At 42.5% G+C, this 220,371-nt stretch overlaps 12 protein-coding genes across 20 annotated transcripts; 6 read left to right on the top strand and 6 right to left on the bottom strand.

Annotated features, from left to right (window-relative positions):
- The first annotated feature begins 3,466 nt into the window (after positions 1-3,466).
- Positions 3,467-48,566, top strand: CAD (carbamoyl-phosphate synthetase 2, aspartate transcarbamylase, and dihydroorotase). Of its 2 annotated transcripts, XM_087717375.1 has the most exons (44): positions 3,467-3,610; positions 7,361-7,500; positions 8,204-8,333; positions 11,179-11,321; positions 11,990-12,131; positions 12,551-12,722; positions 14,150-14,335; positions 15,695-15,807; positions 16,021-16,163; positions 17,523-17,654; positions 19,058-19,291; positions 20,265-20,486; positions 20,981-21,169; positions 21,531-21,655; positions 21,982-22,115; positions 23,662-23,774; positions 23,899-24,152; positions 25,944-26,190; positions 26,806-26,904; positions 28,381-28,605; positions 29,741-29,923; positions 30,663-30,881; positions 31,707-31,874; positions 32,456-32,638; positions 33,428-33,532; positions 34,700-34,951; positions 35,143-35,224; positions 37,770-37,936; positions 38,567-38,731; positions 38,985-39,116; positions 39,347-39,548; positions 39,768-39,958; positions 40,173-40,313; positions 41,171-41,257; positions 41,412-41,553; positions 41,677-41,721; positions 43,129-43,283; positions 43,396-43,470; positions 43,561-43,773; positions 45,432-45,557; positions 45,653-45,808; positions 45,909-46,010; positions 46,983-47,077; positions 47,488-48,566. In XM_087717375.1, exons 1-44 carry the CDS (start codon positions 3,526-3,528, stop codon positions 47,588-47,590), a joined length of 6,717 nt encoding a protein of 2,238 aa, XP_087573501.1. In that variant the 5' UTR covers positions 3,467-3,525; the 3' UTR covers positions 47,591-48,566. The 2 variants fall into 2 exon arrangements, 1 of the variants encoding a protein (XP_087573501.1); XR_015696890.1 differs by having other exon boundaries at positions 45,909-47,077; positions 47,488-47,542.
- A 4,418-nt stretch (positions 48,567-52,984) lies between these two features.
- On the top strand, positions 52,985-65,786 carry MPV17 (mitochondrial inner membrane protein MPV17). Of its 2 annotated transcripts, XM_014062607.2 has the most exons (8): positions 52,985-53,099; positions 54,162-54,251; positions 59,858-59,973; positions 60,204-60,296; positions 60,760-60,855; positions 63,811-63,843; positions 64,114-64,166; positions 64,295-65,786. In XM_014062607.2, exons 2-8 carry the CDS (start codon positions 54,179-54,181, stop codon positions 64,362-64,364), a joined length of 534 nt encoding a protein of 177 aa, XP_013918082.1. In that variant the 5' UTR covers positions 52,985-53,099; positions 54,162-54,178; the 3' UTR covers positions 64,365-65,786. The 2 variants fall into 2 exon arrangements, with proteins under 2 accessions (XP_013918082.1, XP_087573500.1); XM_087717374.1 differs by lacking the exon at positions 60,204-60,296.
- A 5,012-nt stretch (positions 65,787-70,798) lies between these two features.
- UCN (urocortin) lies at positions 70,799-71,209 on the top strand. Its single transcript, XM_014062579.2, has one exon. It carries the CDS (start codon positions 70,799-70,801, stop codon positions 71,207-71,209), a length of 411 nt encoding a protein of 136 aa, XP_013918054.1.
- A 2,582-nt stretch (positions 71,210-73,791) lies between these two features.
- Positions 73,792-93,114, bottom strand: TRIM54 (tripartite motif containing 54). Of its 2 annotated transcripts, none has more exons than XM_087717369.1 (10): positions 92,648-93,114; positions 85,795-85,967; positions 81,551-81,722; positions 79,903-79,998; positions 78,987-79,220; positions 78,734-78,753; positions 77,222-77,346; positions 75,800-75,907; positions 75,310-75,363; positions 73,792-74,017 (listed from the first exon to the last, which is right to left on the bottom strand). In XM_087717369.1, the coding sequence occupies exons 1-10, from the start codon at positions 92,813-92,815 to the stop codon at positions 74,007-74,009; spliced, it is 1,161 nt and encodes a 386-aa protein (XP_087573495.1). In that variant the 5' UTR covers positions 92,816-93,114; the 3' UTR covers positions 73,792-74,006. The 2 variants fall into 2 exon arrangements, with proteins under 2 accessions (XP_087573495.1, XP_087573494.1); XM_087717368.1 differs by having other exon boundaries at positions 78,734-78,756; positions 92,648-93,113.
- Positions 93,115-94,268: 1,154 nt separating this feature from the next.
- On the bottom strand, positions 94,269-110,632 carry DNAJC5G (DnaJ heat shock protein family (Hsp40) member C5 gamma). Of its 4 annotated transcripts, XR_015696889.1 has the most exons (7): positions 110,557-110,632; positions 106,571-106,689; positions 103,473-103,686; positions 103,174-103,327; positions 100,939-101,022; positions 97,361-97,497; positions 94,269-95,047 (listed from the first exon to the last, which is right to left on the bottom strand). XR_015696889.1 is itself a non-coding variant. In XM_087717371.1 (6 exons), the coding sequence occupies exons 2-5, from the start codon at positions 106,681-106,683 to the stop codon at positions 100,943-100,945; spliced, it is 561 nt and encodes a 186-aa protein (XP_087573497.1). In that variant the 5' UTR covers positions 106,684-106,689; positions 110,557-110,632; the 3' UTR covers positions 94,269-97,497; positions 100,939-100,942. The 4 variants fall into 4 exon arrangements, 3 of the variants coding, with proteins under 3 accessions (XP_087573497.1, XP_087573498.1, XP_087573499.1); XM_087717371.1 differs by having other exon boundaries at positions 94,269-97,497; XM_087717372.1 differs by lacking the exon at positions 110,557-110,632 and adding an exon at positions 110,163-110,475 and having other exon boundaries at positions 94,269-97,497.
- A 3,441-nt stretch (positions 110,633-114,073) lies between these two features.
- Positions 114,074-125,478, bottom strand: LOC106545897 (uridine-cytidine kinase-like 1). 2 transcript variants are annotated; one of them, XM_087717367.1, is made up of 15 exons: positions 125,373-125,478; positions 124,805-125,004; positions 124,133-124,239; positions 123,801-123,971; positions 121,592-121,663; positions 121,188-121,377; positions 120,319-120,380; positions 119,882-119,898; positions 118,549-118,647; positions 118,200-118,293; positions 117,913-117,975; positions 116,628-116,750; positions 116,414-116,521; positions 116,009-116,165; positions 114,074-115,122 (listed from the first exon to the last, which is right to left on the bottom strand). In XM_087717367.1, exons 1-15 carry the CDS (start codon positions 125,426-125,428, stop codon positions 115,049-115,051), a joined length of 1,593 nt encoding a protein of 530 aa, XP_087573493.1. In that variant the 5' UTR covers positions 125,429-125,478; the 3' UTR covers positions 114,074-115,048. The 2 variants fall into 2 exon arrangements, with proteins under 2 accessions (XP_087573493.1, XP_087573492.1); XM_087717366.1 differs by lacking the exon at positions 119,882-119,898 and adding an exon at positions 119,117-119,136.
- An 18,027-nt stretch (positions 125,479-143,505) lies between these two features.
- SLC30A3 (solute carrier family 30 member 3) lies at positions 143,506-155,986 on the top strand. Its single transcript, XM_014073300.2, has 7 exons — positions 143,506-143,707; positions 144,010-144,156; positions 148,866-149,019; positions 149,840-150,044; positions 150,702-150,807; positions 153,109-153,243; positions 153,908-155,986. The coding sequence occupies exons 1-7, from the start codon at positions 143,557-143,559 to the stop codon at positions 154,051-154,053; spliced, it is 1,044 nt and encodes a 347-aa protein (XP_013928775.2). The 5' UTR covers positions 143,506-143,556; the 3' UTR covers positions 154,054-155,986.
- A 302-nt stretch (positions 155,987-156,288) lies between these two features.
- GTF3C2 (general transcription factor IIIC subunit 2) lies at positions 156,289-175,972 on the bottom strand. Of its 2 annotated transcripts, none has more exons than XM_014073302.2 (19): positions 175,865-175,972; positions 172,089-172,492; positions 170,976-171,348; positions 170,197-170,476; positions 169,765-169,859; positions 168,273-168,350; positions 167,576-167,674; positions 166,999-167,226; positions 166,394-166,505; positions 165,220-165,337; positions 162,990-163,021; positions 162,174-162,303; positions 161,927-162,071; positions 161,484-161,645; positions 159,751-159,838; positions 159,519-159,647; positions 158,397-158,543; positions 157,855-157,959; positions 156,289-157,650 (listed from the first exon to the last, which is right to left on the bottom strand). In XM_014073302.2, exons 2-19 carry the CDS (start codon positions 172,432-172,434, stop codon positions 157,435-157,437), a joined length of 2,883 nt encoding a protein of 960 aa, XP_013928777.2. In that variant the 5' UTR covers positions 172,435-172,492; positions 175,865-175,972; the 3' UTR covers positions 156,289-157,434. The 2 variants fall into 2 exon arrangements, with proteins under 2 accessions (XP_013928777.2, XP_013928778.2); XM_014073303.2 differs by having other exon boundaries at positions 170,976-171,345.
- A 3,388-nt stretch (positions 175,973-179,360) lies between these two features.
- Positions 179,361-186,714, bottom strand: EIF2B4 (eukaryotic translation initiation factor 2B subunit delta). The gene is made up of 12 exons (XM_014073304.2): positions 186,547-186,714; positions 186,284-186,425; positions 185,912-186,118; positions 185,744-185,826; positions 185,340-185,431; positions 184,680-184,794; positions 183,143-183,219; positions 182,952-183,054; positions 182,345-182,472; positions 181,213-181,390; positions 180,251-180,431; positions 179,361-179,594 (listed from the first exon to the last, which is right to left on the bottom strand). Exons 1-12 carry the CDS (start codon positions 186,586-186,588, stop codon positions 179,395-179,397), a joined length of 1,548 nt encoding a protein of 515 aa, XP_013928779.2. The 5' UTR covers positions 186,589-186,714; the 3' UTR covers positions 179,361-179,394.
- A 2,016-nt stretch (positions 186,715-188,730) lies between these two features.
- Positions 188,731-194,137, top strand: SNX17 (sorting nexin 17). The gene is made up of 15 exons (XM_014062614.2): positions 188,731-188,911; positions 190,209-190,283; positions 190,717-190,834; positions 190,981-191,045; positions 191,122-191,232; positions 191,485-191,575; positions 191,721-191,808; positions 191,924-191,993; positions 192,090-192,182; positions 192,318-192,521; positions 192,738-192,860; positions 193,189-193,266; positions 193,392-193,466; positions 193,549-193,590; positions 193,682-194,137. The coding sequence occupies exons 1-15, from the start codon at positions 188,846-188,848 to the stop codon at positions 193,799-193,801; spliced, it is 1,419 nt and encodes a 472-aa protein (XP_013918089.1). The 5' UTR covers positions 188,731-188,845; the 3' UTR covers positions 193,802-194,137.
- Positions 194,138-194,426: 289 nt separating this feature from the next.
- Positions 194,427-197,842, bottom strand: ZNF513 (zinc finger protein 513). The gene is given in 5 exon segments (XM_087717364.1): positions 194,427-195,481; positions 195,918-196,567; positions 197,105-197,254; positions 197,654-197,748; positions 197,750-197,842. Coding segments are annotated over 5 exon segments (1,641 nt in total). The 3' UTR covers positions 194,427-194,828.
- A 12,949-nt stretch (positions 197,843-210,791) lies between these two features.
- LOC106545890 (E3 ubiquitin-protein ligase RNF19A) lies at positions 210,792-219,557 on the top strand. The gene is made up of 8 exons (XM_014062594.2): positions 210,792-211,653; positions 214,949-215,157; positions 215,322-215,469; positions 216,496-216,658; positions 216,822-216,936; positions 217,107-217,244; positions 218,348-218,531; positions 218,920-219,557. Exons 1-8 carry the CDS (start codon positions 211,187-211,189, stop codon positions 219,080-219,082), a joined length of 1,587 nt encoding a protein of 528 aa, XP_013918069.2. The 5' UTR covers positions 210,792-211,186; the 3' UTR covers positions 219,083-219,557.
- Positions 219,558-220,371: the final 814 nt, after the last annotated feature.

Genomic DNA, 220,371 nt, shown 5'->3' with positions numbered 1-220,371 from the left:
AAACAAAAATGGCTTCCATACACACAATATATCACACAGGATGGTAAACATTACAATTTGGTTTCTAGATATTTACAAATGCTATAAAATAACTGATAGGGAAAGTAAAAAAAACGGAAAAGGTAGACATCCAATTTTCCCCTTTTTTCCCTTTATTAACATTCTAATTGTTAAGACAATCAGTTTGGTAGAGTGGTAAAAGAACCAGTCTACAAATTGGGAGATTGTGAAATAATGGGTCTTTCTAGGCAATGGATAAGTAATTTGGTATTTTTTGGATCCCCAGTTCAATGTCTCCTTGCCCTCATATTACTGCTTGGTTGTTATTGCTCCATAACTAGTATGGAGTTATACAAATAAAATAATTGGATTTTTAAAAAATGAAATATTTTCCATAATACAGCTTCCTGTATACTGTGGCATAATCATGGTGGCTATAGAGATTTCCATTCTTCTTCCATGCTTTGGAAGATAACAAATCTTGCAAATGATGAAGTCTTTTTTCCCCCAAAATATTTCAAAAGCAACAGTACATGAATCCTATTTGCAAAAATACAAATTTCTTGCTAGGCCACAAGATGGTGCTGGAGTGCTATAATTTGTGTTGAGGGACACTGCATTTAAGTTATGAATTTACATTTGCACAGAGAAATAAAAATCAGATGGCTTCTAATACACCTACACCAAAATAAATATCTAACAAAGATTCCTAGCTAAAAACATCATTTATAAACAAATACTTTGAATCTTGAAAGAAAATATTTTTGTAGAGCTCCCCTAGTTGCTGGGGATGGGGGGGGGGGTACATTCAAACATATCAGAATTATTTTTAGCTTAATAGTATTTCTCCCTGATTAGGCATAGCAACTCTAGTCTGCATCTCCAGAATTCTGCCCTTTGTCATTTATAAGACAAATGTTTTTCCCATGTAGAAGAATGGATTACACAGAGAACCTCTTTATAAGGCCAAAATTCAATCTTACTTTTGTGAATGTATGTTTCAACTCAGATGCTGGTTGGCTGAGAACATGGCCAGGCTCAGAGTCTACCTCTGAACAGAAAGCAACTGATCCAATCTGTATTACATCACAAAGTAAACTCTAGTCTAACCCTTATGTTCTTGATGAAACTGGGCCATCTCTAATCTTGTAGTTTATTTAAGCTTATTTAAGCAGCAGTGTTACACATACTAATGCAATTTTAATCTTAACTGAGTATAAAACACTGAAGTCTCCACTGGTTTTCCCTCTGGATATCAAAACCAGGAGCCTGGAGTTCTAGTCCCACTGTAGTAGTGGTGGGTTTCAAAATTTTTAGAACCTCTTCTGTAGGTGTGGCCTGCTTTGTGGGAGTGGCTTGCCAGCCATGTGACTGGGTGGGAGTGACTTGCCAGCCATGTGACTGAATGAGCGTGGCCAACTTGTAAAATGTGGTGAAACTCACTTAACAATGTTCTTGCTTAGCAACCAAAATGTTGGCTCAGAAACTCTGGCATTTGAAGCATGGAAGTCTTAAACCTGTCAAGTTACAAGACCCTTGCACCCCTAACCCTTTAGGAAAAAAAAAACCAGGGGTGTTCAAACTTGACAGCTTTAAGACTTGTGGATTTCAACTCCCAGAATTCCTCCTCTCGCTCTTCATCTTGATGATGTGCAGACGGGCAGGAGAAAGAAGCTGGAACCGGTTCTAAATGGCATTGTAGATTTCTATAGAAGAGACTAGAACTGGCAGGAACCCACCCCTGCATTGTAGGCATGAAAAACAACTGGGTGACTTTGGGCCAATCACTCTCCCAGTCCAACTAACCTCACAGAGCTGTTGTTGAAGGGGAAAATAGGAGGAAGAAGGAATATTAATGTGTTCTTATAAATAATGTGTTCTGGCCCACTCATTTGTAAAAAAATAATAGGTATGAAAATCTAGAAGAAAAACATGATTTCTGATCTCAAATTCAAACCTATCTGTTCAGTGCTGGCAACTTTGAAAGCTTACTATTTTAAAAGGTTATATTTCCATTTTATATCCTGTAGTCCCATGATGGCAAACCGTGCCAGAGGTGGCACACAGAGCCCTCTCTGTGGGCACGCGCACCATCACTACCTGCTCTGGTTTTCGGCGCGTACATACCAGCTGGTCTTCGCACACGCTGGAGCCCAGGAAACCAGAAGACCGCTGGCTGGCTGTTGTGCGTATGCACATTGGCCAGCTGGTCTTTGAGCCCGCGCTCAAGTTTGGGTACTCAGTGCTGAAAAGGTTTGCCATCACTGCTCTAGTTCCATCCCAGGAACATTCTTACAAAGTAATGCAGAGTGGCTCATCCAATCACAAAGGGGATTGCCTATGGGGCAGACCCTGGCAGCACAAATTGGAAAACAGATCAAGGTGCTACTTTTGAGGTTCTGTTCTTCGATGATGCCCAAAGACTTCCTAAGGAAGAAGAAAGCCACTGCATGGAGGCCACCAAGACTGGGCACCTTTGTCCTGTGGGGGGTCCTTGGTGCTCTCTGAGCTTGGCTGTTTGCTTGCAAGCATTTCACCCCCATGGAGGAATTGAAGTGGGGGGCGTATTATTTTTTATTCTTTTATATTGGGATTTTATTCTCTGTAAGCAACCCAGAGTCACTGAGAGTGAATGGGTGGCCATATAAATCTTATAAATAAATAAAATAAAATCATGTCTTGCAAGAAAACAAGCAAGCTCAGAGAGCATCAAGGACCCCACAGTTCAATCCCAAGCTACAACTATGCTCTTCTATTCCTTGCTTTTGTCCTCCCACAACTCCTGTTTGAAGGGTGCCAAATGCAACTGCCCAATGGCAAAAATCTGGCCACAGAGTGCCTATTTAATCATCTATCTATCTATCTATCTATCTATCTATCTATCTATCTATCTATCTATCTATCTATCTATCTATCTATCTCATCTATCTATCCATCTATCATCTACCCCTCCCTCCCTCCCTCCCTCCCTCCCTCCCTCCCTCCCTCCCTCCCTCCATCCATCCATCCATCCATCCATCCATCCATCCATCCATCCATCCATCCATCTATCTATCTATCTATCTATCTATCTATCATCTATCATCTATTTATTTATTTATTTGGCAAGCGCCTTCCTTCTACAGCACATGCCGACCGGGCCTGGCGAGGCTCAGGTAAGCATCGTAAAGGGAATCGGCGGCAGAGGAATCCCACCAAGGCGGAGCCTAGGGGGGTGGGAAACGTGGCCGGCTCGGTTCGTGCTGCGCCGCCCCTTGACAGGTCATTTCCTCCCTTCTTCACCCTCTCGGCTCCGCCTCCCGGTAACGCGCTTTTCATCGCTTCGGCCACATCACCTCCCCCTCGTGCGTCCGGCGCCGGCCGCATCCTCCGCATTATCTCTCTTCCCCCCCCTTCCTCCTCCTCCTCCTCCTCCTCCTCTTGTCTCCCGGTCTCTGTCGCTCTCCCCCCCCCCCCCGCTGCTGGGATTTCCGAGCCATCCCGCCCGCCCCCCCGTCGTCGTTCTCCACGTGCTAAAAGCGAGCTATGGGCAGCCTAGTGCTGGAGGATGGGACGGTGTTGCGTGGGCGTCCCTTTGGACTCGTGGGGACTCCAGTTGCGGGTGAAGTCGGTGAGTTTCTCTATGCAGGATCAAAGTGGGGGAGAAAGAGAAGGAAAGCTCTTTGTTTGACTGGTCGCACTTGTGCTTTTCCGGCCAAAGGAAGGGTGGAGGTGCCCTCCCCTCCGTCTAGAATGTAGTGGAGGGTCGTCTAGATCGTTATGCCCATTTGCTCAGCAGGCGCCTTTGACCGTTGTTGGATCCCCAAATGTGCCTAAGGCTACTTGTAGAAGGAAGAGTGCCTTTGAAACATGCCCAGACTTGGTAGCACAGCTGTCTGTGATAGATCTGATAAGAACACATCTGTTCTTGCCTAGTCGGGCCTTTAGACTTTCTCCCGCTTGTCACATTGCTGATCTTGGAAATAGATCAGGCCCATTCCCAGTTCAGATAAATTAGAAGTAAGAAGGTATCATCCTGTCTGAGTTCATCATTCTTGCTACTACTCCAGCAGTTCCCAAAGTGTTTTTGAAATATGTTCAGCTGACTTTCAAAAGAGCAAATAAGGAATTAGAATAGAATAGAATTCTTTATTAGCCAAGTGTGATTGAACACACAAGGAATATGTCTTTGGTGCATATGCTCTCAGTGTGCATAAGGAGAATAAAATAGAATACATTCATCAAGAATCATAAGATACAACACTTAGTGATAGTCATAGGTTACTAATAAGCAATCCAATTATACTAGGAAACAAATAAAACAATATAAATGTAAAAGATACAAGCAACATTGTTATAGTCATAAGTGGAAAGAGATAGGTGCTAGGAAAGAGGTAGATACTAGGAAGGAATAATTATCACTCCGTACTCTGTCCTACAATGGTGAAAAAAAATCTTATTTTTTAGAAAAGAGAAGTGCTAATTCAGGAAGACCAAGGCTCTTGCTGGCTTCAAATTATGCCAACTATGCTTTGGGAATAGTGGCAACATACACCTCTCAGTACCATGTGATGGATAACACAAAACAATGTGCTGTGATGTCAGACTTTTAGAAGACATTGGATCCGGTAGTTGGCTGTTTTGGGGACAGGCTGCTGGCCAGAACAGGTCAATCTTCTCATCCAATAGAAAGATTCTTCTATTGCTGAGTGCAGCCACATCTGGTTTGCTGATTGCTAAAAACTATAAAGTATCTTGTTGAGGCTAGTGAATCAAAGTGGATCTTCCCCTCATGCCCTTTCTATTTAAGAAGGCAGGTCCAGAATCTGAGAACATGTCACTACCAAGAAGATAATCCAAGCTTTCATAGGAATCAGCAATAATAACAACAGAGCAACAATAATACACATTTGTGTAGTACTTTTGAGTGGTCAGAGCACATCATATGCTTTATTTAGTTGTAATCCTTAAAGCAGACTTGCATGGATGAATTTAGAAACCTGAAGCCCTTCGTGACCCGACAAAAGCGCGAACGTCATAAGCGCGCCGACAACACCGCGGCGCTAAAACCGCGATGTCAAAAGCGCGCCAACAACAGCGCGCCGACAAGTGCAATTTAATTTAAGGTAAGGTTTAGGGTTAAGTTTAGGGTTAGGTTTAGGGTTCCGTTACAGCGCGCTTCTGTCGACGCGCTTTTGTCGGCGCGCTTTAGGGCTAATTAGTTGCTCATCTGTCGCGCGGTTTTGTCACCGCGGTTTAGTCACCGCAGTTTAGTCAGGCGCGCTTTTGTTGTGCGCGCATTTGTGGTGGAACCGAAGCCCTTGAATGTTGATTTACAATCATGATCTAGCTGATATTCATATTGACTAAAAATTCAGCATTAGTTGGAGGGAGACAGATTGTTCACTTCTGCTGTAAGAATAGTCAATATTGGTACTAGTAGAGAATAAGATTTAGTTAGGTCTTTAGTTTAATCCAGCTGCGGCTCCTCCCATGGACCACTATCTTATTGATAAAAAGCTATAGCGTGGAGAACATTCACGCATGGGGCACCGCAGGCTTTGGCTTAACCAAGCAAGACTGTTGTGACTTTGGAAATTTGGATCTTTCAGTTTGAGGGATTTTCCACCTTTAGTTCTGAATGGGATAGCATTGTCTGAGAAAAACCTGATCTGTGTGGGTGGGTGTCTTCTTGGACTCATGGCTCCTGCTGAAAGAGCTGGTGGCATCTGTGGCTATGAGGGCCTTTGCACATGTTTGAGTGCTATATTGGACCAGGAGTCCCTGCTCATTGTCACTCATGCTCTTGTGACTTCCCATCTGGATTCCTGCAGCACAGTTTAACTGCAGTTGCCCTTCAACAGGATTTGGAAGCTTCAACAGGTGCTAAGTGCATCAACATAGGTAGTAAATGATGTTATTTACTCAGCATATGTAATAACACTACTCCATGAACTGTATTCATTGCCAGTGTGCATTTGATGCAACTCAGGGTGCTAGTTGTCGCCTTTAAAGGCCTTTATAACTTTGGGCTGGATCACCCTCTTCTTTTCCACTTATTTCCATCCACCTAATCTGATATGGCAGGATGGGCATGCTCTGGGTCCTTTCAGCCAAGGAATGCGGTGACAAAACCGCGCCAACAACAGCGCGCCGACAAGTGCAATTTAATTTAAGGTAAGGTTTAGGGTTAAGTTTAGGGTTAGGTTTAGGGTTCCGTTACAGCGCGCTTCTGTCGACGCGCTTTTGTCGGCGCGCTTTAGGGCTAATTAGTTGCTCATCTGTCGCGCGGTTTTGTCACCGCGGTTTAGTCACCGCAGTTTAGTCAGGCGCGCTTTTGTTGTGCGCGCATTTGTGGTGGAACCGAAGCCCTTGAATGTTGATTTACAATCATGATCTAGCTGATATTCATATTGACTAAAAATTCAGCATTAGTTGGAGGGAGACAGATTGTTCACTTCTGCTGTAAGAATAGTCAATATTGGTACTAGTAGAGAATAAGATTTAGTTAGGTCTTTAGTTTAATCCAGCTGCGGCTCCTCCCATGGACCACTATCTTATTGATAAAAAGCTATAGCGTGGAGAACATTCTCTCCTGGTAAGGAGACAGCTGTACTGATAGTAGAAATCTCATATCAGGAAAAAGCAGATAGAAGAGAGTGCCAAATGGTAAGAGGTGCTTTGAGAAGGCTGTGTATCCTACAAGTTCATACAATCATGAGAATTCATCTTATTCAGTGGGGAAAAAATCCTTGTGCTAAACAGAAGGAGCAGCATTCTTAATGCTTCTGTAATCGTGTGTTCATCAATCTTTGAAAAGTCTATGGCACTAGAAACCTGATATTGGATTGCTCCATGTGACAAATATGACGAGATCAAGCAATCTGTGTTCAAGACGTGTTTTTTGGATGTGGAAATCATGAGAAAGGGGCAGTTGCTGATAATTGTTTATCTTGGCTCTGCCTTTTTATGTTAGGCTGTAGAAGTGTATTGCCGCCTGTATTGTTCAGCTGTAGAAGTGAGTATACTGATGCGGCCTGGGATTCCACATTGGGTAAACTGCAAACAGATAAAAGGGTGATGAGCTCAGTATATGATCCCTGCATTTGCTTTGATGTTTCCTAGAGAAATTTGGAGGGGTCAGCAGTCCACTCTATCCAGTCTTCTGGAAAGGCTGCTGATGTCGCATCTGATTTCTTTCCCTTAAATGCTCCTTTTGCCAGATGCAGCAGAGTGCTAAAGGACTGAATTAACAATTACGAATGGGCTGGAGAAAGATTACTCAGTTCTTAGGCCTGGTTTGCAGGAGAGAGTCATTTGCCAAAACCAATATGGGTTTATGCCAGGGTCACTAATATGTATCATTTCTTGGAATCTGCAGTGTTCCAGACTGGCATGGTGGGTTATCCTGAAGCACTGACAGATCCCTCCTATAAATCCCAGATCTTGGTACTGACTTACCCACTGATTGGGAATTATGGTGTTCCTCCAGATGAGTTGGATGAGTACGGTCTCAGCCGGGTAAGTATAGCATTGGCAGAAAGAAACCTATTCTTAATGTTGCTGTAAACATTTCAGATGGTTTAGCACTGAGATTTGATTTCTGGATGCCTGGAGACAAAGTGCCCCAAATTATCCTGGCCCAGTTGAAGAGTTCTAGGAATTTCTGGCATAGATAACCTGGTGTCCACATACTTCATCTGCTCTGTCAGTGCAATGCTATAAAATTGACAGACCGCACATCTGAAGTTGGGTTTGTCTGCATCTTTGATGTAGAGATTTAATTTGATTCATATGTGATTAGATTGTTTTCCAGAATAATCCAGTGTCCTGAATTACATTGATGATTCATACCAAATAATCAAAACACATTGGATATATTTGAAATGATTGGATGAAATGAACTGGATTAGAAGTTCAGGCACTTCTAATCTGCTTGATGAATTAGATCAGTTTTTAGTCTTATAACTATAACTATATCCCCGAAATTGTGGAGAATTTCTGAGATCAGGAGAGAAACATATTTTTTCTTTCTGGGAATAACAACTGAAAGTAAGCTGCAGAATTTCTTCTAATGAGATTGTTGACACAAATTATGGATATAATGTACATTTTTTCAAATAAATAAACAAAATGTTTTGGGGACTTGAGTGGAACGGAATTCGAAAATTCTTGTGATGATGAGGTATGTTTCTTTATTAACTCTCTGCTTCCCCTCCTCCAGTGGTTTGAATCTAATGGCATTCATGTAGCCGCACTGATTGTGGATGAATGCTCTCGAAATCCCAGCCACTGGAGTGCTACACGCTCACTGGATCATTGGCTGAAAGAAAAGGGGATTCCTGGTTTGGAAGGTAAGCACTTCCTATCAGAAAGACCTGTGCTAGGGTTTGTCTCTAGAGGACCCAGTGAAATGCAAGTTGAGTTGCAATCTTTCTCTTATGTGCTCCTTGAAAGACATAATGAGGTGCCACAAGACTCAGTCCTTTCTCCTGCTTCCCATTTAATATCTACATGAAGCTATTGGGTGGGTGATCTGACGGTTTGGGGTAAGGTATCACCAGTATGATATCCAGATTTACAATTTTATCCCAAGCCACCTGAATGGATGCCATGGATATCCTATTCCAGTGCCTGGAGACTGTGAGCTCCAGATGGGGCACCGCAGGCTTTGGCTTAACCAAGCAAGACTGTTGTGACTTTGGAAATTTGGATCTTTCAGTTTGAGGGATTTTCCACCTTTAGTTCTGAATGGGATAGCATTGTCTGAGAAAAACCTGATCTGTGTGGGTGGGTGTCTTCTTGGACTCATGGCTCCTGCTGAAAGAGCTGGTGGCATCTGTGGCTATGAGGGCCTTTGCACATGTTTGAGTGCTATATTGGACCAGGAGTCCCTGCTCATTGTCACTCATGCTCTTGTGACTTCCCATCTGGATTCCTGCAGCACAGTTTAACTGCAGTTGCCCTTCAACAGGATTTGGAAGCTTCAACAGGTGCTAAGTGCATCAACATAGGTAGTAAATGATGTTATTTACTCAGCATATGTAATAACACTACTCCATGAACTGTATTCATTGCCAGTGTGCATTTGATGCAACTCAGGGTGCTAGTTGTCGCCTTTAAAGGCCTTTATAACTTTGGGCTGGATCACCCTCTTCTTTTCCACTTATTTCCATCCACCTAATCTGATATGGCAGGATGGGCATGCTCTGGGTCCTTTCAGCCAAGGAATGCTGGCTGGCAGTCATATAAATTGAGTGAATGAGTGAGTGAATGAATGAATGAATGAACAAACTCTTCATTATGCAATCACTGATTACATTCCTATAACATTTTCACTCGATTACTGGATCTCTCACTTTTTTTAAGTTTACGCATTGCACTGAACCATGAACTAAAGAAGTAGGTCTGCCACAATGAATTTTCAAGGGAGTTAGAAAAGATGACACTATTCAGGAAATCCAGGAATCTAAAATTCTGTTTTGTGAATAATTGCAAACTTAACGTAAGAGTCCAACAATGGACAGACTGATTCTTTTAGCCATTTGTTCCTTGGCTGGAGGACTGCTGGCATTTGGCAGGCTCATAGCTTTTAGAGTTGAATGCAGTTTGAGAAATCCTCCTCCTTCTAGTTCATTGAATTAGAGAGTCTTCTGTCTGAATTGCTTCCAGATGTTATCTGGATGTTCTGGACTTAAAATTGCTTCAGTTCCTTTTGCGTAGGCAACAACCTCTGCACAAATCCATTAAGATAATCTTCCATTCTCTCTACACGGACCAAAATTTATCTCTGCAATAACCATCTGGGGAAGTAGGTTACTCTGAGAGTAAGATGAGTTGTAGGAGAAGTTGTGTCACTCTATACAGGTGGTCTTGACTTATGACCACCATTGGGCCAAAAAATTATGTTACTGAGACATTTAACTGAATTTTGTCCCACTTTATGACTTTTCTTGCCACAGTTGTTAAGTGAATCACCACAAGTGTTAAGCTATGACATGGTTATTAAGTGAACCAGGCTTCCCTATTGAGATTACTCATAAGAAGGTCGCAAAAGGTGATCACATGACTTCAGAACGCTGCAACCCTCATAAATAGGAATCACATGGGAAAAATGGTCCTGTGACCTTGTTCAATGCTGTTGTCACTATATAGGCTGTTGGGTGTTGAGGACTACCTGTACTAGCAAAAATCAGAAGCGGTACAATAGCACCTTTTCTGATTCCCAACATCTATTAAAAGGCATAAGCTTTTCTGACATTTCCCATCAGAAGGGGCTTGGGTGATGTAGGATTTAAATTGGGAGGAGAAGACAAATTGTCTCTATGGATGCAGGTTACATGTGAGATAGATTACCTGCATCCATGAAGCCAGTCTGCAATGAAGGGAGATGCAGCTCGTGAAAAGCTTATGGCTTTTAATAACATCTGTTATTTGGAAAAGGTACTGTAGGTTTCTTCCTGATTTTTTTTTATTGTTTATTTTTTGCTGGCAATAAGTGTAAGTGACCCAAAGTTCACCACTGAACTCCACAACTAAGTGAAGACTTAAATTGGATCACCTAGCTTGACATCTAACAGATTAGATAGAACACTTGACCACATAATTGTATTTCATTAGAAATAAGGTAAAGGTAAAGGTTAAGGTTCCCCTCACATGTACGTGCTAGTCATTCCCGACTCTTAAGAGGCAGTGCTCATCTCCTTTTTAAAGCCAAAGAGCCAGTGCTGTCCAAAGACGTCTCCGTGGTCATGTGGCCAGCATGGTTACATGCCAAAAGTGCATGAAACGATGTTACTTTCCCACCAAAGGTGGTTCCTATTTTTCTACTTGCATTTTTACGTGCTTTCGAACTGCTAGGCTGGGACAAGTTACAGGAACTCACTCCGTTACGCAGGCGCTAGGGATTTGAACCACTGAACTGCCAATCTTTCTGATCGACAAGCTCAACATCTTAGCCACTGAGCCAACGCATGCCTTTACCTTCATCAGAAATACAGGGAAGCAAAATTGTGACAGAATCAACATTATATGATAACTGTCAAAATATGAAGATAGTAGCTTGTTTCAAAGTTTCCAAGGTTGTCTCAACATAGATAGAAATGGAGATTATCCTGTCTGTGAATTCTCCCGGTGATCACCGAACCACATACTCTACTGAGATAGTCCATCCTTTCTAATAGTTCAATTCTCCTGCAGGAATTGATACGCGAGCACTAACCAAGCGGATCCGGGAAAAAGGGAGTTTGCTGGGAAAACTGATACCAGAGGGCCTCCATAGTTCACAACAGCCATTTGATGATCCAAACATAAGGAATTTGGTGAAGGAAGTCTCACTAAAAGTAGGTTGGAAGAAGAGGGTTGGAAGGGAAGAGACAACTTGGGCTAAGCAAATCGGAGGTGGCAAGCAGGCAGCTGCGGATATACTGCATAACATTCAGAATAGGAGAGGGGTTTATTTAACTATTGCATTTGGTTTGGAAAAAATAAAAGTCCACTTAACATCTTATTTATAATGAATGATTTTGAGAAGCAGTTTTCTGGTTCAGGGCTCCCTCCTCCTGCCTAAAAATATGCACTCCATAGCTTCTAAGTGGCTCAATTCTTTTATAGAACTTTCCTGCACCAAAAAGATGTCATTTTATAACGTTTCTATAAACACACAAATTATATGGCATAACATTGGGTGGTTCACAACAGTAATGAAAGCTATAAAAAGCATGAAAATCAATCAATTTTGTTATTGTTGCAGGATTCCACCTCTGCTCTGTACCAAGACAGGGATAGCTGGGCAGGAATTTAAATGTAAATTATTTGGGGAAAAGCCATGCATGGCTGGAAGAACTTAGGGAGGAAAAGGGTTGTTTTAAAAGTTTACAATCTTCCCACTCATCACCAACACCTTGCTGCTTCTATACCATTAACAGTAGAGATATAGAATTAAGAGTGATTTATTGGCCACAATGCCATAAACTTCAGCATACCTACTTTATCCCTTATAACTCCCTAGGAACCCCGCTTGTTCAACCCCGGTGGGTCTGTGAGAATCACAGCAATTGACTGTGGCCTGAAATACAACCAGATCCGATGCCTGTGTGCTCGCGGGGCAGCTGTTACTGTGGTGCCCTGGGATCATCCTCTGGATAGTACAGGTAAGCATAACTGAGTGGTGAGTATGGAATTCACAGCTCCCAGATAGGTGGCTTGTTTCAGCTTGGGAGCAAAGTATGTTCATACTTGTGGAGCCCAAGTGGCTAATTCAAGAGGAAAAGTAATCATAATTAAGGCCATAAAGAGAGCCAGTGTGCTCTGGTGGTTAAGGTACTGATGTAGAAACCAGGAGACACTGAGTTCTAGTTTCATCTTACGTGTGAAAGCTAACTGGTTGACTTTGGGCCAATCACGCTCATCCCAACCCACCACACATGGTTGTTATGGTGTGGAAAAAGAGGGGGGAGGAGGAGCATTAAGTATCACCATCATCGTGAATTACTTATAAAATAATAAAGGCAGGATAAAAATGAAATAAATAAAGGGATAATGCCACCTGATACCTCATTTCTTCCCCCAGAATTTGATGGCTTGTTTGTTAGCAATGGTCCTGGAGATCCACAATTCTGCCAGGAAACTATTTCCAATCTGCACCGTGTGCTGGAATTGCCAACTCCAAAGCCCATCTTTGGCATCTGCTTGGGTCATCAGCTGCTGGCTCTGGCCATTGGAGCTAAGACTTACAAGATGAAGTAAGTGTGTGGATATTTGAAATAGCAGGAGCACTTAGACATATACTGCTCTGTAGTGTTTTACAGCACTCTGAAAGATTTATAATATCAGCATATTGCCTCCACAATCTGGGTCCTCATTTTACCGACCTTGGAAGGAGGGAAGGCTGAGTCAACCTTGAGCCTGTAGGAATCAAATTGCAGATTGTGGGCAGAGTTAGCCAGCAATATTGTATTCTACCGACTGCCATCAAAGCTCTTAAATAACCAGTAGGTACCTCTTCAATGATGTTGAGCAGTCTAATTCTTCAGTATTATAGTAAATGTCAGGTAGTCCTCAACTTATGACTGGTCATTTAACATAAAGCATGTCTGGCCGTTGTAAAATATCGCGCCAGCATGCCTCAGTCACATGATCACACATATAGAGGACCAGACCTCATATTTATTGAAAACACTGGTGTTTGCTAGTGTTTTCCCCTCCAGCAGCATTAAATGCTAGTGAATGCCAGCATTCTGAAAGGCTGAGAATGCTGCCATTTCCTGGCATTTTCCCCTCCAGAGAGACAGAAACAAGGGCACTCAGAAAGGCTCCTGCAGAAATTCCTTGGCAGGCAGGAGGAATAGATCTCAAATCTTGTGAAAATGTTCGCAAACATCATCATTCTCACAATTGTTCTGCCTATCCCTACCATGCCCAAGAGGCCCAGGCCCTCTCCCCAGCAATCATTGAGCAAAGAAGTCATGTGATTGTCACTTATGGCCCACCAGAGGCCAGCAGAGCTGGCAGCAGAGTCGGACAATGAGGAGGTGGAGGAACATGTGCCAGTCCTGGGGGCTGAGGAAAGCTCAGACGAGGGCTCTTGAGTCGGAGGTAGAGGGGGAGCTAGACAGCAGTGAGGCAGAGGAACAGCTGGAGCCTGTTCCCAGTGTGTGCATGCGTAGAGCTGCCAGAAGACAAGATCAACTAAGAAAGCAGGGTCGACGAGTAAAGCCACACCTTGGAGGTGATTGGTCCCACCCACAGGAAACAAAAGAGGAATGGACGGAGTGGACTTTTGCAGAAACAATTTGTTCCTTCGATCTTTTCAAGAGTGGAAACTTCTATGACTATAAGAGACTCTGTGCCAAGTGTTGCCTTGCCCTGCATTTGGAAACTAGTTATCTGGCAGCTCTCCAAGCGAGATAAGGTTCATGTTGATAAATAGTCCTCTGAAAGACTGATTGCCAAGCCTTGCTGACTGTGAATGAAAGGAATTCACAATCGTGTAAATAAAAGAAGTTTTTCCGGGACTAAGACACTGCTTCATGCTTTTTATGGAAGCCTAGGTCAGAACATCACTTAACAATCGCTTCATTCAGCAACTGAGATTCTGGGCCCAGTTGTGGTTGTATATGGAGGACTACCTGTAGCTTGAAACCTTGTTCCCCTTCGAATTCCTCCTCAGGTACGGAAACCGTGGACACAACCAGCCTTGCCTGCATGATGGATCCCAGCGCTGCTTTATCACATCGCAGAACCATGGCTTTGCAGTAGATCCAGCTAGCTTGCCATCCGGCTGGACTCCTCTCTTTACCAATGCAAATGATCACTCTAACGAGGGACTTGTGCATGAGTCAAAGCCATTTTTCAGGTAAGGGCAAACAAGAGAAAAGGAGGTAAGCAAGTGAGTTGGGGCGCCTTTCTTTGTTCTGATTTGATGGAGCCACACAGAAGACCTAAGAAGAGCCTTTCTGGATCAGCTCAAGGGTCCATTTCTTCCAGGCTTCTGAATTCAAATAGTAACCAAGCTGGTGCATTCAGGAAGCTCCAAGCATTATGAGGAATGTCATATTGTTTTTCCACTGTTGCATCACAAATTTGGTATTTAAGGTGTACTGGTTATGATTTGTGTGTGTGTGGTCAAGTTCTTGACTCCTAGCAACTACATGCAGTTTTCAAGGCTATATTTTCAAAAATGGTTTGCTGTTGTCTTTCTCTGGCTGAGCGAGAGTGACTGGCCCAAAGACACCCAGCTGGTTTTTATGCCTGGCAGGACTACAACTCAGATTTCCCTACTCATGATTTAGCACCTTAATCACTAGATCAAAGACAGGAAGTAGCTATCAGATCTAGTTGCCAATAATAGCCTAGTCTTCCATCAGTTTCTCCAATGTAAAACCGTCTCCCCATCAGATGGCAAAAAAATTCAAGGTTCTTTTATCAGCCAAACATCTTCCTTCATTTAGCATTGTTAAGACTTTGAATTCTCACCTTGGGTTTATAATGTGCACACTTTTGTATGCCTTGCATCACGTCTCCCCTTATCTGCCTTTGTTCTAAATAAACAGCCCCAACTATTAAGTGTTAATACCACTTTATAATGCCTTGGAAAGGCCACACTTGGAATACTTAATCCAGTTTTAGTTGCCACAATGTAAAAAAGATGTGGAGACTCTAGAAAGAGTGCAGAGAAGAGCAACAAAGATGATTAGGGGACTGGAGGCAAAAACGTATGAAGAACAATTGCAGGAACTCGGTATGTCTAGTTTAATGAAAAGAAGGACTAGGGGAGACTTGATAGCAGTGTTCCAATATCTCAGGGGCTGCCACAAAGAAGAGGGAGTCAAGCTATTCTCCAAATAGGACAAGAAACAATGGTTGGAAACTAATCAAGGAGAGAAGCAACTTAGGAGAAATTTCCTGACAGTTAGAACAATTAATCAGTGAAACAACTTACCTCCAGAAGTTGGGAATGCTCCAACAGTTGAAGTTTTTAAGAAGATGTTGGATAACCATTTGTCTGAAGTGGTGTAGGGTTTCCTGGCTAAGCAGGGGGTTGGACTAAAAGACCTCCAAGGTCCCTTCCAACTCTGTTATTCTAGTCTAACTGCTGTAGGTTTTCCTTATAGGAGAGCTGCTCTAAGAATTTTGATTGCATTGCATTGTCTAAAAGGCTTGGGTTGCACCCGTAACATTCCCCTCCTTGTTTTCTTTCCCTCTCTGATCCCAGTGTGCAATTCCACCCAGAGCACAATGCGGGGCCGATGGATCTCGAATGTCTTTTTGATGTCTTCCTTGAGACAGTGCAGGACACCGTAGCTGGAGGGCAGAGCCCTAAAACAGGTGGGAGCTCTCTGATTGAGTTGGCTTTTGCAAGCCTAGAGATACAGGCTCAGCTTTATCTCCACGCTGCCCCGTATAGTCAGCAGGTTGTTCCCCTTCTATAGGGTGCCTGCTAATCTCCTGGCAGGGTTGAAGCTTTGCTGGGTCCACAGATGGGCTGAAATTACTGCAATGCTCATCCGGGCATCCTTTTCTCTTCTCTCCCACCTCTAGTGTGCAAACGACTGCAGGACTGTCTGCACGATTCAAAAGTCCTGCCTGCCATCAACCTGCCCCGCCCTCACAAAGTGCTCATCCTGGGCTCAGGGGGCCTTTCTATAGGGCAGGCAGGTGAGTTTGACTACTCTGGCTCCCAGGTGAGTGAGTGAGGAAGTGGAAGTCAAAAGGCAGCAGGGAAATTTGCAGAGTGGGATGGGGGTTGGGTGGAAGACTCACAAGCAAAAAGAATTGAGGGCTTTTGTCAATGGCAAAGTCACCAGAGTGCTTGAGGTATTTTTAGCATGGAGGTATCATTTGATACAGGGCAGCAGCTGATCCTAATTCACCTTGGGCTGCACCATAGAGAAGCAAAGATTGTTATTATAGTTGGTTGCACAGTCAGCCAGATGACTGGGTCTGACGTTTTTATCCCTCTTTTGAGTCCTTCCCAAGAATCTGGGATAGGCAGAAGGTTTTTTTTTTGATGGTGTTAAAGGTATCCTAGCAGGATGTAAGCTGTTCCATGTCAATCTATCTTTGGTAATTGACTGATTTTGTCAATGCTGTTTGTTTTCAAGATACACTATATTGCCAAAAGTATTTGCTCACCCATCCAAATAATCAGATTCAGTTGTGAGTGAATACTTTTGGCAATATAGTGTATTTGGGGATTGCACCCAAGGCATCCATTACTATTAGTACTATCTTTGCTTTCTTTTATCATTATTATGGTTGGTCACACAGGCAGCTAGATTTTACACAGGATTCAACATTTTTATCTACCTATTGATTCAGTATTATTTAATGTATATGTTTCTTAACTCCCAATTACTTTAGATCTATTTCACTGAGGACTGCAACAGGGTTGTGCTTGACCTGGGGGGGGCGGGGGGCATGGCCAGCTCGACATCACTCTTGTCGGCCCTTGTGGAGGCCCAAGTGATCTACCAGCAAAAATGAGCTCCTGACCTCCATTTCTGGCTGCTGCAACCCTCTGCCAGCGAAAATGGAGCTCAGGAGGGCTGCATATGGCCTTTGCAAGCTCTGTTTTGTCCGGTCCTTTGCTGTTTCCAGGGTGGCCCTGCTAGCCAGATCTAAGCACCAGCGGACTGGGAAGGAGGGAGAGGGAGGGGGGGGCAATGGGTCAGGATTAATCATGGCTTATTTCAGCAAATTGTTATCCCAAATAAGAACTCTGCCTTTTTTTCTAAAACTGTACTCACACTTACCTTGATTACTGAATTCACCCCAGTTAATTTCCTGGTTTTACATGATATATTTAGCCATAAAATAACTTTCCACACACACTGGGCCCAAATTCATATTAACCAAATTTTCCATGGTGTGCAAATTCAACTTTGCTAACTCTTTAATAGATCTGGTTAATACATTTTTTTGTTTTGATGGTGTTGCTTTTACTACATTCTTAGGCCGCTGTGCATATGTTGACGTGTCTGGAGTTGTGTGGCAAGGATGACAATTTATTCAGTCATAATCTCACTTTCCCACCATTCCAGGCCATCAAAGCTCTGAAAGAAGAGAACATCCAGACGGTGCTCATCAACGCAAATATTGCCACCGTTCAGACCTCCAAAGGTTTGGCTGACAAGGTCTACTTCTTGCCCATTACTCCTGACTATGTGACCCAGGTGAATTTACTATTTCCCTTCCCCAGATTCCTTGTTGCTCATCTGCCACTCAATATTCCTATTCTATTTGGAAACCAGGAATGTCCCAACATACAGGTAGTCCTCAACTTACAACCGTTTGTTGAGTAACCATTTGAAGTTACAGCTTCATTGAGAAAAGTGACTTACGACCGATTTTCACGCTTATGATTGTTGCAGCATCCCCATGGTCACATGGTCAAAATCCGCCCTTGTCATGTACCGTGTTTTCCCCAAAATAAGATAAAGTCTTATTTTTTTGACTCCCGAAATAAGCACAGGGCCTTATTTTCGGGGAGGTCTTATTATTTTTGAGGTGCAGGAGATGGCGAGCATGGTCACCTCATGGCTGCTGCTGTGTTGCAATATTTTCAGGGAGGGCTTATTTTCAGGGGAGGGCTTATTTTAGCGCATGCACTCCAGAGCTCGATTGCGCTGATTATCCAAGGAGGTCTTATTTTCAGGGAAACAGGGTATTATGACAGCTTCACAAACCTGAGGTCATGTGATCACCATTTGTAACCTTCCCAGTGTCAGCGTTCCAAATATGATGCAGAATTAAATCAGAGTCCAAGGCAGAGCTATCCTTAAAGTTCCAATTTAATAAGACAGACATGTTGGCAACGAACTCTGGAATCCCAAATCTGAAAACTTCCTGGGATTCCGCCCAGTTGAAAGTTCATGATCTTATCCCCACACCCATAAATCCATCACATGGTCCAATCTTCTTCGGCCATGCTGGCATCTCCACCCAGCTGGTTCCGGTCAGGTGCAGAGGTGCAAAGACAAAAGATGACCTTGGGCTTCTAGAAAGGAATGACAACAACACATTCCACAATTCTACTCCTTTCTATTCCCCCTCCCAATTACTACACTAATGAAACAGCATAATGAAATAATAGAGAGTGTGGGAGGCCAAAAATCCCAAAAGGAATATAACTGCAGACTTGACACCCAGTTGCTTCCAACAAGCAAAGTCAGTGGGGGCAGCCAGATTTTTCTTTTTTTCTTTTTTTCCCCCCAATTTTTTTTTTAAATAAAAACAAATAAAATCATCCTCCATTACAAAATTGTAGAATGTGTGTAGGTTTTTGTGCATCCCTTCCACTGTCATCATCTCTAATTCAGCCAGAATTTTCTTAATGACCACATGTTTCACTTAACAACCATGGCAAAAGTGTCATAAAATGGGACAAAATTCACTTAGCTGCCTTGTTTAGCGGTGGAAAGTTTGAGCTCAGTTATGGTTGTAAGTCAAGGACTACCTGGATGGTTAAGGGGGTTGGGGAACCTCTCTAATTTCCTTTCCGAATTCAGGATTGGGATAGGATTGGAACTGAGTGAGGGGGACATTCTCAGCCTTCCACTTTCCTCTCTATGGTCAGGTGATAAAGAACGAGCGCCCAGATGGGATCTTGCTGACGTTTGGAGGACAGACAGCACTCAACTGTGGTGTGGAGCTGACTAAGGCTGGGGTGCTGGAACGCTACAACGTGCGTGTGCTGGGAACTCCCGTGGCCTCAATTGAGATGACAGAGGACCGCAAAGTCTTCGTGGAGAAGATGGAGGAGATAGGGGAACATGTAGCACCTAGTGAGGCTGCCTGCTCCATTGAACAAGTATGTCATTCTGCTTAATTTTAGCCATACCTATTTTAGGGGGAGCCCAAGACCGAGCCCAAGGAATTCTTCTTCAGGTTTCAGTGGCCCCAGTTCTTGAGTAAAACATCCTCTTAAACATGGTGTTTCTTTTCCAACAATGGAAGAATCCATGCAAGAGTATATGGGAAGAGGACTGGATTTTTAGGGTAGAATTAGTGGTTCATTTATCAGTGAAACATGGTTAGGAACTTTCTCTGACTGACAGAGATAGAAATCGGGCTTTCTGTGTGAAACCCACTGTTCTGACCAAGGCTTCCCAATGGCATGAAGCAAACTCCTGGTCTGGTCCTGACAAAAACCCCTTTTATTAATTTACTGTGAATTCTTCTCATTCACATCCAGCAAAGTCTTTCAAGGGAGAATTTAAAGTCCCAGACCTTATCTGGCTTGGAGAGCTGCCAGGCCAATATCTGCAAAATTTGGCAAGGTGTCTCGGAGAGTCAGGAACCAATTAAGCGACCTAATGGTCTCCTGCAAACTCCACTCCCCTTTGGCTCCTCTTTTATTCCCTCTGGGAGGGGCCATTCATGGTCCACCTGTGGCCTTACTCCCAAGCCGACCCCTGTTCATAGGCTGTTCCCTTCGTCTGGCAATTCTGCGCATGCACACGCCGGGAACAGGCTCCAGCTGTTGGTCTGCCTCACTGATGTCTGACTCTGTAGGCAGCTGATAACTGGCATATGGCTTTGGCCCCCTCTCTGCCTCCGACACAGAGCCCTCATCAAAGCCTTCCCCAGGCTCCAGGACTGGCCCATGTTCCTCCTCAACCTCCTCACTGTATGAATCGGCTGCCAGCTCTGCTGGCCGCTGGCGGGCCACAACACCTATATAGGCCACTTGGATCTGCTAGGATTGCTGGACAAAGGCATGAGATGTCTTCTGAAAGCCACTAGTAGGGATGATGGATTTCCTAAATGCTTTCTCCCAACAGGCACATGTTGCTGCAGAACGACTTGGCTACCCAGTGCTTGTACGCTCAGCCTATGCATTGGGCGGGCTGGGCTCTGGATTTGCCAATGGACGGGAAGAGTTGATGGCACTGGTGAGCCAGGCCTTTTCCCACACCTCGCAGGTGCTGGTGGACAAGTCACTCAAGGGTTGGAAGGAGATTGAGTATGAGGTGGTGCGTGATGCCTATGACAACTGTGTCACGGTAAGCCAATTGGGTTAAAGAAGTAGAGGGAGGTTCATCACCAGAAGGGCACATTTAGGCTTGTTTTGGGTGCCAGAAAAAGAATGAGCAAAACTTTCTTACATTAAAATTAAGCAGACACATTTTTGATTGCAGATTGCTATTTGCTGCTGGGTGTCCAAGGTAGCTAGACACGTCTCAACCTCTTAACTTTGCCAACAAGCACATTGCAAATCGTATCTATGCAAGGAACTGATTTGGAGCAGAGAGAGAGAGAAAAAAACCCCTCTAACTGGAATAGTTAAAAACAAATATAAACTGTCTCAGTGAAAGGCAAAATTATAAGACCAAAAAACCATGATCATGACGAAGGATCCTTTAACCATAGTTAGTGAGGCAGGACACCCAACTTGGGATCTAAGAACTTGGAGGCATGGATTTGCAGGTTGTATCGCAGCAGTGATGATGGCCGCCTTCTCACCTAGCTGATCGTCTTGGTTCCCAATCCTGAACAGGTATGCAATATGGAGAATCTGGATCCGTTGGGCATCCACACTGGTGAATCTATAGTGGTGGCCCCCAGCCAGACGCTCAACGACAGGGAATACAGTCTCCTGCGCACTACAGCCATTAAAGTGGTTCGTCACCTGGGGATCATTGGAGAATGTAATGTTCAGTATGCCCTGAATCCTGAGTCTGAGCAGGTGAGATGCTCTTGGGTTGAGATCACAAATGTATGGGAACCTATGCCTGATCGTCCTTGTTGAGCAGTGTATGCTGACACTGTGAGCTTACTTGCAGTTGCTTAACAGCAGCTTTCTGCTGAATCAGATCAGGCCCACCTAATTCAGTATTGTCAGCACAGACTAGGATCGGCTTGCCAGAGTTTCAAGGCAATCTTTCCTAGCTCAACTCAACCTGGGACCTTCTGCATGTTAACCACATGCTCTGTCTTGAGTCATCATTCATTCCCAGGAAATATGGAAAGTTTCTCATTCTGCTTGCTATCCTGAAGGATAGTGGAAATATTGGCTGGGCTGTATCTGTCTCTTTCCTGTCCCACAGTACTACATCATAGAGGTGAATGCTCGGCTCTCGCGGAGTTCAGCTCTGGCAAGCAAGGCTACTGGCTACCCCTTGGCCTATGTTGCTGCTAAGCTGGCTTTGGGAATCCCGTTGCCTATCCTCAGGTAATGCCTGCATGCTCTGAGGTGCAGGGTGCATTGCTTTGCTAGAACTAGCTGGGGAGGGGTCTGCTTGCTCATTGCCCCATTGTGTCAACAGATTATTTGCTTAAATATTGTTTTGGCTTTTATGGAGCCAATCCCCTAAGTACTTTTAATTTTGCTTAAAACATGTGACTGATAAATTGTGTCTTAGCAACTGCTGCCACCTTGGATTCTTGCCATCTCTTATACAGTCTTTCTAAAGGGATGGCAACTATGCTGGTCATAGATTAAATAAGAGATACATGGCTCTCCATCTTAGCCTTCTCTTTCCCTTCACTTCAACCCAGGAACTCGGTCACTAATTCCACCACAGCCTGCTTTGAACCCAGCCTTGATTATTGTGTAGTCAAGATTCCACGCTGGGACCTCAGCAAGTTTCTGCGTGTGAGCACTAAGATTGGCAGTTCCATGAAGAGTGTGGGTGAGTGTTGAAAGCAAGAATATGGTGGAAAGTGCATACAGGAGTCAGGCTCCACCCTTGCAATCAAGTTTGATTTCCATTTGTGCTTTATATGGTCCAGGCCAGAGGTGGATTGCTGCCGGTTCGGGCCGGATCAGCCAAATCGATAGCAGCGGCGGGAGGCTCCACCCGAACGCTTCTGTGCATGCGCAGAAACGTCACACGCAGGAGCGCCCCCAAACCAGTAGTAAAAAATTTAGCAACCCACCTCTGGTCCAGAGAGCAGACTAGGTATTGGGATACCATGATTTGGGAGTTCCGTCAGTTGACAATCTTCTATTTTTCTGTTTCTTCCCTTTCTTATCCTTTGCCTGTGTCAGGGGTGTCAAATCTGATTTCATTGAGGGCAGCATCAGGGTTGTGTTTGACCTTGGGGGCGTGGCTAGGATGAGTGACCAACTTGGGTCAGTGGCGCCTGTAGTGGCCCGAGCACTCTGCCAGTGAAAATGGGCTCCTGAGCTCTTTTTTCGGCTGTGATGAGCTCCTGCAACCGTCTACCAGTGAAAATTCCATTTTTGTGGGCAGAATCACCATGGCCTGGTCCTTTGCTGTTTCCAGGGTGGCCCCACGAGCCAGATCTAAGCACCAGCAGACCGGATCCAGCCCCCAAACCTTGAGTTTGACACCCCTAGACTATGTAGTAATATATATCACTACATAGCTCTGTTCTTCCACTGCCAACTATAAATTAATGTTAATAATTATTTTCTATTTTTTTACATTTTTCAAAAATCCCAGAGCAGCTGACCTCCTTTTAAACATGTGTCAATATCACATGCATATCCAAAATAAACTTGATTTTTTTTTTAAACAACAACTTTCCTCCAGTTCAGCAAGCATGTCGTTTGATTACAAGTTTTTGTGCATCAATTCTTAAGCTTAGGATTAACATCACTGGTTTACATTAAACATAACTGGATATTTTGCTATCATTGTGCATTATGTGTTCAAATTACCATTAATATTCTTTAATTTGTAACAATCCTTATTTCCTTAAATTCATAATTATCTATCAAATAACAATGAGTCTTTAAAGTATCATAGTATTACCTATCTCTAAGGAGAAAAAGCGACAATTAGAACAAAGAATTCCCATTAATTTATAATATACATTCATATTTTCAATTGACCATAATGTCACCAAACATCCAGAGTTCCAAGAATAGTTTTCCATTATTAATTAATTAATTAATTAATTAATTAAGAAACTTGATTTTTGACACCACTTCTGACACTTTCCCTTTTTTGACACAAACAACATTTGAGGCTACAATGCAGACACAGTTGTGGGTGTCTCTAAAAACAAAAAGAGACAAGCCAATGCTTGAGTGGTCCCGGCATTCCCTGGGTTATGGTCTGTTCCTTCCTCATGCTTGAATCTTGTTTCTTTCTACCTGCTAATTTTATCTGCCTTTAAAAGGAGCCCTGCTTATTTATTTAGTCCAAAAATCTAAACTTAGTCATTTTCCCCTGGGTAAATTTACTGCTGTTCTTGTCGTCCTTTCAGGTGAGGTCATGGCCATTGGAAGGAGTTTTGAGGAGGCATTTCAGAAGGCCCTTCGCATGGTGGATGAGAATTGCGTGGGCTTTGATCCCACAATAAAACCAGTCTCTGACATGGTAGGCGTTCCTGCTGAGGTGATGAAACATGCTGAATTTCCAGTAGCTGCTGTCCCCAGTCCCATTGGACTAAGGCTCAGAGCTGTGCTGTCCACAATTTTCTGTTCCCTCCCCATCACTGCAGGAGCTGGAGACTCCCACCGACAAGCGGATCTTTGTGTTAGCGGCTGCACTGCGGGCCGGCTATTCCATTGAGCGTCTCTATGAGCTCACCAAGATTGATCGCTGGTTCCTGCACAAGATGAAAAACATAGCTGATCATGCACTGTGCCTGGAATCCTATCGCCAGGCAGAGTCAGGGTCCATGCCACCTCATGTCTTGAAGCTGGCCAAGCAGTTGGGCTTCTCAGATAAGCAGGTGGCTCAGGCTGTGCTCAGGTACAAGATCAAAGCATCAGTGTGTTTATTATTTCTCTAAACTGGCTTGGCTCCCTGACTGTTGTTGTTTTATATTATGTTACTAGCTGATAACCCACTGTTGCCCTGGTATTTATTTATGGGGGGAAATGTCCGGACCAAATGTAATTTTTAATGTTGGATTTCCCCACTTACCAAAGGGAGCCCCCTTGTGGAGTACTGTGAAGCCGTTACCATGGCAACTCCACTGCCCTGTACAATAGAAGTCATGGCAGTACAGCAGATGCCATTTTAAGGCACAACAGGCTGTGCCTTAACAGAACATACACCCCGAGGGGTGTTAGGGGTGTCTTACCACCACAGTATTTTTTTCCAGAGGGTAAGTCATCTGTGTATCAAGTTTAGTTGAAATCGCTCAAGAGTTCTGCTGCAATGTACACACACACACACACACACACACACACACACACAGACAGAGCCTTTTTTTAATATATAGACTGTATGAGTAAATAAAAAGTAGCCCAAAGGGTTCTAGCTCTAGGTGGTCCCAACCACTAGTCAAAAACTGGAAGCAAAGTAATACCATCTGTTTACTAAGATCAGGCTGTAGGGATGGAGACCATTAAAAGGGATGAGTTATGGGCGGGGGGGAACTGTAATGCTGACTGTGCCAAAGTGGACACCACAATTTTTGTCCTTTGGCAGCTTGTTTTCTGACAATATGCTGAGTCCAAGCTAAAATAAGGTAGTTAGTTTTGATTCAGCATGTTGTGAGAACCCAGCCATTGTTTTGCCTTGATTCACATAAATATGTGATCATGTTAAATCAGTGTAGCAGTTGTGTGTAAAAACTGAAGTTCAGTCTCTGTTTTAAATCAAAATCTCTGAAAACAGCTGTCAGTTGGAGCCAGTACCCTGACTCAGCATAAGACATTTTATTTTGTTATTTATATATATATATATATATATATATATATATATATATATATATATATATATATATATATATATATATATATATATGTGTGTGTGTGTGTGTGTGTGTGTGTGTGTGTGTGTGTGTGTGTGTTTTATTTGTGCTGATAGCATAATTGGGGCTTACCAGGGGTTGTAAAAATATACATACATACGTATGTATGTATGTATGTATGTATGTATGTATGTATGTATGTATATTTTTACAACCCCTGGTAAGCCCCAATTATGCTATCAGCACAAATAAAACACACACACACACACACACACACACACACACATATATATATAACAAAATAAAATGTCTTATGCTGAGTCAGGGTACTGGCTCCAACTGACAGCTGTTTTCAGCCAACTCTGGATGGCTTCCAGTCACAGACCAAAAAACACACAAAATTATGTGAAAACTATAAAACTAAACCAATTACAGGTAGACCTCAATTTAAAACAATTCATTTAGTGATCATTCAAAGTTACAACATGAGTGAAAAAAGTGACTTGACCATTTTTCACACTTATGACCATTGCAGCTTCCCCATGATCACATGATAAAAATCCAGACGCTTGGCAACTAATGCATATTGATGATGTTTGCAGTGTCCTGAGGTCATGTGATCCCTCTTTGCGACAATCTGACAAGCCAAGTCAATGGGGAAACTGGTTTCACTTAACAACCGTGTTGCTAATTCAACAACTGCAGTGATTCACTTAACAGCTCTGGCAAGAAAAATCGTAAAATGGGGCAAACTCATAAATCTTGGGCTCAATTGTGGTCACAAGTCGAGGACTACCTGTAAAACACTAAAACCTTAAAAACAAGAGCTTGTTTTGTTTCAGCACGGAATTGGCAGTGAGGAAGATGCGCAATGACCTGAAGATTTTACCAGTGGTGAAACAGATTGATACAGTGGCAGCAGAATGGCCAGCCCAGACTAACTATCTCTATCTCACCTACAATGGCACCGAGCATGATCTGGTTTTCCTTGAACCACACGTCATGGTCATCGGTTCTGGTGTCTACCGTATTGGCAGCAGTGTGGAATTTGACTGGTGTGCTGTTGGGTGCATCCAGGAGCTGCGTAAGGTGAATGCTTGCATACTACTTCTTCAAAGATATTTCCTAGCCATGTCAGGAATTTTCCTTGTTGGCCTTTGCTCACAGAGAGCTTTCAGTTTCTCCTTACGCCTTTCTCCTCTGCTGTTCACAATCACTGCCTCACTTGTCTCTGAATGGGTGATAGCAGTGGTGAAATTCATTTTTTTTTATTACCAGTTCTGTGGGCATGGCTTGGTGGGTGTGGCAGGGGAAGGATACTGCAAAATCTCCATTCCCGTCCCACTCTGAGGCCAGTCAGAGGTGGTATTTATCGGTTCTCCGAACTACTTAAAATTTCCGCTACCGGTTCTCCAGAACCTGTCAGAACCTGCTGGATTTCACCCCTGGGTGATAGGAAATCTGACAGTGGTACAAGAAGGACATGTGTTCTGGTACTGGAGTGTTTCATGCAATCAACATCCAAATGACTGCATAAAGTATCAGTTCCAGATAACTCTTCTGAAGTAGTGGCAGGTCACCGAATATACCTGCAGATTTTTTGGATTGCTAGTCACCTATTGAGTCCCAGAGCCATGAAGAGGCAAATGTTGCTATAGGTGTGAGTAACAGGAGTTATAATCTCCATGTGATTTTCTCCAACAGATGGGCTACAAAACCATTATGGTGAACTACAACCCTGAGACAGTAAGCACAGACTACGACATGTGTGACCGGCTCTATTTCGATGAAATGTCCTTTGAGGTGAGTCCTATAAGGTTGGGCTGGTGCTGCATTAAGATTTGGTTTTTAAAAGGGGAGGGCCCAAATTCTCAGCATGGGAACGATAATCGAAAGTATGTTTTCAGCTCTCTGTTTTGAAATAGAAGTCACGGCAGTGTCTGTACTAAACAATAGGGGAACTCTAGGATGAATTGGTCTCCTCTTGAAAGCATTGTTCTTCCCTCTTGAGTTTTAAGCTCTGTATATTTAAGAGATGTTCTAGGAATCTTAGTCTACGGCAGGCCTGTCAAACTGGTGGCTGGCAGGCTGGATGCATCGCGCACAGGCCACGCCCACCCTGACTCCACAAAGGCAAAAACCGTTGCGATACGGCACAATACATCACGTGATGCGATGAGTTTGACACCCGTGGTCTATGGGCTTTAATGCTGGTCATGAAAGATTCTTAAAATCACGTCTTAAATCACTGAATTCTGAGCCTGCTGTTTTGTGTGTGTGTGTGTGTGTACAGGGTAGAAATAAACTCATTTACTTCAGATATTATTCACATGGCCATTTCTTTCCTTGAGGATAGCACTTATGTCTCAGTTCCCACAAATGCTTCCTGGAGTGTACCAGCATTTTTCTTACATCTGTCCCCTTTTTAGACAATATTATCTCTTCAAGCAGTTTAAGACAACAGGAAGGGTCAGACTCTGCTCAGGGCCTCAAAACAATCAAGTTCAAGAAGGAAGAGGAGGATGGTCTTCAGGACAAGGAAGCAACAGTCTGCAATGCATTGACAATTAACTGCATTTCCTGAACGGCCGCTTTGTGTTGTTTTGAGTTTTGTCCTGAACAGGAATTTGGTTTTTTTTTTTAAAAAAAAAAAACAATATCCAGAATTATTGTGGCTACTGAATGAAACAATATATACTGAGCGTCAGCTGAAGCTCTGATAGCTCTTTGGCAGGGAGAGGCAAGGCAAGCTTTCCCTAACCATTCCTCCCCTTGTTATGGTCATCTTCCTGGGAAGCAGATACAGTCTTTTATTCTTGCAGGCCTGTGTTCTTTGGCCAATAAATAGAGTCAATGTGTATTGCCTTCAAAGTTATTTATAAGTTGCCACTTGGGACAACTTTCCTTTAGGCGGGATATAATAAAAGGAGAAACAAAGTTGGTGCCCATTTAAAGTCCATAGTGGAGTCCGAACCAGACAGTTTTTTTTTCCTTGACAGTAACTCCATGATTGCTACCACTGGACTGAGTTTGTGTCATTAGCTATGATTGATTAATTTAAATGGAGTGTAATTTACTTGGATGGTACAGTTGCAGCAAACAGACAGAATAAGGGAGGCAGCAGTTGTCTCTCTATATGGTTGCCACAAGAAAAAAGGTATCTGGAGCTGAAGCAAAGATATGTTAGGAGGTGGCAGAACCTGACCTCAGTTCTAGGAAGTATCATATGACCTCCTCTTTCTCCTACCCCTCTTCCCCATTCTCAATTTTGCTCTTCAGGTGGTGATGGATATTTATGAGCTGGAGAACCCTGAGGGTGTAATTCTGTCCATGGGGGGACAGCTTCCCAATAATATTGCCATGGCCTTACACCGCCAGCAGTGCCGGATCCTGGGCACTTCCCCTGAAGCCATTGACTCCGCTGAGAACCGCTTCAAGTTCTCCCGTCTTCTGGATACCATCAATATCAGCCAGCCCCTCTGGAAGGAGCTGTCAGACATGGAGGTGAATAGAAGGCGCTACAACTAAAGAGTGGGTGGGAGTAGGGAGGAATTCCCAAAGTGAGACCATCATCAGTTAAGTCTCTTTCCATTTAAACCATGCAAAGTCAGGAAGCTATAAAGCTGGCAAGTATATGAAGAAGTATAACAAATTGCCAGCGTCGCCCCTCTTTGGAAGTTTTATTTGTTCTTCTTTTTTTTCAATCCAATTTTTTATTCTTTGTACATATCAATGCATAAATTGTGTGTTATCTGAGTATCATACATTTCAGTACATATAAACATAATCTTATTACTCCTAGATACTACATTTCATTTCCATTATTTCATACTATTTACACATGCTTTTATTATCACCTTTCATTTCTAAACCTCCTTTCTGTCCTTTTGTATATCTTAACATATTAATATATAATTACTATTATTCCCCTCTATTTCCTATCCCTATTTCATCTAGAAAAGTCAGGGTGCTATAAAGCTGGTTTTGTCACGGCTACAGTAGTGGGATTCAAATAATTTAGCAACCGGTTCTCTGCCCTAATGACCAGCTGGGTAGGTGTGGCTCGGTGGTCATGTCACTGGGTAGGTGTGGCCAACTCAATGTCACTCACGTTGATGGGCGCTTCACCTTAGCTGTTGCAATGTAATAAGGGTTAACCCGAGAGGCAGTTTTTGTAAGCAGGGCAATAAAGATTAGGCTAGAAACAACACCAGAATGTTTCCTTCCTGCCTTCCTTACAGGATTAGCCCTGTAAAGTGGGAAAAAAACACAAAATGAGATATCTTCCAACAACCGGTTCTCCCGAATAGGTGCGAATTGGCTGAATCCCACCACTGGATGGCTAGTATATGAAGAATATAGCAAATTCCCAGCGTCACCTCCCCTCCTTTGGAAGTTTTATTTTTTTCTAATTGCTAATGTAATGAAGTGCATTTTAGAGTGAGAGGGGAAATTAAAGTCTGTCATTGGTGCTAACCTTTTTGCATGTTTTAGGGATGGGAGGATCTGGAAGGTTTGATGCTGGGAATTTCTGGTACAACCTGGGAAACTGGCAAAGGAAACAGTGGCCAAAGAGGGGACCGAAGGGCCATTGCTGCATTTATAGCCTTTGTAACCCTTTGATATCTCTCCTTTGCAGTCAGCCAAGCAGTTCTGCTGCAAGGTAGGATACCCATGCGTGGTGCGTCCTTCCTACGTGCTTAGCGGCGCAGCCATGAACGTGGCTTACACGGATAATGATCTGGAGAGGTTCCTCAGCAATGCTGTCGCTGTTTCCAAGGAGCAGCCTGTTGTCATCTCCAAGTTCATTCAAGAGGCCAAGGTGGGTAGGGCTGATGGGTGGGGTTTGTATGCCAAATAGTCATTTTGGAGAATGTGACAGGCTCAGCTGATCAAACTAAGCGCAGGACTGTTGAAGAAGTTGAAAGCAGTTCCCGTGATGCTCATCCTTTCAACCCAGGGACTTACTATTTGTGTGCTCAGGAAAATCACAAAGGGGGACGCCCTGCTTTCTTTGGCATTCAGGCAAAAGAAAATAGATAAAGGAGAAAGAAAGGGAAAAAGAGTTGTATTCATAGATTAAAGGGAATAGTAGTATGATTGGTATTGTTATGTAACTAATTAAGAAATAAAGAAATTATAGTACATTGTTAATTGTAGAAAAAATTGAAAGAAATGCTCCCTATGTCAAAACGTAACTAGAGGATATATATTGCTTATAGTAAAATAGAGCAATAGAGAAATATGAAATGATAACTTGGTGTAATTTTTGAAGAGGCAATTGAAGATATTGTTTATGTATTAAGAAAAAATTAGTATAAAAAATAGAAAGTAATGGAAGAAAATAATTTGGCTGAAAATGAAAACCAAGCTGTGATGTAAAATGGATTATGTAAATGAGAGGATGTAAAAGAAAAGGTCCCGTGAACACTTTGTTTCTATAATATATATAAAGTTGTATTAAAAAATAAAATAAAAAAACTTTGAAAAAAAATAGGAAGACAGGCACGAGAGGGGTGTTATTGACAAGTGTTGAGGCTCTTGCATTTGCCTCCTGACAGGAGATAGATGTCGATGCTGTGGCCTGTGATGGACAAGTGGTGGCCATTGCCATTTCCGAGCATGTGGAGAATGCTGGTGTACATTCAGGGGATGCCACATTAGTGACGCCACCACAAGACATTACACCCAAGACACTGGAGCGGATCAAGGCGATTGTGCACGCCATTGGGCAGGAACTGCAGGTCACAGGACCCTTCAACCTCCAACTCATTGCCAAGGTAATATAGGAAGGGGAAGTGAGAAGTCAGTGAGTCTAGCAGTCATGGATAGAATCCGGTTTCTCAGCTTTAGTGGGCACATAGGCTGCCTGTGTGTTTGACTTTCTGTTGTGACCTGTTGGCTGCCAGACCCTCCAGCAGCCAAATTAGAGGAGGAGAAGGCATGGGAGTCAGGATCAGCATCAAGGCAAACAGAGCTCAGAGGGGGAAGAGGGACTGGAACTCTCAAAGATAGAGAGAAAGGTGAGCCTGGGCTGTCCATCAGCCCTCAGATGGAGAGTCAACAGCCCCCAGGTCTGGGGGTAGCAGATTAGGAAGAGGAGGAACAGATGGATCCAGTGCTTGACACACGGCTACGCAGAACGCAGAGGAGAGGAGAGCAGTGGAAATCCGTGGGCCGATCCTTGGGAAGGAAAAGCCACCGCTGCTAGCGAAGCCCCACTCTAGCTCTGGGAATCAAAGGCAGGGGCAGAGATGGGTAGATGTGGCAGACAACTATTCATCTCCAGCCGGCTGGGCTTGTTAGCCTGCAGTGAGAGAGAAACTTTTTTGCCAAGGTTTGCTGATGCTCCTAATAAAGGAATCATTGATTTGACTTCAGAGGGTTTGTTGTTTGAGGAGCTGGGTCAGAGTACTTTCCTTTATTAATTGAACAATAACAGAGATCAATCGACTTTAATTAAGAGGTACTGTATATCTTGTAATGTTAAGATGAAATATGTGATGTAGATCAGAGTCTCTGATTGGCCTGATTTGGAGCTAACACCCTCTGTCTTGGCTGGTGCTCCATGAGCCATCCTGCCAACCTGCTTCTCTTTTCTGCAGCATGACCAGCTGAAGGTGATTGAATGCAATGTACGAGTATCTCGATCCTTTCCGTTTGTCTCCAAGACGTTGGGCGTTGACTTGGTAGCCTTGGCCACGCAAGTGATCATGGGAGAAGAGGTGGAGTCCGTTGGGCTCATGACAGGCACAGGCATTGTTGGTGTCAAGGTAAGCATCTGAATAGCTTAATAGAGGGAATCACATCCACACAGACAGTGAAGATTTGAGCCGTGATGTACCTTTTCTTCGTGGCACGACAAAACCGCGCTCGACTAAACCCGATTAGCCCGATTAAACCGCGTCGCTGACGTCATCAACAGAGCAACAACAGCGAGCGCGGAGAAAGAAGGGTGCTTTAAATAGCGCTTTGAAAGCAAGCCGATTCAACTTAAGGTAAGGGTTAGGTTTAGGGTTAGCTTTAGGGTTAGGTTAAGGGTTAGGGTTAGGGTTAGGGTTAGGGTTAGGTTTAGGGTTAGGTTAAGGGTTAGGTTTAGGGTTAGGGTTAGGTTTAGGATTAGGTTTAGGGGGGTTAGGTTTAGGTTTAGGGGTTAATTTTAGGTTTAGCGTTTACAGCGTGCTTCTGTCTCCGTGCTGTTGTCGCGCTGTTGATGACGTCAGCTACGCGGTTTCGTCGAGCGCGGTTTAGTCGAACGCAGTTTTGTGGTGGAACCCCTTTTCTTTGCTTCTTAGAACAGTCGCAGCTTGGATGACTTGGCTATCTAATTTTGTTGTCCTGTTTTCCTACTCAGGTGCCCCAGTTTTCATTCTCACGACTGGCAGGTGCTGATGTGGTGCTGGGGGTAGAGATGACCAGCACAGGTGAGGTGGCCTGCTTTGGGGAGAATCGTTGTGAGGCCTATCTGAAAGCTATGCTGAGTACTGGCTTCAAGATTCCCAAGAAGAACATCCTGCTGACCATTGGGAGTTACAAGGTCAGTTGGATGGAAAAGTTGATGACTTTGCCAGGAGGAAAAGCAGAACAGTCCTGTTGGTGTCGTCATTTCAAAGCCTTTTTTCAGATTAAACATTCCTAATTTTAAATGGCCCAATATCTATGCTTTTGTTGCAGTAGCAGAACAACTGGTAATGTTTCTTACAAAGTTTTCATTGTTCAAACCTTCTAGATTATTTTGAGGTTTGCTTTAAGGGTTTGTATGGAATGAAAGGGGGATGCGGTGGCTCAGTGGCTAAGACGCTGAACTTGTCGATCAGAAAGGTTGGCGGCTCGAATCCCTCGTGCCGCATAACGGAGTGAGCTCCTGTTACTTGTCCCAGCTTCTGCCAACCCAACAATTCGAAAGCACATAAAAAATGCAAGTAGAAAAATAGGGACCACCTTTGGTGGGAAGGTAGCAGAGTTCCATGTGCCTTCGACATTTAGTCATGCCGGCCACATGACCACGGAGAAGTCTTCAGACAGCTCTGGCTCTGGGGTGTTGAAATGGAGATGAGTACCGCCCCTAGAGTTGGGAACGACTAGCACATATGTGTGAGGGGAACCTTTACCATTACCTTCTATGGAATGAAAAATAATCCAAATATCCTTGTAATAAATGATGGTAAGATTGGATTTCAGGAACAGGATGAGAGAGAGCGGAGATTGCAGGAATGGAAGGAAGTCAATGGGAAGGATTGGGGAAGGTGGTTTATAGTAAGAGCGAACATGCTTATGATGTGTCTGAACAGATGTGCCTTGCCTCTTTATTTCACATCTCTTTTAGAACAAGAGTGAGTTGCTGTCCACAGTGCGTACCCTGGAAGGCTTGGGCTATAATCTCTATGCCAGTCTGGGCACTGCTGATTTTTATACAGAACATGGCATTAAGGTAGGTAAATGGATGGTCATGACACCCTATGGTATCTCCGCTACAAAGGCAGGTCAATTAGGTTAATCATTAGGCTAATAGCAATAGCACTTAGACTTATATACCGCTTCACAGTGCTTTACAGCCCTCTCTAAGCGGTTTACAGAATCAACATATTGCCCCCAACAATCTGGGTCCTCATTTTACTGACCTTGGAAGGAGGGAAGGCTAAGTCAACCTTGAGCTGGTGAGATAATAATTAATTAATTAATTAATTAATCTTTGAAACCAGAGTTGTCCTGAAGTTGGGTGACCTAGAAATGTGACAAATAAATACATTCCCAGAATGCTGGTTGGGGATTCTGGAAGTATGTTTATTTCTTTACAATATTTTAGACTGCCCCAGTTGTAAGACTCTGGGCAGCATACAGTAAGGGAAAGCAGATTAAACAAGCAAACAGGAATACCAAAATGGAACAAAACATGCATACCATGTGGAATGCCTACATCAAGCAGTTTGTTTAAGACCAAACACACATTGGAAGGAAAAGCAAGGAGAGAGGTTGCTACATGCACCTCACAGGGGAGCATATCCCATCCCATAGTATATAGGCTGTTCCAGAGAAGGCCTGTTGCCTCATGCAAGTTCCATGTATTTCCCAAGAAGGAGAAATTTTCAGTAGACCTTTTGTGATGTTCAGACTGGATGGGCAGAATTGACCTTGACAAGGTGATACTGATGTAAGCCAGTACAATCAGCCCCACTAGATAGACCAGATCAAGAAATCAACTCCACAAAAGGCTAAAATTACTTTAATTGAGATCGGCTAAAATAAAATAACAGAATTTTACAGGTCTATGCTTAATCTCCTCCTCCTTATAGTTTAATATATTGAGGGGTGGTTGAGCTGATTCCAAATGTTACATGAATGCTTTGGCCTTAAAAAATGCTTTAGCCCCCTTTGCGTAAGCATTTTTGCATATTCTTCCAGCCTAATTCATTTTTGTACTTCAGAGCCATCATTATATAACTTATGGAATGTGTGACTCAGAAAAGGTTCTGATGACTCCATCTCTATTTTGCTAATGTTTTGGGCTAATCTGCCAAGACCATGACTGGCATTCTTGGATTATCTTGAGTGTTTTGTATCCTGATGGCTGAAGGGCTTGCTGCTTCATTTCTGGCAGGTGATGGCGGTGGATTGGCATTTTGAAGAGGCAGATGGCAATGAAATGCCAGGCAAGGAGAACCAACAGCGCAGCATTTTGGATTATCTGGCTGAAAATCACTTTGATTTAGTGATCAATCTGTCGATGCGCAACTCTGGCGGGAGGAGGCTCTCTTCGTTTGTCACTAAGGGCTACCGAACCCGGCGGCTGGCCGTGGACTACTCCGTGCCCCTCATCATAGACATCAAGTGCACCAAGCTTTTTGTTGAGGTTAGTGAGGGGTGGCAATGACCAAATGAATTGGAGAGGGATTGGGCAGTGATGAAGAAGAACATGGGATCCAGCTTCAGGAGAATACACAGATTTCCAGTGTACCTTGTGGGTATATTGGATGGGAGTTGTGCTATGCTGTTCTGAGAGATTGAGTCCTTCTGTTCTTCTCTGTTTCTGTCCTCCATTAGGCTCTTGGGCAAATTGGAGGGCCCCCTCCGTTGAAGATGCATGTGGACTGTATGACCTCACAGAAACTCATCCGCTTGCCAGGTAGATCAAAGTTGGTGGTGTGGCCCGCCAACGGCCAGCAGAGATGGCAGCAGATTCAGACAGTGAGGAGGTTGGGGAGAATCATGGCCCAGTCTTGGAGTCTGGGGAAGGCTCTGATGAGGGCTCTGTGTTGGAGGCAGAGAGAGGACCAGGGCCGTATGCCAGCTATCAGCTGCCTTCAGAGTCAGACATCAGTGAGGAAGATGAACAGCTGGAGCCTGTTCCTAGTGTGCGCATGCGCAGAGTTGCCAGACAAAGGGAACAACTAAAGAATAGGGGTTGACTTGGGAGTAAGGCCACAGGTGGACAATGAATGGCCCCTCTCAGAGGAAATAAAAGAGGAACGAAAGGGGAGTGGAGTTTGCAGGAGGCAACTAGTTCATTAATTGGTTAGTGACTCTCCGAGAGTCCTTGCCAAGTACTGCATATATTGGCATGTCAACTCTCCAAGCCAGATAAGGTCTGTGACTGTAAATCCTCCTTCGAAAGACTTTGCCGGCTGTGAATGAGCAAAATGTACTGTAAATTAATTAAAGGGTTTTTTGACGGGACAAGAAGTTTGCTTCATGCTCTTGAGAAGCCTAGATTGGAGCACTTGCATAAGGGGAAGATTTAACTAGGGAAAATAATGCACTTGGCTGGTCTTTTCCTTTTTAGAAAGGCTCACTTATTGAATCTGCGAGGTAGGATTTGTTTTTTTTGCCAGCCCCTGAGAACACCGAGTGGAGAGCAAGGCTATTACAAAAAAGATTCCTGAGTCTAAGGAGAGGGGATATATGACAAAATAGCTATGAGCTATTTAATATGCAATAAATATTGCAATAAATTGCAATAAATATTATTGTGCTGTGATGAGACTATAAGAGATTCTATCAACATCAAGGTTAACAACCTAGTTAAACCATGTAAAGTTGGGCATCTGTGATTTATAACTGAGTCCAGGTCCAGAGCTTGATAGACAGGAAAGATGAACTTGCTACAATCTATTTATGATCACAATTGAATCTGGAATTTTGATGATAAGTCATTGCTATCACAAGTCAAAACACCATGTGAAAAGAGACTCATTTTTAAAGCAGTTTTTACCACGGTTGTAAAGTAAGTCACCATGGCCACCAATAAAGGAGAATATTTGTAGCTCAAGGTTGAAATGATGGATCCTTGGTGCTCTCTGAGTTTGCTTGTTTATCTTGGCACCTTAACCACTAGACCAGACTGGCTCTCCCAATCCTTGAGGGCTGCAGAGTATTCCTTGTTTGGTCCTTAGGGCACAATATTCAATTTTGACTTCAGGCTGGTTACATCTACACTGTGGACATGAGATACAGAAACTTCCCATGAACTTCAGCTTTCACACTGTGTATGTAGAGATGAACAAGTAGCAGACCTATACATGCATTTTCATGGAGTGAGCCTTAATGAAAGTGACACCTCTGGGTTCACATTTATAGTGTTCTGCAGTAAATACCTGGGTTTGTACAATGGACTAGATTTGTCTAAAATGAGATGGACTGTTTTTTAATTCAGTATACTACTGTAACCCAGAGTATTGCATGTTAAACTGTAACATGGTTTATTATTATTTGCCTGTGAACATAGCTATTGTGCTCTAAAACGCACACATTGTGTAAAGGAGTTTATTCTCAGACTTGCCATCTTCTGTTAAAGGAGATCTGAAATAGACTTACCTTTCATCTGCATAGTTTCCTATGAGCATAATATCACTCCCTTTTTATGACCCCATAATTCCCTTAATTCGGAGTAGAGTTGGGGCAACTGGATGGAGCTCCACGTTTACTGGCTGGATGCCCGTCCTGATGCCACATTATTCTGACCTAGGTTTCCCTAAAAGCAAGAAACAGTTTCCTGGTCCCAACAAAACCCCTTTTATTAAACGAATGTGAATTCCTCTCATTCACATTCAGCAAAGGCCTGGTAAACAGTTTTTCAAAGGTGAATTTATGGCCACGACCTTTTCTAGCTTGGAAAGCTGCCATGTAAATATTTTCCAAACACAGTGCTGTGCAAGGAAATACTTGGCACAGAGTCTTTGAGATTCACGGACAGATCTTCACACTCCCGAAATGAACTAATGAACGAATTCTTTCCTGCAAAAGCCCACTCCCCTTTTGCTCCTCTTTTATTTCCTAAGGGAGTGGCCATTCACTGTCCACCTGTGGCTTTACTGCCAAGTCGAACCTGATTTCTTAGCTGTTCTTTTCTTCTGGCAGGTCTGCGCATGCGCACATTGGGAACAGGCTCCAGCTGTTCCTCTGCTTCACTGCTGTCTAGCTCCAAAGGCAGCTGAGAACTGCCAGACAGCCTTGGCCCCATCTCTACCTCCAATGCAGAGCCATCTTCCGAGCCTTCGCCAGCCTCCAGGACTGGCTCATGTTCCTCCCCAGATTCCTCACTGTCCAACTCTGCTGCCAGCTCTGCTGGCTGGCCACATGGAGTTTGCAGCTATGAACATAATACCACTGTGATATCAAAAACAAGGATAGTCCTTTTCCTCCACTGATTTCTCCTCTTCCTCTTACTTCAGGTCTAATAGATATCCATGTGCACTTGAGAGAACCAGGAGCCACCCATAAAGAAGACTTCAAATCTGGCACAGCTGCTGCTCTAGCTGGCGGCATCACGATGGTTTGTGCCATGCCAAACACTTCACCTGCTATCACTGATACCAGTTCTTTTGCCCTAGTGCAGAAGGTAAGGGCTGCCCAGATTATGACTAAGTGGGGCAAGGGAAGGATAGAACTTTTCGATAGCGGTATCCAGACTAGCAAAAGATTTCTGAAGAAACTGGCCCTTTATTACTGGTCTTTTGAATTAGGAAAGATTGTTCAGTGTGGACATTGCTGCTACGTCTGATGTTCTTTTTGTTAAATTAGTGGAATATTACCAATTCAATTTGTAATCAAATGTAAAGACAATACCAGTCAAGAAAATAATTTCATTGCTACAAGTGGAATTAATTATTAAAATCATGTTGCCTACAACATCTAGAAGAAAGTTGTCTTTACCATGATATAGGAAACTTCACCTGTAGTCATGTTCAAACTAACCAAACTTCAAGATGGAAATATTTAATGCATTTTTCAGCAAGCCTTTCAAATTATGGTCTGGCCATTGCTTGGACAAATGCTTTGTTGTTGTTATGTGTTTTGTTATGTATGTATTTATTGAATGCTCTTCTGGTCAAGATGAAGATATTCTGAGTCTAGCAATTCTCAGCTTGGTGTATGATAAGAGCAGCTAAGGCAACTATTAAAAAGGAGAGTAAACTTGTCACACCTTTTGAGACTGACTTTTTCCTTTTCCATCCTTGCCCACCTCTAGTTAGCTGAGGCTGGAGCCCGCTGTGATTTTGCACTGTACGTTGGAGCTTCATCCGACAATGCTGGCTCCCTGGGGCCAGTTGCTGGAGCTGCTGCTGGTCTAAAGATGTACCTGAATGACACTTTCTCTGACCTTAAGATGGACAATGTTTCTCTCTGGATGGAGGTGGGTTTTATTTTGTTCTATCTCTGGTGCTTTGTTTCTTTAGCAAGAAAGGGAAAATTGTGTTGATGTGGAAGATTTTATTCTCTTCCCTTAACTGGATCCCTGAAATAGAATTTCTACCATCCCATCTGCCAATATTTCAATAATTTAATGGGTAGGCTATTAGAGGGCATTCAAGCAATCTCTGGCCTATATTAGTGCATATTTACCTGCTGTATTCAAATCTTTCTTTGATCTTTCCAAACCACTCCAGCACTTTGAAAAGTGGCCCAAGCACCTTCCAATTGTAGCACACGCCGAGAAACAGACAGTGGCAGCCATTTTGATGGTGGCACAGCTATACCAGCGTCCTGTCCACATCTGTCATGTGGCCCGCAAGGAAGAGGTAAGTAATTTTTGCGAAAAAGCTTAAAGGATAAGAGTGTATGTTCAGGGAAGAGCCATGAACAGAAAACAAGGAAATGCCTTCAAGATTTTTCTTCTTCCAACCAAATAGAGTATAATCTCTGGTATGACTAGAGAGCAAATGACTTGCAAAACTTCCTGCATGTTTATTAAAATCCTTGATATGAATCTGGATGAAAATTCCAGGGGTAACATTTCATCTCTTCACAGATCCTGATCATCAAAGCCGCAAAGCAGAAGGGCATTGAGGTGACCTGTGAGGTGGCTCCCCATCACCTCTTTCTCTGCCAGGAAGATCTGAGGCGTATTGGGGAAGGCCGGGGCCAGGTGCGCCCCATGTTGGGCACTCGTGAGGACATGGAGGCCCTTTGGGACAACCTGGACACCATTGACTGCTTTGCTACAGACCATGGTAAATGTAACTTCAGTTTAGATTGCTGGAAAGCTTCACCATCAGGACATGCCCAAAAATGGTTTCAACAGTTGATAGCTCCATCCCCTTATTTCTGAGAGTTTAGAAGAATGTGTGAGCCTAGAAGCAGGGAAAGCAAGCCTGTCTGTTATACCCAGTTGACACAGCTGCTGTGTGAAACCTTTTCCTTTTGCCATATCTTTCCTTTTCTCCTTCCAGCTCCACACACATTGGAGGAGAAGCTTGGAAAGGAACCTCCCCCTGGCTTTCCAGGCCTGGAGACCATGCTGCCTCTGTTGCTTACAGCAGTTTCTGAAGGGCGCCTGACCGTGGAAGACATTGTCAAGCGCCTCTATGATAATCCTCGGCGCATATTTGGACTGCCTGTGCAGGAAGACACATACATTGAGGTGGGCTGCTGTTGCAGGAGAATGGTCTTAGGGAAGAATCTAAGAGCCCTTTCCAAACTTAAGGCATCTTTGCCTTAGCTCTGTTTTGTCAGAAAAAAACTATTGTTAGAAAGCTGTCTTTGGCTACACAGCCATGACTGCCTGCTCAATGGCATGGACCTCTCACCATCAGTACCAGCAGCTGTTCTTTCTAAGTTGTTATATCTTCTGGCAGGTGGATCTGGAGCAGGAGTGGCTGGTGCCAACCCATACAGCTTTCAGCAAATCCCAGTGGACTCCTTTTGAAGGGATGCGAGTAAAAGGGACTGTACGCCGTGTTATTCTCCGTGGAGAAGTGGCTTATATTGACGGACAGGTAAAATACAAAGCAGCTGAGGAAGGGATGTAGAAAAAAAAAATATTTCCTTTGTCTGACTAAAGGAATCCTCTGTGGCCCTTTTGGCTACCTCCTCTTTTTGATGGCAGTTTTGATGCCAGAGGGTTTAGGACTGATGTGAGCATCGCCTGGTGCACCAGTTGCGCCCCTACCTGAACCGGGAGGCTCTCACAACAGTCACTCGTGCCCTTGTGACCTCTAGGCTGGAGTACTGCAATGTGCTCTACATGGGGCTGCCCTTGAGGAGTATTCGGCGACTTCAGCTAGTCCAGAATGCAGCCGCGCGAGCGATTGTGGGTGCACCTCGCTTCACCCACGTAACACCTATCCTCCGCGAGCTGCGCTGGCTACCTGTCGATCTCCGGATACGCTTCAAGGTGCTACTTGCCACCTATAAAGCCCTACATGGTAGTGGATCTGGGTACTTGAGAGACCGCCTACTGCCGATCACCTCCACACGATCCATTAGATCTCATCGTTTAGGCCTCCTCCGAGTTCCATCCGCTGGCTAATGCCGACTGGCCACCATGCGGAGGAGAGCCTTCTCGGTGGTAGCCCCGACCCAATGGAACGATCTCCCCGTGGAGCTTCGTACCCTCACCACCCTCCAGACCTTCCGCACAGCCCTTAGAATCTGGCTATCCCATCAGGCCTGGGGCTAAAGATTGTAACCCGCCCGAATGGTATGAATGTTGCGTTTTAATCATGTACTGTCTTATATGTAAAAGTCTGTTTTCCCCCCCTTCCTTTGGATTGTGAGCCGCCCTGAGTCCCCCCAGGGAAAAGGGCGGCATACAAATAAACAATCTAATCTAATCTAATCTTGTGTTGTATAGGTTCTCGTATCCCCAGGTTACGGGCAGGATGTGCGAAAGTGGCCATGCTCAGTACCTCTCCCAGCACCGGCCAAAGAGGTCCTGAAGGTAGGTACTGGACCTCAACTAAGAAGGCACAAAGGAGGAGGATGCTTGGGAATAGATGGATAAATAGATAAAGGTGGGAAATTTAGGAGATGCTGTTAGTGAAAAGGGAAACTATTCCCTAAGGTTTTGTTGCTCAGTTCCTCTCATCTTGCAGACACCCGAGCGTCCTCATACCACTGTGCAAACAGAGATCTTTCGTGGTCGGGCATCCAGTCCTCGGCGAGCTCCTCCAGTGGGAGAGGCACGATTCTATTTGGCCCCCCGCATCCATCGTGCTTCAGATCCTGGGCTGCCAGGTGATGGATGAAAGGGTACCTGGAATGGATTCCTTCCTGGGGCAGGTGTTAAGGGAGGGAGGGCTGGAGCCATGGCAAGCTGTCTCTGTTAGTCCATAATTCTTGTCCCCTTCCTTTGACTAGCTGATGATCTCAGAGAAAGAGCTATCAAAAAAGCACCTGAGCCAGGTGAGTTCTTCTTTCCCCCAAATTCAGACTGTTGCTATACACTCTCTGTGTGGGTTTTTTTTAAAATCAGTTTTTTAAATTCTAAGTAGCCTTGTGGAAAGAGCTTCTTGTTTAAATTCAGTTATGGCCATGTAGATTTCAGTCTTTTACAGCCTTTCTCCATGGGCCAAGTTTGTTGAAGGAGAAATGAGGAGGGGGGAAATTTGTTGCTATAGATAACAAGACCAGAAAGGGATTCCGCTTTGGATTTTATATCAGATGGGACTCTTTGAGGCAGGGAGGCCAAGGTATTAAGGGCCATTGGCATTGATATTTTTTAATGTTGATTATAACATAGCAAGGTATGTTTTATCCCTGCAACATTGCATATCAACTAATGAGAGACAAACTAGTTCAAAACCATTACTAGAAATCTTCTATAAACTTGGAACAATGTTTTTAATCCTGGCCTGGTTAAAACAACATTATTCCTCTTTATATGAAGCCAATCCATTAAAAATATCCCACTGTCTGCTATCTCATTTGACAAAGATAGTTTAGCCACCATGATCAAATCTCAAAATCGACATTTTAATTTTCAAATTAAATTTTCAGGCTTGACTATTTCTTATACTTTGCTTGTGGCATCAGTTAACTTAATCTGAACCTAATCTGAATATAGGCAAAGCACCATTTGGTTTGCCTTTTTAAAAGTTCAGGTTCTAAATAGTTGTTTTGCTGGTGTTTGTCCTGTTACTGAAAAATTCCCTCCAAATTTCCTCTCCCTTTTTTTTGGCTGGAGACCTGTCCCCTCTAGGGTTTGGGCAAACAGTCTTTTCTATCCTAGTTACTCTAATACCATATTTTTCGGATTATAAGATATTGGAGTATAAGACGTACCAAGATTTTGAAAAGGCAAATTTAAAAAAAAGTTTTTGCACTCTGCAGACTTCCCAAAAACAGACAAAACATTTTTTGTCAAAAAAGGGTATGCATAGCCTTTAGGAGGCTTATAGAGTGCTCCTGGGGCTAAGGACAAAATTGAGCAAAAAACGGCCCATGTTTCACTCATTTCTGCCCTCCCCAGCCCCCAGAAGCACTCTATAAGCCTCCTAAGGGCTATGAAAGCCCATTTTGGTGAAGGGGGACGGGGTTTTGGGAGGCAAAAAATGCTGCATTCAGTGTATAAGATGCACCCAGATTTTCAGCCTCTTTTTTGAGGGAGAAAAGTGTGTCTTATACTCTGAAAAATACAGTAAATGATAAGAGCTTAGAATGAAGGCTTGTAAGATTACAAAAGGAAAGAATTAGAGGAACAACCCCAACAGTAGAGCAGGATAAGAAAAAGGCAAAAGAGAGACAGAGACACATCTTCTTTTGCATCTTCTGCTTGAAGTGATGATTTTTTCCCCTCCTTTATTCCTTCAGACTTGTCCATGGTCCAGGATGGCCCATTATACCTTGCTGGCCCATTACCCAAACAGGCATCTCTTCAGAGTTTGCCACATCCTCAAACCTCACCATTACTCCATCCTCTTGTGGGGCAACATATACTGTCAGTCAAGCAGTTCACAAAGGGACAGGTATTTTCATGCTAGCTTTTTCTCCTCCTACATTCTGTGTCTGTGGGCATGGAATTCCTGTTCTCAAATTCCTGATCCGCTTCTCCACAACGTGCTCCTGTTTTTCGTACAGATGTCTCACTTGTTTAACATCGCACACAATCTGCGCATGTTGGTGCAAAAAGAGCGCAGTCTTGACATCCTCAAGGTGAGGAAAAAATTGAATTGGGACAATGGGAATGAGATTTGGGGAGGGTGGGGAAACCAGCAGTACTAAACCAGAGCTACTTTTGCACAGGGGAAGGTGATGGCCTCCATGTTTTACGAGGCAAGCACGCGTACCAGCAGCTCCTTTTCTGCAGCCATGTACCGTCTGGGTGGCTCTGTGCTCCCCTTTTCCGAGGCCACCTCATCCTGCCAAAAGGGAGAATCTCTGGCAGACTCGGTCCAGACCATGACCTGCTATGCTGATGTCGTTGTTCTGAGGCATCCCCAGCCAGGTGCAGTGGAGGTAAAGATGGGCAAGGGAGTAAAGAAGAGGTTGCATGATGAAGGAGTGATGGTGGGTTATGTTCACAGTATGATACAAGTTCAGAGAAACTAGCAATCCTGTCTCCCCTTCCCTTTCTCACCTGGGTTTTTTTTCCCCCTTCATGATAGAGGTCTGTCAGCCTCTTTGATGCTTGCTTGCTGTATTGGCTGCCATAGTAACGGGAAGGGGAAGATTGGCTTTTAGGAGGGGAAGTGTGCTAGAGAGAAATGGCCTGTGTGAACGAAAAGGGAGGATTGCTGCAGATGAATGGACTTGTTTATACCCAGTCAAGGTTGTTAGGTAAACTCCCTGTTGGGAGAGCGAGTGCGTTCAGAGAAGCATTGTGAGAGTTGTGTTGGAGAACACACAAACCAGCATACAGAGACATTGCAGTTTAAATAGGCTTTTACTTTTGTGGAAATAGAGGTATCAGAGTCCATCAAACAGTCCAAGTCATACACGGATAAGACAGTCAGTCATCAATGTCTTTCAGTTAAGGGATAATCCAAATAACATAGTCCAGTATCATACAAACAGTCTGGTACTCAAAGTTTGCTAGCAGTTGCAAAACTTACAATAGCTCACGGCACTTTCTAACAGCCAGCTTCCAAAACACTCAGATCAGATCAGCCCAGCATCTAACAAACACAGAGCTAACAGTCGTTCTGGCTCCCTCTTGTGGCCGATTGAGGAAACAGCACCCAATCACATTTACAGCATGATTTAAAGAAACAGGTATAGCATTGTTACATGATTTATATATTGCCAACCCAACCGTTAGATTATATTCCTAACAAAGGTCAACCATCCCGGAATACCAGATGGGCGAAAATATACATGACACCATATGTGTTAGGGATTGGACATTCAGCCTGAGTCCTTGGGGGGAGGGATTTGGGGATACTTTCGATATGTAACCTTTGCGCCTTTTGCTTCAGATCTTGCTTTTGTTTCATTTCCTTCATTTCAAACTCAGTAAAAGTACCTCTTCTCTACAAACATGGAGTTGGAGGTTTTCTTTCTTGGGCTTTAAACGGAAGTACGCCTGACAAGATGCCTCAAAAACTGTAGAAAATGTTCTTTTTCTTACTTCTCTGGATTGCTTGATCTTACTTTCTGGCTTCCAATAAATCATCTGATCTGTGAGCTGCAGGGATCTATTTCTCTGTTTCTTTGCACTGTGCTAAATATAAATATAGATTTTCCTCTGATACAAGTCGTATAGTCATTAGGAAAACATGGTTGTGCCAACTGCATCAATTATTTGGTCTCAATGGACTATGGTCTCACCCAAATCATTAAATTTTATGATATTGGCAAAGAAAGAAGCTTGACCTGCTGAATGTAGCTGGATGTGGGTAGGAATTTAGATAGCATGATCAAAATATGGAGACCTGAGGTTGGGTCTAACAGTACTAGTGGACAACAAACACCATCTATAACTTTGGGGAGATGATTACAGGCAGTTTGAGTTTAGTTTCCCAGAAGAAAATATTTGGGAATCACTGAGGCAGATTTGCTGGTTTCTGATTAAGAACAATTTACATGGAAACCACAAAGGGTTTATGGAATAACTGAATAAAGAAATGAGTCAGATGCTCACTTTAATTGCTTCTTCCCCTTCTATTTTATACCAGCTGGCTGCCAAACATTGCCGCAAACCTGTCATCAATGCAGGTGATGGAGTTGGAGAACATCCCACTCAAGGTCTGCTGGACATCTTCACCATCCGTGAAGAGTTGGGTACTGTCAATGGCATGACGGTAAGTAAAGTTGTGAGCTTATTTCCAATACTTTTGTCTGCCTGCTTACTTTCCACAGATCAGGAAACCCCATGACCTTCTTCATTCTTTTCCAGATCACCATGGTGGGAGACCTGAAGCACGGGCGCACAGTCCACTCTCTTGCCCGCCTTCTGACCTTGTATCGTGTCAGCTTGCGTTACGTCACTCCACCCAACCTGCGCATGCCTTCTGATATCTTCCACTTCGTAGCCTCCAGGGGAATCAAGCAGGTGAAGATGGGGAGGGGGGGTAGTTTATCATCATGGGTTCTTGTTTCCATTGCTTGGATCTTGAAGTTGACTACTTCCTTCTTATGCTCTTCTTTCCCAGGAGGAGTTTGAGAACATTGAAGAAGCTTTACCAGACACGGATGTTCTTTACATGACTCGCATCCAGAAGGAGCGCTTTGCTTCAATCCAGGAATATGAGATGGTAGGTGAAAGCACCCAGATGAACTGTCCTTACGCCAAAAGGCTAGATTCACACATTGCCCTTAGTCCCGGTTTATTTCAGCATTCATTTCTTGAACAAGCTATAATTAAATGGTTCCCAGAATTATTTTCTGAACCTTGGAAAACAACTCAATATGTATATGTCTCTTGTCCCAACCAGCAGTGCAAGATGCTATGTTTCCCCTCACCATCAGAATATATTCTTGTTGATAGTTGTGAAGTCATGTCCAACCCATCACGACCCCGTGGACAACATTCCTCCAGGCCTTCCTGTCCTCTAACATACTCTGGAGTCTATTTAAGCTCACGCCTACTGCTTCAGTGACTCCATCTAGCCACCTCCTTCTCTGTCGTCCCCTTCTTCTTTTGCCCTCAATCTTTCCCAGCATTAGGCTCTTCTCCAGTGAGTCCTTCCTTCTCATTAGGTGGCCAAAGTATTTGAGTTTCATCTTCAGAATCTGGCCTTCTAAAGAGCAGTCAGAGTTGATCCCCTCTAGGACTGATCGGTTTGATTGAATATATTGTAGTAGAAGAGAAATTCTGTTACTGCCCTTTTATTGAGAAAGATATCCTGCTTTCTAGCTAAGGATACACATTTGATTCACATAACACACTAGGCTAATTTGGTTCCGTTTACTGTGTTGTTTCAGACATAATTTATTTATTTATTTTATTTATTTGAGAAACAAACAAAATTGCCTAATTTGTATGTCAGTTTGGCAAATCCTGGGCTTGGTCTCTTCACTTCAGTGGGGTTGAATCCATGTTTTCCGAGGGCTCAAAATGTGGAATCGAGCTAAATTCATTTTCTGGATCCTGACTACTTGGAGCAACACAAGGGCTGAGTATTTTGAAACCACCTGAAAACTGGCATTGCAGAAATGGGCAGTTTCCCTCAGCATGGGGTAGTGCTGCTAACAATCAAGAATTCATTCAAGTCTTTTCTCTCTAGTGTTTTGGGCAGTTTATCCTGACACCGCATATCATGACCCGGGCCAAAAAGAAGATGGTGGTGATGCATCCAATGCCCCGTGTCAATGAAATCAGGTGCGAAGGAGCTAATCCTACCTCAGTTCATTTAAGTTCTCCTAGAATACAAAATATGCTACACTTGGGTAAGACTTTCTTCCAGGAGTTTTCCCACCCAGCCTGCATGCCCAAAAGGCTCAATCCTTGATGCTGGGGGAGTGGTAAGCAACAGCTCACATTTATCTCCATCTGAAAAGTAGAACAAAACGTTACTTCTGGTCAAGTTAAAACTCCTGGGTTGTTATGGACATCACAACTCTGAGTTCAGAAAGTCCTAGCAAAAACAAGCAATTCTGTTTGTTCAAACTACCATTCTTACTGAATAAAGCAGTGGTCTCTTTTAGGAGACTTAGCATGGGAGGAGAGGGAAAGCTTCTGTAATTTTGGTGGTGGTGAGTGATAATCCTTATCTTGGCATCTCTTTCTAGTGTGGAGGTGGACTCGGATCCCCGTGCAGCCTACTTCCGGCAAGCAGAGAACGGCATGTATATCCGCATGGCACTCTTGGCCACCGTGCTTGGTCGGTACTGATCTTTGTCTGTTGCAGCCCAGACTGGACATGAAAAGGGATTAAATTTTGGTCCCTCGATGAGCTGTCTCACCTCATATGCAAGTTGATACTATTTGACTGGATTTATGCTCACTTTGCTACCAAAGACCAAATAATACTCTTGGTGGGGCAGGCTTTCTGCCAAGGACATCAGGAGTGACAGAGGAAAAATCAGGAGCTCAGGAAAGGTAGCTTACTTCTTTCTTTCTCTTCAGTTCTTGTCTTCCACAGTCCGGTTTCTGGAATTTATGCTAGGGAGATGCTTGTCTGATACAATTCCTCCTTCTCTAGTTCTACTTTTGTTCGGTCCGAGTTCTCTCAAATTGCTGCTCCTCTCATTTGGATCCTAACCGTTACGTGAAGGGAGGGGGAGGGCTATGTGTTTTTCAGTGGCTATGCAGAATACCACTACAATTGTTTTTTTCCAAAGCTGAGAAGCAGTTTTGGCTCGTGGCACGACAAAACCGCGCTCGACTAAAGCGCGCCCGATTAAACCGCGTCGCTGACATCAACAGGGCGACAACAGCGAGCGCGGAGAAAGAAGGGCGCTTTAAATAGCGCTTTGAAAGCAAGCCGATTCAAGTTAAGGTAAGGGTTAGCTTTAGGGTTAGCTTTAGGGTTAGGTTAAGGGTTAGGGTTAGGGTTAGGTTAAGGGTTAGGGTTAGGTTAAGGGTTAGGATTAGGTTTAGGGTTAGGTTTAGGGTTAGGGTTAGGTTAAGGGTTAGGTTTAGGTTTAGGGGGGTTAGGTTTAGGGGTTAATTTTAGGTTTAGCGTTTACAGCGTGCTTCTGTTTCCACGCTGTTGTCGCCCTGTGATGACATCAGCTACGCGGTTTCGTCGAGCGCGGTTTTGTGGTGGAACCGTTTTGGCTATCATGTGAGCATTCTTTTCATCTGTGAACCAAACTCTGACGCCTTTGGGATTTTTTAAAAAGAAAAATTAAAGTATTGAATACAACCTGTGCTAATTGCTTGTATTTTGGGGAACTATTCAAAAAGAAATTGAATACCTGTCCTACTGCAAATCAATGAAAGGAGAAGGGTAACCCTTTCATACCTCAAGAGACCCTTGCTAAGAAAGGTAGGTAAGCATTGCTGGATGGACAGCAGCACATTGGATCCCTGAAGGGCAAACAGGATATAGCCTTACCTTATAAGTAGACAAAGAGAAGAATCACAATTGATGACTCACTGATGCAAGAAACACAAAAAAAGCATTATTGATTGATTCGTTAGATACAGTCATATGCTGTTTTTCAAATAGTAACTCAAGGTGGTATAAAGAGGTAGTATTCAGCTGGTTCTGATGAACAGTAGTGGAAATTTTGAGTAGTTCAGAGAACTGACAAATACCACCTCTGTTTAGCTCCACCTTCATCTATTCACTGCCTCCCGAGTCCCAGCTAAGTGGCTGGGTCTTCTTCTGTTGCCCTGCACAGAAAGCAGGTTAGTGGGGTGAGGAGAGAATGGGCATTTTGCAGTAACCTTCCCCAGGAGTGGGATAGGAATGGGGATTTTGCAGTATCCTTCCCCTGCCACACCCATCAAGCCACGCCCACAGAACAGGTAGTAAAAAAATTGGAATCCCACCACTGGTGGTATACAAGCACTGTCTCCTCTATTTTCTCCACACAATAACTATTGTACCATATGGGGTAGGTAGACTGGTTTAAGAGAGAATAATTGACCTACAGTTACCCATTGAGTTCCTGTGCTAAGGAAACACAAAATGCTGGCAAAACTCACTGGTTCATAAGGTGGGCTATTTTAAGCAAGAACAGGTATCAAGGGTGTGACAGTTTTCAAGATTTATCAAGTCTATTGATGATTATAATCCAATCCTGCTAACATATATGAATACACAGGGGTGGAATTCTACTGTTTCGGGCAAACTGGTAGTTCTGACTATCAGATGGGAGCGAAGCGGTTTGCTCCAATGATCAGCTAGGCCCACCTACCTGCCCCTGCGCTATATTGACCTATATTCCCTTTTCTGAAGCCCACCTGATAGGCACGGCAGAGCGGATTGCTGTGCCTCAGCTGTTTTGCACTGGGGCTGCAGTAGAAGGTAAGTTTTTTAAGGCACAATGCGCGGGCAGAGTGTGGGTCTGGCACATGTGCGGGCAAAGTGGCGTGTGTTGGCAAAGCACTCACATAGCAAACCAGTCGTTACACTGGTCAAATCCTACCACTGTGAATACATGATACTACATGAAAACAGCTAAAACTATCAGCATAGATTTTAACCATCTTGAAAGGAAGTTCTAAACCTTGGGGGCTCATCCTTCAATCCATAGGGCAAGGCAAAGAAGAATACTGAAGTCAAATGACTCATGATGCTAAGAGCCGAGGTGGCGCAGTGGTTAAATGCAGCACTGCAGGCTACTGCTAGATCAGCAGTTCAGCGGTTCAAATCTCACCGGCTCAGGGTTGACTCAGCCTTCCATCCTTCCGAGGTGGGTAAAATGAGGACCCAGATTGTTGGGGGCAATATGCTGACTCTCTGCAAACCGCTTAGAGAGGGCTGAAAGCCCTATGAAGCGGTATATAAGTCTACTGCTATTGCTATGATGCTAATGGAGATATTTAATTTTTGGGTCCCTGCTCTGAGTTAATTAGATGAAAGACTGCTGGGAACAAGAACCAGGTAGCTAGTTTGGCTAGGAAAGACATTTCCAAGAATTTACTTAATATTGTAACGCTAGGCAATTTAAATCACAACAAATACAATGCTAAATCCGAATACTTCTATAAGATTATGATGAAGATTCTTTTGAAAAGTTAAAAAGGTGCATCAAAGTTGAAATTTTTCAATAACAAAATAGTTTAATTTAGAAAAAAATACTAATTTCAGATGAGCTTTCTGAGCAATGAATATTATTCCATTGTTTCTAAACAACCCATCAACTGAATATATGCTACATATATTCCATTAAGTCATATCCATAAACAAATCAAGAGATTCAGAAGAAGATTTAATGATGGCAATAGTGCAATAGGAATTATGTAATTCTTCTACAAGCAACCTTTAAGGATGTTGACTTCACCTCCCAGAATTCCTCAGCCATCTTATAGTTACTGAGATTGCGAAAGACTGCTTTTATAGGAAAATATTTCCCATTATTTATCAAGGAATTTTATTTGTTTTATTTATTTGCCCAAAGTCACCCAGCTGGTTTGCATGCTCAAACCAGTACTAAAACTTCTATTTTCTAGCTTGGTGCCTTAACCACTAGATCAAATTGGTCAAAAATCCTAAGCCTTTTGCTTAAGGCTAGTACTCTTGGGCTGAGTATTCATCGGAGTCTACAAAGGAACCAAGTAGTTCTCTGTCACTTCCATGCAATTGCATCTTCCAAGCTGTTAGTACAGGTAGTACGAGCGAGGACTCACATCTTACTGTTCTACTGCAGCATTGTCTGTTTAATCACCTATAGCAGTGATGGTTAACCTTTTCGGCACTGAGTGCCGAAACAAGCGCACCAGAGTCCCAGGACCCGGAAGAGAACATCTGGCCGGTGCACATGTGTGCAGCGGCAAGGTGCTCTTCCTGGTTCCGTCATGCGCATGCGCACTGGCCAGTTCCTCTCTTCTGGGTTTGCATGAAGACCAGCTGGCCGGTGCATACGTGCATGCCATAACCTGGAAGGGAGCAACTGGCCAGTGCACATGCGCATGACAGAAGCTGAAGAGCAGTTGGCAACGGTGTGCATGCCCACAGATAGGGTTCTCATGCCACCTCTGGCATGCGTGCCTTAGGTTCGCCATCACAGGCCCATCATTTCTTCAGGCATAGCTGTCCTAGAATATACCTATCTCTATACTCCCTGCTTTTATAAACACCCAGGTACTAAAAATGCTTTTGAATTTCAAAGCAAAGTTTAAAACATATCAATAATTTACCAAGTAAGAGGGAACTCAGATATTTGGTTCAGCTGGAAACATCTAACACCTCTGTGCATATGAAGGACAGTTCTGGTCATATTTTGGTGTTTTTAAAAACACTTATCAGCTTAAGCCAATAAGCTGGATGCCTGCCTTCTCACCTAGCAGACAGTATTGCACTGAGCATGTAGTCTTGCTGGGAAGAAGTGAAGTCATTTCAAAGGAATAGCAGAAAGTATCTCTGCTACTGGAATCCCAAGTCACCGAGATTTTTAAAACTGTTTCAAGAGCCTTAATTTCTGGCGAGAAAATTTTTAATTCCTTAGAAGAAGCTGTATTTAGGGCAAAAATGCAAATTGTCTATAAATGGGAAACAGAGAAAACTTAATGAGTGGAGGCCATATGTTATATTTGGGAACAGGAGACAACTGATTTTGTCATTGTGCCCAATTTACTCTTTCGTCATAAATTCCAAGCCTTTTCTGTCTCTATTGAAGGCCAGTCTATTTGAATGATTTCTTCCAGCATAGAACTTTCTTACACTGAGCTCGCCATTAAAACAGAACAAGGAGATTTTCTGCACCATAAATCAGCCCATGCAAATCCAAACAACTTATTTTTGGTGAGGGGGATACAAAAATAGCTGGTGTTTACAGCACAGCCTGGGGCGTTTAAAGTGTCATTTGTATTTTTTATTCTAACTTCGTGACAAGTCAGCTTGAAAGGTTGCGGTGAAGTCCCAAAGGTGCTTTTTCAGGAGGCAACTGGACTTTCTTGTTTTTTGTTTTGAAAACGTTTCATTTATCATCCAAGAAACTTCTTCAGCTTTGACAGGATAGTGGGGAACAGAAGGGTTTAAATTGCTTGCAGCAGCTGGTAATTTGCATCCTTTTAGGGTCGTTGAAGCACTTGGAGGCTTATCTGTGTCCTCAGGGTCACCAGAGTGGTGCTCCTGGTTCCTGTAGTCTGCAATTTTTCCTCCGGAAATCCATTCCTACTCCCACATCATTCAAAGGGTGTTTAGATATACCCAAATTGTACGGCTAAAAGTCTGTACAGCTTCTCAATCATCCAGTTCACGGCTGCCTCAAAGAGACTTTTTCAGGAGGCAATTGGACTTTCTTGGGTTTTTTTTTTCTTTGAAGACATTTCCCTTCTCATCCAGGATGCAAATGACCAGCTGTCTCCAAGGAATGTAAATCCTTGCATTCTCCACTATCCTGTCAGAGCTGAAGAAGCTTCTTGGATGAGAAGCGAAACGTCTTCAAAACAAAAAGGAAAGTCCAGTTGCTTCCTGAAAAAAGCACCCTTGGAACAACCATGACCTGGTTGACTGAGAATCTCTACGGTGAAGCTCCCATATACGAATCCTCTCTTCTATTCGTAGTTCTACTCATTAGATTGTGAGGCGTGTATATTCTTCCCTCCGCCCCTTTGATTCTTTCTACCAATAAGCGCTTCAGGAACGCTGTACGTCATCTTTCGTTGCCTTGAGGTCAGTGGAGCCACGTGCCTGCCCGCACTGGAGTTATTCAAAGCCGGGAAAGGCGTGAGCAAAGTCTCTCTTAAGTAGACGTGCGCGAGGTTCGGCGGCTGATTTTACGAGGTGCGGGCGAGGGTGGTGGAAGTTTTCCTTTGCCTCGCCGTCGGTGGGGTTTGTAGTCTGCCTTGTGATGGGTTAACTTTCTCAGAGGCGTCATGAAACTGGAAGGGAAATTAGAAGAGGCGAGCGTGCACATAAAAAAGCATCCTAACTGGCATGTTGGCCGGTAACATGTATTAAAATAAGAATGACGTGAGATTCATCCTCCCTCCCTCCCTCCCCTCCCCTTTCCTTTCCTTAAAAATGCCTGTTTGTCGGGTCCTTGGTGCATTCGGGATTTGCTTATTTTCTTGCCGAGGTTTCACTACTAACTAGGTACCTAATTGAAAAGTCTGCAAGAGAAAAACCAAGCTCCGAGAGGACCAAGGACCCCAAAAGTTCTATTCTAATCTACAAATAGTCTATTTTATTGGTAAAGCCTGTTTGACAGTCTGCAAAGGCAGAGCTGAATTACTGAGGCAAACGGATGGAGTATCAGTGACAAGGTCGGTCAGATATTGCATATCTCATAATGGTCTTTTTCCATGGTAATTTATTTTCTAATAAACATAATTATTCCCAGGAAAATATACATACCATCAACACGCTTCCTGAGAACAAGAATATGTATGCAGGCATGATAATCGTGCTATTAAACACATTTAATGTATGGAAAGTACAGAGAATCAGAATATTTGAACTAGTGTAACTATTAGATAAATGTAAACCACCCAGCATGGCGTTACAGACATAAGAAAAGTATTTCATAGAATTCTAGAGTTGGAAGGAGCCATTTGAGAACAAATGTCATACTCAGTGAAGAATCCAGAGTGAAGCTATTTGGCTTCGGCTTGGGTCCTGTGTCAGTGGTTGTGCTCATTACTGTCATTTTTACTGCTCCAACAATATGAAGTAAAATATACAGACTTCTGAAGAAAAGGAGCAACTTTTTACAGGCCATTACTGTATTTTGATCATCTAGTATTTCTTCACTGCAGTACTATAGAGAATGGTACTGCTTCTAAACATAATGCATGTTGCTCAGAACTTGTGCTCCAATGTCTTTTTCACTTCTCTGTACTATAGAAGCTGTGTTAGGTGATATGGCAACCTTTTGGAGAGTCTACCAGAGATTGATGGTCCAGCACCCCTGGAAGGTGCAAATCATCACAGCTGGTAAGAGGAGCTAAGGCACATTAGCCCTGGGAAAGAAATAGGACGCTTCCCCACTTCTCTGGCTGCTTGTTGTCTTCCTTTGTTCCTCTGGTTGTTCATTATGCTAGTTGATTACAACCACTTCCTTTTGTGGTAGTTCTCAAAGCAAGAATCTAACATACATAAATGTGCCTCCAACAGAAAAGTTTGTATACTTCTGTCTTCTAGAGAGTGGCAGCATTTTTGTTAGTTTCTACATGTATATTCCATTTCGGAATGTCTTCCTTACTAAATAAGTTACATAAGACACATAATGTCTATGGAGATTTTCAGTCATTCAGGTCATGGTTGTCCCATGTCTATCCAAGAAGCGAAATGTTTTCAAGGAAAAAACAAAATCCAGTTGCCTTTTGAAAAAAAGCACCTTCAGGATGAGTCACATAAATGATTTAACAATTGCTAAAATGAAAAGCAGCCAATAAAACAGCAACTGGTATGTTTTTTACCCGTTACATCAATAAACGGATCACAAACATAATAGGCAAATAAAATCCTTATAATTGTAAACCAATAAAATGAACAATTTTCAAAATTCATCTAATAACATTACTGCAAAATATAGAAGAGGCTCGCAAATTATGAAGAGCCAGGAAAAAGACATTGCTATTGCAAAAATCTAAATGGTTTTTCCTCAGCCTTTTCTAAGGGTGGGATCTCACTTCAGTGCTTATTCAGAGTTTAAAGACTGACAGGGTATGAAACTTGGAAATTAGGATCTTGAAATTGAGGGTTTTCTAATTATTAAATTGATTTTCTGCCACTCCTCTGAGGATTCATTCTGTGTTACTACTACTCCAGCCATTTGCTAAAGTAAAAGTATAAATTTTAAGTTTATCCTACAATTTTGAAACTAAGTTAATCCAAGAGGAATTGACTGTGGCTTCCGAAAGACTGATGTTAAGATTTTGCTGATTGTATCTGAGAACGTACTTAATCTGGTCATTTAATGTAAATGCTAGCAGCTTTTTGTAATCAGCATGGAAGGCTTGGTTAGTTTTAACACTCTTTCTTTTCTTCTTTTGCATGCTGTGCTTTGTAGGCTCATCATTCCTTAGTTTATGGTTGCGTGTATTGTATGGACACCGAAAATGAAAATTGCTGAATCATTAGGATTTGTCTCCTGAAGGAGTTTCTGATGCCTTTTGTTCAGGCCACATTTTATAGTACATTGCACAACTTGCTTTGACCTATGTCAAGGATACTATTCTTCCTATTCCTCTTGCAAAATCCCTCACTACTAGCAGAAAAATGGAACTGAGAGAAATATCTCCATTATGGATAATTTTTCAGAGACTTTCATAATTCAGCATCTAAAGATAAGCTTAAAGTTCACAAGGGACACGGTGGCTAAGACGCTGAGCTTGTCAATCAGAAAGGTGGGCAGTTTGGCGGTTTGAACGGCGGTATACCCACGTTACACCTATCCTCCGCGAGCTGCACTGGTTACCAATCAGTCTCCGGATACGCTTCAAGGTGCTAGTCGTAACTTATAAAGCCCTTCATGGTATTGGATCTGGGTACTTGAGAGACCGCCTGCTGCCAATTACCTCCCACAGACCCATTAGATCTCACAGGGTTGGCCTCCTCCGGGTGCCATCTACCAGCCAATGCCACCTGGCTATTACCCGGGGGAGGGCCTTCTCTGTGGCAGCTCCGGCTCTCTGGAATGAACTCCCCGCAGGGTTTCGGACCCTCACCTCTCTCCAGGCCTTCCAAAAAGCCGTCAAAACCTGGCTTTGCCGGCAGGCCTGGGGGTGATGAGTTCCCTCCCCTCTCGACATGTATGGTTGTGCGACTGTTGTCTACTTTTATTATTTGTATTTTGTCTTTTATGTTCCCCTTTTTTTCCCCCCTTGAATTGTTCGCCGCTCTGAGTCCTCCCGGAGAAGGGCGGCATACAAATAATAAAATTGAATTGAATTGAATCCCTAATGCCGCGTAACAGAGTGAGCTCCCATTACTTGTCCCAGCTTTTGCCAACGTAGCAGTTTGAAAGCATTTAAAAATGTAAGTAGAAGAATAGGAACCACCTTTGGTGGGAAGGTAACAGTGTTCCATGCGCCTTCGGCATTTAGTCATGCTGGCCACATGACCATGGAGATGTCTTCAGACAGCGCTGGCTCTTTGGCTTTGAAACGGTGATGGCCACTGCCCCCTAGAGTCAGGAAAACTAGCACTTAGGTGCAAGGGGAATCTTTACCTTTAAGGTTCACATTCTGGATAGAGAAGACCACTGGTTTGAAAGAGGAGTCATAGAGGCCATCCATGTTAAAATTGAACAGCCCTCCCTCAACAGAGAGGAAACGATACAATACCACCCATCTCCTGTTTTCAACACACTCTTTTCAGCAGACCCAAGAAAGTTCCACACCTGTTTGCACTCTGATTCAGGTAACCCTGAAACCCTGAGTGGCCTCAACAACTCTCAGAGTGCTAATAACTGGATGAGTACAAAAAATTTCCATTTCCCACTAGTTAGTTAGAATGAAGAAGTGTCTTGGATGAGAAGTGAAATATTTTCAAAGGAAAAAAAAGAAAGTCCAGTTGCCCTTTGAAGAAAAGCACCTTTGGAACAGATATGAGGTGGCGCAGTGGTTAAATGCAGCACTGCAAGCTACTGCTAGATAGAGCAGTTCAGCGGTTCAAATCCCACCGGCTCAGGGTTGACTCAGCCTTCCATCCTTCCGAGGTGGGTAAAATGAGGACCCAGATTGTTGGGGGCAATATGCTGACTCTCTGTAAACCGCTTAGAGAGGGCTGAAAGCCCTATGAAGCGGTATATAAGTCTACTGCTATTGCTATTGCTATGGAGTTCCTTACAAAGCAGAGTCAGTTCTCAATACTAGTTTATTGCACTTGTTGGGTCCTCAGTGGCTACATACATGCAAACCTGGTTAATGAATTAATCCATTTTCTGAGTTGTATAATTCACTAAACTAACCAGTGAACTGATTTCACACAGTATGCCAAGCAAAAACAGGTAACCAAGATTAATATTAACTAAAAAATAACCTTTTATAAAGCTATGTACTTGGTCTTTTCCTGACCTGATTAGGTCTGAATTTGCACTTTTAATTTACTACATTTAATTTCATTAAATTAGGTCTTTTCCTGATCTGATTAGCTCTGAATTTGCACATTTAATTTACTGCATTTAATTTCATTAAATGTGAACATACGCTGCTGTTGTAGATTGGCTTTTACTAAACAAGTTCTGGAACCATCGTGCTAATGCTTGTGTACTTCTTCCTGCATCTTTCCCCTCCCTAATTTTTCTTGCTGACAACTCCGTCCCAGGGCCATCCATCAGGTGTAATGGAATCTGCCTGTTTGTTGTAGGGGTGACTAGCAAGCAAAGTTGGCAGCCCCCCAAAGTTCCATGTAGGTGAAGTCATCGCCCAGAGAGTCGTCAATCTCTGCGATGTAGCTGGCATTGAGAGAGACTCATCCCATTACACTCAGCAGGCTTGCCAACTGCATCATTCAGGTGCCACCCCCACCTTGTATAGAGGAATGAATGAATGGATCAGGGAAAGTGCATTTGCTTCCAGTAGCTGTGTATTTATCAATGAGTGAGTTAGAAACTCAGCCAGCGCTATGATGTTCCTGATACTTCAGCCAAAGAAAGTGGTTCCTATCTTTTTGGGAGGAATATCTCAACCAAGGAAATTTGTGCATCTGAACAAGAGAATCTTAAATACCACGAGTTAGTCCTTCGTGTGATCAGTATTTGAAAGACTGATCGTTAGTTTCCTAGGTAAGGATAAAAGTAAAGGTAAAGATTCCCCTCACACATATGTGCCAGTCGTTCCTGACTCTAGGGGACGGTGCTCATCTCTGTTTCAAAGCTGAAGAGCCAGCACTGTCCAAAGACTTTCTTTGTGGTCATGTGGCTGGCATGACTAAACGCCAAAGGCACACGGAATGCTGTTACCTTCCCACCAAAATGGTCCCTATTTTTCTACTTGCATTTTTAATGCTTTCAAACTGCTAGGTTGGCAGAAGCTGGGCCAAGTAATGGGAGCTCACTACGTTATGCGGCGCTAGGGATTCGAACTGCTGAACTGCTCACCTTTCAGCATCTTAGCCAGTGAGTTATCGTATTGTTGCTAGTTTCCTAGCAACAATCAAATTATTTTGTCAATTTTTTTTTTTTACTCAACAATATATGGCTTCTTCCTGAACTTAAGTCCACTTCCTCGTATGTTTCTACTTTGCAGGAGGAAATTTGCCCTGATTGTTTCTAAAGGTTTCACAGACATATGCATTATGTTACTTCCCTATGTGGTATAAATTGTGTGTGGTGTTACATCCTCTGGACAAGGCTTTTCTGAAGTATCCAGCACCTAACAATTTTTATCTGGGTTTTTTTTTTCTGCAATGTGATCGCTCTCATTTAATGGAGTAAGTGAAACAGATACATTTATCTGGAAAGCCAAGAAATCACTTTGTATTTTTGGCAGATTCCTGAGAGTCTGGAAACTCATAGAGGAAACTGAGACAGCTTCTGTACAAGTGGTACTTACTCTAGCTAGATCTCCTCTCTTGCCCTTGACTCTTAGCACTTGCTGCACCTTTTCAGTCAGTTCCAAGGGAAGGAGAGACAGCTCTTCCAGGCATTGTGGCTTATTTCTCTGCCAGCTGGCTGAGTCTTACCTAAGGAGGGAGGCTTGACGTCAAGAGTTGTTGGCAGAGACGTTTGGAAGTCAGTGGACCAAATGCTCTGCCCCCTTCCCCAGACTAGACTTCAGTTTAAAAAAAAAAAAAGACGTGATTTGGACTCATGTTGTCTGTTGTCTCAATTTCTGCAGTGGGTAGCTTCCCATATTTAGTCCTGGGTGTTAGCAAGAGCCTTTTAACGTCTCTTAGGTAAATCAAAAGGAGAGTTGCTTTGATCAGATACTCTTGCACATTTTTTTGGTGATAGGATCTCAAAACTCCGCCTGTCTACCACTCTCCAACTGTACAAACTGACTGTCGAAGAGGAATTGCTTGAGCTACTCATTCCCATTTTCTTATTTAGGCACAAGAATTCATCTGTGTGTAGAAGACCTCAGTGTCTCGGACTTAGAAACATGGAGAGTAAAACATAGTTAGGAACTCACAAGAGTACTGTTAGGAATCTTCTGTTAGGATTCAGTTTAGAAAATTGAAAGGCACTGGCAAATTCTGGTTTCCCCAAACAAGAAGCAACTAATTGAATTAGAAAACATGAAATGAGAAGACAGCAGAGATAATATAGATAAAGGAAAGGTCAGAGCCAATTTGGTGCAATGATCCAGTTTGGTGTAGAGAAGGCTCCGTAGGGCCAGTTGGGTGACTCTGGTCCAGTCACTTCTCAGCCCTAGGAAGGAGGCAATGATAAACTATGTCCAAAATCTTGCCAAGAAAAATGCAGGAACTTGGCTAGGCGGTTGCCAGGAGTCAACACTGATTCAAAGCATACATACATGCGCACGCACACAAACAAACATTAAAAATGAAATCAGATATTGGCTTAAGCTTTAAGGTTCTCTGGCATTCAGAAAAATTGATTGGATCAATATTGAATTAATGCTGTATTATAGGGACTCTCATGGGTGCTGGAGATGTGATTTCACAGCAGATGATTGAAAGAAGAGGGCTGTCTGGGCACAATGGCTGGCGGACCCTAAAAATGATGAGCATTGGTGTTTGCTTTGTGGTAAGTGAAAATTATGAGTGCTGAGTGGGAGGGGCACTCATTAGAGCTCAGTTGGAAACATCTGCTCCAGCTGTTTTGATATATGTGCAATGACCAGACCTATTCCTTGAACCAATAAAGTTGATTCTTTTGAGACATATGCAAAACAGAAATCGGATACTTAATGCTCAGGATGGGAGCAGAAGCTGCATCAATATTGTCTCTGACGGCTATCCATCCAACCTTTGTAGGGCCCAGTCATTGGAAAATGGTACCTGGTCCTGGATCGTCTGGTGCTAGGCAACACCAGAGTGGCTGCACTCCAGAAGATGCTGCTTGATCAGGTTAGGGAAACCCTCGTGAATTCAAGTGGTGGGAGGGGCACACACAAACATCCCTCCCAAAAATGGCTGCCTAACTGCTTGTTAATTCTTTTTGTGTAGATTTTGAGAATCAAAAGAGCAAACCATGACTGAATTGCAATCTCTGCATTTTTGCAACTTACCTTTTGCAGAATTTCCCATCTTGCTTGATACGTGCATACATAGCTCCATCCCCTATATTAAAGTGTTGTTTACTAAATGCTGCACATCAAGAATTTAAGCTGCAGGTTCTCAGCTATCATCTTCATTCTGGGTCTGGTTTTGTTGTATTTGGTGGGGAAGACCAAGATCTACTGGAGCCCCGTGGTATCTATATCTTCCACCTTGAGATATCTTTTTTCTATTCCTTTTCTGTTTCATAGGCCAAGTATACTTCACTTATTTTCCTGAATCTCTCTTGTATTCCTATCTGTATTTCACACAGTTTGGATTCGCACCCTGCTTCCTGGCCTGTTTTCTGACTCTGGCGGGAGCACTCAACGGTCTATCCTTGGAACGGAACTGGAGCAAGCTCAAGGAGGTAAGTTCCAAATTTAGCATCAAGATAGATATGGGTACAGAGATTTCAAAGAAGCAGAAGAAGCATTGCTTACTGGGTCTAAAACCTTTGCCATTTCTTCAGCCAATTTTCCTTAAAGAAACAGTGCAATAACATGCATGTTTATCCATCACACTGTTCCACTGCAAATAGACAGCATTATACAAAATGCAGGAAAAGAGTAAGAAGTATGCAAAAGAAACTAAAGGCTGAAGGTAAGAGGAAAGAAAAGAAAATATACTAGAATTAAATCTAACCTTATACAAGCATTCCTTATGCATTTATCTGTATCTATAAATACATTCCAGCCAAAGGGTTATCACACATCTTTATCTTATGCTAAATGTATTTAGTGAATAGTTTTACTTATTTTTATATTCATACATACATATTTATTTATCAAAGTTATTTGCCGCCCATCTCAAGTTCAAGGCATACATACATACTTTGGCAAGACCTGACTCCAGGCCAACTCTGGCAGACTCACAATATAAAACACAACAAATGCTAACACAACAAAATAACTAGCAAAACAATATGGTAAAGGAATAAACAAAATGGCATAGCCAGACAACTTATTTATTTTTATGCATGGTTTACTCACATCATATACTAGTCTTATGTATTTAGCAACCAACCATCTATGTTTTTGTGCAAAACATTCTCTAATTCAAGCCTATTTCTTTTCTCCAAATCAACAAACTCAACAGTAGGCATTTTTGTCACATTCATACATTTTTCAGTGACTCTGAAAAGCACAAATCTGGTTTTCATAGTGTCCCTGTTGCAGAGCTAGTTTGCAATTCCACAATGTTGTCTCATTGTCACTTTTGATTAGGCTTCTGCCAAACAGTTTCCCAAGAACATGCAACAAACTCATCCTCCCTGTAGTTGTGTATTCACGACTGAATGAATTAATTGGCCATCATGCAAATGATTCTTTGAAAGTTGCACAAAGTCAAAGTAAAAAAAGCTGCTGCTCTTAAACTTTCTACAAGAGCAGGTAAGCATTCTTGATCTGGAATATAGAAGAAATTCTCTAAGACAGCGTTTTTTCAAACATTGCAACTTTAAGCTGCGTGGATTTCAACTTCCAGAATTTCTCAGCTAGAAGTTGTCAAGTGTTGTTGTTTTTAAACTGCTCTGGGTCAATCTCCTTTTCAAAGAAAGCACCCCCCAATATTTTGCAGAGAAGTCGCAAACAAAAATATAGCAAGAAGAGGAAACCTGGGCCATCAGATAGGCTTTTTTGCTCGCTCTCTTATAATATAGTATTTTATTATCCCGTGTCATTGAATGGGGAAGATTTCAAATAGACAAAAGAAACTACTAATGAACATAGAACATGATTACATTGTGGAATTCAATTCATAGAAGAGCAAGCAATTTAATTTTCCTCTACAGCCATCGAATTGCTTTCTCTTTTATAAATTTCAAAATCGTTACTGGTCAATAGTGACATATTCATCTCTTCATTGTCTTTATCCTCTCATTCTTAAAAGGTGTTCCATTATTATGCAGAAGCAGAAAGTTAGACAAATACTTTGGTTTTCATCAATGCTATGTTGAAAAGCTTTCTAGAGAATTTAAGAAAATACTGTTGCCAGTAATCACCATGTACTAACAGCCACACAAAAAAAGATCAGTTATATTCAATATACTTTATATCTGATGGAAAGAAATTTTTTTAAAAAGATAGATGCACAGCTTCCATAGCAACTTTAATTCCCACAAGGCTGCCTCAGATACAAGATTCTGTCTTTTGAACTATGCCAACTTCTGTCATACTCTTGAATGGCTTTTTTAATGTCTATTTTTGTTCCTTGGTTAGTGGTCCATCATATTCTGCAATATGAGATACCTGCCTGCCCCTCTGAGTCACACAGTGCAGGTTTGGTTAAGGGGCCACGCATCTCCAGCATGTTATGACGATGCCATAGCAAGATGCTTTCTGTTTGCTCTTCCTTGTTCAGCAAAGAATTCTCATGTCTTATGTTTGCATGTACTGTAATACTTTGATTGCTAAGCAATGATGAGTCATAAGAATACATTGCCAAAGAGTTTGATGGAACCCATTCTTAGAGGGAAAGGACTGATTGAGAAAGACCATCTATAGAAATATTGACTCAAGGCAGGATCTAAAAGGAGAAATTACATTACATCGCTTCTATTTTCCTGAATTCGCTCACAATCACCCAGGAATCTGTCTGAGATGTTTTGGATGATGGTGGAAAAGTGATAGATAGAAATTCCAGCCATTGAAGTTTGTGGACATGCGGGTGGGGTTTTGTTGTTGTTCTTGTGAATACATTTGCATGGATTAGTGATTATTTCTTCTAGACATTTACAGACCATTTCATTTTGTAAAATAATAGTTTTATACATAATCTGAGAATGAAAAAATCCAGGGGGAAAAAACCAATGTAATTTAAGACACCAAACATCCCATGAAGGGGCATTACCTATTCTGGCCCAAAGACTGTGGTAGAATCAAGTTTTAAAGGCTTGTTTAAGTAAGGTTAAGATGGAAACCATGTGAATATCAGGGTAAATGTTTTTCTTTTCCAGAGAACAGGCACTATGACAAGAGAAGGCACATTTCTGGGTGCCATCAGATGACACAGTTTAATTGACGGGACCCAAAGTATGCTTTGTCAGTATGTTGTATGAGTAAGGCCAGTAAATCCTTAAGTCACAGGTAAAACAAACCCCAACTTAACACAGTGTGTGAATGCAGTGTGTGAATTCAGGCAGTGAGAAACTGTTCAGAGAGGCAGATTTAGAGTTGACTTTAGGAAGAGCTATCATCTGGCCTTAGAGCCTTCAAAAACTCCTCCCTGTGATTTTTGTTCTCTTTTAGGACTGTCAGTATAAGTGCCTCAAAGTTGGACACATACAACAACCCTACCTACTTTTCTCACCTCTGCTTTCTTGCAGGACTACCCTGACACTCTGATCACCAACTACTATGTGAGTGGCCTTCAGATACTATTGCTGGGACTTGTCAGCCTTCCTTTGAATATTCCTGCAGAGAGATTGTCTAGGGCTGGGCGGATTGGTGGAAGAAAGAATTTCCTCCATATTTTCCAGAGACCCTGTAGACTTGCTTGGCCATTCAGTTGTTCCAGCCCTTGCTACAGATGTCAGCTTCTCTTTTCCTATTGGGTGGGTGGGATAAAGCCGATGTGGTGGCTGCTTTTCATCAAACTCTTTTCCAATGGTGCTGTCTCTGTTTTTCAGATATGGCCAGCAGTTCAGCTTGCCAACTTCTACTTCATCCCCTTGAACTACAGGTATAGACTGCTTTTCTTGCCTAAATTCCCTTACTTCTGACACTGCCTACATGCATATGCGCCAACAGTCAAATCCATAATTGGCAATGTTGTTGTCCTTGACTTTTTTCTTCTTTTTCCATCTCCAGACTTCCTGTGGTCCAGTGTGTTGCCCTTATCTGGAACAGTTATCTTTCCTGGAAAGCCAATAAACTATAACCTGGCATGGGAAGACATGGGAACTATGCTTAATCCTATTAGAACACCTGCAGATTCTCTTTACTCTCTGTTCTTCATGCAATGCAAACAGACGAATAACCCAGGATACATACCATATGCCAACCACAAAGATACCCAATCAACCAGCGTATGCAACTGCACAAAGACATGTTTGTGAAAAAGCCCGAAGTGTTCCCTGAAAAGGAGAATTGAGCAAAACAAACCTCTGCTCTGCATACTCTGCTATTAGCCGTTAAAGAATCAGACCAGCTATCACAGCTGCCTGGCAGAACTGAAGATACACTGTGTAGTAGTGGAACTCAGGAAATGCTGCAATCATCTAGGACTAGGTACTTGACTGTAGAGTGTTTGGTAGGGCCTTGTAGGAAAACTATTAATTTCTCTGAGCTACGTTTACTATTCTTTAGGAACATAAGAAATTCCTTTATACCTGCAGGCCAGGATACACTTCTCATTTAACGACTGCCTTATACAGTAACCATTAGCAGTTATAACAATGATGAAAAAGCAACTTTGCAACCAATCCTTACATTTATGAAATTTGCAGGTCTATAAAGCAAAGGAAAGCTGAAGTAAGATTGGAACTACAATTGCGGTTTCACTGCCAACTGCTTTGCTTAATGATCATATTACCAGTCCCAAGTGTAGGACCAAATGAGAACTACCTATATTGAGCTTTTTTGGTAGCTTCTTGTATCATGTAATCAATCTTCAATTAGTTTAGAATTTAATGCATAATTTTAACTTGATGAGAATTCGGTAACCAGACCAAGCATCCTGTGTAACTAAGCCATGGAATAAGACATTTGTTCCATTTTGCCTATTACTATAAATATTATTGTAATGGCTTTTTAGTGTTTTAAGGCTACTTTTCTACTGTTGCTTTGGCATATCAAGAACTACCGTATTTTTCAGAGTATAAGATGTACCTTTTTCCCTCAAAAAAGAGGCTGAAAATCTGGGTGTGTCTTACACACTGAATACAGTATTTTTTGCCTCCCGAAACCCTGCCCCCTTCACCAAAATGGCTGTGCATTGCTTAGGAGAGTGCAGAAACTCTTTTTTTATTTGCCTCTTCAAAATCTTAGTGGGTCTTATACTCTGAAAAATACGGTAGGTCTGAGGCCACTTGAATGCAAAGCATGGAATCTATTGCTGAATTCACTTTTGAAATACTGGGATGCTGGGGGTCCAACTGATACACAGCTAAGTTAATTTTTGGAAAGAATTTGGAAAATTAATGGAGTGATCTGTTAGTGGCAATTTGCTATGATAACTAGAGGGTATCTCCATATATTGAACCAATCTCTTAGGAAGCTTCCAGTATTGATTTATTTGTAGTAGATGCATATGGCATCTACAGAGATCATGCAATCCTCAATATACAAATTTAAAGTGTCAGCATATGTTTTTTTTTTATTTAACAGTTCTTTTAAGAACTCACTGACAAAAAAATTGGAAACCTGGATCCATATTTTGCAACTAAACGTAGAAGGCTTAAGTAGAAATAAATGTGAGTAACTAAGCAGACTGGATAGGATAAATGTTATAACACTACAAGAGACTCGTTTGGCTAACAAGGAAGAAATTAAAGCTCAAGGGAAAAAATCCAGGGCCCACAGTTGTAGCCAATATAACGTCCATTGTTGATGAGTATCATGTAAGAATGATTGACTTTTGGGTTCTGATTGATTCTAAGGAATCAAAATGACTACTATGAAAAATAGGATGCTTAGTCCAAGCCAACTGGAATTAGTTTTTTACAAAGTAGGCATTCGTATAGAACACATATATGGTGCAGTAGTTAAGGTTTTGGACTAGGATCAAGGAGACCCAATTCTAGTCTGCCATCAGCCATGGAATCTCATGAAGTGATGTATATAGACTAGTTACTTTCATTCAAGCCAATCTACTGATCAGGTTTGTGGTTATGAGAGAAAAATAGGGAATACTATATGCTATCATGAGCTTCTGTACAAAAAGTGATATATAAATCAAATGAATAAATGTTTTCACTTTTGAACTTCAGTGAAGTCAGATCTAATAAGCCCCGGGTATTGTTCCTCAAGAAGCAAAGAATGTTTGCAAGTCCCAGAGAGCCAAGTTACAAGGCCAGATTGGTGTATCTGCACTGGTAGCATAATGACAATTGCACTCCTAATTATCCAGTGCGACAGATTCAAAACTGGTTCAGAATAAATTAATTTAATGTACTGTTGGTGTGGAAGTCACTATCCTGCTGACAAACAGGCTTTTAAAGAGAATGTGACAAATGCATGGAGAAAACTGGCGAATGGCCATTCACTTTTTATTCTGATAGATCAGTATTTCTCAACCTCAGCAATTTCAAGATGGGTAGACATGAAGGCAGGGGATTCTGGGAGTTGAAGCCCGCAGATTTTGAAGTGGCTGCAAATGAGAAACACTGATGACTGTACAGGTAGTCCTCAACTTACGACCACAAATGAGCCCAAAGTTTATTAAGTGAGAAATTTGTTCAGCTTTGTCCCATTTTACGACTGTTTTGCCACATTTGTTAAGTGAATCCCTGCAGTTGTTCAATTAATAACATGGTTCCTAAGTGAATCTGGTTTCCCCCCTTGACATCTCTTGCCAGAAGGTCGCCGAAGGGGATCCCATGACACTGCAAGTATCATGAATGTGAGTCAGTTTTCAAGCACCCGAATGTGAATCGCGTGACTATGGGGTTGTAAGCGTGAAAAAGGATGATAAGTCACTTTTCTCGGTGATGTAACTTTGAACAGTCACTAAATGAACTATTGTAGGTCGGGGACTACCTGTATTTGGGGGTAATGCCCACCTGCCCTTTTACAAACTACTACATGCTGCTTGAACAGGCCAAAACTCCAGAGGGCCTGGAAATTGCCCAACCCAGCACTGAGGACTTTGAAGCTCTCCCATGCGGCCCCTCTGCTTTGCCTGGCCACCTTCTTGAATTTTAGTGAATGGCTCACCCTCTGCTCCCCTTACAACTCCTGTATGAAATAACCGGGCTCTTCTGCTTTAGCGTCCAGAAGAAAGTAGCACTTCTCACTTTTTTTATTTTTTGCGGGGGTGGGAGTGTAGGTGGGTGCCAAGCTGCACCGCCTTTCCAGAACCGCTTTTACCCTACGAGGACGAGGAGAAAGGCTGCTCAGCAGAGCCCCGTCCCTCCTCTTACAAAGTTTTAAGTCACGAGCGCGCTCTTTCTCCCCATGCCCGCTATTTACGCAGGCCCAGGGCACTGGACGCTCTCTGGAAAGGGCTCGCTCGCTCGCTCGCGCTCCCGCGGTCGAGCCTCTCTGCAGGGTCGCCCCGCCAGCCAATCATCGCAGCTTCCTCGCTTCGCGGCGGCGGACCTGGCCGGTGTTTGCCCAGAGGCTGGCATTCGCTAGCGGATGTTTGCCTTCCTATTGGGGCCAAGTAGCACGAGGAGATGAATGGGAAGCGGGGAAGGGAAAGTTAGAAGCTAATTCAGCTCGGATCGTCGGGAACCAAATCAGCCGTCTGTGTGCCCCAGCGAGTGGAAGAGAGCCCGAAATAATAACGGGGGGTTGAAAAGAAAATGTACAAGACCTGCCAGTTTCTATAGCAGAGCGGAGGCAATGGGTGCCTACTGTTGCAAGGCGGTCACATCCGAGAATTGAGTCGCTTATCAGATTTAATGCGAAGTGTTAAAGCTCAAGCGTAACAAAAAATAATTGTTGTACCTGCATAACCAATATCCAAACAAATAAACTATAAACTCAATTGTCTTAAAGCATAATGACCATATTCCCACAATATGTCCAACCACAATTTTGTGCACTTAAGGTGGTGTCAGCTCTTAGTAACATCAATAGGTTTTCTCCATGATATTCTGTCCCTGTTGATCCTTCAGCATTTCCAAAAGCACCCCATCACTGAGTTCATCCACCTTGCTGTTTTCCATCCTCTTTCCTCCCACCTTTGTCAGTATTAGAGCCTTCTCAGAGAAGAAAACTAGATCTTCACATAAAGTGTCCACAGAAGGATAATTTGAATTTCTGGACCTGCATCTAGATGGGGTCCTTGGTGCTCTCTGAGCTTGGTTGTTTTCTTGAAGACATTTCATTACCAAACCAGGCAATATCATCAGTAGTAATAGACAGTGGGATTTACTCACATTTTATATACTAGGGGATTGCCCTGTCAATGTTGGTGAAAGTAGTTTTGGTGATTCCTTGATTGGACTGTTGTTTACTGTTAGCTTGTTTGGATAAATTGTCCGACTCACCGGACAACTGTTCTTGCACTTCCAAATCCTGGTCAAGAAATGGGTGGCAGTTATAGCCAGGAGGGTTTTTGTCTTTGATTTTCAATTGATGTGTCAAATGATATGTCAATTGTATCTGCCCCTGGATCAGGTGTCTCTGTAACTGATCATTTAGATCTTAGCACCTTCTGGTTAAATTACTGCAATGCATTTAAATGGGGCTGCCTTAGAAGAATATCCAGAAACAAACTGGTTCAGAATGCAGTGGGTCAGATGTATGCATCACAATATGGCCATTTAACTTGACTATTTTGTGCACTGTGCTACCTCTTAATAAGCTTCAAGATGCAATTCAAGGCCATGATCAGAAGTGGTATTCAGCAGGTTCTGACCAGTTTTGGAGAACCTGTAGCAGAATTTTTGAGTAGTTCGGAGAACCAGTAAATACCACCTCTGACTGGCCCCGCCCCCATTTATTCTCTGCCTCCAGAGTCCGAGCTGATCAGGAGGAAATGGGGATTTTGCAGTAACCACCTCCTGGAGTGGGAAGGGAAGGGAGATTTTACAGTATCCTTCCCCTGCCACGCCCACCAAGCCACGCCCACAGAACTGATAGTAAAAAAAAATGAATCCCACCATTGGTCATGGTTGTGCATTTTCCATAGTAGTTCTTTCCTTCTGAAATAATCTTCCCTCCACTCCTTATTACCTTCCATAAGGTATTAAAAACGTGTTTTTTTTCCTCTCTAAAATTTGGGATGAGATGTTAGATGTGCCTGTTTTGAAGAAACATTGTTTGACAGCTGAATTGTATGTCTGTATTTTTTAATTAGCTATCCAGAGTTACACTGGCAAGCGGATAGCCATATACATTTATTAAATATTTAAAATTCCAGACATAGTTTGGTGTCTTTTTTGTGTGTTTGTCCTCTTTTGCCTCTTGTCCTCTCCTACCTTACTGCCCCTCAAGAGAGTTCAACTGGCTGGCCAAGTCTGCCCATTTCTTCAGATCTGCTTACTAGTCACAACACCTTCTCTTTTGTATGGGCTGTGGTTGGTCTATTAAGATGCTGTTATTCAAAGATGCTAGAGAGATTGCCAGCTAAAACTGACACGTTCACTTACATTCCTACCCATTGCTTCCTGATCCTTTCCTATGGAATTTTATCAGACTAATCAGAATTACTTGTCTGTCAATCAGTTCTGAAGTTCATCACAGCTTCGGCTTATATTAATTCATTTCAGTGAGAGACGGAGCATCTTCTAACTCATCCAACTCAAGGTTGAGATTTATGCATGTTTGAAGATGTTAGAAGAGGCTTTGTATCAAGACTGATTATATGAAGAGGAAAAAAAAACATGTAAATATCAAAAAGCTGGTCTATCAATAGAGCTCACACACGGAAGGGGGTAGGGAGTCACAAACACTTACAGGGGGCTCAGCTGGTCTCCCTGGCATTAGTGCCTTGAGAATGACTCCAGCATTCTTAGGACCAAAGTCTTAGAACCTGGGAAACTAGGTCTGTAAAGAGTGAATTTACTCTGAGACGACTTGCAGGAGAGCTGAAATAATCCCAAGTGGGAGTGGGAAGAGCAGGCACCCTTTAACAAAGCACAAGGACACCTTCTCCCACCCAGACTCAGGTCCCAAGAGGGTCTACCGGGGGACACCGCCCGCACCATCAGCAATCAGTCCATGTTCCTCACTGACGTCAATGGATCTCCCGGCTCGCTCTCTATATAAAGAACCCGCCAGCGACTCCGAGCACCCTTTTCCCGGCTCCGCAAGGACACATCGCGGTAAGTTGCTTCCCTTCCACCTGAGGCTGAGGCAGGAGGCGGGAGGGAAGGGAAAAAGAAGAAGCGTAGGCTGACGATCCTCCAAGCAACCCCGTCAGCCCTCGGGTGCTGCGACTACCAGCTCAGTGTCACCCCCTACTGGCACTGGCTGGCCAAGAGAGGGCTGGAGATGTCCTCGGGATGTGGTCCTCCGTCCGGTTGCTTACGAGAGCATCTCTCCAGTAGACCTTAGCCAGGTTCCCCAGATTCTCTCCAACTTTTAGGGGGAAGCTGGGTGGCTTTGCTCCCTGTCCTGGGTCACTCTGGCAGTGCCAGCTGTCCGGGTCTCGCTTTCTCCAAGACCTCCCTCTCTCCTTTACCAGGCCCGGACCGCCTCAGCATGAGGCGGGCGCAGCTGCCCAGCCTCCTGGCCTCGCTGCTCCTCCTGCTCTTGCAAGTGTCCCTCGGAGCCAGACCAGCGCTCGACCTCGAGGGCAGCGCGGAAAGCGACCTGACCCTGCGGCTGCGGTTCCCCGAGGAAAACCGCGACGGATCCGGCCAGACCCTGCGATCTGCTCCGGAGCCAGACGTGGCGAGCCTGTTGCTGCGATCCCTGCACCGGCTCTCTCCGGAGGGAGAGCTGCGCCGACGCCTCGCCGAGCTGAGCGACCGGCTCAAACGCCACGAGCCGCCGCTCTCCATCGACCTCACCTTCCATCTCCTCCGCCACATGATGGAGATCTCCCGGGCGCAGAGCCAGCAAGCCCAGGCGGAGTTGAACCGGCAACTCTTGGACTCGGTAGGCAAGTGAAGCGGACAAGCGAGGGCGCGCAAGGGACGCCCTCGCCTTTGTGAGCCAAAGCCGGCAACGGAATCGCCCCGCACTTCCTTCGGCATCGCTTGATCCCAACTCCGGCGCCTTCGCAGAAGACATTTGTTTTTATGAAATAAAACTTCTTGGGCGTCAAACGGTTTCTGAGTGCGGGCTGTTGATTTAAGTTGGAGGAGGGGTGAGGTTGTGTCTTGGGCTGCCCTGGTGGTCCTACCTGAGCTGTGAGGTGTCAGGGTTTGTTGTCTTGATATATATAACTGTTGGATTCACTAGAGCAGGGGTGTCCAAACTTGGGAACTTTAAGACTTGTGGACTCCAACTCCCAGAATTCCCCAGCCAGCCCTCAACCTTCCACAACTTTAAGACTTGTGGACTGTCCACAAGTCTTAAAGTTGTGGGAGGTAGAGGGCTGGCTGGGGAATTCTGGGAGTTGAAGTCCACAAGTTTTAAAGTTCCCAAGTTTGGACACCCCTGCACTAGAGGGTCCCAAAGGTGTTTTTCCAAAAAGCAACTAGACTTTCTTGATTCTTTTCCTTGAAAAGGTTTCAGTTCGGTAGAAGGGTTTGCATCATATTACATCACACTGATTTACTGAATTAACACAGTTTCTGCGGTCGCACATTACATAACCAATGTTAACGAATCGTCTGGGTTTGAAATATGGCAAACCCAGCAATCAAACCAAAATTAAATGAACCATGCTATGCATGTATTATCAAGTTGAATTGATCTCCTGATACTATAGGTCAACGCTACTCAAAGTTAATCAACTTTGGAGAAGTAAAGGAATGCTGATGGAGGAAAGTAAAATGCTAGTCTTGGTAATGAAACTACAAATTCAGATGTGTCTCTATTTCAATCTGCTTTACAGGGATGCAGGCAGAACTTGGATCTTGAGGCCAAAGGCGGCCTGAATCAGATTGTTGATTCCCCAGGTCAACTTTGGTCAGATCCTATGCAAAGCTAAACTCAAGTAAAATCCAAATGTTTTCAGAACCAGAGTACTCTTTCCATCTAAGGGAACAGTGTATTGCAACCCAAAATATAGACTAGAATTGAGCATTTTCATGTCAACTAGGCTGGGAGATGGAAGCACCATATATACTAGGGGATGTCTCAATTCCCCATTGATCCTCTCTCTCCACAAATTCCCTTGACTCCTTTGCCATGGAGCATTCGCTGTACAGTACTCGAACTTCAAGAGCAGCACCATGGACAGCGGCACTGCCTAGATCCACTAAAAAGCGTAAGTGCCTTCCAAATCAATCTGTTGGGCTGGTTGCTGATACTAACAATAAGCAACATTTTGCCTTTTCCCTAGATGGAGGGCACTCTGATCAGTTGAAAACAGCAGGTCAGGAAAGCAGATTAGACTCCCTTCCTCGTTTGTTATAATGTAAATAATGTAAATGGCCATTCATCTCACTAAAGTTGTATCTACCGGAAGGCAGAGTTCCACTTTTGATGTTCTCCTGCTCCAACATACCTCCCATCCATGGAAGAACTTGACTTTTCCACCAATTCCTTCTATTTAAAAAGCCAGTTAGAAGACATTTCAGGCAGAGCAGGACTTCTCCAGCAAAATGAGGCCTTTTTTCCCTTTGACAGATTGCCAGATCCTTCTTCCTATGTTTTTTTATACTGCATCAGTGTTTCCTTAGTCAGTTCCAACCCAGTTAGACAAGGAATTCTGTTCCTCTTCTGGTGTCCTAATTCTTTGTTTCTAGTTCTGTCCGCCCACTTCCAGTACATGCAGCCTAGTCAGTACTCATAATGTAGAGATGCCACTTTTCCTCACTCAGTGTAAATTTGCAACTGGTCAAAGTATGGTTTATGGTTTATGGTTTAATTTATTTGTATGCCGCCCTTTTCCCTGAAGGGACTCAGGGCGGCTCACAACTTAAAAAGGGAGGGGAAAATACAAACAGAGTAACAAGAACACAAAAACCATACATAGTTAAAAACACAGCAATCGTACCATTCGAAATGGGGCAGCGAGTCTTTAGCCCCAGGCCTGTCGGAACAGCCAGGTTTTAAGGGCTATGCGGAAGGCCTGGAGGGTGGTGAGGGTACGAATCTCCACGGGGAGTTCGTTCCAGAGGGTCGGAGCAGCCACAGAGGAGGCTCTCCTCCGGGTAGTCGCCAGTCGACAATGGAATTCGGAGGAGGCCTAGTGTAATATTTAGATTCATCCAAGTTCAAAGGATAGGACAAATTCCCCCTTCCTTAACCCCAGAATAGGATGGGAGGGTTGAGAGTGAAGTGTTTCTAAACCAGGATAAAACCATGCCTATGGCTGACCCTCTTTTTCCCAACACAAGAAAACATTTTAGCCAGCCCTTGATGAGTTGGGGAAAAGCTGCTCTTTGTGGTTTAACACCCCCTCCCCACTTCACAGGGAGTGAAGAACTAGAGCAGGTAGCCTCTGTGAATGATAAATGCTGACGTTTATGAATGAGCACCCTATGGAAAATTTCACCAACCATGCCTATTAATTTCATTTTTTCCGCCAAAGAAAGGGATCCAACAGAATCTCTCTTACCCAATGAACCTTGCCAGAATTGCTGTTAGCAAATAACTCACAACTTTATTATCTCCATAAAATGAAAAGCCAAATGCAATAGGGAGAGGAGGAGCATAGAAGGAAGCAAGAAAAAGATGCACGGAGAAAGAAAATTTAGTGGAAGCAAAAAAAAGTCTGCTGGAGACGAGGAAGAAGCATAGGATTGGGGCTGACCGGAACATTCTCCAGCTGCTTCTGTCTTCAAGTGATTTTTCAGTGTTGGCCTGATGGAAAAAAATAAGATACACATCCAGTGGGAAATAAAATGTACCAGAGTGCTCCCCAGCTGATCCAGGTCTTGTGAATGTCCCAGTCAAAGCAAGAAAGCTCACTAATGGGCACACTATCCTTTCCTGGTAACAAATCCTCTTCTTTTAATTCCTTTATACACTCAGAAAGCTAAGAATTGGGGGAAGGAAAAAGAGGGTGAATGCTGGGAGAAACTTTGCCAGGGAAAACCCAAAGGCCGAGGAGCAGGAAAGAAGATCCAAAATAGCCAAAGATCAACGATCATAAAAGTAAAGGTAACAGTTCCCCTCGTACATATGTGCTAGTCGTTCCCGACTCTAGGGGGCGGTGCTCATCTCCGTTTCAAAGCCAAAGAGCCAGTGCTGTCCGAAGACGTCTCCATGGTCATGTAGCCATGAAGGTGCATGGAACGCTGTTACCTTCCCACCAAAGGTGGTTCTATTTTTCTACTTGCATTTTTATGTGCTTTTGAAGAGCCGAGGTGGCGCAGTGGTTAGCGTGCAGCGCTGTAGACTACTTCAGCTGACTGCAGTTCTGCAGTTCGGCTGTTCAAATCTCACCAGCTCAAGGTTAACTCAGCCTTTCATCCTTCCGAGGTGGGTAAAATGAGGACCCGGATTGTTGGGGGCAATATGCTGACTCTGTAAACCGCTTAGAGAGGGCTGAAAGCCCTATGAAGCAGTATATAAGTCTAACTGCTATTGCTATTGCTATTGCTAAATGCTAGGTTGGCAGAAGCTGGGACAAGTAACAGGAGCTCACTTCATTATGCAGCACTAGGGATTTGAACCTCCAAGCTGCCAACTTTTCTGATTGACAAGCTTAGCATCAGCCACTGAGCCACCACGTCCCCGTAAACAGTCATAAGTTACCAGAATTCCGCCCACTTTTTCTGGGTTGGGAAGCAAAATTATTTAATGCTCCTTTGGAAAAAGAACCTGCTCTATTCCCTTCCTCCAATTCTGGCTGACGGATGTATTTCTTTTCACTGTGTTTCCACCTCACCCTTTTTCATGTCATTGAAAAAGACTATGATTAAAAGAAGCTAGGCTATTGTCTTCTCTATAGCACGGTGCCAGGTAAAGTACAAAAAAGAATCAACCACATGGTAGAAAATTCCATTCAGATCATCCCTTTCTATGTAAGCATCCCATCAAGAGAACATCTGGTTGTTGGGGCTCATTCCTGAAGATTCCTTTTCAAATTCCTCCTGGCACTCTCATTCTCTGCCAATTAAAGAAACTGTCCAGGGGAAGGGGAGACTTACCCCGAGGTTGTATATTAGGTGGCTTTGGTCTGAATCGAGACAGGTTCTCTCCATCTAGAGAGAGAAAAAGATGCATGACATTAGGATTCTACATTTCACAGCTAAGGCTGAGGTTAGCTCAACAGGAAAGGACAGAAGGGCTCAGAACTGTGATTATAAAATAACAGGCAAAAATAGCCCCACTTCCATTATATGTGACTCCATCCCTCAGGCATTATTTTAATCTATTAGCTCACCTGTGCTTAAGTAAGTTAAATATATTAAAATAATTTCTGAGGATGTTTTCTTCTGCAGGTTCTTAATATTGGGTAGATTATAATGAGGACATTTCTAAGAAATCTGGGGCTCAAACAGGACAGGTGGGAAGAAAAAAAAACATTTGGACTTTCTGATCAAGGTCTTGTAGTAGCAAAATCTCAGTGCATCCCTAGGCAGGTCAGAGCTACTCGTTACAACTCTATCCAACTCTCATTTCAGCTTTTCAACTCACCTTCTGCTCCTTCAGGCCCCTCCGATCCTTCTGGATGGTCTTCCTCTCCAGCTTCACCACTTCCTTCTGGGATAATTCCTTCAGACTCAGTTTCCTCTCCAGAAATATCTGAAAGGCAAGCAGGGTAGGGGTGGGAAGCAGGCATATGTGAAAATGACAACTTTGTGTTATTCATCTATCTTGAATCTCTAAACACAGATTTTCCAATATGCTTTCTGAACGCTACCATTATGTAGACAGACCTCTGAAAAATATGCTTCAGTTCCCCACACATCAGAGGTGGGTTCCTCCTGATTCGGTCCAGATCAGGCAAACCAGGAGTGGCGGCGATGAGAGGCTCCGCCCACCCACCCAGATGCTTCTGTGCATGTGCAGAAGTATCATGTGTGCGCAAAAGCGAACCGGTAGTGCTGGAATTTGCAATCCGCCTCTTCCACACATGATGATTGATTACTGTATAGGTTTTGTATGATTTTCTTCCTAAGTCATACGTGTTCCAAATACATTTTTCAGAAGACAGCTCTAAGCTACAAGCAAAAGGGAAACCAAATCCTTTAATCTTTCTGAATAAAGAAAGTCCTTTAGTCTTAGTGTAAATTTGTTGTCCAAATTAATATCCTATCTAGCTCAATTATATCCTTTTACGACATGCAGAAATTCACTTTTAAAAGAGACTGTGATACAAATTTACAACAAAAAATGTTTAAAGTAAAATAACTTTGTTTTATTTTTCCCAAATACACCAGCACTAAGGACTGCATGTATTACCTGGTTACTGGTCTGTTTTCTGGATTTGCCTAATATGCTAGTTTTATATCTTGTTCAGATATAGACATTAGGGTTTTAGCTTTCTTGGGTATGTTGTCTGAACAAGTCACAAAATTCTTTATTGGGTTGATGTTGCTGTTGATTATTGCACCATGAGCCAAATATGAATTTCCTTCAAACCCCAAACTATATAAATGTTGTGGGTCTGCAGAATTACCTGATTACACATCAGTCTTGCTTTCAAATGCCTGATGTTTAACCACTGAATGGTCCAAAAAACGACTTGTCATTTTATGCTATTTCTACTTAGGAGGCTGAGGGATTTTGTTGAGTCAAGTTCAAAATGGTTTGGGTCATTCTCTTTGAGATAATCTAAATAATTCAATCTATCCCCATCCACCAATAATACCATGGCTCCTTCTTCTCCATTCTTCAAATTCCTTCATTTCAATGCCCTCTTCCTTAGATACAGACTTTTCCACCCTACATAGTTAAGAGTTAGAGTTTCAGTTCCTTAGTGTCAAATACCTTCTTAGACAGGGAATGTGTAAGTTAGTGAAAAACTCAAAGAGAATGGCACCCAAATGAAGGAACAGCAGTGGATGCATCCTCTCCCCTCACTCCAGCAAGATGTTTCAATCCAGCCACTCTCACCTGTCTGAAATTCAATAGTTCTCAGCATTTCAGCAACGTGATCTATATTGAGAGAGAAATGGTCCATGTTTTCATAGCCAGACTCAGGCCGGCTACTCATGGATACCTTGGACATGTCTGTGATCCTGCAGAAAATAAGAGGCATGGTGAAATCTATCTGATGCATGTCTCTTTTCACCAAAAATAAATAGAGATGGGAACCAGCAGTGGGTAAGAAAAGATTCCTTTCTCTCCAAAATTGACAACAGTGTGAATGTGTTTGGCTATTTTTGTCCATTTGGCTTCCAGCAAATAATGAATTGAAGACATCAGCTGAAATGGCTTCCAAAACTATCCCCATCAAGATCCTGGAAAATGGACAACAGTGTGAATGTGTTTGGCTATTTTTGTCCATTTGGCTTCCAGCAAATAATGAATTGAAGACATCAGCTGAAATGGCTTCCAAAACTGTCCCCATCAAGATCCTGGAAAGTATGCATCCCAGCTGTGCATAGCATTTGGGGGGAATTGAGGAAAAGGCCAGGTATCATGGCTTACTGCTGCCAATTGTGACTTCCATCGAAATGTTCCATAAATGCAAGTAAAGTTAAACTGAGGTAGGGAAGAAGCATAAGCAAGAGCTCCCTATTATATAAAGTATTTGTTAATGTTTGTGTAGGATACAAATATTTGAAAGCGATAAGAAAATATGTTTTCTGCTGTTGTTTGTATTGCTCTGTCCTATCGAGAGATTGTGTGGTTTAATCTAAATACTAATTTACAGCAGCATCTTACTGAAAGCAAACAGAAGCTGTTTCTTCAGTCTTGGGCTTAATATTTAGCTGACAAAAATCTATGGTGAGAAAGACTCCAGTGTGACTCAGAAACTGGCTTCCACAATTCTAAGCATGGATATGCTTTGGAATAACATTAACATATCAACCTGAAAAATCTATAGCACTGGCTGTAATCCTGAATCCAGAAGGAATCCCACTGCTGTGGTTGTTTAAGGAGAGGAAGATTCCAATGAGCCTAAACTAACAAATCACAAATTTGTGCGTTTTGGAGAGAGAGACACCCGCCTAACTGGATCAAAGAATCAAGTAGGGATAAATCAGAAGTGAATCTTTCTTTAACTTTGCTGTTGATTAACCTGTTAACTATTTTTTCTCTATGTATATAATGTGTGACACATCAGATTGAGTTGCAAATAGATGCGGAAGGGTATAAATCCTGGGCCTGTTTCGCAAGAGGGAAAACTATTTTTGTTGCAATATATTTGTACAACTAGGAGTGGTTTTTTGTTTTTCTGTCCGTTTAACTACAATTTTTTAAATGCTTTTGTCTAGTTTCGTTTTGCCTTTGTTAATTTTTCTTTGCATTTTGTATTTTAATCTTCTGAATAAAATAAAAATACGCAAGAAAAAGTGAATCTCTGATATCTCGTGTGGTGCTGTTGAGTGCCAGTTGGGCCACTGAAGGCTGATATTAAGACTCAAGGCCTGGACTTTTGCTCCTGTTGCTTCTACTCACTTTTTGATCAGCTCCTTTGACTGCTGCAGGAAAAAAAGAGAGAATCTTCAACATCAATGAAGCAGAAAACAACGATATCCCCAAGCTTTAAACTACTGAATCTTCCAAGCTGCAAGCAGGGTCCTGCTTCTCTTCTCCCTTACCTGTCCATCCTTAAGAAAGGTGACAGCATATCCAGCTTCTTGCTGATTGATTTAAACTGGCTCCAGGCTTACCCTGCTCCCCCACCCTGTCCTGTCACACCTTTATGCACCTGCAGATAGAGGGCCATCTGGGGTTCCTCCATGGATTGGATGGCTGACTCAACCAGCTTAGAGGAGACCTCAAGGTGGTCCCCATATTGCCGGATGAGCCCGCGCACCCTTTGGACTTTTTCCTCCTGCTCTCGTCCGATTTCTTGCAACAGCTCTTTTTTGCGTTCCTCCAGGATGCTATACAAAGAGTCAAAGCGCAGACAAAGATGTTGCTTCTGTCGCCGAGCATTATCCTGCCAGGGAGGGAATGGGTGAGCTATTATTTTAAAAGTACTATTTCCACCACAGGTTAAAGTTAACTAAATGGTATCATGAGGTCAATAAGTACTGCAAGTGTATGTTTCCCCGCTTTGCCTCTTATTTGCTCCCAGAAGGCTCCAACTTTTCTCCAACTTTCATACGGGAGAAAAAAGGAAGCTTACAGGTAGCCCTCAGCTTATGACCACAGTTGAGTCCAACATTTTCATTGCTAAGCAAGGTAGTTGTTAAGTAAGTTGCACTCCATTTTTCAACCTTTTGGGCCAAGTTGTTAAGCAAATCACTGCAGCTGTTAAGTGAATAAATAATACCAGTTGCCAAGCACCTGAATTTTGATCATGTGGCCATGGGGATGCTGCAAGAGTAGTAAGTGTGACAACCAGTCATAAGTCACATTTTCAGTGCCATGGTAACTTTGAACAGTCACTAGGTCAGTGTTTCTCAACCTTGGCGACTTTAAGTCCTGTGGACTTCAACTCCCAGAATTCCCCAGCCAGCTGGCTGGGGAATTCTGGGAGTTGAAGTCCACAGGACTTAAAGTCGCCAAGGTTGAGAAACACTGCACTAGGTGAATAATTGTAAATCAAGGATTACCTGTATTGGCAAATCCTGAAGAAATTAACATCGCTTGAGAAGATCCCAAAAAACAATGCTCACCTCAATAGTTTTACAGATCTCTTCCATCTGGGTGATGATGGCTTGGATACGGTCATTCCCTGCCACTAACATGGCAATGCCATCACTCAGCTCCCCCTGCAAAAATAGGAAGGTGACACTTAATGAGCTCAAATTACTTACCGGTATGTAAATGCAATGGTTCCACCACAAAACCGCGGTCGACTAAAGCGCACTCGACGAAACCGCGTACCTGACATCATCACAGCGCAACGAAAAAAGCACGCTGTGAGCGCTAAAGCTAAAATTAACCCCTAAACCTAAACCTAACCCCCCGAAACCTAACCCGAAACCTAACCCTAAACCTAACCCTTAACCTAACCCTAAACCTAACCCTAAACCTAACCCTAAACCTAACCCTAAACCTAACCCTAAACCTAACCCTTAACCTAACGCTAAACCTAACGCTAACCCTTAACCTAAACCTAACCCTAACCCTTAACCTAACCCTAACCCTAACCCTAACCCTAACCCTAACCCTAACCCTAAACCTAAACCTAAACCTAACCCTTAACCTAACCCTAACCCTAACCCTAACCCTAACCCTAACCCTAACCCTAACCCTAACCCTAAACCTAAACCTAAACCTAAACCTAACCCTTACCTTAACGTGAATCGGCTTGCTTTCAAAGCGCTTTTTAAAGCGCCCTTTTTTCTCCGCGGTCGCTGTTGTCGCGATGACGTCAGGTACGTGCTTTAATCGGGCGCGCTTTAGTGGACCGCGGTTTTGTCGTGCCACGAATGCAATGATTGAAATCTGACATAAAGCCTGTCATGCTTTAGCAAATATACAAGCTTACTGTAATAGACATATTGTAATGCTTAGATCACATTACATACTAAGGAAATACTCCAAATCACAAACTATTCAATTTCATTTGAGACTTGAAATGTCTCACTGGAAGATACAGAGGCTAGACTCTGAGGCGAAGCCTTGATGAGCTATAGACTCATAGGCTGCATGAACTTATCTTGTGGCTCATCAGGGCTTAGTCTCAAAATCCATTTCCTCCAAAGTCTAGCCTCTATGTAGGTCTTCAAGAAGAGAGGAAAGTCACAGTGCAGGGCCCATGGACATGTTTCTGCTTCTATTGCATGATTGTGCAGCCAACATAATGACTAACCGGTCAGATGGAGTAATTTTAGGGAATCTTTTCCCTCTTGAGATCAAGGAAGAGGATAATGCAAGTCATGAGGCGACTGAAAGCCCCACCCTGGATGGGCTCTTCTCCAAGAAAACAAGGAAGAAGTAGGGAAGGGAAGTAGCAGAGAAGTAGAACAGCCCCAATCAACACTACCTGGTGCTCATGAGCCAGGCGTTTTCCTCCACACCCATAAACACACCTGATGCATGAATAGGTCATTTATGGTGCTAGCAATTCCTCTGTGTGCCAGCTAACTTGGAAACCAACATTCTAAGCCATAATATCAGGCCAGGATCACAATAATGTTAACTGCTAAATTGGGCACCAGCATCTAACATGTGTAACATGTTTCTCCCCCACAAAACTCAAACTGCCCAACTCAGGGTTTTGCTCTAGTTGTCCCAAACAGAAACTATGAGTAGAAAGAAGGCAGGACCTTCTCCTTTCATTTCCCCCCTTTCTCTCCCCACCATCACTCCTTGTACCTTTTGGCGCTTATAAACGTTGGTCAGAGGAGCCACTTCACAGTCTTTGTGGGCTCCGAAGACTTTGCACATAGAGCAGGTTGGAACCTCACAGGTCAAGCAGTATATGTTGATCTTTTCCTCTTCATGTTCTTCACACATCAGCTGCTGCTCTGCCTTGGCATGGAGAGGCCTGGCCACAACATAAAGAGAGATTGAGAGGGATGTTGAATCCCCGGAAAATGACCTATCCTGGCTCAAAACCTTTCTAGTTTTCTTAAGGTCATCATGTCAAATGAGAACAGATGTGCTCCTTTTTGAAATATAGTGCAGCATGCCAAGAGGTCCAATTTTTATTTCCAAAGGGAAATACTTTAGCTCTTAGTGTTCCAAACAGAAGTTTAGGTAAAAGTGGGCAGATGGAGATGGATTTCAGCTTGGTTTCAAAAAAGACATACAGTGATCAAGAGACAACCAAGCCATTGGTTCTACCATCAACACCTAGCTACCATGATTCTTCCTTTGGCTAGTGGTAGCAATACAATGTTAATAGCTTTTATGTGATTCAAATTATTGATGAGATTAGCCGTTTTCTTGGTACTGTGTCAGCGGTGGGATTCATTTATTTTCCCTATTGGTTCGCAAATATGAGCGTGAGCGTACGTGCACTTCATTCACATGTGCCACATCTGCACATGCACACCGCCTTCTGTGCATGTGCAGTGCTTGCTCATTACATCAGGGTGGGTGGGCGGAGCCTCCCGCAGCTGCTGCTACCGGTTCGCCTGGAGAGAACTGGCTGAATACACCTCTGCACTGTGTTTAGAGTAGGTTAGGCATTTAGAGAATTATATTCTTTGTAAGTGCATAAAAAAGAACCAAATCCAAAGGCGATTTTGAAAATCACAATGTCAGGGGAACAGAGTCTTTTGAAGGAGCACCCAGATAGGCTCTTCTCTCACCTCCTTGCCCAACATTTTGTGTAAGCCTTGGGGTAGGTGATGAGTTCCATTGAGGACATAGTAAACTAGATACGTATATATGAAGGATCAGAGATAATATTACAGATCAGCTGCCAGAGGTTGAATTCTGGCCAGCAGAATCTCTCTGGAGACAAAGAGATTGCCACATCAACCAATGTGGACATATGCTCCTCATGGGTAAACTGCAGCAACTAAGATTTCTTCAGTTAGCTCACAAGTTGGGTGGCTGGGAATTGAGGGATTTCCACAAAGCTCACCGCCACAATATAGTCTATATCTGTGATGGCGAACCTATGGCACATGTGCCACAGGTGGCACATGGAGCCTTCTCTGTGAGCACGTGAACCGTCGCCCAGCTCAGCTCCACCACGCATGCATGTGTGCCTCCCGCCAGCCAGCTGATTTTTGGGTCTCTGCCATGCATGTGAGTTGGGCACGTGCATGCCTGGGGGTAGAGGGGTCACGCGCGCATGCATGGGGGGGCGGGGGGACCGCAGAGGGGTATTCCCCCATACCCCGATTTTGGTCCCAGGAGGCTTCAGGGAGGCCTGCTAGGCCCAAAATGAGACACGGGGGGTGGTGTGTGTGTATGTGCGGGGATAGTAGTGGGGTGTCACACATTGATGCATAGGGGTACGGGATGCATGGGGTATATGTCATACATGCATTGCATTGTGGGTAGGTGTTTTCAGCACACAAGGACAAAAAGGTTAGCCATCACCAGTCTATATTATGGACACAAAGTTCTGCCAAGGCTCATTTCTTAAACACTTATGGAAATTGCTTTTTTACTGCTTTTCAACTATTAAGAACCTTCTGATCGAAAGGTCTTATAACATGCACTTGAGGGAGTTCCCTTTAATCCTTAACAAAATAAGTTTCAAAGGTAAGCTTAAGAACAAAAGAATTGTTGGGGGGGAGGGAGGGATAATCAGCAGAACAGCAATTAGAATGTTATACAGTGAATGGACTAAAGGTCCAGATGGATTTGAAACCAGATTTTGAAATTTGTTACAAGAATCCTTCCCATGAGAAAATTCTGTGTTTTTAAATTCTTAAAAGAAAATGCAATAAGATGGGAGCTTGAGGGGACTCTAGAGGAAACCAAAGGCAACTAAAGATTACAATTAAAGAAGAATACTTCAGTTTGACTTACTCACACAGAATAGCAATAGCACTTAGACTTACATACTGCTTTACACTGTTTTACAGCTTTCCTTAAGCGGTTTACAGAGTCAGCATATTGCCCCCAACAAAGTGGGCCCTCATTTTACCAACCTCGGAAGGATGGAAGGCTGAGTCAACCTTGAGCCTGGGGAGATTTGAACTGTTAAATTGAAGGCAGCCGGCAGGCAGCAGAAGTAGCCTGCAGTACTGCTCTCTAATCACTGGGCCACTGCGATTCAGAATGGTGTAAAATACAAAACAACATTAAACATATCAAAGGATATTTTTGAACAATGGATGCAGAAGTTAATTTTAGGAGTGTCTGCCACTATAGATAGACTGTGTTCAGATATTATGGAAGAGGAACAAGATGAACTGGACAAGATTGATCTCAATCTGAAAGTGGATTTTAAAATAATTCAAAAAAGATATGAAAAATATTACATTAGATATACAAATTAATTCAGTTTTTCAATAATTAAAAGGGATGTATAAATGGCAAATAAAAAACAACTTGGATACATTTCTTATATTGGAATTACAAAACAGACCTGAAGGATTTTATGAGAAGCAACAAAGAAAAGAAAAAAACAAGCCATAGGACATTGATGGGATTATAGATAGTTAAAAGTAAAAGGAATGGAATAGAGGGTTTCTTTGATCAAAGTTAAAATAGATTTGTTATTTTTTATAATCTTTAATGGACTTCTGCTGACTAGGACTGACTGCCAAGGTTTAAGGATATACAGTATTTATAGATAAAATGGATTTCTCTGATCAAGGTTAAAAGAGATAAATTGTCATTTCTGGTAATCCTTAGTGGACTTTTGCTAACCAAGACTGAATGATGAGGCCAAAGGATTTGTTATATGTACGAGACGAAGTATGGAATGAAGAGATTGTTTGTTGTGTTTTAAGAGGTGATAAATTATTAAAATTGTTTGTACTGATTATGACAAGAGAGGAAGGGACTTGTTTATATTTTTCTTTTTTCTTTGCTGTATTCTTATTTTTTTCTTTTTCTACATTTTCTATTTTTCCACTCTTTTAAGTTCTGGTAGTCAGTTTTTATAGAATTGTAATGCTTAATGAAATTATTTTTAAAAAGAAAACTTTGTAATACATCATTAACATAACAAAGGGGGGGGCAGAAGTGTGCCTTCATTTTTTTCAAAAATATTACATATTATGCTGTATCATTATTATTACTGCTTTCTCCCTTTTTTTGGAATACTGTATAAAAGAGAAAATATTTGCAAAAGTGAGAGGAAAATTTTGCTTGCCAGGAATGTGAAAGAAGCCTAACCTTTAAATTGGTCTTGCCACCAGAGATTATGAATACAATAATCCAGTAATATTGAAATACTATGCAAATAAAGAACTGAGAAATGATATCAGTATTAGCACACCTTTCTGAAAAACAAGTTCTAGCTTTGGAGAGATGGCTCTATCTAACTTTCGCAGACTTTGAACTCTGCTCTAGAAAGAGCAGGGGTGGGCTGCTACGGGTTTGCTCGGGTTCGGGAGAACCTGTAGCTAATATTATGGCCGGTTCGGAGAACCTCCAAACCCCACCATGCCCTTCCCCCGTCACACACACCCCCCCAGGAGTCTCCACGCGGCCCATTTTGCATGCGAAGTCAGTACAGGGCCCACATGGAGGCTCGGGGAGGGGGAAAATGGGCCTCCCGCTGTGGTGCAGAGGTTCAACATGGTCATGCCCACCCAGCAATCAAGCAGAGAATCCAATGCTGAAATTTTTGAAGCCTACCCCTGAGAAAGAGCCAACAGTGTATTAGATGTACTGGTTGATACACATCCAGATGTATTAAGTAGAAAAATGCTTATGAAAGCAAGAAAAGCATTTAAGAAGATGAGGAGGAATTAGGAAGGATAAAACCTGAGAGCTTCAGCCAAGGATTCAATCTGTGACAGGCCTTGAGGGAGGAAAGAGAGTTGAAGTGATCAGAAGGAAAATTCTGGTTCTGCTTCTTCGTTTGGAACACAAAGATTTTGAAGTAACAGAAATGTGTGAGCACACACACACATCTTAGGTACAGAATGACTACCACCAAGTGTTGAAACAGAAATTATGGGATTCTACATGTAACTCACCGAGAGGATTCTTGCTTGTAGATATCAATTATGTTTTCCACCAAAAGGTTGCGTTGCAAGCCATAAACTCCATGCCGGTCCAGCACCACTTCATGCCTACAGGATGGGCACCGGAATCGGCCTCCTGAGGACACTGAAGTAGATCCACGAGATTGCCACAGGGGGTTGGAGGCCTGGCAAGGAGGCGATGGGAAAGTTGAGATTTTTTCTGAGGTTCAGTGCTACTTACTTACCCATTTGTTAGGAATGTGGTTCTTCTAGGAATCAGTAATAGAAACCCAGGAAGGCATTTGAACACCAATGACATTCCTCTGTCCCAGGACAGGTCATGCAAATAGGTCCTCTACCAGCTACTATTACAAGAGTTGGCAACTGCAGAGATCACTGCTATAGGCAGACATTGGCAAATGATTATTCCCAGCCATCCCATGTCCAACTTGCCAGAGTAACTCACCATATGCATAGCATAGTAACTCCTTCTCCAACTCACATGTGAGTTCTAGGTTATATTCAGACAGCTGGATGATGATTTAGTGACTAAGAAGTGCAACAGTTAAATGGGACAACCTTACTCCTTCAATAGGGCTCTTAAAAGTTTGGATAAAATGAGGGCACTTGAAGAGAGAGGCCCTCTAAATAATAAATAAACATCTAAATTAGATTACATCCCATCTCCCCCCTGAGGGCAAATTGCTCCCTTCTTTGGTCTCCATCTTGATCACTTTAATTTTAGCTAAATTTGAATTTTAAGATATCTATCCATTTATTCATTTCAATGTTTTATATGGCATTTTTATTCAATGTTGGTAAGCTGCCTAAAATCATCTTTGTTGAGATGGGCAGCATGTAAAATAGATAGATAGATAGATAGATAGATAGATAGATAGATAGATAGGTAGGTAGGTAGGTAGGTAGGTAGGTAGGTAGGTAGGTAGGTAGGTAGGTAGGTAGGTAGGTAGATAGATAGATAGATAGATAGATAGATAGATAGATAGATAGATAGATAGATAGATAGATAGATAGATAGATAGATAGATAGATAGATAGATAGATAGATAAACTATAAAAACAAGTAAACAAATAGGAACATTCTTAGAAATATTTTAATGCAAATTTTATTTTTGTTTTTTCTATTTTAGCTTTTGAAGAAATTTTATAAAATGTATTTTTAAAAAATAAAATCCTAGTCTGAAAATCACAACTGTTGTTGTTTACACTGAAAACTCTTGGATGTTACACGGGGCCTTCGGGGGTCAGTTGGCTTCTATAGACTCTCCTGCTCTAATATTAGAGCAAAGAGCATTGAAGTGAAACTTGAGCCAGGAAACAGATTTCTTCAGAACAAAAGCATTGATTTGTCAATTTGAGTTCTGTAAGTAATTTTTTTAGGTAAAATACATAGGACTCTATTTAATTCAAAGCAACAAATTAATAATTTTTCTTCTGAGGGAAAGACATTGAAAGAGTGCTGTAGGGCTTTCTCCAATGCAAGACACAGTTCAATCTTTTTTTATAAATTAATATGTTGAGGGCCTATTTAAATGCATGAAAACTTAGTGTAGAGTTTCCTTACTTGTGAATGCTATACCAGGGACTGCCCTTTGGGGCGGGGAGATGGGGGAAGCAAGTAGTCAGTTCATTGTATTTTAACACAATGTAGTTAAAAGTGTTTCCTCCCTAAGCAGGAAGTTGGACTAGAAGACCTCCAAGTTCCCTTCCAACTCTGCTATTCTATTCTGTTCTGTTCTGTTCTGTTCTGTTCTGTTCTGTTCTATGTGAATTAAATGCAATGAGTATAAGAATGTTCCATATATTCAGTTTTCTCTAGTTGCATTAAAAAGCAACATTCAGAAGATCTTTAACCTAGAGATTGAGCAAGAAACTGTCATCAAAGTGGACCTTCACACAGATGAGAAGAATAGATGATACTAGAGAAGACAGAATTATGATTCAAGGAGTTATTGCCTAGACAAGGAATTAAGGTCCCAACCAAGAGTGAAATTCACCAGATCTTTAAAGTACTGCATTTAGGTGTAAAGGAATAAAGTCATAAGCAAATGGGGATTTGGTTTGGTAAAAGCACCAAGGATGAGTAGTAAAGTCACACATCTGCTTTAAAAGATTATTGTGTGTCCAGATCACAAACCAGTTCTATTTTGTTGCTTGGGGTGCATTTCAAGAGGAAGGTGGCATATTTGAACAGGTTAAAAAACAGAGACTAGAATACAAAAGTCAACTTTGAAAGAATTGGACATATTTACATAAGGAAGCAAAAACAAGAAAACAAAAAAAAGCTAGCACTGCTTCCTGCAACACACAGAATTTGGCTTATTAGTAGAGTGAACCAAACAAAAGTTCAAAATCTTACACAATATATTTTATATATGGCCTCTAGGTGGCACTGGTCATGCACAGATTACTCTTCCTCTGCAAAGAAGTAGTCTTACTCTCCTCTTCTAATTAACATTACTTTTTTCCTTATTTTTGTAAAAGTGCAAAACATGCACTTTTGTTAGTTTTGTTAAAAATTGTTTTGCTTAGTGAATTTAAAGACTATAGCTTGGTGTCTGGCCTTTAGAGATATCCTAGATCAGGGGTCTCCAATCTTGGCCACTTTAAAACTTGTGGACTTCAACTCCCAGAACTCTGGGAGTTAAAGTCCACAAGTCTTAAAGTGGCCAAGATTGGAGACCCCTGCCCTAGATTGTTTAATTTTCCCAGAAAAGGGTTTACTTTTTTGGCCCAAAAGGGATCCCACAACTCAGATGGTGTTGATGGGTATGTACACAACAGGTTTTAAAGAATCAAGATTTAGATTTTCTAGAATTTTCTAGATACAGAATCCTAGCAAGGATAGTAAGCATGGCTTTTCCTTACTAGAATCCTTCAATAAACAATGCCAGCTAACCACTTTTTCTGTTGTGTCCTCATAATATGGCTTTCATCTCACACACCACCCATACTCTAGGCAGATTTCAATTGTTGTTTGCTGTAGAGCGTTCCCTTTTAAGTCAGGAAGAAAAGCCCTGGCTGTTTTACTGTGTGTACAATTGACTTACAACCACAATTGGGACCTTGATTGTTAAGTGAGTACACCCAACATTATGACCTTGTTTACCATGGTTAGTAAGCAAATCACTGAATTGCTTGGCCATTAAGCAAATCCTGCATCCATCATTGACTTTGCTTGTTGGAAGTCAACTGGGAAGGTGAGAAATGGCAATCACATGACCCTGGGATGCTGCAACCATCATTATTAAAGTGTCCAAAGTTTGATCACGTGACCAGAGATTTTGTGGTGGCATAAGTGCCCTAATCATCTTTGTTGCTCTTCTCTGCACTCTTTCTAGAGTCTCCACATCTTTTCTACATTGTGGCGACCAAAACTGAGTGCAGTATTCCAAGTGTGGCCTTACCAAGGCATTATAAAGTAGTATTAACACTTCACGTGATCTTGATTCTGTCCCTCTATGCAGCCTAGAACTGTGTTGGCTTTTTTGGCAGCTGCTGCACACTGCTGGCTCATATTTAAATGGTTATCTACTATGACTCCAAGATCCCTTTCACAGTTACTACTGTTGAGCAAGGTACCACCTATACTGTACCAGTGCATTTCGTTTTTGTTGCCTAAATGTAGAACCTTACTCTTTTCACCATTGAATTTCATTTTATTAGATAGTGCCCAATGTTCAAGTTTGTCAAGATCCTTCTGTATCTTTAGCCTATATTCTGGAGTATTGGCTATTCCTGCCAGCTTGGTGTCATTTGCAAATTTGATGAGTTTCCCATTTATTCCCTCATCCAAATCATTGACGAAGATGTTGAAGAGTACTGGGCCCAAAAGATAGATACAGTAGGTAGGGAGAGTGTGTGTGTGTGTGTGTGTAGGTAGGTAGGTAGGTAGGTAGGTGGATAGAGACAGAGAGAGAAATAGAAAGAGAGAGAGAGAGAGAGAGAAATACAGTAGATAGGTAGAGAGAGAGAGTAGGTAGGTTGGTAGGTAGAGGGATAGAGAGAGAGAGAGAGAGAGAGAGAGAAATACGGTAGATAGGGAGGGAGGGAGAGAGAGTAGGTAGGTTAGTAGGGAGGGAGGGAGAGAGAGAGAAATACAGTAGATAAGTAGGGAGAGGGAGAGAGAGTAGGTAGGTACATAGGTAGATGGAGGGGGGAGAGAAATACGGTAGATAGGGAGAGGGAGGGAGGGAGGGAGGGGAGAGAGAGAAATACAGTAGTGCTGGAGAAGGAAATCGCTGACAATCTACAGCACCTAAGACTTTGTTTCTGTTGGCACAGCACTTGATCAATGTAATTCTCATCAATCAGTTAAAGAACTTTCCAAAAGGGAAAAAAAGTTTTTACAATCTGCAAACCTTCCAAAAATGGCCCGTTTTTCGCAAAAACTGGTCCTTTTTTTTTTTTTTTTTTAAAAGGCATGAATAGCCTTGGGAGGGCTTGCAGAGTTGCTCCTGGGGGGTGGGGAGGTCAAAAATGAGCAAAAAACCGGCCTGTTTTTTGTCAAAAAAAATTTGCATGCCTAGCCTTATGGAAGCCTATAGAGTGCTGCTGGGGACTGGGGGGGTGGAGGCAAAAAAAAGGCCAATTTTTCTCTCATTTCTGCCCTTCCCAGCCCCCAGGAGCTCTCTGAAAGCCTCCATAAGGGTATGCACAGCCATTTTGGTGAAGGGGGCAGAGCTTCGGGAAGCAAAAAGTGTGGTAATCAATGTATGACGCACCCAGATTTTCAGCCCCTTTTTTGAGGAAAAAAGGTGCATCTTATACTCCGAAAAATATGGATAACTATAGTGTCTTCCCCTCTCAGAGTTTTAGAACTGTTGTCTTAGAAATCACTTGGATAGCTTTCCATTAGGAAGCTATCTGGTTTAGATCAATTATGGCATCCCTAACAAATGTTTGTCTCCATTGAAAGAAAGCCTATCGCAGGGGTGTCAAACACGCAGTCTACGGGCAGGATGCATCACGTGGTGGCCACACCTACCCCGGTTTAGCGAAGGGGAAAAATGTTGTCACGTAATGACAACATGACGCCATGAGTTTGACACTCCTGGCCTATCACAATGAAATAACTCTCACTAGAATATTTCTCCTCAGGTTGAGTTAAAAGATCTATGACATCATAACAACCAGCCCATTACTTCAAAAGTTCTGCTCCATTTTGTGTGATAAATCATTACATACTATATTTGCAGACATTATAAATCTCCCCATATCCTTTATTCTCTCCAAGCTACTTTGCTCTTTCCATCGTTTTTGTAGAACATAATTTCCACATTTGTTAAACCACCCTTTCTTCTCATCTGGAAGGGCTACAGTTGGTCATGGTCTTATTTTCCGTTCTGTTGCCCCCTGGTAAAAGTGACTGCATTTGCTTAATATCAGTGGTGTATTACCTATTAAGCAGATTAAGCACGTGCTTAGGGCACCAGGCAAAAGGGGATACCACAAAGTTGATAACGAAAAAAAAGCAATGAAGATTTGTACAGTATGTACAAAGGGGTGGGGAGCACCAAGATTTGTCAGTGCTTAGGGCACCAATGAGCCTTAATCCGCCACTGCATAATATAGGCTAGTTATAAAGGTTAGTTTCTTGTGAGTCAGCAGGATTCACAGACTTTATCCATCTGAGTGCAGTATTGTGTGAATCCAGAAAAGGAATTATACATTTTTATCCTATATTATTTTTACTAATAACTCAAGGCAGCGAACATATCCAACACACTTTCCTTCTTCTATTCTTCCCACAACAACTCTGGGAGGTGGGTTGGGTTGAGAAATAATGACTGGCCCAAAGTCACCTAACTGGGTTTCATGGCTAAGGCATGATTTGAACTCAAGATGCCCTGCTTTTGAGCCTGGTGCCTTAACCACTAGACCAAACTGTCTCTAAGTTCAGCATAGTTGTATAAATGTAGTCAATGTGTAACTAAATGAGACTGAAGACACTTCCTTTGGTTAAAACTTTCATTGCCCACCTCCTGTTACACTTTCTTTAGATCCTAGCCAAACTGTGTAATAAAACAAGTGATAATAGCAGCGGTCTCCTACTTAGACAACTCACAAAAATCATCATACGCAAATCCTACTTTAATCAGTAGGATATCCCCCCCCTCCTATATATGTTCCATTTCATCATCCAGCTCTCGTTCCATTTCTGGTTCTTTTTCGTCTTAGCCATGTGGGTACAGGGCAAATGGGGATATCTCATTGTTAATGGCTCCAGAAGGTTGGAATGTATAGAAAATGTACTGTAGGAAGAGGCATTTCATTGCATCAATTTTATTCCCTGCACTGATGATACATATAAAGGCAACAGACCCCCTCCTCCTTCAGGCCTGCTTGTAATGGCCTCTCCAGGCCGATACAAGGTGTCGCCATTCTATCCTGAATTTCACAACCAGTCTTGTACTCCTCCCATTTTGAGGGGCCTGATCAACAAAACACACGTCCTTCCTATCCCTTGCCTTCCAAACCCTCCCTTAAACAACAAACACACTGGCCTTAATACTCCAGTCCTTTTCCACAAAACAAGATGTAACTGGCATTGCAATTATTCATGCTTCCAAATTCTCTATTGCTCCTCTATCCCCCCCTCCCCATTGGCATTTTTAAGTTTTGGGAGGCAGATATTTCCCTTTATTTATGTTACTCAAGAAGCATCATGAATATCAATGGGTATGTATAAGCAGATAGTACACCATAACGTTTATTACGTAATTATCATAAAACTCCTTCACTCAGAAATGGCTCAGATTTTAGAAAGGAATCACCCAGATCGACCTGAATCCCTTTCATCTTATGGTTATCCAGAGCACTGATTCCTTGGCTTCTTGCTCACCTGAAAAATGTCGTTGGCACACTTACGACAGAGGTTGTGTTGGCAGGGCAGGATGACCACTGGTTTGGTGAACATCTCCAAACAGATGGGGCAGATAAGCTGCTTCTCCAGGTTATCCATGCTCTGTGAAGTCCCCAGCATCGGCTTGAAGCCCACGGCAAAGTTCATCCCCGCAACACCGATTCTTGCCCACAGCACACTCCAATGGGGTGGATGGATGACCCCCTCAGCTTTCCCTAAGTCTCTATGCCTGTCTTGCCAATCTCTTCTCTCTCTACCTTGTTCTGCCTGCCTATTTCAGCTCTCCTCCTTTTGCAGTGCTGGCTTCTCTCTCTTTCCTGGCTTTTACACCTTGGCCTTTTCCTATTTTACTTCCACTTGGGGAATTTCCTTCCGTCCACCAAGCTTGCTTCTCTTTTTCTAGTTTGCCTGTCCAGATCTTGACTTCTTTCTGACATCATTCCCTCTCCTGAGCCTACAAGGCTATTTTTAGTAGGCCACATGACCCTAATGGAATCCCAGCTGCCATTTTTGTCTCAGTAAAGGGTGCTGGGGGGGCAAAGCAACAGCTGTCAACGGGATCAGGTGACACTTAGTCACTACTCCACAACAAGCTATGACACCTTCAGAAGATGGCTGGCAGACTGGGGGGAAGCAGCCAGCAGCATACTCGTGTGCTATATGCAAAACTGTAAGATTCAAGTATTGTTGGGAAAAAGAATTAAATCTTTTCACATATTGGATAAAAATAAAGACCTTCCACTAAAGTATAACTGGATGTTAGGTAACTGACTGGAATCAGATAACAATTCAAATTGGAAGCATCTACTAAGGAATAAAATGAATTCTCTTATTTGTATTTCTTCAGACAGGTTCCATGAAATATTGCAAACAGAGTTTGCAATTATGAAGTCAAGGAATGCTGTGAATATGTAAGTGGCTGCTCAGTCTCTTTTTTTTTTGTAAGTGCAGTTAAGGTGTTGGCTCTTGGTTTGATTGTACTTGACACATTAAGCAGCATACTCTTCTCAACATTCAAAACGAATCATCAAAATATTAAGGGGAAACATGTAAGATTATAATAGACTTAAAGGTAACTCCCATAAATACTTTGCAAAATAAACAAGTCTTACAACTTTGACATTCAAAGCAATTTATAGCCATTAGCCAAGGATACTTAAAAAACCATTGCTTTGAATCACACTAACCAGTCTTAACAACATAAATATCTAAACCAGCCTTGCAGATCCTGGAACCTTCCAAACAGGATTTCCAGCAGTCGCAATCCAGATTTGGATGGTTTCCAACTGGGGTTGGAGCAATAAGGCTGCTTAAAAATAATTGGGATCTTTAGTATAAAGAAACAGAAATCAATATTGTGTACTCTTACTCATTAAAATGGACAGTGTGTAGTTTGGGAGGAAAGTATTCTCTGCTAATTACACAATCATTTTAAGCCTCTTTATCTGAATAAACATTTTACTGGGAAACTATGTAGAAATTCAGGCTATATATTACTAATTATATTTCCCAAAGTTTTTATTACTAACTGGCTTAAATGTAAGCTGACTTCAATTGTAAAGCCTGGTGGATGGATGGAATAAACATTTGAGTAATTAGGTTCAGTATATAGGACAATTTTATTTTTGTATAGGTTCTTTCTTCTTTCCGCATATAATATTTAAAAAAAACAAAACATTAATACCTATACAAACATTTGTTAATTGCCTCAGGTTGAAACACATCATTTCCATCCATTCTTGCCTCTTCAGATGGATCATATTTCTCCAGGATTTCGGTTTTCCAGACCTGCTACTTATTATCCTTTTAAATGAAATGCCAAAAGATGAATTCGGTAGCTTCTGCAGGAAAAGCACTCACCCATTGACTGAATCCATCCCACTGAAATGCTACATACTGTATGGGATTAGAATACTTGGAAAGGCTTCTTAGAAAAGATGTGGGTGGACTTTCAGCTTACAACAAAAACAGAAGATTTTATCACTGATGTCCAAGATAGCAGAAAACAAATCACCAATAATCACTATTAAACACCGCAGGACATTGGTGCAATGGACAGAGCCTGGGGTATGCTTGGGATATGCAAGAAAAAGCTAGAAATTTTTGCATTAAAATACATACACCGATTAAGATAATCTTAAAAGATTAATGTACGGTTGAAACCAGCTTTTTTTTTATTTTGGGACTGATGGACAAAGGGTTGGAAAAGAAATTGATTTTTTTTATATGCAGCATTATTGTATGCATAAAGATGGAAGGATTCGGCATTATCCCCAATGGAAGAATGGTTGGTAAAAATGATATAACTGACTAAGTTCACTTCTTTGGTTAGGGAAAAGAAATATCTACAATTATTGCTAATGGGAAATCCCTTGCAGACTTTTTTGTATGAAATAGAAAAAAATGGACATTATTTATGGTTTTGATGATTAAACAGAAGGGATTAGAAAGAAGAGAGGTATGTTGTAACTATAGAGGTAAAGTTATAGCAATAGTCATAGCCCTTAGACTTATATACTGCTACACAGTGCTTTACAGCCCTCTCTAAGCATTTGCTTTATATTTTTTCTATGTTTCTTTCTTGCACTTCTCTTTGATTCCTTTTTCTTTCTTTATATTAGCTTATGTTAGGTTTGTTTATTCTTTAAAAGATCTTTAATAAAACAATATATAAAAGGAAACATTTTTTTGGACCTAGATCTGATTCTCAAAGCAAAAATATGTATGATTATGTCTTCCTGACCCATTTATTATTTTCCCAACTGTAGAGAATAGTCACTTCCTAATACTTATTTTTCTGCTAAAGACGGAAGGAGATGTAGTCAAATTGGTACCAAAGTCACCATTCGTAAGCCATATAATACCATTTAGACTGAAGAGACTATGCAGTTTTTAGGCAAGATTGGGTCAAGCATGTTAAGTTCTAGAATAGGGCACATTTGTAATTAAATTATAAAAACACAATTTCAAAAATTCAAGTTCCTGTTGATATACAGATACCCATTTGTTATACTCCTCTTGACAATTATTCAGCTCCTGCTTCTATTCTATTGTCAAAAAATTCATATGATTAAGATACATTCTTTGGAGAAGGATTTCTCAACTTGGCTATTTTTTAAAGTGTGGAATTCTGGGAGCTGAAGTTCACACATCTTAAAAGTTGCCAAAGTTGAGAAACACTGCTCTGAGGCAAAGGAACAAATTAGCTTTATTTCCTATGTAACAGTCTTTTTAAAAGATCTTGAAGCATTTAAGAATAAAATATGATTGCAGCAAAACAGTCAGACATGGAAGAGTAGAAATCAAACCTCTCCTCAGAAGCCTGGACCTTTACATACGACGGTTGCCGCTGACATTATTTATATGTTGCTGGCACCTTATTCCACCCCAATGTGTGCGAGAGAGAAAGGGCTCTCACAACCTGTGCTGTCTAATGACAAAATATTTAAAAAAGTAAATTTCTATAGTATCACTTGCTTATCTTATAACTTATGATCATTTCCATCAGTTATATATGTTTTGATCAATATCTATGTATATCTTGTAAATTTGATTTAGCGCTCTTGATCATTTAAATATCAATATTTAAATGGGGTTTAAATATTGATTCTGATTTCCAAGGTAGCCCACAATGTTTATTCCTCTCTAGGGCCTATTTATTTATAAAAACGTTGAATAGGATAGATCTAACAGAAAACTCAATGTACTTCACACATTCCCATCTAGGTTAATGTGCAAATTAAATACTCATCGTTGGTACGGTTGCAAGGCCAGCTATTGATCCTTAAATAGCATAATCCAGCCCACAAATATATTAAAAGTAGTAATTTGTTACTTGCCTTGTTCTACTAAAAATTTCAGCATACGGGGAAAACTAGGATATCCTTGAAAGACCAAGCAGAGATTGAATGCAAAATACGTAAGACCTACCCCAATATTCCCAGGAATGTATGAATGAATACATCCTAAGGAAACATGAACAAAAAAACCAGCTCTTTCCTTCAGAAATATTTAATTGTGCTGATAAAATCCTAACAATTTCTTTTTTAATCACAGTGTGAAAAATGCCCTTGCCCAGTACTGCCCCACAGAAAAGGATTCGGGGCAGTTTAAGAGGCAGGATGCTACACAGCAACTAAAGCTCCCTGGAGCAGCAGTTCATCGTGGGAGATGATGGGCAACACCAACTTACCAGGCAGGCACTCCAAATCCCACCATACTTCACACTACACCCTGAAATGCAGCTTGGCACCAAAGCATGGTCAGAAAGGGCAGTCCCAGTTGCCAGGGGACAGCCCTGGCAGGGCAGTTTGCCTCCCTGGCACTGGGAGGCAGGGAGCCCAATATCCCCTCCTCCATCATGAGTTAGGCTTTGACAAGGGCACAATATGGCTGGCTTAAAAAACATAAAATACCAAGATTGGAAGGAGAAAGAATGACTGGGAATAAAGACTGCTGAGCTGGCAACATTCATCCATTTTTCTTTTCCTTCAGTGCTGGGGGAATAATACAGGCTAAACAAAGAACCGTTCTGCTGCTGGAGAAGGGGAAGCTGTTCCTTGGGCCCAAAGAGGCGGAGCTAAAGTGTCTCTCTTTCTTTCAAGCCAGCCCCTTTGCAAGGTCTGAGTATGCCTGTGGCCATGTTCCCTGAGAAGATTTATGACTCTGAAGCAGGCATTCAGGCACCCTCACCAAAATCACTGCACAGCATCACAACTGGAGAGGGAGCTCTTTGTCCAGAGTCCAAATGATTGGTAATTCAGGACTGGGCAGAATGTCTCTGGAATGGTTGCTGGAATAGGAACTGTGCTGTGACTGGAAACCGAACTCTGATGGAGGGAAGAGAAAGTGAGGTTAGAAAAGGAGGAGCAAGATAGAAAGCTCTAAAGCGAGTTTGCCTACTAGAATGAACAGATGTTTGTACTGGGCTTAAGAAATGTCTGCTGTTGGTCTGTGCACAGCATTCATGATCTGGAGAAAAGGATGCCTCTTCTTCTTCTGAGTAATCTCTCCCAGCACTAACCAGTGAATCAGTCACCAAAATAGAAGAGACTGAGAGGGAGACAAAGCCAACTATCGACACATAAAATAAAACAATTGTTCAGGGTGGCCTTAGCCTTAGATGTCAGGCCTGGAAGCCATCTTTTACACTGGCCCTTCAGGCCTGCCACATTTTCTGAGGGGGGAATTATATGGAGTATGGGAGATATATAGTCTAAATAACATTCCTTTCTGAGAGTGTCAAGGACATCTTACCCTGCACCTGGAGTGGTGTGACTGGGAGGCATATCCAGTTGGGACGATGCCTGATTGGACCATGTGATGGACATGTGGGTGCGGGGCACGGACCTGAACTTTCTTTTGGGTGGGGAAAACCTGGAAGCTTTTAGATTCCGGTTTTCCCAGATGTGCCAATATGACATCTCTAATAAAATGGAACTTTGAGGAAACTCAGGCCTCAGAGTCTTCTTTCGTTAGGGGTGTTACTTGCAACCCTGACATTAGACGCTTGTCTAGAGTAGCATTTCCATCTAAGCGAATATCAATATTGCTACTAATGTGGAATGACTGCATTGGCTACAGGTATTCTTGGCCATGGCTCCCTCATCTTCTACTTTGCCCATCTCCACGTGAAGTCAGCTGCATCAATCATGCAGATTCAATTTCAGGCATGTAACTATTCCTTTGTGAACTAGGCAGCAACTAGCCAACTCAAACTATCCACATGGCCTTTGATTGGCAAGGGATTTGTTCTCTGAACATTCAACAAGCCCAATCGTTACAATAGTAAGTTTCTGAGTGTGTATCCTCATTTATAGTACAGGTAGTCCTCGACATACAATAGTTCATTTAGCAACCATTCAAAGTTAAAACGGCACTGAAAAAAGTGACACAATCACTTTTCATAACTATTGCAGCATCCCCATTGGTTAACGTGATCAAAATTCAGATTCTTGGAACTTGACTCACATTTATGACCCTTGCAGTGTCCTGGGGTCATGTGATTTTGCAACCTTCTGACAAGCAATGTCAGCGCGGAAGCCAGATTCACTTAACAACTGTGTTACTAACTTAACTGCAATGATTCACCTAACAACTGGGGCAAGAAAGGTAATAAAATGGGGCAAATCTCACTTAGCAAACGTCTCATTGAGCAACAGAAATATTGGGTTCAGTTGTGGCCCTAAGTTGAGGACTACCTGTATTACAGGTGAAACTCGAAAAATTAGAATATCGTGCAAAAGTTCATTTATTTCAGTAATGCAACTTAAACTAATATATGAGATAGACTCATTACATGCAAAGCAAGATAGTTCAAGCCGTGATTTGTCATAATTGTGATGATTATGGCTTACAGCTCAAGAATACCCCAAATCCACAATCTCAGAAAATTAGAATATTACATGCAATCAATAAAACAAGGATTATACATAGAACAATATCGGACCTCTGAAAAGTAGAAGCATGAATATGTACTCAAGACTTGGTTTGGGCCCCTTTTGCAGCAATTACTATCTCAATGCGGTGTGGCATGGAAGCTATCAGTCTGTGGCGCTGCTGAGATGTTATGGAAGACCAGGGTGCTTCAATAGCGCCCTTCAGCTCTTCTGTATTGTTCGGTCTCATGTCTCTCATCTTTCTCTTGGCAATGCGCCATAGATTCTCTATGGGATTCAGGTCAGGCGAGTTTGCTGGCCAATCAAGCACAGTAATCCCAGAGTCATTGAACCATGTTTTGGTGCTTTTGGCAGTGTGGGCAGGTGCCAAGTCCTGCTGGAAATTGAAGTCAGCATTCCCATAAAGCTCATTTGCTGAAGGAAGCATGAAGTGCTCCAAAGTCTCCTGGTGGATGGCTGTGTTGACCCTGGACTTAATGAAGCACAGTGGACCAACACCAGCAGATGACATGGTTCCCCAAATCAATACAGACTGTGGAAACTTCACACTGGAATTCAAGCATCTTGCAGTGTATGCCTCTCCATTCTTCCTCCATACTCTGGGTCCTTGGTTTCCAAATGAGATGCAAAAGTTGCTCTCATCAGAAAAGAGGACTTTGGACCACTGAGCAACAGACCAGGTCTGTTTTTCTTTAGCCCAGGTAAGACGCTTCTGATGTTGTTGTTGTTCAAAAGCGGCTTGACAAGAGGAATACGACATTTGAAGCCCATGTCCAGGATCTGTCTTTGTGTGGTGGCTCTTGATGCACTGATTCCAGCCTCAGTCCACTCCTTGTGAAAGTCCCCAACACTTTTGAATGGCCTTTTCCTGACAATCCTCTCCAGGCTGCGGTCATTCCTGCTGCTTGTGCACCTTTTTCTTCCACACTTTTCCCTTCCACATAACTTTCTATTAATGTGCTTTGATACAGCACTTTGGGAACATCCAACTTCTTTTGCAATTACCTTTTGAGGCTTTCCCTCCTTATGGAGGGTGTCAATGATGGTTTTCTGCACAACTGTCAGGTCAGCAGTCTTTCCCATGATTGTGATTCCTACTGAACCAGACTGAGAGGCCATTTAAAGGCTCAGGAACCCTTTGCAGGGGTTATGACTTAATTAGCTGATTAGAGTGGGACACTTTGAGCCTAGAATATTGCACCTTTTCACAATATTCTAATTTTCTGAGATTGTGGATTTGGGGTTTTCATGAGCTGTAAGCCATAATCATCACAATTATGACAAATCACGACTTGAACTATCTTGCTTTGCATGTATATGAGTCTATCTCATATATTAGTTTCACCTTTTAAGTTACATTACTGAAATAAGTGAACTTTTGCACGATATTCTAATTTTTCGAGTTTCACCTGTAGTACAGAAAGCAGAATTCCATTCCACAGCAGATTTTAACCCACCAGCTCTTCCACAGACCAGTGACGTTCTGGAAAAAGCTCACCCCTGATGCAGAAAGATCCTAGATGTAGCCAAGGGTGTAATACATTTCAGAAAACAAAGGGGGATCCATTGAAGGGGCTGCTATGCAGTAACATAAGGTGGTAAGGAAAAGGACCACAAACTCCAGTAGCATAAAGCTTCTTTTAAACCAGGGCTGTCAAACTCCCAGTACGTGGACTGAATGCATCACACGCTGGCCACACCCACGCCCAGTTTAGGGAATGGGGGGAAAAGTCCCAATACATCACATGATGCCGCCATGACGATGTGAATTTGATACCCCTGTTTTAGAGCCTTCTGAATGTAAACACCACCAGCTGCCCAAAGTCTCCCCATGACTTTCCCACCACACATCAACGATCGTGCCCTGCTTACAAGGTCATGGTTTCCGGGGCTGATTCTCATCTGTAGTGTGCAATGTTGTATTTGCTGTTGGCTGCATTCGGATAGCATCGCCACCTAGGGAAGATACACAGTATGACACACCCATTAACAGCAGCTTCATGAGTTTGAAGCAGAGGAACAGGAGGAAAAGACAACTCTCAACACTCCCTTAACAGTAATTATTATGCCCTAGGCCTGAGATTGGCTACCTTATGGGGGAGGGGAGAGAGTCTGAATGGGGGGGGGGGCTTTCAGGTTATTATTTATTGTATGGAACATCTACATTACATTTTGATACAAAAAACCCACAAGAGATAAAAATATGAAACATAAAATCTAAAATATGATAACTATATGTCTAGACCAGTGGTCTCCAACCTTGGCAACTTTAAGACCTGTGGACTTCAACTCCCAGAGTTCCTCAGCCAGCTTTGCTGGCTGAGGAACTCTGGGAGTTGAAGTCCACAGGTCTTAAAGTTGCCAAGGTTGGAGACCACTGGTCTAGACTACAGATAGAATTTTTTGCTTCATTTGTTGGCAGCCAGAAAATCAGCAAAGTCTCCATTATAGGCTTTATATTGGCATTCTGTCACTATGTTGGATAGACTGTTTTTTGGCGCAGCAATCATAATTTGGTGATGGTATTTTGACCCACATATAGAGGGCATCAGCACATCTACTATACCCAGAGAGAATTTGGTTCAGTGTTGTCCATATTGCACCATTTCAAGTTGATTAAAGCAATGGATACAATAAAATCACACATAAGAAACCCTGGGATTTTATTATAATTTTTGTGATGATCCTCAGATTTCAGATTTATTTGTATGCCGCCCTTCTCCGGGAGGGACTCAGGGCGGCGAACAACTCAAAAGGGGAAAGGGGATACAAACACAATACATATAATTAAAATACACAAGAGTCATACGGCCATACAAGTCGAGAGGGGAGGGGAACTCATCAACCCCAGGCCTGCCAGCCTCAGGCTTTTGGTTTTTTTTTTTTTTTTAAAAAAAATAGTTTTAGGCTTGTCTTTAAGGTTAGTGTGTACAACTTCCATTGGCTCAAGGACTATGCTGAAACTTTGCATAGCATGGTGAGTATTACCAGCTACAGGTACAGCCATAACCCTAAATTCTTTGCATTTCTTAAAGGGTGAAATGCTACACATTTCTGCTTTTTAGCTCTCTTACATTCTTCAAATTCCAAAAATCATTGAATCACACAGTTGAGGATTTGAAAGAGACACATAGATCATCTAGTCCAACCCTGTGCCATGTGTAGGAAAACCAATTAAGCTATATTTGAGAGATGATTATCCAGCTTCTTAAAAATCTTCAGGGATGATAAACCCACAATGTCAGTAGCCAGACTTTTGTACTGGTGTACAGATTTTAACCCCCCCCCTCTCCAGGAAGCCCCCAGATTTCTTTAAGTAAAAAATAATTTTTATCAACACATTCTGAGGAAATGTGAAAAGTATGAGCAAACCACATGAGGGTTTACACTGCATTCGTTATACTTCTGTCTTAATGCAGATACTTTTTGTGTGTTTCCTGTTCAAATCACTGAAAAATAGTGCTGACCAAGTTTGGGTCAGCATTGTATGCCATTTTCAGTCATTCAAAGCATAGTCTGTATGGAATATTTCCCATTTTCCTATTAAATCAGGAAACCAGCAGAAAAACAACAGAAAAAGATTATTGATTTCTTCCTGTCATTAGTTGCAGAAGTTAAATATTTTCTGCCCAGCTAATTACTTGATCTCCTGGAGATCGAAAGCTAGCAAGAAGTCAGTGCTTGCAGAAGGTCCCTGGAGGACAGGAAATGAGGGGACAAAAGGGCAGAGTTCATGTGAACATGCTCTGTGCATGTGAAGAGTCATACTGGCTGCATCTGACATACCCTAGAACAGTGGTTCTCAACCTGTGGGTCGGGACCCCTTTGGGGGTCGAACGACCCTTTCACAGGGGTCGCCTAAGACCATCAGAAAACACATATTTTCGATGGTCTTAGGAACCGAGACACCAATTTTATGGTTGGGGGTCACCACAACATGAGGAACTGTATTAAAAGGGTCGTGGCATTGGAAAGATTGAGAACCACTGCCCTAGAAAGAGATGCATATGCCAAAAACTCCACTAACATTTCCTGTGGATCTGGGGGTCAGCAAGTGCATGAAACTGAACTCCATTCTCATCTCAGTGTTTGCCCTAACAATCTCACCATTGTCTTCTGCACGGATCTGAGCCTCCAGGTCTTCAGGATTGACATACTTGTAGGACTCATCATCTTCAGGTGGGCGGCATTTCCCACAACAGAAACAGCAGCAGCAGCAGCAGCAACAGCATGTTAAGAGGCCACAGCACCCTAACAATGTCTGGAGAAGGGACGCAAAAGACAAAATTAGCCTCCTCTTAAGAGTAGTCAGTTACAGACACTCATTGCCAGAGCAATAGCTGGCAGAAAGAAAAATAGCTGGAGAAAGGGAGGGGCTGTCTGTTCCTCTTCTATGAGCCACCTACCTTGAACCAACACTTGGACATGAGGAAGTAATACTTTACACTTTCTTCCCCAAACTGCTCAGACACGTAGAGTCCCATGGAGCCATATTCATCATAGAGAGGCCGTTTGTTCTCATCACTGAGAATTGCATTGGCATTATTGATCTCCTTGAACTTCTCTGCTGCTTCTGGATTATCAGGATTCTTATCTGGGTGATATTTCAAAGCCAGTTTCCTGGGGAGAAAGGTGTGGGAATATATATTTAAACTACATCAGCAAACATCCTCCACAGTGTTAACAGATTATGAGCCATCAAAGCTCAGGAAAGTCAACAACTCCTTCTATAATAAGAGCTATTGACTGGGCTCATAGTCTCTCCTTCTGTTCATGGTATTGGACCTGGGTACTTGAGAGACCGCCTACTGCCAATTACCTCCACTAGACCAATTAGATCCCACAGACTAGGCCTCCTCCGAATTCCATCTGCCGGCCAGTGTCGACTGGCGACTACCCGGAGGAGAGCCTTCTCTGTGGCTGCTCCGACCCTCTGGAACGAACTCCCCGTGGAGATTCGTACCCTCACCACCCTCCAGGCCTTCCGCATAGCCCTTAAAACCTGGCTGTTCCGACAGGCCTGGGGCTAAAGATTCGCTGCCCCTATCTCGAATGGTATGATTGTTGTGCTTTTTAACTATGTATTGTTTGTGTTGTTGTTAAACTGTCTGTATCCCCCCTTCCCTTGAGTTGTGAGCCACCCTGAGTCCCCTTAGGGCAGTGTTTTTCAACCACTGTGCCACGGCACACTAGTGTGCCGTGACATAGTGTAAGGTGTGCCGTGGGAGAATTACTTTATATATAGTCAATATAGGCACAGAGTTAATTTTTTTTAACATTTTCTAATGGTGGTGTGCCTCGTGATTTTTTTCATGAAAAAAGTGTGCCTTTGCACAAAAAAGGTTGAAAAACACTGCCTTAGGGAAAAGGGCGGCATACAAATGAAATAAACTCAAACTCAAATAAACTCACACTTCTCCTAGTAAGACCAGTGACAAGTCACAGAAAGAGGCTCTAGAGTCAAATGGCTTAGAAAAAAGTGTCGTGGGCAACAGCAGAGTCCTCAAATACCATCAGTAGACAGGGTGATTTAGCTTCAGCAACTTGATCTTCCATCTGGACCACTGCAATGACCTCAACATGGGGCTGCTCTTGAAGAACATTTGGAAGCTTCAAATGGTGCAAAATGCAGCACTACAAGTTATTTGGTGCATTCAACATCTATTTTCTGTGAGCTGCACTGGTTGCCAGCAGTGTGGCTTTTGATGCAATTCCAGGTGCTGGTTGTCACCTTTTGGAATTAGATTATTTGAGGAACCATTGCCCCTCAATGGTTTCTAGCTAACCAATCCTGTTAGGCCGGATGGGTATATTTAAGGTCCTTTTGCTTTCTTGTGGAATTTAATGATGATGTTGTGTGATTTATTTTTGGTTGCTATGTATTTTAATTTTTGTAATATATACAATTTCTTTTTGATGCCTAGAGTCAGTTGGTAAGATGGGCAGCTATCCAAATTGAATAAATACAATGAAGTAAAAAAATAATAATTTAAATGGACTTCCAGATGTATAGTCTTCAATCCTAAAATTCTCAACAATGGCTGTGTTGGCTGGGGAATTCTGGGAGTTGAACATAGATGCCCTAGTTGAGAAACATTCATCTACCAGTTTAGTAGATCAATATGATTACTAAGAGGACTCAGAGGCTTTTTGTGGCTATGATGTGTATGACTTAGAGGATGATTTTTATTTTTTAAAAATTTTACAAATAATCCTTATCTTATGATAGCAATTGGGACCAGAATCTCAGCTGCAAAGCAAAAGAGTTTTAAGATAGACAACACTGTCTATATGACTGCTTTGGTCAATCACCAAAATTCCAACGTTCTTGTTTTTTTCATTAAAAAACTGCATGGTTCATTAAGGAGATTCCCAGGTAAGGAGTGCAGGGTGTTCAGGGGAGCGAGAAGGCTCTGGAAAGATCCACTTGGGAGCTGAATAACTTTTCTTCCAAAAACCAAGTAAGATTTTCAGTCCTTGAGCAAAGAAACACTTACGTGCAGCCCGCACAGGTCTCTGCCACCCAGTTGAGGCACTTTGCACTCCTTACCTTCCCACACCGACTCTATTCTCTGCATGGATTCCGGCTGCTTGCGTCTCTGGAGGCTGCCTAAAAGAGTGCCTGCCAAAGGAGTTGAGCTCGCCTCCATGCATGGAAGGAAACTGAAAGAATGGGGCTGAAAACTAGTTGTTTCTGCACACAGCTTGCAGAGTAAAGGTGCCATTCTATGGGCCAGGGCTACTGCATTTTGCATCATCACACAGCTGATACCCCAGGACTACTAGATGAAAGACTACCCTGCAGAAGTCCAGCCTGTAGAATAATGCAACGTGTCCTAAAGTGTAAATCTTAATGAGTAATGTACTCCAGAAACATAATTTCTATGCAACATATTAGCTAAGGGTATGTGAGTCAATTCTGTAAATATACCCACAGAATTTAGCAGTGCTAGCCTGCTAAGGATTTATCATAGACCTCTGGTGTTAGATGATGAAAGTTCCCCTGATTGGCTTCTTTCTTGGGCACAGAAGAATGCAAAGCACTCTGTATCTCTGTTTGTGACAATCTGTTCATTGTTTTATATGCAGTTTTTGGTTGCCTCTAACTATCAAAAGGATCAAAACTCAGTGGCTAAGACGCTGAGCTTGTCGATCAGAAAGGTCAGCAGTTCAGTGGTTCAAATTCCTAGCACCCATAACAGTGTGAGCTCCCTTACTTGTCCCAGCTTCTGCCAACCTAGCAGTTCGAAAGCATGTAAAAAATGCAAGTAGAAAAATAGGGACCACCTTTGGTGGGAAGGTAGCAGTGTTCTGTGCGCCTTCGGCGTTTAGTCTTGCCAGCCGTATGACCACAAAGATGTCTTTGGACAGCGCTGGCTCTTTGGCTTTGAATCTGAGATGAGCACCGCCCCCTAGAGTCAGGAACGACTAGCACATATGTGTGAGGGGAACCTTTACTTTTAATTTAAAACCCAATCCGAGAAAGACAGAATAGGTACCCGACCTGTATGCTTTCTTGATGTCTTCTGGGGAAGCACCCTTTTCCAAGCCCAGGATGTGATATAAGCTCTCTCCAGCCCGTGACATCTTCCTCTGTGGCCGTCCTCCTTCCGCCATCTTGTTCTAAATTAAACAGCAACACAAAGGGCTGAGTTATAGCACAAAAAGGGTGTCATTGTAAAAGACAGTAAATGCATCAGAATGTCTGTTGCCACAAAGAGGTGCAGATAACCCCTGCTCTACACCCCACTGTCAAGGAAGCAAGGATCTGGGAATATTCAGGGAAGGCATCTTGTACTGTGGAAACCTCTTGCTCATGTCCTTTGCTTGAGGATTATATCTTAGTCTGCTAAAAGGATGAGAAAAGAAAGCTTATTGCAATAGAACCTAATTCTGTTGCCCTTAGTAAGCTGCCTTGGTATGAAGAGAAAAAATGGGGAAGTTGCCAAGTAAACAGATACCTTATTCACCAGAAAGTGAAGAAAAATATGAAGCAATAACCATGTCAGGTTTTGCCCTGCTGCTTGTACAAAGCAATGCAGGCCAACGGGAGGGAAGATATGTTTTGCCCTCCCACTTTGGTGAATAACGACTTAGCCTTAAGTCACTGAACCTGTGCATTTTGAATCCCATTTCATTCCGCTATAAGAACAGAAACCTTCAATCCATTGCCTAATACTCAAATAAGGCTTCAGCTTTTCTTGGTGCTTCGAGGCTGCTTATTCGTGGAACCAGATGACAAAACTGGGCAAGGTTCAATTTTGATTCTAGCCTTGGTCTTTCTTCCTCAGTTGAACTGGCTCAACGGAGAAAATGATGACATGGCCATCTGGTCAACGAAAGCAGCTGATCTGTTTTATGGCCATGGTTATTATTTGGGGCCAAAATGGATATTGTTTATTAACCCTGCAGGGCAGGTGGCTCAGCTTTTTTCCAAGTACTGTGTTGCAGCTTCATCTAGTTTAAATCAGGATTTTCCTCTAAGCCCAGCCTCCCTAGTAGTACACAGCAAGGCCCTCCTATTGTGCTTCCAGGCCAGCAAAGTTAAGACAGCCTGAACAGGCTCTGCAAGACTGAATGTCTTAGTCAGATTAATCCCCCAAAGGCTGAGTCATTTCATTTGAAATGCCAATTGGATGAGCCTGTCCTGCACCAGGTATAGGTTGGGTGAGTTTTCTGCAATAGCCATTAGCCAGCACTGAATTCTGCTAATAGTTCCTAGCCTACAGAACAGTAAACAATGAGTGTTTGCTGAGCAGAAGTTAAGGAAAGTAAGATTCAATTATTTAACTTCCTAAGCAAGAGTTATGGTATATATGCCTAACGACTTTCAAGACATTTTGCTGGTTGCCTTGTTTAATCAGTATGTGTAAAGCAGCTTGTTTCCTTTAATTCATGAGCCACAAAAATATTTATTCACAGGCAGAAATCTATTTAATTAACTGATCAGAAAGGCCCTGGGAAAAAGATACCCTTTCTTCTTCAAACCAAAGTTTGTGCCAACGTTATAAAATGTTGGTGCTTGGTTTCAAAAGCTTGTGGAGAGATAAAATCAAGACCTGCAGGTTACAAGCTTTCCAATTGACTTCATTTCCCAGAGCAGCTCCAGTTTCAAAACTCAAAGAAGGAAATAATACACCTTTAAGCCCATCCCGTCTGTGTTTTCAACCTCAAGAGCTTATTTTATCTTAACAACCCTATAAGAAAAGACACAGCATAACTCAAATTGCTCCCTGCCACCACAAACAAAAACACAAATAACAATGTGACAAAGCATTCCCTGTTTGGAGGCTTTAGTGTGTCCCAAACAGATACAATCAATCCTATCACTTGAGTGACCTTACTTGAGGGACATCATCATCATCATCATCATACTGCATGAGATCTTCACATAAGGAAAGCTATGGAGCTTTCTTCCTTTCTCCTCCTCTTTTATTCCAGAGCAGTAAATATAAAGTAAACCTTACTGCCATCTACTAAAAATCTCACAGTTTTATTTAATAAAACTATACATTACAGAAGAACACATTGGTGAGAACTTGTACAAATCCCCAAAGGAGACTTATGTAAAAAGCTGCACTCAGTATTCAAAATGTTATTTCTCTAAAGCTGCCTAAATAAATAGAGGTGTCCTCAATAACAATTCAAAAGTCTTACTTTTGCATTCTGCATGCCAAAAACATTTCCTGCCTCCTGTTAAACAATTCACATTTACTCCCAGAGAAGGCCCCGTCTATTCAGGAAATAAAATAATCTACTTTCCATAACTAGACTAAATTTAAGTTTCTATCACTTAAACAAATTTGCTAGGTTGCACCTGAACAATAGCAAGTTCCCACTAAGTGGGGATTCTGCATATCACACTTTCCAAAACAGTCACATTCTCAATATTCATAGATTCTTTTAAACCCAAAACTGACAAACAACCTCTTCAAAAGGTATTTTCTTCCATTATTCCTTGTATAAGATTACAAAGAATAGAAATAAGCACATCATAAACCAATCATCAATTATCTAAACAGCGCCAAATTTACCTAATAAATATGCTGATGTTTGATAGCTGAATTTCTTAAAGGGACAAATTAACATAAAATAAAACACCCATCATTCAGTTATCAGCCTGAGTTTGGTAAGAAAAGGGGATGCACCAAAGCAGCTGAAATCTTTATTTCCTTTCTTGCTGGCACTACCCAAAGGAATCAGACATTCCCATGATTAACCTGCTTGTTCAGGATATCCCAAATTGATCAGTTATTATTACACAGCCTTTATAATTAAACTGTGATTAGCTTCTAAATTGTAATGAAAAGGTTTTTCCATTACACTGATAAAAATATGCAAAGTTCCCTATTCCCCTACACCAACTCCATAGAGAGCTCCCATATTTTGATAGCAAAATAGGCAGTGGCTTGACTCATAATAGGTTGAAAATAGATGAGCTATAAAACTGTTATTGGAAAGTCTCAGTGCCTGTTCCTCCTGGACAACCTGCTTCCCGGCTCATTCTCCATGCCAAGAACTATTTAAATTATGCTCCAAGGCATAATTTATGGTACAGTTTTTCAAACTTACATTCCATGGCATTCCCTTCCCACTGGAGAATAAAGTTTGGGGGGGGGGGGGAAGTTTACCGAAACAGGCAATTTTCTATCCAAGGAGCTTTGCTTCTTGATCAGGAGTTCTGGGGATTTTCTTTTTCAAAACAGGTTCCAGAGTCTTTAAAGAGAGTTGGAAACCCCCTAATTTACCAGGCTCTATTCTTCCGCCACCCTGGTTATCTTAAACTTCTGTTGTTTGCAGCTTCAATAACTTTTCGCATCTGATTCCTGTTTTTAATGCTCTGGCAGGTCGCCTCCCTCCTTGCATGGCACCATTTCATTTTCACAACATCTGACCTGTTCAATCCCTTCTTTTAGCGCCAAATGATTGTGATGGAAATCAAGTCAATAACTTGTAAGGTCCCAGATAGTGTTCCACTATATTATATTCTTATTACACTTTCCCTTCAAACTGAAACAGTATACGCAGCATTTTCCCACTTTCGCTTTTGCCAGCCGTAGGGTAGGAAAACCATAATCCCCCGTCCTACTACAAACCTGGTTTTCGCCCTGGATCCGCCTCTCTTCAGTCGCGTCCTTTAAAAGTCTTAATGTTACCTTTTACCTACAGTCCAGTAGCCGCTTCCTTCGTAGGGCGCTCGCTTAATCTCTTGGGCCTAAACACCTCCAGAAAATCCTATTATTTCCGCCCGTCAACCGCACTGATTTATATCAAGAGTTTGCAACTCCCTAAACTGCACGGCGCGCGTCCCGCGGAGAACAAGGAAAAGAATAATAATAATAATAACAATAATAATAATAAAACAGGTCTTCGCTCCGGGAGATTCAGAGAAGGCCTGGAGCGCTGAAGCCACGGCTCCCTCCGCCACTCGCTGCTTGACCACCCCACACCACCCCCGCCAGACAGACCGGCCCTCTCGAGCCCACCTACCGCTGGCTCGTTAGTTCCGCTCACGGAAAGCGACCGCCGGCCGCCCGGCCTCCAGGGTGTTTACTGCGCAGACGCGGAAGTGTTTGGATGAAAGAAGTGCCAATGGTGAGTTTGCGCGGCGGGAGGAATTCCGCTGGAGCTCCTGCCTTGAAGACGTCCGGTAAGAAGCTCGCAGGATGCTCGTGTGTCCGATTACAGATTGATTACAGATTGATTATTTATTTGTTTGTTTATTTATTTATTATTTTTATTTATTTATATTTTTTATTTTTTATTTTATTTCATTATTGTCAACATGTACAAGGTAACAGGTATTAGTATAGACATGGACATTATCGCAAGAGATTGGTACAACTAGATGGATATAAATAAGTATAACATGGCCATGAACACATAAAATGAGTACATATCAATTGGGACAGTTGGACAGGGACGGTAGGCACGCTGGTGTGCTCATTCCCTCTCCCTTAGGGACTTCTTAGGAAACGTGTGAGGTCCTCGGTGGACAGTTTAAGCATTAAGTTTAAGATTAAAGATTAACAGAGTTGGAAGGGACTTCATAGTTCATCTAGTCCAACACCAACACCTCTTAGGCAGGAGACCCTACACCATTTCTGACAAATGGCAGTCCAATCTCTTCTTGAAAGTCTCAAGTGATGAAGCCCCCACAACTTCCGAAGGCAACTTCTTCTGTTCCCTGGATTGATTGTTCTCACTGTCAGAAAGTTCCTCTTTATTTCTAGGTTGAATCTCTCCTTGATCAGTTTCCATCCATTATTCTTTGTCTGGCCTTCAAGTGCTTTGGAAAATAGCTTGACCCCTTCCTCTCTGTGGCAACCCCTCAAATATTGGAACACTGCTATCACATCTATATTGAATTCAACATCTGCAGTGATTCATTTAACAACTGTGGCAAAAAAGTTGTAAATTGAGACAAAACTCACTTAACATTTTTTTCACTTAGCAACAGAAATATTGGGCTTAATTATGGTCATAAATCAAGGACTACCTGCACCACCATTTTTACTATATGTTAGAGATCTCCTATAAGCAAAATAAATCAGTCACAACCCCCAAAAAACAATTATCTGCAATAAACTATAATTGTAGATATATTGCCTGGTATCAAAGCATGTGGTTAAACCATGTTCTCTATCTTGTGGATTCAGTCTGTTAAAAGAGCACAACATTGAGAACTGCTATATGTTTATTGCAAGGATAATTGGGAAGCAGCTTTACAAGAGGAAGATTCTGAACAAGGGAATGTTTTGATTTTTTGTAGAAGGTGAGAAAGTCCTTGAGATTTGCTTGACTGCCCAGTTTGGATAACTAGGTAGATCCTTATCCTGTCCCTACGGTTAGGTCTTCTATTAGACAAAGTGGGCCTTTCAGGAGGGGAACACAGTGGGGGAAGTCCATTGGGAAGGAGATGGAATGCTGAGGTCATTAGCAGCTAAGATGGTAAATTGGGATTTTTCTGCCTTGCAATTCCCTTGTTAAGGGTTACTCCTGGGCCGTACTGTGAGTTAGGTTTTTTTTTGGTTTTTTTTTTTGGTTTTATTACAATTTATAGGCCGCCCTTTTCCCTGAGGGGACTCAGGGCGGCTTACATAGGATCAGGGGAGGGAAATACAAACAATGACGTAGACAAACATAGAGTAAAATAATGTGCAGCATTCATTCATCATTCGGGAGGGGCAATTATCTTTGTCCCCAGGCCTGACGGGCTAGCCAGGTCTTAAGGGCTATGCGGAAGGCCTGGACGGTGGTGAGAGTACGAATCTCCACGGGGAGCTCGTTCCAAAGGGTCGGAGCTACTACAGAAAAGGCTCTCCTCCTTGTAGTTGCCAGCCGGCACTGGCTGGCAGATGGAATTCGGAGGAGGCCCAATCTGTGAGATCTAATTGGTCGCAGGGAGGTAATTGGCAGAAGGCGGTCTCTCAAGTGTTCTATTCTTTGGTTAGATGGGATTGCAGGGGGCCTTTATCTGGGACAAGGTGGGTCAATTTGGGTCTGATTGAATTGGGCAAAGAGAGGAATTGGGTTTGACTTTTATCATATCCATCTTATTAGTATCATGGACTTTCACAAGGGCAGCAGGTGAATAAGTTGTTCTAGTCACTTTATGGATCTTTTTTTTTTAAAAAAAATGCGCTTGAGAATTATCCCATAAAATTTGTGTAGTTCCATCACAAAGACTAGACTCTGATTACATCAGATGCAGCTGCCCCCAAGTGGCCTCAGCAGACCCTGGAAGGGTCTCTGTTTTACTGAACAGCACAGAAGTGATGCATTGAACATTGCTGGCAGAAGCTGGAATTTGATGAAACATACATATAGGCATAGGCCTATACCATGGAGGTAACAGCAGTACTTCTCTATTTACTGTGCTGGTAGAATGCCATCTGATCACATTAAGATCCCCCATACCTTACTAGAAAACAATGGGTGGTGATTGATCTCTCTTCAAGATGCTTTGACATTTTCGCCATTTGCCGACAAAACCATTTGTTTTACCATTAGCAGGAACAAGTGGCATAACTGGGACATCTTGTAGGGTTATTTTGGCTTCTTTAGATCTTATGGACAAGATTCTTAGTAGTAGCAGCTCTGCTACTGTGGGATGAACCTGTGCTGCTCTTGGCTTTTCAGGTAGCTGTGTGTGTTGAATTTGAGACGTGGTTAAGTACCTCAGTTTGAAAGCAAGCAAATACAAGTAGACAAATAAGTACCATTTTGGTGGAAAAGTATCAACGTTCTGTGTACCTTGGTGTATAGTCATGCGCAGCAGCCACATGACCTTTTACCTTTTTTTAATCTTAAATATCTGAGAGAATTTACTTCTGTCTTGAGAACAACAGTGATGAATCCCTCAAACCCTTTTGAGGATACCCCCTTTTGCTTTGAAAATCTTTTTTTTTTTTTTTTTGAGGTCATAAAGATTGCATCTGTAAATAATCCTGAAGTGGATTGTTTTGGTCCTTTCCCAATTTGGATATGGAATTGAAAATATTTGTTGCTCCAATGTATTAACCGTCTGTACTTGAATAGAGGGTGTTGCTTTCCTGGCACTCCATATAATGACTTCCTTCTGGACCAAGAAGGTAGGGATTGGAGACATTGTTTTGCAATGGTTTTGTTCCTGCTGAACAGATCCTGCCAATGACAATCTAATAACCAAGTACTTGTGTCCTTCTCTCCTCAGTTTACCAAACTTTGAATATTGGCAGCAATGTTAGATGCCATAGAGCTGAGCTCAATTCCTGGTCACTGGATAACAGTACAACACCTCACCCAGGCACTAATTGTAATTTGTAGGTCTTCCAAGTTACTCTATAATTCAGTGGTATGGCATGATTTAATTTTTATTCTGATACTATGATTCTTTCAATCTTTTTTTCTGAAATTAAATGCACTGAGCAAATAGGATGTAAATGGCATCCCCGTATTTCCCTCTCTTCACCTGGAAGACATCCAACTAAGAGATCCCAATTACAAAGAGATCAAAACCAAATAGCACTGTCAATCTTTTATTATGGCATTAAAAAAAAATAAGTCAGACGTGTACAGTACTGAAAAACAGATCAGGATAAGGGAATGCAGGTTGGGGGCCTAACGTGAGGCCAATAGCTACTTTTAGTTTGGAAGGCAAATGTAGCTCTGGATTTCACTAATAGTAGTATAGACTTTGGGTGTAGAGCACTCGCCTCTAGCATGAGGTCCCTTATAGTAACACTATGGTCCCAAATGCTTGTGCAGTCATAAATTAGGGAGGACAAGTGCAATTTACACACAGCTGACGAGATCACAGGATCCTGAATAAGTCAGCTTCAAATTATTTTAGAGAGGAACCCCAGATCAACGTGCAGAAGCCTGCTTGCATTGCACATCAGCCAGTGAGGAAACACATATAAAAGGGCATAGTGAAAAATCCAATGGATTTGCAGGGATACACTTCTTACAGCATCCTTGATAGGGGAACAAGATGCTGATAAAGCTACGCATTGAAGCTGGGTGAAAGCAACCATGTGACCAAAAGAGATCCTTTCATGGCGCCTCGTGAAGTCAAATCCAAGAGGAAGGTCCCTGAAGGAAGAATGGAGCCAGACGCCTTGGAAGCCTCCCCCTTGCGCCCATGATGCTGCTGCCCACAATGCAGTCACGTTGATGATATTCTTTATATTATTTTATAATAAAAGTATTGCGTTTAAAAGAAAAGAAAAGATGGGAAGCAGTATTACAGTGGAGTAAATGCCCTAATAAATACCAATAAATATGAAGGAGACTGTGAATGGGAAGGTAGCAGCAGCAGCAGCAGCAGCAGCAGCAATGTTTCCATTCCAGTTGGTGTATTATAGCAGGAAGTGCTAACAAAATTGCACCACTGCTGAGCACTCTAGGAGAGCTTGTAATTATGAAAAGAAAGGACCAGGGCAATAGCATCATGCCTGTAGTCAAGTCAAGAAATAAAGCCTTGTCCAGCAGAATCAGGTCAGCAATCCATGTCGTCATTCTCATACCAGGGCATGGTGCCATCTGTGCCAAAATAACGGTCTCCAAAGTTCCCTAAAAAAAAAAAAAAAAAAAAAAGAATTACATGCTTGTAATAGAAGCAGCTCAGGAACTTCTTTCTGGCCCATGGAAATACCCACCACATTGCATCAAACAAAAAGTGTTAATCTCGCAGACTACAATGTCTTCACCTAAGACAAAAACGATTGTTAAATCAGCTGAACAAAATCACTTATCAGAACACTTATGGTGTGTTGAACACCTACATCAATTTAATCCTCCCCACTCACCTGCGCATGCCTGCGTGACACACCCACCCACATGCCTGCGTGCACAACACCTCCCCAGGTCCAGAGGCTTCCTGAAGCCTGGGGAAGGCTAAAACGGCCTCCCCCGGCCCACTGAAAGCCGTAAACAGATCGTTTCCAAACTTCCCACTGGGGCCATTTTTCCTACTCCCCAGGCTTCAGGAAAGCCTCCAGAGGCTGGGGAGGGATAAAAACGGCCCCAACGAACCAAACAGAAGTTTGGGAATGCGCACTGGAGCCGATAGCTGGCATGCCAGCAAATATCGCTCCACATGCCACTTGTGGCATGCGTGCCACAGGTTCACCATCACTGAGCTAGATAGTGTCTGATCTGTGCCACTCCGGCTCACCAAGCCAGACAGAGCAAAACTAAGTGTCAGAAAACCACAACTGCTTACCAATGCCAGGGATGATATGGAATTCCTCATTGGCCCCAACGAACCAAACAGAAGTTTGGGAATGCGCACTGGAGCCGATAGCTGGCATGCCAGCAAATATCGCTCCACATGCCACTTGTGGCATGCGTGCCACAGGTTCACCATCACTGAGCTAGATAGTGTCTGATCTGTGCCACTCCGGCTCACCAAGCCAGACAGAGCAAAACTAAGTGTCAGAAAACCACAACTGCTTACCAATGCCAGGGATGATATGGAATTCCTCATTGACTCTCTTATCCACAGCTGTGGTGATGATATGCACACGGGGAAAAGCATAAGCCACAGAATGGACTCCCATCTCTGCCATCAGCAGGGACAGTAAGAAGATCCGATCCTCTTGTACATCGTGGTCCTGTGAGATACAGCACATGTGAGCAGTCCCTATATGACCCAGAGTCTCCATCCAGACTGCAGGTCAAATTATTCTGAATTCTCCAAACCATTTTCAATGACAACTTTAACCATCCATCCCTGACATGCATGCAATCCCAATCCATATTAGTTTACCTCACCAGTCTGTCTTGGCTTACAACATCAAGAACAGAAGAATTCCAACCAACCAGCCAACCACCTATCTCATTTAACTGGTCCTCAACCTACCAGCAGCACCCGAATAGCCATCATGGCAGCAGCTCCTGTAGAGACAGTGCTATCCATCAGGATGACGTAGTCTTCACTGATCTCTTTGGGCAGCCTGAGATAATGCAGCTGGCAAGAGCAGAAAAAAATTCAGGAGAATCATCTTATCCACAACTCAGCCCCATCTCAAAACTATTTAACTCTCTCTTAAAAGACCCCATTCCATCTTTTTCACCTCAGGTTCCCCTGTGTCATGGTTGGTTTGGATGAGAATCTTTCCCAAGCGAATATCTTTGCAGACAGCTGTAAGAGCCTGCTCCATGGTCTCCCCTGCTCTCAGGATAGAGATTCCAGTGATCTATGAAAGGGGAAAAGAGTTTTCTTCCAAGATCCTTGTCAATAAGCAACCACTTATATCTAGTGCTGCAAAAACATGGCTATGTGTTTGTAACACAGAGAGGCCTTGATTGCATGAAGAAAATCCCAGCTGCATCTCCAGCAGCTACTAACCAAAGTAAACTTTTATAAGCAAGATTCGCTGAAAGGCCTAATCTGTAGAAAACAGACTGATCTTCACCAGTTTAATGTAAAGAAGGACTGGGGTGATTTGATAGCGGTGTTCAAATATTTAAGGGACTGCCACAAAGAAGAGGGGGGTCAACCTGCTCGCCAAAGCACCAGAAGGCAGCAAAACAAGCAATTCTTTGAAATGAATCAAGGACGGAACCAACCTAAAACTAAGGAGAAATTTCCTAACAAAACAATTAATGAGTGGAACAACTTGCCTCCAGAAGTTGTAGGTGCTCCAACCCTGGAAGTTTTTAAGAAGACATTGGACAACTATTTGTCTGAAATGGTATACCGTATAAGACACACCAAGGTTTTGGAGAGACAATTTTTTAAAAAAAAGTTTTGCACTCTGCAAACCTCCCAAAAATGCCGTCTTTTTCCCCCTCCAAAAAAGGGCATGGATAGCCTTTAGGAGGCTTGTAGTGTGTCCCTTGGGGAGCAGCCCCCACCAAAATGAGCAAAAAACAGCCCATTTTCTGTCAAAAAAGGGCATGCATAGCCTTATGGAGGCTTATAGAGTGCTCCTGGGGGCTAGGAGGACAAAATTGAGCAAAAAATTGACTCGTTTTTGCTCATTTCTGCCCTCCCCAGCCCCCAGGAGCTCTCTGAAAGCCTCCATAAGGCTATGCACAGCCATTTTGATGAAGGGGGCAGCATTTCGGGAGGCAAAAAATGCTGTATTCAGTGTATAAGACGCACCCAGATTTTAGCCTCTTTTTTGAGGGAAAAAGATGTGTCTTATACTCTGAAAAATATGGTATGTGCTTGAGCAGGGGGTTGGTAGACAACCTTCAAGGTCCCTTCCAACTCTATTATTATTATTATTATTATTATTATTATTATTATTATTATTATTATTATTATTAGTCTATTGACCTCTTTCTCCTATTCTGTCCTACAAAGATACTACCCCACAGACCCTTTGAGGCAATAAAAAAAAAATCACTCACCCGCTGCCTGTGAAATCTCTTTCCATCATAAATTGTCCCCTGTGGTGTCTCTACAGTAACTGGCTGAAAAAGTCAAGAAAAATTGCCGGTTGGAACAGAAGGAGCGGACAAGGCCAAATCAGTAATCACGCAGGGCTACTTGCTGAGGCATGCTTGAACCAAAAACTACAAGAATCACCCCATATGCACATAGCAGGTTAGATGGGCTGTGGCATCTCTGTTGGCACTTCTAAATTAAGTGGAGTGTGTCTGTGTGTGGTCTTTAAATGAGTGGGAGAAGCCCATACCTTGAGGGGTAGAAAGGAAAGGGCGTATTCAATCAGCAGCCGCATGAGACGCTTGGAATAGAATATGAATTCATCCCTGCTGGTGTCTTTGTTCCTGCAAAGCAAACAGAAGAGCAATATTATTCCATGCTAGGATTCCATCCAGAAAATGTCTTTATCTAAAGCAAGCCTGTCGCCATCGACTTTTGACAGCTCTGAATTTACCTATGAAACCCAAGCCCTTCATCTTTTCCTTAAGTAACTGATGCTTCTCTGTAGCTGCTACAGACCGTTGGACTTTTCCTTCTCCAAAGGCTTATATAGCCTGTCTCAGAGGCAAGCATACTCCCACTTTGATCTTGCCTAGTACCTGATAATAGTATGCATCCCCCGAACCTGCGGTGTGCTCTCCAAGACACTTAAGGTTGTTGGCAATGGTTGTCCCTGATGAGCAGAGGCCAAGGCTGCTCTGTGAAAAAATAAGGATGATGAGTCACATGGAAGAAAGAACCAATGTATCTGCTGGGCCTACAATAACAGCTCTGCATGCAAAACATCATTTCTGCTCATATGGTCCTCCCTCCCTCCCAACATTTGTGCACAAAAGAAAGAAAACTGGATCCAAAATAAATTCTGAAAATTCCCTGCTTCTAATAAGACAAATAGTGTAACCTAGGACATGACACAGCTTAGGAGCAATTATAAATTGCTCTTCACTCAGCAATTACAGCACACCAGTTTCCAATGCCCACTCTTGAAAGTCAGGCACAGCTAAGTTATCTTTCTACTACTGGATTAAAAAACAGGAGCACAGGAGCAGAAAGACACCCGTCCCCCCTAGCCTTGCTCTATTCCCACCACCCCCTCAAAATGGAACACAGTACACAAGGAGAGGAAGGTGCAGCAGGAAATAGCCAAAGGAGACCAAGTGTCCTCACATATGCCAGCGTAGCTTCCTCTGATGCAGGTGCCCAGGCCCAGCAGGACAGAAGAGAGACAGATAGACAGAGTGCGTTAGGAGGGGCAACAAGGCAGCAGCTTCCTGCCTGAGACATGGGGCAGAGGAACAGCAGAACGCTCCCACAGTACCAAAACAGGGAGAGCAGCTGGGATCCCAGTAGCTCACTGCAAGTAGTCTTAAACGACTGAATGAACTTCCTCTTCTCCATCCCAACCTCGCTGAAAGGTATACCATTTCGGTGTGCAAATTACACTTGTGGAAATGTGGCTGGAATGTAAAAATGTATTGAAACGCCATTCAATATAGCCCCATATATTATTGTGTATATTATTATACACAAAAGAATAGTGTTGGCAATGAATATTTCCTTGACGTGGAGGAGAAAGTGAGACTTTCACAAGCAGCACCCTTCCTGAGAGCTCTGCATAGACATCTGCTTCTAAAGAAAGACGGCAAAGGTGAACTCTCAGTGAAAAGAGCAGAATTCTAACATGCTCTAGTGAGGTTCCAAAGCGGCCAGAGGTTTTGCACATGCCCATTAGCGAATCTTCAACCTAAGCAATTGCCTGTATTGACCTCCTTGCATATTCCCACCAGAAACTGCCAGCAATTCTTCCCCAACACCCAGCTGCTCTCCCACTGAATGGGTGTCAAGAGAACAATAACTAAGATGAAGAAGGTGGGGGAGAGAAGAGGAGAGGAAAAAGGATCTAGCTCTATTTCTTTAAGGGTGCCACCATACCTGACTGTGATTTCACGCTGGGCGGTAGGAGGAGGAGCCCACACCGGGAGGCAGTATTACAAGGCAGGGAGTAGTGGGAAGTGAAACAAAACAGAACAGCCGGTCACTGCACACAGCAACATTTGCCCCAAGGCCAAGCCTAAAATAATAAAATGGTGGCGCCATTCTTCCCCATCTCCCTATTGCTTACTAATTAGGGGACAAAAACCATGTGGTAGGTGGAGCCATCGGGAGTGGAAGAATTCTAAGGACACCCATGAATCCCAGCCAGGAATTGGATGCCTTTCCAGGATATAGCTCTTGGCTGGGAGTGAATAGTCCATTGGGCTTATAATAACAAAAAGCAGATACTGGGCAACAAGGAGGAGTAACCATGTGGGAATGGGGCTTTCTGCAGCAGTGATGTTTTCTCCCTCCCCAAGACTGTTTCTCCTCACCTTTTCCAATTGGCTATGAACATGCTGAACAATCAAGTCCAGAGCCACAAAGTTCTCTCCACCTGGAAAAAAAAAGGGTTTGAAAAGCCAAAGAGGTTCTGAAGTATGGATACCTGCATTTTAGGTAATATTTCTCCATTCCCATTCATAGCTGAATGGCAGGTCTCATCTTTTTTTTAAAATTTCCTATATTCCATAAATCAATCAGTCTGGTTTTAACGTTCCTTAAAAGTCTTTTAAGAGCTCAGTAGCTAAAACGCTGAGCTTATTGATCAGAAAGGTCGGCAGTTCAGCGGTTTGAATCCCTAGCGCCGCGTAATGGAGTGAGCTCCCGTTACTTGTCCCAGCTTATGCCAACCTAGCAGTTTGAAAGCATGTAAAAATTGATGTAGAAAAATAGGAACCACCTTTGGTGGGAAGGTAACAAGTGTTCCGTGCACCTTTGGCATTTAGTCATGCCGGCCACATGACCATGGAGGTCTTCAGACAGTGCTGGCACTTCAGCTTTGAAACGGAGGAACAACACCCCCTAGAGTTGGGAACAACTAGCAGATATGTGCGAGGAGAACCTTTACCGTTAACCTTTAAAGATCTTTAAGGTGCAAATGGTTCCCTTGTTCATAGAAATTAATATTTGTTTGTAATCTCTAGTTACTTTTCAGATGAGAACCATTTTTGGTGTGGTGGCTAAGGTGCTGGGCTGGAAAACAGGAGACTAAATTGTAGTCATATTTAGACTATGAAACAGGCACTCTTGTCTGTGCTCAAACTCAAAATTCCTGAGTATCCTACAGTGAGTATTGGCACGTTAACACAGCCCAATATTGCACTTTGAACAAATCAAGAGCCATTCCTCTTCCTCCTCTCACCTCGAGGCACCACAATGTCTGCCGCCTGCATTGTAGGCTCAATGTACTGCTCAAAGGCTGGCTTCACAAACTTGCTGTACTGCTTGATGACACCTCCCACGTCCCGCCCACGTTCCATGATGTCCCGCTTCAACCGCCGCACGAGCCGTATATCGGAGTCTGTGTCCACAAAAACCTTCATGTCCAAGAGCTGCAGAAGTCACAAGAAAGGGGAAAAACTAGAGACACAGCATCTGGCCAAAATCTTATCTTAGAATTTATTCAAATGCCTGCATCTTTGAGGGACCTGTTTACAAGTTACTTCCCACAAAACAGATTCATTTATGACACAAATTAAATAGGGAGCCCATTTACCCAAGTTAGTCCATGTCCTACCCATGTGTTATCTTTTCCCTGTTCAGTACCTGTAGAAGCTCCTTATTGGCAAATGACAGGATACCTTCAAATATAACTACATTGGCCCCATAGATAGTTTTCTGCAAAGAAAGGAGAAATAATGTCAATTAAAGCCAGGGAGAGAAATCAGAACCCAGAAGAAAGCCAGATTTAAGACACTCTTCCTGGGTACAGGGAAACCTCTTACTTACAAGGAACCAAGCTCAATTCCAATATGATGCCCTCCCTTTCATACTAAGTTCTTTCTTGTGCCATAAGACTCCACAATGTAACAAAGCTTTCAAATGTAATAGTTGCTAATAGAGTAGAGATATAGCCCTCAAATCACCTATGGCAGGAGGGTCAAACTCGCGGCCCGTGGGCTGGATGCATCATGTGCTGGCCCCGCCCAGTTTAGTGAAGGGGAAAAAAACATCCTGATACGTCACATGACAACACGAGTTTTACACCTTCTACTCCAGTGGGTCTCAACCTTCCTAATGCCGCGACCCTTTAATACAGTTCCTCATGTTGTGGTGACCCCCAACCATAAAATTATTTTATGTTTTCTGTATTTTTTCAAAAATATGTGTTTTCCAATGGTGTTAGGCGACCCCTGTGAAAGGGTCGTTTGACCCCCAAAGGGTTCCCGACCCACAGGTTGAGAACCACTGTTCTACTCCATTAGCAACTATGGAGACAAAAAAGTCTCTAGCAGCACCATTTTCATTCTGCAACCATCAGCTTTCAGGAAAGGGTGATTAGTCATTTCTCCTAAACCAAAATGGAAGGGTCCACTCTATTCCAGAAATATTATTTATTGAATTTATTTGCCACCTTTCTTGTAACGAATGAAATATATTCCTCCTCAGTCTGCTAACTTCCTCCACCTAAAAATAGTTATAGACACCCCCCTACACTAGCAAGCAAGTGAAATAAGACACCTAATGAGCAGAACTATAATTCTATTATCTTTCTTCAGTCCCCAAAATGAAACAGATCAGGCATTCAATGAATACTATATTATCATAGCAAAAACAGCATAGCCTACTCCAGATGGATCTCTGACATTAGAAAATCAACTAATGACATAAGAAAAAAATTGGGGAGCTCTCTTTTCAGATTTTATTAAATTCTATTCTATTTAGATTTTATTTAAAAATTGCTTTAGAAAAACTTGCATTTCAAAAAGCCAGATGGAATTCATTACATGAACTAGGACAGAAAATACAAAGTGAGACGTTCTGTGAAGACCATTTGTACACTGAGTCAAATGCAGTTTTCCTTCCAAAGATCCTGCAGCATTTGAACCTCATCAGGTTCCAAAAGAAGAAATGTCTGCCAATTCAGGCAAATGTAGTTCAGGCTAACATAAAGAACAGCTTTTTAATTTGAACAATGCAGCATTATTTTCACCCACCGAAAGAAGTTTTAATGAAATAAATGGGATGTGCACAAATAGCCCTTTTTATAAAAACAGGGCTAGAATCAGATTGCATTATTTTTCCTGACTGTGAAAAACTCCTTTTTCCTATAACTGGAGAAACTAAACTGATAAAGGTACACCAAATTTGAAAATGTGTGAAATGGATGAGGAATTCCAGGAGCTGAAGTCCACACAGTTGAGATACATTGTGAGGCAGATCAATTTAATGTTTTTATGTAGAAAATATACAGTCATTTTAGGGAGATATTTCAGTTCCACATTGGAACAGAAAACCTACCTCAGGAATGAGGAATCTAAGGCTTCTACATGGGAACCATTCATAGAAATTTTCACTATTGGCGACCCTTGGGTGGAGCTTGGGTGACTTGCACCTGGCCTATAACAACCCCTCCAACTGCAAGATTCTATGTATTTGTGCAGTTGTAGCCAACTGCAGAATACCAGGTCATGAATACCTTATGGAGCTAATACAACCTCACAGAAAAGAGCGGAGGGGAAGTCTTTTAATTTCTAAAAATTGCTAGGAATAGCAGGACATCCTCCTGTACCTACATACCACTTGTGAAACTCATTTTTTTTTTACTACCGGTTGGGTGGGCGTGGCTTGGTGGGCGTGGCAGGGGAAAGGATACTGCAAAATCTCCATTCCCACTTCACTCCAGGGGAAGGATACTGCAAAATCCCCATTCCCACCCCACTCTGGGACCAGCCAGAGATGGTATTTGCCGGTTCTCTGAAATACTCAAACTTTCCACTACCAGAACCTGCTGAATTTCACCCCTGCTACATACCCACTCCTTGCTTCGGCTATGTGTGGTAAAATCGTAAACAGGAACTTTAACGCTCTTGCCCTCTTTCAGCTTTCGTACGACACTGATGAGCAGGTCAAAATCAAAGGCATCAGGATGGTCAAAGTTGTATTCATTACAAGCAGCTTGCTCTTGCTGTTCTTTGTTCAGCACCTGGAAGAGCACCAGAGACATCAGAAAACAGGGAAAAGAACAGACTGGATCAGTACTGCAGAGGTGGTTTCCTAGACTTCAATTGTCTCACTTCTTCCCATCTCTGCCTTTGAGAGGGGTGGAGTTGAGGGAATTGGGCCAAGATATTTTAACCAGCCCACCTTGTAGAAGCTATCCATGGAGAGGAGCACCACCCAAGGCACATCTAGTGCTTCAATGATTTTGTTGGCCACTGTAGTCTTGCCAGATGCACTGCCACCACACAAGCCTGGGAAAGACGAAAACACCACTAACAAGAAGAGGACAATCTGGAGGAAGAGTCCTAAGACATGTTCCCTCTCCTCTTATTCTTTACTGCCTAGTGTGCCTGGATTTCCAAAGACCTCGCCTTCAATCTCCCTAGTGGGAAAGAAGCCAGCATGCAGATCTCACCCAACAGCCATACTCAAGAGTGGCAAGCATAGATGTGGCCCACATAGCACATTACAACTAAACCCGGCAGGCATGGTACTACCAATATGGCCAAAAACAGCACAATACCTGATTTTTTTTTTAAAAAAAAAAAACTTATTTCAGCCTATAACTCTCATTCTATGCAAGAAATTGCAACTTTTCAAGGAGGGAGGAAAAATATGGTACAGAAAATTAGAAACCGGTAGGTATCCAAAGACAGGGAAACTTGGCACTTCCAGTTATTGGGATAAATTTTAGTTGGAAGCTCCCAATTGCTGGATAAATTTCATAAGGAAATTTGTAAAAAATTATAAAATTCAAACAGACCCTCCCCCCCCCCACACCTATAGGACAAAAGAAACAGCCACCGATTCCCCTACCAATGACAAAGGCTTCTTTGAAAGGAGTGCCCGTCTCGTTGTACCATGGCGGCCGCCCAGCCGTGTAGATGGTGCGCTTGCTGGTCCAAAGCAGCGGCGGCTCCGTTTTCGACTGGCTGGTGGTTCTTTTCCGTGGGGAAAGCGACGGCGTGAGCGGCAAGCGGCCGACAAGGCCGTTCAGGGCGGCTCCTTTGCTCCCGCTGAGCCGGAGGGAAACCGACACATTAGGGAAGGCTATTCTCGCCCCGCCCGACAAAGCAAACCTTGCACGGTGCAGCTTCTTCCGCACTTCATCCCGGCCACCTGCAATCCGCGCCAACCCCGTCATGCACCGTCTCCGGAAGCATCCGGGGCTCGGCTGCTCCCAACGTGTCTCCGGGCTTAGCTAAGCAATGCAATGGGAGGCGGAAGAAGTACGTGGCCGTGACTGTGGAGAGGAAATTTTAAACCGGGTGGTGGTGGTGGGGAACCTTTCCAAGGGGAGCCGGACAAGGGACGGCCGCGAACTGGCTCAGGATCCACCTGCGATGCCCCCACCCGGGTCGCTCTCCCCGCACCGGTTCCTCACCTGCTGCGCCGCGTAGCCGGAACAGCTTCGTCGACCACGCCGTCGGCAGACGCCATCTCGAGCACGCTCCCGCCAGTCCTCTGCCTGCAGCCGCACAGCTCGCCGGGAGAAAGCCGAGGCGTGGCCCCCGTTTTGGCGCGGCCGGCGCCGCCCCTGCACTGCGAAACGTCAAGTTCCAGGAAGACCATAGAGAAGAAAAGACGAGGGGGCGGGGTGGAGGCGGACCTTATTGTCGAGACTCGGAGCTTTCCCCTTTGGGGAGGCCATTTTCCAGATCTGTGCGGAATTGCGGGTCGTTCCTTGTAGTAGGAATTGAAGCCGACCCTCTTTCATCTGCCGGCACTCTGAGTGACAGCTAAAATGCCTGCTAGCAAATGAACGCACATGGTGTAACTTTCCTGGGTCACTGCCCGCTTCGTCTAAATCACGGAATATAATTTTTAAAAAGAAGTGTCATGTCACAGCTAGGTGTTAAAAGGGAGGGGGAAGACATGTCACAGCTAGGTTTGAAAGGGAAGGGAAGGTTATCTGTAGGGACAACAGGATAAGGGATGCAGTTAGCAGTAAAATAAGAAATATTTACCATTCTTTCCATTTTAACTGCTTTCCCGAAAGGGGCGATTGTGCCATCCATTGGGAAAATGTTCCATATGGTAGTTGCTGTTAAGGGAAAGTATAAATGACCGCTCTCCCCTGGTCTATTTGAGGCAGATAGTCCTGCAGGTATCTGGGTGCTAAGCTAGATAGAGATATACTGATATAATCAGTATTTTGAATTGTATGCAGCTGTGTATTGGTTATTAGAGCCTGCAGCATTGGTGTAGTAATAGTCTAAATAGCAGTGGTTTGCACCCAACAACAACCAAGCTACTGCATTTTGAACTAAAACGGTTGCTTGTAATCATCAACTTCATGCCATAATTATATACATTTCTAACAATGTAACTAAGGCTATTTCCCTGCTAGCAACTTATGGTGTCTTCGTAGCACCACCCAGTCATATAAAGTGTTATAAAGTCTACCCTCATTTTGGCACAACAAAGCATTATTTCAAACATTGAATCGTAATGGGAGAACACCAAGCAAATGTTAGGACACTGTTTCTCCACCTCAGCAAATTTAAGATGTGTCATCTCCCAGAATCCTTCAGCCAGCACTGCATTATGCACAGTGTATGATCCTATCCAATATCATGTTTGTTGATATTTCAATTGATTACAAGGAAGGATACTTTTGGAAAAATCTTGTTCATTCTTCTTAAGCAAGACTTGAGCTTCCATATCATTACATGCTAACCATGATGGAGCAGGGCAAGACATATCTAAGTCCAGTGGTTTGATTCTCACATTGGCCAACCAAATTATCTCTGGAGTATTGCAAGCAGCAGACTTAGATATATCCCTACATTGCTCTTTTGCAATTACTAGTTTAAGGCAAGGGTGTCAAACTCACATCATCAGACATCGTCACATGACGTATTGGGACTTTTTTCCCCTTTGCTAAACCAGGAGTGGGCATGGACTCTGGGGCCGTGAGTTTGACACCCCTGGTTTAAGGCATGCTGGCCTCAAACTAGAGGCAAATTGAATTTTCAGTACCAATAATTATTCCATCTATATTCCTGGGAACAGTTTCAAAACACTCTAAAGGTTGGTGAGATAATATTTTTTTTCTTCCTGGATACAATTCCAATTTTCTTTCAGCAAAGCTTATTTCTCTGGATGTCTAATTACCATTTTATATCATCCTCATGCACTGTCTTGAGGAGCTGGACATTGAAGGCACAGTTTTTACTCCTATCTCAAAGGTGGTTTCCTGAACATTGTCTTGAATATTATGACTGTGTTCCATCTATTGAGCTGTTAGGTGTCACAAGGTTTATTTCTATCCTCCATATTTTTAATAGTGAAATGAAGTTGTTATGATTGAGTGGAATACTAATGGTGCTGTTCAAAAGACAACTGGAATTTTTTGTTTTTTTCTTTGAAAATGTTCTGAACTTCTTAGGTGAGAAGCAAAATATTTTCAAAGAAAAACAAAACAAAAAAAGCCCTGTTGCTTTCTGAAAAACACCTTTGGGACAACCATGATTTGTTGGATGCTTCTCAACATTTTCATTTATTTTGGCAAAACTTTATTGCTTACACATACTTTTCCAAATTAAATTCAAGGTGCTTGTTTGGCATACAAGATTAGGGGGGGGGTGTTACTAGAAGAAGTGGCTTTTCCTAGAGGTGATGAACAATAATCTTTCAGATTACCAATCGAGAAAGAGGCTTAGCTAGAATTTACTAAGGTAATGAACTTCTTGGTAAATACTTGCAAACCGTTTGGACTTGCAACTTCCTGCTATAGCCTCCTCACTGATTTTGGTTCTTGGAAAATGTCCTGCCTTAGGTACAAAGCCAACTGTGTAATCCTGGGCCTGTTACTCTCTCACAGGCCTAGAAAGGAGGCAGTGACAAACCACTTCTGAAATCTTGCAACAAAACTGCAGTGACTACCATAATACAGGCAGTCACCAGGATTCAGCACTGACTTGAAGGCAGCATCTGGTATCTGACCACTTTTTCTGTCTTGTTTTATGCTTTGAATATATTGAAAGAAGTTATTATTCCTCTAATGTTGAAGCTGATTAGGTAGAAATCTCTAATTTTCACACCAGTGACAACCATTTTGTAAACAAGGGACAGATGGCACTGGAACAAATCTTCAAGGTTGGTAAACTAGTAGCCATATGTTTACTGACTCAAAAAAGTAGGAGTGGGAGTGAGATCCAAAGAAGACAAAATTCAAGGATAAAATAGGTTCTTGCAGAAGGAATTGGGCTTTGAGGGATGAATCCATTTGCATTTATACTGTTACAAACTCAGAATGGAGTGAAGAACTTTTGTCTGAATGTTTTGATCATCAGCAACATAGTAAGATGAATCTGCGGGCCTGTGATTGAATAGGATTCAATGTGTTATGAGAAGGTTAATACCAAGTAAAGATACAATGCAAATACAATATTAGCTTTTGTATTGGTCTGGTTACGTATATTATCTGAAGCTAATCACTAGATAAAAATTTTGAGGACCAGACAAGGTTAATAAACACTGATTGGCAACATGTTTGAATACTGTATTAAAAAAGATTTTCTGGACAAAAATATTTACCATATCATACATATTCAAAGCACATTCAAATTATTTTTTCTAGCAACTGAGTGCTATTGTTATTAATAGTATTCCATTAAGTATTTACCTTTACATTTAAGGGGGTGGGGGAGAAATACAACAGGCCAAGTACAATGCCTGGGAGGGAAACATACTCTTTAATGCTAAGGGATGGGGGATGCTATTCTAAAGTTCACTTTGGCTATCACTGTATAATGAACTTAAAAAAGAAATAACAGTATTTCATCTGAGCAAGATCACAAGAATGGAACAAATCAGGGGGGTCTTCCTCATAGTAAGATTAGTGTGCTTTTTCCATCTTTCATTCAAGAGAAAACTATATTGGCATAAATTGCCATGCCTCAGAATCTTTACTGCACCTCAGCACCAAGCCAAGTAGTGTTTCTGAACTCACATAATTTAATTTCATAGTAGCAATTGATAGATTCACTGCTGTCCTCTACCCTCCAACCCTGCATTACTTGCCAAAGGGAAAACCAGACATTAATTGCTCCCTTCAATGTATGATAGGGTAACATTGAGAGTTCAACTCTTAAAAATTTATCTAGCTTTAAGGAATTAGTTACTGTCTGCTGCTTCTAATAGGACTCCTGGGAGTTCAGAGATTACTGTATTTTATTTTCTTTGAGTGTTGGTTTTGGCTAATTCAAGGCCACAACAATCTTCTGGGATGGGTTAGGCTGAGAAAGCATGACTGGCCCAAAATCACCCAGCTGACTGCTGCCAATGATAGATTCCTGCTTGTTTCATTCATATGATAGTCCAGTCAGAAAAAAATAGAAGATTAATATATATTTGTTCTGAATGCCACCCTAAAAGCCTGCTTGATTATAAAGCATAGAAAGCTCTCGGTGTTTTCTGGATCTTTGATTTTGGTCAGGAAAATAGCCCTCACCCATCCACTCACATTTTGCATCTCTGTGTATGCCTCAAACACCATTCACACTTTACTTTCTCCAGCTTTCATTTATAACACACACACACACACACACACACCAAAGGGCTGAACCCCTTAATGACAGATGTATCTGGGAATTTGCTATTGTAGTGCAAAGAGAACAAGGCTAGGTATCCAGGCTCTCCTACCCAAAGCTAAAACACATAGGACTACAGTGTTTAGCAACTAGACAGGTTGAAGGCATTTCTGCCAGTTGTGGCCACTTATATTTGAAGGATTGTCTCTTTCCAATCTGCCCATCCCATTAGGTCTAGCAAAAAAGGTAAGTTGCAAGCCCCATCTGTTAAAAGAATTACATCTGATGAAATTCAGAAGATGGACCTTTTCTGCCATGGCTCCTACCCTGTAAACATCATTCTTCCTATCTACTATGGTCTACTACCATCCTTAGTAACCTTCCAGAAGTCCCTCAAAACATGCTGGGTCAACAGGATTATGGGTCTCAAGGAAGTAGTGAATTGGTGAGATGATTACATTGCCTGTAACATTTAATAAGTTCTCTGCTGTGGTAGCTTTTTTTATAATATTGATGGTTTTTTAACTATGAATTTTTTAAAATGTTGTTCTTTCTTTGGTTTGATTTTATTTTATGCCATCCAGAGTCACATTTGTGAGATAGGCAGCTATATAAACATCAAATAAATGCATAAATAGGAGTTGAACACATCTTTCTCCACGGCTTCAACATCCTCAAGTTCATCCCTGAACCACCCTAAATGTTTTGCATGGAAAGTTTTGTGTTAGGAGAAGAAGGGAAAACAGGGTTTCCAGAGTGGAAAAACTAAATGGAACTCTTGACCGACTCTGCAGCTGGCTTAAGAATGAGAAGGAGGCAACATCACAAGGATGGGGCCCTCAATTTTTTTTTACTAAAGTCTCTTTGTGCCATAGCAGAGAGGACACAATGAAACCAGTAAGTGAATTGTGATATTTTTAATTTAATACAGTATATAACAGAATAATAAAGTTGGAAGGGACTGTGGAGGTCTTCTAGTCTAGTGCCCTGTTCAAGCAGGAAACCCTATACATTTCCAAATAAATAGTTGTCCAATCTCTTCTTAAAAACCTCCAGTGTTGGAGCACCAACAACCTCTGGAAGCAAGTCTTGTTCTAACTATCAGGAAATTTCTCCTTCTAGGTTGGTTCTCTCTCCTCTATTAGTTTCCATCCATTGCTTTTTGTCTTGCCTTCTGGTGCTTTGGAGAATAAGTTGACTCCTCTCTTCTTTGTAGCAGCCCATTAGATATTACAACACTGTTATCATGTCACACCTAGTCCTAGACTTTTTTATGTTAACTGATTCATTCATGTTTGGATTTTTCTTGCAAACATTATGATTAATTTACTTGGGCTTTTATTTGATATATCTGGAACTATATTTCTGTCATTTGTCAGTTGTTTACTTAGAAAGTGCTCACCCATCCTGGCATTTCTTATTTTAAATACATAATTGTTATACGTTTATTTTAAATATATAAAACTCCATGAGTTATCTATCTGGTATCTGGCAGGTTTTATCCCCACAGAAGAGGGAATAACTTTAATCTAAATCTGACAATAGATCTTTCTGTAGAATTGAGAATTGACTGAGTTGCATTGCCTGGATAGATCTGTCATTATTGTCCAAAGTTTGGAAATTGTTCCCAGCTGGATGCCTTCTGCTGTCCTGTGTTGACCTTTCCCAAATGAATTATTATTACCCACAGCCAGTTTATATATTAAAAGCATTTTGGAAACCTTCCTCCAGTAAGATTAGGCAGGGAGCCATGAACAGGTGTGAACTATAATTTTGATCTGAAATAGCCTCCTCCTTTGCTTTATGCTTATTTTGTCTTTACAGTATGCTGACTATTGTTTGGAACAAGACAGAGCAACTCTATTATCCATTAAAGGAGCAGGCATCATGTAATAAGAAGGAGCTTGCATCAACATAAATTGATTTGGTAGTCCAACACTCCTTTAATATCCTATGTAACCAGTGTAATGGATATAGGTTTTGCCCTTCATTCATAACAGAATTCACTCTTTGTTCCTTTTATTGTATTCAATTCTTCCTTCCTAATTTCAGTGTTCAAATGAATGCACACATAAATCAGGGGAACATTTAAAGTGGATAATTTAAAGGGATTTTAAGAAATACAATACGTTTTGTTTTAGTATTTTCACATTTATGAGAAGGCAGGAATCTTAAAGATGTGACATAAAAATATGTCTACATGGATAGTATCCTTGATTACAAATTTAATAGACAAAACACATATATTCAGCAAACCTTCTGGATATAAATAATAGGGAAATCTAAAAGATAACCTATTAAGATGGGTGTTTGCAAGAGAGCAATCCAGACATTGGCACCTTAAATGCAGGTATTTAGGATGGGTTTATTAATTTAATGTTTTCCTAGCTTTCTCTGTCATTATGGTAAAGATGTCTTAATTATTATAAATTGGGCTCTTATACTGGTTTTTATAACTAGGATCTCATGAATCCCAATAAAAGTCTCCTGAAAATATTGATATTTCTCTTACACAGCTTTTCACAAAGACATTGAATGAAGCTCAAATATTACTGCTTAGGTATTGAACTTTAAAATCCTGAATTCCAATTCCAAAATCACTGACAGAAAACATTCAGGGATAAGAGAAAAATACCAATTATCATATTGTCATGCTTCAAATTTGGTGGAATAGCTTACCTATATCAAACTATATCACTACATAAGAGATGTGACTAGATATAGTAAAGTGGTCAGATGTTTAAAGACTTCAAATTAATGAGATGAAAAATATAATTGCAATCAATCTGCTAAAGCACAAAGAATATAATTGCCAGGCATTCCCCTTGTGTCACTAATACTCTAAATGGAAAAGAGTTTCAAAGAATAAGATACCAAGGAGGTTTCAGTAACTGGAGAAAAGAATTGTAATTATCTCTTTTGGAAAGCTCATATTCTAAGATATATCATATAATCAGAATATAGATATAAATTTATTTTGCAATGTAAAAATTAAGTATTTTATGAAAACAATGCATAAAGTATAAATACAAGTAGATTACTGATAACTTTTTAAAAGATTGAATTTCTAGGTAAATATAAACTACTACTAATATCAATATATAAAATAACTATATGAACCACAACAGATTCTCCTGGGAGCTGCTCCCCATTAGATATAAAAATATCCAAAAGAATTCAAAAACTAAAACAGGTACATTTCCCTGCTAAAACTATTCCCAGGCTGATAGTTCTTGAATTAATTTAATATCCCTAACAAAATTTAGGACAAAAAATAAAAAAAAATACTTCTGAAATTATGTCGTAGGCTTCAACAATATTTTGAGTTAAAACATATAAATTATGTTCCATGTTTTATCAGCAAAAGCATGAAAATTTCTCATGGTCTCTCAGTGGAAAAAGATCTGAAACTCACTTGCAAGGAACAAGATCTGCGTCTAGAAACATTTATGGAAAAGAGGAATTAAACTAAAATTGTTTAAATAGATTGGAGTTTGTTTAATTAAAGGTATGATTTTCGAAAGAAGTTGGCTTAAATTGTTCTTTTACAGGTGGAGTATAATTGTTTGCGTACCTGGCGTTTTATTCCTTAAGAAAAAAAGTCTTTTAGATAAAAACCCTGTTATTCAGTCGCAAGAAAAAAGACTCTCTTTAAAAGGTTTAGGAGGACATTCCGCTTTGGAGAAATATCTTTTCGCTCTTTTCCTCGTTTATGAAGAATTATTATCCGATGGCGACGGGCGTCGGATTTCACCAGGCAAGGAGGAGGAGGACAAAGGCTGCTGAAGCCGAGCCCCGGCAGTTGCAATCCAGAGCCGGGCTTCCCGTCTTCTTCGCCCTCGCAAGGAGTGACAATGGCTTTCGTGCCAAAGACAATGCGCTCGTTCTCCGACACGCTTCTGCCACCAAGTCGCCCGTGACAGCAGCAGAGGTGGCCTGGTTCGTTCGCGCCACGGGCTCCCCGCCCTGGCCAGCCGGGTCTCCAGGAGCTCGGGCTTTTTCGATTGCGGCTGTCCTTCTAGTAGCCCCCAACGGCTCTCTCCAATATGAAGCTTCTTTTGGACGGGTGGCCTAAAAAAAAAGCACCTTATTGCACGAATCTTCCTGGCACTTGCTCAGCACGGCCGCTCCGACCGGCGCGAGTCCTCCTAAAATGCAATCGGACTGAGGGTTGTAGAGCCCGAGAGGAATCAGCCGAAAGTCCTAAAAGCCTTGGGTTTGGGCGCCGCTGCCCGGGGATGTCCAAAGGTCTGCCAAGCTGGGTCAACTTTCACCGGTTGGCCCTATTTGAATCCCAACCTTGAAGGTGGGTCGGCCTCGCGTCCTCTTTGGAGGGGTGGATGGGTGTAGAGAAATGCGATACAGGTCTGACTTAAAAAATCTCTGTAGAAAAAGGAAGCCGTCTTTCCTGCGAGCTATCCTGGGATGCGGTGGCATAATGCGATCTTCCTGGTTATTGCATCAACTCAATCTCCGGATTTGCTCAAGGCCTTGAACCATTAAAAAAAGCATTACACACACTAGATTCGCACCACACACTAAGTACCGACGATGATGGTTATGATGATGATAAATAATAATAATAAAACCTAATTGGCTTAGGCCAATCAAGTTCAGCAAATTCTGCCAATAAGGCTGCTAAGTCTTTCCTGGACTGGGTTAAGGCTGCTGTGGGAATACAGCCACCCAGGAGGCATCGGCTGCTCAGCTGCATCCAGCGCGGCTGCCTTGCCTAAGGAGGGCTCCGGTCAATGTAAGATTTCTTGGTCCATTAATTCGACCAACTAATGGAGCAATGCCTTCCGAGAAAGAGATCGCGCCTTCTCCCACAGCAACGATGCAGAACTTGGGGCGGGGGGGCTTAACCGAAGCACAACGCCCCCCTGATTACCAGGCCCTCCCCACCGCCACAGCCCCACTGATCCTTCCGTTGATGGCTTCGGTTGCGGTACTACACTGCTGCCTCCCCATCAGCAAACCTTTCTCTGTCGCGTCCCATCTGGTCCTCGCCTGAGTCCTATCTTTTCAGAAACGCTCCCCAAACCATCTTGGCCCAAAAAATACAACCTCTCAACAACTTCCCCGCAGGATCGGCCGCTCTATTTGCGGCAAGAAGCCTTTACTCACCTCGGATAGCTCGGCTCTTCTTCCAGCGCTTGGCGTTCCTGCTCGGCCGCCCGACGCTCCAAGTCCTGGAAAGAAGCACTGGGTGGTGGCTCCGAGAGCGGAATGACGCTCCCTCGCGATTTGTGGAAATCCTCCTCTTGAGTGCCCGATGATCCGTGCCCCTTGTTCGCAGCTGTGAAGGGAGACCCACAGAGCATCTGCCAGCATCTCCAGTGCCAAAATGCTCCCTGATCTCAGCCTTCCTTCAGAGAGCAAACGAAGCCTTGCTCACCCACCGCCTGTCCTTCTCGTGTCCCACCATAACCGACCCAACTGGGGAAGCTTCTGGATCGACTAAACTGGAAATAGAGGAGCAAGAGGGCCCATGGGGAAAGGAAGCCCAGACGGGCAGCTCTGTTTCCTGGAGGGGAAGGGCTACTGCCCCAGCCGCCTGGGGTAGAGGACCACAGAGACGATCCTGGAAGACTGCAAATATGCAGAAACCTTACAGAAACAAAAGCAGATTTAAGCCCCGGGAATAGAAATGAGTTTCACCCTAATTCACTGGAGTAGCAGGTAGGAAGGGCAAACGCAGTCAAGTTTTCACGATTCTGTTTCTATACTACTCCATAGTTCTAGTCGAACTTGTGCAGATGGTTTCATGTCTTGGTCTACCTCGCAGGGCTGATAGTCGGAATGCTTAGAGGCAGGAGAGGTTGGATCTTCCTGTGCCATAAGGCAGCTCCGGCGAATCCCTCTTTGGCTCGGAGAAAACTCTCTCTTGCGAACCTGAAGAAATCCCGATCCCCTTGATTCAATCTTTTTTTTTACAAAATGTGATCTGCTTCTCCCTCCCAGAGCGATCGTCGGTTTTCCAACTCGTCCTAGCTCTTCCCTTGGCTTTTTCCTTCGACAGCGACCTATGGTGGGTCTCGCTGCGGTTCCAATGAAAGTGAGAAGACATTTATGTTAATAGCTCATCCTGTCCAGCCGGCTTTCCTCATCTTCCCCGCTGTTTTTAGGGAAGACGGCGGCCGCGGTAGCGGCTTTCCCCATTCCATCATCCCTCTAAGATAGGCGGCCGGCTGTCGCCGAGGAAAGGCTGCGATGTTGCTTTGCATCTCGAGGACTGCATCCACCTAGCGATCGGGGTATGGCTTTAAAGGCTCTCCGTGCGGTCCTTCGGCTGAATCGAACAGGAGCGCTTTTACATGGAAGCCTTTTCGCAGCCGGGCTGGTTCTCTCCTCATATTCTGCGGAAGAGTCGACACGTTTTGCCCCACAAACCACGGAAGGTCGGCTTAGAGGATCGTCCGAACGCTTCCCGGGAACAGGAAGGCACTGAGAATGGTGCTAACCAGGGTCAGAAACTTCCTCTGCTTCCCCCCGATCGCCACTTCTGGCAGGCTCAGTGGGAATCACCTCCCCTAGATGGGAACGGCAGGTCCGGAGGCGGTGGGGGGGGGGTGTCGAGCAGAGGGCTGCCTGCAGGGGGAGGAGTTTGCGGGCGTTGGGCGGGGCCAACCCCAGCCCTCCTTTCCACCCACCTGTGTCTGCTGTACTCCGGACCTCTGGAGGGCGAAAACAGCGGCAGCAGAAGCCCAAGCGAGAAGAGCTGCCGTTGAGGGCCCGCCAAGTTCTGCCCGCTGCAGCCAACCTTCCTGGCGATGGAGCCCCCTGCCTTAGCCAGTGGGGACCCCTCCGAGACCGCCCGCCTGGTGGGCAGCCAAAGCAGCCGCAGCTCCAGTAGTCTCCGCCTAAAGAGGTGAGGCAGCCCCGCAGAGCAGCCCTTCTCCTTCTGCCACCGATCCTCCTGCCCGCTATTCCCCCCGCCTGCCCCTGCCCTGCCCTGCCCTGCCAGAGAGCCCCGGACTCCGTGGGCGCCCATCAGAGCCAAGCGAAAGGGGGGAAAACCCTTGATCTTTAGGCAGGCCCGGAGTTCTCTGAAGGACGTTCGTTTTTATTCTTGTTAGGGGGGAAGCATCGCTCCCTTGGAGGGATCCTGATTTCCAGTAAGCGGCCGGTTATCGACGCCTGGGTTCCTCCAGTCCCCATACGTCCCGTGAGTGCATCACGCTCACTCTGAGCCCCCTCCTTTTCTTCCATCCTCTACGGCGCGGTTGGTCCCCTCCGCTTTTCCTGGACGGCTAAAGACAACTTTGCTCGCCCGGAGCTTTTTCCTCTCTTCTCACGGCAGCTGACTCTTTCCCCCCCCCCACCCCACCCCTCACCTTTCTCTCTTTGCTCTCCTCCTCTGAGATCCCTGCAGCCCTCCGAAAACGGGACGTGCTTTTCTGATTCCTGCTGTCTAATCCCCCACCCGCCCTTGATGGCTTCCTACTTGTGAGATGCAGGGGAAGGGAGCGCCATTTCATTACAGGTGGGAGAAGAACTGGTCCAGGCAGAAGAGATCAAGGGAGGAGGAGGGCTCTGGAGATGAAGGCAGCTTTGGGCGGATGCTTTAGTCTGCAGCTTGGGTTTCCCTTTCCCCTCCTGCCTGCCTTTTCTGTTTTCTAGTGTGCCCATGGAAAGGCAGGGGGGCAAAATGAATCTGCTCCTAGTGTGGGGTCCAGAAGCTCCAAGGGGCTTTTTCTTGCAATTGCTGCAGTAATGTCCCTCATTCTTCCTGTCCTGCACCAAAAGCAGTTGATTATTGCTCAGTGGGACAGTGGGGTGGGAGGAAGGAAGGAATTCTCCCTGCTCCTTTGCTGCCTCTGCCCTCACCTCAGTGGACAAGATCCCCTTTCAAAAATCTCACCTAAGATTTTGTCGGTCACAGCTCCAGAATTGAGCTGCTGACTGAGCTGGGGGGGGGGGGTGTGGAATCCTGTTTGCGTGCTGCTCTGTACAGAAGAAGAACCACTGACTAGCTGGACCAGCTGAAATGACCCATTTTATGAATGACATAACACTAGAAGCATAAAGGGGCTATATTTGCATAATACACGAAGACTGCACAAAACAAAAAAAAGCGACATTAACATCAAGTTTAAAGTAACCAAGCTCCATAGGTTGCACAAATGCAGCCATTCTCTTTTAATTCAATCTACTTCGGCTACTGTAAACACAGATCTTCAGTATAACTACATTGGAATGGAAGGCCACCTGGAAGAGCTTCCAGGGATAATTTGGGGAGGTTAGTGAGTTATCCCTTACTTGTTATCCCTTCTTTTGTTCTTGTTCTGGTTGCTCCTTTGGCAGGCAGGGTGGCTGCTTAGCTTTCTACCCATCTGCCTCCATATTTCTGTTGGATGCCAGGCACAGCTGAGCAGTGGGCTGGTAAAGTCTGCTCTTTGGGACTGTCACTGTTTCCCTTCTGCCTTCTTTCCTTGCTTGCATTTGAGGAGGGGGCAGGCACTTGAACCCAACAACAACCTTCATCCTTTCTTCAGATTAGCCAGGCCTAGTCAGAGAAAGAAGCTCTGAAAGTCATTAGGGTCAATTGTCCTGGAAGGACAGGACCATCTCTTCCATCTCCTCAATGAATCTCATTTGGAGGCAGAAAAATTGGCTGTGGCTCAAGCTGAGGAGGCAAATTGTGTAGGCCACATCACATACATGGACATTTTCTGTTTCCAGGGTGTTCTGAGGAAAACTCTATGGATTTCTACATCTTTGAATAGCTAATGCCATTTTTGTGACTTCCTGCCTCAAATTAGCAGCAAGTTGAATTGTTCATTTTCAACAATAATGACTACTGGAAGCACAAAAAAGGAAGCTCTACAATACATGAAGATAATGGTTTGTACACTAAACTACCAGCTATCCAACCCCTTTAGCAGAGACAGACACAGTGATTCCATGATATAAAATTTATTATTTTCCCACTGTTATAAGCTATGCAGAACATACAGTATGAATTACAATATTTGCTTTCTAATGGAAAGAAACCCATTCAGAACTTAGGATTTCCTGCAAAAAGTAACATTGACTTTCTGACTTCTTTTCCCTTGTCCGGTTGTACTAAAATCCCAGAATGGATGTGCTCCCTTCCACTGAGGGAAAATGTTGAATAATTTCTATCCTTATGACTGTCTTGAGCCTCTGACATAATTGCATCAGAATGTGACCAATTTGCAAGGCACGGCCTTTAATTAGATGTTGAGAAGTTATGCTTCACAGCTCTCATCCCGATTAATGCATAGGGCCTATTGGATAATTAGAGTCAAGGCACATGCTAGCATTGGAGATGTTGAGGGGTGCGGATTTGAATAAAAAAAAAACAAACCAGCAATGTCTGCAAGTGTAGCTCCCCTTGATTATCACCTCAAATAATATTTTTTTCTCTACCTCCCCCATACACAATCATATGAATTTTTCACAGGGCATGCTTACCCTAATCAGGCAACTTCAAGGGCTACATTAATTACTTCTAACCTTGGTTAATTTATTGTTAAAACTTCCTGGGTATTAAATTGTGAACTCAGCCAACTTAGTTCAGTTATGGTCCAATATATAGGAGTGTCCCCCAAAATAAGTTAATCCAGGAAAAGGTTAGTTGATGCATTTCTTTATTTGAATTTATTATGTCCCGGTAGCTATGAGGAAAAGCTAAATAACTCTGGACTTGGAAGTAACTGGAATCAAGCCTTTTAAACTGTTCTGGTGCTTTAAAGGCAATGGAATTTTGGTATCTTAGACACTATCTACTTCTACTACTTTTTGGCTACATAAACACAACCAACAATGGAATTAATTTATGGTATGTGAGTATGTGAACCCTAAGTTAACCAATCCTGAAAGGCAGGACTTAAAAATAAACGAACACTATTAAGCATAAAACTAACCAAAGTGAATCCTAGGAAACCTCCTATCCTATTTAGTTTAATATGCTGATGCAGCTGATGCCAGGCCTTTAGCTGGCCTTAGAGAAACAGGAGGGCCTCGCCACTTATTCATTTTTTGGAGCGGTCTCGCAGCGTTGAGCAAAGAACCGGGACGGGGGAGTTCGTCTTTTAACTTAAGCTGGTATGGAAGGTCCGAAACCGGCGACGAGGCTTTTCCAGTCCCCGAGCCAGGCTTCTAGCCGTCGGATGTTCAGCTTCGGTGCAAAAGGAGCGGGCGGGGGCGCGGGGACTTTCCTTAGGTGTTGCTTCTTAGCCGCCTGCTGCGGCTCCTCCGACCGGCCGACTGTGGAATAAATGGCGTTGGGAGTTGAAGCGGGGTCGGGCGTTGCAGGGAAGCTCTCCGGAAGAAAAAGTGAGGCCGCAGGGGGAGACGAGGGGGCCTCTCTGGCGCAGGAGGACCGAGCGCAACTGGGCTAACCCGCCACTGAGATTTCTGAGCATTTGTGAGGGTGAGGGTAGGACTTGAATCTGGACTTCCAAGCTCCCTTCACTAGGCCGCTCTGCCCGCGAAGGCAGGCCCTGTGTCCCGCTGGGCCCATAAAAACTTCCGAGCCTGAGCTGCGAAGCGTGAGGGAAGGAAATGGACGATCTTGCTCCAGGCTAACTAGGGAAGGAGGCCCCTTCCGAAGTATAATTATCTGAAATAATCAGAGGGAATGGGATCAGTTAAAAAAGAAACCCATTAAGATCGAATGACAAGATTCATTTCAGTATTTCTCCACAGATTCCCTGCTATTGGACGGTGACCATGAGGGGCAAAAGGGGTGAAGGAAAAAAAGCGCCAACTAGAGGCCCTAGTCCAGTGATGGCGAACCTATGACACGCGTGTCAGTGCTGACACACGTAGCCATTTGGGGTGACACGCACAGGATTTCATGCGATTCATCCTCGGCTCCTGCACGGCTGCCGAGGATGAAAGAATCTGTGCTGGAGGAACGGGGGGGGGGGGGGGCGGGACGTGTGATCTCCCCCGCCCACACTCACTTACTGTATCGCTGCCGCCCCTTTCTGAGCCCAGGGGCTGCTGGTAAGGCGTGCGTGCCGTGCGCACACATGTCATCAGCGCGGCGAGGGAGGACCCGCAGGAGAGGAGCGCGGGAACAGTGCGCGCCTCTCTCCAGTCAGGCCGGCACAGAGAGTCTATTCCTGGGACTGTCGGTTACGACCGCACCACAGCAGGGAACAGCGGAGTGCCAACGGGAACTGTGAGCGCCATTAGCAGCAACTATAAATTGCGCAAAATTATGTTTTTGTCGAAGTGACACACAACGCGAGTTATGCTCGATTTTTTGCCGATTTTTGACACACCACGCCAAAAAGGTTGCCCATCACTGCCCTAGTCCATTCCCTGTAGAAGAGCAAGAAGCCCACAGCAAACAATACCAGCAGGACAGTTTTGGTCTCCGGTACTTATCTGTGTCTCAGCTCCCTTGAATAGAATAGAATAGAATAGAATAGAATAGAATAGAATAGAATAGAATAGAATAAAACAGAATAGAATAGAATTCTTTATTGGCCAAGTGTGATTGGATACACAAGGAATTTGTCTTTGGTGCATATGTTCTCAGTGTACATAAAAAGACAAGATACATTTGTCAAGAATCATAAGGTACAACACTTAATAATAATCATAGGGTACAAAGAAGCAATCAAGAAACTATCAGTATAAATCGTAAGGCTACTTTAAAGTGTATTGTGTACAGCATGTGCCTCCCTGTTAGTGTTATCTCCTGGTGACTGCCTGGACTAGTCCCTGCATTTGTCTTGGGAACATTTTCTGAAGTGGTTTGCCATTGTCTGCTTCCTAAGCTGGAGACAATGGTGAGGTCTCCCAGTTTCTACTCTGGTGCCTTAACCTCTACAAACTGGTTCTCCCCCTCTAAAGTCCTGGGCAACAAATCCTAGCAGATATTATGCCCTGAATCTGATTTTTCTGAGTTGTTGAACAAGGGAGAAAAATGCTCCCTCAATTTTCTCCAGCTAAATATGACTTAAGCCTATCTTACTGAGGAGAGAAGAAAGCAAAGTTCTGGGGACAGGGCAAAAAGAAAGAGGAAAACATGGCATATTAAGCATGTTTTCATCCTCCTTAATGCAAGTAAAGGAGTTGGAGCTAATCCAAAGCCTACCCTAAGAGTCAACAAGAAGAAAGTGGGGATGGGTGGGAGAAGTGGCCAAACTAACATTAACTGAATCAGATCCACCTAAGCCTGATTCATGGCCATAGAAAGTCCTGGGCAGAAGACAGTCTCTATGTGACATGATGCGAATAAGCTGTTGAAGCTAATCCAAAACCTATCTGAGCAACACATCTTCCAAGTCTTGATTTCTACGTGAATGCCAACACACCTGAAATGCAGTGAATCTTCTGACCCCACAGGTATTATGAGATGGGATCCCTCAGATGCTACCCCTGAGTACAGGAACATATGAGCATATTCCTTACTCAGGTTGCCTAGAACTTCCTGTGGTGTGAAAGTGATTGGATAGAGTAGACAATCTTGACTGAGGTCTAGCCCCCCTTTGATTGGGTGCATGTTGTGTTTCTTCTTAATCTTGTTGTATCTTATTGTTTTAATCCTTTTTTAATATTTTTCATTTCTGTAAGCCTCCCGGAGTCCTCCGGGATTGGGCGGCCTATAAATTCAATAAATGAAATGAAATGAAAATGAAATGAGACAGGAATGCAAAATGTGTGGTTTGTGATAAGGATTGGCTTGAGTCCTTCCACTCCCTCTTGACTGCCCAGGTGACCTGCTGTTGAAGCATGCTGAGAGTTTTGCTGGAGGCTTGCTTGCATCTGCTCTTGAGTCAAATAAACTCTTTAAAAGAGCCCTTGCCATGTGCAGCTGCCATAGCAAAGCCTCATGAGCTATATTGGGGATTTTCATCTCTTGTTGGGGCACAGAACTGAGTTGGCTCAAAATTGGTAGAAGATGCTCAGTGCTTACTGAGCCATCCCTTGCTATTAATTATCCATCTGGGTGACTGGAATGTATTATTAGCATCAGTCTTCTCTGGCTGAGTGCTTATGAAAGACACTGCCAAGTTCCAAATAAATATAGGGTGGTGAATATCAGAGCTGAGTTACACTTGTCTTATATCACTGTTTCTGCAGGGATCAGGCCAAAATTGTTCCATGTTATCCAGCATTCTGCCTCCTGCAGTGGTCAGGCTAATATCTCCAAGAGACTCACAAACAGGGCAGGAAGTTCAGCCTGACTAGTCAAGTTGCAATCATTACCATGACAGCTTTGTTTAACTGTCACCATGAGCGTTAGACTGCATAAAAAATATGTTGTTGATAGAACGTTGCTGTGCTCCTTCGTCACTCCACTGCCAAAGATGGATGGTCAGGAAGGTCATTCTCAGTAAATTTGTTTCTGGTATGCATCCATCTCCTTCCTAATTGGTTCAATTTGCTTGGTACCTTAACTCGGGCAATTCAAGACCTAATATAGTTTGTAGAACATTATAACTGATAAACTTGTTGTACACTATCTGTGGATGGAGGAAGGAAAGGGGGGGTAGTAGTATGTTATTCAAACCCACCCTTTTAGTATTATGCAATCTCATAAAATAAGTTAATTGTATCAACAGATTAACATGTGCAACCAATACTGTATATATTGCTCATTTGTTTGTGGTTTGTTCTTGGTTTTAATTGACAGATATTTCTCCATAAAACCAAAATGTGAACATGTATCTTTACTGCATTCACCAGAATCCAGTGGGCTGCACCTTCATGATTTCTGCTCAAGCCTTTATTATATTTTCCTTGCAATTTTTCTATTCTTGCTGGATATTGGATTAACACCATTGTAACACTGGAGCGGAGGGTGGGGGATTGATGTGAACCTCTGGCATCAGGGCTCCTTGGTGCTCTTTGAGCTTGCTTGTTTTCTTCCAGACATTTCATGTCAACCTTGAGCTACAAATATTCTCCTTTATTAGTACTTCTGGCATCTGACTCAGATGGAGGGTTCTTCTGATGGCCCAATATTTTTTCAGTTTGTTTTCAGGTTCTCAAGATGTCTTTCCCAACCTACCCTCAGAAAATGGCCATGCAAATATATCCATGATGGGTCTCAAGGTGGAGCAGCGTGTGGACCCCCATTGTCATCTTGTGCCATGCTCCACCATTCAAAGTCAACAGAAACTACAGGCTCAGCGGAAACTCAGCATTGCCTGTCTAATCTGCTTTCTCTTCATGGTGGGAGAAGTTATAGGTCAGTTTGGTCAAAAGATATAATAGATCTGCCCTATTTCTTAATTTGTTAATCATCTGCATTCATCTAAACACACCTAACCTGGTTGTTGAATTAAGTCCTTTTCTGGATTCATCCAACTCATTAAAACATAAACTGACTAAAAGGCTTCTGTCTGTATAAGACATGAAGTGATATACAATAAAACATGATTATCTTATCATCAACCATTTTAGCAAGTTGTGCACATACTTATGCTAGGTTTTAATTGACCTGTCTCCATCTATGCTTTTAAAATCCCCGGGGGTCTGTTTGCTTTCCAGGTGGATACCTGGCACATAGCCTGGCCATCATGACAGATGCAGCCCACCTGTTGACAGATATGGGAAGCATGGGTGTCAGCCTCTTTTCACTCTGGGTCTCTACTCGCCCAGCCACCAAAACCATGAGCTTTGGTTGGCACCGCTCAGGTAGGTTCTTTCAATAGCTGACCAATGAAAACATTCCTATAGTACAGTATCTCACCTCCCATCATTTAAACAGGTTAGAACCCTTCTCCGACGTTAGCAGAAAGCTGAAGCATGTTTTTTATACTGGAAGCTAGAGTCCTTCTCTACAAATTGACACACAATCTAGAATAATTTGTTTAGATTTAATCAGAGTCATGGAGAGATGGTTGCATTAATAAGCAGCTACACATGGCTTTCAGTACATGCCCTGAGAATTAAGGTTACGATTTTGCCTGAAGAAATTAGAGAGGACATTAGAATAACTGAATTGGCCTTTTACAAGAAAGTCTGAATGGAATGTACATTTCTAGAAAACTCTAAAAGATTGGTTCATGAAAAAGTCCTTAGAACCAAGACATTTGTCTCTGGTTTCATTTGTGCTACATCTGATGGCTATTCACACCAACCTGTGCCTATTTTCCATTGACAAAATGAATGAATGCTGAAGGATAATCCTTCTGATCTTGTGTTATAAGATTTTCCTCTGATCAGAGTCTTTTTTAAGATTGATATTGGTTTGGGATCATATGTGGGCTGCTCTCAGTTCCGCCTGGATTGGGTGAACCAATAGCAGCAGCGGCAGGGGGCTTCACTAACCCACCCGGATGCTTCTGCTCATGCACAGGAGCTTCTGCACATGCACAGAAGTGTCGTGTGTGCATGCGAGCATGAGCGTGCACACAAGCGAACCAGTAGTAGAAGAACTGGAAACCTACCATTGTTTGGGACAGAATGTTTGCTGCATTTCTTCCTTCTCATGATAGCCTGTGCTAGGGTATCTCCATCTTATCTATTGAAGTTAATAGCCTAGCATATATTTACATTTATTTGTTTTACTTCCTTAAACAATAATGGAATCCATTTGAAAGATACTTTTGGTGAGTATTGCCCTTCCGTGTGCGGGGTCTGGGATTGTTGTCCCCTTCTTAAAAGAAAAATCGTATCAGTACAGTGTCTCAATATATGCAACTATGGTACTCGCTTCTCTGTGAAAGCTCTTTTCCCTATTGTCCCATCTGCTTTTCTCTGTTTTCTGACAAAATAACTATACCAATTAAAATAAAAAACAGCATTTGAACATACTGTGAGACATCTTCAAAATTTGTGTGAAAGACTAGAAGGACTATATTTCTTCTCCCTTTTGAACATGGCAAAGTAGTGTTAGAGCAAAATGCTTAGAAAAAAACCCCAAAGTAGAGCTATGTGCACTGTGATTAAGGTCCCTGGAGATAATATAGGACTACAGCATGTTATAATTGCTGGATTTGTATGTAGCAATACTTCTTACAATTTTTTTAAAATTTGGGGTCCTCTCCCCTAGCCTAAGGCTTGGGCTCAGCGTTTAAGTGCTTATCTGAATGCTGCATTCAGAGAACTCCAAGAGGAAAGGAAATAGGGAAGCAGAATGACTGACTGATGTATGTATCTGTTTGCCTTTTTAGATCTTTGTTGATAATCAAAAAGTTTTTGGGGATTTGCAGGGGACTTGTGGAGTCTCTTGATGCAGAGAATCAAGTGCAAAACTAAACAAGAATATTCTTCAGCATCCATTTTCAGGGCTGCCTATTTTGAACATTTGATCTGGTATCTGTGAGATGTACTTATCCATTGCTTAAGACTTCCCTAGAGTTTGCTTTTCCCTCCCTCCCTTCAACTTTACTCTGGGTACTCTGATGGCAATTAGAAGCCCGAAGAACTTCTAGCAATGGATAGGCATATAATTTTTGATGAGGAAAGGGAAGAGGTAAGAGACTCACTATCAGAGCTGCTGAATTCCTTTGATCTGCTCACAAGATCATTACCATCAGTTACCCTACAGTTTGGTTATTTGTAATTAAGTAATTATTACTTTGCTTTTATTTACAATTGAATAAATTACTTATTGGTTAAGACATCAGGTTAAAAACAGGAGACTGAGTTCTAGCCTTGCCTCAGGAACAAAATGTCAATGGATATTCTCATTCTGGTCATAGTTGTTCCAAGGGTGCCTTTTCCCCCCCCAAATGACAAGTGGACTTTCTTGTTTTTTCCTTTGAAAACTTTCGCTTCTCATCCAACAAGCTTCTTTCGTTCTGAAGGCACAAAGGCTCTCACAGCTAGATGGATTATTTTGGACCAATCACTTTCTCTTAGCCCTAGGAAGGAGGCAATTACAAACCATTTCTGAAAAACCCTGCCACAAAAACTGCAGGGACATGTCCAGGTAATCTCCAAGAATCAGTCATGATTGAATAGAAGAAGGAAACAGGTTTACCTATAAGCTTCTTGAGAGACTTGTTACCCTGAAAGGCAGGATTTAAAAAAACTTAAATTGAAGAAAAGTGATTTCTATTTTGCCTCACATCAACTTTATAGGCTGAAGAAAAGGGATGGGCTCAATTTCACCCAATTAGATTTATAACAAATGTTATTTCTCCACTATTTCCCACTCTTGTCAGTACAAAACAATGACATCATTAAACTTGGCTTCCTCACCAATCCATTTTCTATTTCTATTATCTCTATTTCTATTTATCAAATTTAAACACTACCCATCTCATAGAGTGGAGTCTATTATGGCAATAGAGTCAGTACTGAAATACGTTGCCCAACTGTGGGAATGTATCTATTACAGGCCCTCAGAATTATTTTCTCCTCAGGTTTTTATTCCTTTTTGGCACATCATCTACACTAGGGCAGCTCTAGGGTCACTTTGCTCCTATTGCAGTTTGGGGACTCTGTAGTGGCTTCTCTAAAATTACTCATAACTGCTTCTTTGAGTTATTGCAAGTATATAGAATCTGTGATCATATTTTTCTTGTTTTTTTTTTTCTTATTGCCTTTGATTTTTCCAACTATCAGGATTTTCTCTATTATGAGAAAGGTCTTTTCACATTGTGTTATCTATTTCAACATTAACTTTCTTATTAATCTGTGTTCAGTGTTCAGTCTGATTTTACTTCCTGTGGTATTGAATGATGTGTTCTTGCTATCCAAAGTATTCCCAATCAATGTTTACAGCTTTCACAGTAAACTGCATCACTGGAGAGCTATGGGCTTGATAAAACAGACTTGTTATCTCTTCACATTACTATTTTGCCTAAACTTGTCTTTCTTCCAAGGTGGTTAAAACTCTTGATTTCATGGCTATAGTCACCATCTCTGAACATTTTTGAGCCTAGGAAAATAATATGCTATTACTTCAACTTCTTCTCTATTTGCATTGTGCTAGCATTGCCTCTTGATAAAACCTTAGGGATTTATTATATTGAGCATCCAGCCAGATTTTGCACTTCCTTTTTTCATTTTCCACAAGAGATTTAACAAGAGTTGTCTTCCTCACTTCAAGACCTCAAGGTATCAGTAACATTTCTAGGCTGTTGATATTTCTTCCAAGAATTTTAATTTCTATTTCTATTTCATCTGGTCCAGCATTTCTCATGATATATTCTGCATGAAAATTAAATAAAGTCTAGTATTGGTACACTCTTTTCTCAGTTATTCCAATATCGAGTCATTTACTTGCACCTTATTCTGTTTTAATTGTTACTGCCTAATCATCAAATAAATTATAAAATAGCCAAATGAGATGGCTGAATATATATATATATATATATATATATATATATATATATATATATATATATATATATATATGTGTGTGTGTGTGTGTGTGTGTGTGTGTGTGTGTGTGTGTGTGTGTGTGTGTGTGTGTGTGTGTGTACGCGCGCACATGCGCGCGCGCGCACGCATACAACTGATTAGAGAATTTAAGGTTAAAAAGGAAAATCACAACACAAGGCTGTTTAAATCTTCAACTATTGGTAGTAATGAAATGAGTGGTCATTTTTATACTTGTGATTATACTGGTAGCATCACCCAGCCATTGTAGAAATGATATAAAGCCTGTCTACTTTGCTGTTACTTTGAAATTGTGGCTAGGTGACACTAAAATATCATGCAAATAATCTAAGGAGAGCATGGCAATTGTGAGGCAATTGTGATTATACTGGCAGCATCACCCAGCCATTGTAGAAATGATATAAAGCCTGTCTACTTTGCTGTTACTTTGAAATTGTGGCTAGGTGACACTAAAATATCATGCAAATAATCTAAGGAGAGCATGGCAATTGTGAGGACACTATAAAACATTTCTAAATACAAGTAGGGAAAGGGCCAGTGTCAGAGTGTTTGCAGAGTGTGACTACTATTTTGAGACAACCCAGGATACACACACACATGTTTTAGGCACAGCAAGGCAATCAATCTCCAACTATACACGGAGAGCTACTATGAAGATAATACACAAGGAGATAGATACACTAGGAGAGGGAGACGTCCTCACATAGCCTCCCTTATATATACAGCTTCTTAAAGTGGCAGTAACTCTGCTGACTCATCCTCATGTCATCTCAGTTTACAGCCTTACAGGAGCTGCTCAGCTATTAAATGTCATTACCCTGACAGCCAGTGTGAAGATTTAAACTAGCCTGTAGATTCTCCACAATTTTTCTCCAAATAATTTTGAACAGAGCCAAGATGAGATCTAGGTTTGGCCCTTTTGGTGTGCAATTAATACCAGTCTAATGCCAGTATGCATTATTATTCCCCAAGTAGCTTGCAGAAAGATCAGGAAGACAATTGTCAAGATAGTCAGGGAACCTGAACAGCAGCTTTCTTTTTTCTCACAGAGACACTGGGTGCGTTGGCTTCTGTCCTCTCTATCTGGATCGTTACAGGAGTGCTGGTCTACTTAGCTTCAGCCCGCATAATTAGCAACGACTATGAGATTGAAGCTTCTGTGATGCTGGGCACTTCAGCCTGTGCAGTGGGAGTGAACATCATGTAAGGATTACTAGATGGGGAAAATATTTGAATATTAACTCTGTGAGGAGGTAACTTTGATTATCAGGTAGAATGTCTATGTGGGACCGATTAAACAAGCTTAATTTCTATTGCAAGCTGCCAGCCATATATTTCCACTGATCACATGTTGAAGGGGTCTATTATGAGCAGGCAGGCCCTGTTTGTGGCCATAAGAAATTTGCTCTACTTCTCTTTAAGATGCCACTGTATTTGAGGGGTTTTGTTGATTTTTTCAGAATTATTTGGATGGTTTGATTCAAAATGAACTTCTACTTCAGGTGGTGTTTTTATCTGATTTTGCTAGAATCCACTTCCCTTAACTGGTCATCTTTACAAAATGACTTTTCCCAAAGCTGTTGCTTTTTAATCCTCCAAGATGCTGGAGATTATGTGGAAACCATTGCTAATCCTATCAGGCAGGATTCTACCTAGCCTGTCTCTCTTCCTGCAAAGCAATTCTAAAATATTAGATAAACAACTATGTATCCAAATAAAATATGTGCATATTTGAAAGATTTCCTATTTTGCTTGGTTGCCCTAAAAGTACTGATTAGGAGATGCCCTTAAGGATCTATACTATAGCTACTACACTTTGACTATAATTATTTTGTAATCAAACAATATCGCCACTATGACTATGATATACAGTATATGCTAGTCCAGTTGTCTGTACGATTGGTGAAGGAATAGGAAGTATGGGTAGAAGTGGGTTTGCTGTGATGGATGGGATTTTTAGAATTGTTTGGTGAGAAATAGAGACAAAGATGATCTTAGTGACCACTCTTGAAATTCTTCACAGCATGGTCTACCTTCTGCATCAGTCAGGCTCTGCACACAGTCATGGATTCAGCACAAGAGGCTATGAACAGATTGAGGACAGCCCTCATGTCCCCTCCATACCCACCCATGACAACACCAGTGTCCGAGCAGCTTTTGTACATGTGGTGGGTGACCTACTTCAAAGCATTGGGGTCTTTGTGGCTGCCACTGTCATCTATTTCAAGGTATGAAGGATCAGGGTATGATACTTACTTAATACATCATTTCTCTTGTTCTCTAAACGAAGACCTCCCTTATGAGGATTTCCCTCCATTACTTCTACTTTCCCTAGTAATTATACTCATTGACACATAATGGCAATACTTTCTGTGTGCGTGTAGAGCACACTTTTGGAATTTTAAGGTACACCCACAAAATGTGCATCCATGATTGGCTGGCCAGTAACGGAATATCAAATTGTATAAAAGAAATCTAAAAGAAAACACATTTACCAATGAATGTAATGATGCATGTTTGTTTAAAGAGAGCAAAATATTTTTAAATAGAATTAAAATAACCATAAAACAAAATTTAAATATAGCATAGAAAACCTTCAGAGGAATTGTCTACGCTAAGTTTAGGCCTACTGTACTCTTTCTGGGCTACCAGTCCATCAGAATGGCAGCTATTTAATGGCCATATGAATTTGTATAGCTCAGATATAACAATGTTAACAAAGATCAAAATATGTAAACATTCTACTGAGAACCTTGGCTATTAAAAAGGGAGGATTGTGTGACTACTTGTCCTTTTCCTTTGCAAAACCAACTCAGGGTGTGAGAATCAGGAGATAAGTACCAGAATGCTTCATACTATCTGCCATTCCCTCTCCTTTTTTGCAGCCCCAGTGTAAGATTGCTGACCCAGTGAGTACTTTCCTCTTCTCAGTCTTTGTGCTGTGCTCCACTTTAACCATTCTTCGTGATGTTTTTCGAGTACTGATGGAAGGTAAGTTGTCTTTCACAGCTGCAAGGAGGAGGATTACAGGGGGATGGGCATTGTTAAAATAATTCTAGAATTGTTCTTGCAGATAATCAATTTTATTAAATAACCTTATTATAGGAAGTTATTAATTAACAATGGTTTATGTATAATTAACAGTGTAAGTGGATGGTATAAATGCATTTAAAGCTATGGGCAATGATGGCAAGAGCAAAGGAATTTTCCTTCGTACATTGTACACAAGTACATTGAGGAAGAAAGAATGACACAAATCTCTTTAGTTATGTATATCAAAAGGTGAAGAAATGAGAAACCACCTGAGGGTCTGTTCATAAGTTGGCCTTTAGATATCTTGCCTCAAGTGGTAAATGTTTAGAAATAAACTATTAAGACTTTTGAAATAAGAAAATAACCAAGGCAAAGTCTGCATTGATCGAAGTAATAAGATGAAGAAATTGATGATGGTGGTAATCAACTACCTACAGTTAGTTACCATACAATAAGTGGGATAATTTCCAGTGGGATCTATAACAAAATATTGCATCTGTGCTGCACACAGTCCAATTGAAATGCTCCACTTTAGAGCTCTTGGCAATTGTGGTAGTCATACCTACTGCAAGATATTAGGCTGCAAAAAAATCAAATTAGTAGTCTATTCCAGCTTCCTGTTATTGTTTTTAAATTTTCCACCTGGCATTTGACATTCTGTGGTACCAAAGGATATTCAGTCCTTGCTGTGCTGTTCTTTAGTTGATTTGTCCATTTAAATATCTCTGGAGATTCTCAGTCATCCAGGTCATAGTTGTTTGAAAGGTGCTTTTTCAAAAGGCAACTGGACTGTTTTTTCCTTGAGGAGGAAGAACAAAATATTTTGTTTCTCATTCAAGAAACTTCACCAATTGTGATGGCAGCGGGTGTGTGTGTGTGTTAAATAAAAAATCCTTTATCCTTCTGCAAACCTTGAAGTTTCTCAAGAGCTTCTCTTACCTTACATTTGTCCTAATTTACCTCAAATCCTGTTTACACTTGCCACTCATGTTTGCACTTAGATGGCATTGATTTGATTGATTGCTTAGGTGCCATCAAGTCAGTGTCGACTCTTAGCAACCACATAGATAGGTTTTCTCCGTAATGATCTATCTCTGGCCTGGGTTTTCAGAGTTTCCAGTGGTACACCCATAACTGAATCCATCTGGATTGCAGATGGCATGATTACAGCTAAAAATTCTGAAAGTATTATGGAATTTACTGGAAATGACGAAGGCCCCATACCAGGGTAAGGGAGGCTCACTTATGGCTTGGGTTTCAAAGTAACTCTAAGAGTCTGACTATTAGCCATGGCTCTTTTCAAACTGCAGTAACGAACCAAGAATTGTATAATGGCTTTTAGATTGGTAACAGCATCAATGTCCCTCTGGTCAGGAACAGCAGTTTTAGATAAAAAGGCCATCAGAGATGATTATACCCTACTGGAATGCTTTCCCAACATATGAGTACCACAGTTAGGATATGCAAGCTGTTTATGGGATTTCTATTAAATGTGTATGAGCCACAATTTTAAAAATATGGGCAATAGCCTACCTGAGGCTTGTTATGCTGTCCAAATCTATGCAGCCATCATGGAAACTAGAATTTGAAACAAAGATTTCTAATTTTCACAATTCAGCACTGCTGGACGCTCAGAGTCTCAGGTAACTACCGGTACTTGTCTTTGATAAAAGAGCCACATAGAATCAAGTGTATGTTTTAAATGGTATCATTCACACACTCATTAATCATTTATTCAGTTTTAATCATTCACACACTCATTAATCAATTGAAGTATGTGTTATGTGAAGCCAAATTAAGTTGACTTATTCACCAAATTTTAACTAAATCAAGGCTTTGTGCAACTTGTATATATAGAAAGTGGTTATGCTCTCCATTGGAAGAGGGAGGCAGAACTGGAAGGTGATTTTTCTGATCAAGGCAAAAAATTAAATGATGTACCTCTCAAATTTCAGTACAAAAAAAATAAATGGAACTGTGTTTTCTCAAGACTGGTTTTGGAATAATGTCTGCGTGCTGAGCTGCACAGTTGATGTGAAAGGGCTTTCCTTAGCTTAGGAGGAAATTGCATAGAAGATACCTCTCTTCTTCTGCATCTTGCGGCTTCCTCCTAGGGTCTGTGCATAAAATGGCTGCTTTATGGTAGGTTTGGATTACGTAAGAGGCCATCACTGTGCACAATTCAAGCAGGGATCAGAGGCTTTTAAATGGGGATTGAATTGGACCCAGTTCAATGTGCCATTTCTTTCTGTCCTTCAGGGACACCACGAGGTGTGGAGTTCCAAGCAGTTAAGGAAACCCTGCTCTCTGTCAAAGGTGTGAAGCAGGTCCATAATCTGCACCTTTGGGCTTTAACGCTCAGCCATCATGTTGTGGCTGTACACTTAGCTGTTGGTGAGTACTTTTTTCCCTTTGTTCTGAGCAGCTGTAGACCATGCAGGAAATATGCAGTGTTTCATGGGCTTTCAGACTTGGTTTATAAGGAGCATACAGGCTTAAAAATAGAGATTGTGGCGGAATCACATTTCTGGACCCTGGAAAGACAAGAGTGGAAGAAACCCCCAGATTTGTTTTTTAAAAAGGCATGACCAAAAATACAAAGCCTTTAAGATTTTCTTTTCTCCTAGTGTGGCTGGTTGTGGTAGTGTTATTGCTACTATTGTCATTACCTCCAGGAAAACCAAGTATCTGAATACTTTAGAGGTTTTCAAGTTTTGAAACTATCTCAAATCTTGTTTGCAGATATATAAGGCCCTCATTTCATCTTTAAAACTTTCAACCACAAACCCCTCCTCCCCCAAACTGGTGGTTCCTGGCTTTATAAAATGGAACCCTTTACTGTATATCTTACCCCAAGCCTGTGGTGTTCTTGAGCGTTTTGAGGAAATTGTCTTTTGTAGTCTCACAGATGCAGAGGATTGAACTAGAGATGTGAAATAGGATCCCTGCTATTCTGGCCTGGAAACTACAAATAATAACTTTTATTTCCCCTGTAGGGGAGTGCATGAGATAGTCTGAACCAGTTTACAACTGACCCTACTTTGATCTTTGCTTCCAGAATCCGATGCAGACATGGAGGCTGTGCTACAACAAGCCACAACTCTGCTACAAAGCAAGTTTGGCTTCTTCTCATGCACCATTCAGGTGGAGCACTACCTGGATGACATGGCCACCTGCCACCAGTGCCAGGATCCACAGGACTAAGGGGAAAGTGCTGCCCTGTCTACTTTTCTCTTCAACTGCCAGTCCCAGAAGGTGCCTGGAAGTCCAGGGCCAGAAGCAGGGACCAGCCTCTTTTGCCATTCACAGCCGAAGCCTCCTCTCAATGCATGTTTAATCAGCATATGCAGGAAATGGCAGAGCACCAGGGATAATTGTCTGCCCAACCAGGGAAGTCTCTGTGGAAGAGTTGCTGGTGGTCGAGCATCGTTCCAAGCTCAGCCTTGCCTCTTCATACTGCACTCCAGTCATGTGGGGTCACAGCTGTTTCTCATGTTCATTTGTTAATTGTGTTGATGTATAAATCCAACAGAAATGGGGATCCGGTGGAAAGGACTTTAAACACCTTTCCTCCAAAATGAAAAGCAGTCATTTTTTCCCTCAATCTGGGAAGCTTGGTGCTTGTTCAGGGCTTTTATTGTGACCATCTCTGTGTTTGCATGTGTTGCAGGAGTAACAAAGTGTTCTCAAAATGAATGTGAATGATGAAAGCATGGGTGGAGCAACATTATTCCACTCTACCTCCTATTGTGATTAATACCGCAAAAATAGAGCAATTTTGCCTGCAGAACAAACAAGCAACAAAATTAGCCACAAAAATGACTTCTGTCCCAATGATTTCACCACCTCATCCCAGCTGAAGTATCTTTGTTCCTTTTCCTGGAGAAAAGTCGTTATTTGCATTAGTTTTGCCATCTAAACCAGGCTTTAAAGAGTCAGCTCTCATATGAGCCAATCTCAACTCCTGGTGACTCCATGGATCCCTCTTTGTTATTTTCTTAGCCACAGTATAGAAATGTCTCTTTGTCTTATTTCAGGGTGGTTTTTTTTCATGTTCTCTACTTTGGTATTCCCTGAAAGTTTCTCATGTAAATAACGACCAGAGCTGACTTCAAAACTTATGCACATATAGAAACTACCACTATGACAGCCAGGATGCTGTATTCGCTTACGGATTATGATGATCCAAGCCTCACTTGGAGATGCAAAAGTGTAGATTCTCAAAATTATTCTATGGGATTGTTCTATTGATCTGAACAAGAAAAATAGGAATTAAGTGTAGACTGGTGATAATGTTGTATATATAAAAATACCAGATGAAAGGATTCCTGTTTCATTTGACTTGGAAGACTACAGTTACTATCCATTTTTTAAGATTCAGGGAAGATTGTGGGGAGAATGGGAAAAAAATATTAAGGTCATTGCAGCTGCTCTTCAACAGGCAGGCAGTTCTCAGTATCAAGGGTAGAAATAGTTCAGTGAAATCACCTACCCCCAGGCTCCATCTAGCTTGAGAGTAAGGTTGCTGGTTAGCTGAGAATGTTAGTCCCCATGGCAGTTTGTTTTTTCTGCAAAGTAGCTGAAGGTACCAATGTGTTCTCCAGGCAGCTACCACTAGAGTTTCTCTTGAGCCTCCAAAAATCTTGCTGAAGAGGCCAATCTTCCCTCCCTCCCATAGCCCAAAGTTAAAACAAATTGCAGCATACATTATTATTGAAGAGATGTCAATATTCTATTCCCAACCTAATAGTGAAGTCTAAAAGTATCCTTTTGACTGCTCACTAGCAATTGGTATCAGAAATGTATCGTTTCTGATACTGGTGCTTAAAGTAAAGTAGCTGCTCCTCACAGCCACTGTTCCAGAGGCCAAGTAAAAGGGCCCCCAAATCTTAGTGACCAATAAAAAAAAGGTTTTTGCTACTGCTATCTGAACTTATTTCCATACTACCACCATATGCTCAGTCCGTCATTTTTGCATTCACAATTTGAGTCTATTATTTTGTGTTGTGTATGTTTGTGTAGTGTATGTATATTTTTACTGTACAGTGTTTTTTACAGTGTGTCCAGATGGTATTTTAACTATTTTAATTCAATGCTGAAAATATCTGCGATTCCAATAAAGTAACCTGCTCAACCACACCAGGCTAGTTTACTGGGGCTTGGAAAAAGCATGTCGGTTGTAGAGATCTAGAACAAATTGTTCTAGAGTGCAAGCAAGGGGTTGAAGGAAAGGGGATGGTCAAACAAACCCTAAAGAGCTGAGGTTTTGACTCAAAGGTCTTAAAACAGCTTGTGTGAACATATTCTATTGCTGACTTGTCTCTTTATGCTAGCTAGAGTTAACAACTTGTTTGATACTAGAACTGTAACAGGTAAGATGGTAAAGCAGAGTGAGAAGATCCATATCACGTGAGTTGGCAAAGATGAGATTTTCCAGAATTTAGTGGTGGTAGGGGAAAGAGATCAATTTTATTAAATACTCAGGAGATCAAATAGTCTTTTTACTCAGTTTTCCACAAGAGTGAAAATTATGGGAGACCACTAAAAGTTGCAGCCTAGTTGGAGAGTCTCTATACAATCTATGAATACCTGCTTTGTTGTTTGAAAGAAATCCTTGGTGTTGACAGCTGATGGAGGAATGTGAGTAGCACTTGTCATGGAAGACAGATTAGGACATGGATTGAGTCTTGTCCAAGATCTCCTTTGAAACAATACACTACAAACGTGCAATTTACCACGATAAAGGAAATGGTACAAATTTACTCTTTAAAACTAAAACAGATTCCTAAGAGAGTAACTCAAATGCACTACTTAACTTATTTTGAAGACAAAGATGCACATAGGCTTATCAATCGCACTTATGTTACCTAGTTAGGTAATGAAACATCTGCAAGCAAGCAACCCAAGCTCAGAGAGCACCAAGGACTCCTTAGGCTTACTTCCTTATTTATCACCAAGGGAGGAAAGGGGCATCTGAAGCCCTTTCCAAAGAAAGAAAGCACTTTTACAAATCAAAACACATTTTAATAATGGTCAAGACAACAAAATGGCTCAATATGAGCAAAATTATTGTCATCAACAAGACTGCGAGAAGCAAGATGAGCAATGGGGCAATAAGGTCTTGTTGATGCTTTAAAATCAGAGCAGATCTAGGTTTCAGGAGAATCTCCAGATCTATGCAGGAAGAATATGAGATACTATTCCACCAAACTAGCTAGAGGGAGATCAAATCCCTCTTTACTTCTGAACTTTGTGCCATGCAAGAGAATCTCAGGAGAGCTCAAAGAAGTATTACCACATGGCAGAGATACAGCAGGATGGACTATTCCTCGTCACTGCCTTTTCTCCCACAACAGGAGTTGACTTCCAGTGCTGTTAGAAGCTCCAGTATGTGCAATTCATCTGGCCAAACTCTTGTCTTTGTCATTCTCTTCAGCTTATCTGTTTCAATACAGTCAACATCCTCTTTCTTTTCATGTTTGGTTGTGTTCTGTGTATTCTGATAATTCCAGGATTCTCACAAAAGGCCTTCAATGTGTCAGCCATGTATGCTGATGCCCCAAATTGAGCTGCCCTGGGTGATATTCAGCTGACAGCACTGTGCACCTCAGATGAGATGGTTGTGGGGCAGTCAAATTGTCTCTCTGAATCAAACATGGAATTAAAATGGGCCTGACAGTCAAGGAGAAGCTTGTGGCTGCGGGGGAAAAGCAATGCCTGAACACAGTGAAGTCGCACAAGGCCAGACTGACCACCAGACGCTATCCAACTATGGCTGTCAAGGTTTGGGCTGAAGCGTACCTGCCAAGAGAGGAAACAGAAGGATGATGATGACATTAACCATTCACCCACCCATCTCCATCCAGATATATCTCCCTCACAAATCCATGAAGCTTCAGAGAGGATGGGGGAACCACAGTTCGACACAAAGGAAGAGATACTGTGAAGTAGCATTTGTTTTTCTTTCCTCTCGAGTTGTACAGACTTTTTTCCTTTTATGTTTACCTTATGTACAGTCTCAAGCTGCATCTGGCCCAGGACAGCTCCTTCTTTTAATTCTTTTGGCATGCGTTTCAGGGGCTTCTGCCTAAAGAGGCTCTTGAAAGATGTCTACGAAAGACAGGGAAAATAAGAATTAATAGCAGGCCTGGGTAGATCAAGAAAATGAAGCGCATCATCCATTAAGGCTTTTTTGATTACAGTTGTCAAGTAGTGATTGATTGGCTTGGGATGGAGCCTTATCACTCTGAAACACACCACAGAATGGGTGGGCCTGATACATTCAACGCTACATAGAAATTGGGAGTGGGAACCCTGCATCTTGACGTTAGTACAGGGAGGAGAGTAGAATCATTATAACCACAGTTTCTGCTGCCTTTGTTAGCATACAATATATTCAGTGCCAGATCCACATCAATAGCTATCTTTGGTCTGATAGATAAAGGGTCCTGCCTGGAATATTTATGAAGCTGAAATGGGCGCCCGTGTTCCAAGGTTGTAATTGCTATTCTTCTAGAACCAGAATTCTGCTATTTCCAAGCCCTCACCAAATCAGCATCCTGGAAGAGAATGACATTCTGGGCCACCGATTCACTGCATGTTTTGCCCACTGCCTGTGGCTTCTCATAGGCTGTTGCCTCTGTTGCGATCTTGTTAAGTGGGTCATTTGGCTGTACAACTGCTTTGCAGATGAGCTGAAGGTACAAAGGGAAATAAGTGTTAAGGATAAGAAGACAATGGCCTCGGAGATAAGAAATGTTGCATTCCAGTCAATGGTTTAACACAGAGGACAAGTGCAATGATGATTAAGAAGCAGCGATACAAAGCTTAAACCTAGATACTGAACAGCTGAAGGAATTGATCTGACCCAAACTTTCAGAAACCTCTTTGCTACTGTGACTGAAGTTCTCATTGTCATTAAATTCAGGGAAGGGTTGATGGGGGTTTTTTTTGGCCTCATTCATATGCATTAATTTGTTTTCCCGTGTCTCAAAGGCCATACAACTCTAATATTTGTGATTTGGAGTACAGAACCGAACTTCTTCACATCCCCAAATTATGTGCCCTTAATTTTCTCAGGAAACTAAGGTAAGGTAAAGGTTCCCCTTGCACATATGCGCTAGTCATTCCTGACTCTAGGGGGGCAGTGCTCATCTCTGTTTCAAAGCCAAAGAGCCAGAGCTGTCCGAAGACGTCTCTGTGATCATGTGGCTGACATGACTATTTTTCTACTTGCATTTTTACATGCTTTTGAACTGCTAGGTTGGCAGAAGCTGGGACAAGTAACGCGAGCTCACTCCGTTAAGCGACGCTAGGGATTCAAACCACTGAACTGCTGACCTTTCTGATCGACAAGCTCAGCGTCTTAGCCACTGAGCCATCGTGTCCCTTTCAGGAAACTAAATACCCACACTATTAATACTAACCAAGACATTTCTGTTTTCTTTTCAATAAGAGAATATGCTTCCACCCAAACAATGTGCTGGAATGTCTCCTGGAAGACATTCCTCCCTTTGCACAACTGGCTACAGTTAATGCATCAATAAGCTTCCCTTTCCTCCACTCAGATCTGTCCAAAGAGTTGACAGAGGGGTCGATTCTTGTTTTCTGCCCTGTTTGGTTGGAGATGAAGCTTGTGGCCCTCCCATAGCCTTCCCAGCAAAACCTACAAATCGACGGTCTGATGGCCGTTTGACATTTTGTGGGTTGATTGAGAGATCAGGCATCACTGCAGCCACCAATTCCCCTGCGATATCACCAGCAGCCACTGTGTTCAGCCAGTCAGATCCAGATATGCTCTGCAAAAGAGATAGAATCATGAGCCTCATTTCCACCTTTCAATGCCCTTGGGATAGGTCATACGCTAGCCCCTCCTCCTTTACTTGGGGATGTATAACTTACCCATACGGTGCCTTTGCGAGGGAGCACAAAATAGGCTCGAAAGTCACGATAACCAGCATCCAAATAGTGGATACCACCTAATCCGTACCTGCAATGTAGAAATGTAAGAAAAATGCATGACACCGGGATATATTTCCAAGTTAATGTAGCACAAACTCTGACACTTGCAATAAAGAGCAGCATCAACATTGGCACAGACGGTCATGCAGCATTTTAGGAAACAATACTACCAATTGATCTGCAATGTAAGATTCCTAAATGAGAAATATGATTGGCAAAGTGGAAAAATTGTGTTTGTCCAGTTCTCTGGATTCGCTGCTTCCTCTATTGCTACTTAGAACATTTCTTGTAAACGAATCCTGGTCAGTTGAGAGATCTGAACGTCTAGAATCTCAATTTCAGATACTTAATATTTGAAAACCCATTACAGTCTCATCTCACTCCTGGTTACTGGTCCGCTGCTCAGAATCTTTCCTGCCACAATTAATAAATGCATGATATATAATTTAACTTAGACCTTGACATTTAAGATGTGTCCCAAAATAGTTTAAAGGACCAGGTGAATTGCTACTGTGATAGGTAAATCTATTCTGCATTATTTAGCAAATGGCCCAAGGCCCTCATAGTTTCCAAGTTATGAGCCCAAATCAAGTTGGCATATAGAAAAATAACAAAGTGTTACAAGCTAGAGTGTACTCTAGACATTAGAGTAGTGGATGTTGAGTTGGAAGATTTTTCAAGTCACCTTTTCTGGGGAAATCACATTTTGTGAGAACAGAGCAGCTATTTACCATATCAGAGAAGATCTGAAAGTCAATAAGCAATAGCAATAGCAATAGCAATAGCAGTGGACTTATATACCGCTTCATAGGCCTTTCAGGCCTCTCTAAGCGGTTTACAGAGAGTCAGCATATTGCCCCCAACAATCTGGGTCCTCATTTTACCCACCTCGGAAGGATGGAAGGCTGAGTCAACCCTGAGCCGGTGAGATTTGAACCGCTGACCTGCTGATCTAGCAGTAGCCTGCAGTGCTGCATTTAACCACTGCGCCACCTTGGCTCTAATAAGTTGTCATATTTCCTAAGAATGTGCCAGGTTCTACAGTAAACATGGTAAACATCTGTATGTACCAAGAAATCAAGGCCAATGTCATATAAATCAGTTCTAAAGTGAAGCATTTAATTTTCTTCTAAGTGAAATATAAATAGAGTGGGATGTTATTATTCAAATAGTCAAGAGAAAAAGAACTGCAAGAAGTTAGGATGAGAAAGACTCAGGGTCTGGTTGAGAGAAAGCCAGGATGGTTTGATAGGACAGGTCATCCGGATCCAGCAATGACTGATCCTTTGGCAAAACAGGGTGATATTTCAGATTGTTCTGCAAATGGATCAAAGGCTAATTTAGAACTGAAAATGGCAATGAATTAAACAAGCCATGACCCTTTATTGAATCTTGATTTGACTTAAAATAGTAAAAGAGGTGGGACACATGATTTGGTTAATGCGGATTTTTAAAAAATTGCTCGCATATCTTTTTAAAGGCTTCGGGAACTGATTGGTAATTTTCTCTACTCTTTCTTTGTCCTCAAGGAACCCAAACTGTGTTAAGTCCATTTTTCTGATACTCTGTGCAGAAGCAAATTCACGTCAACTTTAGTAACAAGGCAAATTGGAATTGGAGTACTTAACAGTTAGTCCATTATTTTAAGAATAACAGGGTATACACACACTCACGAGGCATAGCAGCTATCTTGTGCAACTGTGATCCCACTGTAGGGTAGCAGCCAGGCAATCTCTGTGCTCAAGTAACGCTTGATACTGTTGATAGGTTCATGCAGTCGGCGCAAGTCCCAAAATTTGATTTTGCGATCATTGCCTGTAGTCACCATGAAATTGCTAGGAATAAAACAGGCAGGCCAGAGCTCACTGGCAGAACACATTTGACAGAGAAGTCCCAGATCCCTGGCAGAAATATCCGTCAAACTACCCCAAGTAAATGCCTTGGCCCAAGACTGTGACCCAACGACAAACAGCATGTACAATGGGACAGTTGTCTGGTCCAATCTGCATCCATAAATTTTGTGGGGATGGGAGAAGGAAAAAAAACATGCCCAGGATGGCCAGAAAGGATGAGAGACTAGTTCTCATCAGTCAGTGATATTTCACATCCTTCCCACCTGTTTGCTTTGCACCACTGGATGTTGCTCACAGCATGGTCATGGGCCAGGAAGCAACGGAATGGATACAGTTTGAGGGAGCCATCAGGCTGGCATACTCTTTGTAACAGAGACTTGGTGAGCAGATTCCAGAGAGCCACTGTACCTGAGGAGATGGGATTACAGGCATTATGCTAGATTTGTGAACCAATATAATTCTTCCCCAATTTCTCTAGGTTTATTCCATTCCAAGGATTTTTTTTCTTACCATCATAGAAACCTGCAGCCAAATGCTCATGAGGCTTGGTTGGCATCCAGGCCAAGCTGAAACATTGCCCACATTCAGAGGAATTCCCAGCCTGAATGGAGCCTACCTGCAAAGTGGCCACATACTGGACCTGTAGAGAACAAGATAGTGCTAATATTAAGAAAAGACAATAATGGAGGAGCCTATGCCATGGTAAAGAGCCCAGGTGGCGCAGTGGTTAGAGTGAGGCTACTTCAGCTGATTGCTAGCTGCAGTTTAGCAGTTCAAATCTTACCGGCTAAAGGTTGACTCAGCCTTCCATCCTTCCGAGGTGTGTAAAATGAGGACCAGATTGTTGGGGAAAATATGCTGATACTGTAAACCGCTTAGAGAGGGCAGTAAAAGCACCATGAAGCGGTATGTAAGTCTAAGTGCTATTGCTAAATCATTTACTCTAGATGCATAAGGTTCCATAACTAATTTCACACATCTGATATTCAATGTTACAAGTAATGGGGGGAAACACCTATTTGGCTTATCTGGTCTTATAGAATCACTGCCAATCAGGATAAATAAAGTTGATAGATTTCAAAAAAGGCAGAAAGTGGGTTATAGCAGTATCTTACATTAACTTCTTGAATGGGCTGGGAGAATGAAAATGAGCTATTTTTAGAGCATCTTTTTTTAAAGTATTTATATAAGTAATGAGAAAGGATTCAGATCTGGGAAGCCTTCAAAATTGCCTTGACAAATGGGAATCTGAAGGATCCATCTTGGAACTCAATATATACCCTGGTTTTAAATGACCCCCAACCCCAAGGAAATAATAGAAGATACCTTGCAGATGACATGCCGAGGGGAAGGTCCACCTAGAAGAGAGGACAATCATATTGTAGCAGAAATACCTATACCTCATTCTACATTTTCTCTTTGAATATAATTAGACAAGGGGAAATATCCACGGGAAAAGGTGGGGGAGAAGGGGAAAATTAAACAGATGCTTTGGGCACGAAAAACCAGATTCAGCTTTGCTATGCTGTAACCACTTGGCTTTAGTAAAGTGATAGAGTCGAGAGTCTTTCTTTCTAACAGACCAAGTTGGGACAGCTGACAGTGCTACTCACAACTCAACTTACAGAAAACTTACACACAATCTTGGAACCATTATTCCTCCTAAATTCTGACTTGCAAAGTTAAAAGTATAATAGTTCCTTAAATATAAACCTATCAAGGCATCAATGTAAATTAACAAGATCTCTCAATTAAACTAATCCAATAGAGTAGCTAATACTGTTTATAAGGCAGTTTCCACAGAAAAAGCTTGGTTCCAAATAATCAATCATTCCTGGGCTTTAGCAAAACTGTCAAGACCGGTAGCACAGAAGGATGGTGTGCTTTGATTGAAGGTGGCTTGCAAGGCCATGATTTTTGTGTGTCTGTGGGATGTTCAGTGATATGGTTTTGATATTTATTAAGAATATTTAGGTTTTTCTTGTGTTTTTAATTAGAAGATATACTAGTTTTGTTACTGAAGGCCCAGCTGTACACTAAATGATTTTTCAATGAGGGTAATTTGCTTAAAGTACAGTAAAAGTAATGAGGCTGCTACTAAAATATTTTGGAGAATCATGGTGCAGAATGCCACAATTTTATTACTGAATGGAACACACAGAATCATATTACACATATTATCTGATAATTGTTCTTATTGTCTATTTGACTTCAAGCCTACTTCAAAATAGTACTGGCCCAGAATTTTGATAAAATACTATTCTGATGTAGTCATGCAGAGATTTTGAGGAAGGGGGGGGGGGGAATGCCCAGGGCATGGTTGATAGGCAGCATCTGAGAGGGCAAGAGCTTTGTGTTGTGGTGCCCTCACTATAAGGCAAGCATCCTCCAGAGTTCAAATAAAAGCTAAGGTTTGTTTCAATGTGTTTTGCCACAGATAAGGAGTTGTTCATATAGAGTTGTATAGATTTTTTAAAAATCACTGCTGTTCTGAATCTCTACTTTAATTCTGTAAAACCAGTTTTGTTTTTTTAATGAAAAATAGTAAACAAATAAATTAGTACTGATTTATTACTACTAATAAATGAGTATGTCAGTCAGTTGGTTCATTTTTAGAATTTATTTTTACTAATCGCAGGGACAAATGGAAAAGTAGGTTAGTAAAACACAATGACTGTGTGTTTCTTTCAACATAATCTGATACCAAGGAATGGAAGAAAAGGAGTCCAAACTCGACTCTCTTGGGACTAATTTTCCACTATCATCTTTGAAAAGGTCAGTGCTGCACACCCAGTCCTCATGATCATCAATCATTCTTGCAGACAGATGTAATTACAAGCACCATTAATTTATATGGTTGACTAAGCACACAGCTTGCACACCCTGCACCAGGCCCCAAAATGCATGTATCTGGACATGGAGTAGCTTTTGTTGCCCATATAGCTCCCTGCACTGCATGCACGCAAGAACAGAAATGACCATACATCTTCTCGGGAAGAACAAAAGCTAAATTAGAACATTGTTTCAACAAAGCTGTAAAGATTCTTTCAACAAAAAGGTCTGATTTTGTGAAAGAACAAAATCATAATTAGAAACCCACAACTTTAACTTAGCATGTTGAGATAATGTGAAATGTGAAAAGATATATTTATTATTATCAGATAATGTTGCACTTCAGATAAAGCCTGCAAATCTCCTCATGATCATTTGAAGAAAAGCATGTAGCTTTTCTTAAATGGTTTTAGCTCTGTATTTCCTTGGACTAAAATTTGAATGAGTTCTCTAGGCAGAGTGCTAGTTGTATGAAAATAAAGACTTTATGCGTAGCACATGTATATTTTGTAAGGCACCACAGAGAACCATCTCTCTCATAATTTATGGTAGGACAAAGCCTCTCATAATAATTAATGCTAACTCTTTTTCCCATTGTTTTATAGAATACGTGATCTTTCTAACAGTACCCCTCCTTTCCTGTTTGGGTGAGACAACCTGAACAGACAACATCCAACAATGCAGATACCTGCCTGTCTTCTTCCCATTTTTTAGCTATTCCTACCTGTTACCTGTGTTCTTCGGTAGGCATTCAAGTCTTCCACATGGGGAAGGCTGTACAGCAACACTTTGCCACTAGAAAAGGCTACAGCCAGTAGTCCCAGCCGACTCATGTGAGGGAGCTGCACAGGATATAAACCAAAATGAAAGGTAATTATATTTCATGTCCCATTTGGAAAGCTTCCATTTCCACCAGCCACAAATATGAAAGAACTGAATTGAAGAGTGATTTAAGTGCAAGCTTCCACTTTAAAGCATCTGACAGACAGATTGACAGGCAGCTAAGAGGATTTCAATGATTCCCTCATCAATAGGTTCTATCATTAGGATGTTTTATGTAACATTCAACAAAAAGCTTCCTTCATATAACATAAGACTACCTGTATCCTCAGGCTTGGACAATAGAGAACATGTCATATCCTGCTTCTGAGTGACATTCCTTCAACTTCTTGGGCAAAGAATATAAACTCTGTTAAATTGCAGTGTAATTTTCAGCTTGATTCTTTAATTTATCAAGATCTTTTTGAACTTTGCTTTTGTTTTTCTGTGAAATTACCCGTTAACGTCTATTGTATCTCACCCTGTTTTGTATCATCTGTGAATTTGATAATAACTTTGACAGAAAGAGAATGCTTAATAAAAATGTTGAAGATAAAAACACTATCACATGACCCTGTCATCGTGACCCGTTAAAACCACGGTAGACAAAAGCGCGCTCGCCGAAAGCGCGTACCTGACGTCATCAGCAGCGCGACGAAAAAAAATAAAAATAAATTAAATTGAAATTAAAATTAAATTAAAGCAAGCCGATTCACATAAAGGTAAGGGTTAGGGTTAGGTTTAGGGTTACGTTAAGCGTTAGGGTTAGGTTTAGCGTTAGGTTAAGGGTTAGCGTTAGGTTTAGCGTTAGGTTAAGGGTTAGGTTTAGGGTTAGGTTAAGGGTTAGATTTGGGGGGGTTAGGGTAAGGTTTTCGCTTTAATTTTAAATTTACCGCTCAGCGCGATGTTTTCGTCGCGCTGTGATGACGTCACATACGAGCTTTCGTCGAGCGCGCTTTTGTCTACCGCGGTTTTGTGGTGGAACCCCCTGTCATAGACACTAACCCTGCCATATACACTGAATATCTAAAATCCATGCAAACCTTTGGCTCAAACAATCTCTTGGCTCCAATTCTCACCTTGCGCTGAGTGATAGGGGATTCCCAAGCTCCACTGGGACAAAATTTCATGTCCCAAATACAACCATGATCAGTGGCAATTGCATATGCAAGTCCTGGCTTGGTAACACACCTGGGAAAAAGAATGCAGGGGAAAAAAATATTCAAAGCTTTTTGAGTCATGCCATTCCCCCATGTCCTAGTAAATGCACAATTCTTTTGCATATTTCCCAGTGCAGAAGATACAAGGACCTTTGAAGATTAGGCTGAAAGGATAATTAAGAGTAGATTCTTCTGCACTTTGGTTCTTCCTGGTTTATTATGTGTCTTGCTCCTTCTTGTACTCTCTCATACCGCAAATATAACATATCTGAGACACAGAAAAACGGCTCTACAGGAAGCAATGTATCTAATACAGCTGTTCTCTGCCCATAAAACCCTAGTTCAGGAAACTCCCTAATGATGTGCCCCAATTTAATTGGTAGAGATGTTGGAATCTGAGTTAATTCAGCCACAATTCCTACGGCACTGTTTAATCCTCAGCTACAATGCAGGAGGCAAGAGTTCCATAGGAATGAAACAAAACTATGTTTTTATAACAAACACAAAGTTTGCTTATAACTCACCCTTTGTCTTCCTGGATAGGTCCAAGCTCCCAGAGCTGAAGCAGAGCTGGTCCTGTATGGATTTGTGACAAAGAATGCTGACCGTTCATAGTGGGATTGCAGTAGATAGCCACATACTGGGATGCCACAGAGCCTTCCGGGGTTGGGCACCACTCCAAAGCCCAGACAGGACCCCCGACAAAGAAAGTCATGTCTAAGCGGTCATCATGAGGTTGTAAGGCATTAAACCTGCCAGGTAGGAAAAGAAAGGAACCATTGCATAATACCTGACCTTGTATTCAGCATCTAACATAAAATTTATTGGATAGTTTGGAAAGGAAAAAAAACATCATATTGCTCAGACCATATAGAGATGGTAACATTCTTCAGTGAGGATGGAATAAAGACTTAGTATTGATGTAAAGTAAGCATGGGAAATCTCAGGTTCTCAGGTACCCCATCCATCTTATGGAGCTTCAAAGTAAGGTTCGCCCCACTTAACTGCCCGCTAGCAGTCATTTCCCCAGAGATTTCCTAAATGTAGTATTTCCCATGAGCTTTTCCTCATGGGCAAAACTAGTTGCACAAGCACACACACCTGTTAATCCGGTAGAAGATACTGCTTTCTTGCAAACCTTCCCTCTTGATAGAGAAGAGTGGGGACTTGGTCTCAGCTGGAAGGAATTTATCTGCTTCACTTTGGAAGGTGGAAGAGAACAGAATGGGAGCTCATCTGGTGTTCACTTTGTTACAAGAAATCATTAGCATGTAAATGCCTGAAAACAGACTAGGGTGCAAAGGAGGATACATAGAATCTTTCAGGTGGCAATATTCTTGATCTTGCCATGCTATCTTACACGCTATGCTGCATTGATGTAGAGCACGGGTGTCAAACCCACAGCGTCACGTGATGTTTCATGTTTTCCCTCTTTGTGGAGCTGGGGTGGGCGTGGCATGTGCATGACACACCCACCCCCAGGCCGCCAATTTGACACCCCTGAAGTAGAGAAAATGACCACCAGTGGCCTCTCTCTTAAAAGCTTAAGGAATTACCAGGACTACAGCTCAGAATGGAAATGTAGGAAATGACAAGAGAGTCAAACCAAATATTCCCGGAGACAATGACAAAATGTTTCTGTATTATACCTAAGAATCTAAATGGACATATGAATGAAAACACTGGGAGTTGTGTCGACTTAAATGAGACTTTATCGTTTATAGGCATATGTGCCCTTTAATTATCTATCTGGTTCTAGGTATGTCACATTTTATTCTTTTGTCAGAAGGACACTCACCTCTCTGAGAGAAAAATCCACTTCTGGGCAGAGGGAATCCACTCTGGAAACTCCCAGTAGGAATGGTTCTGCTCACGTCTAAGGGACAAAGGAAGTACAACTGCATCACAGAAATGCAATTTATATAACAGGAATCAGTATAACAACAGAACAGTACAACAACCGAGATGTCTGTGGTTTGATTGAATACTATAGTGGGCACAGCAAAATAAGAAAGCACACTCAATAAATACTGGATACACTGAATCTTTCGAACTTGCATCAATCTGAATGCTCAAAAATAGGAGTACTTTGGAACTTTCTTTCCAACTTATTTTGCCATAGCTACGTGAATGCAACTCTGCAACATTTATTTGGCATTGTCTAATCTTTGCCCATCTATCCAGGAAAGTGCCAAGAAGTTGCATCCTTCCCTGAAGGAACAGAGATCTCACAGAACCCAGTCCCTTCCAAGTATTCCAAGCATTCCTAAACAAAGCCAACACAGCCAAAACTATTATTTCTCTGTCTTGCACACATGCACTTTGTCATAAAAGTCTTCAGTCTTACAAATCAGGAACTGAATTGTCATATTTCTCTTTCTGAGATTTTTAAAACATGTCAAAATTAAAAGGAATTAAATTTTGGTCCTGGTGACCGACCCAGACTGGATCTTAAAAAGAATTAGCTTGATTTTTTTCTTGGATTTCTCTTCAAGACCCTTCGTTATCTTCATATCCATTTAAACGAGGATACACTATAGACCAGTAGCGGGTTCCGGATCTCATCACAACTGGTATGCTGTGATGGGGCAGGCCGGCCTCATTGGGCATGCACGCACGCCACCGTCCAGCGACACTCAGCTCCTTGGCGCAGGTTGCACAGGCGCTGCACGCTGTGCGCGCAGGTGCAATTGGCCCGTTTGCATCAAAAAGCGGTAATGAATGCGGGCGGGCGGATAGGCCAAATGAGCTACTGTTCCGGTATGGTGGCCGCTGCTCCCAGCTACCATCGGTATTCCCATACCAGGCCATACTGCCTGGAACCCACCACTGCTTTAGACTCTATGTTCAATTTTGATCACAGACTAAATTCACCTTCAAAGAGATTTTTAAACCATTACCATCCTTGGTCAAACTTGGCTCAACATTTTTATTTCCTCAAAGAAGTAGCATCTCTTCAATCACTTAGGCAAAATATTTTTTCATGAACTAACCTGGTTCTCTTTTTAGCAAGGCAGCTAGGCTTGAACATCCAGAGGCCTCATTATCACTGCCCAATCCACACTCATTTAGACTTCACCTACAAGGTTTGATGATTGCTGGAGAGCCCATTCTTTAAAACAGTGACAGCAGGTACTAAAAATCAATCACTTGTACTTCAGCCAACCAGAACTAGTTGAAGCACTGAACTTTCGGGAAACAAAAGAATGCAGCAGAAACCTGCCTTTCCTCCCTCCAAACCCATTCCTTTCCTCAATTCTCCCAATCACTGAGGAAAGTTTAATACTCACACGTGGTGAGTGATGGAGAAAGACTTCCATATAGGGCCGATCATGGAATTGTACAAGCCACTGGGACCAAATTCTCGGCGCTGAGGTTTGGACCTCTATGGGGAAAAAAGAAAGTCAAAAACAGAAGCCCCAAAGCCCATCCTCCCAATTTCTGGCAACAAGAATCTCAGCCAACGGATTCCAAAAGACTAGGGCTTTTTCTTCAGGTGGTGTTCCCTCTAACACAGTGTTTCTCAACCTTGTCAACTTGAAGATGTCTGGACTTCAACTCCCAGAATCCCCCAGCCAGCATTCGCTGGCTGGGGTATTCTGGGAGTTGAAGTCCAGACATCTTCAAGTTGACAAGGTTGAGAAACACTGCTCTAACATACCACCAGGTGAAGTATTCAATCCCCCCAGAAATACAATGAAGCCATCTCAGGTTTGGGTTACCACTGGTTTGCATGAGCTGGACTCCTTCTCAGACTTCATAGCCTCATTCATCACTAGGTCATAATGCTCTTCTTCCTCTTCCTCCTGCAGAAAAGTTTCTACTGAGGGGACAAAGTCCACGTCTTCCTCATTTTCCAACTTCTGTTCTTTTGGCTTGCGGCCTCGTCGTTTCTTACTGGGCTCCTCAGTTCTAGGGGTATCCTTTGGGGTTTCATTGCAAGGAGGAGCCTGGTATGCAGATGTCAATTCTTCAGCCAGTTCCTGTAGGTACAGAAGGGCTCTTGGAAAGAGAAAGGGAAGAGAACGTAAGTTCATAACTTGAGTTGTGGTTAAGAATCGGCTCCATTCTAATGCCTTAAGGACAGGAACAGTTATAATCTTAATTGCCAAATCTCCAAAAGAACAGTGGTGGGTAGGTCAGAATGATAGGCATCAAGCTCCTTGGCATAACAAAGTCACTTATTCAGTACCTCTTATAAGTACCCAAAAGAGGAAAAATTCTTCAGTTGACAATTTTATTGCTGAATTTGACAATAGAGGCGGTGGGGGTTTACAATGCTGATTGCCCTCTCATTGTTTTATATATTTGGATTTAATAATTATCTGATTAACGTTTATGATACTAATTACAATTAGTATAATTTGTTATAACTACTGATACGTTCCAGCAGGGTTGTTTTTTAAAGAAAAGCAAGCTAGTTATTTCCACCCTAAAATAACTGTATAACACACGTACTTTACCCAGCAGAATTCAGGGATAGGTTCTTTCCCTCACTTACGCTTTAGCTGCACGGCGCTTTGGTCGTCCACCAGGCATGGTCTCAAGAGAATCAAGGTCCTCGTTGCTAGACAGAGACCTCTGTTGACAAAGGGACTCTGACGACTGATTGTCCAGTCCTTGAGCTAGCCTCAGCAACAAGAGCTCTTGTTTGGACTTGCGTCCTCGCTTCTTTGGCACTTTAAGAGGAAGAGAGGAGCCATTCTCAGATGGCCCGGGGCCTTCGCTTGGTCCCTTGGGAATGGAATCTTTGCGGACAGAGACTTTCTTTCGGGGTTTCCGCCCACGGGAATGCTTCTTTATGGCTGGGATAGCTGATGGAACCTCTTTGGAAAGAGTGGAAACTGGAACTGGGGAAGGACATGATTCATCTGCTTGGAAAGAAGAAAGAAAGAAAGAAAGAAAGAAAGAAAGAAAGAAAGAAAGAAAGAAAGAAAGAAAGAAAGAAAGAAAGAAAGAAAGAGAAAGAAAGAAAGAAAGAAAGGTCTTAGATGTCGTCCTATGCTGAAGATACAATGGGCCAGCTTGAAACACAACTTAATTGTTATTATCCTCTATTTCTTAAGCAGGAAGACCAACTGCAAAATCCTGCAACTGCTTCCAGATCATCCTGCACCCCGACGTACTCCTTGGCTATATTCCATACTTCAAAATTTTTGCCTCTGCAGTCTCCAAATCACCTTAAGAGCCTGGTGAGCTCAGTTCCACAGACTCTTTCTTTCATTCTAATGGGCCAAAGCGCGTTTGAAGACACTGGAAGATATCTAAGCTTTCTTGATTCTTCGCAGACTAGATTTCTATTTAGATTTCCTCTAGCTCTGAGGTATGTAAACCATTGACAAATGAGATGTGGTACGTTCATTTCCATTCAGTGAAATGGAAATTAAGGCTCTAATGTCCTCAATGTCATTGGCTGGTGCTATGGCTTGCCCATTCCCCATCAACCCTTACTTTATATCTAATGAGGTTCCCAATACCAAGAAGTGGTTTCTTTACTATGCAGAAAGAAAACAGAAAGGAAAAAAATATGAGTTGTTTTATTTTGCATTTACCTAAGAGTGTCATATAACACTTCCCAAGACAATGGCAACCAAAAATGCATCTGAAAACATACCAAGCATTTCCACGTGACTGATCTCTCCTTCTTCTCTCATCAGCTGCTTAGGAAGCAGTTGTTCTTCCACGTCTTCTAGATATCTTTTCTTGTAGCAAGAGCTTTGCTGCTCTGGCCACTCTTCTTGAAGACAGGTTTCCACGCCAGAAGCAACTGCTGGGTCTGTGTTGCTTAAACCTATATCTGCTGAAGCCAATCCTTCCACTACTGTATTATTCTGCCCATCCCAGTGAGGTTTTCTCAAGCAAGGTGCTGTGCACAGAGTCTGACTGATACTTCCATCATGTTGGTCTATGGCTTCCCTCACTATTCCCATGTCACAACTTGGTGTGAGACAAGGTTCCATGAAGACACCACAGCTCCTCAGACAGGTGCCACTTTTTTCATCTTGCACATCACTTGGCCTGCAAAAAAAAATAGGATGAAAAAAGCAAAACAAAAAACAGACAAGGGAAATCCTTGTTACTCATGTGAACATTAAAAAAATTGCAGCGCCCTCAAAACCAGTAGCAAAAATAGCTAAAAGTAGAACAGAATCTCATCTGAAACTTAATAAACATCTCAATTAATAAGAACATCATAAGGGAAAATAATATGCAAGTTGACAATGATTCAATTCATGTAATAAAAAAAGCCCTGCTGCTGTGGCCTAGAGGTGGAGCTCTTGCCTCCCAATCATAAGGTTGTCAGTTCAATTCTAGGTAGAGGCAGATGTAGGGTCTCCTACTTAGGCAGAGTGTTGGACTAGATGACCTGCAAGGTCCCTTCCAACTCTGTTAATTTGTTAATATATTTTGGCAATTGGTACAAGGACAAAAGAAATGGAAGTAGTCTGATTTTCAAACCCTATGATAGAAATTGAGACAGCCATACAGTAGAGGTAAATTGTGGTTCCAATAACAAATAGTGTTTATTATTTTAAAATACCATAAATATAGTTATGGTGTTGAGTTCATAAAGATTTATGTTTATTATAGCATGTGTCAGAGTGTGGGGTTTTAGAAAATAGGATTAAATTCAGGATTATTGTTCTGGCTAAAAGCAGCATAGCAAAAGCACTGCATATTTTGTAGCTATATTATTTGTATAATTATATACTTTTAAAAGACTCAAAGTCAATAATCCCAGAATCATATTAGTTAAAACCAATAATGTAATGAAAACGGAACACTTCTAAACCATTGATTTAAATGAGAGAAGTTCAGTGTAATCAAGTAAAAGTAAATAAAACGGTCAATTATTCATTTTGAAACACACAGAAAATGGATCAGTTACATTTTTTCCTGTAAGGTGTTGGACAAAGATGAAACTGTCACCAAAAGGATTTACTCAGCATGTATTCAAGAAAAAAGCAAGATACCAACACTTGGTTGGTATCATATCTGCAAAACCTACATCATTTTTTTCCTTCCACAACCAGGCTGCTGTACAGCCTTAATAGCTACAATTAAACAATAATTCATAGAAGATGGAAGGATTAAAATATTTGATAGTTAATTGACTGAAAATAATAGAATAAAATGGACAAATGCAATGTTCTTCACCAATGAATAGAATGCCGCTATAGAACAATGGGTTGCCCAGCACACTCGTGAAAATTATTTTTAATTGTAGATGAACAAAAGCTACCAATGAATCCCCAATGTAGCATAGATTTCCCAAATTCAGTATCTAATAGTTCCACAATACTCTCCATTAACAAAACTCCAATTTACTTGTAGGTATTATACTTAAAAAACATTTAGGCTAACTCAAATAGTTTCAGAAAAGGGCAAAAAGAAAAGTAGGGAAGAAAGCCTGGGGAATTACCGTAGATACTTTAACCATGAAAAACAAGGGAGGGAATATAATACTGCTTTTCTACAAATGTAGCATAGAAGGTGATGATTATTTCTTTTATATTATCCCAAAAGCAGGCCATAGAATAACAGTTAAGTTATAAGAAGGCAGATTCTCATTGATTTTTTGGGGTGTGTGCGCGTGTGTGTTAGTTCCTAACAATAAAAGTAGCTTAACTGTGGAACTAATGACTAAAAGTGAGCTTTGTTTAGTTGAATCTGCTAAAGCATAAACTGATTAGCCTTTATCATAGGTGCTTTAATTTGGATTCTTGTGCTAAGCAAGGGGCTGGAGTTGATTATTTAAATCAGTCCTTCCAAATCAATGAAATCCAGGGTGTTGGAAGAGAAATGTAATGTACACTGTTATCAAATACAGGTATATGGTATTATATTATGCCATAATGAAAGACTGCGCTACTTGCCAAATGCTTTTAAAGCAAAGTTCAAGTGTTGCTTTCTACAGCTTGAAATAATTGTGAATCTATCTCCTTATAAGAACAGCAGAGGTATCTTAAAGATGTCCATACTTTCAGGGGCTCTTTATCAGATTTACTTGGTCTTCTCTTGAATTACTCTAAAGCTATGGAATGCATCTCTGTAGGAATCGTACTTGCTGTCAGTTTCTGTTTTCAGGTAAACAGCTAAGACTTTTGAGCAGGTTTTTCAATGAGTACTGCTAATAATTTAAATAGTTTTGATCAATGCATTGTTATAAATTGTTAACTGCTTGAATAACATGGATAAAAATGAGCTGAAATAACTGTAATATTAATTATATTATTTTATCAGAGTCTTTGCATACTCCAGGACAATACAATCCAGTAATAATGAAATTAAATATACATATTATTTAAAATTTGTAATTCTCTTCATAATTCAGTTGCAATTGGCCATCCTGAGGACAGCAGCTAAGAGTCTACTTCTAGCAAAGAGGAGTGAAATTGGGAAGAGTGTATGTTATTGATTGATCAGGGTTTTTATTTTATTTTATACATTTTAAAATAGACATTGTGGATGTTTTAACTATTCTGTATATCATGTACAAATTCAAGAGTCATATTAGGTGGCTCAGTGGCTAAGACACTAAGCTTGTCGTTCAGAATTCCTAGTACAGATCTCCAGCGTGAACAGGGGGTTGGACTAGATGACCTCCAAAATCCCTTCCAACTCTGTTACTGTTTACTATTGAGTGCAGTAAAACAGAAATGTAGTAAACAAAATGACGCGCCGGGCTTTTGTTAATAGTTTGAGGCTGCTGTTAAAAATCCCTGCTTTTACGTTAAAAGAGGCAGCTGCTTTTTCAAAAAAACAAAACAAAACAAAACAAAAAACCAACCCACACCATTTGATTTCTTTTCATTCGGCTTGAAAAATCTATGTGAAGCCACGTTTCAACAGTATTCTAAAATTTGCTGAACATTCTTACAATTCTGCTAGTTTCAAAATCTCTGGGCCATTGGCTTAATCCCCCGTGATTTCTGGCTTCTGCAATGTTTTAATGATGTTTTATAAGAGGACCTTTCAATCAGGATAATCTACAAGGCTTTAAAGTGAATAAAACGGAGGGGGAGCTGCCATCCGCTTGTAGTAGAGGGGAAAAAAGCACGAATTTAAATCATCAAAGGGCCGAGAAGCGTTCAATGCACAGCCGGGACTCGACCCAGATCTTTCCTCCACCCAAAGGAGGATATTCTTTTTTCTCCAGAGGCGGAAATTGAGTTTTCGCACTAAGAGGCGGGAAGCGGGGTGGGGGCTCCAGGGGAAGTGTGTCTTCTGGACTGTCTTTGTTCCCTTGTTTCACGCCCTGACGGCGGTTTCACGCCCTTACGGCGGTGACCACAAGGGACCGCATCGTGGGCAGCCACCCCTCCCCACAGTGACGAGCGAAAGGCTCTTGAAAGGTGGCCTGCCAGATGCAGGCGGGCTGAGCCTCACCTTGTTCTCCCCGCATGGAAACCGGTGTCTGGCCGGAGCAGCAAAGATGGCGGACGCTACAAGGATAATAGCGATGACCCGAAGTTCTGGCGTCACTTCCGGTACCTGGTCTTTCCCTCAGCTGGTGTCGAAAACGGTCAGTCTCCGCCCCCTGCCTGAACTCTAGAATCAAGAGAAAAAAATTGCGCCGCGATGTACTCTGGGAAATGCCGCTGTTCGGAATATTGGACGGCGCTAGGGCCCAGAAGAGGTTACAGTAACAGTAGTCTTTCGTGGGACGTTGCTGTCTCCTCTCTTAGTGATGGGTGTCATTATCTGTTGGCGGATGCTGCTTTGTTTTGCTCTCCTCCTATTGGCTTTGGTTTTCCAAGCATCAGGATTTCCTTCAGAAAATCCCTGCTTCTCCTTACCTGCCCAAAAGGTCTAAGTTTCAGCTTCCCAACTGTTCATTTAGAATAATGGATGGAAACTGACCAAGGAGAGATTCAACCTAGAAATAAGGAGGAACTTTCTGACAGTGAGAACAATCAACCAATGGAACAAAAGAAGTTGCCTTCGGAAGTTGTGGGGGCTTCATCACTTGAGACTTTCAAGAAGAGATTGGACTGCCATTTGTCAGAAATGGTGTAGGGTGTCCTGCTTGAGAGGGGGGGGGGGTCAGGTCCCTTCCAACTCTGTTAATCTTTAAATGTGTTGATTTATATGACCACTTTTCACACCTATGACTGTTGCAGCATCCCCATAGTCACGTTATCAAAATTCAAATGCTTGGCAGCTGGTTCATATTTATGACGGAGTGTCCTGGGGTCATGTGATCAGCTTTTGCGATCTTCTGAACAAGCAAAATCAATAGGAAACCCAGAGTCACTTAACCATGTTACTAACTTAAATGCAACGATTCACTTAACTGTGGCAACAAAAGTTGTAAAATGGGGCAAATTCAATAAATGTTTCACTTAGCAACATACATTTTGTGCTCAATTGCGGTCGTAACTTAAGGACTACACTAGATTTTTTGGGGGGGGGATTTCAAATATGAATTGTTAATGAATGGATGTCTGAATATTTTGTCTCACTCTTTTGAAAACCTGGATGAAGCAAATTATCTTGACAAAAATGGCATTGATCACTCCCTTAGATTTAAATCTGGGGATTTAAACCAGTGTGTTTCAAGCTTAGCTACTTTAACATGTTTAAAGATGTTTGTGGTGGCTTAAGCTAAGATCAAATAGGTAACAATCTAGGGATACCAAATTTTAGCACTGCTAAAATAATAAAAGGCTAATGAAGAACACAAGAAAAAAGAACTGTTGTCATATAACAATGGGTGCTAATGTAATTAAAATTACTGTGTAAATAGGGAGAAAATATCCAAGAAAACAAATTGCGCAGGACTAAAAAACGTGTAAAATTTAAAAGCTGAAAGAAAAAGAGGGTGCTTTAATGAAATTCCTAAAATTGGAAGATGAGTCAAATTATAGGGGATGCCAGAATATGGTTTTCCAGGGAGGCCAAACTATCTGGAACCTACTGTGGTGTGGATTCCCAGAATTCCCCAGCCAGAATTCCAGAAGATGAAGTCCACACATTTTAAGTTTTCAAATTTGAAAAACACTGGACTAAATTATACTGCATCCTGCTCTCCTCCCACCATTAGAATTCTCAACATCAGGGTCCTAGAGTTTGTGAGTGTTGAGCACACAAGGGATGTTATTTGGTACTTCTTTATTTGGGTCTAAATTACCTTAAAAACCTCTTTTAATTACATCTGCTCATCTTATAATATCAGATGAGGATTATGTCTTGGAAAATATTAGAAGGGTGAAAATTCTGGAACCTTTTCTGTGAGTCCTCTGATTCTTTAAAATAGCTTGATCCCTAAGCTCCAAATATTTCTCTCTCCCCCACCAAGCCCTATACCCTTTTGGAAAACACAAAGGATGTATTTTTGTTGAATGTAATTTTTACAATTAGCATCAGCTTTTAAACTGTTTTCTTCTGTTGTCTGCAGCTTTTGATTTTTAATGGTATACCTAGAGTATTGAATGTGGTGGATACAAGTTGTGCAATAAATAATATTTAGAGGTTAGAATCAGTGGTGGGATTCAAAACTTTTCACTACCGGGTCTGTGGGCATGGCTTGGTGGGTCTGATGTGGTTTGGTGGGCGTGGCAGGGGAAAGATACTGTAAAATCTTCATTCCCTCTCCACTCCAGGGGAAGGTTACTGAAAAATCCCCATTTCCTCCCAATCAGCTGGGAGTCGGGAGGCAGAGAATAGATGGGGATGGGGCCAGTCAGAGGTGGTATTTACTGGTTCTCCAAATTACTCAAAATTTCTGCTATCGGTTCTCCAGAACTGGTCAGAACCTGCTGAATACCACCTCTGGTCAGAATGCTAGGCCATGTTAGGCTAGTTCCTTTATTCATAATTGTTGGGCATTTTCATGACCAAACTCTTTCTGCACAATTATTGCTCCACCTGTAACAATATCCCAGTGTCATTTTACCCACATTAGGGAGAGCAGTGGGGAAAATAAATAGAAATAAATAAATCAAACTCTTTGATACCTTGCTCTAAAGCTGCTTTCCCCCTTCAAATACCAACAGCAATATTTTAGGAATTTTGGAAACTTTAATCTCCAAACATCTATTAACAAAAGTGTAAGAAATATTTTAAATATGATTCCCTTCATGACAGGTACCTCTAGGGTGGCTAGAATGAGGCACCAAGTAACATCCTATGTATGATAGGGACTAGTAGTTTAGCTAGGGGGGGGGGGGAGAATCAGAGGTATATTATGCAGGCAGGTTACTGTTGCCATGAGATCAGTTTCCAATTGTCCTCACATTGATTGGTTTGCACATTGCATTAAGCCATAATTGATTTTAAACTTAGTTTGCTAATTAAGTTGCCTTGCTCATAGATGTTAAAATATAAAATCACGCTTAGCAAATTTTACTAGTTACATTCACACATTGTTTTAAGCTGAAACCAAACAAGTAATATTTTGGCTTAGTACCATGTAGGAACCCACTGACATCAACTCAGCTATTTCAGAACTGCCTCACGTAAGGAAACACAAATAAGTGCAAGGGGATTTGGGACAGATCTATACATTTGCAAGAAATGTATAGAAGATGAGATATTTCACAATGCCTTAGTTAATAGAAAAAAAGGTTCTGGGTCTCAGGTCTACTTGAATATATAACACACTCAAGGATAAAGAAAGATAATGTATCTAATGATTATTACTAGAATAAATTCTAGATTGGACCTCTAGTTCTAAACGGAGTGTTGGAATAAACAGAAAGGCATTGATAAATTCTATAATATGACTCCATTTCTAGCAGCAACAGATTGATAACAAAGATGTCCCAAGTAAATAAACAGATGAATATAAATTACTTAAGTGCTGGACAAGGCTTAGGTTGATTTTCCCAAAATTGGGAATCCTGTTTCACTCCACAACGACATATATAAACAGAGGCATAGAACAGAGACACACAGGTTTATTCACTCTTCCAACATTACTGCTCTACATTCTTGACCCGCAGAACAACAGGAACAGAAGTGCAAGGGATCATCCCCAACTCTGTAATGACCAGATCCACCAATTCTTGAGGGGTCACATCATAGACTAAATTGAGAAGGCGCAACGATTTGCTTTCCTGCCAGTTGGATAATGGACGGCTCTTTCCTTTTGACCCAATCAGGTCATCTGGATCATCTGCAAATATAGGAATAGGGACCAGTTAGAAAAGCATTGGTTCTTTCTCAAAGCAGCATGGGCCAAGATTTCTCCCTTATGTTGGACAAGTCCTGAAGCTATTGTTTCCTGTATTTTCCTTCTGCACATTCTGATGCTTACTTTGCTTACAGCGTTTGTGCTTTTGTAACGTCTTGCATTGAGAAGCAGTGGATGCAATTTCCGCATTCCAATATCTGTCAAGTTTCCTCTAAATATTTCAACGCTCAATTACTAATCATGGGCTGTTCACTCCCCTAAGCCAATCTAGCTCATAAAGCTGATCTGAGATAAGCATCTGCTTCAATTCTCAGTGGTCTTGAAGAATGAAAGTGAGATGAAACAAAATAGAAAATGGTAGCCTGACTTTTCTAGGCAAGCTTTTCCCATTAAAGGGACAAGTGTTGGTTCTCTTACTTGTATTAGTCTAAATGTTCAGATCAACAAAAGACTATCAACTACTTCCAGGAATCTATATGAAAAATGGCTAACATTCCACAAAATAATCAAATCTGCCTTTTCCAGATAACTCAATATTTTAAAATTAAGAATGGCAAATCTTTATTTTTTGCATTTGCAACATTGTGCAATAAAGTCTGTCATCCAAAAAGATACCCGAGGCTTGATTCCAGACATACCAAGTTCATTGGAGACAAAGGAGTCGGTCTGAACCCGATCGCAGAACTTGTAGGTCTCACAGCAGACTAGTACAGACACATTATAGGCCTTGGAAAGTAGTGCAATTTGTGAGGTGCCCATACGTGACATCACTGACCCATTGGCTAATAGTGCATGAGCTCCTAACAGCACTTTGGAAACCTGCCAAGAGAGAGTGAGAGCTTTTCACTTATTTTATAACCACCTGTAGCCTTCATTTACTAAAAAGATCCCCATAATTCTTAGAACTGAACTTAGAATAACTTTATTGTCACTTTGACTGTACACTAATCGGCATACATTAAAATGAAATTTTACTGCATTCAGCTCTCAAGTGGTCTCCACTTCCAATATACACCATATAAGCATGACAAAATAAATAAATACAAAATTATGCCTATACCCCATATATCATATGATACAGAGAAACAACACAGTCTAGTTCGGATATAGACATGTACATGGCGAGCAAAACAAATCTTGTGAGTTTACCAGACAGACGGCATAGGGAACAAAGCTGTTACAGAATCTGGTAGTCCTGTTAGAAATACATTGAAACCTCCTCCCAGAAGGGAGCAACAGAAACAGTCCATGAAGTGGGTGTGTGGGGTCTCTAACAATGCAGTTTGTTAAAATGCTCTCTGTAAAAAATGGCCAGGACAGAAGGAGAAAGATATTCTCTTTTCATCTGACGCAGAAAAAGCGTCATTATCCTCAATGATTAAGAACTCCAAGGGAATCCCCAGCTTAGTTAAGACACATGTCGGTAACATGGAAACTGGAGGAAAGGATGATGAGTGGGACAGCATATAAATTTAAAAAATAATAACCAGAACCTGCTAGTCTCTTTTCAGACTCCAGATTCTGACCCTACCCCACAGAATTGCCCTTTCAGTTCTTCTAACAGCACTCCTCTACCCATATCACATTTCAAAGTTCCTACCTCAGGTAACACGTAGGAGATGGCATTGATCAGCACGTAGCTGCAGCGGACTCCCTGTTTCACCAGGCGGCACAGTGTCTCCCGTCCTTCTAACCGTGGCTGACTGTCCACTACCACCACTCGGAAGGCACGTTGATTGGCATGAGCGTCACAGAGTATGCGGCTCACCAAGGATGAACTACCAAGCAAACATGAGCAGAGATAAATAGATGAGGAACTTAACCCAGACAATATTTCACTTGGCCAACTTTTGGAAACCCAGGATGCCTTTGCTCTCAGACTTGGAAAACTTTGCCTCCTCTTCCCTTACTTTAACTCAAATATAAGGTGATATTACTCCTCTATGTAGATCAAATCAGGAGAATTGAAACTGCTTTTGTTCAGACCAGTGGTGGGATTCAATTTTTTTTACTACCAGTTCTGTGGACGTGGCGTGGTGGGCATGGTGTGGCTTGGTGGGCATAGCAGGGGAAGGTTACTGCAAAATCCCCATTTCCTCCCGATCAGCTGGGACTTGGGAGGCAGATAATAGATGGGGGCGGGGCCAGTCAGAGGCGGTATTTACCAGTTCTCCGAACTACTCAAAATTTCCGCTACTGATTTTCCAGAACCTGACGTAGACCACCTCTGATTCAGACTAACTATAATAACACAATTTTCCAAATCTGATTGTGCTGTACCTCCCCCCTCCACCGCACTAGTTCTGTGAGTTAGGCAGATGTCTACCTGAACTACTTCTGAATGTTATCTAATTTTGGACTTAAAAAATGCTTTAGCTTCTTTTGCCCATTCCTGCATATCTCCACCAAAGTCATTTTATGCTTTACAGATGAAAGTTTTCTGAACTGTCCTGATTGCTGTCAGCACAGCATAAGATCTAGGTAAAGTTATGAATTCCACACAAGCTTTCCAGGAGGCAACCTATCATCTTCTGGAATTCCCGCCCTGGCTACAATCACCCATTTTTTTCACAACAGTACTATTGCTTTGTCTTGCAAGCCTGCCAGACCCCTTTCTCTCTTCATTCCCACCAGCATTTCACATCCAGGAGAGCAGCTTAGATTCTGAAAAGCATCATTCAGATAAGAACAATTTTGTTTTTCTTTCCCCACCCCCAAGCACAACTCCATACCATCCATAGACAAGGATGACGTCGCCATCGTTGATCTTCTCGAAGGCAAATTTGGAAATGGCTTCGGCTGCCAGAAAAATCTTCTCCCGCTCATATTTGTCAATTGTCTCCTGAAGTTGCTCCTTGGCCTATTCCCAGGAGACAGTTGGTCATGTGTGGTCAGTCCCCTCCCTGCATACTCAGCTGGATTCATTTCTTGCAGTTCATATAATGGATAAACTTCCTAAAACTGTTTGATTTGGGCATGTTATTTTTTGTTATTTTATTATTTTGAAATTGTCAATAGATAGATGAATCTCTCCCACAGTATCTAAGCTGGATCTCCTGCTTATCCCCTGGAGAATAAGAAAAAAGCTCTGTTTTCCCACCTTGTGCTATTGAGCATAGCAACATCTCTTTGAAAAATGAAAGAGATAAGCCTGAACAATAAATTTTGGGGCAATAATCAAAAAGAACCAAAACATAGGCAAGATAAATGGCTAGCGATCTATGCCAGTCCAAATTTCTAAGGACATTCCCAGAAAAGAGAGCAAAGTGGAAGAAAAATGGATTGCATGCTACATTCAGAAATTTCAACCAGCATCCAAGTTTGTAAGTTTGAACTCACCTTCTCTTCTCGTATGGTCCCTGGCAGTGAGGAAATCTCCTTCTTAAGGAATTTGATGGCATTGCCCATGCTGGCAGAGAGGGGCCTGCACTGGGTCAGGAAGCTGCAGAAGAAAGGCACACTCAGCTCAGCATCAAAGCACCTTTCCACCTCCAGATGTCCAAAGGGAGAAATCCCTTCTCCATAATCACCTGATGTACGGTTTCAGCTTGTTTACAAGGTCTCGTGAAAGTTCCTCGTTAGCCGGAGTAGTATAGTCTCTAATTACCTGAAGGACAAGATAAAAGAGAAGCTGCAAACTTGCAAGGTTAAAACCTCAACGTGAACAGCAGAGGAGTCCTACAGCAGGATCAAGTCAAGTTGAGTTTACCCACATCTGGCAACTTGTTTCCTATGTTAGCCGATCAGAGACTACTGTGGGAGCCTGAAAACAATGTCTGAAAACAATGGAGACACCTGCTATTCTCTACAGTATTATTTGTGCTCCCAGCAAAACAGGTTCTGTTAGAGCTGAGAAGCTGCACAGAGCCATTGACCCCTTCTTTCTCCAAGAATTTATTAAATTATTTTTAAACTAGCCAAGCCTATGACTATTCCACCTGCAGAATGGCTACTATATTTATGTTCTTGTATTTACCTACTTGGGAATTTTAGACGAGGGGTCCCCAACCCCTGGACCATGGCCATTATCAGGCTTTGAGCTGATTGGAACTGGGCCACCGCAGCTGTGGCAGGTGAGTGTGCACATTATCTTTGCGCGAGCAGCTGGCAAATGTATGTTTTGAACTGTGAGCCACCCAAAATCATTTGCTGAGATGAGCAGTAGTGGAAATGAAATAAATGTTTAAAAAATTCGCATAAGGTGACTGACACACTACCGTGTTTCCCCAAAAATAAGACAGGGTCTTATTTTCTTTTAACCCACAAAATATGGCTTGGGCCTTATTATGAGGGGAGGGTTTATTGTTTTGGGGTTGCCGGGTGGCTTCTATCTCCTGAGCGGGCTCCCAAAGAGCCGGACACAGCCTCATGGGCGAATGGCTGTGTTGCGCTGTCGCAGCAGTGCAACACAGCAGCCATGAAGCAACCACGCTCACGAGCAGCCACCCAGCAAACCTCCTTTCCAGCCGGGCACAGCGCCATTCACTAACCTAGGGGTATTGCCAAGCCACGTGAGCACGTGTTCGCCGCTGCTTGGCTCCTGCAGCTTGGCACCTTCAAAATGCCAGTGAAAGGCACTCTGCACGGCTGGAGAGGGGGGTTGCGTGAGTGGCTGTTCCGCTCTCGTTGACGCACCTCCCAGCCTCACGATGCCCTGGTCCAGCTCTCCCTGCAGAGCCAGGGTACCTCCGCCACCACCGCCATCCCAGTTTGGCTTTTTCGGTGGCTTCTAAACCGAGTCTTCCAGCAGTGGCCGCTCTGGGTGTACGCTCTATGGTTGTACGCTCTGCCGGCAGCTGGCACACAACCATAGAGTGTACGCCCAGAGCACGGTATTTTGATACTATTGTCAGGAGGACAACATAGGTGTCTCTTGACCATACAGTCAAGAGGAATGGATCTTGACTCAAGAGAGACTATCTTACAGTCTACCACATTAGGTAAACTAAGGAAAATAAAGATGCTTCAGACATGTTTATCATTTAAGTATTTGCTGTTTTCAGTATCAGTTCTTCCAATGGGAAGAAATCTGGACTGGTCTAAACTAACTCCCTTCTTCAGCAGTACCTGTTTGAAAACTTTTAGGAGTGCAATACACCGAGCATTGGAGCCATTGATGATGCCCTGAGAGTACTGGAGGCCAAGACGCACCACTGCAGGGTGGATGGTGGAGACTGGGATGCTGCAGGCGAAAAGGTTCTGCGTTATTACATATCATCTCAACACTCCCCAATAAAACTGACACTTTTTGCACATCGTCCATCATACCAAAGCCCAACTACAAGTTACTTTCAAGAAAGAAAATATTATTCTTGTTCATCCTTTTCTTCCATCTTTTTGAAATACCACAAAGGAGAGGAAATTTTAATAAATAAAACTGTAAAGAATGATGAATATAGATCCGGAAATAGCTGAAGAGCACTTTCGGAGGAAGAAAAGAGGAAGATAAACTTTAACCAAAGCACTTTGCCTTAAAACTTTGTACTAGGATGGAATCTAAGCATGGAAACTTCCCAAGGCAGGGCAGCAAGAACAGAGCTCCAATCTAACCAGGCCAATTTCATTAAGCAGAGAACATGGTTCTTGGTTTTGTGACCTCTATTCTTCCTTCTTTTCTCTAGGAATAGCCTAGAAAATGTCCTCACAGCATTATTTATGGACATTTCAAAGTGCTGTGATAAAGCCCCTTTGGGTTCAGTGTTTTTCTCTTGGTTCACAGGCACTCACCTCATCTGTTGTGTCAGCAATTCTTTGCGACTATATTGATGCAAGTGGGAGAAGAGACTAACTTTGGCACCATAATCTGGCCTCATAGGGACCTGCAGACATGGGGAATAAGCCAGTCTAAGCATGGAAATTTGAAGGAAATTAGAAACAAATGTCAGAAACCAGCAAAAACATTGCAAATTGGAGTCCTGTGTCTATGATGCTGCAAATGGTTGTAAAAGCTGGTTGCCAAGCAAGCTCCCAAAATGTGATCACGTGACTTCAGCAGGATGTGGCCATTGTAACTTCAAGAAGTGGCAGTAAGCACCTTTGGACCATCATCGTCATAAATCAAGACCTACTTGTACAGCTTATTTACCTCCACCTCTTCCAAGCACTATTCCTCACAGGGACTGGAGCCCTACCTGCTGACGCTCCAACTTTTTGGCTAGCTTTTTTTGGGCAGCTGGATCATCCACCTGCACATGTTCTGGGAGCCTCTTGACCCCTGGGGAAGAGAAGGCGGCAAAGCTCAGAAGATGAAGCTTTCTAGCTGGGTCACCAGCAACCTTTCCTTCACGACAGAGCCTTACCTGGCTGGGCTTCCGTGGGTCCTCCAACCCGAGGCTTGGGAGACACGGCTGTTTGACTCGGATCAACCTTCCGAGCTTGCTTCAACGCCCGGTCAGCCTCCTGCTTGGCCCGGCGCTCAGCTCGCAGCTCAGCCTTACTTTTGCCCGGGCCCGTCCGTTCGCCACCACAGGCTTTGTCAGGAGATCCCGGCGTGGTAGGTTCCGGCCCTAAACACAAGGAAAACGACGAGGTAAGCGGAGGCCAGCGCTGCTTTTACCCCCGGCCGTCCATTCCGCCCGGGGGCTCCGGCGACGCGTCTCCCTCTGCAGCTCAGACTGCGGAAAAAAAAGGGGGGGAGACCTCCCAACCCTCGTCCTTCGCCCCTCTGGCACCTGGCGGAGGCAGCTGCCCAGCAGGCGCGGGAGCGGGCTGGGCGAGCCCATCTGGGGGCGTCTTGGGCTCCGCTTCGCGGCGTTTTTTCTTCTGCTGCTTCTTCTCTTTCCGGAGCTGCAACTTGTCCTCCGCTCTGGGCGCCTGCACGGAAGAGAAGGAGGGAGCAAGACGAGGGGGAGAGAGAGAGCTGCCGTTTCCCCATCACTTGCCATCATCCAGGTGCTGCTCCGATCTCACAACGCGGCCCCTTTTCCCCAAGTACCTGGCTGCGCTCCGGGGCCTCGCGACTCACCGGCTCCGCCATAGCCGCTCCGCTGGCTCCGCCCTGACCTCAGCCGGTAGCGACAGCGACAGCGCCTCCTGCTGCTCAAGGACGGGATCGGCAGGGAACATCTCGCCTTCACGCCACTGTCTCGGCACCCAGTTGTGGTCTCACGGAGGACGGGGAGAAGTTGATTGGGCAGAGGACCGAAAAGCCACCCCCTCCTTCCTTCCTTCCTTCCTTCCTTCCTTCCTTCCTTCCTTCCTTCCTTCCTTCCTTCCTTCCTTCCTTCCTTCCTTCCTTCATTTATTTACTCACTCATGTATAACAGGAATAAACAGGAATAAGAACACAGGAAATGGATACAAATAAATGGGGCCAGTAGGACAGAGACGGTAGGCACTCTGGTGCGCTTATGCCAGGGGTGTCCAAACTTAGGAACTTTAAGACTTGGTGGACTTCAACTCCCAGAATTCCCCAGCCAGCATGCTGGCTGGGGAATTCTGGGAGTTGAAGTCCACAAGTTTTAAAGTCCCCAAATTTGGACACCCCTGGCTCATGCGCTAATGGTGCGCTTTGTCCAGCGGACTGTAGTGGGGCGGGGGGGGGGAGCGGGACGACACCCAACCAACTCGGGAGCGCGGCGCGGGTGGCAGCTCGCCCCGCGGGTGTCCGCCAACCGAAGGATTTGCGCAGGCAAGTCTGCTGCTGCGATGCGGAGGACAATTGCCGATGGGCAGGCGTGTCTTTGTCCCGCTCCACACACCGCGCAAATGCTCGGGCTAATACATCACAATGGCTGCATTATGCAGTACCAAGGGAACTCTTATTTTGTTGCGCCCCACCACGTAGTATTTAAAGACAGACAGCCGCCGCATTTCTACGATTTGCTGACGCCGTTAGCGTCTTAGGTGCGTGGTGCAATCTACGGTTGGGCTTAAGCGTAGTACACAAAATTATCCGCTACAACGTCCTACCTGTCAATGATTATTTCAGCTTCAACCGGAATAATACAAGAGTATGCAACAGATACAAATTTCAAGGCAAAGCGCTCCAAACTCGATTGCAGAAAATACGACTTCAGCAACAGAGTGGTCAATGCCGGGAATGCGCTACCCGACTCTTGTTACATCTTCAAATCCCCATAACTTCAACCTTAAACTGTCTACTGTTGACCTCACCGCATTCCTAAGAGGTCCGTAAAGGGCACCACCGTGCCTACCGTCCCTATCCTACTGTCCCTATTTATTTGTACCCATTTCATTCATACTCATATTTACTCTTATACCTATTATTTTGTAAACGAATGAATGAATAAATAAATACATATAAAAAATAAAATAAAATACTCGCACTGATCACCCGAGCTCTCAGGCGTAAGGTGATGGAGATGAGACGGAGAGACCTGTCGGGCCCTGCAATCCTGCTTATTGCAGCTCGCAGGTAACATTAGCGCAGTGTTTCTCAATCTTGGCAACTTGAAGATGTCCGGACTTCAACTCCCAGAATTCCCCAGCCAGCGAATGCTGGCTGGGGAATTCTGGGAGTTGAAGTCCGGACATCTTCAAGTTGCCAAGGTTGAGAAACACTGCATTAGCGGCTACCCAGATTACCACGTATAAGCATTAAAAAAAGGGGAAACCGGATGGTAAAAATCCGGACGACCATTATGTGGCCGGATAGCCCTGTCCAGTCCCTCCGTCCGTCCCTAATAGAGGTTTTGTTCTTTCCGCTGCTAACCCACCTCGCTGGACGGACAGCGTAGTGCCACTAAGGTGAGGAGAGAAAGGGGCAGCTGGCCACCCCTTGATACCCTGCCCGGCCGTAGGGCAATGCAGGCTCCGAGATTTCTTAGAGACCAATATTGCTCTCTGGTTGTGCCTGTATCGCTTAACTTCTACGTGCCACGGGCTGCCTTAGGCGTGGGGGGGGCAGTTCAGCTCCCTTATTCCAAATGGGGGTGAGGGGGTTTCCGAACAGTCGAGGTAAAAGTGAACCTGGGCAAAACGGAGACATCTTCGCTTTCAATCTTCCCTCTTATGGCCAGCACTTGGTCTTTCCTGGGTCAGACCATCCACGCAGAGGGCCGGGGGATGACCGGCGGCCAAAACAAAAAAAAAAAGGGAAGGGAGAGACGAGTGTTCTCCGGTCCTCCTCCTTCCGTTCCGCCCACAGTGGTGCCTCCCTCCCTCTCTCCGCCCGCAAGATGGCGGCTACATCGGAACCCAGTTCCGGCCCGATTCGAAGGTAGCGGCGGCGGCGGCGGCGACAGCAGCTGCAGAAGGAGCTGGAAGCGGCCATGCACTTCTCCATCCCCGAGACCGAGACCCGCGCCGGGGATGGCGGCAGCGCTGCGGCCTACGTGGCGAGTGTCAAGCCCCTGGAGGCGGGGCGCAGAGTTCTCCGGGCAGCCTCCCCCTCCCTTGGGATTAACATCTGGAAAGGGCATCGAAGTGCGATTTGCACCCTGGGCGACTCTCTCTGGTGCCTTTCGGCTGTTTTTCCTACAGCATCTGCAGGCGCCTTCGGGCTCTTCAGGAGAAGCCGGAGTGGGCGGGGGTGGGTGGGAAGAGCGCCCGGTTGGAATGGGTGGTTTCGCTTCTCCTCCGCAAAAACTCCGTTTAGTTTACCTCTCCCTCCGCGCTGAGTCTTGAAGCCAAATAACAGCAGGCGCCAGGATGCCCCCCCCCCCCCGAGGAAGTTGTAGCTGCCAGCTGTGAGGCAGCCACGACCCAAATCTCAGTCGTCTCTCTTTCCAACTCAAATTAAAATAAAATATATATCATTGTCCTCCCCCAAGGAGGACGCAAAGGCCATAACAAAGATTAAAATGTAGAAGTAGAGGCATTCTGGCACTGAAAAGCTTTCTGTTAGAGAGTCTCTCCTTGAATTATTTTGGGTTTTTTTCTGGTTAAAAAGGGTGTTTGGGTGTTTCAAAACAATTCATCTTTTGTTTCTGTTAAAAAGGCTTTGGCTGTTTCAGAAAAATAATCATAAACACTGTTTTAAGAAGAGATACTTTCTATTAACAGTCCTTTGGCATGGGAAAGATTCCTTGCATAGCCAGGAATTATGGATTCTATAACTACTCCTATGTACAAAGTCCAGGAGCAAACCCAGATATCCCTTCATTGTAGATGCAATTTGTCTTTTGTTTCTGTTTGATACAAAAGGGCTACTTTGAATAAAGTGCAAAGCCATAGAGCTCAACAAATGGGCTCATACATCTTACCTTACCGAAAGCCATTTCCTTAATTTAGGCTTGCAGTTTATAGTACAGTTGTAGTACCATTTCATCAAATCTTGGTTACAAAATTTAATTTTTTAAATGTTATCGAAAGGCATATTTATTTCAGGCCTCAATACTCCTTCACTAAGATTTATAACTTTTGCATCATGCATATTTTCTGCATTGGATGATGGATAACCTAAGAGACTGTTTTTGTGCTATAATTGATTCTTAAGGACCACAAAGGGATTAGTGAATCCTTAGTTTAGAAGACCTGTTCCTTCTTTGAATCTTCATGCGGCTATGGAATTAGTACTTTGCGATTCATACCAGATTATACCGTTTCCCCGTTGTATCTCTGGGAATGGGATAGCTTAAAGGCTTTCTCATAAACAGATTCCCTAATGATGCCTTTTCCATCTGTTCCCAACAGGCTTACAGCATTCATGTGAATGGTGTTCTGCACTGCCAGGTGCGATACAGCCAGCTGCTTGGTTTGCATGAACAGGTAAGGCATGGAGGCATGTAAGAAATTGCCGGAATTGTTCCTTTTTGGACAGTATCCCTAGTGAACAGTATTTCACTAAAAGTCTTGCGTGTTTTATTAATTCAATTAATTTACGTAACTAAGAAAGGCAGTTTGGTCTAGTGGTTAAGAACCAGGCTAGAAACCAGAAGATTGTTAGTTGTAGTCCCATTTTAGGCATGAAAGCCAACTAAGTGAGGTGACCTTGGGTCATTCTCTCTCAACCCACAATATCAGCCTTGGGTTACAGTCTGGTTGGTCAATTCCTATCATAGCCAATGGTATAGCTGCAAATTATACTTGCAGAAAAACATTAGAAAGAAAAAATGGGTGTATATATCTCATTACCAAAATTCTAGTAGTAGCAAAAAGGGATTTTACTGCCTGAAGATGAACTCTGCTTTTCTTTCTGCAGCTAAGGAAGGAATATGGAGCTAACGTGGTACCAGCCTTTCCTCCAAAAAAGATATTTACTCTCACTCCAGGGGAAGTGGAGCAGCGGCGGGAACAACTAGAAAAATATATGCAAGCAGGTAGGTTTTGTTGGGCAAATCAAGGGAAAATAGTATGCATGCATTTACAAGCAGGTGTTCTCTATGCACAGGGAACACCTATTGACAATAAAATATTAAAATCATAAGGATTAAAAAAAGCTGATATTTCTGTTATTAATCCATAGTACGGCAGGATCCTTTGCTGGGAGGTAGTGAGATCTTCAATAGCTTTCTGCGAAAAGCCCAGCAGGTAAGGAGATAGGTAAATGCAGAGTGCAAAGTATATACCAGGTGGAGAAAATGATTGGAGTCCTGTGTATTTCCAGGAAACCCAGCAGATCCCAACTGAAGAGGTACAGCTAGATGTGCTCTTATCCAATGGGCAGAAGGTGAAAGTCACAATTCTTACCTCAGACCAAACAGAAGATGTTCTGGAGGTAAGGCTTTCCCAGAAATGAGAATGGCTCATGTTGAGAAAGAAATGGAGGAGAGATTATATGCCCATAGTACTTTCTCACCTTTTCTTACAGTGAGACTCAGTGTGACAGACTTTATTTACTTTATTCCATGAACTAATGGCATTTACCAAGAAGCCCCCCCTGCAGTGGCAATATTTAATGTAGCCTTTCCCCAAGTTGCTGTTAAGAGGAAAGGATTCAGCATCGGGCTTATCTTTCCATTGTTTGTAGGCTGTGGCCTTGAAGTTGGACTTGCCGGAGGATTTGATTGGATACTTCCATCTCTTCCTTGTGCGTGAAGCCAAGGATGGAGCATTTTCCTGTGAGTTAACCTCTTGCTGCGCTTGCTATAATGGCAGAAAAAAACCAGTCTGCCCGTCAGGAAAGGCGGGCAGGCATGTGTTTCTGTCTGTGTGCCTAGGGATAAGTTTGAGGCATGGTTGGCTCTGAACTCTCATCTTTTACAGTCATCCGGAAATTGCAGGAATTTGAGCTTCCTTATGTATCAGTCACCAGCCTCCGCAACCCTGAATACAAGATTCTGCTGCGCAAGAGGTAAGAAACATGCAAAGGGTAGGAGTCGATATAATAAATCCCAGCCAAATAATAGTTGAGTGAAGACCCATTAATGGCTTGCCTCTGCCATCTCTTTCCTCTTCCTCCACCCCAGCTACTGGGACTCTGCCTTTGATGATGATGTCATGGAGCAGCGGGTAGGACTAAATCTGCTATATGCCCAGGTCAGGCACTAAGGTTGAGTGACAGGGAGGAAGATGGGAGGTGGGCAAACAAGCAGCAGCATTTCCTTCTCCTCCTCTATTTCTGTTTCCTCACAGACAGTTGCAGATATTGAACGGGGCTGGATCCTTGCCAATAAGGAACAGCACCGTCAGCTTAAATCTTTACAGGAAAAAGTCTCTAAAAAAGAGGTAGGTTTCCATTTTCCCTTTACTATGCAGTGAATCAATCTACATTACCTTCTTTCATTCCCAGCTAGCTGTAATGAAATTTATACATCCAAAAAATCACAAGCTTCCCAGTGAATGTTCTCTCTTTTGTTACAGTTCATCCGCTTGGCGCAAACCCTCAAGTATTATGGCTATCTTAAATTTGACCCTTGTATTACGGATTTCCCTGAGAAAGGCTGTCATGTCATTGTTGGAGCAGGCAATAGTGAACTGAATTTCCAGGTCAAGCTACCCAATGACCAGATCAAGGAAGGGAGTTTCAAAGTGACACGAATGCGTTGTTGGCGAGTTACTTCCTCGGTGAGCTAACATATGAATCAGTCTCTGCCTTGTTGAGGATGGCCTGTTCTGCTTTGAGGGAGGAGTACTTTCTCTGTGCCTCCCTTGTGTCTGGAAATTTCTTAAGAGGTTGGAGAAGCAGCTTTGACATTTGCAAGCAAACCAAGAGTTTTCCAGCCTCAATATTCCCCACCCGCTGCTTCACTAATAAGCAATCATTAGACTGCTCTTTTTTAGGTTCCTGTGCACAATGGGACATCGGGCACAAGTTCTGGCAAGTCAGAGGTGAAATTGGAATTAGCTTTTGAGTACCTGATGAGCAAGGACCGATTGCAGTGGGTCACCATCACCAGTCCACAGGTAGAATGTGTGTACGTGTGTGTGTGAATTATATCCTGGATGAATTCTTACATTTTGAACTTTGAAACTAGTAAACTGGATGGGTATCTAATCCGCTACCCCACTCAATGCAGATTCCTTTACTGATCTAATCTATTCTCCTTACAAATAATGCACTTCGAATATCACAAATGGAAACAAGCTCAATTTTATTCTTATTTGCTTCCCAATCATAACTCCAGTATCAAATTTGTTGTTTTTTTTTCTATCCTAAGTTTACAAAATCAAGGCTCCGTCAGTTTGGGATAATACTGCAGAGAAGTAAGAGCATTTCTCTCTCGTATCTTAGGCTATAATGTTGAGCATCTGCTTGCAGTCCATGGTGGATGAGCTGATGGTAAAGAAATCTGGAGGAAGCATACGTAAGGTGAGACTCAGGCTTCTTATCCCTTTGGTGTAGATGGCTAGGTCAAATTTGTTTCCTGATCATGTACAAAAGCAGTGTCTTAGGATGGGTGCCTCCAAGCATCTCAGTAGTCTCTTCTTTCATAGATGTTCCGCAGACGAACCATTGGAGCCTTACAGCGTTCAGACAGTCAGCAAGCAGTGAAATCACCTCCTCTTTTGGTAGGTAAATCCTGTTATCTCTGTTTCCTCCTTTTCCCTTCAATTGGTTTTTCTCCTTTAACATACCTCTGTGTTTTGCTAGGATTCCCCTGATGGTAGTAGGGACCCTATTACAAGAGTCTCGGTGAGTAATTATTCCTCTTATCCTTATGGAAAAATATGATCTACCATGGCATGGCTCTTGCTAATTTGCACCTCTTCTCTCCCTTATCTAGAGCAAATTGGGCTCTGTCAGCTTACGGGCCATCAGCCATTCCAGCTCTTCAAATGACATTGGGGCGAATGATTTCCATGGCAACTACGCCTTTGAGGGCATTGGCGATGAGGACCTTTAAATGCCCTGCTTTGCCCAAAAAGGTCTTTGTGGAATGTATGACCTGCTTGCGGGTTGATCTTGATGTGCCTCAGCCCCCAGCTGGCTGTGTGTCCTTTGCCAGAGTCTCTGTCTACAGAGGCAATTTGCAGAGCTGACTAGTAAAGCTTCAGCTTCATACATGCCAAACTAGGGTAGAGTGGACATTTGCACAAAGAGCAAACACAACTCTGATGCTCACAGTAGACTTTTAACTATAACCGCTAGACTTGTAATCTTGTTTATCTACCTGCTGTTTACATCTGAACATTAACAAATGTTTGTGACAATGATTCAATAAATCATGATTGGAAATAAATCCTGTGAGCCCTTCTCTCTACTGCGTCCAATTTCCTGATCCAACATCTTGGCACTAGAGCCGCCTACTCAAGCAAAAATGATACGGTAGCGGTTATGGACACAGTGGAGGCCACATTATTGAAACCATATTATCGGTGTTCCTCTCCTGCTGAAAATAAGATGGTGAAGAGGGCACACAGTATGCCTGCCGTAAACATGCTCACACAGGCCAGTTCAGCAGTAGCACAACTGCACTGTGATCAGGTTTGCCAGTTAGTCTCCAGCTGCTCTTGCCAGCCAAAATAAAGCCAGATAAGAAAACAGTTTAATGCATTAATACACCATATAAATTACACAGATTCAAGCAGCAACCACAATTAAAGGACTAGAGAGGGGAGGCACAAAAAAGACAAAAGAGGACAAAGGAGCTCCTCTGCAGGTTTCAGCTGTCCCACAGAGCAACAGTTTCAGAGAATGGTCTGCAGAGCAGATGCCTTTTTCTTCCTATGGACAGAAGCACTGGATTAGGGCAAGGCCCCAAGGTGCTTTTCAGCAAAGGAAATAATACTTTCTTAAAAAGTAAGTTGGTACTGCTGCTCCTGCAAGTACACTCAGCTCCTCCTCCTGCACATCCCAGTCAATCTTTTACATAGGCTTGACAGCAGGCAACTATAAGGAGAATCGGAAGCTCAAGGAGTCTTTCAGTATCATTAGGTCAGGCTACTGTCTGGACCAGGCCCTCCTTCCTCTGCCAGGCCCTGCCCATGCACCTTCTGGTGACGCTTGTAATTGTCCCAGTGGCCAGTAGTGTAGGGGCAGATGCGGCACTGAAAGGGTTTTTCACCTGTATGCCGCAGCATGTGGCGCTTGAGGTTCATGCTCTGGTTGCACGAATATGGGCAGAGACGGCAACGGAAAGGCTTGTCCCCCGAATGGATGCGTCCATGGCGCTTGAGGTTGGCAAGATTGCCACAGGCATATGGGCATAGGGGGCACTTGTAGGGCTTCTCACCAGTGTGCACCCGCTGGTGCCGCTTGAGGTTGTCCAGATGGGCTGAGGCATATGGACAGAGCGCACAGGCAAAGGGCTTCTCTCCGCTGTGTGTCTTCATATGACGGGCCAGATGGTTAGGATAGGTGGTAATAAAAGGGCATAACTGGCAGGAGAAGCCTTTTGGTGAGGCCGGTTCAGCCCCCAGCACTGCCAGGCTGCAACGCCCACATACTGGCTCACCCAAGCCTTCATCAGCTTGTAGCACCAATCCACATGCCCTGCACGTGAACGGGAAGAGCAGCTCAGGAAGAACCGTATTAGAGTCTTCCGCCTGCAGAAATGGGGAGCTAGGCAGCAATGGTGGTGGCTCTGTGGAAGAAAAATAGCAATAAGTAGAAATGCTCTACACAGATATCACTGGAACCATATGTAACTTACTTCCTTCACTGCCAATTTGCAGACCAATTTGCATAATCCTCTATCCTTAACTAATGTACTACAAACCCAGTGTAGAATACTGCTGTTACAATTGAAATTAGAGGAGGGGCAACCAAACCCCCCTAGAGAGCAAGGGTCAGTACACTTCCTTGGCACACAAATTCCATGCTCTGGTTTAGGCTAATAATGTGGCAGACACAAAGAGTATCAGGCTGCAGGTCCTCAACTCTGCTAGACTCCAAAAGCTATGAGAACTATGTGTATCAACATTTGTAAAGTTTCTCCCTCTTCCCCCCACTGAAAGTTTTATGTATATTCCCTCCCTTTGCAAGGCTAGGAATTCTACCTTGCCATTTCCATCATGTACCTGTCTCCTGATCTGCAATGGGTGGTCCCTCCATTTCTGCCTCCGATTCCCCCTGGATCCCCGCGCTGTGGTGCTGGAGGGAATTCCCTTGGACACAGTGGCAGCTGCAGGAGCTACAGCGCACTGGACGTTCCTGGCCATGGACCCGCTGGTGTCTCTTGAGGTTGCCAAGGCTGCTGCAAGCGAAGGGGCAGGTGGGGCAGTGGTAGGGCTTCTCACCAGTGTGGGTTCGCAAATGGCGTGTCAGGTTAACCAGCTGAGCTGAGGCATACGGGCAATGCGGACAGCGGTAAGGTTTCTCGCCATTGTGAGTCTTCATGTGCCGCTTGAGGTGGCTGGAGTAGTGTGAGGCAAAGGGGCACAGTTGGCAGGAAAAGACTACACGCCCCTTAGGGGAGCCTTCCTCATCCCCTACCTCAGAGGGGCAGCAGGGAGTAGAACCAGGACTAGGCAGGCCACAATGCTGGCAAGCCCGGCCCGGCCCTTCATTCTCTCCATCTTCGTCCTGGGCCTGGCACAGAGACGGGAGATCCTCATCACTCAGCGTGTAAGCTGGCAGTCCAGGTGTCCCCCCGAGGGAGTCTGCAGCACACAAGGAGGGGACATCAGGTGGGCAGCTGTGGGAATCCTCACTTTGTCCTCTCCCTCGCCTGCTGGTACAATAGGGGGTTACCATGTGTAGGGGAGGCTAAACTCCAGGACCCTTTTTCCTCACAACTAAAATCCTTGCCCTCACTTACAAGCCTTTCTATCAGCTACAAGTCCCTCTCCTGGGGATGCTCTGCCTGGTACTAAACACACCCAACTTGCCCACTCAGAAAACATGACACCCAAACAGTACTGAAAAGTAAGAAGATGGTGGAGGAGAGACTGGTGCTGGCTTGGCATACTAGACCCAGTGGTGGGATTCAGCCAGTTCGCACCACTTCGGGAGAACCAGTTAAGTTTCCGAGCAGTTTGGTGAACTGGTTGTTGGAAGAAGTCATTAGGGCATAGATTATTTGAATCCCACCACTGACTAGACCCGCTGACTAGATCCAATTCCTGGCAACTCGAATGGGAGGATCCAAGAGGCCCTTTCTCTTCCTAGGCACAACTCCCCACCCGCCCCCGCCCCGTCTCCCATCCAAACCCCTCTTACACCCCTCTCTTATTCCGACTTTGCCCAAGCCAGGACCCGAACCCACCTTCGGAGTCCTTTTCGAAGGCCAGAATCGGAGCGCTGCTGTCCTCTTCGTCCTCGAGGGACAGGGACAGCTCCTGCTTTAAGAGGAAGCTGGCTTGCGGCGCCGGGCTCTCCTCTCTTGACGGCTCGGCCGGAGCACCAGGGACGTCCACTACAATGAGACAGAGCAGAATGCGGCCGTGTGAGAACCGGGCCCCCCCCGCTAACGCTCCGCAGAGACGGCCGGCGTCGCCCAGGCACCCCGGTGGCGTCGCCCTGCCTCCCTTTCGAAGGGGAGGGCGGATTAATTGCCCCGATTGTGGCCGGAATCCAACCCGCCGAACGAGGAAGGACTCGAAAGAGGCGGGGCTCCTCCCTTGCCCAGCACAGCGGTCAGCTCAGACCAGGGGTCGGTCGGGGAGCCCGTCGCCCAGAAGCCCCCCGACAGGCCGGAGCCTCGGGGTTAGGGAGAGAGACGGACCGCCGAAGCCCCCGCCGCCCAGACCACAAGCCAGGCGGACGGAGATGCGGCACAGCGTCCCCAGGGTGAGCCCGGCAACCCGGCGCTGACCTTTGACGGGCTGCGGGTGGCGCTGCTTCCGGCGGGGCATCTTGCCCCGCAGCACGGGGGGTTGGGAGCGGCTCCAGCCCTGGATACCTTCCCCCCCTCCGGGCCGCTCGGCCTGGATCGCCACCGGCGAAGCCGCTTCTTCTTTCGCGACGCCCCGACAGCCGCCGCTCCTCCGGCGCTCCCGCCCATCCGCGGGGCGGACGGCAGAATAGCCAACGCTTCCGGCTCCGGTCCCTTCCCGCGCTGCATGACGGGATGTGGAGTCTTTTCCTCTGAACTACAAAGGGCAAGAAAGGCCGCAAGAACCCTTGACACCCCGCTTTCCCCCTCCCCAAAGATTGCCTCTAATTAGATCCATTCTTGTAAACCTCTCTTCCGAGTTTTCTGCGAAGATGTAAACAATTGTTTCTACAAATAACTGCAGCTTACATTGGGCGTTTGTTTTAAATTTCTGTCTGCCATCATTGGATAGTGGTATCTTCCTACTGCCATATATATATGTACATATATATATATATATATATATATATATATATATATATATATATATATATATATATATATATATATATATATATATATATATATATATATATATATATATATATATATATATATATATATATATATATATATATATATATATATATATGTATATATATATATATATATATATATGTACATATATATATGGCAGTAGGAAGATACCACTATCCAATGATGGCAGACAGAAATTATATATATATATATATTTATATATAAATAAATATATATATATATTTCCGAACAAGGATTTCAGTAAATCTGTACTGGAGTAGCCTGCCAGAATGTTTAACTAAAAAAAGAATGAATATATTAACATCTTTCCAGAAAAGTATCGTTTTACGAAGCTAATACTTTTTAAAATGAAGATATGGAACTGTATTCTTAATGTAGCCGGAGGAGTGCCTCTAAATTCCCTAATCATTTGAATGAAGCCTTAGTTGCCTGAACTGGCACTGGCAACTTTAAAAAATGTAAAGCAAGCGTTATATTTATATTTATTATTGAACATAAACAGTAATCTGTAAAAGATCAAGTAGCTTTACTTTGCAACACTGTTGCCACTGCTACTTGTTGGCCAAGGTGGAGCCAGTTATAAAAAACCAGTTCTATGTAATGGTTAAGGGGCTGGCCTAGAAACCAGGATTTGGTGAGTTCTAGTCCTGCCTTAGGCATGAAAAACCAGCTGGGTGACTTTGGGCCAGTCGCTGTCTCTCAGCCCAACTCGCCTCACAGGGTTGTTGGGAAAAGAGGAAGAGGAAGGAGTACTGGTATGTATGCTGCCTCGAATTGCAAAAAGGTGGGGTAAAAATCTAAAAAAAAAGTTGATGACAACAAGAATAGCCATTTCCTTTCTCTTCTCCTCATCCTTCTGAAACTCACGGAGTTTATGGCACATTGCAATTTCTGCCTTTATTATAAATATTTTTTTATTTTTGAATAAACACAAACAGACAAAACACACACAGACACACAAAACCACAAAATCATCTTCTATTACAAATTGTAGAAAGTGTGTCGATTGGTTACAAAAACTTCCGTGCATTCCACAGTCATCACCTACAATTCATATCAAATCATATATTTTAAATCAAATATATTTATTTATATTACTATCATCATACCTCAACCTTCATTTAGCTATAATTGTTTTTACGTCCTTTTATATAAAATATTCAAGATTTAAAGCAAAACCACATAATGGCAATATCATCCAGTAACATTACATCTTTATAACATGTTCTAAATAAAAATTGGTTATATTTAATAACAGTTTCTAAACCTTCTTTCGTAGTCATCATTTGCAATTTATATCAAATTTCCTCTTATCAAACCAATACATATACATATATGTGCATTATTATTGTTATCAATCAATTATTTAACTGTATCCATTATCACTTCATTTTATACATAATGCTCTAAATTTAACTAAATTTGACTTAATTTTTATTATAAGCTTTTATTACATCAACCTGTGTCTTTCCAGTAATAGTGCAGTCTTATGTCTCTTGCCATTTGTGGCATTAGTATTCTGGTTATTTCCTTAGTAAGTTTTGTATGGACTTCTCTTCGCAACTTATTGCTTATTGCATATCTTGTATAAGCTCGAAACCCTCCATCTGCTTCTTTGATAAGCTTATCTTTGGCTATCACTAGTGCATCTGACAAAATTTCTCTCCTTAGTTCCATTAAATCTTCTCTCTTTTCTTCTTCTATACTTTGAAATCTGGGATAGAGCTCCAGTCCATCTATCTCCCCTTTCCATATTCCACTCTTTCTATTCCCAACCATGCTCAGTTCAGTGTCAGTATCAACAATTTTCTTATCTCTTTGTTTATTTTTTCCTTCAGTTTTTAGAACTTTGACCTCCACTTTCTTCATTTGATGAACATCCTCAATTTTTCCATCAAATTTTACTGTTCTACGATCTATATTCTCCAATCTCTTCTCAATTTTCTCTGTTACTTCTAATAATTTTTTAATTTCAAGCATAATCTTTTGTAATGTTAAGGTTTCTTTTTCATGTTGCACCATTCTTCCAACTTGTAAACACTGCCACTCTGGCATTCAAAACTTTTTATTAAATTTAAAGCAAGTACATTTATAATCTTTCAAGACAAGGTTTTGTTTTCACTCCACTCCAGCTGCCAATAAAGCTCCCGAAGAGCACCTGTATAAACAACCCATGCTCTTCTCACTATCATTCTCTGTAAACAAGCTGAGGAACCTTGAAATGCAAAGTCAAATGATCAAAGAGAAAAAAGAAAAGACAATATTTCCAAGCCTTCCAAGCCTCCAGCCTCTAAGTGGCAGTGTTACTTCCTTTCCCTCGGTTATTATAGCCCTCTTTGTATTCCTTTTATATCTTCTTTATATTCCAGTCTTAAAGAAAACAAAATCCTTAAATGGAGCAAAAAAACAAAACCCCTATCCAATCCAGCATTATAAAAATAAGGAAAATGATTTTAATCCATAGATATAAAAAAAAGAATATAAAAAGTGGAAGAAGAAAAACTAATCCATTCAATTTAAAGAATAGGAAACATTTGCAAAAGTTCCACACACTGTCTATTAGTAGCTTAATTTTGCCACTTGTTCTCTTCTGTTTTCAAATTTAATTTAGCTTTATTGGGGGGGGGGTAGTCTCTTTTATAATAGTAAGATTTCCTCACCAGATGGACACATTTTTTCTTTCCGTTTTCCTCCCGTTCCGAAGCTGTCCCAACTTCAGCAGCTTCAATGGCTGCGCTTCTGTCGTCGGCAAAAAGAGATTCTCCTGGATCAGTCAGGGACTTTGCGGTGTCCCTGAGATCAGAGGACATACTCTTCCCTGTCACCGTCTCCAACATTACATGTCGTGTCGTTGCGACGTCAGCTCCTCCTTCACCAACAATTTCTGCCTTTAGAAATGCACCTAGATTAGGACTGTAAGTACTGGACTGCAAAAATCTGGATGAACAACAATAAATGGCAGCACAGAATTAGTTTTCAATTTCTTTCTTGTCCTCTCATGGTTGTGTGTGTGTGTGTGTGTGTGTGTTTTCCAGTTTTTCTATTCAAATAACAAAATAACAGTTGAAGGGGACCTTGGGGTCTTCAATCCAACCCCCTGCTGAAACAGGAAAAACATTTCAGACGAATGGTTGCCCAATCTCCTCTTCTTTTTTTCCAAACATTTTTATTAGGCTATTAAGTATTATAAAATAAAAAATACAAAGTAAATAAATAACACCGAGGAGGGAAGGAAAGGGGAAGAGAAGTAAGGAAAGGTAGGGAAAGGAAAAGAAAAATAAGTATTGATTTCCGACTCTCTCTATTGCAGTAAAATAAGGCATTAGCATCAAATCACAGCTTTTTATTTTTCCATAATAATATGAATAAGTCATTTCTATAAAGATCTATCAATCTAATATATAAAATCCAAAGTCAAAATTACATTCAATAGAATAGAATAGAATAGAATAGAATAGAATAGAGCTGGAAGGGACCTTGGATGTCTTCTAGTCCAGCCCCCTGTTCAAGCAGGAGAACCTACACTATCAATCAGTTTTCATGTGGAAACAAATCTCTTCTTAAAAGCACCCATTATTTCAATATCTCTTGATGTTCCTATCCATTCTGTATCAACAGAAAAGCTAGAAAAAAGTGCTATGGATAAAATTCCTTCAAAGCTCCCATCTTGCTATGAGTTACACAGAGAAATAACAGCAATTCCTCTTAGTATGCATTAAGTTGCAATCATCTTCCCCAAAACAGAGCAGAGAATGCCCTATATAAGACAATGGAAAGTTCAATAGAGTTATGCTTCATACATATACCTATGCAGGTACATCTTAACCACATGTTCACAGAACTCAGAGTTTTATAGAGCACATGGAATATAACAGTCCTTCTGTTTAGGACAAGTAACATTCTGCTTGAAGATTCTGCTTAAAGATAGCAATATCCTTAGTATCGGTACTTAAATACTGCTTCAAAGTCCTTTATAGCCCTCTCTAAGCGGTTTACAGAGTCACTCAGCATATTGCCCCCAACAATCTTGGTCCATGTTAATTTAATAGAAGCTACTGTGTTAATTGCATTAATGGATGGATGGATGGAGGGAGGGAGGGAGGGAGGGAGGGAGGGAGGGAGGGAGGGAGGGAGGGAGAGAGAGAGAGAGAGAGAGAGAGAGAGAGAGAGAGAGAGAGAGAGAAACATAGGTTTGTGTGTGTGTAGCTTTTATAAAATGGATGTTTATCCAGATTAGAAGTCAAGCTAATGAGTTTTTATAAAACAAGACCTTTTACCTCCAGATTGATTCTTAAACGATAATGGTACATTGGTCATTTTCCAGTTCTTTGGTATATAAGGAATATACAATTGATTATGTGCCATAAAGCCAGAGTTAACTCTTAGCAACTACCCCAAAGGTGCTTTCCAAAAGGCAGATGGGTTTTCTTGTTTTTTTCCTTGAAAAGTTTCACTTCTCATCCAAGAAGTTTCTTCAGTTCTGAAGCTTCTTGAATGAGACACAAAATGTTTTCAAGGAAAAAAAAACAAGAAAGTGCAGTTGGCTTTTGGAAAGCATCTTTGGGACAATCATGACCTGGATGATTGAGAATCTCCATAGACGCTTAGTAATTATATAGATAGATTAACCTGGTCTTGCAATAGTGCACCCATCATCATTGTAGCTGAGTCCATCCACCTTGCTGCTAGTCAATTACAGTACGATATTCCAAGTAAAACCCCAATTAAACAATCCAAATAATTATTTTCATTCAGAGAGAACTTTCTATCAGATCTGGTTATAGTAGGGTAGCTTGGATGCAGTATTCTTTTAAAAATGAAATGGGAAAATTTACATCTGTAGCTTTTAAGTAAAATTATGATTGAATCTGAAAAAAGGAGATGCAGGCAATTATTGTAAATAGCATTGTCTGACTGCAGTATGGATTCTAGAAATATTTAAGGAATTATGAAAATATTTAAAACAATGTGGAGGGGGGGCATTAACCTGTCATATAAACATTAAACAACACCCATGTATAATAGTTAACATAATCTGTGCAGTATTAAATAGTTCTCCTATGCAAGAATTGCAGGCTATCAATTACTACATTGCAAATTATTATACTACATCGTAATATGTGGATTGGATATCTCCAAGCAACAGTGTTGACAGATTATTGCCTGGCAACCATGAAAAAACTGAACTATTATAGACTCCCATAAGTTATTTTAGACCTGGACAGAATAAATGGGAATTTTATGAAAGAGGTTTGCAAAAAAATACAAATGCTACTGAGTCCAGGCTTCCAAACTTGTTTTGGCGAGAGTTAATTTGAGTTCTCCTTCATTAATTTGAAATGTATAGTAATTAAGAAGGCACAAATGTATAGCAATTAATAAGGCACATGTTGTTCTATCGTGGGGCATTAACCTTTAGACATAAAATAATACAGTGCTTCTAAAGAAAGGTACTGTACCCCAATCTATGAGCCATTTGGGCAGATATGCTTTCAAGGTACAGCACCAAAAACTATATAGGGGAAGAAAACTTCTGCAATTGTCATAAATCCAGGAGAAATGCCCTAAACAAAGCTTTGCTACATTGTGTAAATACTATGAAGGATGATATTGCCAAGTCTCTTAATTAAAAACAGTACAACAATTAGTCTCTGTTACAAAACTCATGAATGTTATTCTTATACACACTATTTTATACTTAAATCCTTTTTATTGAAGTGCAAACAAAAATAAAGCATTTATATCTTAAAACACAAGCTTTATGTAGTAAGGAGTCTTATTGATTTATATAGTGATATCATTATATATCAAGTAACCAAAGGGGAATAGTATGGTAGACTATATTAACTATGTATAAGTCAATTAATTAATCAATTATGTATATTAATACCAGTATACAGTCACTAGTATATTGTGGATATATTATGTGAAGACCCAGCTCCCTTGAGAAATCCATAATGGTGCAAAAGGTGGAAGGAAAGAGAAGAAGAGAATAACTCATAGCAAGCTGGATGGATGCAATTGTAGCAGTGAAGATAATTACGAGAAGACATGAAACGCCAAGTGGAGAAGATATATCTATTATGAGTCAACATTGATTTGATGGCATATAATTAATTAATCAAGGGACGTGGTGGCTCAGTGGCTAAGATGCTGAGCTTGTAGATCAGAATGGTCAGCAGTTCGGTGGTTTGAATCCCTAGCGCTGCACAATGGAGTGAGCTCCCATTACTTGTCCCAGCTTCTGCCAACCTAGCAGTTTGAAAACATGTAAAAATGCAAGTAGAAAAATAAGGACCACTTTGGTGGGGAGGTAACAGCGTTCCGTGCACCTTCTGCATTTAGTCATGTCAGCCACATGACCACAGAGGCGTCTTCGGACAGTGCTGGCTCTTCGGCTTTGAAACGGAGATGAGCACTGCCCCCCTAGAGTCGAGAATGACTAGCACATATGTGTGAGGGGAACCATTACTGTTACTTTTACTTTAATTAATTAATTAGTATTATCACCAATGCATAATGCCAGGGCAAATTTTCAATTATTCTGACCCTGCAAAGACAGGGTTTTTTTTCTATTTTCAATGATTATTCAATGGCAGGGCTGGGGCAAGGCAAAATGTCCCTGTTTTTGTGAAAAACGGGCAAAAAAATGGGCTGTTTTTTGCAAAAATTTAGGGTTTTTTGCCTTCCCTCAACTCCCACCATCACTCTGCAGACTTCAGCAGGGCTGGGGCAAGGCGAAAAAGCCTCCATTTTTGTGAAAATGGTCCATTTTCACCTATTTTTTGCAAAATGGGATGCGGGGACGGGGCTTTGGGAGGCCAAAAATGTCTGTATTGGATGTATAAGACACACCCGTGACCCGTCAAAAGCGCGAACGTCATAAGCGCGCTGACACCGCGGCGCTAAAACCGCGATGTCAAAAGCGCGCCGACAACAGCGCGCCGACAGAAGTGCAATTTCATTTAAGGTAAGATTTACAGTTAGGTTTAGGGTTAGGTTTAGGGTTAGGTTTAGGGTTAGGTTTAGGGTTAGGTTTAGGGTTAGGTTTAGGGTTAGGTTTAGGGTTAGGTTTAGGGTTACGTTACAGCGCGCTTTTGTCGACGCGCTTTTGTCGGCGCGCTTTAGGGCTAATTAGTCGCTCATTCGTCGCGCGCTTTTGTCACCGCACTTTAGACACCGCGGTTTAGTCAGGCACGCTTTTGTTGTGCGCGCATTTGTGGTGGAACCGACACACCAACATTTCCGTGCTGTTTTTTTTGGGGGGGGGGAAGGTGCATCTTATACTCCAAAAATATGGTAATGGGCAGTTGGAATAACTGAGGAACTGGAGAAATAGCTAGCTATAACCAAGACAATGGTCAGATAAAAGAAATCTGAGTCCAGAGCAGAAATGTAATTTGAGAAAGCATCTCAGACATGACCATCTCAAGATGCAGGGAGACAAGCTCATGAGGTGGGAGGAATACTTTAAAGATTCTGTTATTACAGGTAGTCCTCAACTTACAACAGTTCATTTAATGACCATTGAAGTTACAATGGCACTGAAAAGTGACTTATGACCATTTTTCACACTTATGGCCATTGCAACCTCCCCAATACCATGTGATCAAAATTCAGCTGGTTGGCAAATGACTCATGTTTATAATGGTTGCAGTATTCTGAGGTCATGTGACCACCTTTTGCGACCTTCTGACAAGCAAAGTTAATAGGGAAGCCAGATGCACTTAACTACTGTGTCACTAACTTAACAACTGCAGTGATTCACTTAACAACTGTTGTAAGAATGATAGTAAAACGGGTCAAACTTCATTTAACAATTGTCTTGCTTAACAACAGAAATTTTGGACTCGATTGTGGTCATAGGTCAAGAACTGCCTGTATAACCTTATTATAATAACTACTGCATTAGCTTGCATGTCTTCCGTTTCCAAATTTGGGTTCCCTTGGAGGGCTGACATCAAGTGAAAATTGATCTAAAGGACAAGGGCATATGCTTGTTACTAGATCACCATTTTCTCTGGGGATGTTTGTTCCTGATTAGGTATGTGAGAAGTGTTTCAGAAGGAACCCTCCCTAATTTCCCAAAGAGTAAAAGGGAAGAAGGGGAAGAATACTTTCAGATTTGCAAAATTCTTGTAATGAAACCTTACAATAAAGATAGAATTAATATGCATTGTTGTGCCTCTTGTCTTGGCTACCTCAAAAGGGTAACAGATCATAGTACGGTCAGCCTGGATCTGTTCTGACCATTATCATAAAATATTCTCTATTGTGCTTATTAGTTAAAAACGCTTAGAGCTTTTAATTACATTAGAAAAGGTGTTATCAGATTATTGCTGATTTTGTTTGCCACTACAAACTAACATGGCTGTCCTCCTACAATGTCTTTTAGTGAAGATAATTACCTAAGTACTGTGACTCCCACAGGTTTCCTCCTTGCATTTCAGCCCTTGAATTGAAACTCCCCCCCACCTTCCCCCAAGATTTTCCTGCTTGTGCTTCCACTGAATTTCTCCTACACATGCCTTCAGTGGAAAAAGCAAGCTAAATAACCACTAACTTCTCGATTATGGTGGTGGTGGTGATTTATATGCCACCTGACACCCAGCAACTCTTACCAATGAATTAAAAAATAACCATAAAAAATTTCTAAGGGGTAATCATGGGAAAACCTAAAACAAAAAAAGTCTATTTGTCAGATATTCACAGCTGCCAGATGCCCAGGATAGATGAGCAAAATCAAAACAAAACAAAATAGAAACAGTAGAAATAATTGAGAAAAGACAGCTGCGGTTGCTGATTTTAATAAGCTTTCTCTGGATAGCGACTGGGACTCTAATGAAGTGTGAGATCTTATTTTGCCTATTAGAGGTGAAAGGTTTTAATGCCATATGTTTTCATACTTTAAATTCCCCAACTGATGTTTCTGAAACTCAGGAGTCTACAAATTCCTACAAAATAATGGTTTTGTTCTCATCTAAATTCTTATAAGTTCTCAGTGGAAAAGACCTAGCAATCTATATATCTATAGTTATATATCTATGTATCTGTATATCTGTATGTCTGTATGTCGGTATGTCTATATATCTATATCTATATCTGTATCTGTATCTGTATCTGTATCTGTATCTGTATCTGTATCTGTATCTGTATCTGTATCTGTATCGGTATCTGTATCTGTATATCTATCTCTATCTATCTATCTCTATCTATCTATCTATCTATCTATCTATCTATCTATCTATCTATCTATCTATCATCTATCTATCTATCTATCTATCTATCTATCTGTATGTCTGTATATCTATATATCTATGTTTATGTCATCCCTTCATTTGGCATCCTGAATTTATTGTATTTTAAAAATACATAAATATGTATTTTAAAAAACCATGATATTTATCTATTTTTAAATTTGAATTAATTTTCAGGATGCTAGGTGACATAGGCTAAATTGTATGTAAGTGCCAATTCTAGCTGGTGGTTCTGCAAAGGTTTTAATTATGATGCAGCAAAAGGCTGGGAATTGCTGCCTAAGAAGTGGGTTACATGTACAATCATTTTAGACACAAGGCTAAAGTCTAACATCCAAGTCTAGATCTTCACACGGGGCCTTTCCACATATCTTCCTGTAAGTTTCCTCCAAGTGAATCTGGTATATTAGGAATGGAAAAGCAGATTGTACTTTCTTTAGAATCAATGTGGATGTGATTTAACATTTTTTGCACTGGAGTAACACACTTATTCATAAACTAACCTCATTATCACACATTGAAGTCCCTTGGATTTGCACAAATAAAGAGGAGTTTGGGAGCTTCTGGCTTTCAGTATATTCACTAGCAACTTAAATTTCAGAATTTCATATCCATATTTTTCTTTGCAAATGTGTTAATATGCACTATGACCATTGACTTCATTCCAGCACTATCTGCTAACAGGGAGTATCTGTAACCTTTGTACTAGATCAGTATTTTTCAACCTCAGAATTTTAAAATGTGTGGACTTCAAGTCCCAGAATTCCCCAGCATTCTAGGAGTATTAGACAATTAATTCACCATGCTGTTTTCAGGTTTGTCAGAAAACCCAACAGTTTTCAGCAATGATAGTTTATCCAAAGTCCTGGAAATCTAGACCTATTGGAAGTAAATACATGCCTATTATCTCATGGAAGGGGTGACATTTGGAGGGATAATTTTTTCCTTCTTTTGAATGAGTCTTTCTTTCTTATTTAAGAGGAATTCTCACCTCAGGAAGAGATGCTACCATGATGGAATTCTCCTCCAGAGTTTTTGATTTCTCAGTGTTTCAATATCAGTTCCCTTGAGCTCTCTGAGAATCCTGATCTCAATGCAATCAGTACTTATAAACTTTGTCCAGTGATTATAGTTGCATGGGTAACACAGGAATAGTCTTCACATTCCTGTTACGTTTATTACTTCTTAAACGACTTTGTGTTTATCTACAGTTAAATGAAAATAAGAGACACAATATTCAGATGCTATTCTGTCTTGTGAGTAGCAAACCGGTTCAACAGTTGGGTTTGCTCAGCATGTTAAATGCTAAACTTGGTTTAACAAAACACAGTTGTTTAAGAGCTATAGTAACATAGCACTAACCCCAAGTAAATAAACCCTATTTTTTTTAATGTTATGGCCTGATCTACAACATATTTAAATAATGGCTAAGTTTCTGTAATATACTAAACCCTAAATTGCCAAAGCCCATTTAACCTAGGCTAGCATGTTGTGCAAAGTAGACAAGCTGTAGTTAATGAAGTTATATGATTAACACTTTGCGGGTACTGTAATCATAATGATGATGACAATGTATATGTTTGCTTTCTGAGGATATTTACTGACAATTTGAATCCAGTATTTGATCTGTCTCAGGGAGAGGCAATTTACGTTTTAGGCTTCAATATATATAGCCTTATGCCATTGGCCACACTACGTTTTAGGCTTCAATATATATAGCCTTATGCCATTGGCCACACTAAGAGGACTCCTGGGTCTTGAAGATCAAAACTTCTGAAGCAGGGTAAACAGCAAGTTGCCTGCTGTATACCCTCCAAAGCAGTATTTCCTGCCCATAGAAAACATATGTTTAGCGTGTACCGTAATAAAAACGTATCCATCATTTTAGCATGCAGTAGGAACTTGCTATCCTTTTAAGCCACAATCTGGTTGGTTAGTTAGAGCACTGAATGATTTGTGAAGACAACAATGGTCTGTTCATGCAATTTGAGACTTTAGCACACACTTTCCCATACACACACTCAACAGCTTTTAAGATATGTGGACCTCAACACCCAGAGTTGAAGTCCACATATGTTAAAATGACCAAGGTTGAGAAACACTAACTTCAACATGCTATGGGAGATCATCCTCAGTCATGTAAAAAGTAGCACCAACGTTTTTCATTCCATAACTGAAAAATCTCTCAAGGACCCCTGAGGTGACATAGAGAGGCTAAATCCATTAACAGGGGAAGACTCTTAAAACGTAGAATAATAGAGTAGGGAGGGGCCTTGGAGGTTTTTTAGCTCAACCTCCTGCTCAAGCAGGAGACCCTATACTATTCCAGACAAATGGCTGTCCAGCTTCTTCTTTAAAACATCCAGTAATGGAGCACCAACAACTTCTGCAGATTATTTATTCCACCGATTAACTCTTCTCACAGTCAGGACATTTCTCCTTAGTTCTAGGTTGTCTCTCTTTAATGATCTTGTCCTGCCTTCAGGTACTTTGGAAAATAGGTTGAGACTCCTTCTTCTCTGTGAGAGCCCCTCAAGTACTAGAAGACTGCTATCACACACCCCCTTAGTCTTTCTCTTTGTTAGTTCTCTTAATTTTTCATTTTATGGTTTAGCCTCCAGACCCCCTAACATTTTTGTTGGTCTTCTCTGCACTCTTTCTAGAGTCTCAATATCTTTTTCACATTGTGGTTGACCAGCATTGGACACAGTATTCCAAATGTCGTCTCACCAGTGCAGTATAAAACAGTACAACGTGATCCTGAAACTATCCCTCCGTTGTTGCAAGTTGCAACCTAGGACTGCATTAGTTTTTTGGGTAGTTGCAGCACACTGCTCAGTCATGCTTAAGTGGCGATCTATTAGGACACCTAGGATCCCTCTCGCAATTGTTCCTGTTGAGCCGGGCACCACGTATTCGATAGCCGTGCAATTGGTTTTTCTTGTCTAGGTGTAGTAGGACGTTACTTTTCTCACCCCTGGGATTGCATTTAATTGGCGAGGGGAGGGCGCATCGTTTTAAGCCCCTCGTGGTCTTTCAGAATCCCCGTGCAACTTTGATGTGCTGTTTCTGCTTTCATCCCGGTGTGACGACTCTTTTTTTTTCTTCACAAAAAGGGGCCGAAGAAAAGAAAAAAAGTTTGAAGAACGAGCAGGAATCGTAAGACGCTCCCTTTGTTCCGCTCCTTCTTCCTGGAGGACTACACTTCCCAGACTGCCGAGCGGGGTTGGGGTTGGGGGGAGGGAGGCGAGTGCGCTAAAGCGAGAGCCAAGAGGTGGCGACACCGCGGGGCACAAGCGAATCAGGCGCAGAGTCCCCGCCTTTCGCTGGTTCTTCCAAGGACAAAGTGGCCGAGTGGCTAGCGAGTTATCCTTGGGGGAAGCTCGCCGGCTCCGCAATAGCCCCGCGACGCCCCCTTGGTTCCCTCGCGGCGGGGGTGTTTTCGGTTCCAAGCCCGGGGAAAGCGGTCCAGCCTTTGCGCCCTCGCTGCTGGCTTCTCTCCTGCTCTCCTGGAAGGGAATTAGAGGCGCGGTTGGAGCAGGAGGCAGCCGATGGCTAAGCGCGGCTGAAAAGAGGAGACCGCGGCCCATTGGAGATTCTGAATCCGGGGATGGAGGAGAAGCCCTTCGGCCGCAACTTCTCCGGCCTTTCTGCGGGTTGAGCCGGGCGATGGGCTGAACGCCTCCGCCCGACGCGTCTCCGAGCATCTTCGGTCCAGATGAAGCGACCCAGGGTGGGCCCTTCCTCTCTCGGTGTCATGAGCCTCTTTGGACGGAAATCCCAAACGATGTCGGAACCGCTCGGGGAGCCGGAGGGGCCCCCGTTAGACCGCGCCGAGGAGACCCGAGTCGCCTTAATGCTTCCAGAGGATGAGGAGGACCAGGACCGGGAGGACCTGGTAGAATGCCCGCTCTGCCTTCTGGCCCAGCCCGCGGCGGCCTTCCCCGCGCTTTCCTCCTGTGCTCACCTATCTTGCCTCACTTGTTTGCAGCAGTATTTGCGCATCGAGATCAGCGAGAGCCGCGTCCAACTGGCCTGTCCGCACTGTCCGGCTCTGTTGCAACCGGCCGAGATTCACCAGCTGCTGCCTGAGGCCGGCCTGCGCGACAAATACGAAGAGTACCTGCTGAGACGCCTGTTAGTTGCCGACCCTGGCACGCGCTGGTGCCCGGCCCCTAATTGCAGGTGGGGGTGCAGGGTGGCTCAGAGGCCTTGTGGCGGGGCAGGAGGGGAAACCTTGAGCAGGTGCAGAAATCTCACTAGAGAAATGCTTCAGGCTGAGCTGGGTTAAGGGACTGTGGTGCTCTCTTTTAAGTGTTTTCAGAGGCTCCCTTCAAAAGCATGCCCAATCTTCTTACCAAATTGATCTGTTTCCTGGGCTAAAGCATGTACTGGCATCATAGAATAGAATAGAATAGTATAATATAGTATAGAATAGAATAACACAGTTGGAAGGAACCTTGGAGGCCTTCTAGTCCAACCCCCAGCCTAAACAGAAAACCCTATACCATTTCAGACAACTGGTTATCCAACATCTTAAAAACAAGATGTTGGCAAGCTGTTCCAGTGATTAATTGTTCTGTCAGGAAATTTCTCCTCAGTTCTAAGTTGCTTCTCTCCTTGATTAGTTTCCACACATTGCTTCTTGTTCTACCCTCAGGTGCTTTGGATAATAGTCAGGCTAAGTCACCAAAAAACAAACATAAAACCCGAGCTATTTAACCACATTTTAAATCAATCGAAGTTAGTTGTGTGAATGTACATGTTCCTGGTGTGTTGGCTTACAGTATTTGGTTCTGTTTGTTGTCAACTTTATATGGGCAATCCCCTGATAAGTCCGCCCATAGTGCTTTAATAGGTTGAGTGCATACAGCCAGAGAAGAAGAGGTTTTGCATTAAACTGAAATTCAACCTGCAGGAAAGACTAAACTGTTTGATGGAGAAAAGATGCAGTGGAGTTAATATACAAGATGGTTGAGATTGGGCAGCCATTGTTGATCTCCGTGCATCCATTTTCTCAATCAGTTCATTTATTCACTTTCTGCACCAACTTTCCCTTTCCAGTTGCAGACAGATCTGGGTCTATTTGGCATCCTGGATGGTGGTGGGACGGATGCAGAGATCCAGAGCTCATTGAGACAGAGCATCACTTGACCTGCAGACGATTTCAGTTTCAAAACATTGGTGTTAGAGCATGGTAACTTGATTTCTTGACTTGGAAGACATTTTAATAAATTGGCCTGTTAGTGTAAGAATGGATTGGAGGTCCCAGTTCTAAATAAAGTGAATTCATCTACATGGTAGATTTAAGTGAAAACTTCAGTGGGAACCTGAAGTTGAGGATTCTAAATAAATGAGAGTACCCAGAGAGACCCTGTACCTGCTTATTCTATGGTTGCCATTCGTACTTTATCCAGCAGATCTGTTTTCCTGAGATCAGGTTTTTTCGTTCTCCCTTGCCGTTCTCCTGGCTTCACTCTTCTCCTTCCCATCTTACCAGGTTGTGCTCCTTCTTTATGAAGACACAGTTGCAAGTGCACATACTGTGCTGTTAGGCGCTGATTGCATTTGATTTGATGCAGATAGCTGGTTAGGCATTTAGCTGAACTGTTCTCTTGCCCCTCTGCAACAGTGTTTTAAAGATAAAAAAATCTTCTTTGCAACCTTGCTTATTTAGGTATTGGGGAGAACAAGACATAAGGCTGTCTTGATAAATCTGCTTTGTCAGCCCCTATCCTAAGGTGATAGGATAGAAAAGCTTGATTAAAAACTGGAGATGCTGAAGCTAAGCAAACCACCACAGAGGCAAATCCCATTTATGCTACAAAAAGTATGTACAGAAGATGCAGATAATTTCTGTCTGGTGATTCCCAGCCATGTCTGTCTCTCAACGGATAGAGTTATGGTGCTATGGAGAATGGGAATGTTACATAGAGGTGGTGGCAGGATCATGGCTGCCATCATAAAACTCTTAATTCGAAAAGAATTAAAAGAAGTTTCAAGTTGTAGGAAGTGGATTGAATGGGAAAGTGATTTGCGCTAGCTCCTAATACGCTTCCAGGTGCAACTCAAAATGCAGGTTGTTACTTATAAAGCATTTTGTAGTAGTGGCCAGGATAACTGAAGGGCCACTTTCCCCAGTTGTTGTTACTCCCCTATAGGTGGTCCTTGCATAACTACCAGTCATTCAGCAACTGACTTACAATGGTACTGAACAACTGTCCTCATCACCAATCTGGTATGCATACTTAGATTGCAATGGTGCAGTATGTGGCAGGGGTGCCTAGGAAACAATCAGACAAGACAGAGTGGCTTAACAGTCAGAGGAAGGATGACATTTAGGAAGGACATATCCGAGTTGTTCCAATGGATAAAAATGGTGCCAGGAAATTTGTAGCTTTAGACTTACAAGATTCTGTTAATGCAGCCGTGTAATAAAATAGAATTAGCTCATCTGGTCATATTTCCTGTCTGGTTTACCAGGGAGGGCTGGCACATAGCAGTGCAATCACAGGATTCAAGCACTTGGTGATCAATCCATAATTAACATAGCATCCCACAATAACTTTATGATTAGTTTCCCACTAGCAAAGTCAGTCATGTGAAGTCCTCCCTTAACATCCTTCATGGTCCTTGCTTACCAATGGCAACAAGGATTGCTAGAACTGTTGCTAAATGGCGTGGTCACATGACATCATGTTTTATTACTGTCATTTAGAAACAGAAATCCTGGTCCCAATTATTCTAGTTAATGGAGGACTAGCTATATTAAGATCTGGCAGGAGGAACATGTTACAGGACTCCTGAATTAAAAAATACCAACTTGCGAGACCCAGGAAATAAGACCTTTTCAATCACGGTGTTTGTCCTCTGGAACATCTTTACCAAGAGATCTAATTGGTCACAACCTGCTGGCCTTTAATAAAGTGTTTAAGAGTGGCTATTTGCCCTGGCATTGGCGGTCAGGAAGTTAGCAAAACTCAGGTGATTTGCTATTACTCTGAGATTTTTATTTTCAGCTGCCATTTCCTATTTGTTTAGATTTGTACTGTTTTAGTTTTAATCCTTAAACTCACAAGAGTTACTTGGACAAGAAAGGCAGCCTTATACATTAATAAAATAAATAATAAAATAATATAGATAATAAAAGGCCAAATGTCAAAGCTTAAAGAATCAGTATGATATAATGGTTAATGTATTGAATTGGCACTAAGGAAATCCCACTTCTAGTTCGTCTTTAGCCTTGGAAACTTACTAGGTAAATTTGGACCAGTTTCTTTTTCAGCCCAACCTAGCTCGCAAGTGGGTTGTTATGGGGGAAAATTGGAGAAGGAGCACACGGTATATTGCCTTCAGCTGCTGAAAGGTAGGTCAGGTGTAAATACAAATAAAAATAAAGGTTGAATTAGGAGAATGAATTCTGTGAGCGCTATTGAGTTGAGTTGATGTTCCTGCTTTTCCCCCCCCCTTCCTCCTCCAGTTATGCCGTGATTGCATATGGCTGTGCTGAATGCCCCCGGCTTGTTTGTGGTCGTCAGGATTGCAAGACAGAATTTTGCTATCATTGCCGGCAGCCCTGGCACCCCGATTCCTCCTGTGAGCAGGCCTGGCGGGAGTGGAAGCAGCAGAGCCCTTTGGGAGCTGTGGAACTCTCCACGCAATTGATCTGGAAAGAGGAAGCAGCTCACAGTGAGTTGAGGCAATGGTACCTCTTTGCCTTCTCTCAGCACTGGGTTTCTTCCTTGCCTGTATCTTTTCTGTCAGGACCCTCCTATCTCTGCCCCTAAGTATGTCTGTTGGGGCCTGATCAGCTGCATTAGTTTAAGCCGTTTTCTTCTTTCTGCTTTTCGTAGACTCTGACACCATCAAGGTCTGTCCCCGCTGTGGTGCCTTCATCATGAAGATCAACGATGGGAGCTGTAACCGTATGAACTGCACTGTCTGTGGCTGCCTTTTCTGCTGGCTCTGCATGCAGGAAATCACGGATGTGCATTTCCTCAGGTGTTGCAAGTGGAGAGGGAAATGGAGTGGATCTGGCCACTCCAGGTTTTTATTCTGTCCATCAGGGCTTTCAGGGAATGGAGCTGCAGATCAAAGGCTTGGTAGAAATGGAAATAAAGTATGAGAGCTCAAAGAAGTACTTTGAATAATATGGATTTGATGATGAGATTGCCCCTATCTACTTATGGGGGAGTAAGCCTCACTAAATTAAATTGTATACATTTATAGGCATGGACAAGATGAGCCATTGAAGGCAAATAAGGTTTTATGATTGAATTAGAATCCAGGGCACCATTTATTTATACAGACATACCATTTTAAAAATAAAAATATTATAACCATAGAGTAAGAGGTTAATTTACCTCTAACTGCTGTAAAAGAAAATTGGACGTCATTTCTTTATAATTATTATCTCCTGCAATTTTGGTTTAGTTCTTATTTCCCTTCCTTTTTCTTCTAAATATCTTAGTTTTTAATCTTTCATCTTACAATTAATATAAATATGTGTTTATAAATATGCCATACATTAAACTTACCTATTGCTATTCTACCATAGAAAGTCGCATAGTGACATAGACATTCACAACTAAGTTGAGTATATCAAGAACAGTCAAGTGGATAACAACTTTAATAGAATTCTGAAAACAAATAAATAAAAACTACTGGCAACAGGTTAAGAATTCCAGAAAGCCTTGAACTTCTGAAATAATAGCTTTATACTTCTCTCTAGATGAGTGAGATCCACATCTTGTACATATGGAATGCAAAGAGACTGGGCTACATCAAGTCCAGTAGATGTTAGGGAGCAACAGTAGTGGATTTCACAAGTGAGTGTTTAATTCTGGGAAAGAGACTTGGTTTTCAGAAACAACCCAAACCAACTTCCTGGTTTTTGACGCTGCAAAAACTGCTTTGGAAATACATGGTAGCAAGCCGTGTGTTAACTAACAGGAAAAATTAAGGGTATCTGCAGTTTGTACTTTTGAATGCCCCTTTTTTCATAACCGATTCCTGTTTTCTCCTCAGTCCTTCTGGCTGCACCTTTTGGGGAAAGAAGCCCTGGTCTCGAACCCGGAAGCTCCTATGGCAGCTGGGCATGGTGTTGGGTGCCCCAATGGTGATCTCAATTGTTGCTGGCATCGCAGTGCCGGTCATCACCCTGGGCATACCCATTTACACAGGGAAGAAGGTAAGGAGACTTGCACGGAGGCCATATCATTTCCTAATCACAGAGGCCCCTAAAATGTGTACAGGATGTTCTTGTAGGCTCATGGGAAATGCAACTTCTTCAGGACAAATTAAAAAGTAGTTTTTCTGGGGATCTCTTTATTCTGTCTTTCCTTTTCCTCCAGGTTTTGAGCCATGGGCGCAAGAGCAAACTGTCAGGCTGCCAGCAATGTCTTTCTGTTGCCAGCAGCATTCTCCTCTCTCTCTTTGTGTCCCCTGTCATCACAGCTGTCACTGTTGGTAAGAGCCACAAGGAGACCGAGATGGGAGGGTGCGCGTGGATCCACAAGCTGTTGTGGTTTTTTTTGCTTTTGTACCGAAAGGGAAATCTTCTGCCTTTCATGAATTGCATGGCTGCATGAACAGTCCTTGAACAGAGGTGGTTCTTACAACAGGCTCTTTGCCTGCAGGGGTGGGCGTGCCCCTGATGCTCACCTACGTGTATGGGGTCGTGGTACTCTCTCTGTGCCGGAATCGTTGGGGGTGTGGAAACTCCCGAAAGAAAGCTGGGGAGCTCAGCACAGTGGAACTGGAGAACCTCGCCAAATGTACGTGAGTTGTTGTGAGTGGTGCTGAAGTCAAGAGAGGCAAAGTAGTTTAGTCCAGGGGAGGGGCACATCACAAGCAGCTTTCATTTAATACATTCTGGCTTTGCCCTTTAAGCCATAAAATAATTTCTTCTAATTTTGCCATTAGAAAGTTGATATCTCGCTTTGAGGTGTGAGAGAAGAGTCTACAATGGCAGATACAGCAGCCCATGGTTTTTGAACCTGCAAGGCTTGCAATTACATATAGGTTCCAATAGTATTACATTGGAACAATATCTTCGTTTTGCAACCATTCTAGTAATGGGATATCTCTTGGTTCTGTTTATGGAAGAACACTGTCACGTCAGTTTGATGAGTTATGTTACAGCTTCGTATCTGGGCTTCAGGTGGTCTGTTCCTATAAAATTTAGTTATCAATGAATGAAAGCCAACCAGCTCTCAGTTCTTTGACATTATTTTCCTATGTTTTTTTATATAGCTGGTATTATTTGGTATTATTTCAGAAATGTCATAGTGTTATAATTCCCATTGAGTTTCACCCTTTGCCTGTTTCCATTGACGGCTCTGATGGCTTTGCGTGAAAACTAGTTTAACTGACCCAGTTGATTACACAGCAAGGATTCTTAAAATGCCATTTTTTCTAATTGTCCCAGAAAACTCAGAAGTGATTCTTTTTAATTATTTTACATAATCAGGGAATGTCTCAGGAATTCCCCTAACTTTTGCATTTCTCCCTTTGTATAATAGCTAGATACTTGTATCTCATACTCGTATTGTCTCCAATTGCTGAAAGATATGAGTAGTAACAAGATGGGAAATACCACAACAGAGCAGCTTTCTAAAACTGACATTTAATATTCAGAATTTATGAGCTTTTAAAAAACTGTGTGACTATAAACCCCCTTGTTCCTCTTTTCTGTTTTAGTACCATTTGAAAATTTTGCTCGCTCTCTGCCCTTGCAGACAGTTTTATTCGATTAGGTTTCATGGGATCAACATTTCCATTAAGGAAACCTTGCAGAGGCTACTTAGATATGTGAAGATATTTCTTGATGCCAAGAAAGGGGATGCTGCCATGTTTATCCTTTCTTTCTTCATACCAGTGAATGAACTGCTGGCTGTGCTGCCTACCCCTATGGTGCCTGAGAAGGGGGCTTCTGCTTCCATCCCCCATTCAAGTAACAGTCAACATGGAGAGCCATGCCAAAAAGATCGGAAAAGCAAATCTGCCAGCACTGTAGCCTTGGCAGGCAGCATGCTGAGTGAAGCTCAAGAAACTTCTCACAGGTCAGTCTAGTGGATTTGGGAGGGTTGGAGGGCATCCCACGCAAAGTTACCCCTTATGAGTAAAGTCTGGATGGAAGGGAAGAGCAGGAAAGGAAGACCTATTGAACATGCAGTGTTGGCTCAGGTCTGCTTTATTGGGCTGTTGCGAGTCCAGTTTGGGAGAAGTTCCATCTCACTGCTACCTCCAGTTTCTCAGTCATGGCAGACATCCTCATTCTGTTTTCATTTCAGAAACAATACAGTAGCATAGAGGGAAGGAAAAAAAACCACACATTCCTTCTTCCCAGTTTGCCTTATAGTGCAATCTTGTGAATTATAATTCTCTACCCTGTTTTTCTGAGCCATATTCCACCCGCTTCACAAGTAGCGCTGTTCTTCTCCTGTGCAGGGATGGCCTGAATACGGTGGAAGTGGAAGTGGAGATTGAAACTCAGCCACAGGCTGCTGGGGAGCACAGTCTCTGTAGTGCTGCATCAGGCCACAGCTTTTCAGCAGATTCGCTCGCCTATACAAGTGATGGCTGCAGTTTGGCAGGAGTGATGACAGAGTAAAGCAACATAACACACAGAAGCAACCATGGACTGAAGATCCAAGCTCTCCTAGCTTGAAAGCCAAGTCTGTCTACAGCCCATGCAAGATTCATCACTGCTCACTTCGGTTACCCAAACACTTGGCATCTTTTAGCCCCCATTCTGCCTTCCACTTGATTAAGACCTTTGGTGCTTCAAGATAATAAATAGCAGCTATCAGAGGAGTCTAATGGATCCTCCCTTTTTAATATGTAGGGATGGAACTCCATGCGTTACCTAATTAGGTGGTGGGAAGAGGTTTTGCCAGATGGGGCTAAATTTCTGAACAACCACTGAGAGAACAACTGTGAGGCCAGATTCACATTAAAGGAGGCTTGGGAAACCTCTAATCTTCCAGATGTTGAATTACAACTTCAAGCATCACTCATAATTGGCCATATGGATTAGATCTCCTGAATCGTAGATTTCCTACCTCTGATTAAATGATTTTAAGTAATCACTTTGAGCAGAGTACTTGTGGAGGGGAAAGCACTGATCTAAATAGGCCAGAGTTTCAGTTGTGATAAGATAGCTACATACATTAATCTTCTGGATGAAGATCGAGATTTTGGGAAACTGGAAAATCTTCAAGTGAAAGCCTAACGCCAATTTCAGAGAATCAAAGGAAGGGCATAGGGTAGGAGGGAAAAGGGTGCACTTGCAGCCAAGCTAGAACTTATGAGAGATTCTGGACTACATTATGGATTGCTTTATAACAAGTCCCACAGGAGACTTGCTATTAAAGCCATTATTATAGAATAAGCTCCTATGAAATCCCTGATTAAGGAATTCCTCAGAAATCTAATGGAACAGCAGTAATTCCACTTAAAGCAGCAAGTAATTAAAGGTTACTTAAATTTTTACCTCAATATTGAAACTGAAGGAACTTCAGTGTCTGGTAGTATTATGACTCTATAATCCATAGGACTGAGGCAAGAAAGGTTGAAAACCAACTTTGGGTTAGCCTTATACCAATCTATGGCTTAGGAACAAAAGATGCAACAAAATGGGAAAAAGCTGTTATTAAAAAAAACACCTTGGAAAAAGGGCAAACAACTTGCAATGGGCTGGTGAACTACATTGCTACCTGTTGAAAGGGGTATTTCAGGGACACCCACAATTTTGGCTCATTTGCGGGAGGCTAAAATAACGATGCCCAACTTGTTTTCATGTTTGGGGAGTTTTAAGGGTGGCAATGGAAGCCAAAGATTTGCCTCTCAAAGGCTTTCAATTCCCACTTTTTTTTCAAATTCAAATTGAAATTTATGACT

Source organism: Thamnophis sirtalis, unplaced genomic scaffold (assembly GCF_051295495.1).
Source record: "Thamnophis sirtalis isolate CommonGarterSnake01/CBP01778 unplaced genomic scaffold, rThaSir2_p1.2 scaffold_6, whole genome shotgun sequence".
Classification (NCBI taxonomy): Eukaryota; Metazoa; Chordata; class Lepidosauria; order Squamata; family Natricidae; genus Thamnophis; species Thamnophis sirtalis.
This window is presented reverse-complemented; position numbering and strand designations above follow the sequence as displayed.

Coding starts and splice junctions, on each gene's coding strand:
- CAD (XM_087717375.1), top strand. CDS start 3,526: ATGGGCAGCCTAGTGCTGGAGGATGGGACGGTGTTGCGTGGGCGTCCC. Junction 3,611..7,360: donor TCCAGTTGCGGGTGAAGTCG/GTGAGTTTCTCT, acceptor TGGAATCTGCAG/TGTTCCAGACTGGCATGGTG. Junction 43,284..43,395: donor AGCAGTTCACAAAGGGACAG/GTATTTTCATGC, acceptor TTTTTCGTACAG/ATGTCTCACTTGTTTAACAT.
- MPV17 (XM_014062607.2), top strand. CDS start 54,179: ATGGCAACCTTTTGGAGAGTCTACCAGAGATTGATGGTCCAGCACCCC. Junction 60,856..63,810: donor ACTGGAGCAAGCTCAAGGAG/GTAAGTTCCAAA, acceptor GCTTTCTTGCAG/GACTACCCTGACACTCTGAT. Junction 64,167..64,294: donor TTCATCCCCTTGAACTACAG/GTATAGACTGCT, acceptor TTCCATCTCCAG/ACTTCCTGTGGTCCAGTGTG.
- UCN (XM_014062579.2), top strand. CDS start 70,799: ATGAGGCGGGCGCAGCTGCCCAGCCTCCTGGCCTCGCTGCTCCTCCTG.
- TRIM54 (XM_087717368.1), bottom strand. CDS start 92,815: ATGAACTTTGCCGTGGGCTTCAAGCCGATGCTGGGGACTTCACAGAGC. Junction 81,723..85,794: donor TACAAGCAAGAATCCTCTCG/GTGAGTTACATG, acceptor TGTTGTGGCCAG/GCCTCTCCATGCCAAGGCAG. Junction 79,999..81,550: donor ACGTTTATAAGCGCCAAAAG/GTACAAGGAGTG, acceptor CTATTTTTGCAG/GGGGAGCTGAGTGATGGCAT.
- DNAJC5G (XM_087717371.1), bottom strand. CDS start 106,683: ATGGCGGAAGGAGGACGGCCACAGAGGAAGATGTCACGGGCTGGAGAG. Junction 103,328..103,472: donor TGTCCAAGTGTTGGTTCAAG/GTAGGTGGCTCA, acceptor TCCCTTCTCCAG/ACATTGTTAGGGTGCTGTGG. Junction 101,023..103,173: donor GATCCGTGCAGAAGACAATG/GTGAGATTGTTA, acceptor TATCTTCCCTAG/GTGGCGATGCTATCCGAATG.
- LOC106545897 (XM_087717366.1), bottom strand. CDS start 125,428: ATGGCGTCTGCCGACGGCGTGGTCGACGAAGCTGTTCCGGCTACGCGG. Junction 124,240..124,804: donor CAAAGAAGCCTTTGTCATTG/GTAGGGGAATCG, acceptor CGTCTTTCCCAG/GCTTGTGTGGTGGCAGTGCA. Junction 121,664..123,800: donor ATAGCCGAAGCAAGGAGTGG/GTATGTAGCAGG, acceptor CTTTCTTTGCAG/AAAACTATCTATGGGGCCAA.
- SLC30A3 (XM_014073300.2), top strand. CDS start 143,557: ATGATGGGTCTCAAGGTGGAGCAGCGTGTGGACCCCCATTGTCATCTT. Junction 150,045..150,701: donor CCACTGTCATCTATTTCAAG/GTATGAAGGATC, acceptor CCTTTTTTGCAG/CCCCAGTGTAAGATTGCTGA. Junction 153,244..153,907: donor GGCTGTACACTTAGCTGTTG/GTGAGTACTTTT, acceptor CTTTGCTTCCAG/AATCCGATGCAGACATGGAG.
- GTF3C2 (XM_014073302.2), bottom strand. CDS start 172,434: ATGGAACCTTGTCTCACACCAAGTTGTGACATGGGAATAGTGAGGGAA. Junction 159,648..159,750: donor CTCGCAAAGGCACCGTATGG/GTAAGTTATACA, acceptor TCTCTTTTGCAG/AGCATATCTGGATCTGACTG. Junction 157,651..157,854: donor AGCTTGAGACTGTACATAAG/GTAAACATAAAA, acceptor CTCTCTTGGCAG/GTACGCTTCAGCCCAAACCT.
- EIF2B4 (XM_014073304.2), bottom strand. CDS start 186,588: ATGGCGGAGCCGGTGAGTCGCGAGGCCCCGGAGCGCAGCCAG. Junction 186,426..186,546: donor AGGCCCCGGAGCGCAGCCAG/GTACTTGGGGAA, acceptor TCTTCCGTGCAG/GCGCCCAGAGCGGAGGACAA. Junction 180,432..181,212: donor TCTCCTACGTGTTACCTGAG/GTAGGAACTTTG, acceptor CTCTCTTGGCAG/GTTTCCAAAGTGCTGTTAGG.
- SNX17 (XM_014062614.2), top strand. CDS start 188,846: ATGCACTTCTCCATCCCCGAGACCGAGACCCGCGCCGGGGATGGCGGC. Junction 190,284..190,716: donor TGCTTGGTTTGCATGAACAG/GTAAGGCATGGA, acceptor TTCTTTCTGCAG/CTAAGGAAGGAATATGGAGC. Junction 191,576..191,720: donor CAAGGATGGAGCATTTTCCT/GTGAGTTAACCT, acceptor CATCTTTTACAG/TCATCCGGAAATTGCAGGAA.
- LOC106545890 (XM_014062594.2), top strand. CDS start 211,187: ATGAAGCGACCCAGGGTGGGCCCTTCCTCTCTCGGTGTCATGAGCCTC. Junction 215,158..215,321: donor GAAAGAGGAAGCAGCTCACA/GTGAGTTGAGGC, acceptor TGCTTTTCGTAG/ACTCTGACACCATCAAGGTC. Junction 216,659..216,821: donor CCATTTACACAGGGAAGAAG/GTAAGGAGACTT, acceptor CTTTTCCTCCAG/GTTTTGAGCCATGGGCGCAA.